The 288,358-nt window shown below is 48.7% G+C and overlaps 1 protein-coding gene across 1 annotated transcript; it reads left to right on the top strand.

The window, feature by feature from the left end:
* The first annotated feature begins 9,675 nt into the window (after window positions 1–9,675).
* Window positions 9,676–241,040, top strand: AP1S1 (adaptor related protein complex 1 subunit sigma 1). Its single transcript, XM_069646550.1, has 5 exons — window positions 9,676–10,396; window positions 34,508–34,686; window positions 86,543–86,651; window positions 148,600–148,737; window positions 239,060–241,040. The coding sequence occupies exons 1-5, from the start codon at window positions 10,394–10,396 to the stop codon at window positions 239,105–239,107; spliced, it is 477 nt and encodes a 158-aa protein (XP_069502651.1). The 5' UTR covers window positions 9,676–10,393; the 3' UTR covers window positions 239,108–241,040.
* Window positions 241,041–288,358: the final 47,318 nt, after the last annotated feature.

The following is a 288,358-nucleotide window of genomic DNA, read 5'->3' on the forward strand; positions in this document are numbered from 1 at the left end:
GCTGGTTTTATCAGCATGGCTGGTGCTTCGCAGAGAGAGGAAGGTGGGGGCAGCGCCATGGAGGGAGAAGAGATTGTGCAGGGAGAGCTTTGCATGCAGAAGAAGAGAGGGATTTGAATGGAGAAAGATGGTAAGATGGTGTGCCGCAGGCAGGCAGAAAGAAGATAGATATGGTATAGCTATGTAGAAAATGTCACATTTACCAGAACACGCAGTGATTGAAAAAGCATCACAGACATTTAGGCACAGCTCAAATATAGAAATGCGGACAGACTGAAAGAGAGGCATTTTAGCTTAGAGAGACGAGTGTAAGCATAGAGATTTATGTACTTCATTGAACAGTATAATGAGAGGTGCGGCTTTAGGGAGTTTCTAGTTGTTGGAGATGGAGTTTTGGATGGAGCTGTTCTCTGAGATTTGAGTGGCTGCTCTCTGCTGGTCTGCTCTCTGAGGAGAGAGGGAGCTGGTAGTTCGAGATTCTTGTTGGAGTTGGAGATGGCACACTGACACTCTGAGAGGAGAGATTTGATGTACTTTGGGAAGCGGTTTTGGGTGCAGCAAAGCTAATGAGATCTGGCAGGGATCTGGCAGAGAGAGGCCTGGCCCTGACTGACTGGCTGGTTGCAGAGTACAGAGAAACACAGAGAGAAAAGGGGAGTATTGCTGAATAAGACACGTTCATGGGGAATTAGAACAGACACTCACACAGAGCTATAGATGGGGTAATCAGACAGGGTTTGTCTTTGAGAGAGAGTGTGAAGTATGGTCTGGAATGGAGTTGCATTAGAAGCCTGTAAGGCTTATAGTTATTGCATTGCATGGTAGATTTGCACCAAAAGCATAAAAGGTGCACATTTGAGATTTGCATTATAGTAGTGTTTACATCATGCATTGCTATGTATGAATAAAAGTGTTTTTATTGTTGAATCGGTTCATGGATTTTCTTTGTGTCTTATGTTAATGTGTCCATAGGAGTAAGATAGGAGTAATCTAGGAGTAACACAGTGCACAAAGGGCCTGGGATACAAGAGAGGGGGGGCATAGTGATCCACACCCGCCTAGGAGATTGTCACAGACTGATACATGGTCGCCCACTAGGGGCTAGGCCAAAGGTAGGTTTGTCAGATTTGTCTCACTCTCTCTCACACAACCTCCCAGTGCTTTGAAGTCATACCAATGATATATATAGCGCTATATAAATGCCAAATAACATAACATAACATTAGAGAAATTGCATGGGACTGGAAGGGTTTTCCTGAGCCTTCTTTCTGGAGAAGGCGCTATTGTGATAACTGACAAAGGGGCCTATTACAAAGATTGCTCCCAAATGAGTTTGAGCACTTTGAGAAACCTGATGGCTTTCTCACACCTATTCCCCGGGGGTCCTCTGTTCAGGTGGCCATGAAAGGGCCATCGGTTTTGGATCCCGACCCTGGGGGCGAACAAGCGAGGGAGGATCGGATCGCTGGCAGTTGGGAGAGCGAATGCCAGAAGGTAGGAAATTGTATTCCCCTTTGCCAACTATCCATCACCCTACTCTTCCTCAGCCTTTACAGGCTATTATAAGTCCTATCCAGTTCCCCCCTTACCATTCCCACCACATACTGAGACGAGGAAGAGGCATCCGCAATGCGGATAACCTATGGGACAGGTGCCTATAGTACTGAGAGGCGGAAGATGACTAGAGAGGCACACTGCAACACACCACCAGCATTTCCCTCTAACGAGGTCAGGCAGAGTCAGGCACTTGACAACAACTATACACACCTGTACTCTATTGAACACCATTCTAGTACTGAACAGAAGAGGGGACCTAAGAGTCAGGTATGTCCTAATAATTGGCCTGATTGGAGTCAGGCAAGGGAGACCAAGGACTCACACTCGAAACCCATTGAAAGGGCTTAGGTGTATAAAAGGCGGAGCATACCACAGAACAGAGAGCAGCTGCTAGGAGAGCAACAGGGAGGCTGCACGGCTGAGTCCAGCAGGGGATCCCTTTTTGTGTGGAGCTTTGCTAAATAAAGCGAACGAGCCGTGGGAGTGGAATGCCAGGAAATTGCAGCAGAGAAGCCCAGAGGTATCCGGTGGAGAACGAGACGCTGACTCGTTGTTTGGTGAGGGTCAGAGCGTGGAGAGGGAGCAGTGGCTCAAAGGAGCCTGAACTGCAAACCCTGGATGGTATGCTGAATCCTGTTGGCAGTGTAAAGCAGAGTGCTTGTTTCCTTGGGTGGGATCCAGACCGAAGGGTGTCTGAGGGGCAGGCGGTGAGACCCTGACCTCAGAGCTGAAGCAGATGTTGTAAGCAGCATCGCGCTAACCAGGGAGTTACTAGTAGCATGGAAAACCTGGTGCACGTGTAAGTCTGAAGCAGGACAAATGAATTGTAACGCGTGAGCGGCACAGCGGAGAAAGATCGTTTTAAAGCGTGCGAGTGGCACCGAAGAGAAGGACAGTTGTAAAACGTGCGAGCACCATGGAATAGAAAGTCAGTTTTAAAGCGTTCGAGTGGCACGTGAAGGAAAGACAGTTTTTAAGTGTGCGAGCGGCAAGGAAATCAAAAAGCAATAAGAAATAAAGAAAATCAGTTGGAAATAAAGCGGAAGTGGCACGAGAGAGAAAGAAGTGGAATGTTAAGCATGCAAGAGGCATGGGACTGATGCAGTGAAAGAAAACGGTCAAAGTAAATGTGTGCAGGAAGCACAGGAGGAAAGCCAAGGAAACAGTGTGAAAGTAATGTGTGCAAGAAGCACATGAGGAACGCAAATCACAGTTTGCAGGAGGCACAGCCAAAGCAATATCAAGACAGTGAAAGCAAAGAAGGAAGAAAGTGAAACTAAGTATCTGAGTGGTCGCGCAAAGGGGAAAGTAAAGCTATGCATTCTCGAAAGTCTCTGATATACAGCAGTTTTGAAAGCCACTTATGAGAAGGTGGGAAAAGGGGAAGTAACACTGAAAAGTGAAGTGGGAGAAAAATAAAAAGTGTTTTGAAAGACTGTTTGAAACGTAGGGGGGAGGGGAGTTGTATCTTGGAAAAGTGAATCCTCAGAAGCGGCAATGTTTTGTTTTGTCCAAATTGTGAAACCAGAGAGGCCCAATTTTGGGGACGGGAACCCTGAGAGACATAAAAGGAACTGTGAGCTTTATGGAGCTTGGGAAATGGAGCCCCAAGAGAATCAGCAGACTTTTGGTAAAATTATAGAGCCAAAGGGGCTTAACCATGGGGAAGAGAACTCTGAGAGGCCCAAAAGGAAGTATAAGCTTTGAGAAGCTTGGATTAGGGAACACCAAAAAGAGAACCTATGAACCTTTGTGAATTGATTTGGTCTGAAACAAAGGACTGTGCCTTGTAGAGTCTATGACATGTTTTGAGTTGAATTACTTTGACCTGGGAACATTTGCGAAATGATTTATTTTAAAGCCATAGGAACTGTGCCTTAAAAAATCTTAGGGCACTGTTTGAGTTTACCTATTTTGAACTGGCAAAACTGAACCTGACGAGAAGACCACTTGACTCCAGCCTTGTTTTACACTTCTTTTTGGAACACTATTTTCTTTTAGAGGGCAAGCATAAGTTTGACACAGACCGATTTTGTTTTGGGACTTACTGACATCGACCATCCTTAGAAACATCGGTTAAGGGAGATAGGGCAACATATGCATTACACCAACCTTCAGTATTTTAAATAAACGTTTTCTAACTATATCATCTGTGTCTCTCTTGATAACATGCCCGTCTCACAGCGCATATACAATAAATTATTATAACGCACTAGAAAATAACCAACTTGCACACCCCACTACCCATAATGTGAAATATAGCTACCCTTAAGGGAACGAGTACGAGGCACGCATGAACTGCTTAGGAAGTGGATGGGTCACACCCGGAAGCACGATGGGAAGCATTTGACCTACTATTGAGTATCAGTCTACATCCAAAGTTATACACCCAATCCAAAGTGGAGAAACCAAAAGGAGTTTAATGTGAATTATTACATTACTTTTGATTTTTTTGGGAGAAATTGCAAACAAATACAAATTTTAAAGAAGGTACATGAAGGCACAACTACGAAAAAAGCCCACATCAATAAAGGTCTGCAACACTCATGAAGGTTCTATCCATGCTCTTTTTAAAACCCCATCCAAAACGTACCTAGCATAGTCCAATCCTGAGGCTCCTTTACAAAGCCCCACAGAAAAAAACCTCTGAAAGGGTCCAATCCTGGTGTCTTCCTCAAAGCCCCACCCAGAACACCTATATAAATGTCCAATCCTGCCCCATCCAAAAGCACTATGAGCGGGTTCAAAAGTGTTTCCCTCTCTACAAAGCACCATATGAAATTGGTCTTCAAAGATCCGAAGGTGATGCCTTCTTTATAAGCTCTATCCAAATCACCTCTAACAAAGTCCAATCCTGGTGTATTCTCTGCAAAGCACCACCAGAAACCAATGACAATATCAAATACTGCCCCCTTACATTGCACCCTCCATAACATCTCTAACAAAGTGTCATGTAGATCCCTCTACTACAAAGCTCTATGCAGCTCCCCTTCCACAACTCTGACCCCTTCACTCTGACATCACCTAAAACCACCTCTTCAAAGCCAAAGCCCCCTTCTTTGTTGGACGTAGTCAGTGCTGGCCAGATATTCGGAGAGACGTTCACCCTGTTGGAGGCGAGTGGCGTAGTACTTCACTATCAGCTCCACACCGGACTTGGTGGCTCTTAACACTCCATTCAGCCTGTTCATGATGTCCTTCGCTGTGGGGTCTGGATACGTGGCAAGGAGCGCCTGGAAGACACTAAATGCAGGACTGGGCAGACACTCAATGATGCAACACCTCTTCTGCCGGTCTGTAGTTCTCGTGTATCATCTAGTTGGTCTGGTCCACCCAATGTTGGTATTCCTCTTAACCCCTCTGGGTTGGTTTCTCCCCTAGAAGGGTCTCAGGCGGACATAGGGGCCATGCTCAGATGGTTACGCGATGGCCTTGTGTAACACGTCCTTGAAAGCATCCGCCATGGAGGATGCGATCAGTTCGCCGCCTCTATCCTCTGGTGTAGCACTGGCACGCGCTCTAGGCCCTGGTAAGATAGGGGTGCTTACGGGCACAGCCATGATAGAATCTACACTGGACGCTGCAGGATGATGGGGCACAGTGCTGGGCAAGGCAGGATTTGGGCTAAGCATAGGTGGTGTGATTGGTGCACTGGCCTGCAACCCTGACCATGTGTTCAATGCCCAGAGAGGTCAGGACACTATTGGGTCTCCCCCATGAATGGTATGGGGCAATTTCTCAGGCTCAACTTCCTAAGGCCCATAGCGGACCAGGATAATGGTTCCTGCTAAGACAGGGGCTTTACCCAGGCATTTAACCTGGCCAGTGAGGGACACTAGGGACTCCGTCAACCTGAGCAACTGGTGTAGAGGTGTGCTCCAAGGGGCGTCATCTATGATAAAGCAATGGGCTTAATCCCCTCACCCTCAGCCCAGCTGGCTACCTGACGCTGATCCATGAGGATGGTACCTTTCTGTCAGATAAGGTGGTAAATGCAGTAAAATCAAAACACAGTGATTATAATACTATATGCAAATCCATATCCAAAACTTGTACAAAAAAACTGATTGCTAAAAAATTGAAAGCAAACTATACTCTATCCCAGGGAGGGGGAAAGGTAGGTATAGGGTAAGTAGTAGGTTTCACGCACCGGGGATCCTTTCTTTTTTCCCCCGACTGGGGGTTACATCGCACTTACCCAGTGCTGTGCTGCACTCACTCAGAGCAATGCTGTCCTGATTGCACTTCCCCTTTCCTTCTCCCTGGCACTTACCATTCTCTCCTCCCCCTACACTTTGCTTTGTCGCACTTGCACAATCTGAATGACACGAGGTGTAGTAAGATTGTTTGTGTTGTCCTCCCTGTTTTCCAGCCTTCGTCTTGCCGCACCTAGAAACACTTGTGCACAGGCATAAATGCACTGTTTTAAGTGGGCCGTGGCGAGCCGGGGCCAGGCCGGCAGTCTCCAAAAAGTGGGGCTGAGCCAGGGGCCCTGTTGGGGCCCCCCGGTCCCACCACATCACGACGGGACACAAAAGCCTGCCACGGCTACAGCCGCAACGGGAGATGCGCCCTCCATTGAGTCAGGCAAGCTGATAGAAGTGCCAGCCAGCCACAGCAGTGCTGAGGCTGGCTGGCACTTCTGTCAGTCAGTGTAACTTCCTCTGGTACCCCTTGCGCAAGGGGTCATCAGAGGAAGTTACTTTCCTTTTGTTTTTCCTCCCCAGGTCATCGAGGCATCCTTAACCCTCGGAGAACCGGGGGACTGCATGACATATTTCGAGGTTTATAAAAGATGGCTTGAAAAGTACACAAACCATAGTAAGGCACGCAAACATATATATAAAAATGCAAAATAAAAAAAAGAAATGTAAGCATTTCTATATTTATGTGCGCACCTTACTATGGTTTGTGTACTATGCAAGCCATCTTTTATAAACATAGCAATATGTAACATATTTCTATATTTATAAAAGATGGCTTGCAAAGTGCACAAACCATAGTCAGGGCTTTAAGTGGTGTAAGAAATCGAGGGGGGCCCTATGTGGGGGCGTGGCTTGCGGGAGGGCCGTGGCCTAAAAAGTACGCAAATCGTAGCATATACACACAAATATATATAAATGTTATATATTTGTGTGCGTACCTTACTATGATCTGTGTACTATGCAAGCCATCTTTTATAAACGTAGAAATATGTAACATATTTCTATGTTTATAAAAGATGGCTTGCAAAGTACACAAACCATAGTAAGGTACGCACACAAATATATAACATTTATATATATTTGTGTGCATGCCCTACGGTTTGCCTAGTTTTCAGGCCATCTTTTTTAAACATTTCAGGTTTATAAAAGATGGCTTTGAAAGTACACAATTCAAGCCATCTTTTATAAAGCTTTGACTACGGACAAAATTGTCCATCGGCAAAGCTTTATAAAAGATGGCTTGAAATGTGTACTTTCAAAGCCATCTTTTATAAACCTCGAAATATGTTGAGGAATCCCCAGGTTCGCCGAGGGTTAAAGACGCCTCGGCGACCTGGGGAAACAAAGGGAGAGTAACTGCCTCTGGTGACTTCTCTCGCGAGGGGTCACCAGATGCAGTTACTATGACTGACGGAAGTGGCAGCCAGTCACAGCGTCGCTGTGTCTGGCTGCCACTTCTGTCAGCTTGCCTGACTTCATTGCAGGCGCATCATCCCGTCGCGGCTGCGACCGCGACGGGATAATGCTTCCCGCCAATGTTGTAGTAGGACGGGGTCCCGGCTCAGTCCCACTTTTTGAGGACTGCCGGGGCCCGGCCCCGGCAGGCCCCGGCCCACTTTAAGCACTGCCATAGTAAGGTATGCATACAAATATATAAATGCGAATATATTGTTTGACTACCTTACTATGGTTTGTGTACTTTTCAGACCCCGCCTGTCATGAAAGCCACGCCTCCAAATGAGCCTCCCGCCCCTCAACGTCTTACCCGAGATAAAGCCCAAAGTAAATGACACATCAGCTGATATCATACTGCACAAAAAACAACTGCTTGCTGTTGCACATACAAAAAATCGCCGAAATACAGCCCACCAGGCCTCCACGGGCAGGCAAATCGCCCCTCTGCAGTAAACGAACAACCAAGAATGTGATAGTTACAGACTTGCTGTAAACCAAATTCGCTCGGTAACGGAGGGATGTCATTGTTCATCGGCTCTCACGCATCAGCCCCCCTCCCCCGTGTGCCACGCACTGCATTCCCGCTTGTGCAAAGACGACGAGATGATGACATACGCAACGTGGGGCACGGGACTTAGTTCCCAGAGACGTCCGAACGTGTTACCCACGTGATCCAGAGAGGGGGACGCGGGGCCGGAGATTGGAGTGTTGTTAAGGTCCGTTTCTCAGTTAGGAACTAGACATTGCCATCTTGGAATGGAGGCATCTAGCGGGGCCGTGAAGCAAGAGGCGCGGGAGGAAGGCCAGGGGGCCACGAGGCCAAAGAGGACGCTGGCCGACTGGGAGAAAGTGGTTAGCAATAGGGAGAGGGTGGTCACGGCCAATGAAAGAGGTGTCATCTTTCGCGAGAAGGGGGTGAGCAAGACGGACACCAGGGTGAGCGAAAGGGAAGGATGGGTCAGTTATATGGAGCGATTGATCACAGAGAGGGAGAGGTGGGAAAAAGAAGGAGTGCCTTGGCCGCCCGGTGGGATATGGGGAGGGCCAGGAGGGGGTATGTTTGCCTCGGGCGGTAACTTTAGGGGATCTGAGGGGAGCTGGTATGGAGGCAGGGATAGAGATGGGAGGCTATCCGGGGGAGACAGGGCACGCAGCGAGAGGGATAGATGGCTCCCTGGTGGTCTGAAAGTGCTCACTGAAGTTGATAAGGGGCTCCCTGAGAAAGGCTGGGGGGTCACAGAGAGGGAGAGGTGGCTTAGTGACATAGGTGTGGGAGTCTCTGGGGCTGGTAGATGGGAAAGGAGAAATTGGGATAAGTGGGTGGGAGATGGCACAGGGCCAGAGGGAGCTCAAAGACAGGGAGCAGCGGCCTCTGGCACAGCAGGTGAAGTCATTGATCCCGAGAGTCTGTTTATGGAAAAAGAAAGGGTTATCAGTGACCGTGAGCGTGTGGTCGCTGATAGGGAGCGTGTGATCAAAGACAGAGAGAAGCTGACAAGGGACAGGGAGAAGATAGCAACTGACAGGGAAAAACTGGTTCCTGCAAGGGAGCGAGTGCTTCCAGAGAGGAGGCGGGTGCTCAGCACGCGCCCAAGGCCAGATGCTGAAAGAGAGCGGGGGCTTGCAGAGAGAAAGCAAGTTGCTGCCAAGAGGGAGAGTGTAATTATTAACCGAAAAACAGCAGTCAGTAAGAGGGAGCTGGTGGTCACTCATAGGAGTAGGGTGGTCACTCAGCGAGAGAGGGTGGTTGCTGAGAGAGAGCATCTTGTTGACAAGGGGAGGATGGTACGTGGGATGGAGGGGGTGGGTGTCGAGAGGGAGCATTGGCTTAGTGTGCGAGAGAGTGCAGTCAGGGAAAGAGAGTGGGCAGTTGATGAGAGGGAGAGGGCAGTTAGTGAAAGAGAGCACTGTGTTAATGAGAGAGAATGGTTTGTTTGTGGGGCGGAGTGCAGGGTTACTGACATGGAAACACGGATCGCTGCCAGTGATGGGGGTCACTGACAGAGGTTGCAAAAGTGTGTGTGTGGGGTGCAGCTATGAGCTGAATTGCCAGGCTGTAAGCTTGCAGCATTTTAGTGCAGCTCAGAGCCGCCCCAGCAGCCTGCCTGTTGTTGGCGCAGCTCAGGGCTGCCCCTGCATATTGACGCAGGTGAGCTGACCATTATAGCTTGAAAGCGCAGCTCTGGCAATTAGCTTATAGTAAGCGCAGCTAACCAGATTGTTGGGTTGCAGTTACAGCCTTGAGCAGTGCGTGCATTCCTGTAAGTGCAACCAGCTTTCTACTTATACATGTCGTTTTGAGATGATCTTTTACTTTTAGGTAGGTTCAGAATGTAACATTAAGTACAGTTTGGGGAAGTCATTAGCTGTTAGGTGCAGCAGGGCAACTTGGAGCTGAGGTTTCATTCTGGAGGTGCACGTGAGAGCTGAACCTTTAGTCTCAATGTATAGGTAAGAGCCAGCCCTTCAGCCTGAAGGTAATCTTGCTTCATCTTTTTTTCCATGGAGATGCAGTGGGGTTACTACTTAGCATTGCTGCTGCATGCACATCTATTCTGTGTACATGTATTTGCGCTCTGACTAAGCCCCATATTTCTTGCTAATATTTAGCACTTTCTTGGGCATCTACCTGTCCCATGTTGCTCTTCCTCATATACACAATTGCTGCCGCTTATTTTTTTTAGTTGTTTTGCACACGATGGCCCACCATTATAATCCCTACTTCTCTCCTTATAGCTTTTTAAACTGTGCTCCTTTACCGTGCCCATGCTCATCTCAGGTGCTCCATGCTGTCTTTCATATATATTCCCACCACCCTGTTCATTCTCCCTATGCACACTCCCTGCAACTTTACTTCGTCTCGTTACTACTCTCCCCTCACAGACTCGGTCCCTTTTTGTTGTCCTCTTTGAACCATGGCTCATTGTCTCCCACCTACTGTACAATGCGCCTCTTACATGGGACCCCTCATTGCTCCTGGCACCCTTTATGCTCCTCTCCAAGATGGCCGCCAGTCTCATTAAGAATTCAGTCTCAGCTGCCGATTCCTTGCGTCGTCACTTGTGCGCCAGCAGAGGGCTTTGACGCCTGGCTCAAATCGCAAAGCCCTCCCTACACCTGCGCAGTGTGGCCGGACCGCGGCTCCTGGACCCGGAAGCACGAGCAGCGGCGGAATTATGGTAAGGGGACCCGTCTGTTTAGCTCTCCAGTGCGCACTGACGTCAAACTGTGGAGTGTGGGCAATGCACAAGGGGTTCAATTGTTCTCAACCAGCTGGTGTAGTTCATTCTCCCACTGTAAATGTAATCCGTATGCTCCTCGGGTATGGATAGGGTAGACCAGTTTACCTGTGATTCATCCAAAGTCTGGAGGGGACTAGTCTCTCTCCCCCCCCTCCCACCATTCCATTTACAGTGACGTGCCTTTTACAACGCGGACCTCCACAGGTGTTTGGGAACCTACCCTCCCCCACGGCCGCAGGTTTCGTTTATTCTAAGTGTGGCTGCTAGTTATTTGTAAAGTGCGTATGTAAGTGACAATTTCGATTATTTCTTAGTCTCACGAGCGATTGAGTTGCCTGTCGCGTTGGTGTGAATGGCCAACAGCAACGGTGGTGAATGTTTCCTTTGTACGCAGCTTCTAGTGTGGGCCCTTGGCCTCTCTTCGGTTTATGTATCTGCGTCCAGCCCCATGGGTGTTTTTCTATGCGCTGCCCCTGATGTTTGTATGTGCACCTCCTGTACGCGGGTCTCTCTGGTGTGGTTCATACCTGCCTACATTTGAAAATCAAAATTCCTGAGATGTATTCCGCACTCAGTCACACGAGACTCCACCCATTTACACATGGCTCCGCCCACACGCCCTTCCCACCCGTCAAATTTCAGCCATCAATTCTGTCAAATACTTTAGCTGGTGCATCTAGCATGGCTAATAATATACAGTAACCAAACATCTTGCTATCTCCCTGGTGTGTATTGCTAGTATTACACTTTTAGTCCACATTAGAGGCATTTTGCCTAGACGACTAATAATGGTAAACAATATGTGCAATGTTATACACCAGGCATGAAGAGAATATGAAGAGACAAGGGAGGATATTACGGTGGCGCCTTCATTTTGCTTACTATAGCACTGAAAATACTTCATTCAATGCTATAGTAAGCAAAATGAAGGCGGCGCCCCAACCGAAATAATACTGCTTTCAATCCAGTGACATGGATTGAAAGCAGTTTTGTTTTGGTGGTCGCATTGATGCAAAGGAAAGAAAGTCGGTGAATGCTGGCCGCCAGCAGCGGCCTCATATAATGCCGGTCAAGTGGCACAGCAAGTAGTGCTCGCTTTGACATCCGTGCAGAGCTTGCTAACGCAGGTTCTAATCCCGGCAGGGCCAAACTCAGCCTTTCATCCTTCCGAGGTTGATAAATGAGCACTACACACCGTGGGTAATAATAAGCACCGCTCAGATACCTGAGTGTTCGTAGTGCTGTATAAATGCAAAACTATTATTATTATAGTAGTGTAGGCAGAGGGCACAAACATTTCGTGCCGTTTCCTGGTCCCGCCCACTTCTCCACCCGATTGGCTACCAGTGGTAGCCAATCGGGTGGAGATTATGACGGGACCCGGAAAGAACGAGAACATTCCTGTGATTGCAGGGTCTTTTCCGGAGAAATGCCTAAAATTCCGGAGTCTCTAGAAAAATTCCAGAGGTTAGGCAGATATGGTGTGGTTACCACTCGTCCCCAGTTGCTGTTCAGCTGACAGCATATATCATCGTTTTGTCCCCATCCGCGAGTCAGGTTGCCTGTCTGCCCTGTGCCACCCTCCTCCTGATTGGGTCCAATTACCCCCCCCTCCCGGATCCTAGTTTTCTCTTTTTGTATGTGTCCACTCGTTGGGTTCCACCTACCTCGATTACAGAAATAAACAAGACGTATGTGTTGGTTCAGCCACGGAGCATAATCGTGGACTAATGAAATCTTTACTGATCATATTGTTTCCGGGCAGTGGCACGCTTTTCTGTCTTAGCAAGACCTATATATATATATATATATATATATCATTTTTTTTTTTTTGACCTTCCGCTTCAGTCTTTATATCCTTGGCTAATTTTTTGGCCTGAAGTCTTCTGTTTCACTGGACCATATATGCCTCCTATGCTAAGCAGTGTAGCCAGAAGTGTTTTCCCTACCACGTGGCTTGTCTGTCTTTCTAGTTGTTGTGTGCTTATAATCGACTATTGCATTAGAGCACGGAAAGGGATAAATGGCATTTCGTTTTGTGGCTTCACTCCAACAGTATGAGAAGTTAAATACATTGGGTGTTTGGGATGTGATCAGTGCAAGTTGATGTTTAGTTTATTTACTTGTATAGCGCACCCCACCCAAGGATATCTGGGCGCTTTATCTTAGCTACATGGATACATGGTTACAGATGTAATACAGAGCCCACACAGCAGGGAGGAGGTGTGTTACAGATCACCTTCCTTACAAATAAAAGGTACTGGAGGTGTTACAAATCGCTTTATAGATGGAGGCAGTGAGCAAAAGATCACAAAGGCGCACAAACGTCTGAGCGAACAAGTGAGTAAGCAGGCCATGGGTATCATTTTATACATACATTTACAAAGGAAGTGGTTCCAGATACAAGGCAGTAGCCCCACACAACCTAGGTGTGTGCGTTCTCCAGGATGGTGTCTGCTAAGGAGCCAGGCTTTGGTTTTGGCTCTGAAGGTCCAGAATGCGGGCTCTGCTCTAATGTCAGAGGGGAGGGAGTTCCAGCGTTGTGCTGGGAAGCTGGAACCTCCTGCTGTTTTTAGATTGAATTTGGGGTTTGTGAGTTGTTTGGGTAGTTAGATCTGGTGGGTCTATTGGTCTGGTGTCTCAAATTTAGCTGTCAAGTATGGGGGAAGCTTTTTTGGCTAGGCACTTATGGGTGATGACAACTGATCGGAGTGTGATTCAGTCACGAATGGGTAGCCAATGAGTCCCTATTTTGAGTTAAGAGACGTGACTAGAGCACGGGATATTTAGGGCGATCTTAATGCATCGTTTTGCAGAGCTTGGAGTTTGTTTAAATTCCGCACAGAGGTCCCGATGAAGTGTTACAATAGTCAAGCTTAGAAAGAATGAGTGCTCTTGCTAACGTAATGCAGCTACTGGTGGATAAGAAGGGCTTGCACACATTGATCAGTTTATTGGTGTATGCTGTGGAGGAAGCTAAGGAGTTGACTTGTTTATTTAGTGTCAGTGGAGTCAATTTAGATACCCAGTGTTTTGACTTCGCTTGAAACTTAAATGACATTCCCATCAATGTTGAAGGACTCGTAGCATGTGTCAAATTTGTTTAAACGAGATTGAGATCCAATGATAAGTAATTCAGTTTTATCATCGTTTAAACAAAGGCTATGAGAGGCCATCCAGGCTTGGATCTCTAGATGTCATTGGTCCGTTTAGTGTCTTGAGTGACAAGGAGCTGGGTGTCATCCGCATAGTTGGTATACGTGACACCCAGGTTGTCGCGGCGGTCGACTAGGATTTTTGTGAATAGATTGTATGACGTGGGCGATACGCATGATCCCTGAGGAACTCCACAGTTAATGGGCACTGGTGGTTCAGAGGCCGTAGGTGAGAAGACCCTTGTGGTTTTATTTCAGAGGAAGGATTTGATCCAACTTGCTGGGTTTGATGAGCAGGCGGCTGCTGAGGTTAGGTGTTGGGTCAGGATTTCATGGTCTCCCAAGTCGAAGGCAGCCGAAAGATCCAGAGCAAGAGAATGGCAAGGTTGGCTCTCTTTTTGAGCTCATCCATCTGGATCTTGAGTTATAACCATGCGTCTTGGTGCCATTCCTGGGTCTAAATCCAGAGCACCGAAGGCCTAAAGTTATGGTCTTCAAGGTGTCTTTGAATTTGTATATAGGCTGTAGTTTAGCTAGTCTTGCCTCTCTTCCTCCCTTCTCGGACCATGGTTTCTGTAGTGACTGGTTTTTCACATTTGCAATGTTATGTCCTATTTATTTATTGTGTGTGGTCATCTGCCTCCGAGGCATTGGCCATCGCAGAGGATGTGCTCTTAGATTGCAGGAGGAATGAAGCCAGTGCTTTTCTTTTTTTATTATTATTTATTTTTAAATGATTGCTTAAAGGAGAAAGCTTAAAAAAGCACACCTACGCGAGAAGCCATGGGGACTGCGAACCACCATATATAAAGAGATGCAGGTATTGGCATATTGTTTTGGCTTTTCTCCAGGGTCGTATCGGTTAGAGATGCAACCCACCCTGGGCCTGACCATATTAAATGCATCTTAATCAATAATCTAAGTTCTCTTGTGAGTCCTTGGCTTGCCTGTACTGTAGCATGTTAGAATTGATGCTGCAATCCTTCCGGAGGCCAGAACACGTTTCCCCTGCTTAAGAACCCGTAATAATTGCCATTAACTTAACTGTAGCAACTATTAAAACGTGTGCAGAAAAACAAAGTTTAAGGAAATGTTAGTAGTGTAAGGAATATAAACGGTTTTACGGTAAAGCAAATCTTCTGTTTTTATGTTAAATGGGCAAAATGGCTGCAGCAACTCCAAAAAGGCCTTTCTAAACTCTGAATCCTCTGTTGGAGTGTGCACCCGCTGGCACAGTGAATAACTTGCAGGGATCGGAATTCAGATTCAAGGCGCAGGAGCTAAAACCAGCTCCTGGTTGTTGGACATCACCCAGTAGACGGGAACTACTGCTGGGGAACTAGGAGCGAGTACACACGCCACAAATCTAAGATGCATCCTTAACTTTTTGCCCTTTTTATGATCCTTTACATTGATATGATGTGGCATTTATAACGGGCCTATACACAAGTCATTCAAGGTGGGGCAGGACAGACAATGATCCTTTTAGGCCATGTGTCATTCAGATCGTGCAGGGAAAGTGCCGATTGGGAGGAGGGTGTGGACAGTGCAGTACAAGGGATAAATAGAACAAATAAAAATTAAGAGCAGTTAGGCCAGTTGGTGGCAGGTGCAAAGATGACGTCATTGCTGGTTGGGGGCTGCAGGGATACCGTAAACAGTCCCCAAGTGCGGGTGTTGCCAGGGAGGCAGTGCAGGTGTGCAACTGGAGGGGGAGGGGACCTGGGCCCGAGATCAGAGGGTGGCCAGGTAACCAGTGCAGTTTCAGCCAGGCGTGCAGCAGCGAAAAGGGAAAGCGGAAGCAAAGAGAAGGTTTTGAGGTGATTCCGGAATCGGAGATGGTTTTCCTAAAGTTTCAGGGAGGCTGTTCCAGAGGGAGGCCACAGCTGAAGAAAGAGATCTACCACCAACTTGTTGCTTGGAGAAGCGACTGAACCTGAGGGAGTTGGAGGCTGATGAGCGAAGAGCCTGAGAAGGAAGATATTTAGGAAGAGTTCAAATGTGTCTTAATTCTTGTTTATTTTCATTCGCAAACACACAATTAATATCACATGAGAATGCTTGTGAGGCACCAGTTGTTGGTTGGAGAGTAAAAAGTAGCTCCTGGTAACTTGTTTTTAAGTTCACCAGACTCTTCTTGGGTAGAAGAGGTGCTAAACGGCTCCCAGCAATTTTGAACCGCGGTTTGGGAGGATTCTCTTGGTGCAGAGTGGGGACTTTTCTCCACCCTGTCATTCTAAATGCTCCAGGATCAGAATATTGCAAATGTTGGGTGCGCAATATTAATTAAGGTCCTTTTTATCCCTGTTTTCTTCACATACCAGGTCTGGCACCAAGGAGCACAAAACCAAGTCTAGAAACTTCTTTCAGCCTCTTGTCCAGAACTTTTGCAGTCCAAACTTTGGGGCAACATACTCCTTGTGGCTGTCCCCTGTTTTTGCAGCTACACAGATTGCATACAAACATCTCCAGTACATTAGAGAGTTTATTTGATCTGCTCCTGAGTTTTTCAGTTCCCTTCTCAAGTGCCTTAATGCAAAGGGAGATCCTGATTGGTACCCTTTTCTGCTCTGTTCATTTGCTGAGCACAACGCATGTGCTGGTTGAGCATCCTAGCAGCAATGTTTGCAACTTCTGCTCACTGCGAGCTACAGGAGCGAGAAAGCAGTGGGGGCACAGCCAGCTCTTAAACGTGACCTTAATCACTCGCTTGCAGCCCCTTTCTGCCTGGATGGCTGGCCACACGTTGTCAAGGGCAGGCAGCTGCTATGCAAGGCCAATTGACTAGCTTGTCAAGTGGGTACACTCATTGGCCGATAGATCTGTCCCATGTCAAAGGATTTGGTGGCAAAACGCTTGCAGTGGCGGAATCTTTGTGAAAAGAAGGTCCAATGAAAGCATGGTTTTGATGCATGCTGTTCTTAAGCCTAATATTTTCTTGGCTTTCTAATCTTCAGCCAGTCACAGCAATGCTCATCTGTCTTAGTTCTTAGTTGACGGGCGGGCTGGTTTTGCTTGAAGGAGGCTCAGAGTTGGGAACACGAATCTCCATGTCAACAGCTGCATGACCCAATAAGGTGTAGGAATGTTGGCAGACTGACTTTCCTGAACTTTGTTTCCAGCATAGCAGTAGCCTGGGAAACAATATACATCTTAATCTAGGATGTCTGCAATCGAGCCCATGTCCCTTGCAATGCCTTTGCTTTTTGGATAACTTCCATTATTACATTTGGATCACACCGTTTATTAATGTGAGTGGTTGAAGTGATGGTAGCGCAGGGTCTTAATAAGGAAAAGGCCATTTATGCAGTTTACTAAATCTGACCCATTGTTAACAGGTACTATTGGTTATAGACTCTGAAATAGAATGATTACTATACATCAAACTCCCGTTCTTCCGTGGAGTTCAGTTCTCGTTTTAATGTTTCGTTTTAATGTTTTCAAATTAATGACCAATAGTTGTTCAAGAATGTACGGGCTTCCTTCTCTGCATTATTGCTTCTGTGTGGACAAGATTCAGGATGATAAAGCTCTTGTACTTTGTTCCTCGCTTCCACAAAATGTTTTTTAATTTTTTTTTTGGCATGGGCATATGTTGGCATAAATCCCATGTTTTGCCTTCATGAGTGAAGGATTGCATTTCCCCCCGAAAATGAGTATGCCGCTCACGAAGAGCACGAGTAATGACTCCACCACTGGTTGATTGTAAGCATCCAAAATAATTGCACAAAATCACAGCCTGTCGGACTTTTGCTTACTGTTACTACTGTTTTTTGAAAGCCAACAAGTGTTTCTAAAATTTCACTCCTATTGTATTATAGTGACTAGAATAGCCTGGTTATCTTGACACTAACCGCTAACAATAACAATAGCCGTGTTAGGCACCATAAGCTAACTAGTGCCTTACAAATATAACTAGGTGTCTAGAAATGTCCAATAGTAAACACACATGTAAAGCATGTGTGATCATATGTACTGAACACAGTTAGTTGCACCCCATTTGGAAGTTAGATTAATTGCAATAGATATCTATGGGGCAACTATTACTGCAGGGACTTTGTCCCCCAATGTACCTGTTTTATTGAATTCAATCTAGCCCTATGAATTGAAGGCCGCCCTCTTTAAAACATGTTATATCCAATAGACCAAAATAATGGACACATCCTGCTGGGGAATAAGGCCAGGAGATAAGTTTCAAAGATGAACACATTTTATATAAAATTGGCAGGTAAAGAACTATGCTGCCCGAGAGTGCTCTGCCAAACAATATTAAAAAGGCACACAGCATCATTGATGTTTACACATACAGTGCACACTCTGGCATCTGGTTGATGAGGGACCTATGGGGTAGTTGATACTATAAGGGATGCATGATGCTAATTGGTTGTTGCTCCCAGTTTTTCTTGGCACACATGCGTCAGCTGGGCTCAACTCTGCAGTGTAAAGGCCAGGGCGAGAGTGGTGCAATCCTCTAAGCTGAGCAATAAAAACAAACAATTATAAGAATGGATATCATTCACCTTCTTTCATAGAAAGGGGTATCAAGAGAAGATGGGTTAATGTACTGGCATTCTGACCTCTCCGCCCGGGGTCCTCTTTGATACCTTTATTCCAGCATCCAGGTGTCCGCCCCAGATGGTTGCTCTGCCATCTCCTTTTCTTAGAACTCTCATGATCTAGATAGATGTATGTTTCTTGTGGGAGGATATACTGCTGGCACACAGAAGGACACATCCCGCTGAGGAATAAGGCCAGGAGATAAGTTGCAAAGAAGAACATTCTATTAATTAGCAAACCTAGAACTCTGCTGCCCGAGAACGCTCTGCCAAACAATACACAGGCAGCACATTAAAAAGGCACACACTGCATCATTGATGTTTACACATACAGGGCAGACTCTGGCATCAGGTTGGCGAGGGACCTATGGGGTAGTTGATATGTTAATGTTCAAGGACATTTGTACTGCACACTATCACCACCGGAGTGGTCCCCTGGCGGCTCTGAAAGAGGGAGGGATGGTGAGTTAGTGGGAGGAGGCTGGAGAAGTGCAAGAGTGCAGTGATGTGCTGTTGGGGGCCTCAGCCCGGTGGGTTGTCCGTTGGCTGGACCTGGAGTGTTTGCGGCCGGTAGTTTTTATTTTTTTTATTTTTTTTTTATTATTTTTTTTTTAGTGAAGTTTGTGCGGTTTGTTGTGCTGTAGGTATGTGGTTGTTTGGTTTTGAGTTTGTGAGGTGTATGTAGAGGACACTCTTAGTAGAGATGGTTAGGTTAGGTGGCATCTCTATCCTGAATTGAAGAGTTGGGCTTGCGTAATCTCTCCAGATGGGGTGCTTGGGCACCCTATGTCACTGGTTAGGTCTGGGCCCGTTCTGCATTCGAAGCCCTATTTCACATCTCGCTGCCACCTCCACCAGTCTCTCCAACAATCCCACATGTTCCTCACTCCCACTTATATGGCCACTGCACCTGCCAGTGTCCACACCTCAGTTAGCGTGGTGATTGGTAGTATCTTGACAGTTCCACATGCCAGTGGTACCTAGTAGCAACTAAGGGGCGGTTGAAGATGTTGGTTAGGATTGGCTGGGGTTGTTGACTCCGTCACCATGGGTGTCGCCTGTGTTCCACTTTGTCCGGTGTCATCCGACCAGGTGCCGTCTGTTTCTCAATCCTATAAGGGATGCATGATGGTGATTGGTCGTTGTTCCTGGCACACTTGGGTCAGCTGGGCTCATCTGCGGTGTGAAGGTCAGGGCGACTGTGATGCAGTCCTTGCTAAGCAATGAAAACAAACAATTATAAGAATGGATATCATTCACGTTCTTTCATAGAAGGGGGTATCAAGAGAATGCCAGTTAATATACTGGCATTTTGACGTCTGCCTCAGATGTTTACTCTGCCATCTCCTTTGCTTAGAACTCTTATGATATAGATAGGTATAGATAGATGTACGTTTCTTTTGGGAGGATAGACAGCTGGCCGGGATTCAAGCCTGTGGTGGGTCTTCAGTTATGGTCAACGTGAGGGGGGGGGTCCTGTTGGTTATCAGCATGAAGGAGGGTAAGGGGTCAAGGACTGGTGAGACTTGGCCTGTTGGGTGGGGGTTTATTTATTCATTCGATTTTTAGAGCGTGCAGCAGCCTGAAGGCATCGTGGCGCTAGTTACAGTTTTCTTATTTACAGAATTTTTCAGACAAAAGCAGTTTACAGTACAGGCAAGTGAAAGTGAATAGCAACAAGAAGGATTGGGCGAAGAGGGAGGTTTTGAGTTTTCTGCGGAAAGCAAGGAGCACGTTTTCTGCTCTGATGTCAGTGGGTAGTGCATTCCATAGTTTGGTTGCGATGTGGGGCAAACCTAGCCCGCCAGCTTTGGATCTGTTGATGTGCAGTTGGTTTGCGTAGTGCTTCCTTGTTGGTCGGGTGGATGTGTGTTTGGATATTGTCTCCGATAGGTAGGATGGTGCTGTGAGGTTGAGGCATTTATGGGTAAGGGTGAGTATTTTTAAAGTGATGCACTCTTTAACCAGGAGCCAGTGAGCAGTTTCTCTGACCTGGGAGATATGTTCCCTTGTAGGGATGCTTAAAGCTACTTGTATTGTTTTGTGTGACTTGGACGTTTCTATTCAGAAGTACCCGCTAGAAGGGCGTTACAATAGTCTATTTGTATTTTGTTTATTTATAGTGCGCACCCTGCCCAGGGGCATCTGAACGCATGTTTAGAAGGCAGTTACAGGTTACAGTAATAAATGGGTACATTACATTTATACATATCTACAGCGAGGATAAGACATTTGCAAAGGAGAGCAGAACAGACCAATGTATATAGTATAGAGCTAACAGTTGCCTAGATTACAGTGGGGTGGCCAGGGCATCCTGTTCATAAAGCCACAGTTTGGTTTTATTTTTGAAGGATTGGAAGGCAGGAACATTTCTGAGAGCTTTCGGTAGAGCGTTCCACAGCTTGGCCGCTAGGACTAGGAAGCTCGAGCCTTTGGCTGTCTGCATCTTGAAACTGGGAATAGTGAGTGTGAACCTGAGCCGAGCGCAAGGGTCTGGTTGCAGTGTGTTGTGTAAAGCGCGTGGACAAGTAGGCAGGTGCTGCGTTATTCTGGGCTTTGTGTGTTAGGGTGAGTGCTTTGAGGGAAATGCGGTGAGTAACGGGTAACCAATGCAGTTTGCGTCTGGTGGATGAGATGTGGGAGCGCCTGGGGACATTGAGAGCTGCCCTTATGGCATTGTTCTGAGTGACTTGAAGTTTATCGATGCTCGTCTCTAGATATAGGGCGTTGCAATAGTCGATTTTGGACATGAGGGTTCTAGCCAGGATTAAACAGTTGCCCGTTGTCAAGAAGGGATGGCACGCTGTGGTCAGTTTACAAGCATAGGCAGATGCTGAAGTAACTGAATTAGTTTGTCTGTTGAGAGAGAGGAGTCTAGGTAAATAACAAGTGTTTTGGTGACATTAGTGACTTTGATAATGCTGCCATCGATAATGATAGATTTGTATTTGGATTCTAGTTTAGAAAGTTGAGAGCCTAGGATGAGTAACTCAGTTTTTTCATCATTGGGGCATAGCCCGTGATGAGCCATCCAGGCCTGGATGACGGTATAGACTGCATTTAGTGCTTTGACATCGGTTACATAATCGCCAGTGATAGGGATGAGTATCTGGGTGTCATCCGCTTAATTGGTGTAGGAGACATCCAGATAGTCCAATATATCAAAGAGCGGTTTAGTAAACACGTTATAAAGCGTGGGAGATACACAAGAGCCTTGAGGGACTCCACATGGGACATGTGCCGGGTCAGCTGCAGCTAGGGTGGAGAAGACCCTCCTGGATCTGTTTGCAAGGAAAGAGCTGATCCAGGATATTGCTGCAGGGTATTGCTGCGTCAGAGAAGTGAGCAGCAATCTTGAGATGATGACAGAGTATTTGATGATCGACCAAATCAAAGGCAGCTGAAAGATCTAGGAGGAGCAAAATTGCTTGTTTGCCTTTGTCTTTCAGGGCCTCGATTTGGGTTTTCGGATCAATCAGGGCAGTCTATGTGCTGTATCTGGGATAGAAACCGGATTGGCTGAGCCCTAATAAATTGTTAGTATCATGATCGTCCTGGATTTTGAGATAAGCTGCTCGGTCCAGAATTTTAAGTAGGTAAGGCACCGTGGTGATAGGCTTATAGTTAGCGGGTTGCTAGAATCTAGGATAGGTTTTTTTGATAAGAGGGATGACCCATGCATCCTTAATTAAACGCCCCCACACACAAGACTTAGTTATATTGGACAAAGTTATTGAACAGCTTTAGGTTTTGTGCTCAGGAAAAGTCAAGACATCTGGATATTCTGAGGAAACCTAGGGGGGAAACATAGGGACTTGGTTAGACTGCCACTTCAGCTTTTTATGGAGACCTCCAGAAGCCATCTGTTTATTTTCCTCTCCAGATTTTAGTGGTGTTCCTGATCTAATCCACCTCCCAGGCAATCTCCTGCTAAAAATAAAACATTGTGCTAGGTAGTCTATAATGATGTATGGTGAGTTTGCGGTCAGACCTGGTGACTAATATGCAAATGTACAGTAAGGGATCCCTGGATGTTTCCCTGGTACCCCCCCTGACATGCTAGCCTAGTATAATAGTCTGTCGAAGCTACTCTGATGGAAATTACCAACACCCTTTTGGCCGTCCGTTACCCCAAAAGTCACAAAAAAGATTGTCCTGTTTGTCATTGTGGAACCAAAAGAAAGTCCCCAATGCGGGAACTCGCGCCCCTCTGCACACTATCAATTTGTTAAGCTGCCCCTGATAAAGAGTGAGTAACTCGAAATGCGTTGGGGAAACTTTTTCATAAAAAACATTTTTTTTTATGTATCCAAGCCTTATATGATTTTACATATCTATTGTAAACTCATAATATCCTTCACTAATTGATTTGACTTTAACAAACTTATTAGTGGCACTAGTAGTTCCCTTTTTTATAGGAACCACTAGCCGCTTATTCTTAATTCCTTGCCTACCTTAGGCCCAGGGATAGGGTGCAGGGGACGCGAGTTCCGCAATGCAAACTTTCTTTTGGTTCTCTATTTTTGACAACCTAGATGCCAGGGTTGTTTCTTTTCTTCCCTGGACCTGAACCATTTAATTACCAACTACTAAGTAACATATTTGATTCAAGGTCCATCCATTAACAAGTAGATATTCTACTATATAACAGATTGGTTAACAGATTGGTGTGTATTGTATCAATCGGGTGCTGTTGGTAAGCTATGTTTTTCACATCCAAGTGATACCATCTCTTCAGCATGAACTGGAAACACGGCTGGCTGGGTGAGGTATCGCTTGGGGTTGATGGCACTTTTAGAGAACCTTCGGGAGGTTACACCTTAAAACCAAAACCAGTGCTTGCCGATAAAGAGTCAACAAAGGCAGTTTGATCAATAAACCCCTGATTTTCCCCCAGTTTGAAGGCTGAAATAACCACTAAGAAAACAGTTTTAAGAGTAACACATTTTTAAATTGATGTAACATAGAAGTTCAAAATGATAGAGCGCAACACCATTGAAACTAAAGGCATGTCCAAGCTACAAGATCGGAACCTGAAATTTACTTGGAGAAATAAGCACACGAGGATCTCTATAATTCCTCACCCTATGAGAGTGACGCCTTTAGCAGAGCTTCTCTATTTGACTACATGTGACTCAGGGTTGGGACTCGAGATGCTTCAGAGCCTGTATTAATGGTGGGCTGGTAATGCTTCAACAGCTCTACAAAGATGGGAACCTACTAACATTTGTGGAATGCAAAGAAGCTTAATCTAAGTGCTTCCACTAAACTCAGCTGCACCACTGGTCAGTGCGTTCTGCTAATGGGATGGGGGCCAACTGTACCCTAAATATGCTGGAACGCTCCTTGTAGTGGGGAATACCTGCTGCTAGAACATCAAAAATGTACAAGTTGCTGGATGTGGGGATCGGTATTTGCCATACATGCAGAAATGGGAGGAGGATCTAAGGGGTGACATGGATGATGAGGCCCATCAGTCCTTCTGGGTTAGAATGTATACATCCTCTAAATGTGTTTCTGATAATAGGTTTATAAAATGTGCTATCGGTGGCACCTCAGCGGCTGCATCGTGTGGATCCAGCCTACTCGATGTCTGTCGGGGATGTTCAGATGTGGGCTCTTTTTCATTTGCTTTGGACTTGGGTAAGGCTAACCTCTTCTGGAGAGGTTCTGGGACACCAAGACATTATGGGCTTGTAGCTGCCTATGGATCCTTGTAGTGCTACTGGGAAACACTGGGGATGGAGTCTTTCCATTCTTGGGCCAAATGACTGCTTTGATGTGGCACCTTCCGATTGTGGCTAAGCGAACAATGACCAGTGCCTGGAAATGCTTTGAAAGCCCATAATTCAAATGTGGGCGATTTTAAAAATTGGACACCTGGGTCATGGCAAAAAATCTGTGCCCTATGTGAGGTAGCCCAGATATGTCAGTTGGGAGACTCTTCATTGAATGTTATGTTACTTTTGCATTTATATAGCGCCTTATGTATAATTGGTATGATCTCAAAGGGCTGGTACGTTGAACGCTCTTGGGAACCGTAGTTCAAATCAGTTCAGAGAGAGATGGTCATAAGGTGTGTGGGTGCACCGGATATGTGTGCAGCCGGTGTGGCAGTTGCATGGTAGTGGCTTAGAGGTATGTGTGGTGGTTGGGAGGTCGGGTATGTGTTCATTCTGGGGGGTTGACGCCCAGACTGTTTTCTGGCTACGTTAGACCTGAGGAGAACGCTTAAGCTGGCTGTGTGCTCAGCTTGGTGTGTTTAATTAGGTTGATGAGGAGTATGTGGCAGGTGATAGTATGAGAACAGCTATACCGAGTGTCGTAGTATCGCTGTGTTCTATTTGAGTGGTGGTGTATAGGAGAGTAAGCGTGGTATTGTGATATGGTCGTTATCAGGAAGGCGCTCGAGATCGAGCATTCCATCAGTACTATCTATTTCACCTGTTTTATTCACTCTTTTCATTCCACTTCTTCTGTTCATAAGTTTCGACTGGTTCGTGATTTAATTTGATAGTTTTTCCATCCATTCCATCACTCAATCCTTCATCTACATAAACTAGTCTATCCATTCTGTTCAATTTCATCATCGGTTCCATCCATCCAAATCATTCGATCCGCTCTGTGTGTTCCACTCGCCCGATTAGTTACATCTGCTCAAATCCGTTTCCTTCACTCTATCTGTTCCATCCACTCTATCCGTGTCGTCCATTGCATCTGTTCTATCGACTTCATCTGTGGTGTTTATCCCCTCCCCCAATGCCAGAGGAATGTTTACCAGATTTTCTATGGGCCTCTGATGGTTTCGACATATTTCGCCAAGTTTCGGAGGCGGGATTCGAAGGACGGCGTGTAATCTCAGAGTGCGGTCAGACGCGACGCGTCTAGCCTCTTCAGAGTACAAAGCGGTTTATATGCAAAACGTTACCCTGCCATGGTGGTGAGGCCCCCGACACTAAGGCACTTCTTGTGTCTGTAAGTTCAGGCTATGGAAGGCTAGATCCTTTGGGGAGACGATTCCTGATGGGAGGCACCCAAGTCTGCCTCTAGGTTAAAGACTGCAACGCACATTTGATATATGCTGACTGGAGTCTTTGTAAATCGCACTGTCATATGGAATTAATGAACAAATGTATCCTTGTCCTCAGCGGATGGTTAAAAAAACCAAAGGGCAGGTCCCAGGACCAGAAATCTAGAAAATCATGAATTTCTATCAGAACCTAAACCGCCCCCCGCCACTGGATGTTTTTCTTCTAAGGAGTACAAAAGACTACCCACCAAGCTCTCGGACAGCATCTGACCCCACAAAGTCCATCCTGAAGGAGTTGTAACACCACTAGGATCCTCCGACTGTAGATGTAAATCATTCCTACTCTGCCACGTTACAAAGGTCTTAAGCCTTCCCTGTTGAAGGATGTTTATAATTCTGCACAGATGGAGCTAACGGGTCTGAAATTCTCATCCAGCAAGCTCAGCCTTTCTTGCCCCCCACCTGCCTCCCTCCCTCATGGCCATTTCCATGTCCTACCCTAAATGCTACCCCCAAACCCCCCCGGTCTGGCAATTTTCATTCGAACCTGGAACCAGACAAAATGAGGCTTCCATAACTACCTCTGCCCTGACATCCCTGGTCTATATTTTTTTTATTATTTTTAAATGTTTACTTTTCAGTGCCATGGGAATCAATGGCTAGTTCTACAACAATGTTGGACCTGTCGGAGGACATCGGATTTCACTATCCTTGTTGCCTTTGTGGAGCAAGTAGGCTGTAGTCTCAACTTATTCCTAATGGGCATGCTGAAGCAAAGAGCCTTAAGTAAAAAACAAAAAATATATGGCAAGTATCGACCTCCAGCAGGCCTTCGATAGCAGATTTCTATGGAAATAATTAGAGGCTAAAGGATGTCCAACAGACCTGTTAAAAGCCACGAAAGAATTGTATTCCTGTACTTCAATGCAGGTAAAATTAGTCCACCATGCAAGAACAAAATTGCAACCAAAAAGGGTCTAAAGCGGGGATACCCACTAGCTGCCAGCTTATTTTGTTTCTTCATCAAAGACTTGCAAAGTGTACCGGATAACAAACATTCCTTTCCTTCAAAATAAATGGCAATGAGGTTGGTAGACTGATCTATGCAGATGACCTAATCTTACTTGACCAGACAAAGATCGGGTTGCAGAGATTGCTAAACAAAATATGTTTGCAAGAAACTGTTGAAAATAAATGCTGCAAATTCCGACATTATGATACTAGAGAATAGCAGCCGGAAGAAAAATATAAAACATTTCTTTGTACCTGAATGGAAAAAAAATACAACCAGTCAATACCTAGGTGTGCAACTAAGTATACTGAGTGAAAAAGCCTGGACGGATGCTTGAAGAACTAAAGCAAAAAGTCCAACCTCGCAAGGAAAAGCCATCAATTGGAGGTACGGAAAATTCTCTCTTCAGTCGATTTGTGCGTTTTATAAACAAAATGTCGTTGCTGCATTGACATTTGTAGGAGTGTTGCCTAGGAATTAAACCAGACTTTTGGAACAGATTAGAAGGAGACTTTGGAAAATCATTATTACATCTACAAGGCATATGAGTTTTTAAAAAATGATTAGCAGAGTTTGCAAATTAAAGTATTTTTGATTAGCAAACAGGGTTGTTTGGTTATCAATTTTGTACTAATATTGTTAATGTCACCAGAAGTTATTTGTACCCAAGACATGAAATGAGCAACAATACAGAACTTATGCGTACTGCTGAAATACGATATTAGTGAGAGGAGCAGGCCTTGCAAATTCTTCGAACTTAAACTAGACCTGCGGGTTGGGTAACTTAGTTTACCTATTCAACCTAAGAGAAATGCAATGGAGGACAACACATTTAAAATGTGATTTCTTTAAAATGGTACATGTCCCTACAAACCCACTTTGTTTGGCACGCTGCTGCCACCCAGAGGCCAGCAATGCACAGTGAAACTTTGATTTGACACTTTTCTGCAAAGTAAATGTTAAATAAAAGTTTCAAACATCTCTTGCAAATGCTAATTGCCCTTTTATAAAATCTGCTTGACTATGCAGTGGGTGAAAAGACTTTGAGAGCCATAGATATTGTCTGTAAAATCTAAAGGTTTCGCTGCATGAATGGATGCAAATAGATATGATTAAAAAAAAAGGCTTTGAAAATAGTTTGGCCAGCTGTCTCCTGCAGCTGGTAATATATATTACAATCATAAAGCAAAGCGTACTCTGGAGGCCAACTGCAGTAGATATGAAGATGTACAGGCTGGATGGAACTATTGATCACTACTTTGTGTAAAGCATCTATTTCACTTTATTATTTATGTAAGGGGTAAGAAAGAGACTAAGCAGAATAGATTGCGTAGCAGGCCGAGAACTCGGCAAAATAGGTGGAATGCTGTATTTTGTGGTAATCTCACTTTCAGGCTACCTGGAATGAAGCAACGGAGTGATAATACAGAATTTAAAGGAATATGGCCTTGCGCACCGGTTACAAGATGTATGCAACTTGCAGGTTACAGAACCAGGTTTGCCATCAAAAGAATTTGATCATATACATTTTCAAACGTGTTCGCTTGTCAGTATGATGCAAAGGACTAAGAAGATGGTCATAATAGGAGGAAACTAATGACTGAACACACAGGCTGACCAAGACGGAAGCACTAGGACATCTCATCAACAGAACTCTGACCCTGAACCATTCCAAGCTCTGTTTTATAGTATAAGGGGGTATTTTGGTCCCCTTTTTTGGTAAGGGGGGCCTAAGTCATGATGCAGTCTAATAGAATAGTAACAGGGACTTAGGCTACCCCACCTATATGGCTCTGGCCGGGTATGGCTTCAACACACTTTGTACAGACCCCTACGGGTGATCTGTAATCAGAGAACACCCTGGTTGCTTATCATACAATAACCATTTTATTCATGTGATTAATAAAACAAATGATAAAAATAGCTTTATAGAGCTATCATCCAAAACCTTTTGTTTGTCCGTAATCACTGAGTACTAATACACTGTTCAAGGCATATCATTTTAGCCTAACACAAATGCATTTGCCTTGAACAGTGTATTGTATGATAAGCAACCAGGGTGTTCTCTGATTACAGATCACCTGTAGGGGTCTGTACAAAGTGTGTTGAATCCATACCCATTCCAAGCTCCAACAGACCACTGTCCCAATAGATAACGAGAGAATAGGTAGTACCAACCTCAACTCCACACCTGAAGGAAAGGTTCAGACATCCCTTTTATGAGGGTATGATAACCTTCTTGCTAAATGACGGTATATCATGGTTATCGTAGTATAGCAGGTGGAGTTAACTAATCTTAACAAACCTCTTCTTAAAGGTCATAAATTGTCAGCATTTTGAAACTTGTTTCTGCACATTTTAGCTGATCCTCCAAGAATCTAAGGAGGCTGCAGATTTGGTCTTTCATGGCGCTCACTCGTTGATCGCCTTGAATGAAGGAGTGACTAGTGGAAGTGTTAATGAAAATTTTGAGCAATGAGCTTGCTGCTCAGTCACAGGCCATCGCTTTGAAAATCACCCTCAACCTGTGTTATTTTGGAACCACATGGCATGGGCATCATGAACCCTCGCTGCGATCAGTCATAAACGTTTGTTTTGATAATGCTTTATCCCATTAAAGGGAGAAAAGTCACTCCTGTGAGGTCTGAATTCCCATGTCATTGTGTTTCTTTTGTCAAAATGTCATAGCCAACACTCACTCACAGAAAGGTTGCATGTTGATCAAATCACTGAAGCTTGTTTACCATCTGCCTGGTGTATTTTATAAAGGTCTGATGTTGGAGTCACCACTGACCATGTAATCCTAACAGGACAGCATTCCGTGGGCACTGTTGATTTCTTTCTTGTTTCTTGCAATACATGTTCGTTTACCTTCTTAAAAACAGTGGCACAAAAACTTTTTGAAAATGACAGTTAAAATACATATCGGCACAAATATGCCTAGACCACTACATCACAACAGCCCCATCATTGCCATTTTCCCCAGGTCTGAGCCCATTAGGGCCCTTGTCTTGTGAGATGAGACAGAGGAATGCTTTCATGGGTGGTGTCACAAATCGAGGATGGACCTGAGAAATATCTCACCCCCATTGCTCTGGATACTTTAATGTAGAATCTGTCCTGCCTGCTTGAGTCCAGTGCCATATGCAGAAGGCAGGTGAAGGATTCAGCGAAGCAACAACTCTAGTGCCAATGTGTAAATCTACACAGGGCACAGTGGAGGGGGGTATCTCTGCATACACAACCCATATAAACCTCACACAACCGTTTCTCTCCCAGCAATCTGCACACACTTTACCACACTGCATCAACAACACATGAACCGCACACAAGGTCTCACCTGATCAGATACCTGCACCAAAGCCCAGCACCCGGTGTATACTGAGCTGAAGCCGTCAACATCACACCCTCTCCCCTACTCCCCCTCCACCCGACTAACCCCGCCCGCCTTCTGTTTACAGATCCACTAGAGCGCATGGGGACCAATTCTGTTGGTGATGGGTGCACTATATAAGTACCTTTAACATAACATCTTTCCCAACAAAATGAAATACAGTGGGCACTATGAAATTTAGATACACTAACCTAAATATTACTGTAACGTATGGAGATGAGGCAGTGTTGCAGTATCAATACTGTAATTATGCATTATGTAACAACTTACATTTTAGTAATGGAATTGCTTAACTCTTTTTATAAATATATAAAGTTGAGACATACTGGTCTTGGCCAGACAGGGTATAAAAAGCTTAATAAAAGTATTATCCTGGTTTGCAATTATTTGAAAAAGAAATTCTTGCCTAGCATTCCCACACATGCTTTTGGCACTGATTACTGCTGCACTTTCTCTCCATTAGCATTTGAAGTGAACAGAGTACCATGGGCAAGAGGGCAATGTAGGGCAAGCTGTGCGTTCATTGAAGAGCGCAACTTAAATAGCTAACTTTGCTACACAGGTCTCCATTTGATTAGCAAACCTACAGTATTGCATAGCAAATTGCTATGCGACACTGCTTATTTTATGCCTTGCACGATCTACCAAAATCAATTCCAATGGCCGTACTGCGGCAAGAACTGGGCTGATTTCCTTAAATGGACATGTTATATGGAACAGGCTAATGTTATTTCGAAGAGCAACTCAACGACTGTCCTCCACAATTCGAAGTAATGGGCCTGCATTAACCAGGAAATCGTGAGAGGGTTCTAGAGGAATGTACAAATGACTGTAATCTTACTAAAGCTTGGCACCAGCACAGAAACCTGAAAGACTCTTTGGGCGGAGTATTGGAGGTAAATCTGAAGAAGTACGAACAAATTCAAAGACTCATACCCTTGGGGAGTGATGAATATTATGCCCGGCTATTTGGCTAAATTCCCACATCGTAAGCAACGTGATTTGCTATTGAGATTTAGATTAAATGTTTTGCACAATAAAACTGCGTTACAAAGAAATGGAAAATACGAAGAGGGACCATATTGCAATCTTTGTAATAGTAACACTGAAACAATAAAACACTTGGATCTTATTTCGCCCAAACTTAGCGAATGTTCGAGCTACTTACCTAAAGACTTGATTGTAGATTCTTGTGGACTTGATTCTAAGGAATTGTGGGAACTATTTTATGAATGCTGGAATCAAAGAATAAACTTTTCAACTGCAATATTTCTGGAAGAAGCTGTAAAAGCAATAAGAACAAAGGATGAATAGGCTGGTTAAATGACAAATGAACTGTATTATAAGAAATGATGATCGAAATGTAGTGTAATGTGTAGAGAAATTAAATTTTCAATTGGAGAGTTAAAACAGTGGAAAGTTTGTAATAAACGAAAAACATTTAAAAAATAAAAAAATTGGGAACCTGATGCAGAACAGTATTTTCCAAAGAGGAAAAATATGTCCAGAGGGGGTATTCCAAGTCCCAGCGCTGAATTGTCATTTCCCCTCCGGCTGAAAATAACCTGCTGAGCTTATCTGTTGAGGAATGGTTCACCCCCTTGAAGTGCACTGCTCTTGGGTGAAATTCGGTAGCACACTCCCCAATAATGGAGTATGGAGGCAGACTGTCTGTTAATGTAGGAACAGTGGTTTTCTGTCTTAACCAGTGAACATTCTGAATCTGCTCTGGAACCCTTAACGGAGCCTGAAATACAGATGCTTTCAGTTTGACTTCATGGTGGACCTCCCGTTTAAGGGTAGGCCTCAGCCCCGGATGCAGATGTCTGTAGTAAGCGTGGTATCTGGTGGACAATCTATTACTTCCCTTCTCCTGAGCTAGTTGGTATTTTAGATCGTCCTCGGGTCTGTAGACACTGGAATTATCGTCACGAAATGTATGATGTTGGGATCAAATGATATGGGCTACCAGTGGCCACAGGTGTAACCTTGCTCATGTGATCACATGGCACCATGTGTTCCTGAATCTGCAGCAGATGTCCGGTGGAAGTCTGCCTCCTTCTGCCTGCAGACAGTCCCCTTTTTCTGTCCCAAGAAGGTAGCACTGAACCAAGTCAATCCTATGGTGAGCCCATATGTGCTGAATGTCTTTAGAGAGCAAAGACTAAGCCTTGTTCTGGTTAGTAGACTCTGTGTTCGCATGTTCCCTTAATCTGATCCTTCAAAAGACTTGTCAGTGGCTTTTTGATTGGCCTGGTTTCAAGGTAAACAAAATACTTGGTTACCCTCCAGTTGCAGAGTCACTATCACTGGTGCCAAGACCATTGTAAGTGCCCAGCGCTGGATCTCTGGTGAAGGGCAATGCCCAAAACATGTGGCTGTTTGCTATTGCTGTTCAGTTCTAGTTTATTTCAGAATGTCAATTTTTCCATAAAAACACACAGCAGCATGCTGCATAAAGAGGATAAACAATCGTATGCTATAGCACACCTGAGATTTCTGATCTCTCAAATGGGCAAAAGGAAATGTCTCATGGTACTAGAATGTGCCCACTGCCATCATCTGAATAATTCTGTGACTTATCCATCCTGAAACTAAACTTCTTCACAAATTGATTCAATGTTGAAGTTCAGTGTCTGACTGTATGTTCCTTTATCATGTATATTCCTTCCCCTTTCAATTACCTCTGGCACTTAGGAACTCGGTTTCTTCAGTTTCCATACTTCTGTACATTGTAATGGTTCTCTCCTCTTGACTTTGTTCTAAAGTGGGGGGCGTAGGTAGTACCTGATGATGAAATCGGAAGGACTTGTACACTCTCTCCTTAGTAGCCCAGTCTTGATGGCTGCATACCTACTGATTCAAAGTGCCCTGTACACGGGCTTGTGCAAAAATGACAGGCCAGCTCCAACTGGTTATTGACCATCGGGAGTACTTTTGTTGTTGTTGGTCAATTGAACATAGCCAGACGCTGAGCTCTCCTTGTCTATTTTGGAATTAGAATTCCTTTGATCCCCGTTGTCTCATACTTTTTATAATAACTGCCTGGTCTAGATTTAAATCCTTAGCTGGACCTACACTGCTCCAATTGCCCTTGTTGAAAACCTAGGTTGTAAACGAGATCTGAAGGAAATACCACCTGTTTCCTTGTGTCTGACTAAACTGGGGCAGAGTCTGTTCCGTCGTCTATGGCCTTATTCAACTTCTGGAACTTATTCAGTACTGCCTGTAGCATGTAAGACACATAGGTGCCTCCCTCCAGTGTCCCCTCCTGATGTGGCTTCTTCATGGTCGAGCAATCCGCAGCTACCTGATCCCTAATGGTGACGACATCCATGGCCATTTTATGAGCACCCATTAGGTAAGGCAGGAACTCGGTTATTGCAATATTTTCTGACTTTGTCTTTGTTCCCTGTGGAAGGTAGAGTTTCAACATAAGTGTGACTTATTTTGTGTTTCCAATCGCATAATCCTCATTTTATGTCCGAAATCGCCAGCAATCCTGTTGTCGAAGTGTACTTGGCCGGCTGTATTTTCAGCTCTTCGGGAGCTGTATAACCTACTTCATGCGATTGCTGACACATTCGCACCTTCGGCCGCCTGCGTTTCATTGCACCACCCATTGGTCTGTGTAGAACTCCTGTTCATTACCTCTTTCAAGCACAGAGCATCTCAATTTTGTGAGTGGAGAATATCTTTGCTCGCTCATAGATCCGTGTCTCACTTCAGCTCGACCGTCGTCTTAAACACCCCCTCTGAAGGCAACATGCTGTAACTAGTATTTTATTTGAACCTTTTAGCCCGTGTATGCCTGTAATGTGAAGCTGCGTTCTTGCACAACAATTCAAGGTTTACAACCATTTAAGCAACTTATTCAAGGTCCACAACCATTTAAGCAACTTAAAAGACAAGGAATCATTTTTCAACTTTTCTGTTCTGTTACTTTGCACAGTACATGTTTGACATCTTAATCACCCAAACAAGGGGCCTGCATTTTAAGTGTTTTCATCTGTATTTATATGTAAAAAGGGAGCTTTATTTATGACCACAGGATAAAGGACGGGGCATAAAAAGTGAAGACCCCTGTTTTGCATGTAAGGTATCTCCAAAGTAGGTAATGAAACGAGGAATCTCCCCACCCCCCTCCCATTTTTCATGGGAGGCAACCCATAGCCCCATTACTGTTCTGTTAGGATCATTCCGGGGATCAAACTGTAGTTGGTGTTGGTGTTTAATCATGCTCAAAATACTAAATGGCACTCCCCCGCTGGATAGTCTCCTGAATGCCAGACAAATGGCCTTTGTCGTCTCCGTGTTCGAGCGTGCTTGAAACCACGTGCGTACCCCGCAGGGCAGCCCCTCCGACACTTGTTTTTTTTTATTTTTTTTCTTATTTTTTTTAAAGTTTTACATCACAGCGACACTACGATTTTCCGATGCCTGAGCACACTCGCATTGCACGTTTTCGTCTCCTTCTTCCGTGCATTTCAAGTTGATCCGTCTGGTTGTAGGGGTAAGGAAAGTTGCTTTCCATCCAATCATTCACCGTCCCGTTGCCACATTTGAATCGCAATTAAAAAATGACTTCATTGGGGCTCTGTGTCTTATTTACACTGCATCCTTTAGTGTAGCTACCCATACAGCTTTGGGGTGTTTGCGAGCCAGTACGGACCATGAGTGGCGCTGTTTTCACGACGTAGATGTGCGATGTGCAGAAAGATGTTTTCCCCTCCTCTCGCACAGCTCGCTCTCTGTCTCCTCTTTCCCCCCTCCCCCCACCCTCCCATATTTCAGATTATCTGCCCCATTTCCCTTTTCCTTATGCCCATGGCCCCGTTGTATCTATATCTTTGCATCGAGCCTGTTACTTTCAGTCTTTTTTTTATTTGTGTGCCTTCTAGATGCGCTTCATGCTGCTGTTTAGCCGCCAAGGCAAGCTGCGGCTGCAGAAGTGGTACGTGGCCATCTCTGACCGGGAGAAAAAAAAGCTGGTGCGAGAACTGATGCAGGTGGTGCTGGCCCGTAAGCCCAAGATGTGTAGTTTCCTGGAGTGGCGGGACCTGAAGATCGTGTACAAGAGGTGGCTGTGAATTATATACAAAGTGATGCATGTACTCTGCACTGTATATTGACTCAGTACTGTGCTGTTATTTATACATTCTATGCTGTTTCGCTGCATGGGCATGTTTGTGTGCTATTACTGCTTAAAGTGCGAGCCTAGCTCCAAAGCAGTGGCGTGCTTCACATCGGGAGGGAGTTGGTATTGTGCCTGGCATTTTATACAGTAGCGCAGTACTGTTGGTGGAGAGGGGTATTATTTATTCATAGTTTAGCCAGTGCTATTGAGGGTAGCAGGGTGGTTGGTGCTGAGATTTTAACAGTGCATTCATTTTACGACTTGAGGGAAAGCATGGTACTTAATTACCTACTTTTCGAAGGAACATGGGCCATATCTTATTATGACCACTGTGCCTTCATATCTTCCATTATAATGCCATATATTTGCAGAATCGATTTTTGTCTGTGTTGCTCCTAAAGTCCACTTTAGGTAAGACTATAAAACTATCCCTTGGCATACAGGTCCCCAACTCTTGGTATACGTCTGTATTACCCAAAGGATTTGGTAGCATTGCAGAGCAGCAAGGCATACCTGTTGGGTAAGTGTTTCTAAAGTGTGACTGGTGTGGGACTTCATAAGCTGTATCTCTTTGCATTAGGGACCCAACTCTTAATATAGGCCTGTACTACACGGTAGAGTGGCTGAGCAGCCAGGCTTATTTTAGGCGAGAGTTATGTGAGTTATAGACCAGTACATGCATCTGTGATCAAAGTGAGCGTGAACAGTCAGGACTGGTGTTCCAATTCACCATTCTATATAGAGGATTTGTCTCTTCACAAATTGTAATGGGAGCCTTAGTAACTAGTCACTTTTGTATTGCAATGCCTCGGCTGCATAACCTTGCCACATGTTGCACTATGTTTCTGCTTTACCCTCATCCCTGCTGAAATCACAGTTCCATTAACTTTTTTCGGTACACTTTTACCACTGACCTACATAGACCCAAGAAAACACTTTCACTTAAAAGTTATGCTTTTGCAGTTGTTGGTATTGCCTCATATAGTAGGCCTTGGTATGGCTTTGGGCAACTGTTTGTTTGATGTATGTATAGCCACCCATTTAGAACTGGTTTCAGTATGGCATACCTACAGAAAAAGGACCGTAAAGTTTCAGGCTCCTCCCTCACACAGTCTTCCCAGACACACTGGAGCCTGGGTGGGCTTCAGGGCTAAAGCCTGCCAATGGCAAATCTCACAAAGGACTTCAACCTACTTTAAATGGTAGAAGAAAAGCCCAGAAGGAACTGACAAATGAAAAATAGCGAAAAAAGACTGGTTGTGTGGGTTTGAGAAAATGATCACCAATGTGCTGTACTGCAGTTGAGAAAGTGGCATGCTAGTAACCTGCACAAAAGGTTGTAAAAAGAAACCACTGCCTGCAGCCATTTAAGTTAGTCAGTGTAACGAAGTTACATGAGGAGTGGGAGGAGTTAAAATGTAACTCCCTGGCACCCCACATACGGTGGTGTGTGCTGGACCCACAAAAGGAGAGGAAAGGTAAGTAAGATCAATTTTATCTTACTATTAGTTCTCGCAAGTCAATGCATTTAAACATAAAGAGAAGTTGCAAAGGACTCCTCAGTGACACTGCACAGAGGGTGCTGGGAGTGATCAAGCAAAAAGCCGATGCCTGTATAAAATATATGGAGTTTACCAGACTCCATAAAACGGTAGCAATGAATTGCCCAGTCAGAGAAAAAGCATGAGTGAGTGGTTAAAAAGTTCCACTTGCTCCTCAGGAGATTAAAATTAAAAGTCCAGCAAAGTGCTGGGGGTCTCTCGGGTTAAAGGGGAATTGGCACAGAAACTGAAAATTCTCTCCAATCTTGGCTTATGAGGAGGATGTGAGATGTAGGTAAGTACACTGAGCCAGTACATTCAATAGTCCAAAAAAGTTTATATTAAAATATAGATGTGTTATGGCAGGTGATTAAATACTCTTAAACTAACCAATACACACAGGAATTTTCCTCTGGATATTTTAGTCACTAAAATAAAATGCCTAGCAAGATAACACAAATTACAGTGACCCCGCAAAGGACTCCCTAATGGGACACAAGCTGTCATGCATGGGCAAGAGGTATGGGTGTACACCCAAACACATTGCAATGCACTCCAGTCACCCTTAAGGTAAGTTCTACCTTTAGCCCCACAGTACCTTAGGTTAGAAGAAGTAATGCAGCTGGATTCTCTCCTGTGCAGCAGTGACAGATCCAGTGTCCTGATTACATGGTCTGGTGACTAAAGGAAGGACTCTGAATGGGATGTCACAGCAGCAGTCGTGCAAAAGGACCCTCAGCTTGGATTTCTTCGGTCTCTTAGGCTAGTCGGCGGTTTTCACGCCTTTTATCAGCTCCAACAAAAGGTGGTTATCGCCTGGTCGTCGTTCTTTTGGTTTTTCAGTCCTTAAGAGGATTTGGGTGAGTGGGATTGTGCCCCTGAAGTTTCAACTGGAGCTCACCAAGTTCTGGCCAGATTTGTCCACACCAAGATGCTGCACTGCAAATGGGTCAGTCTCCTGTCATTTACAGTTTGCAGCACAGCATCTCGGGAGATGGCTCGTTTGTAGTTCGTTTTGGGGCTGGTTGGTCCCACCAGCGAAAGGGAAGGAACAGCCCTCTTCGGAGCTCCTCTGTTAAGAAAACTGGGTCATGACAGCAGTCGCTGCTTCAGTTACTGGGCGTGTCTTCAGGCGTCTCTGGTTGTCTTTAGCTTCGGGTCTTCTGTTCCCATGGTCGACTTGCCTTCTACCTCGGGAACTTCGCCTTATATTTTGATTTCCCACTCACTACTCTGTAAACTGTCCCATCAGTTTACAGAAAGGGGCCGGGGGCTGTTCACTTGGGACAACCATCCCATTTCCCCCCCACCCCTCCCCTGCCACCTCCTTCCCCAGTAGGTACAAGTTCTGTTCAGGCACTCTGGCAGACAAAGGACAGTGATTCCCCTGATTCCCTCCTTCACAGAAACACTGGAGCCTAGGCGGGGACATGCAAGGCTTCCTGCCAAAAGCAAAACGCACACAGATCCCTCCCTCCCAGAATGGTAGACTGGCTACCAGAAGACAACCACACGGGAGTAATGGTTAAAAGAGAAAGGAGCCACCATGTTGGAACATCGATGACCTTATTGAACATAACCGAGATTGTGAATATAGTCTGTGGTAAATAAAATTACACAATTAGAGCACGTCCACTTCCACCAGCCCTAACTGTAGGATAGGATTGTCTAGCCACAGGAACAGAGAGAAGGGGTGGGGGTGGGGGTGGGGGGGGGGAATACTGGGTATTTGTAGTTTGTAGGGAAAAGTAAAGAATCTCAAAAGAGAACCCAAAGAGTTCCCAGCAACACTGCACATAGGGTGCTGCGTGCTACTAAAGTTAAATAGAGATTCCTTAAAGAGATCTGGAGGAAAGCAGACTCCATAGAATAACATTGGGAACTCATTATTTCTGTTTAAAGTCCAAGCACAAGAAGAATGAATCGGTGGGGGGGGAGGCTGGCTCCCCTCATTCAGATGGGAAAGAAAATGTCCAGAAGTCCAGCAAAAAGTGCTTTGGGTCGGGGGGGGAGAGGGGGTCGGGTCTCACCAGGAGGGGTATTACATATACAACTGATACAGTCGTCATACCATCCTTCAATGCTTGCTACCCAGAATTATGCATGGCACTCTCCAAGCCACCTCACCTTGCGTGCGCGCACACGCGCATCTACCAATCGAGGTAGCATCATTAACTTCAGTTGTTTGCAAGCAACCACCCATGAATCATAATTGGCATAGCCTGGTGGCAGATGGGACACCATTCAACTCATGGCATGCACTATATGAATGGATATTAGTATATTACGGTTGCCAACTCTATTGAACCAAGAACAAGTGAGCATTTTTGTGTCGTGCACACTTAAAAGAATCCCTCCTATGTGACCGCCAAGGAGAATATTGCTCACTGATGTAACGTGATTTGCATATCAGCACAAAGTTAAGCCAAGTGAGAGCTGGGTTTTTTGCCCCGTCCTGGTTAAGTTGTTCTCCTCTTTTACCATCTCGTGTTTTACGCCATTAGTACAATGGGTGATGAGTTGTCTTGCAACTGCTAAGCTAGCAGCCTTTGTTCTATAAAGCTTTGTTTCAAAACATCAAAGTGCATAATGAACCAATCTGATTATGCCTAAAGTAGGAGAGTCAAGTTTCCCGGTGGAACACACTGCCACCACAGCTGAGTAATGATCCATCCCTTTCGTCATTCCAAGAATGTCTGAAAACTAGACTCTTCAACCTAGACCCGGAGTAAAGAAATATCAGGTCCTGGCGACAGCCCACCCCTAATCGGCCAACTTTTATAATGAAACTATGGATCGATGCCCGTAACTACCAGCACATAACCCCCACCACTTTCACCATGTTCAATAACTACTTTGTCATAACTGCCTTGTTTCTCCAGCATGGGGTCTGGCATGGATTCACATGCTCATGAATATTCCCTGTCGTCTGGCTGGGAATCCTCCGTAAAGAAAAAATCTGTTTCATTTCTGAACTGTCTTTTCTCCTAACGACCAATCACTGTTATGTGGGTCATACTGCCCCCAGTCAATGACTGCCATCTACCTAAGACCCTCCTCTGGCAGCCATCTTCAGATTTTTACCACACGTTTCAAGTGTTGGGAGTCCTCGTGCTATAACTCTCGAGCTTTTACTGCATTTGACGATATTTCTAAGAGTTTTGCTCTATTTCGGTCAATCGAGCCTCAAGATCCATTGATCCACATTCCGATTAACGAGGACCCATTTTCGTATTCTTCAGGCCCCCCCCCCCCCCCCGGTTAACACTAACCCCATTTCCCCCCCCCCCCCACCCCCCCCTGAGCAAATTTCGGCAGGTTGCTGCTTGGAGGATTCCAGAAGCTTCTTCAAAGCCTACGCCGCGTGGACATGGCGGATGAGAAGAACTCGGCTTCTCTCTTCTTGTTTTGCCCCGGCTTAAACCTACGGAATGTGTTTTCGGACAACGGACATTCCCTGTGCCTTTACTGCCTGCACTCTGGGCCCGACGCATGTGGAGGAGGACTGTGCGTCTTGTCAGGAAACTGTACATTGCATGCTGAACGACCGACGCAGGTGTCTCTACGAGTGGCTGCAGGCCAAGTCCCCTGCTCTGCGTGAGCCCTGGCAGCATGCCTCCCCTGCCCTGAAGAAGAAAGTTGAGCGGTCTCTAAGACCTTTGAGGACGCTCCTACCGCGGGGGCCCAACATAAGGCCAAGCATCGTGAGTCCACTGCCACCGGGAGCGCCATTGCAATGGGCTCCGTGGCGGCCTAGGCGAGTACAGCGCATTCGACCCCGAGCCAATGCTCCAGTTCTTCTAAGAAGAGGAAGTCGGACCATCCGGACAAGCTCTTGGAGAAGACCCAGACAGGTCCTATGGAGAAGGCCAGGGGGTAGTGGGGCTCAGACCCCCCTCCCCCTAAGGTGAAGGGCTCGACCAAGGTCGTGAAGGCCCAGCTACATCTGGCAAAGGCCCCTTCCATCGAGTGGCTGAGGCGGATCTGCAGGGCACCGCCCTGAAGGCAAAAGTATCCTTGCCTGCCAGGAGGGAGTCCTCTTTTCAACCCATTGAAACGACACCTGAGAAGATGCCTATCATTTCCCCGAAACCCTCTCCCTTGGTCTGGACATTCTCACTGCTCTGAATACCCTATGGTCGGAGATCCGGACAAGGATGCCTCTTGCGCCGGGACCAGGAGAGTTCACCCTCTGCCTCCTTTACAACACCCCTCCGCCCCCCGAGGGACGAGACTGATCCAGACCTCCCATCTCCGCCGCCCATATCTTCACTGCCCGACAAGATGGGCTCGTTCCACGCCATGAGCTTGGGGGCCTTGTCCCCGAGGAGAAGAGGAAAGAGGGTTTCCTTTACCAGCACCGCAAGGTGAAGAGTAAGACCGTACTTTCGATCCCGCTCTTGGATGACATTTGGGATGAGGGGTTGTCCCTCATGAAGAACGCTTCCTCTGCCCTGGCGAAGAGGGACCGTTCTGAGAGGTAATACATGGTGGACTCTGCGCCGAAGTGCTTACGGTCCCAGCCATCTCCGTACTCTGGTTTCCGCGACTGCCAAGAAAGTCTTCGGGCGCCTCTTCTTCGGCAGCCTCCTCCCCCCTCCCCACCCCCACTAGACAGGGAGGGGAAGAAGTTTGATGCCATGGAGCGAAGTTATCACGTCGGCAGCGATGACAATAAAGGCCGCAAATGTCTCGCCATCGTGGCGCGTTACAACGGGGAGCTTTGGTTCAAGATTGCTCCCCTCCTGGACTTAGTTCCTGACGACAAGAGGGCGGAAGCTTTGGAGATCCTACAGGAAGGCGAGGTGGTCCATTACGGTGGGCACGGACATCGCCGACACGGGTTTCTGCCAAATGGGCAACAGTGTTTGCCTTTGTCTGCGTGGCTGGCTTGGGGCAACTAATTTCCACCAGGATGTTCAGTCAAAGGTGTTGAACGGGGACAATTTGTTTGGGATGACTGTGTGGAAGAGTCTCTTTGTGCCATCAAGGCGGAAACTGAGATGACGCTTGCCTTGGGCACGCTTCAGCAACGATGGCTGTCCTTTCGGACTTCCGGAGGAAAATCCCAGGGTTCTTACAAAGGCTTCGGGGGAGGTGCTTCGTCCTACCATCAACCCTCCCACTCGTCGGCCCAGGAGACCTACAGGGGCCGTTGCAAATCTGGAGGATAACATCGCAAATCTGGAGGATGATGTCGCTGAGGCCCCCAAGATGGCGTTTCAAAGTTCAAACAGGATTGAACCAGCTGTGTCGTCGGGCTGCCACCCGAGCACTCCGGTGGGAGGCTGACTGGCGAACTGTGTGGAAGACAATCTCCACCGCCCGTTGAGTGCTGGACGCTCTCGCCCACGGACACACCCTAGTGTTGCAATGGAAGTGTCCCCATATACCACCAGTGGCCTGGTAGGAAAACCACGTTCCTTAGCTGCTGCTGGAGGTGCGGGCCATGTTGAGGAAGGGCACGATAGAGCTCGTCCCAAAGTGGCTCTGTAGAGTACTCTCATTACTTCCTCGTCAAAAATACCACCAGCTGTTGGAGGCCCTTCCTGGACCTCTGCCGTCTGAGCAGGTACATCAAGTCTCAAAAGGTTTGGATGGTGACTCTTCAGCACATGCTAGGACAGCTGGAAGAGTTGGGTTTTCTATTGTCTCTGGACTTGGAAGATGCCTATTTTCACATCCCCATACACAAGGGCCACCGCAAGTTCCTACGCTTCGTGGTTCAAGGGCAACATTACCAGTTCAAGGCCCTTCCCTTCGGATTGAAGTTGGCACAAAGGGTTTTCACCAAGTGCCTGGCGCCGGTGCAGCTGTGTCTACGAGGGAGCTACATCTACCCTTACCTAGACGACTGGCACATCCTAGCAAGCTCAAAGGACATCGCCGTCAAACATATGACGAGGACCGTCCAACTCCTGACGGATCTGGGGTCCTCGGTGAACTATGCAAAGTCCTGCTTGATTCCATCGCTGGACTTGCGGTTTCTGAGTGCCTGACTCGACAGTGTCGTGCCTGGCGTCTCCGTCGGAGGAGATGGTAGCGGCTATTTTAGCAGCTGTCAGCCCTGAAGATCGAATGGGTGAGGTCCATCAAGTTTCAGCTCTGCATGATGTCGTCATGCATATACCTCATTCGGCTGTGCAGGTTCCGGATGCGTCCACTGCAGTAGTTCCTTGACGCCCGTTGGATACAAGTGTCGGGAAGCTTCGAGGACAAGGTCGCACTCGACGAGAGTTTCCGTCGAGCGATAAGGTGGTGGGGAGTGCGCACACATCTGTCCGCAGGGGTGGATTTCATTTCCAGACCCCACCTTATCAGGAGACTGTCACGACGGATGCCTCCTTGGAATTGGGGGGGGGAGGGGGTGCACAAACCGGAAGTCTTCATGAAAGAGGCCTGTGGCTAGCGGAGGAGAAGACGTTGTACATCAACGTGTCGGAGCTGCGGGCAGTGTTTTGGGACCTCAAGTAGTTCCTTCCGTCCCTCAAGGGCAAGGTGGTGCGGGTCTTCACGGACACCACCACCATGATGTTCTACATCAGGAAGCAGGGGGGGGGGGACCAGATCCCCGGCGCTCTCCAAAGAGGCGCAGGACCTTTTGGCACTGGGCCGTAGCCCAGGGGATGTTCCTCCTCCTGCTTCATCTGGCAGAAGTGAAGAATACCGTTGCTGACTCTTAGCAGGGAGCTGCGCTCTTGCCACGAGTGGGAGCTTCAGCAGGACCAAGGGATTACCTGTTCCACAGATGGGGCAATCCCCAGATCGATCTGTTTGCGAAGAACATGATGTGCCGGAGGTTCGCTAGCAGGTTTCCCCAGCCGGGGAGCATGGGGGAGACGCAGTCTCTTTCCCCTGGGACTGTCATGACTCTTGCACCTGGCCCTCACTGGCAAGTCAGCCTAGGGCCAGGTCAATGGCCTTAAAACCTCACCCAAGACTCTCTTGGAGTCAGTCCTGGCGCTTTTGGCGCCAGGCTCATAACCATCATGAAGACCAACATTAGAATGGGACTATTTACTTGAGGGGGGGAGGGGGGAGTATCCTGTCTTGAATCCATCGCCGACTTCAGTTCCACTCACCTGAAGGTATGAACTCCATCATCCGGCACTGTGTGCATCTGGGAATACCATAACCTGGAAAGAGAAAGAAAGACGGCATTAGTAAGCGTTTACTCACGTTTCCTCCCGAATGAAAGCCACACAATTCTTACCTGGGTAGTCATCTTGGTCAGTATCACAGTATCATTGCTGGAACATTACGGCGCTTGGCGAGGAACATCGCAACCTGCAGGGGGAGAAAAGACACAGGTTAGCAATATAAAAGGCGAAACCAGCGCTGCACATCGCGCATTACTCACCGGACCGCATCATGCACACCGTGCTTTCACCTACCGGCCCATGCTCATCTTCAAACTGCATGACAACACCAACATACCTTTCCATACCTAAAAGGAAAGAAGCAAGACATTATTATTCGAACCAAGAGGAACATAAGAACTGCATATAAAGACTGTAAAGCAGCAAACCTATGGAGTCGCAGCAGGCCTGGATTCCCACGGGGGTCGGGGGGCTTGCACCAGTGAAGTAACTTGGTTGCTGCTCGCCCCCCCCCCCATTCTACGCGCCCCTGCCACGAGGAGCAGGACGGAGAATCCACCTTTTACAATATTAAGGTGAGGAGAGGGCCCAAGGGGGAGGAAGGAGTTGAGGCCAAGGGAGGTGGGAAAACATAGACAATCTGGTATTAAATCTAGCTCTCCTATATTTTCAGACCCATCTTTAACCAGAGTGCTTACCAAGTGACCGGGAGCGGGTTCGAGATGGCAAATCATCCAACCAGGGCTGGGTAGCGCCCCGTGGATACCAGGTGAGCGTAACAGGGACGGTCTGTTTCTGTATGTATTCCCGCCGTTGCTTCTTCGATTAGTCCAACTCAGACGGTCCTGGTGCAGGATGATCCTTGTCACACCGGCGTGGCCGAGGCAGATATGGTACCTGGACCTTCTCGAAATGACAGCTGTCCCGGCCTGGCTCCTGCAGCGCTAGAGTTTGGGGGCTACGATCTCCCAGCGGACTGCAAGGAAGTGCTTGCCAAGGCCAGAGCATTGTCTGCTCTAAAAAGTTATGGACAAAAATGGAAGAGGTTTGCCGTTTGGTGCCGTGAACAGAAGATCGATCCTCTGCGATGCTGTCATTGGCCAAGGCTTAACTGGCCCGTGCTTCCGTTAAGGTTCATCTGGTGGCTATCTCCCGCTACACCAGATCTCTGGGACTGTGATCGCTGTGGTCACACCTTCTGGTTAAAGAGTTTGTCAAAGGACTGTTCCGTTCGTTCCCGCCGGTGAAGGCTCCAGCCCCGGGGTAGACGCTCAATCTGTTGTCGACTAGGCTCATTGGTCCCCCGTTCGATCCTATGCATTCAGGGCCATTGAAGTTTGTTGTGGAAAACAGCATTTTTTTGTGCCATCACCTACACATAACGAGGGGGCGAGATCCAGGCCCTCTCCTGTAAACCGCCTTACTTGACATTCCACCAGACAAGGGTAGTGCTGCAGACGCACCCCTCTTTCATGTCCAAGGTGCCGTCAGACTTTCATATAAACAAGCCCTTGGTGTTGCCTGTATTTATTCCGACGCCTTCGTCGCTGGCTGAGAGGACTTTGCACTCGCTAGATGTGGCTAGAGCGCTGCAGTTCTATGTGGAACGCACAAAGAGTTTCCGGAAGACGTTACAGCTTTTCGTGAACTTTGGTCCTGTGAACCAGGGGGAGGCCCTCTCAAAGGCTTCGATTTTCAGGTGGCTCTCCGGCTGCATCATCCATTGTCACTGGTTGGCAAACCGACTGTTGCCTGGCCGTCCGAGAGCTCATTCGACCAGAGTGCTTGCTGCAACTATGGCGTTTGTCTGGTGTGCCCCTGCTGGACAACTACAGGGCAGCTACGTGGAGGTAGACGAACACCTTCACGAGATTCTACTGCGTCAACAGGGATTCCAGGGAGAGGAGTCCAGAGTCGGCCAAGCAGTGCTGCTCAACCTGTTCGCTTGAATGTGAGCCTGGTGAGGTAAGAGATGCTTGATGTTGAGCCTTGCCACCACCCATGGTTGTGCATGTGTGTTCTGCTATGTATTCTTGCCAGATCCCATGCTAGAGAAGGAACGAGTTAGTTACCAGTAACAGTTGTTCTCCAGCATGGGTCTGGGATGAATTCACATGCAACCCCTCCCGCCTTTTCTTGGTCCTACTGCCACTTTACATGCTAACAAATCTGAAGATGGCTGCCAGAGGAGGGGCTTAGGTAAAGGGCAGACATTGGCTGGGGGCAGTATGACCCAGAGCTCAGTGATTGGTTGTTAGGAGAAAGACGGTTCAGAAATGAAACTTTTACTGAGGATTCCCAGCCTGACTGGGAATATTCATGATCATGTGAATCGGTAAGTAACTAGTTCCTTCCAAAAACCATGGTCTCATGAGGGGGCCAAATCGAAGCTTAAGAAACCCACGGTCTGCAAAAGACCAGAATCCAGAAGTCTAGTAGAGATTTAAAGTGAACCAAGGCTGAGGCAATGCCCCCAGAAAAGGGAAGGCCAAAGCCTGGAAGAAAGCAAGAAATGTGATGAACGGACCCAGCTCTGGGTAAGTCCCGTAGAGCCATTCTATGAGCATTTGAAGCATGGGTCGACACCAAGAGTAGGTTTGAACTCTTCAACTGGCCATATCTTTGAACATGCATAGAGGTGCAAGTATTGAGCCCAGACCTAGCTTTGGGAAGCAACGGAGCACTTTGCAATCGTGGGGCAGAGGTTGCAAGGTTAGGGAGCAGAGAAACAAGGGAGTGAGATCAAGAGCAGGGGAATGATGGCGGTTGTCCACAATGTATCTTCAAGTAACTAGCTGAAGAAACTGTGGGGATCAGATTACCCAGTCTCTGGTACGGTGGGGGTGTGGAATTGGGTGTTAGGGTTGAGCCATTACTTGAGAGGGAGGGTCTTCTGATCCTTCCTGAACTGTAGGAGAAAGTGTGCGTTTGTGTGTTGGGGGGAGGGGAGAGTGGGGGCTGGGAGAAGCAGGTAAATGGGGGGGGCGGGTGCTAGACAGTTTTGTTTGGTGGGTGGGGATCGGGTTCCAGGGTCATGGGGTGTAGACAGAGAAGGTAGGTCTTCGGTTTGTTTCCTTCCTGCACCAGTTTGTTGGTTTTCTACAAATACTGCCGCATAGCAAGAATTCATACTCCCCATGGTTCAGGGCTGAATTAATGCACGGTTAGTGATTTGGAGCAGTATAAAAATCATTAACAGCCAAGGCAAATATACAGATGCCGTCAACTGTGTGTCCGTAGTAGATAGTGACTCATTGAACACTTGCCAATATCCAAGCCATGCCAACAGTTCATCCCCATAAAATACTCCTATTATTCTGCACTCTAAGGCAATTGGTGATAAATACATCACAAATAACTCTATGCTCAAACAAAAAGCCAAGTCAAAACCTGTACAAGGGAAAGTCAGGAGGACAGCTTGATTCTAAAGATGGAAACAAAGTCCAGGAGCCTTGGGTGGAGATGAGAAAACTGCCCAAGCTGCTGTTCAACAATCTGGGAGACCCTGGCTGAACTCGGGCCAGTGTCCATCTCCTCCAGTTTAGTGAATGTCGACCTTCTGCCACTGGTCCAGTTCCTTTCACCTTCCCTATGTTGCCGGCGGAAAGTCTCTGGCAATAGCTTTCCTGTTCCTCCTACCAAAGCCAATCCTGGAGGATACTGTTATACTACCCTGGTCAGCTTTTCTCTCTGGGCTTTCTTTTCATGCTGTTCAGCTTTGCACTGACTTCTAGGCAGCTTTCTCTTTAGCAGTCCTTTATGGCTAGCTGTCGGCCAATGGGAGAAATGATTGTCCCCATATTCTGATTGGTTAGTTGTACAGGCAGAGAAGACTGGGCAAAGTTCATGGCTCACGACGTTGGCTTCCCAGTTGTCGCTTAAGATGGATGCTGGTAAGTTCTGGAGTTTAATTCTAGGGTTTTGCTGAGGTTCCAGGGGTGGTAGACGGGGTTAGTTAGGACCTCTAGTCTGAACATGCCTCCGCCTCCTGAAAGATTTTTAAAGTAGATTGTTGAAAAATGTGGGTTTTGTTGAAAAATATGGGGTTTCATAGAGCAGAGTAGTTTGAATGTCAAAAAGAATTCCTTTGTGTCGGGTGACAGTTGGGTAAGATTTTCGTAGCAATGATAAATCTTCTGACCCGTGTCAACCCAAGAACCTTTTGCTTTTACTCTTTTTATGGGTGTCATGTCTTTTAAAAAAATTATCCTTTGACAACTTTTTTGCAATAAGTGCCTATTGTTGCTGGGTTGCCTTATGGGCTCCCCAACCTTCTCTGGCCAACTTTGTGAGAACTACAGTTCCCAAGGGCTGAATGGATCTTTGGATCCCTTTACATTTTGCTCCCCCCACCTTATGTGGAGTGCTGCGGAGATGCTGAGTATTCCCTTTCTCATTTTAAATTTAACGTCGACAAACTTACCTTTTTAATGGCTGGGGGCAGTGAACCTTTTTATTAATTTGGTGCACCTTTATCGCAGGCTGTTTTTACAGCCCCCGGTAAAGGCACCCAGAGTTGCTTATTTTACCAAACTGTCTCCGGTCTTATTTTTTTCTTCTCGCCGTTTTAGTGTCTCTTGTCCGTTCTTGTTCCTTCCCCTGACATCCAGAGTGGGAAATTCCTTTGTGTAATTTTTATCTTTGGCGGGAGTCCTGTGGACGCCCCGCACAGGCTCCAGTCTGTGTTGGCAGGAAGCGAGGGGAGAGTCCAAAACTCTGCAGCCCTTTGTCTTCCAGCCAGATTGCGAGATTCCAGTTCGAACTGGGAGGCTGGCTGTCCTGAAAGGATTGCCGACCACCCTCCCCTACCCCCCCTTCTCCCCACCCCCCCAAATTTGAATGTTGCAAAGCTGTTTGTTTGGCTGGGTTCCTGCATAAACGTTTGATTCTGGAAGCTGAAGCGGTAGTCTACCACTGGACCCAAAACCGAAGAGGGAGATTAAGATTTTGTGGCTGAAAATGGTTTCCAGCAACCGGAGAGCCTGCTGTAGCCCTTCCTTCCAATCGACCAGGGGACTTTGAAAATGAGCCATTGTGCAGTGCACTATCTTCCTTAGTCTGACTCGCTGAAACTTCATGGGTATCCTGCTGGAACCCCAGAGGCACGAGTCTAGTCCAAAAAGTCCCCTCACCAGAGTGCTGGTCCTTGCAAACGACGAGAATCAGACCGGGGATATTCTATTTTTGCTCCTGAAAAAGGCACCAAATCTACAGCGGCATCCAACCATGAGGAAAACCTTGCCTAGAGCCTGTATCCTGTCTTCTTGATGAAGGAATTCAATGACCAGGATCAGCAGCCAAAAACCTGAAGTAGTCCTGCTGCAAAATCTTTTTCTGTACTGAGGAACTGTGCTGGCTTGGGCATTTGTTTGTGATTCCTGTGTAGTTTTGGGGTGATTTCTGTGATTGGGAGTCTGTGTCTGCTTGCTGCCGGCAGTCTTTAGGGTCTGGCTTGGCGTACTCTATAAAGTTTCTGGGTTTCAGCATTCTTGACTGCATTGAGCAGTGCCAAGATGTAAGATGAAGAGCTAATGAGCAAGAGAAGGAACCTGGGTGCTTGAGAGAAAGCCAGGGTTAACCATATAGCGTGTGTGTGTAAGTAAGTGAACCAGGGTACGTGTGAAAGATCGCATGCAAGAGAGCAAAGGTGTGGGATGGCGGGTGGAAACAAGGGAGCACAAGTATGAGTGGATGCAAGGTGTGACTTGCTAGGTGCAAGAGATGGCGAAGGTGGATGTAAGAGGGGGGGTAGAGGCATGAGGGAATCACCTGGTTGCCGGTCCCCACAAATCCCCCTCCACCCTCATCGCTCCGAGGCATGGTGAGTTATTCCTGAGTTGAGGATGGCAGAAAAGATGGGCCGTAAAGGGTTTCCTGGCAGAATCACTCCCCTCGATTGCAATCACCAGACTGGCTGGTGATGCAGTGCAGAGTTCCCACAGAAAACGAAGACGCGGCACTGTCCAGAGCAATGCCGGTCGCAAGAGGCGAGGCAGAAAATGCTGACGTACAGATGTCCTAATACAGGTTCAAGTTCTAAAAAAGAAAACCAATGCACTGTCCTGCCACAGGTGGCTGGAGCTACTGCAGGGAAGATGGGGAGGAAGCAAAACGTTTGAGCTTCAGAGATGCTGTCTTTGACAGTTGTTATGGTGATTTGGGGGGGGGGCTCCTGGCAGTGCAGACAAGAACCCCCAACCTGGCTCAGGAACCAGATTCAAGATGGTCGGTGTACTATAGGATTGACAGTTTGAGGTAAATCATGGAAGTGATCGACATGCCATCCTATAGAGCATTTCTCACAATAGAAATAGCAGGGCTATATTGTGTGTTATTGTCACTATTAAACCATTAACGGTTTTGTATTTGGGGTCTCCTAATATGGTGAAATATTGATTGCTACCCGTTTTATTTGGGATATTCAGATAATGCACTTGTGTATATATTTGAGACTGCTGTAGGTAGGAGACAGGAGCACCATTTGTCGTGCATCATGTATAACACACTTATTGCTACCCTTCATATAGGGGGTACAAAGGAAAGGCATGCATTCTTAGTGGTGTCAGTTTGTGAAGAGGCAGCAGCACCTGTCATGATGTGGGACATGTTGGAACATAAACCTTTAGCTGTGATGGAAACCATGGGCGGCAGGATTGAGAACTCGGTGTGACAAGAATGATGGGGAGTGTGGCAGCTCCTCTACTGTGAACAAACATGGGTCAAATACACTGTTTTTGTATTTCTTCCATTCGGGAGGGTATACACCCACGTTTTAGCTCACTGCACCCTTCAGAGGAGAGATTTTCATTTGCTCGTCGGTCTGTGTCCCGTCCAAAAGGGCAATCCAGCACTAAAATACCAGGAAATTCTCTTCTGAACAAGAGTACCATCGGCATCCCCAGACATGTGCTTGGCCTTGTTGGGCCTCTTCAGTGAGGTGAAGCTGAGCCTCTCTAAGGCACAGTGAAAATAATCCCTATCAAAAAAATAAAAACCAACACATAGAAGCTTCTGTTTGGACCAGTAATGTATGTGGTGCCATAGAAGAAAGTACTATTACTGCATGATCTTAAAAGGTATATTTTTAATATGCATGAATAAGCGAGTTGAAAAGTGTTTATTACATTAACATTTGTTTTACATTTAAACCTTTCTTTTATTTGCTTATAAAATGACCCCATTTTGAATGTAAATTACTTTTTTACTCCCAGCTTTAAAAAAAACTGGTTGTAAAATTCTCCCACTTTTAAAATGAGCACTACCAACAACTGCTTTCGGATATTGCAGAGTTCAGCTTTGAAGGAAGTCCAACCAGTTTTCAGTTGGTGGAACAGGGATCCTTAGCAGATCTGGTACTCAAAGATGCTGTGAGATCCCATTCAGGGGCTTGAGGACTAGGCAAGTCCTTTCAGGGGCTGATCAGGTTCAGAATGGCAGGTCCTGGCCCACAGGAAGTCACCCCCCAGTGTGCCCTGGTGTGGGTATGGGGCAGAGCTCGCCTCCGTCTTGGACTGCTCCTTCTTTGCATCAGTGGTTGAGGGCTTCCAGTGGTGTTTCAGCGTGAATCAAAGTAGTGGTGGGAGAACTACCCCCCTCCTTTTAAAGGCAAAATACCACTGGTGATTGGACTAACGATAGCCTGCCTTAGTGCTCCAATCCCTGTTCTTGAAAGAAGTGCACTTTGCCCCTCTAACATTGCACCAAAGTACTTTGCTCCAGAGGAATGGCAGGGGAAAGGAAGAAGAGAGCGGGTCGGAGAGGAACATGATGGAGTTCTTCCACCACTGTTCAGAGCCCTCCTGACTTCTCTAACCCGCCCCCTCACTTCTCACTAGGAACCAAGGCCTTTAGAAATGAAACCCCTTGGTGTGAGGCTACTGCCATTGAATGGTGTGCTCCTTTGATGCCTGTGCCCATGGCAGCTGCCTGGTGGGTGGCTGTCTCTGGCAGATGATGTATTCTAGCCTCGCAAAGAGATCAAAGAAGAGGCATGGGCAAGCCGTTTCCTGTCAGTGTTGTGCAGATAAGAGACAGCCAATGATGTACTAATCTTTGTATTCTATATATATAGGTGCATATGTACCCCTAACCTATCCCTCCCTTCAATAGGTTTTACGGTTTTCTACATAGGAATCAAGTTTGTATGTGTTGTGCGAGCATCATTCTGATGTCTGCCAGTTTGCCCTGCTTTATTTTGACTGAGAATAAAGTAGCATTTTGCCATATTCTTGGTTTGTCCGGTTATTTGGTCTGAGATCTTTATTGGTAATCCCATCTAGCACAAGACGCTTCAAGGTGCTGGAGCACAACATTCTCTCCAGTGGTAACTGGAGACAAAATATTTCCAGTGATTCTACAAAATGGTGCCTGTCTCACTGTAAGCATACTTCATGTTTTGCACAATGCTGCCACTGAAGGGCCAGCCATGCACACAAACATTTAGCTGCCATTTACTGCAAATAGTTTGTTTGCAGTAAATGGCAAATACTTGCCAGCAAGGTCTAGTGCCATACAAATTGTACTAGTCCTTCATAAAATCTTCTTGCCATGCGAGTCCACTAGTAGATTTTGCAAGTCCTGTTAGTTTTCTTGCACCCATACTTTTATGCTTCTGACATTTAATGGAAATTCAAAACTTTTAGTAACGGAATGCTACCAAAAAAAGAAACTCTGGACTGGGTGAACTGCTTGTGCGTGAAGTCTTGACAAACTTGTGTTCTCTGAAATAAGCACAGGTCGTAGTACAAGGCACAAATAAAATTATGGTGTGTCTTAATTTGATAACCCAAGAGATCAAACTATGATCCACAGAGTCAGACGGGAACACAAACGAGCCCTGGCAACCAGAAAAGTCTGTATTTGCGAAACACAATTCATTCACAATGAATTTTGTGTTGTATCTCTGGGTTCTTTTTAGGGGTGATAGATTATTTTGATTTTTACAATACACTGGCTCAGGAACATCCCTCGAGCACACCAGATGCACAGTGCAGTCTCTCATTAAGAGAGCCCCGAGTTGGCCAAGACAACTGCCACACGTTGCCCTAATTGTCTGGCCCTTCAGGCATTGCTCTATGGACCAGTCTGATCCTGTGCCTCATGTTGATGTGTGGTGCACCTGACACTGTTTCTCTGTATTATGGTACTTTTTTATTATGCTTTTCCATTAAAGTGCGGTAATGCAAGTGGCCATGCAAGGAAAGTGGCATATCTGGACGCTCTATTCCCATTGATGGGGGCAACTTGAGATGTACTGTGGGTTGTATTATCGGAAAGGTTCTGCTGAATTTTGGTATGAAAGCAACATGCACCTTATTTTGAATGAACTTGTGGTTCTGAAAAGGTGTTTGGTGTATTTTTAGTTCACAAAGGAACCAGTCCTTTGGGGTGAACATTTGCCTTTTAAAAATGCATGTGATCCATATATTGACAACTAAATATTAGTGCTTTTGATGTGATTTGCAATTTTCCACATTAAATGGGCTCCTGGGTAGGAACTTGCCTTTTTGATGCATTACATTATTTATTTTCACTTCACCTTCACCTCTTTCCCCTTCCATCTCTCTGCCCTCTCCGTCCATGGTGCTCTCCATTTCCCTATTTCTCCAGCATGGGGTCTGGCATGGATTCACATGCTCATGAATATTCATCGTCGTCGGGCCGGGAATCCTCGGTAAAGAAAAAATCAGTTTGTTTCATTTCTGAATTCTCTTTCTCCTAACAACCAATCACTGGGTCATACGGCCCCCAGCCAATGACTGGCCTCTACCTAAACCCCGCCTCTGGCAGCCATCTTCAGACGTTTACCGCACGTTCAAGTGTTGGGAGTCCTCGTGCTTCGCTCTGGAGCTTTTACTGCGTTTTGCGCTTTTTGAAACAATTCCATCGATCTACCTTCTGATTAACGGGGACCTGTGTGTGTTTTTCTCCTATTCGTCAGCGTCCCTCAAGGGTGAATTTCGTAGAGTTTCTTCGTGGAGGATTCCAGAAGTTTCTTCAAGGCCTACTCCACGTGGACATGTCAGTGAAGGAGGATTCGGCTCCCCTTTTCTAGATTTGTTCCGACTGCGGAATGTCTTCTCGGACGACAATCGCTCCAGGTCTCTCTACTGCCTGTACCCGGACCCAACGCACGTGGAAGAGGACTGTGCGATTTATCAGTAGATGGTGACCCGCATGCTGAAGGATCGGCATCAGCGCCTAAAGGAGTAGCTACAGGCGAAGGCCCCAGCTCTGGCTGGGTCCCAGCAGCATGTCTCCCCTACCAAGAAAACTGAGCGGTCTTATAAAACCTTTGAGAGCATCCCTCCCACGGGGGCCCAACAAAAGGCCAAGCACAGCGAGTCAACTGTCATCAGGAGCGCCGTTGCAACGGGCTCCTATGTGGCCAGGGCGAGTACCGCGGCTTCTGTCACCAGCCGAAACTCGAGATTTTCATCATAGAGGAAGCCGGACCATCCAGGCAAGCTCAAGGAGAAGCCCAATATCGGCCCGCCGGAGAAGGCCAAGGAGGAGCGGGCCGATGTCACGCCCCTCCCAAGGAGAAGGCTGTGGGTCCGACGAAGGGCCAGGTGCATATGACAAAGGCCCAACCGCCCATCGAGGGGGGGGGGGGTGTCCCTCGCGCAGGCTGCTGTGGTGGAACCCACAGGACACACTCCATAAGGCTAAAGTCTCCCTGCCTGCCAGGAGGGAGTCTGCTTTTCAGCCCATACAGAAGACGCTGGAGAAAATGCCAGTCATTTCACCAAAACCGTCTCCCCCCCCCCCCCCCCTCCTGATCGCAGAGAGGGGGGGGGGGTTGGTAGTCAAATAGGGCACCGACATCTCAGAGGAGGATGAGTTTACAGGCCTCCAGACCATCCAGGAGGAGCGGTGCGTCGATGGCAGGCCCTATGGCAAAGATTCCAATGAGGGTGACGACGAGGAGACCGACAAGGAACAGCAGGGCGTTGGGGGCCTGGGCGACCAGCCTACGCCACTCTCACTGGCTCCACATTCGCCTCTGTCACCACAGCCGCCTCAGCGACCATCTGGAGATACCTCAGCAGACATTCTCTGTTTTGCATACTCTGGTCTCGGAGATCCAGACAAGGATGCCTGTTGCACCGGCGGCCCCTCCCGCGGCGCTGAGACAGACAGAGGAACCACCTACCAAGAAGAGGAAAGTTCACCTCCACCTCATTGCCACCCTTCGCGCCCCCCCCCCCCCACCTGAGGGATGAGGCTGATCCTGACACTGCAACGACTGGCATGGATGGCGACTGGTTGGGGGACCTCCCGTCTCCACCTCCGAAGAGGGACATGGTGCCGGGCTCTTGGCCCAACTGCTTGCAGACCCAACTGTCGCCGGGCTCTGGTTTCGGCAGCAGCCAAGATAGTCTACAGACTCCTCCCCTTCGGCGGCATCCGCTCCACCCCCCCCACCCCACTTCCGTTAGGGAGAACTCTCAAAATGTGCGAATTCCTCTCTACCTTGGAGCCCCCCAGCTCTTTTGCTGGACTTTGGGACTTTGTGAACTTTTTAAATGTGTTTGTTTTCTGTATTTATTTCTTTTGGTTATGGAGTTTTAGATAACTCAATAAGCATAATCTATATATATATATATATTATATATTTTTTTTTTTGTCACGCAGCCCCATCAGTGCAGTGACACAGGGGAGCATTTTAGGCTGTCCCAAGGGCTAAATACCTTCTCTGGGATAAACTGTTTCCCAGAGAATGTAAAGTGAAATTGACTTTACTAGTCTTTCCAAATTCCTAGACCCAGCACACACCATCTTACAATGGAGTGCTTATTATCCCCTGTGTCTAAATACTCATGTAGCAGTCAAATGCTACCCTTTCCTATTGAAAAGGTTGGTGGCAGTGGTTTTACAACGAACGACCATGATTTTTCCCGACCGCGAACACTGGTAGCTAAAAATCACGGGAGCCATGTTTTTTAAGATGGCGCCTTAAGCCCCTTTGTTTAAACTGGTCCTGGTCTTTTTTTCATCGTTTATTTTTGGGAAGTTCCTTCTAGTGTTTGCCTCTGCATGCCAAACCAAGTTTGGTCCCTATGTTCGTATGCCATTGGCAGGCTTCAGAACTGAAGCCCTCCTCTGGTTCCTGAGTGTCTGGGGTGGGCAGGAAGTGAGGGCGGTTTCTGAAAGTCCCTGTGCTTACTCTCCTAGGAAACCGAAATGCGCTCTGGTGTGATTGGCTGGCTGACTGTCCGGCAAGGACAGCCACCCTGCTGGGTGAGTGACCGCTAGGCTGGATTGAAAGGGAGAGAACTGTTTAATAGGAGAGTCTCTGGGACTGGAATGCGAGTCGACCACTGGAACGAAAGAACCGAAGAAGAGCTGGAAGGACGGCTGCTTCAACTTCTGGACCGTTGGTTTGCCCGGTGAAGCCCTGCTGCAGGTCTGAATTGCCAAGTTCATCTCGACAGAGAAACCCCTTCAAGGATGATTTCTCCCTTTGAGTTGGTGGGACCAATCCACTCATAAGCCACTTGATACCTTCTCAAGGCTGGTTAGGATTGGCCAGGGAGAGGGATACCAGCTTGTGCGCTTGAATCAACAGCTACTGGAACTGAAGTGACTCAGTCTTGTTTGCTTTTTCAACGATCCCGTGCAGTGCAGGAGTCCCCCCGACGTCCTCCCTTTTGTCGCCATGAATGAGGCTTAGGAACAGTGATATTTGCAGGACCTACCAGGAACCAACGTCTTCAGCTGCATTTTGTTCTTCATATTAAGGTACTGTGTCAACCCGATTGAGAGAACGGCACTCTCGCGGTGAAAGTTCATGAAACTTTCCCAATTTGCAGGCCTAATCAACTTGTGACCCGACATCTGATTCTCTTTTGCCTAAACTACTTCTGAGAAATTTTGCAAAGACTTTATCGTTTGATACCAGAACTGCTCTTTCCTATCCAGAACACTAGCCCATTGACTTTGGCCTGGCCTATTGACTTGAACTGAACTCTTTTGGTGAACTGAAACTATTTGCACTGTAACAAGTATATGTGATCTATTCTACTTGCCTTGTTCCTTTTGCTCACTTTATTATTTTTTTGAAACTTTGGTTTTATTAGCATTTTCTTTAATATAACAAACGGGCTCCATGCATGTTCAAAAAAAGTACATATGACAGGCCCAATGAACCCGCTCCCTTCCTCCTTCACCCCAAAACATGGCCCCCCCTAACTCCTTAATCAAACATGAACCGTAATTTTGGGAGTCTTAAACTGTTCATTTGTGTCCGTAGCTTGGTAAAGAGTGTGAACGTCGACAATCATCTATGGCTGTGATTCAACCGCCTACCCCAGGTCCGTGGGCGCCCGTTCCGTGTCTGGTTCCTCCCAGTCCCGTCTCACCGGGCATCAGTGGACGTCCCATCCCCAGGTCTGCTGTACCCCATACCAGTTCTCTTGGAATGCACCAGAGTCATTGTTCATCATTGCCGTTAGCTTGTCCATTAAGAACATATTTTTCAATTTTTTTTAGCCAGTCCTCCTTTGAGGGGGTCTCCGGGCTCTTCCATTTCTGAGCCAGGGCCACCCTTCCCGCCCTCAGCATTGTTTCCCACATTCTGGGGTACCTGTAAATGTCCGTGGCCTCCGGGGGGAGACCCAACAACACCGTCGGAGGGTTCTGGGAGAGCAATTCCTCAGTGACTTCAGCAGTCCAGCCCCTGACCCTATCCCAATACGCCTGTACTTTTGGGCAGTTCCGCCACATGTAGCCCCTCGATCCTGTCTGGCTGCACCCCCTTGGACACATGGGGGACACTCCCGTGAACATTTTTGATAACTTTACGGGGTCTCTGTGCCACCCCTGCAAGATCTTGAAGTTGTGTTCCATGTCGGCTGTGAATACATTCCCATGGAATGCTATTTTAAATATCCGTGACCAGGCGTCCTCCGAGATCACCTCTCCTGCCAGGTCATTCCAAAATGCGCGGAGACCCCGTCTCTCCACTAAATTAGCAGTGTTCAGGATCCTGTACATCCCTGACACCGTTCCCTTCCTGGAGGTTGCTGTGTCAAGTAGTTTCTCAAAGGGGGTTAGCTGTCTCTTCAGGTTCTGACCCCATGATGGGTCACAAAGAATGCCCTTCAGGCGGTGATATTCGAATATGGAGAGGGACCCCTGCCCAATAGTGTCCCTCAGATCCTCGTATGGTAGGAATTCCCCCTCCCGGAAAAACTGCCCCGCCCATTCCAGTCCCGAGTCGGACTAGGCCTGTGCCTGGCGGAACCCCCTACTACCCATATTGAGGGGGTGTCCCCAGAGTGAGGACATCGGAGATGGCCAAGACGTTAGGTGTGCTGTCTGGGGACCCTCCCTCCAGATTGCCCAGAGAACTCCAGGGTAGGATGGGTTTTAAGTCTGTTCGGGATGAACGTGCGCGGGGCCTAGAGGAGATCTCGAACTTTAAGAGGGTGGGCATCCATATCCTCCAAGTAGGACCAGTAGGTGCCCATTCCTTCCCTCATGTGCTCCTGGAGGACGCGCATTTGGGCAGCGCGGAAATAAAGTTGGAAGTCTGATAAGCCAAACCCTCCCTCTTCTCTCGGCAGGGTCCGGACCGCCTTCGCGGTCCTCGGGGTCCTGCCCTGCCAAATAAACTTGCGGACCGCATTCTGCAGAGTCCTAAAGATTTGGTCAGGGACGCTGGTTGGGAGGGAGGTGAAGAGATACAGCAGACACGGCAGTACATTCATCTTCACTGCCGTCATGCGGCCGTACCAGGACAGAATCATTGAGCCCCACCTCCTGAGGTCCGCGGTAATACCTGCTAAAACGGGGTCATAGTTGGGCGAGTTTTGATTAATCCCTGGTGAGGACGCCCAGGTATCGGATAGAGACCTTTCCCACTGCTATCCCGTTAAGTACGCCCACTGAGTTAAGCCCGGGTCCCGTGTTCTCATGGGGAGCAGAACTGATTTAGACGCATTAATCTTTAGCCCCGAGAAGCGCCCAAATGCGCCCACGGGAGGGGGGAGGAGCTGGGGTCCACCAGGTAAGCCAAGATGTCGTCCGCTAACAGGGAAAACTTAAATTCCACTTTGCCCCTCTTAACCCCTTTGATATCCGGGTGTGATCTGCTATGGCCAGGGGCTCCATTGTAAGGACATATATCGGGGGGGACAGCGGATATCCCTGTCTTGTGCCCCGTGAGAGGGGGAAGGGATCCGATAACCTGCCATCCACTTGTACCCTTGCCACCAGAGCTCTATATAGTGCAGCCACCCATCCCCTGAAATGTGTGCCAAATCCCATTTTCTGGAGGAGGAGTTCCATGTATCTCCACTCGACCCTATCGAATGCCTTTTCCGAGTCCAGGGTGAGGACGCTTGCGTCGAGGTCCGACTCCTGGGTGTGGTGGAACAAGTCTATGGTTTTACGGATGTTGTCTGAGCCCTGTCTTCCCCTTATAAATCCTACCTGGTCCCCATGGATCAGTTTCGTTAGTATCTCCTCCATCCGCTTCCCGATTACCTTGGCTAGGATCTTAACATCGATGTTCAACAGGGATATCGGGCGGTAGGAGGAGCACTCCGAGGGGTCCTTCCCTTCCTTGGGCAATACCACAATTATGGCCTCCATCATGGAGCCTGGGAGGGTCCCCCCCTCTAGTACTGCGTTGAAGACCTTCACTAAGTGCGGGCTTAGGGTCGAGCAAAACCTTTTATAGAAGTAGACTGTGAAGCCATCCTCGCCCGGGGAAGTGCCCACCTTCATCCCGCTGATTGCGTGTTCCACCTCGTCCTCGGTCACCAGGCCCTCCAACCCCTCTGCTGTTTCCCTCGTTAGGGCCGGCATTTGTATTGAGTTCAGGAACCCTTCTATCTCCGCGTCACCCCCGTTCTATTCTGATGAGTATAGTTTTTCGTAGTATCGACGGAATGCCTCTCCTATGTGGGGAGTGTCGTGGCCTATTAACCCCTCTTCGTTCTTTACTGCTTTCACCATTCTGCTTCTCTGGACCTCCCTCAGTTTCCAGGCCAGGATCCTATTCCCCCCCCCTGTCCCTCTTTTCATAGTACTTTTGCTTAACCAGTTGGAGACTCCGTTCCGTGCAGGAGGAGATCTTTCAACTGGAGCCTGTAGTCGGCCAGAGTGGTGAGCTGATCTCGATCCAATGGATCTGCAGGGGGACCCCCCGGTTGGAGTTGAGCTATTTTCTCTGTGATGTTTCCTGGGCCTCCCTTTCTCTTTTATTTTGGGCACCCATTTTGATAAGGAGTCCCCTTAGGGTTGCCTTGAAGGCGTCCCATAGGGTGTGCGGACCTACCTCCCCACTGTCGTTAAACTCGAAGAATTCTGTTATTGCGTCTAGCACCTCCTGCGCGCGGACCTCATCCTTCAACAAAGTCGTTGCATTTCCATCGTCCCCTATGGTCGCTTAGCCAGCCCCTTGCAATGGTGGTTTGGACCATGTCGTGGTCCGACCAGGGGACATGGTCGACTTTGTGGCCAGTGACGAATGGGTGCAGGGTCACGTCCACTAAGATGTAATCTATTCTGGAAAAAGATGAGTGAATAGTATGTGAAGGAGGGGGCTCCCATTCTGGGAGTCGGGACCGTGTCCACCAGACCCAGCCCTGAGTTAACCCTTTGGAAGGTCCGAGCCATGGACTCATCCGTGCCCTGGACGACTGAAGACCAACGCGTTTCCTGTCCTGGGTTGGATCCAGGGCCATGTTGAAATCTCTTCCCCCCCCCCCCCCCACCACCAACACACCCCAGACAAAAAGCTTAAGTTTCTCCCCCACCTCCTCCCAGAATTGGGCTTGACCTTCATTTGGGCCGTATACCACCGCTAGGGTAGGTGGGGCGCCCTCCAGGGACCCTCGTCCCCACAAGTAATGGCCCTCAGGGTCTTTCAGTATGTCCTCTTTTTCAATACCAACATTCCTCGCCAGGAGGATGGCTACCCCTCTTTTTTACCCTTGTGGGATGCGCAAAAAACCTCACCTATTCCCCCCCCCGCATCTTGGGTTCCTTCCCCCGTGCCCAGTGAGTTTCATGTAAGAAGAGAAGGTCAAGGTTAGCCCTCCTAAATTCCCTACAGACCAGGGACCTCTTTGTGGGGGCGTTTAGGCCCCGCACGTTAAGGGAACCCACTCCCAGGGCCGGCGGACTTTCAGCCATTATCTAAGATCGCTCCTCTTCCTGTCGGCATATTCTCCCCACCCTTTCCTGCGTGCTCCCTTGGATTCCAATTGTGCTCCCCCATTCCTCCATCCCCGCCCCCCTGGGTGGGCCTGAAACTTTTCCCCAACTGCCCCCTCAATCCCCGTCCCGAACTGAACAACCCCAACTGTTGTGTATCCCCCTTCCCCGGCGTCCAGCCAATTAGTTCTGCCATCGCTGGCTTTGGCCGAACCACCAGCCTGCCCACCTCGGCCAGGCCATCTGTGAAAAGCTCATCGTTTTGAGCCCCCCTAATTGCAGCGACCCTTCTCTGGCCCCCTTATACTTGCTTTTGTGGGGACGCTGTGAGTAATTGAACTGCCGAGACACCACTACACCATTTTGGAGCCTGATGGGATGCCCCCGTCCTCAGTCTTAAGTCGTTCCGCTCTCCGTCCTTCGCTGGCGATGGTGTATTCCTTTTTCTGAATTTTCTTGCGCCTGTTTTCCTTCTCCTGTCTCCCGATGGGCCAGAGCCGCTTGGTCTGCCCGTCTCCGGGCCCGATGGGCCCCTCCGGGGGTTCGAGTCCACTAACGTAGTCCTAGATGGCTCCCCTTATGTTGTCTTCTGTGATCAGAGTTGACCTTTGACCCATATATTCGAAGGTCGGGGAGAAGGGGTAGCCCCATCTGTATCGTACCCCTTTCTCCTTAAGCAGTTGCGTTTGTGGGCGGCACATTCTGCCTTTGGCCAATGTGTAGGCCGAAAGATCCTGGTATATTGAGATCTGAGCGTTATAAGTGATCTCCCGGGCTTTTCTGGCCTCCTCCAACACTTTTGTCTTTTCTGAGTAGTAATGGAACCGGACCAGGATTGACCTAGGGCCCCCCGCTCTGCCCCCCGCCCTGTGCACTCTATCAAATGTGAGTTCCGTCGTCATCTCCTCCGCGAACAGGAGGGTGATATGTCTCACAGTGCGGGTGATGTCTCTCTCCGTTTCTCCTTCCGATTCCGGGACCCCAAAGATCCTGAGGTTGTTCCTCCGTTCCCTATTTTCAAAGTCGTCCATCTGCCTGGCCCGCTCTTCGTCTCTCTTCTCCAGGGCTGCTAGCCTCATGTCTATTTGTATTTCTTGGGACGCAGATGAGGATTGGTTGGTCTCCACCTGTAGTAGTCTGTCCTCGACCTTATCCACCTTCTGGTCAATTTTTTCAAATTTCTGGGCGATGTCCGAGCGCATGTCCCTGATCTCCTACAGGATCGAGGCGAAACCCTTTTCCATTTCCACTGTGGAGGGTGCCGGGGCCTCCGGCTGGGCCATTTCGCTCCTGAGGGTCGTACCTTGGATGCTACTCACAGCCTCCTGAAAGCGAAATTCCTGCAATGTTTTCCGCCAGTTCATCTGGTCACCCCCAGTCTCCCACCGTCAAGAGGCAGCTGGTGATTTTCCTCCTGGGGAGCCCCGGGGTTGCCAGTGAGAGAGGGGGCGGGTCTCTCCCCACCCGCCCCTAGTGTGGTTCTGTTGCTGCGGGGGGTACTGGTGTTGGGCGGGCACACGCCCTCCGTCGCCTGGCGGGGGCCTCACACCCTCTCGTTTCACCGTGGCAGTCAGGGGTTCTTGGCAGCGCAGGCAACTGGGTCCGTTCGGCCAGGCCCAGAGGGGGTCTACGGGCAGGCACATGCCCCACCGATGCCGGGTGCGGGCCTCGCACCCAGGCTGCCTCGATGTCTCCCGCGGGCGAGGGAATGGTCAATGGGCCTGGCTACTCCACCTCGCCGTCCTCACTTAGTGCCTGCGGATCCCTCCACGACAGAAGTCGGCGTGTACGCGCTCGCTCTTCTGGTGGGAGCGGCACCTCCCGGCCCGCCTTTACTTTTTCAGGCTGTCCAGAGCTCAGCGACGACCCGTCCTGATGAGTGGGGGCTCCACCGCTCCTGTCCCCCAATCCCCCACCTCCCGACGGCCTCAGGGGAGGGGAGGGCGAGGGCTCACCTCACGCTCCGGGTCCGTGCTCTCAGTCCGCGCCTCCTTGCGGCCTTGGTGAAATGCCTCCGGTCCTCTGGAGCCGTGGCTGCCCAGGCCCAGTTTCCCTTCACCCCTTGTGTACGTCGGGGCTCATTCTCAGGCTCCACGGGGTTCTCGGGGGTCCCTCTTTTGAGCCTAGGGTGCCCGTGGGGGGGGAGGGGTCACAACGCCGAGTCGCCACGTTGAGTTCACCTAGGAGGTTCGGGGGGGGGGCTCAATCCTCCGAAATGGCCGGGCCTCAGTGGGAGCTTTACGCTCAGGCAGCCATTGCCTGTGCGCCCCCCCTGGTGGCCTCCCCTTTTGCTCACTTTTAATTAACTGAACTGGCATTTGGCTCGTATTTCAGGGGCGCTCAAACTGTCTCAATCTTTGTATTGAAGTGTATTGGTATATAATAAAAGTTCTAGTGAAATATTTTCTAAATGATTGTGTAATAAATTAAGTGTTTTACCAAAAAACCTTGATTTTAAGTGTCTACTTGAACCACTGTGATTGAAAGTCCTCTGTGTAATTGCTTGTACTGCTCACATTCACTCGTGAGATAAGCCTGGTGGCTCAGCTCGCTACCAAACACTGTGTGGTAAAGACTTATACCAAAGGTTGGTTTGGCTAACACCTGTAGTCCTAATTGTGTGTAGTGTTCCCAGGGGGTACTGCATGCAATTCTGCCTAACACTCCCGAACAGTGAGGGGAAGAAGTTGGATGCCATGGGACGGCGAGTTAGCTCATCGGCAGCCACTACTGTTGAGGCCGCCAACGCTCTCACCATTGTAGCCTGCTACGACCGGGAGCTGTGGTTCAAGATCACTCCCCTCCTGGATTTCCTTCCCGATGACAAGAAGTTTGAAGCTTTGGAGATCCTACACGAAGGCGAGGTGGCGTCGGACCACGCCGTCACGGTGGCCACTGACCTCGCCGACACAGGGTTTCGCCAAATGGGCAACAACGCTTGCCTTCGCCGATGGGGCTGGCCGAAAGCCTCCAATTTTCGTTGGGACGTTAAGTCGAGGGTGTTGGCATGTCCTTCGACAGGTGCATTTTGTCCGGGAAGGCTGTGGATAAGTCTCCATCTCTTCAGGCCATCAAGACTGACACGCAGACAGCTCGTGCCTTGGACACGCTGCAATAGCGATGGCTGTCTTTTCGGACCTCGGGCGGCAAATCCCATGGCTCCTCCAAAGGTTTCAGTGGAGGTGCCTCGTTTTACCGTCAACCCTCCCGCTTGTTGGCCCAGGAGAACAGGTGCCGGTCCAAGGCCTTTGGAAGAGGACGTCGTCACCAGGGTCCCGAAGGCGCCCCTTCGATGTCAAAGCAGGATTGAACCGGCAGTGTCCCCGAATACCACCGGTGGACCTGGCAGGAAAACCACGTCCCTCAGCTGCTGCTGGAGGTGCGAGTCATGCTAAGTAAATGCACGATAGAGCTCGTCCCAAAGTTGCTTCGGGGCTCCAGAGTGTAGTCTTGTTAAGACTGGAGGCCCATCCTAGACCTCTGTTGTGTGAAAAAATACATAAAGTTCCGGATGGTGACTCTTCAGCACGTGCTTGGACAGCTGGAAGAAGGGGACTTTCTGTCGTCGCTTGACTTGGGGGATGGGCGGTGATGCCTACTTCCACATCCCCCATCTGCAAGGGTCATCGCAAGTTTCTGCGCTTTGTGGTTCAAGAGCAGCATTACCAATTCAAGGCCCTTCGGATTGAAGTCGGCGCAAAGGGTTTTCACCAAATGCCTGGTTCCGGTGGCGGCGCAGCTGCGTCTCCAAGGGATCCATGTTTACCCTTACTTGGACGGCTGGCTCGTTCGGGCCAGCTGAAAGGACATTGCCGTAGACCACACAGCGAGGACCGTCCGCCTTCTGTCGGAGCTGGGGTTCTCGGTGAACAATGCAAAGTCCTGCTGGACTCCGTCGCAGGACGCGCTGTATCAGGGATCCCGACTCAACAGTGTCGTGCCTGTCGTCTCGTCGGAGGAGCGGATAGCGGCCATCCTTGGCAAGGTACAATAGCTTTTGGCCCTGAAGATCGCATGGGTGAGGTCCATAAAGTCTCTGCTCGGCATGATTTCATCATGCATATACATCATTCGGCTGTGCAGGCTACGGATTTGTCCAAGCGATACAGTGGTGGGGAGTGCGCGCACATCTGTCTGCTGGCGTGGATTTTCAGACCCCACCAGAAGACGGTCACGACGGACGCCTCCCTGGAAGGATGGGGAGCGGACACCAGAAGTCTTCATGCAAGAGCCCTGTGGCTACCAGAGGAGAAGACGTTGCACATCAACATGTTGGAGCTGCGGGCAGTGTTTTGGGCCCTCAAGTCCTTCCTTCCGCTCCTCAAGGGCAAGGTGGTACGGGTCTTCAGACAACACATCACAATGTTATACATCCGGAAGCAGGAGGGCACCAGATACCCTGAGCTCTCCAAAGAGGCGCAGGACCTATGGCACTGGGCCGTAGCCCAGGGGATGTTCCTCATCCCGTTTCATCTGGCAGGAGTGAAAGAACACTGTCGCCGACTCTCAGCAGGGAGTTGCGCTCTTGCCACGAGTGGGAACTTCGGCAGAACCAAGTGGATCACCTGTTCAGCAGATGGGGCAATCCCCAGATCGATTGGTTTGTGACGGTGACGAACACCAAGTGCCGGAGGTTCGGTAGCAGGTTTCCCCAGCTGGGGAGCATGGGGGACGGATTCTTCGTCCCCTGGTGCGACCTGTCTCTGTATGCGTTCCCTCCGCTGCCGTTACTTCTTCGACTTATCAATCAACTCAAAACTGTACCAGTGCAGGATGATCCTTGTTGCACCGACGTGGCCAAGGCATATATGGTACCCGATCCTTCTCAGCATGTCGGCGTCCCCTCCAGTCAAGCTTCCAGTGGTCGCAGATCTTCTTGCCAGGGAAGGAGGCGCAATTCTGCACCATTACCCAGGATCGCTGAACCTGAAGGCCTGGCTAATGCAGCGTTGAAGTTCAGGTTCTACGATCTCCCAGCGGACTGCAAGGAGGTGCTTGCCAAGGCCAGAGCATTGTCTACTCTTAAATGCTATGGACATAAATGGAAGAGGTTCTCCGTTTGGTGCCGTACACAGAAGATCGATCCTCTACGGGTCCTATCTGATGTTGGCCAAGGCTGGACTGATGCATGCCTCCATCAAAGTTCATCTGGCGGCTATTTCCCGCTACACCAGATCTCCGGGACGATTGTTGTTCTGGTCACACTGTCTGGTTAAGGAGTTTGTCAAAGGACTGTTCAGTTTGTTCGTGCCGGTAAAGGCTCCAGCCCCGGCGTGGGGACTCAAAAGTGGTGTTGACTAGGCTCATGGGTCCTCCGTTCGAGCCTATGCGTTCAGCGCCGCTGAAATTTTAGTCGTGGAAAACAGCTTTTCTTGTGGCCATCCCCTCTGCACGATGAGTGGGAGAGATCCAGGTCCTCTCATGTAAACTAGCTTACTTGACATTCCACGAGACAAGGGTAGTGCTACGGACGCACCCCTCTTTCATGCCCAAGCTGCCATCGGACTTTCATCTAAACGAGCCCTTGGAGTTACCTGTATTCTTCCCAACGCCTTCGTTGCTGGCTGAGGGGACTTTGCATTCACTAGATGTGGCTAGAGCGCTGAAGTTCTATGTGGACCGCACAAAGTTTCCGGAAGACCTCCCAACTTTCCGTGAACTTTGGCCCTGTGAACCATGGGAAGGTCTTCTGCAAGGCTTCAATTTCCAGGTGGCTTCTGGCTGCATCACCCATTGTCACCGGTTGGCTAACCGATGGTTTTCCTGGCTGTCCGAGAGCCCATTCGACCAGAGCGATTGCTACAACTATGGCGTTCCTGTCTGGTGTGCCCCTGCTGGACATCTGTAGGGCTGCTATGTGGAGGTCGACGCACACCTTCACGAGATTTATTTCTCCAGCATGGGGTCTGGCATGGATTCACATGCTCATGAATATTCCCCCGTCGTCAGGCTGGGAATTCTCAGTAAAGAAAAAATCAGCATCAGTTTTGTTTCTGAACTGTCTTTCTTAGTAGTAACCAATCACTGATCTCTGGGTCATACTGCCCCCAGCCAATGACTGCCCTCTCCCTAAGCCCCGCCTCTGGCAGCCGTCCTCAGATTTTTACTGCACGCTCAAGTGTTGAGAGTCTTCGTGCTTTAGCTCTCGAAATTTTGCTGCGTTTTCGCTTTTTCAGGAGATTTTCTCTTTTCAGTTTAATCGAGCCTCGAGCTCCACCGTTTCTACTTCCGACAACGGGGACCCGTTTCGGAATCCTTGTACGCCCTTCAAGAGTGAAGTTTTCGTCGAGTTCACACTTCTTGGAGGATTCCGGAAGATCTGCGGCCTACCTCAACGGACATGGCTCAGGACAAAGTAAGCTCGACGCCCGGATCCAAGCTGTTCAGGTGCTGCCCTGGATGCGGATTGCAAAACGCTTTCAAGGAGGACGAGTATTCGCAATGTCTCTGCTGCCTTCATGAGGACAAGATGCACGTGGAGAAGGACTGTGCGTTCTGCAAGAACATTTCGGAACGGACCAAACCAGATCGTCGTTCCCGCCTCGCCGCCTGGCTGGAGAAGGGCACAGCAGGTGAGAAGGCGAAGAAAAAGTCTGAGCGGGCTTCTAAGTCCTGTGAGGGCGCCCCGGCGACGGGGGCCCAACAGAAGGCCAAGCACCGCGAGTCTGCGGGCACCAGCGCTCTGGTTCGGGGAAGAGTCCGAGAACCCGGGTAAGCTGCTGGAGCGGACCCGGTTGATCTCGAAGGAGGAGCAAGGCGCTGACCCCCCTCCCCCCCAAGGCGAAGGCCCAGGACGCACCTAAGGTGGTGAGGGCTTTGATCCAGCCGGCAAAGGCCTCTATTGAAGTGGTCGCTGCGAACCTGGCGAAGCCGGCTGAGACTACGCCAGTGGAAACGGCCTCTGGGCCCAGAGTATCCCTGCCACCGCGGAGGGAATCCTCTTTCCAGCCCATCGTTAAGACTCCTGTGAAGTCCCCGACGGAAAGGGGGGGGGGGCGGTGGCCATTACGGACTCGGAATCGGCCTCTGAGGAAGAGCTGGTGGAAACTGAGAAGGGCCTCAACGAGAGGTTCGTAGGCCTCAACGAGAGGTTCGATCCCAGGGGGCGATCCCTGCTGATGTGATAAAAGATAGCGACTATGACGACGAGGGCCCAGTGGAGCGGCCATCCCGTCCGTCGCAGCCATTACCCGAGCCCCAGGATAGCTCGGCGGCCATTTTGTTGGCAATCCAATCCTTATGTACAGAGATGGACGAGATTACCACGGACCCCGACGGAGGATCCAGAACCAGGCCTGTCGGGAAGCCCTCCGAACAAGCGGAGGAGAGTCCACCCCGCTCCGCCCTTTGGGCCTGCGAGACCTGTGGACCCCGCATCCCCCTCGCCGGACCCTAGAGAGGATACGGCGACAGATGCAGCGACGGGCGATGACAGCGGCGATGACACAGCGGACATCCCGTCATCACTCCCCCCTCCAAGCCGCCCCCGCGGGCTTCTTCAGCCGACGAAATTGGCTCTTTCCACGCCGGACAGTGAGGGCAAGAAGTTGGACTCCATGGGACACCGAGTCATCTCGTCGGCGGCAACAGCGATTAAGGCGGCCAATGCCTTAGCGATCGTGGCCCGCTACGACAGGGAGCTCTGTTTCAAGATAGCTCCCCTGCTAGACTTCCTACCTGACAAGAGGGCGGAGGCCCTAGAAATCCTGCAGAAAGGGGAGGTGGTGTCGGATCATGCCATAACGGACATTGCCGATACCGGATTTCACCAACTGGGCAACAGAGTTTGCCTCCGACGACGAGGATGGCTCAAGGCGACAGACTTTCGCCAGGACGTCCAGAACAGTGTGTTGGACATGCGTTCGACAGCAACAACCTTTTTGGTAAGGCGGTGGACGAGTCTCTACAGGCCATCAAGACCGACTCTGAGACGGCCTGGGTCCTAGGGGTGCTTCAACAGCGACGGCCGTTTTTGAGCTGCGGAGGCAGACCGGGTGCCTCCAAAGGATCCAGCGGTGGCTCCTCCACTTACTGCCAGGCGGCCCGCTCCTCTTTTCCGTCGTCGCCAGGGAGGCCAAGGCCGCCTCCAAACAAGACTGACCCGGCCGTGTTGTCGGGCCCCCACCAAAGCACCCCGGTGGGAGGCTGGCTGACTAAGTTCGTCAGCATGTGGGAGTCCATCTCCACCGACCGTTGGCTGTTGGACACTCGCTGGAATTCCAAAAGCAGTGCCATCGCATTCCTCCAGTGGCCAGGAAGGAGAATCGCGTCCCTCAACTGCTGTTGGAGGTAAGGGCGATGCTCAAGAAAGGTGCCATCGAGCTCGTCCCCAGGAGGCTCCGGAGTGTACTCGAGGTACTTCCTCGTCAGAAAGAAGACAGGCGGTTGGTGCCCCATCCTGGACCTGCATCGGTTAAACAACTACATCAAGGCGCAGAAATTCAGGATGGTCACCCCCAGCACGTATTGGGACAGCTGGAGGAAGGCGACTTCCTATCGTCGTTGGACCTGGAGGATGCTTGCTTCAACATCCCCATTCTAAAACGGCACAGGAAGTTCCTCAGGTTCGTGGTTCAGAGACGCCACTATCAATTCAGATCCCTACCATTCGGATTAAAGTCGGCACCCAGGGTTTTCACCAAGTGCCTGGCACCAGTGGCTACGCCTGCAGGGGATCCACATTTACCCCTACCTGGACGACTGGCTAATCTGGGCAAGGACAAGGGAACTCGCCGTGGAACACACGGCGAGGACCGTCCGATTGCTCACGGAGCTGGTGTTCGCCATCAACTACCCCAAATCCCACCTGGTTCCATCGTATGTAGCACTGTTCCTGGGAGCGAAGCTCAATACAGTGGGGCAATTGGCCTCCCCTTCAGAGGAGGGGACCAAGACCATCCTGGGCAAGGTGCGGCGCCTGTTAGCCACAGACATGGCCAGGGTGAGGTCCATCAAGTCCCTTCTCGGGATGATGTCCTCGTGCATCTATCTTATACCCCTTTGCAGACTTCGGATGCGTCCGCTACAGGAGTTCCTCGACGCCCGCTGGTTTCAGGCGGCAGGCTGCTTCGAGGACAGGATCCCTCACGACAAGGAGTTCCGTCGGGCTATCCTATGGTGGGGCACCCGTGCTCACCTCACTACAGGCACAGACTTTCAAACCCCAGCGTTTCAGGAGACGGTGACGGACGCCTCTCTGGAGGGTTGGGGGGCCCACACCGGAGATCTCCACGCAAAAGGCCTTTGGCTCCCGGAGGAGAGGTCTCTTCACATCAACATTCTGGAGCTCCGAGCAGTGTTCTGGGCTCAAGGACAAGGTGGTGAGGATCTTCACCGACAACACCACCACGATGTTCTACATACGGAACCAAAGGGGCACCAGATCCCCAGCCCTACCCAGGGAGGCCCAGGATCTGTGGCACTGGGCCGTCGCCCAGGGGATGTTTCTGGTTCCCCTCCACTTGGCAGGAATAAAACACCATCGCCGACTCACTCAGCAGGGAGCTGCGCTCGTGCCACGAGTGGGAACTGCGCCAGGATCAAGTGGATCGGCTCTTCCAACGATGGGGCAAACCCCAGATCGACCTGTTTGTGACGGCGACAAACTCCAAGTGCCAGAGGTTCGCCAGCAGGTTCCCACAGCCGAGGAGCATGGGCGATGCTTTATCGTTCCCTTTGGACGGCCTGTTTCTATACGCGTTACCTCTGTTGCCGTTGCTGCTCCGCCTCATCAACCAGCTCAAGTAGTCCAGGTGCAGGATGATCCTCGTCGCACCGGTGTGGCCGAGGCAGATCTGGTTCCCGGACCTTCTGGACTTGTCAACGTCCCCACCAATCAAGCTGCCGGCAGACGCAAATCTTCTCTCCAGAGAAGGAGGCACCATCCTCCATCACGAGCCACAGTCGCTGAACTTGCAGGCCTGGCTCCTGCAGCACTAGAGTTTGGAGGGTACGATATACTGGCTGATTGCAGAGAGGTTCTTGCAAAGGCCAGGGCGTCCTCAACTCTCAATTGTTACGGTCATAAATGGAAGAGGTTCTCCGTCTGGTGCCGTGCACAGAAGATTAACCCTCTGCGGATTACGGCCCCTCGGTGTACTGCCGTACCTACTGTCGCTGGCCAAAGCTGGACTGGCTCACGCCTCCATCAAAATACATCTGGCTGCCATCTCCCGATATACCAGGACTATGGGACGGGCGTCCTTGTGGTCTCATTTCCTGGTGAAGGAATTTATGAAGGGATTATTCCGATTGTTCCCGCCGGGGAAGGCTCCTGCCCCGACGTGGGAGTTTAATGTGGTGCTGACCAGGCTCATGGGGGGGAGGGGGCGCCCCCATTCGAGTCTATGCATTTGGCGCCTTTGAAGTTCCTGTCATGGAAGACAGCGTTCCTTGTGGCCATCACCTCCGTACGAAGAGTGGGAGAGATCCAGACCCTATCTTGCAAGCCTCCATACTTGACTTTTCATGACACGAGGGTGGTGCTGAGGACGCACCCCTCCTTCATGTCCAAGGTGCCGTCGGACTTCCACCTCAACGAGCCCTTGGTGTTACCAGTTTTCTTCCCGTCGCCTTCAACGCTGGCTGAGAGGACTTTGCACTCGCTGGATGTAGCTAGAGCGCTGAAGTTCTACATGGACCGCACGAAGAGTCTTCGGAAGACGTCACAACTGTTGGTGAACTTTGGGTCTTTGAATCAAGGGAAGGCTCTCTCGAAGACTTCCATTTCCAGATGGCTCTCCGGCTGCATCATGCACTGTCACCGGTTGGCAAACCGACCGCTGCCCGGCCGTCCGAGAGCCCATTTGACCAGAGCGATCGCTGCTACCACGGCGTTCCTGTCTGGTGTGCCCCTGCTGGACATCTGCAGGGCTGCTATGTGGAGGTCGACACACACCTTCACAAGATTCTACTGCGTCGATCGGGACTCCAGGGAGGAGTCCAGGGTCGGCCAAGCAGTACTGCGCAACCTGTTTGCCTAAGGTGAGCATGGTGAGGAGGTAAGAATTGCTTAATGTGAGTTTGTATGTAATGCTTAATATTGAGCCGTTGTTGTGCATGTGTATACTGCTATTTATTCTTTTATTCATGAGCATGTGAATCCATGCGAGACCCCATGCTGGAGAAGGAACAAGTTACTTACCTGTAACTGTTGTTCTCCAGCATGGGTCTCGCATGGATTCACATGCAAACCCTCCCACCTACCCCTCTGCAGCTCTTCACTTGGTCATAATGCCACTTGGCGTGCTACCAAATCTGAGGATGGCTGCCAGAGGTGGGGCTTAGGGAGAGGGCAGTCATTGGCTGGGGGCAGTATGACCCAGAGATCAGTGATTTGGTACTACTAAGAAAGACAGATCAGAAACGAAACTGATACTGATTTTTTTTTTTTTTCTTTACCGAGGATTCCCAGCCTGACAACGGGTAATATTCATGAGCATGTGAATCCATGCTAGACCAATGCTGGAGAACAACAGTTACAGGTAAGTAACTTGTTCCTTTTCTTTACAGAGGATTCCCAGCCCGACGACAGGGAATATTCATGAGCATGTGAATCCAGGCCAGACCCATGCTGGAGAACAGCAGTTGCAGGTAAGTAACTTATTCCTTACTCTAACTGCTACTCTTGTCACCTATCCTACCTCTCTTTTGAAGTCTGGAAAGAAAATGTTCAAGAAAGATCTCCTGGTCTCCAACTCAGGCCTGCCCATCGCGGCCATCTACACCAACGCTTCTTCCAGACACTGTTGCAGACCTCCTCTTTGTCGCTCCCTATCCAGACCTATGCGCTCGGTCCTCGCCCCTTTCTCTTCGTCTCCCATTAATGGTGGCACCAAGATGGGGAAATGCTCTTGTCATGCGTCTCATCCTCTAGGTGCATCATTAGTATCTATAAGAATGGCGCTGTCATAGCCAGGGGTCTCAGCCCTACCTCCTCCTCCTTCTTGATAGGAGTCTTCAGTCTCTCAACTTCTCCTTTCTCCTGCCACTCATTCGTCAGCTACCCCTCTTGCCCGTTCTTCACCACCGATGGGCATACCACATCCCGTAGTCGTCCTCTGAAGACCTTCAAAGGTGGCAACCAGTGTCACCTGCCACCCTTGACTCTCGCTATGCTGCTAAACACTACTCGGATATTTCTCCTTCTTGAAGACTTTGACCTTGGTGTTCTCGCTCTCACTGAGACGTGGTTCACTGCCAGCTCTGTCACTGTTTTTGACACAACTCCTCCTCGAGGGCTACAAGAGCCTCTCTAATCCCAGACCTAACCAGTTTGGAGACGCAGTGGCCTTGAACTTCCCCGAATTGGTCCCTGCTACTATCATTCCCTCTCAGACATAATCTTCATAGCACTTACTGTAACTAGTGCCTAAAGGCAGAGGGCGTTGTACGTTGCTATAAATGTAAAAATAAATCCATGCCTCGTCTGTAGGCTTGGTGTCTCTCCAACCTTCTTGTTGACTCTTGGAACCATCTACAGGACCCCTGGTCCGATCTCGGTCTTCCCCCGCTGAGTGTTCTGACCGCACCTCTTCCTGCCTCCAAGCTTCTCCTCCTCGTAGACTTCAATATTCACTGTCTCCTGATCCAGCCACTGGACTCTTCCATAGCCTCTGACTTTCTTTCCCTCACATTCATCCCTCCACAGATGCACTCAGCTGGACATCTCCAATCCTCACTACAACTCTCCTGGTCTGACCATGCCCTCCTGTCCTCCTACCTTGATCGCTTGGGTCCCCAGCTAAGCCTTTGCCTGCACTGCCAGTCTCCTTCTCCGTCATTTGAGAGATGAAGCAAGTGTCTGTTGCTTCTTTACCGCTGCTTTCATTCTCCCTGCCACAGACTCCACACTGACTCTGCACTTGCTAATCTTCACCAATAGCCTGGACATCCTTGCCCCTGTCATGAGGATCCGCTTGGAGTTTGTCTCCAAGCGCAACACCTGGACTCCGACCTAACCTCTGTGATGAAACGCAAGTGCAGAGTAGCTGTGTGGAAATGGCGGGCATGTTAGTCTTGTCCTCCTGGTATTCGGTAACCCACCTTTGGTATAGGTCTGAACTACACACGTTGAGAGTGGCTGAGCAGCCAGACCTATCTCACGAGGGGTAAATGTGAGCTGTAGCATCAAAATCCACACATACAAGTATCCAAATTACACTTCAACTCTAGGTTTTCTAGTACAATAATTTGTCATTGCCCTTTTTAAAGAATGCTTATTTAACAATGTGCAACAATACAAATACACTTCAAAATACTTTTCTCAGGATCAAGGCAAAGCAAGTAGACCCTCTTTAGAGATGCTTCATACACACTTCCTACACCTTCCAGCGACTTCACTCATTAGGACAGTATTGGCATTTATGAATCACTGTTTTACTTGTAAGATTCTTAGGTTGGCAAAGGGGGAAGGTTAATGGAAAGAAAAAGTTTAACCGGTTTTCGGAGCACGTGAGCACTTTTAAATCCCCCAATGAAGTCTAGATAAAACCTTTACCAACAATATTATTTAAAAACCAATGTATCACCTAAGGGGGACAGTTCGAATCAAAGTCGATGGGTTAGAAGAGTCTGCATGGAGCCAGGATTTCCAAAGTCCATTTGGAACAAAGTGTATGGAGCGGAGCTGAGCTTAGATGGCAAAAAGTCTTGCACAAAGTTAGAGAGTTTGTTGTAGGAAATCACTGTTGGGATACAAACTGTTACACTTGTGAAAGTTAGAGCTGAGATCAACACTAGAAAAAGCAGCCACTGCAAATCTCAACTGAGAAAAGCAAGCTACAGCCAAACCCTTAGTCAGAACAGTACTTTGGGTTGGAAGAAGAGCATCCAGCTGGCCTCAGTCGTCCTACGCCTCAGTCGTGGGGACAAGAGAAGACCTCTGGAGCACTCCTGCACACCAGTTCGGAGGTTGGTGGCAGCTACGGGCTCTTTTCAATTCAGCACGGGGTAAACCGCACCACTGGATCTTGGGACACCGGTCAGGCTTCTTTCACTCCTCCAGCACTCTGGTGAGGTGACGTGACTCTAGCTTGGGTCGTCCTGCTGAGTCCTGGAGCTTTTGGCCGGCTTACAGACCCATGGGTGCTATACTGCTATTCGACTACAGATTTCTCCACCCCTGGCACTCGGTTCCAGCAGCAGCAAGGAAGTACAGCCTATTGGGGAAGGTCTTCCAGTAAAGTTAATCTCTGGGTTAGTTGGTCCCACTAACCCAAGGGAAGAAGTTGTCCTCTCCGGAGCTTCTCTTGTCGATTTTAAGAAAAGGAGTTTCAGTACAGCAGCTTTACCGGGCAGTTCAACAGTCCAGGAGGATGCAGCAAGCTTCTCTTCACGATTTTCTTCGTCAGATGTTCCGTCCAGTGGTCGACTCTGCCTTCAGTCCAAGAAGCCTCACCTTTTATGCAGGTTTATCCCATTCATGCTTAGCCTAGCTGTCACTTGCACAGCAACCTCCAAGGAAAGCCAGCCAGGCCATCTGTACTGGGTGCATTCAGGTAACCAAGGAAAATAAGGACAGGCGAGTTTCGGGCACCTCCCTCGCTTCCTGCCACACACTGGAGCTAGAGGCGTGTTTCAGTACTGAAGCCCGCCAAAGGCAAAGCAAACAAAAGGGTTAAACCTGGTTTGGCGCGCAGAGTAAAACCCAAGAAATACCTCAAAAACAAGAAATGGCGAAAAAAAGACCAAGGCCATTTTGTCACTGGTCACCCATGGGTGCTATACTACAGTTGCGGATTCAGCCTGCAGTAGAAAAGCACAATGGTTGGAAAATTAAACCACTGTCACCAGCCATTTAAACTAGGGAGGGTAATATAAACATGTTTTTGCATGATAGAAAAGGGGCTACTAAGTAAGCCCCAGCACTCCACATAAGATTGTGTGTGCTGGACCTGCTTAGGAAATAGGTAAGTAAAGTCAATTTCACTTTACTCTAATTGCGAACTGTCGTTCACCCAAGAAAAGGTATTTAAACCTCAAGAGAAATGTAAAGGATTTCTCTTGCACTGCACTGAAGGTGCTGTGTGTCGCCATACAAAAAGTAGATGCCTGTGCAGTTTGTTAGACTCCAGAAACAAAGGAAAAGCATAATCCAAATCAGATCAAAATACATGAGATTGAGAAAAGGGTCTCGCTCACTCCAGGAAAAAAATTAAAGTCCAGCAAAAGAGTTGGGGATTAGCACAGAATTGGCACATAAATGAGAATTTGAGGGGATTGGGTCCTCTGACGTATTCCATATCTGACAGTAATCACCACAGCTGTGCTGCTTTGGAAAATCTTTCTGCTTCCTGCGTTGATGACGTTGATACGCCGTCCTCGAGGACCTCCTCCGACAGCAGACGTCACCAGATGTTATAAGTAGGACGCACGACGCCCGTAGCCTCAGTTCTGTTTTTTTCCACGAACGTGTTCGCTTTGGAGATCGCGGCGCGCCTCAACTCTTTGGAGTTGCTGTTCTTTCGGTTCTTCGAACCTGTTCGTTTTGTGTAAAGTATTATCGGGATGTCTTCCTCTTCTTCCACCCCGCGTCCGGGCTTCAAGAAGTGTGGGGACTGCGGGTCCAAGATGTCGGTGACGGACTCGCACGGCTGATTGTGTCGACAGCCAATTGCTTGCGTCCAAGGCCTTGTGGGAACGTAACAAGCTGTCGGTCGGTAAGGTGTCCAAGCCCCGGAAGGCGAGATCCACTGCGCTTTCGACGGACGATTCGAGGGGCGACTCTCCGCATAGTAGTTTTAAGTCTAGGGGGGGGGGTCTCGGTCCCGGAGTGGGTGCCACCACTCCTCTGCCTCTTCGAGGCACTCCAGAAGCGCCGTCATTGGTCGCTTTCCCCGTCCTCATCAGAGGACTCCGCCCGTCGGCGGGTTTCTTATCCCACCACGTGTTCCTCTCCGGAGGAGTGGGCTTCCTTCTGTAAGAAAATGTTGGCGATTCTTGAATCGCAGGATTCCGGTCCGTCCGCACCTCCGAGAGGGGTCGGTCGTGACCGTACTGGAGACACCGCTCATACGCCTTCGGGCTCTGGTGGTCGGCGCGATTTGCGGTAGACATCCCGCTCAGACAAGGGTAATCGTTCCAGTCATGCCCGTTCCAGGCCCCGGTCCTCGACGCGCTCGAGCCCGTGTGCACCTGTGCAGTCTTCGAAGAAGACCTCGACGTCGGTGGCGCAGAGGTCGTCGACGGACTCTCTCGAGGTTCGCCTCCGAGGAAGTAGTCGACGCCATCAGCGCCCAGGATGTCGGACACGTTAGGGGCTCCGCCCTTGAGGTCTGTGTCAAAGCCGTCGATGTTGTCGGCTCCGCGCTCGACGTTGACGCCGTTTCGCTCGACGTCTTGTGGTGTCGGAGGTACCCCGTGGCACGGGGGAACCCCCTAGAAAGGCTCTGGCCAAGGCAAAACATGTCTTTATCCCCTATTCAATGCCCACTTTCCAACCTATGGATTATATTTCCGAGGTGGAAGAGGGTTCTGAAGATGGGTTGGTTCCGGACATGGTACCAGATGAGATTCTTTCTGGTCATAGCCAGATTGAGGACTTGCGTCAGTCACTGCGTGACGTCAGTGGTCTGGACTCCTCTCCGGAGGTGGAGTTCTGTAGGCCTGAGTCTGGCACCCATGCTGAGTCATCGTACCGGCGCCTTATGTCGAGGGTCACCGACTACTTGGGGTGGTCGGCGCCCCCAGTTGATTTTGTGCAGGATGACCTTACGGATATCCTCGATCAAGGTCCACCCACTGGCCCGGTACTGCCATCCCATATGGCTCTGCAAAGAAGGGTGGCAGCGGCTTGGACTGCTCCGGAGAATCTCCCGGCAGTAGGCAAGTCTTTGCCGCGAAAATACCGCCCAGCCAGTAGTGACCCCTGCTACTTAACCACGCACCCCACTCCGGAGAGTTTGGTGGTGCAGGCGGCTACGGCCCCAGCTAAGCAGGCGTATCGTACCATCCCTCCTGATAGGGACAACAAGCGGTTTGATGGCTGGGCGAAGAAAGTGTTTTCTTCAGGGTGTATGGCGCTTCAGGCAGCCAACTCCGTATGTGCCTTGTTGTTTCACGCACGCTCTGTGGGACTGTATTGCCTTAGTAGCTGAACATATTCCCGAACGGGACGGTTTTCTTGCTATTATTCAGGATGGCAAGGATGCCATGTGTGAGTCCGTTCAGTCAGGTTTGGACATGGCAGACTGTTAGCCGGTCCATGGCGGCGACCACCGTGATACGCAGATTTGCGTGGTTGAGGAAGTCGGGGTTTGATCTTGATGTGCAAGCCAGGCTCCTTAACATGCCCTCTGATGGTGAACCTCTTTTTGGCAGCAAGGCTGACGAGAGCCGTGAGAGGTTGCAGACCTCCAAAGCTGCAGCAAGGTCGTTGGGCGCTGCAGTCCGCCAACCTCCGCCTTTTTGTCCTAGGGGACAGCAATGGAGGGGGGGTTCCTTTCGTTATTACTCATCCTTTAGTAAAGCGAGCGGAGCTGCAAGTCAAAGGGGCCACCGTAAGAGTGCCAGAGGTGGTAAACAAGGTAGTTGAGGTGCCAAGGCCGCTCGGGCTGCTGCCTCTTTCCCTCAGGCAACGCCGCAGCCGCTTCAGCTCAGTCATGAGGCCATGTCCCATGGTTCGCCGGTTGGGGGGGAAGGCTGGCGCAGCATCTTGCAGAGTGGCGCGCCATTACTTCAGTTGTATGGGTTCTGGAGATCATAACCCATGGCACTGTCTTCCTTTCCGGCAGAGGCCTCAAGACAATCCACCGGGGAATCTCTCTTTGAAGAGTCCGGATCCACTCCTTGCGCAGGAAATTCAATCCCTGCTGGAAAAAGGCGCCATAGAACTGGTGCTTGTAGAGGAGAGGAACAAGGGATGGTATTCCCCTTATTTTTTGATTTCCAAGAAATACTGAGGGTTTGAGACCCATCATGGACTTGCGCGGTTTGAACTAACTCCTCAGGAAGGACCAGTTCAAGATGGTTATTCACTCCAGGCCCTTCAACCTCAGGACTGGTTGGTGTCTCTCGACCTCAAGGACGCTTATTTTCATGTGCCGATACATCCTAAGCACAAGAAGCACCTGAGGTTTGCGGTTGGCGACTCGCACTTTCATTTTCGGGTCCTGCCGTTTGGATTGATCTCCGCCCCGAGGGTCTTCACCAAGCTCATGGTAGTGGTGGCAGCGCACCTCAGGAAAGGGGGATTCACGTCTACCCCTACCTGGACGATTGGTTGATCAGGGCGCACTCTCCCGAGCAAGTCCTGGATCATCGGTCAGTCACCTGCCACTCCCTCCACAAGATGGGCTTCTCCCTCAACTTAGCAGTCCCATTTGACACCAACTCAGAGGCTCCAGTACATCGGAGCAGTGCTCGACATGTCCCTGGGGCAGTGTTTTCCTCCCCAGGTGAGGGCTCATCACATTCGGCAGATGGTGCACAAGTTTCAGCTTGCCCAGTGTCTCCCAGCGTTCGTAGTCTTGAGATTGCTCGGCCTCATGGCATCCTGCATTCTTCTGGTGCCGGAGGCCAGATTGCGGATGAGATCTTTGCAATGGGCACTCAAGCTCCAGTGGTCTCAGTCCTCCGGTAGGATGTCGGACCCTGTTCAGGTGCCGTCCTCGGTCGCCCATGACCTTCTGTGGTGGGCCGTCGAGGAAAATCTGATGAAGGGGGCTCCGTTTTGGCTACCCTGGCCGGAGGTGACGATCGTGACGGATGCATCCCTCGCGGGATGGGGAGCTCATGCCAACGAGTTGATAGCCAGCGGTCGTTGGTCTCCGTCGGAGTCCAGACTCCATATCAAGCTGTTGGAGCTGAGGGCCGTCGGGCTATCCCTGAAGGCTTTTCTGCCGACTGTGCGAGGGAAGAATGTCCTGATCCTGACGAACAACACGGTGGCCATGCACTACCTCAACAAAAAGGGGCGGGCAGGGTCACTTCCTCTGTGCAGGGAGGAGATGCAGCTCTGGTTCTGGGCAATCCAGCAGGACGTTTCGATCTCAGCAGTTCATCTGGCCGGAGACGAAAACGAGACGGCGGACGCTCTGAGCAGGCAGAGCGCAATCTCTCACGAGTGGGAGTTGGCTCAGGAGATTCTTCTGGACATCTTCGCCCTTTGGGGGACCCTTCAAGTGGATCTCTTCGCCTCCAGTGTCAACCGGAAGTGCAAGAGGTTCTGCTCACGGGAATTTCCTCCGAAAGGAGCCTTAGGAGACGCGTTCAGGGGCTTGCAAGTGGGTACCGTTAAAGGTTACCTGGCGGCGCTGTCCTTATTTAAGCGCTCGTCGAAGTGTTCCTATTTTAAAATTCCTTTTATAATTTCTCAGTTTCTGAAAGGGCTCACTAATGTGTTCCCTCTGTCACCTTTCCAGGTGCCCGGTTGGGATTTGAACCTTGTTCTCAAGTTTCTGATGGGTGCTCCGTTTGAGCCTTTGCATTCATGCCCTTTGAGACTGTTAACTCTTAAAACTGTATTTTTGGTTGCTGTCACTTCCGCTAGCAGAGTGAGTGAATGAGTTACAGGCACTTTCAGTTAAGTCAGCCTTCACTGTGTTTCATAAGTCAGGGCTGTCCTTAGAGTTCGTCCTTCCTTTCTTCCGAAGGTGGTGTCGGAATTTCATTTAGGACAGAAGGTTATTCTTCCAGAGTTTTCTCATCTTCCACATCCTGGTAAGGAAGAGGAGAGGCTCCATAGGCTTGATCCTAGGAGAGCGTTAAGCTTTCATATTTCACGCATGTCCCGGGTCAGAGTGGACGATCAACTCTTCATTGGTTACGCTGGAAAGCGTTTGGGACAAGCTGTGACGAAACAGACTTTGTCTCGCTGGATTATTTTGGCTATCTATATTATTTTGGAGAGTTACCGCTTGGCGGGTAAGGACCCACCGGACGGCTTGCGGGCCCATTCTACCAGGGTTATGGCTGCCTCTACTGCCCTACAGAGGGGTGTTCCTATTCGTAACATCTGTGATGCAGCCACCTGGGCTTCGGTACATACTTCTGTACATCACTACTCCCTCGATTCCATCTGTGGGCAGGATCTGTCCTTTGGCAAGGCGGTCCTTTGCTCCGCAATTTGTTTGGGCATTCTAAGTTTCTTTTGCTAAATTCTTTTCCCACCTCCTTACGTTGGTACTGCTTTGGGAGTCTGTCAGAGATATGGAATACGACGGATGACCCAATCCCCTCGAAGAACAAGTTACTCTTACCTGGTAACATTCTTTCGATGGGATGGTCCGACAATGTATTCCATATCGCTCCCTCCCTGCCTTCCCTGCTACAGAATTTCTTGTGTGATTGCAGCCTACGTTTCCGCAAGGCTTTCTGTGGTCATACTGGCAGACGATTGGTGCCACACGCTCTGGGGGAAAAAACTACAACTGAGGCTACAGGCGTCCTACTTATAACATCTGGTGACGTCGGCCGTCGGAGGAGGTCCTCAAGGATGGCGTATTGACGTCATCGACGCAGATGCCGAAAGATTTTCCGAAGCAGCACAGCTGTCGTGATTACTGTCATAGATATGGAATTGTCGTCGGATCATCCCATCGAAAGAACGTTACCAGGTAAGAGTAACTTGTTCTTCTCCCTAACGGGGCATCCAGCACATCCTCTGATTGACTTGCCTGCCGCCTGCTCCAAAGGCAATACAGACTCTCCATCCGCTCGAGGAAGGGGCCTATATCCAAGCCTGCATCTCTGGGGCCACTAACAACATGGTCGAATATCCAATCGTACTGCAGTCTCCACTTTTCCCCTGCCATCCCTGATCCTCTGTATGTCACTGGCCTCCCACTTCTTAACCAAAACTCAGGACATACTGTCCTCACTCTCCCCTTCTCCTTCTGGTGCTATGGCCGAGAAAAAGGAGAGTAGGAGAGTCTCCTCCGAACAGGTGTTCCCTTTCGCCAGCTTTGACCTATTTCTGTAATCACTCCTTTGCCACTGGCTCCTACCTGCTACCCCTCAAGCACTCTCTTGTGCATCCTCTCCTCAAAAAGCTCTCTGCTAACCCCCCTCCCCTCCCCCCTGCTGCTGGCTAACTACCGCCCTATTTCCATTTCCCCCGCTGGTCATCTCCCAACTGACCCAACATACTGAATCTGTTGATTGTCTCTGACCACCAGTCTGGCTTCAGAACAGCCAGAGGCACAAACTGCTCCTCTGAACCACCTAATAAGACTTGCTGTCAAATCTCGATTCCAACTCTCCATCCGTTCTTTCTTATGCTTCTGGATCTTTCCTCTGCCTTCGACGTGGTCAATCTTGCCACCCTGACAAATCGGCTCTGTGACACCCTTGGCATCACGGGCCTTGCTCTTGACTAGTTGGCCTAATTCCTCTCCCAACTGACCTTCCCAGTTTCAACTGAGGCCTTTTTTCTCACCATCGCACTCGCCACCAGCAGCGTCCCTCAAGATCGTATGCACACCCCCCCCCCTCCGCTCCAGCCCCAGAACCTCCTTTTGAAATGGTCTCACTGCCCCTCTCAGGGTATGAACAGGATCTCCTTAAATTACGGACACTCCTCAAGACACTAATTTTCTCCTTCATTTCCTCTCCCTGACTAACATCCCCACCTGCAGTAACTTGCTACCTAATTCCCTCTGATTTCTACAGGGCACCACCCCCTCCGCCCCCACTTAGAATGTGGACCCTGCACCCCATGTAATCTGTGGCACTTGCCCTCCTGGCATCCCTCCTTTTACCACTTGCCTAGCCTCTGTGACCCCCCCCCCCCTTTACTTGCACTCTCCTCTTTACCCTGCACTTCCCTTTCCACCCTAGCACTACGCATTTCGCGCCGACCGGCACTCCCTGCCTCTCCCACCTCCCACCAACCCCTCTCTTCCCTCACACTTCTTGTTACTGCACTTGCATGATCCGAATGCTGCAAGGTCTAGTAGGACAAGTATTGTTATCTTTCTATCTTGTCTCCATCACCCCCCCCACCCCCGCCAACCCGTTTTGTCTTGTGGCACCTTGAAACACCATTTGGTCTGATGGCCTCAGTTGGTGGGCCACTTTTTTAGGAAAACTTTTTATTGCAATCTCCAAGGTGGTCCCCCGTTCTTGGAAAAAGGCTATAATTGTCCCCATTTTAAGTAGCGCACACCGAACGACCCCACAATTTCCGCCCAATCTCACACTTGGATATCCCCAGTAAGATCTTTAATAAATGCCTAAAGAGGACAGTTGAAGATTGGGCGGAGCGTAATACAGTGTAACCTTCCTCTCCAGCAGGGTTTTTTTAGTGGGTTCTCATATACGGATCACTGCATGGTACTACATATTCTATTTGGGAAGTGTAGTCTAATAAGAGGGAATAGGTTATATGTGGTCTTTTTGGACCTTGAGAAGGTGTTTGTTACAATTAACATGGTGTCTTTATGGCAGAAACCTAAGAACCTGAATGTACCCCTGAAGCTACTGCAGTTTATTCTATGCAGTTATTCCGATACCACTGCTGCTGTATGGGCAACCAATCGAGTCGGATAACGGGGGAATTTTGTACAAATCGGGGAGTTAAACAGGTTCTCCGTCTCCCTGTTACTGTTCCTCCTCTTTTTAGCCAACTTTAATCCTGAAGAAGCAGTTTCATGGATCGATGCGCCCTGTTGGGGTGGGGGTGTGTGGGGGGGGAGGGGCAGGTCATTTGGGGCACTGTTATATGCTGGTGATAAAGCTTTGATTGACTTGACCCCTTTGGGGCTGCACGCTAGTCTTGACTATGCAGCAGACTCTTCTAAAGCTATTCAGTTAACCCTGAATAGGGGTTACAATCCACGATTAACCCTGATGGGGTTTATCGTGGATTGTAGGGTAGGTCTTGGCAGGATACGTGGTTATAGGACCAGAGATATCTCTCACCAGCATAGTCACACTGAGGCAGTAATGCTAAAGGGAAGGCTGGACAGAGGCATTGTGCAGTCTGGAGGCTTTAGCACCTAAGTGGGATCGTATCTTGAATATTGTAGTCGGGCAAGGTAGGGAGCGAATGGGTATGATGATCTTAATGGCAGGAGAGACTGTTAGGCCTTTGTAGTGGAATCGGACAGTGAGTAGTTGCATATCTTAGAGCCTGCGGGACGCTAAGGTTCCCATGTGTGGCATGCAGTTCCTAATTCCCTCTTGGAGGCTTATTGATCACTTTCTGTGGTCTCTTGCTCAGTGTCTCTCTGAACATTTGTTGGCCGGGTGTAATTACTTTCCAATATAATGTTGTTGAAGTCATGGTTCCTGATGTTGGTGGGTTTCAGCGATCCTAGATGTTCCTAATCGTGACTTATGGAAAGAGCCAGGTTTCTAGAGCTTTTCGGGAGGCCATGTAGTCTTGAATGTGCGGAGAGACAGTGGGTTCCACAGAGTTTGAGCCAAAGTTGAGCAGGCGACCCCTCCAATCCTGGTTGAATTGGCAGCTGGAATCACTAGTAAGATGGCAGTGATTGACCTTGGGCTGCGTGGTAGGGTGTAATCTTCTCTTGTAAGTATGCTGGGCTGGTCTTGTGCATTGCTCGCTGGGTAATGCATAGGATTTTGAAAGTGGCCTTTCGTCCAATAGGGAGCCAGTGAAGGGTGCGGAGAGCGGGGAGATGTGATCCCTGTGTCCAAGAGCATGAAGAAGGCTGGTTGCAGCGTTTTGTGCTCTTTGGAGATTTCGGTATGCCAGTGCACCCAGGTATAAGGAGTTGGCATAGTCCAGTCTAGGCCTAACAATGGACATACTAGTGGCGAGTCTGTTTGAGTAGGTGAGGCAAGGGAAAATGTGTTTTAGGAGTTTGAGGTGGTAGTGATAGGATTTAGCTACATTATTCATTCGATGACAGAGGGTTAAGTCCGAGTCCATAGTGCAGCCGAGGTTTGTGACTATTTTGGATGGGGGGGGGCACTCTAAAGGGGTGGGGGAACATGGGAGTGGTTGCAGGAGTTGGGCAGTTTTGTCGCACACCATGATCCCCATTTTATTTGGGTTCAGAAGGAGGTGGTTTCTTGTCCTCGTTCGGTCAATATCTCTAAGGCAAGCTTCAAGGTCGGGACGAGGGTTGGAGCTTGTTTTGGGAATCCTCAGGATAATTTGGGTATCGTCGGCGTAGTTGTAGCAGGTGAGGTTGTGTGCGCGAATGATCCCAGGTTGAGTGGTCAGGTAGAAGTTGAAAAGGAGAGCAGAGAGGCTGGCGCCTTTTGGGTACTCCAATGATCGCTGTGTGAGCGCTTGAGACCAAAGGGGAGAGGAAAGTGATTTGTTTCTGGTTGTTGAGGAAGGAGGCAGTCCATTTGAGTACTGAGCCTCAGACCTGGGACTGAGAATGACCTTTGTAACGGAGAGTGGGGCAAGCATTTGGGTAAAACCGGGACGTCTGGTCACCCTAAAAGAGCCCGCACAAATCGGGGGCTGGGAGAGCCGTTGAAAAACTGTATGGGTGAGCTAATCGTAATAGGGATCTTAACCATTTTCTGCTAATATGTAGGTGGTACATGGATTTGTGACTAGATCTGCTAAGACCCTTATTTTTGGAAAACAATAGAAGGTACTGTAAAGCAGCATTGTATTTTATTTGGAACTTTCCGGATCTTGATTTTATTTTTCATTTTGGTACTTGGTGAGGAAGGCTCAGACACGACCATTGAAGAAAGTTTTAGCTTGAAATTGTAATGGGATGAATTCTTATATTTTTTCACATTGTATTTTTTTATTGATTTTAAATCTTGTAGTGTTTTCCTGTTCTGATATGTTAGTGGAGCAATCCGATCAATCAAATGTATGTATTAATGTATAATTTTTAATATGACTTCACCCCCAGTTATAGTAAACCTATATTATTGTTTACACAATGTACCAATATCCCTGTAGCCCTCGTTTTGGCGGGTTAGGGGGCAGGGGAGTACATAGTGCCTAGGATAATGATCCTTTCCCCAACTTTAGGGGGCGGGTCATTATTGCACATTAGTACCCGGTGGGGGAGGGGGGGTGTGGTGTGGTGGCCCCAGCCGATGAGGAAACTTAAAACGGGGTCCTTACCACACAGGGAAAGACCCCGTTCCAAGGCTCCTCTGAACCTGATGCTGTCATCTTCCCTCGCTGGGAATCGGGTAAGTGTGCTGTCCGTGCTACTTTCCCACTGTTTCACATGTTTAAGGCCCCCCTGCCCACTTACCTTCTGCTTTGTCCCTCGCTGGCGCCGGGGGCAGGACATTTCCCGGCACATCTGACACGCGATTAGCTGCCATGGAAAGGGAGACGGGACTTGTGTGTATTTTTTTGTCTTTTTTTTTTTTCTCTCAACTGTTTCACCACAGTTTCTCCGCTTGGTGGGGGTGGGGTGGGATGCCTTTTTATTGCCCTGGTACGCCATGCTGGGTTACTAATAGCAGTAGAAACCGAAGAGGGGGGGGCATTGCTAGTCTGCTAATGCCCCCGGCGCTACGTTCAAACCCTTGCTTCACTCTTGTAACTATCGCCCCGGGAGCATTACCCGATGGGTAATGCCCTCCGCACCCCTGTTGGTTCTATTGCTTCAAGAAGAACCCCTCCCTCATTTTATAAGACTAATATTAATTGCTACTTGATAGGCACCCCTTAACTGACAACAGGGCTGTAAATGAAATCTAGGAGAGAACTGACAAAACTGTAATCTAGAACACTGGATGAAGCTTTAATGAACACCTGTTATAATGTTTCTATTCCTAACGAATGATGGTAGTGTAGGGGTGTAATACACTGTACAACCCCCCATTAGTGATGTACCCATCCACCTGTTCACTATTCAAACTTGATTTTAAAAAAAATGTATGCCTCATCTTCTTGCTTTTTATTTACCAATGTTTTCGCAGACTTTCACTGCACAGTCTCAATGTCTTGTCCTTTCGTCAATCTTTGTTTCGAAGGGACTCACTGCCTGTTAATCCTTGACTCTGAATTTTGCACTAGCTGTTCCGTCATCTCACGTTATTTTTGTTAATTCTCCCTTTCAAGTCTGAAAGTCTGATATGTTTTCTCAGGTATGCCAGTCTATATTTCTGCTGTGCAGTTGAGGGCCAGGATAATGAGCTAATCACTCTGGAATTGATCCATCGATATGTGGAGCTGCTGGACAAATATTTTGGAAGTGTGAGTATGCGAGTTGGCCATAGCAGGTCCTTGTATCTCCTTTGTGGATATTTTTAAATACAGCTCTGTCTCCTCCTTGATCAAAGTCTCCCTAATTGTCCCCTTTCTGTCAAAATCTCCACTGGTGACTTGATCAGCCCTTTTTGCAGGGAATTGGCAATACAGTAGAAGTTAGCATTTGCCAGTGTTGCTGCACATCCCTGTCCCTTGGGCTAAGGATCCAAAAATGTGATTTGGGAGCTGAAAACATTTCCCATTACAGGCATGCACATGTGCTATGATATAGCTGTAAATCAACAGAGGACTGATAAACTAGGTAATGGGGTTCAATAATCTGGGAACAATTAAGGATGCACTGTTAAGTATATCCTTGGAAGGATATGGTGCTAGAGTGGATGGAGGTGTATGCAAGTGCTACAGGATGGGGAGGGAAATGCTTACTCTGCCTGAATTCATTTTTTGTGGACTGTTGAAAATGTGTTTCCTTCAATGGGACCTTTCGAAGTTCTGAATCTCGGGGTAGGCCTAATTGATTCCTTCCCTTGCTGCTGCTGCCTCCTTTTATGAGAGAGGAAACAGTGCCCCCCCCTTTTTTCCTTCTATTTTTATTTTCTTCTCAAAACCCCTCTGAGGACCACAGCTTCTCGCCCCGATTCCCCCCATGTCTCATGGCATTGTACAATGATATAGGGGAATTGCAGGCCTCTCTCTGACCCACCCTTGTCCATGGTGAGCTGAGCGGTGAATGGCAACGCAAGCAGTGACCAGTGAGCGAGATGGCACCAGAGATGTAGCCTTAACACTTCTGGGAGTTAGGATCTTCCTTTCCTACTAGAGTTAGTGCCCACTTTGAGACTGAATGCATCACTGCAGTCCCTGAGGTGAAGGCGGCAACCTACACTTGTCAACTCCCAGCAAAATGTATTGTGCAGAATCTGCCAAACCCACTGACACCTGAGAGAGTGAAGACCACAGCGACTTAATTTTCCAGTTATTTCCACTGTGCTTCTAATGGAAAGGGGAATTGCATAAAACATCAAAGATCAGGCTCTCATTGGAATCCCATGGAATACCTAAAAGAGAGAATAGTTTTCAGTACCAACCTTTACTTTCTCTGCTTTCATACCGTGCCCATCCCTTAGCTGTTCCTGAGAACACCCACCTATAGGCTCTTTGCTTAGGCAAAGAGATTCTTCTCTAGCCTAACATTGGGCCTCATTACGATTCCGGCGGTAACTGAGGTGGTAAAACCGGCTGGTTACCGCCGGACTTGTATTACCATTCCGCCTCCGTGACTCCCGGAAATACCAGGGCATTACGACCCTGGTGTCCTGGGAATTCCGGAGGCGGAATTCGGTAAATCCCCATTCCCATTGAGTCTGATAGGACTCAATGGGGAAGTGGAAACACCGGCACCATCTCATGATGGTGCCGGTGTTTCCACGTCCGCCTGCAGGCGGGCGGTGTTAAACCCGCCAGGTCAGACCTGGCGGGAAACTCGCTTCCACCTGCAGGACTCTGGATCGGGCGGTCCGGAATTAACAGTGGCGGCAGGTTTACCGCCACTGTTAATTTCGGACCGCCCGACCTGTAATGAGGCCCAATGTCCTTCCTTCTCACAAGCTCTTGTTTTCTTGCATTTACTTTGGATGCTGAATCCTGTGTACTTTTCTTTTGTCTTGTAAATACATGTTTACTCTAATGCTAAAACTATCCTTTTGCTAACTAGCAACTTCTCTAACGTTCTTTAGTGTATACTGAGATGAAAAATCTTGCAATTTACGGATGAGAGCACTTGAGTCTAGACTTGTTTTACCTTGAGTGGGAAGAAGTAAGAAGCTGAGCCGGAAATGTGCTTCTCCATATTAAACCTCTCCTGTTCTGAAACTACCTGTGTCTGGTATGGGCTGAGACGGCATTCCAAGAATAGTCGTTCAGAGTAGGGGAGTGTTTTGTGCACAAGAAATACTGAGGAATAGTGTTTGGGTGTAACTGAGCAAGGATTTGGGAGCAGATCCATATTTTCCCTTTTCTAGATTACTTTAGGAACAAAGGCCGTTCCCTTTCCAAATATGTTTGGAACTCATCTCAAGACTGATTGGCAGAAGGGCATCTGTGAGGTAGAATGGAACCTTGAAGAACATTCTAAACTGCCCTTTCATCATGGACACTGACTGAGAAGGTCAGTTTTATGAGCCAAGTCAAGACTAGAGAAACCTGACATTATTTGATAAATCCACTACAGAAAATCTACATGCAACAACCCGAGATAAGTGAAGTGTTCAACCAATGCCTGAAGTAAAGTTATTATAAGTCTATATAGACTTGTTGTAGGAGGTAACTTTAACATGGTTGATTTAAATGCTTGAAGCGTGGATTACCATATTTCCTATCCACAATGATTGCTTTAACTATCAGTAAATTAAGCTTTAGGGAGGGAGAGGGAGCGAAAGACAAATGGTACAGGCCCCTGTGATGTTTCAGAGCATGGTGCAAAGTGTCCCATTGAGGAGCATAATCCAGTGAGCCAATCTTTGGTCGTTGGCATGTGGCGAATTGTTGCGTTTTAAAAAAAAAAAAAAAAAAAATTATTTATATATAGGTGCGTGTTTATTGGGCCCTGTGTTGGTCTGAGGAAGGCAGCCATCGGCGAGTGCGTGCATGTGTACATAGGCTGAAGTAATCCAGTTGGGAAAAGTGTCAGTGTGTGTGGCTGGGCAACCAAAGTGATTGTGCGGGGGGTGCAGTGCTAATGAAGACTACATTGATTTAAAAGTGCTGACTTTGTGGTAAAGAGAAGGAAGCCGACTTGTAAAGAAAATATATTGTGGGCCTTTTGGATCGGAGCCACAGCAATTCTTTCAAGAATAAGCAGTGTCACAGGAGACGTTATCATAGCAGCAAAGTTATAAATCAGCTTTCTGATGAGACGACCAGGAATGATGGAGTGCAGAATATTGTTAATAATAATATATTTAAAATGATAATTTAAGAACCACTCTGATCATAGTCCTCGTTTTAATTATAGATGGCTTGTGACTGCTGGAAGACCGAATCTGCAAACTTTTGATCTGGTGGTTTTTGTCCACAACCCTCGTCCTCCCCTCAAACCCCCCCGCCCCATAAGCAATACATCTGCTGCTAATAAGAGGCCTCAGATACAATACAATCAATAGGGGTTAGTGGGGTTCCTCAACCTGACAAGCACACTAAAAATGGCGAAAAAAGAAAGCAGGCACTATTACAGCAGAATGGTGACCTTTCTATGCCTTACCGCAGCTGTAATGATGGCAAGCAAGTAAAAATCGCAGAAATGTCAGTAAAATATGCCCACTGCCACCAGCCTTAATGGTAAGCTTGTCACTGTAACATAAATATTACAGGAGCAGTGAGAGGGAATTTGTATCTCCCCGGCACTCCACATAAGGTGGGATGTGCTGGTCTCGCAGTATAAAATGTAGAGTGGATGGAAATATCTTGCAACCCTTGAACATGTGTTCTGCAAGGTAAGTCAAAATAAAAAAGGGATTCCCAAGGGGCAGCCCAATAACACTGCACAGAAAATGCTGTGTGCTGCAATAATAAAATGTAGCTACCAATAAGTTAAGTATATATTCAAAAATAAAGTATGGAGAGGCCGAAAAATGACACCCATAAAGAGTAAAAAATGGTCAGTGGGTGGGAGGAGGTTCCCACTCACCCAGGAACATGGAACCCACGAACATAGAAAAAGAATCCACAAGTGAAGGTGATGTGGCCTATAAATGAAAATCTAAACTAGCATGCCTTTATCCGGTGGGGACCACTGGATTACTGCTCCTTGAAGCCTCTTCATGTTCCTTACTGTGCCTGCTGTTCGGCAAGAATTAATGCAGTAACCTGTGGGAGACTACACTAGTCTTTTCCTCTTGGTATTCGGTAACCCACCTATAAGTCTGTACTACACAAGTTCGTAGTGTCTGAGCAACCAGACGTATTTCAAGAGGGGTAAATGTGAGCTGTAGAGCTGAAGGTTTTCTAGTAAAATAATTATTTAACGGTCATTGTTCAATAAGCATTCTTTAAAAAGGGTAATGTGCAACAATACACATACACTTCAGAATACTTTCTCAGGATCAAGGCAAAGCAAGTAGACGCTCTTTAGAGATGCTTCATACACACTTCCTAAACCCTCCGGCGACTTCACTAATTGGGACAGTATTGGCATTTATGAATCACTGTTGTACTTTGCCAACCTCAGAATCTTACAAAGGGGAAAGGTTAATGGAAATGGAAAGAAAAAGGTTAACAGGTTCTCTGAGCATGTGAGCACTTTTAAATCCCCCAATGAAGTCTAGAGAAAACCTTTACTAACAATATTATTTAAAAACCAATCTATCACCTAAGTGGGACAGTTCGAATCAAAGTCAATGGGTTAGAAGAGTCTGTATGGAGCCAGGACATCCAAAGGCCGTTTGGAACAAAGTATATGGTGCTAAGCTTTCTTTGATGGCAAAAAGTCTTGCACAAAGTTAGATAATTTGTTGTAGGAAATCACTTTTGGGCTACAAACTGTTACACTTGTGAAAGTTAAAGCTGCGATCAACTATAGAAAAAGCAGCCACTGCAAATCTCAACTGAGAAAAGCAAGCTACAGCCAAAGAGGCAAGAACCCCTTAGTCAGAACAGTACCTTAGGTTGGAGGAAGAGGCTCCAGCTGGCTTCTGTCTTGGTTGTAGATCCTGTGTTCCTGGGCCTCAGTCGGGACAAGAGGGAGGACGTCTCAGTGGCACTTAGGCACCACCGCGAATCTTGGACACCGGTTGGGCTTCTGTCACTCCTTGAGTGCAGCACTCTGGTAAGATGGCTCGAGCTCCAGTTGTCCTGCTTCGGGAGGTTCCTTGGGAGACTCCTGGAGCTTTTGGCTGGCTGACAGATGTTGCACTTGACTACACTTGGTTCCAGCAGCAGCAGGGAAGTACAGCCAGTTGGGGAAGGTTCTCCAGCAAAGTTCGTCTCGGGGTTAGTTGGTTCCACTAACCCAAGGGAAGAGGTCCTTTCCGGAGCTTCTCTTGTCGATTTGGAAGAGTTTCAGCACAGTAGCAGGGCTTCACCAGGAAGTTCAATGGTCTAGGAGGATGCAGCAAGCTTCTCTTCACGATTTCTTCATCTGATGTTTGTCCAGTTGTCGATTCCGTCTTCAGTCCAAGAAGCCTTGCTTTTTATGCCGGTTTCTCCCATTCATGCACAGCCTAGCAGTCACTCGCACAGCAGGGGCAAGGACAGCCAGCCAGCCAATCAGGACTGGGTGCATTCAGGTTGCCCTAGCGACTAAGGACAGGGAAGTGGCACCTCCCTACCTCACTTCCTGCCTTGCCAGCCACATTGGTGCCAGAGGCGGGTTTCACTACTGAAGCCCGCTAAAGACCAAATAAACCAAGGGCTCAAACCTAGTTTGGCACGCAGAGTAAAACCCAAGAAAGACCTCTCAAACAGGAAATGGCGAAAAAAAGAAGACTGGGGCCATTTTGACACAATGGTCACCCATGGGTGCTGTACTGTAGCTGAGGGTTCATCCTGATGTAGAAAAGAACAATGGTAGGAAAATAAAACTACCATTTAAAGTAGTGAGGGTAATATAAAAAATGTTATATGAGTAAGTACGAAAAGGGGCTCGAAGTAAACCCCAGCACTCCACAAAAGATGAGGTGTGCTGGACCTACATAGGAAAAAGGTAAGTAAAGTCAATTTCTCTTTACTATTCTTGGGAACAGTAGTTCTCACAAGACAAGGTATTTAAACATCATGAGAAATCTAAAGGATTTCTCTGTGGCACTATAGGTGCTGTGTGTCACCATACAGTAGATGCTTGTGGAGTTTGTCAGACTCCAAAAACAAAGGAAAACGCATAATCCAAATAAGATCAAAATACATGAGAAAGTGAGAAAATGGGCTAACTCACTCCAGGGTAAAAATTAAAAGTCCTAAAGTCCAGCAAAAGAGCTGGGGGGCCGCCTCCAAGGTTGAAAGGGAATTAGCACAGAAATGAGAGTTCTCCCTAACACTGTGCCTCTGTGGAGGCTTACGGCGCTACTTTCTCTCCTCCTGCGGTTGACTCACACTCTGACACAGCCCTCTCCGACCTGCATTTCTATCTCGAACGCTCTTGATGCCTTTACCCCTGTCAGGATCCATTTGAAGCCCACATCCAAGTTCAGATCTTGGTATGATCCCGACCTCGCCACCCTTAAACACAAGTATAGGGTGACCGAGAGGAAGTGGAGGGCATCAGGCTCATCCTCTGACAAACTGGCCTGCCGCCTGCTCCAAAGGCAATACAGATTCTCTGTCCTGTCCAAGAAGAGAGCTTGCATCCAAGTCCACATCTCTGCGGCCTCTAACACGGCCAAAGTCTTCAAAATCTGCAAGGAACTGGCCAATCCTGCTGCGGTCTCCCTCTCCTGTCCCCTCCCAGGCCCTTTGTATGGCACTGGCTGCTCACATCACCACTACCTCAGGACATCATGTCCTCTCTCTCTCCTCCTTATTCCTCTTTCCCTGTGTTCTCTCCTGCTCATCTGCTCCTCTAGAACCATCAAGGACCATATTGTCGCCCTCGCTCCAGCCATGGCCGATATCTGCAATCACTCTATTGCCACTGAAACCCCCCCCCCCCCCCCCGCCTCTCGCTTGCTCTCCACGCTGAATCTGTTGGTTGTGTAAGGAAAGCATGGTATCGACATAAAACAGGCACAAGTGACCACAGTTCAGTGGTCCCGACAAACGGTACCTCACATGTATGGGTGCACCTACCGAAGGAAAAGGGTAACCCACTGGTAACCCCACGCCTTTCGGCACAGCACATTTTGTTCATGTGGGCAACCTACAGATTTGGGTCAGGGGTGTTGAAGCCAGCAAGGAAAACGGGGATCCCCATGCATTTCCCAAAAGAGGACACCCGTTCGAGTCCACAGAGGTCTGACTTGCGCAAATTGCCCCAGAATGTATTAACCAGAACCCCTGGCAAAGACCCACATGGGAGAAGGGTGCCCAGGGCCAGGGCTATTACCGCAGACTTTGCTGGAGCTCTGGCTGCCCAGCGTTGCAGCTTCTCTCCACCAGGGAGTCCTGGCAGTGTGCCAATACCTCCCCGAAGGAAAAAGCTGTAATGCAGCCCAGCCGCAACTCCAGGACGGTTGGAGGTGATGTCCCTGCCCTTGGACATCCATGTACCATGTGGGTTTACCGTCCCCTAAGCACAGCGGCAGCTCCAGGGAACCCCGGCAGGATCCCCATTCCCCCCCGGAGGTGACAACTGTAACGTAGCACAGCCAAAGGTGGAGCCTGGACTTGCAGAAGGATAACCCACATGGGAGGCAATCGCTCCCAGGGAAACGCCAATGTTCTGTTGGCATGGGGGACATGTTTGTGGCCTGCCCCTGCAATTGTCCCAGCCCACCAAAATATCTGCCCAGACTGCCCATTCCCACCCACACCAGCAACAATCCAGCCCCAGTCTAACCCACCCCACTGACAGTGGGCCATAACCATAGAATAATAAAAACAGTACTCAAATAAGGTTGCAGCTGCTCGCGTAGACAAGCTGTAAACAAAACAAAAAATGTTACCTACGGTCACCCCAGCAAAAACGAATCTACACATACTTTCCAAGCATGCCCCCCCCCCCTGCAAGCCATCCCTGGTGGTCTACTGAACCTCACTCCCCCCAACCCCCTCCCATGGAAAAACACATTTGCCCCTTCCTACGGGCAGATATCTGCCCCCCACGGAGGGCTGCATGAGGTGCCCCCCCACTCCATTTGGGGTGGGGGAGAAGCCCACCCCAAAACGTCAGACAGGCCCCCCAGTGGATGGGGCAGTAGGGATTGGGCACCCTGGGGCCAGATTGGCACACCAATGTGCCGCTCTGCGCCAAGGCAAGTTTGGTAAACAAAGAAAAACATTGAAAATGGCAGGCTGCACTTTAGGGGGGCTGAGGGGCACCCTACACCGCTGGGGAATTTTGTAATGTGAAGGGGCGTGCACCTCTCCACCCCGACCCCAATTGGAGGGGCGGCGCATCTCATGTAGCCCTCCCTGGGGGCAGATAAGGGGGGAGGGGCTGTCCTACACTCCCCCCTGGTGTCAGGTGTCCCTTCCTAGCAGCAGATATCTGCTGCCAGGGAGGGCTGCATAACATAGCCCCCACTCCATTGTGGGTGTGGGGGTAGGGGAGTGACCACCCCTTCCCATTAGAAAATTCCCAGTCGGTTTGGGGTGCCCCACAGCCTCCCCTAAAATGCGGTGTACCGTTTTCACTTTTTTCCTTTGGTAACCCAACTCCCCTTGGTGCAGATGGGCCCAATAGTGTACCAATGTGGCCCCAGGGTGCCCAAACCGTACTGCCCCACCCACTAGGGGGCCTGTCACACAATTTTTGGTGGCCTTCACCCCAAATGGGTGGCGGGAGCACCTCATGCAGGCTTCCTTTAAAAAATAAAAAATAAAATAATAATAATAATAAATAGAGCTGCTTGAGGTACACCACCACCTCCCCCCCCCTCTCCATTTGGGGTGGACAAGCCCCCCAGTGGGTGAGGCAGGAAGGTTTGGACAACTTGGGGCCAGATTGGCACACCAATGTGCCCCTCAGCGCCAAGGCAAGTTTGGTAAACAAAGAAAGAAAATGAAAATGGCAGGCTGCACTTTCGGAGGGGGTTGAGGGGCACCCTAAACCGCCAGGTAATTACTAATGTAATGGGGGGTGTTGCCCTCCCCACCCTATGCCCCCACACCAAATGCAGGGGGGGGGGGTTCTCATGCAGCCCTCCCTGGGGTTACATGCCCCTTCCTAAGAGCAGATATCTTCCCCCAGGGAGGGCTACAAGGGGTGCCCCCATTTCCCCTTGGGGAAATGTTTCCGTAAATAAATCCCTGGTGACTAGTGCCCCCCCCCAAACACCACCCAAATCTCCCTTTTGTTATTTTTTTTTTTTTTCATTTCGCCCCCTTCCCTGGGGCAGATGATCAGCCATCTGCCCCTGGGGTTCTGCACATATGTGCCCCCATGCTTTGAGGGCTGGGGGGGGGGAGAGGGCTGCTTGCTGTAAGCAGCCCCCACTTGCCCCCGCTTCTCACAAATCCCTGGTGTCTAGTAGGCATTGCTGTGCACGGATCGAGCGCTCTGCACCCGATCCGCGCCCAGCAATGCTTTCACAGAAGGTGTAATTGAAAAGGGGAGAATAGCCCCTTTCCAACGACACCTCCCTCGATCTCCGGCTTGAAATGCAGCCGGAGATTGAGGGGGAGAAAGGTGAAGACTCACCTTTTTCATTTTCACTGCGGCAGCCCGAAATGGCTGCCGCAGTAAAAATTACTTTCAAAATTACTTTCACGTCGACGTGCGTAAAGCATAGTGCCGTGAAACTGAAGGTAATCCAGCCCCCAGGCAATGAGGGGGGGGGGGAAATCTCCCCCTCACATAGCCCGGGAGTTGGATTACTGTTTTGAGCGATCCCTTCTTTGCAGGGATCGCTTAAAACAAGGTGCCAAAAAGGACGAGATAGCTCGCCCTTGGCACTTAAGGGGTTAGTTTTTCGCCGTTTCTTTTTGGAAAGGTCCTTCTAGTTTGTCTCTACGCGCCAAACCGGGTTTGGTCCCTTTGTTCGTATGCCTTTGGCGGGCTTCAGGACTGAAGACCGCCTCTGGAGTCTGAGTGTCTGGGGTGGACAGGAAGTGAGGGAGGTTCCTGTCCTGTGCTTAGTCTCTTAGGAGACCTAAATGCACTCTGGCGTGATTGGCTGACTGTCGGGCAAGGACAGCCACCCTGCTGGGTGAGTGACAGCTAGGCTGGAATGAAAGGGAGAGAACTGTTTAAATGCAAGTCTCTGGAACTGGTAAGCGGAGTCGACAACTGGAACGAAAGAACCTAAGAAGAGCTGGAAGAGGACTACTTCTGCAACTCCTGGAAGAGGACTGCTCCTAGACCATTGGTTTGCCCATTGAAGCCCTGCTGCAGGTCCAAATTGCCAAGTTCATCTCGACAGAGAAGCCCCTTCAAGGATGACTTCTTCCTTTGAGTTGATGGGACCAATCAACTCATAAGCCACCTGAATACTATTCTCAAGGCTGGGTAGAATTAACCAGGGAGAGGGATGCCAGTTTGTGCCCTTGAATCTGAAGCTACTGGAACTGAAGTGACTCCATCTTGTTTGCTTTTTCGATGATCCTGTGTAGTGCAGGAGTCCGCCGACGTCCTCCCTCTTGGTCTCACGACTGAGGCTCAGGAACCGTGAGATATGCAGGACCTGCCAGGAACCAACATCTTCAGCTGCATTTTGTTCTTCATACGAAGGTACTGTCAACCCGATTGAGAGAACGCCACTCTCGCAGTGAAAGTTTGTGAAACTTTTCCAACTTGCACCCCTAATCAGTTTGTGACCTAACATATGATTCTTTTTCGCCTAAATTACTTCTGAGAACTTTTACAAAGACTTTACTGTTTCATACCAGAACTGCTCTTTCCTGTCCAGAACACTAGCCCATTGACTTTGGCCCGGCCTGTTGACTTGAATTGAACTCTTCTGGTGAACTGAAACTATTTGCACTGTAACGAGTACTATTCTACTTACCTTGTCCCTTTTGCTCACTTCTAAGTAACTGAACTGCCATTTGGCTCCTATTTCAGGGGAGCTCAAACTGTCTCAATCTTTGCATTGAAGTGTATTGGTATATAATAAAAGTTGCCTCCTTCTAGTGAAATATTTTCTAAATGATTGTGTAATAGATTAATAAGTGTTTTACCAAGAAACCTTGAGTACAAGTGTCTACTTGAACCACTGTGATGAAAGTCCTAGTGTTTCATTACTTGTACTGCTCACATTCAATCTTGAAATAAGCCTGGCTGCTCAGCTTGCTCCAAAAACTGTGTTGTAAAGACTTATACCAAAGGTTGTTTGGCTAACACCTGTAGTCCTAATTGTGTGTAGTGGTCCCAGAGGGTACTGCATGCAATTCTGCCTAACGCGCATCTGGTATTTAGGGTGAACCTGGGAAGGAGAATGAGGAACCAGTTTGGTCACTGAAGGACAAATGGGGTAGGTGTTGTGGTCGGAGTCCCTTCAGTTGGATTTGTTGAAGGCGTTTATAAGAGTGAAGTTGGTCGCTTGCCTGTGGACTAGTTGTAGTTCTATTTGTTGATGCGGTTGTACTCAATGTGTGTTAGCCCTCCCATATCCTGAGCAGAAGAAGCATCCCAAAAATATCTGCTGGGTATGGTTGCTTGTGTGTGTTTTTAAATTGGATGGAGTCTACATTTGAGGATGACCAGTGGCTTGGTGAAATACTGGATGGGGCTATGTTTGCTGTCGGTGGTTGTAGACTAGATGTAGGTAGTCCCTATCTGTTGGTGTCGGGGACCATTTACTCAATGAAACTGAGGATTGGTGGTTGGATCTAGCAAGTCGTTGGTTGAAAAACAATGTGCAGTCTCTCACTGTACAAGAAACCTCAGTAGTGGCGCTCTTGCTAGTGGAACTGAAAAGCTTGGACTGTAAGACAGGGTAGGGAATAAGGGTTAGAATACATTTTCAGGCAGGTTTTGTTGTAGGGCAGACATTATCTGTGATGGGGGAGGGGGGGGAACAATGTGTATGCAATCCTCTATACTATGTATCTACCGGTGTTAAAACCAATGTTGGCCTCGGGCATCCTCCAGTGTTGGTTTATGGTATCTCCAGATTGAATGATTATTTTCACAAGTGGCTTTATGGATGTTGCATAAGGACACTGTCCCATGAGAACACTAGAATCCTTGTGTTGGTCCAGTAACGTTCTCAGACATTGGGAATTGCAGGCTGGTTCATGGGAAATACGATACAAGCAATGTGTGATGCTACTGGCGGTCGTTTCAATCCACGAAACGTTTCCTTGTCATGTATGGCAAGACTTGTGCTACGCATTAGTATTTTTATTTTTACATTTGCAACTCCCAAACTTGAGACTGAAATGTAAAAAGGCTACATACAATGTGCTTGATGATTTTCCCACATGGACATTTTTAGTCTGTACTTCGGCCATACTATGGTATAAGACTGTATAAGACTGTCTTCGTCTGAGTCTTCAGTTCTGTCGGAACATCCCACAAAAGAGTAACTTCCACCTATGTTGCAGATTAGACCTTTTGGTTTGTTAGGCAATACTGTATGCAGTGCCTATTGTAATATATGGTTTAGAATCCCTATTATGGATTGACCTGAGGTGGTGGTAAATATTTGAAGGAAAGTTCTGGAGAAAACTATTACGCCTACCTACGTGTGTTCTGATGGCCGTCATTAGGTTGGAGATGGGCCTTCTATCATTAGTCATTGGTCTTGAAAAAGAGAGCGGAACTATATGTACAAATGTTCCATGCCCCGCAAATCTGCTCCTGGTTAGCATGGGTGAGGATGTGCTAAAAGAAAAGGATAATTCCTTGTTTTAGAAAAGTATTGACACATTGTTTGAGGATATTGGCTGGACCCCTAAGTGTGGAGATGATTTTGCTTCTATGAAGTTCGTTTTGGGGCAACGCGTGGACCATTGGGACTGGCATGAAATCTTTGTTTATTTAGGCACACTGGAAAGATGTAAATTTGTCTTGTATGTACTGTACACTTTCAAGAGATCACACAAATATCTATCTAAATCTGTGTCCAGCTCCAAATCTCAGGAGATTTATATTGTCATTACTAAGAATTGATCATCTGCCAGTCGTTTCTATTGTGGGGGTTGAGAATCGAGTCCCTAAAAATGAATGTTGCTGTTGTATATGTTTGAACAAAACGTTGAGCGAGTCTGACAAACATGTACTAACAGAATGCCCTAACATGAGAAATGTCTATATGAAACATTACGGTATATTTGTTCACCAATTTGAGTCAATTGGAGAATGCACCTTTTGGCTGCAATGCGTCAATACGAGCAATTTAAGTATGCTTATGTCCCTATTTAGATTATGGTCAACTGCTGAAAAGCAATGGAACGCAAACATTTAATTGTTCTGCTGTCCTAACTTTGACCGAAATATTTTTCTACTCTAACCGGCCATATAACCTATTTGCAACACCTGAATCGCAAATAGTCAATTGAACGATTGGTTACTTTATTAGATAAATGTAATGAACTCTGCAGAAGGCGGATTGTCTGAATGTCTATTGATTGAGTTTAAGATTATATGATAGTCTTGGTGGTTTATTTGATGGTTTGTATGGACAATTGATTTTTATTTGATTTGATTTTACCATTTATATGAAAGTATCTTTTTATAATGGGTTTTATTATATTTTATCTGATGTACATATAATTTTGATCATATATGGAAATTTATTTTTATGAAAAATCTTTTTATGATTTATTATGTGTAAAGGATTCTTTGTAAAACTGTAGCACATTAAATAAAGTATGCAGTAACCCTGCGGGAGACTACACCAGTCTTGTCCTCTTGGTATCAGGTAACCCACCTATTGGTATAGGTCTGAACTACACAAGTTGGTAGAGTGACTGAGCAGCCAGACTTATCTCAAGAGGGGTCAATGTGAGCTGCAGGATTGAAAATCCACAAATATAAATATCTAAATATATAATATAAGTATCCAAAGAACACTTAACACTCAAGGTTTTCTAGTAAAATAATAATTTAACGGTCAGTTTTAAATAAGCATTCTTTTAAAAGGGCAATGTGCAACAATAGAAAATACTTTTCATAACACGTTCTCAGAATCCAGATAAGTAAGTAGATACACTTATTTTTTTTTTTTTTTTTTTTAGTTGCTTCATACATACTTCCTACACCCGGACGTGACTTCAATTACTAGGACATTATTGGCATTTATGTATCACTATTTCACTTGGGAAAATTCTGAGGTTGTGAAAAGTTGGGGAAGGAAAACGGTTAACAGATTCTCAGAGCTTGTGAGCACTTTTCAATCTCACAATGAAGTCTAGATAAAACCTTTCCCAGCAATACTTAGTTAAACCAATGTACCACCTATGAGGGACAGTTAGAATCGAAGTCAATGGGTCAGAATAGTCTGCAGGGAGCCAGGACAACCAAAGTCAGTTTTACAATGGCTGGGGAGATGAAGCACTTCTTAAATAGCACAAAGTCTTACACAAAGTTAGAGAGTTTGTAGAAAACCACTGTTGGGCCACAAGCTATAAGGCTTGTGAGGGTTAGAGCTGAGATCAGATCTACAAAAAGCAGTTACTGCAAGTCTCAAGTGAGATAATGCAAGCTACAGACAAGAGGCAAGTACCCCTTAGTCAACACAGTACCTTAGGTTAGAAAAGGAACCAGCTGGCTTCTGTTCTGGTTGCAAATCCTGGGTTCCTGGGCCTCCGTCGTGTGGACAAGAGGATGGATTTCTGAAAGACTCCTGCGCTGCAGTTCGAAGGTCGTCGGCGGCTACGGGCTCTTTTAGTTCAGCGGCACTTTGCGTTTTCAGCTACCGGCAAATGGCACCACTGTGAATCTTGGACACTTGATGCGCTTACTTCACGCCTTGCGTCTAGCACTTTGGTGAGGTGACTCGAGCTTGGGTCCTCAGGATCTTCCTGGAGCTTCGGTCCAGACTAAAGACGTTGCACTTTGGCATTTCTCGACCTCTGGCACTCAGTTCCAGCAGCCAAGAAGTAGTACAGCCAGTTGGGGAAGGTCCTCCAGCAAAGTTCTTCTCGGGGTTAGTTGGTCCCACCAACCCAAGGGAAGAAGTCATCCGTTCCGGGCCTCTCTAGTTGATTCGGAATTGGAGCTTCAGCACAGCTTGCACAGCTGGAACCCTTAATTATATCTTTGTGTCTCACTGAACCAGGAAGCAGGCTGTTTTGCAAAGTTAAAAGATTTATTTTATGAATTTGAACTAATATATAGTTCAAATTCATAAAATTTCTGAGGCTTGTGGAATCTGCTTAGATCACATGCTGTGCACAGGCCGACATTTAGTGGAAGCTGCGGAGTATTAGTTTGTTTTTCGAAACTCGGCGTCGACACAGGGCGTGCCAGTAATACTATCCCTAGTGTGACGTCCACTGTACCCAAGATCCCTCATGCGTCTAGGATCGTCAGATTGTTTTTTTCCGCCATACTGGTCGGAAGCATTTTGCGGAGTCCCCTGGCCTTAGCCATACTTTTGATAAAATATTTAAAATATTAATCCATTGACATCCTTCCCCACCCCAACGTCGAACTTCGACACTCGACGCCGGCTGGAGAAGAAATCGACCGTCGGCTGCTGCACAACGGATTTGGGCCTCGGAAGGCCTCTGGCCTCGGCCCTGCAAGTAGGGAGAGTGGGGGGTTGTACATACTCTACACTCTTGGTATATAGGTACACCTTATACATTTCCTACACTTAACAGCCCGCTGCCTCCAGGTGCGTATGGAGGGTACCCCTTTTCAATTCTGCCCCAAGTGCAATCGCAAATACCCTTGGGTCGACAGGCACGCCACGTGCAATCTCTGCTTGCCGAGGGTCCACCCCGAAGCGAACTGCAGAGTGTGTATTAGGTTTAAACCTAAGACACTTAAGGACCGTTCGACGAAGCGTTGGGCCCACCACGCTAGGCAGGCGGCCATGGCAGCGGAGGGTGCCTTCAGCGACGGTAGCAACGCTGTACTTTCGGACGGCGAGGGCATTACGGCGTCGAAAGACAGCCGAGCGCAGGTCCCCGACCTCGGAAGGTCGTCCGGCAGGGCGGCTATGGGGAAGACCCCCGGCGACACAAGCGCTTCACACACTACACACACTAAACACACGAAGTCCAACCGAGACTCGACGACGTCGAGTTCTCGGAAAGAGGCACAAACAGAACGGTCCGATTCGGTGTCCTCTGGGCGCTCACGATCAAGATCGCCGCATGACTCCAGGCAATCATCCACTCTTGCCAAGAGTGCCTCGCTCCCTAGGCTAACAGAAGTTCGATCGTCAGAAGACGAAGACGACTTCCACCCCCAGGCCGCGCTCCAGGAGTCGGAGCCCGCAGTCAAAATCAGCGAGGCCCCACGCTCAAAGGACAGGGACCCCACCCCCGATCTTCGACGCCAGGCGTCGAAAACCTCCGGAGCCACTAAAGGACAGGCAAAACATTTTTCCACTCACAGGGAGGGGGGAAAACAGCAGAAGAAGCAGCCTTTGCACTCTTCCACACCTGTGAAACACACCACTCCCCCTAAACAGACGGACAAAACCAGGTCTGCTGATATGTCTAAAACCAGCAAATCTACTCAAGATAAATCCCATAGACTTGCTGAGAGAGTCATTCCCAGTTCCAGAAAATGGTCGAGTGAACACATAGATAGGGTCATGTCAAGGATGTCGTCTTTGGCTGATTTTTATGATAAAAATCCAGAACATTTCCTCTCCTATGATCCACAAGGGGCGACTCCCTCAGGCTCTAATGACCCTAGCCCCCTGAGTAAAAAGCCTCGGTTTGAAACACCGATGAGGTCAGTCCCCTTCGAGGTACAACCATACTCAAGACCATACTCACGGTATCAAGGACAGGCTTCCTTTGGTGAGGACCAAGAATTTGGCATGGTAGAAGAACAAACCGGGACGGGCTACTATGGGGATGATGAGGACCAGGAAGAGGATGACCCGGAAACATACAGAGTAGATTCCCCGGTAGAGAACGAAGCCCCGGTTACCGACTCCCCGGTCGATAACCAACCCCTCCTAAACGAGGTTCTCGCACGCGCAGTAGAACATTTCCATATTAACACCCACGGTGTCCAGGAGGAGAGGGACTTCGCAGAAGAGTTAGTGGGAGAAAGGAGGCCTGTTGCCCAGACCATCCCTATCCTTAAGTCCATTCAGCGAAGAATAGACCCGTCCCTGGTGAACCCGAACCTCACCAGAGCAGTCAATCCCAGGGTTGAAAAACTTTTCAGGGTGGCCCAGTCTGACCCTCTCTATATAAGAGGACATCTGAAGCCAGACTCCCTAGTTGTCACCAACACTCGTAAGAGGGCAGGAACACCCTTGTCATCGTCCAAAGCTCCTCCCGACAAGGAGAGCAAAAAACTATACGGTTTCGGCAGGAAAGTAGCCTCAACGTCCGCCTATCAAGCAAGGATTGCAAACTCCACAACCCTGTTGGCCAGCTACAACTGCCATCAGTGGGAAGAAGTCGCGGCACTCATAGCCTCTGCTCCTGAACCTTTAAAGGGCCAGTTAACTCGGATTTCCGCAGAAGGTAGAGCCGTGTCTGGTTGCATTTTGAAAGCAACCTTCGACGCCGCGGACAACGCAGGCAGATTGATAGCAGAAGGCACTGTTATCAAAAGACATGCGTGGTTACGGCAGTCTGGTTTTAAGGCAGAAACCCAGGCATCATTGTTGGACAAACAGGTGGAAACCGATCTGTTGTTTGGTAAGGCGGTCGAAGACGCACTGAAGAATGCCAAGAAAGAATACGAAACACTCAAGTCCCTTGGCCAGTTAACCAATAAACCCCCTAACCAGAGAGGGAATAGTAATTTTTGTCGCCCACACGGCCAAAATTCCCAGAGAGGATCTAACTATTCCCAGGGGCAGGGTACACAGTGGAACAACAACCAACAGCCTACCCAGGGTTACGGCAGGGGTAATAGGAGAGGTCGTGGTAAAGGCAGAGGCAGCCCCAGCAAGGGAGGCGGCACGCCTCCACCAAAGCAGTGACGCTCAGTTCAGGGTCCCTTCTCACGCAACCCCAGTAGGGGACGCATTTCCAACTTCACCCAGGCTTGGGAAGGGATCACATCAGACAGATGGGTGCTGTCAACAGTATCCACAGGATATTGTATGGAGCTACTGCAGCGTCCCCGGAACCATCCTCCACGACAAAGAGTACACTCTTTAGAACATCAGAAGATTCTCCTCGAGGAGATCGCCATTCTGCTAGAAACGGACGCGATAGAACTCGTCCCGGGACACCAGGTAAACGAGGGTATTTATTCAACTTACTTCCTTGTGCCAAAGATAGATTTGACAATGCGCCCAGTATTGGATTTACGGCCTGCCAACAAGTATGTCAAGCCCCAAAAGTTTTGTGTGACCACGCTACAAGAGGTAATCCCCCCCTCCTAAAAAAGGGGATTACATGGCAACCTTGGATATGAAAGATGCTTATTTTCATATTTCCATGTTCCCAACGCACAGAAAGTATTTGCGCTTCAAGGTGGACAGTCGACACTACCAATTCAAGGTACTGACCTTCGGGATAGCTTCGGCGCCAAGGGTGTTCACCAAGGTACTGGCGGTGGCGGCTGCACACCTACGCAGGGAGGCAATCCCAGTGTACCCTTATCTGGACGACTGGCTCATAACGGGGGAAACCCCAGGAATTTGCAGGACAAACATTCAAAGGACTATCAACCTCCTCCACGAGTTAGGCTTCTCAATCAACGAGAAAAAGTCAAGCCTGGTGCCAAGCACCTCCAAACAATTCCTAGGAGCAATCATAGATACTCAAGAGGGGTTGACCTTTCCTTCAGAAGAAAGAATTCGGAATATACTACTGCAAATTCTGCATTATCAGTCCGGTCAACAAATAACAGTACGCAAAGCAATGCGTTTACTGGGCATGATGGCGTCATGTATTTACCTGGTCCCCCACGCGCGCATGCGTCCCATGCAGGAATGGTTGGCGAAACAGTGTTCTCAGGCAAGTGGTCAGTGGGACGATCTAGTGGTCGTTTCGCCAACAGTGGTACAAAGCCTTCACTGGTGGACAAGAGAATCTCGCACAGGGGAAACCCTTTTACGATCCCGATATACAGGCAGTAGTCACTACAGATGCATGTCTGACGGGGTGGGGAGCTCACCATCTCCACCACACAGCTCAGGGTCTCTGGTCTCACTCAGTGGCCAAGAACCACATCAACCTGCTAGAGCTTCTGGCAGTATTCAGAGTGCTTCAGGCGTTCGAGCCCCACCTAATAAACCTGTCAGTGCAAATCCGGACGGACAGCACAACAGCCATGTTCTACCTGAACAAGCAAGGAGGGACTCGATCGCCAAATCTGTCCAAGCTTGCCCAGAAAATCTGGATATGGGCACTCAGACGGAACATCTTCCTGTCATCACAACATGTTCCAGGGGAGCTCAATTCCCTAGCGGATGCTCTGAGCAGAGACTCCCTCCCAGAGGAACACGAATGGGTTCTACACAGAGAGGTCGTAGAAGAGATCTTCTCTCAGTGGGGTTTCCCCACTATAGACTTATTCGCCACAAGCGAAAACAGACAATGCCCAGGATTTGCATCCAGGTTCCCCCAACCAGACTCCCAGGGGAACGCCCTGTGGATGAACTGGTCAGGGGCGTTTGCGTACGCTTTTCCACCAACTCCTCATCAGGAAAGTGGTGAACAAGATGAACAGAGAGTCGATGACGCTCGTCCTAGTTGCTCCCATGTGGGCAAGACAACTGTGGTTCCCACACCTACGCAGGATGGCGGTGTGCGAGCCCATCAAACTTCCAGCCTGGTACAACCTACTGTCCCAGCACCAAGGTCAAACAGTGCACCAGCAACCCAACTCAATGAACCTGGCAGCATGGCTCCTGAGGTCATAGAGTTTGGACATCTCAATTTGCCACAGAGGTGAATGGACATCCTAAAGGAATCTAGGAAACCAAACACAAGGCACTGTTACTTTGACAAGTGGAAGAGGTTCGTTATCTGGTGCCAGAATAGACGAATCAACCCGGTTGATTGCACTCCTTCCACTATTGTTACATACATGCTCCACCTGCTAGATGCAGGATTGGTTTTTAACTCACTGAAAGTACACCTGGCAGCGTTGTCGGCTTACACCACTTCCCATAGCAAGGTTTCGTGGTGGAAAGTACCAGTAGTTAAAGCCTTCATGGAAGGAGTAAAGAGACTTCACCCCCCCCCCCCCCTATTTCAAACCCACCACCAGGGTGGGACCTTAATGTGGTGCTAGCCAAGCTCATGGCTCATCCCCTTCGAACCCATGCATAAAAGCAGTCTCAAACACCTGACTTATAAAACGGCCTTCTTAGTAGCTATTACTTCTATAAGAAGGGTCAGGGAAATTCAGGCTCTGTCAGTGCAGGATCCCTTCTTTACTGTCCATAAAGACAAACTGGTTTTACGCACACACCCTAGGTTCTCACCTAAATTTATATCAAAATTCCATGTAAATCAGTCCATCGAGCTTCCGGCTTTCTTCCAGGACCCGCAAAGCTCGGCTGAGGTGAAACTACACACCCTAGATGTGCGTAGAGCGGCCCTCTACTATGTAAATAAAACCAGACCGCTAAGAAAAACAGATCAACGGTTTCCGTAGCTACAGGCAGAGAGGGGGATCGCGTCTCTAAAGGTGCCATCTCGAAGTGGATTATTAACTGTATCCAGCTATGTTTACTCACTCTCTGAAAGAACTCTGCCTTTCACGCCAAGAGCCCACTCTACTAGAGGCATTGGGGCCACTCTGGCTTTCATTGCAAATGTACCCCTTGACACTATTTGCAAAGCAGCTACTTGGAGCTCTATTCACACTTTTACTCAGCATTACTGCATTGACACCCATTCCAACGCAGATACAGAAGTGGGACAAGCGATTCTAAGACACTTATCTGCTCATGACCCTTCTCACATCCCACCTCCTTCTTCAGGTACTGCTCGCTAATCTATGCACAGCATGTGATCTAAGCAGATTCCACAAGCCTCAGAAGGGATACATTACTCACCGTAATCATATTTCTGATGCTTGTATATGCTTAGATTCACATGCGACCCACCCTTCCTCCCCTCTGAGAGAAGGCGCATGATTGCTTGTAGTCTTACCTTTCTGTATCTGCATGGATTATCTGTACTCGCGCTACTCCTCATGCTACCTCGTGTCAGAAAAAATACAATCTGAGGATCCTAGACGCGTGAGGGATCTTGGGTACAGTCGACGTCACACTAGGGATAGTATTACTGGCACGCCCTGTGTCGACGCCCATTTTTGAGTTTCGAAAAACAAACTGTAATACTCCACAGCTTCCACTAGATGTCGGCCTATGCACAGCATGTGAATCTAAGCAGATACAAGCATCAGAAATACGATTACGGTGAGTAATGGATCATATATTTCTGATGTTTGTTAATCTGCTTAGAATCACATGCTGCGCATAGGTCCGACATCCAGTGGTCACTGCGGAGTATTGCATTTTGTTTTTCGTAGTCGAAAAGGGGACGTCGACAAGGCGTGTCTGTAACACTATCCCTATAGTGACGTGCGTTGTACCCATAATCCCTCACGCGTCGAGGTCCCTCAGATTGTTTTTTTCCGCCCAGCTTCTGGTCGCCTTACGCGGAGCTCCTAGAGAGACATTGCAAATACTTACTATCGGACCTCGGTCCTTAATTATACTTATTATATTGTTAAAGATCCCTCCCCTCGACGTTAGCTGTGAAGCTGTTTCTCCGCCGAGCAAGTTTTCGACGGAGGGGAAGAGACGGAGGAGATCCTTCGGCGCTGCCGAACACGTGGCCTGGCCTCGCCGGCCAACATACAGTAGGGAGAGTGGGGGTTCGAACTTTTATCTTCTCTTTGAGAATGTCTTTCTTTCTCCCCTATCTTTCCCTTGGGGTTGTTATCACCAGTTATTATTGCCTCAGCTATGGAGAGGACACCTTTAAGTTTTGCCCACGCTGTAGGGGCAAATACACTTGGAAGGACAAACACACTTGGAAGGACAAACACAAGCTCTGTTATCGTTGCTTGCCCCTCGATCATAAGGAGGACAGCTGTGCCGCCTGTAAACTCTTGAAACCAAGAACTCTTAAAGAACGCAAAGTTAAGAGGTGGGCGGACTACGCTATGTCGAAGTCAGTTTCCTCACCCGCCGCCGCTGTTACAGAAATTGACGAGGAGGGTGATAACTCGACGTCCGTTACGGAAGTCATTAACCCCCAGAAGGAGCGCTCCTCGACGTCCATCCCCGGCCCCGACGGGCTCGGCTCACGCCCTGCTCATGGGGATGAACACCCTGGCGACAGGGACGCACACAGACCCCATAGGCCTAAGCACACAACCCACGGCTCTTCTTCGTCGAAGACGAAGGATCCATCAGCGCGGAAGGGGACGCAGGGCACTCCGGCGTCTACCTCAGACCGTAAGGGTCTCAAGCCCCACCCGCAAACGCAGTCGCGACCAGCGATTGGGCTTTCACCAAACACGGGCGCTACCCCAAAATCATCCGACGTAAACGCTCCATAGAGCGGCCGTCGAGGAACAACGCGTAACGCAGGCAACGTCGACACCAGAGTCCTCTACTGACAAACTCGTTGTCGAGAGCCTGGCGAGAATTGTTTCCGAAGACACACGTAAGCGGACGACGAAACAAACGTCGAATACCGCACAAAAAGCTATAGAAACGCCGAAAAAGCATAAGTGTAGCCAGGAACTGCCCCTTTCATCTAAGGGCACTTCGGAACTACCGGAGGGCTTTTCAGATGGCGACGGAAACCTTTCTTTGACGTTGTGGGAGCGTTCTAAGCGTTTTGAAGGTGAAAACACTGATTTCCCCCCCTCTAGACTATTCAGGGGTCCCCCATGAGACCCTTGAAAGACTCCATTCTTGTATGGAGAAAATGGAAAGGTTTTTGGGAAACCAAAACCCACCCACACCCAAAAGACTAAGAGAATGGCCCCAGGATGACCCTAGGGTCAAAATTCCTAGGCTGTATATGACCTCACGGAAGAGGAGCAATACCTCCAGGAAGATTATGAGTGTTTGGGTGGAGAGGAAGAACATGAGGAAGAGGGGTTTGAAGAAGATCCTTACACTAGTGCAGGAGCTTTCGAAGAAGATACAGCTACCTCGCAGCCTTGGCAATCCCCATCAGTGCACTCGGACCCTGATGTCTTTCACCCTTCTCCTCCCAAGGATTCACCTATTGGAAACACCTCTCCCATAGATGACCAACCTTCACTTAATGCACTATTGCGCAAGGCAGCAGCGCATTTTGAAATAGACACCGGGGAGACTCTTCCTGACATAGACTTTGTAGAGAAAGTTATTAAAGAAAAAGCCCCTGTTAGTCAGTCTATTCCGCTCCTGGCTTCTATAAAGAGAAGAATAACTCCTTCCCTTTCCAATCCTGCCTTAGTCAGAGGGGTCAACCCTCGGATAGAAAAGCTCTTCAGCCCTTCACCCTCTGACCCGTTGTACATCAGAGGCCATTCTATTCCGGACTCCCTCGTAGTTACTAATACAAGGAAAAGAGGAGGGGTACCACTATCCACTAGTGAGGCACCACCTGACAAAGAGGGCAAAAAGCTCTACGCACTTTGGAAGAGAATCACGACGTCCGCCTCATTTTCAACTAGGATTGCAAATAACAATTCCCTACTAGCTAGCTACGCAGATGCACAGTGGAGCAAGCTGCGCAGCGAAGCAGAGGACGCACCAGAACCCCTGCGTTCACGCCTGTTAGCTACAATCTCAGAGGGAACTCTTGTAAACCAGGGCATCGTAAAGAACTCCTTAGATGCCGCAGAGACGGCTGGCCGTTCCCTGGTTCAGGGGACACTTCTCAAACGCCATGTCTGGCTGCGCAATTCGGGATTTAAGCCGGAAACCCAGGCTTCCCTGATAAATAAGCCCATAGAAGAAACATATCTGTTTGGGAAAGCAGTTGATGAGGCCCTAGAACATGCGAAGAAAGAGTTTGATACCATCAAAACTCTTGACCAAATTTCTAGGCCCCCTAACAGACGCGGCTATGGCAATAGACGCTCCTTTCGTGGCCAACGCCAGCAGCAAAACCAACAGCAATTTTACTCTGCTACCAACTGGCCCTCTAACCAGGGTAACACCCAGTTCAGTCAAAGAGGCCAACGCCGTGGCAGGGGAAGAGGTCGCGGCTCCAGCCCCAAAGGTTCCACGCCCAATACCAACAAATGACCCGAAGATTCGGGTCCCCTCCCGTGCATCACCGGTCGGGGGCCGGCTAACATCGTTCCTTTCAGCATGGGAGGGAATATCGTCAGACCGCTGGGTATTATCCACCATAGCCCACGGATACTGCATCGAATTCAACGGTTCCCCGAAGTAAAGACCCCCACGGAACAGATGCATGACACCGGAACACCTCACCATTCTTCTACAAGAAGTAGAAGAGTTACTGAAAAAAGAAGCTATAGAGGCTGTCCCCCTATCTCAGGTAACAGAAGGTATTTATTCAGTGTACTTCCTTGTACCCAAAAAGGACTTAACCATGCGCCCTGTATTAGATCTGCGCCCAGCGAACAAGTTTGTCAAACCCCAAAAGTTTCGTATGGTGACCTTGCAGGAAGTAATCCGACTGTTATCACAGGGGGATTACATGACAACACTGGACATGAAAGATGCATACTTTCATATTTTAATGTTACCAGCGCACAGAAAATACCTCAGGTTCAAGATAGAGAACAAACACTACCAGTTCAGAGTACTACCCTTCGGGATAGCATCTGCACCAAGGGTATTCACGAAAGTACTGGCAGTGGCAGCGGCCCACCTGCGCAGGTTATCCATCCCGGTATACCCTTACCTCGACGACCTGCTCATAACAGGGGATTCTTACGAAACATGCTTCTCCAATACCCAAAAGACTGTAGACCTTTTGTTCCAACTGGGCTTCTCCATCAACGAAAAGAAGTCCAGCTTAGACCCCAGCCAAATCAAACAATTCCTAGGGGCTCTAATTCGAACAAAGGACGGCCTCGTCTTCCCCTCCGAGAGGGTCCAAAACATGCTGTTTCAGATCCCCCATTATGTGGCAGGTCGAGAGGTGACTGTACGCAAAGCAATGCGCTTGCTAGGAATGATGGCGTCATGTATTTATTTGGTACCTCACGCGCGCCTGCGCATGCGCCCAATGCAAGAGTGGCTCAACATCCAGTGGTGTCAGGCCAGCGGACAATGGGACGATCTAGTGGTGGTCTCGCAGGCACCTGTTATTAGGGAAAACCTTTGCCACACCAGCAGTGGAAGCCACTCTAACCACAGACGCATCCCTTACAGGATGGGGGGCTCACCTATCCCATCACACTGCTCACGGAGCGTGGACTCCGAGCTTAGCATCCAAGCATATAAACCTTCTGGAACTACTAGCGGTGTTCAAAGCACTGAAAGCCTTTCAGGAACACCTACAAGGAAAGACAGTGATGGTCCTCACAGACAGCACCACAGCCATGTACTACCTCAACAAGCAAGGGGGCACTCACTCTCCAGGACTGTCCAAGCTGTCCCAGAACATCTGGAAGTGGGCTCTCAAACACAACCTGTTCCTACTATCACAACATGTACCAGGGGAACTCAATCTGCTAGCAGACTAACTCAGCAGAGACTTCCCCCTGCCCGTAGAGTACGAATGGCGGTTACAAGAAGACATCGTCTTCGACGTCTTCACACAGTGGGGTTTCCCAGAAATGGACCTGTTCGCAACTCTGGAAAACTCTAATTGCCAAGATTACGCCTCCAGGTACCCCCAGAACCAGTCCAAGGGGAACGGTCTATCGATTCCATGGTCAGGGAAATTTGTTTACGCTTTTCCCCCGACTCCCCTTCTCAACAAGATAGTGCACAAGATGCACCAGGAACAAGTTACCATGATACTGGTGGCCCCTATGTGGGCCCGACAGCCATGGTTCGCTCACTTGTTGGCGATGTCTCTATCGCCTCCAGTGAAACTGCTCTGCCCGTACAACATGCTGTCACAAGACAGGGGCAGGACACTGCACCCATGCCCTCAGACCATGAACTTAGCAGCCTGGCTCCTGAGGTCATAGAATTTGGACATTTACAACTTCCGCAGAGGTGCATGGACATCCTCAGAGAGGCCAGAAAGCCTAACACTCGCCACTGCTATTCTAGCAAATGGAAAAGATTTGTCATCTGGTGTAGAGGGAAGAGTATCAACCCCGTTGACTGCTCTCCCACACAAATTATTCTGTACCTGACCCATTTACTGGACTCGGGTCTAGTATTCAATTCTATTAAAGTACACCTGGCAGCGCTTTCTGCTTACACCACTTCACAACTCAAAGCATCGTGGTGGAAGATCCCAGTAATCAAAGCCTTCATGGAAGGGGTAAAGAGAATACACCCTCCAATAGCAAACCCAGCTCCCGGCTGGGATCTAAATGTGGTACTCACCAGGCTCATGGGGTCACCCTTTGAACCCATGCACAAGGCAACTCTTAAAGATCTCACTCTTAAGACTGCTTTCCTAATAGCTATTACCTCCATTAGGAGAGTAAGTGAACTACAGGCCCTTTCGGTTTTAGACCCCTTTGTAACAGTTCACAAGGATAAAGTGGTTCTACGCACACACCCAAGGTTCGCACCGAAATTCATCTCCAAATTCCATGTCAACCAGTCTATAGAACTATCAACGTTCTTTCAAAATCCTTCAAATCTAGGAGATAAAAGCCTGCATACACTTGATGTGCGCAGAGCTGTCATGTTTTACATGGAAAGAACTAGTCCACTGAGAAAGACTAATCAGTTCTTTGTCTCGGTGGCAGCAGGACGAGAAGGAGATGCAGTTTCAAAATCCACTATATCTAGATGGATTGTACAATGCATCACTCTGTTTCTCTCTTGCTAAGAGAACTACCCTTCAAGCCAAGAGCACACTCTACTCGAGGCACTGGGGCATCCATAGCATTCATTGCAAATGTTCCCCTTGAGTCCATCTGCAAAGCGGCAACCTGGAGTTCTGTACACCCCTTTACAAAACACTACTGTCTAGATGCCCACTCTAGATCTGATTCCCAGGTGGGACAAGCAGTATTAAAACATCTTTTCTCTACTGTTCCTTCTCACAACCCACCTCCAACTCCGGGTACTGCTCGCTAGTCTATGCACAACATGTGATTCTAAGCAGATTAACAAACATCAGAAGACAATGCATTACTTACCGTAAAAGCATTTCTGATGGTTGTAGCTGCTTAGATTCACATGCGCCCACCCTTCCTCCCCGCTCGGATGGAAGGAACATAGACATCCTTTTCTATATCTCTCTTTTCTGTACTCACTCACGTCTAGAAGGCTCCCTCAGGGCAGAAAAATAGAAACCGAGGGACCTCGACGCGTGAGGGATTATGGGTACAACGCACGTCACTATAGGGATAGTGTTACAGACACGCCTTGTCGACGTCCCCTTTTCGACTACGAAAAACAAAATGCAATACTCCGCAGTGACCACTGGATGTGGGACCTATGCACAGCATGTGAATCTAAGCAGATCCATCAGAAATGCTTTTACGGTAAGTAATGCATTGTCATATATATATATATATATATATATAATCACACTATTTAATATTTATACAAGGATCACCATTGGATAATAATACTTGGTGTGGGTTCAGTCAAATGCAATGTCACTCTTTTCCCCCTGCACACTACTCAATCCCCCAATATGCAAGATAAAGAGATGGAAGGAGAGCAAACAGGTTTCGGGAATACAAACTCAACCATTACAGTTTCAATCCCAATTTCCCTGAGAAAGCATAGAGCGAAACAGGAATGATTGCAAACAGGTCAAATGCTTTTGAATGTGACTTTGAAGGAATGGTTAAAAACACAGAAAAATGGGTTTAATTCACTCAGTTGGATTCAAAACTAGTGGGAGCCGCTTTGTATAGCTTCAGATAAACACGAGCAATGATTATTGAATAACTAGCAGGTTGAAAACTGAATTCTGAGGTCGGATGCAAAGAATAGCTGTTTTACACGTGATGAAATTGAGCCAAATGAAAGATTTGCAGCAAACTTTTCCCGCACGCGAGAAACGCGATTGCGGAAAAACCAAGAGGAATGTGGTTTTGGGTTTGTGGGAAAGCTGAGGATGTTAGCTTCAATTTGACACTTAAATTTCGTTTCTAGCACATACGGTACGGAAGTTATGAAGGTTTTAGTAGAGATTGTTTTTTCTCAGAAAGTCAGAATTTTCAAATGAAAGATGCGCTTTTGAATTACAAACAGGATTTTCTTTACACTAAGGACTATGAAGCCACAAGCTACACGACAGCACAGCCACCAATCCAGCAACGTCTCTGGATGGTTTCTACCTGCCGAGACGCTTGTCTTTCTTCAGCAACTATATCAGCACAAATATATTTTCACAATTATCAAAGGACTATAGAGATGAGCAAAAGATTCAGGAGAACGAGAGAATTTCTACAATGCAGTTCTGGATATGATAGAATGGGTTGTATAGGGTTACTTAAGGATAAGATACTGGCTAGGGACAATTCTATGGTATAGATGCTCACAACTACTGTTTGGAATTGGCCCGTCAAGGATCTGGTCAAAGGATTCTGGACTGGAATTCTGCTAGCCCACCGGACAGGATTCAGGGCGCTCGGTTCTGCACTCAGCACGGCACTCAGGACACTGCACGGCCTCTGCACTGGATCTGACGCGTTGGTTCTGGATTGCAGCCATCTGGTTACAGCTCTGCTCTACTGGTTTAGATCTCTGGATTCTAGTAAGAATTCTTGGCAAGAAAGCAGAAACAGCACAGCCAGGCTCCTCTTTTTGTTGTGCCCCTTGGAAGTCTAGGGGTAAAATTAGGTTTCAAGATTTTAAAGGCCAAGCTGAGAAGGGTTCAGCTTTGGAAATGGGCCTCTCTGCTTTCAAAGTTTTGGAGTCTTGGATATGGATTTCTTCTTGCAAAGTGCTTCGCCAGTAATCAGTTGATGGGTGAATCTGTGTGTGTCTAGGTCCTAAGCTGTCTCTATTTATGTATTTCCCTAAGGGGTAGGGAGGCTGAATTATACTAGGCACACCCTCTAGGAATCCTATTGGTTAGGGTCTGTCCTCTCTCCTGATTTGAGAAGAAATTTGGTGCCATGATGCTGTATTTTACAATCCAGGGAGTACCTCCCCTTTGATTCTGTACAGTAAATCTATTTTCCTCAAAGCATATTTACAATATAACCAACTTGCTAACAATACAGATTTACATCACAGATTTAGTAGAGCAAGTATTCGTCCGAGTCCCATCTCAGTGAGAGCTTTAGTTCAGATTTGACAGTTTTTCGCACTTTTGGTTGGATACCCAATGTCAGATTTGTCCACATTTTTCTACATATCTGCCCAGGACATCTGGGCATAATCCTGTGAAGTTTCATACTTCTAGCATCATCACAATTGCTACCAAATCACAACTTCTGTAGTCCTGTCTGTGAACATCGCACAGAGTTCAGAATAGTTTCAAACTGTGAGAAGAATTTTAATGTTAACCCTATATTTTACAGATTTTTACAAATTTTGCACAGTTCTCTGAGTCTTTTTAAAAGATACTTTTTTGTGGTTTACAGATACACATCTGTCTGGTCCCGCCCCCAAGGTTTTGCTAGGCCAAGAGCAATCCAGGCATCTTTTCCTACTGTCAGTAGTTTCTGTTGACACTTGAATTTGCATTCCCTTTCAGTCCAGGAAGTCTATTGTATCTCCCCAGAGAAGCAGCACAAAATCTCCTTTCATTAGCATCTAACTGAGAGTTCCTGGGACAGAGAGGAAAAGGAAGGCTCCTTGGTTTGGGGCACACTATGGAATTTGCCTTTGAAGTTCTGTGGCTTTCACTTTAAAACCCTTTTTTTTAATTGTTTTTGCTAAAATACTTTACATTTTCAACAAGTAGACACACAGATCTCCATTTCCAGTCTTTTTAAAACATAGAAATTGAATAGTAGCAACCTATATTGCTTTTGATGGCAAGTCTCCTCTTTTCCCCAATTTTATTTTAATGTACAAGTTTAAACTCCCAGTGCAAGTAAATGATAGCTTTGACACAGGCGGCCAGTGGTACTGTGCCCATATCTGACAGGTTTTCCCAGGCAAGCACCTTTTTGAATGTGGATATTCTTGTGATGAAATCTGTTTCTCCTGACATTGTGCTTATGGGGATTCCTTAGATAAGGTGATGGTTAACTCCCAACAAGGATGTTGGATCTTTTCTGATGTTTGGGACCCATTATTTTTCAATTTCAACAGCCAAGGAAAAACAGATTTTAGAGCACTTCTGGATTTTCCTGGCAATGAAGAACTGCCTTTTCAGGTAGTTCCATTTCACTCTGTGGGCAGACCAATGACGGGTTTTGGCAGTGGGGTCTCCTGTTCTACCACTGACAAAGGCCAAGTAGATTGGCAGCCTATTTTTCCGGTTTCCCTGCGCGCTTCTCAGAGGTTTTTAGCGCGCATAGGGCTTTTTGGCAGCCATTCTGTTTCTGGTGAAAGCGGCACCCAGTGATGTCGCAGGGCAGGGCCTAGTGGGTCAATGCATCCCACATAACATAAAACATGTTGCATGAATAAGTGGGGAAAAAGGGCTTCTAAGTAACCCCCAGCACTTCCTCATAAGATAGGGTATTCTGGACCTACATAGGAAAAAGGGTAAGCAAAGTCCATTTCACTTTACTATTCTTGGCAACATTAGTTCACCCTAGAAAAGGTTTTAAACCTTACAGAAATCCAAAGGACTTCTCTGTGACACTGCACTGAAGGTGCTGTGTGTCACAATCCAAAGGGTACATGCCTGTGGAGTTTGTCAGACTCAAAAAACAAACTCATGAGCCCAAATCAGATCAAAAAAATACATGTGAGAAAAAGGTGTTACTCACTCCAGGTTAGAAATTAAAAAGTACTAAAGTCCAGAAAAAGAGCTGGGGGTCTTTAAGGTTGAATGGAATTGGCACTGAAATAAGAATTCTCCAGTTTAAGAACCTTCTTCTAAGTTTCATCAGATTTTTCTCGGGTTCCCTGGCAATGCTGATAGGAGCTTTCTACCAGATGGATGCTGTAATAAGAGCAGTGTACATTGAGTAGACGTTAGAAGGCAGGCAAGTTCCTGTTCTCTCGGCTGTTCCAGTATGCGCAGGAAAAAGTACTCTACCTCCCTATTTGCTGGCACCAACAAGTAGCTTACAAAAGTGAAGATTACCAGTCAGCAAAGTCGTTGTTAGTCCTCACAAAACAATCTGCTGAAGTTGGGCTGTAAACCTGTTAAGGTAAATTTGAACATCTAGGTCTCTTTCCGTTCATCAAGGATTCTAGGCGAGAAAGAGAAGAACTGTTCATATGAACAGTGAAGGAAGCAACCTAAATCTAAACGTTCTTTAACTGTCACAAATCTTATTTTGGCTCCTGTGACGCATGGTGTGCGGGTTGAAACTATTTCCTTAACCAGCCTGGAATTCCAATATAAAGGAATAGCGGACACGCTCTAGAGGTGAGAGCCAATCCTCTTTTGAAGGCATTATCCAACAAGTTGGAGATTAAGGTTCTGAATGTGGGACATTGAGTTTCCAAAGAAGAAACTGCTGAGGTGATTTCTTCTCGTTTGTGTTTTTTTTATTTTTTATTTCATTTATTTCCTTTAAGTGGAGAAAAATAATCTGGTCTTGTGAGGAAACCTGGATTTTCCCATTCCAACCTCTGCTTTATGGGAGGTTCATTATGGTGAATCCAGTGCAGCACCATTCTTGAATACAATTGGTGGACTGACTTTCCAGTGTTATGACGGTCGGCATGCCGGCACATATCTGCTTGACTGGCTGAGCCTTGAATTCAGCCCTAAAATAAATCCTTCACTCCCTATTATTTCAGCGTGGCTATCTGCCAGCCTGAGCAAGAACACTCTGATCCCTTGCCAGCACATCTACTTCAAAAGCTGGGACACCAGGGAGGTTGGGACGTTCATACCTTTTGGAGAGAATCCAATGCTAAGAGGTTATTGTCAGAAGGGCCTGTTAGCCGTAGCAGTGTTCTATCTCTACGGTCTGAGTGGATTATTGGGTTAGTGAATGCTGGCTTTCCCTTGTCACAATCCTATCTCGGGAGGTCCTGGATGATCATGCTGAATGGCCCAAGAAAACCAAACTGTGGTGAGGAGAGGGCTTTTCTCCTCTCAGGATCCGGCAATCTTAGTCACACCATTGCCTTGTAGTATGGGTCCTGGGGTTGCTTTTAACCTCCATGAGCTGGACATCAAATGTAATTGTGTTATTTTGTTGAGCCGTCTGTTTGAATGGTTAGTGGTTGCTTATATACATCAACGCCACCACAGTTGTGTTTTTGGTGAACCTACAAGGGGATTTCAGATTGCCTCCCCTTTGCCGATGGACTATTTCAGTTGTGGAATTGTTTCTTGGTTTGTTTCACAGTGGCCGCTCCTATTGTCTGAATTCTCAAGTCATGGTGAGATTGTGAGTGCAGTCCTTTCTGGGAGCTCTTTTCTTTAAGAGTAACTGTTTGCTTTGAGGCCGGGTTACCTTGGCACGGTTTTTTTTTTTTTTTTTTTGCCATGGGTCAGATTACACAGTTCCATTCACAGGAATGGGAGTAGGGTGGGACAAACTAGTGGGTGGCAGTTGGGCATTAACCTGAGGGGGTGAAGGGAATGAGGTAACATGGGGAATTGGGTAGCGTGAAAAAGAGGTGAGAGCAACAACTCCTCTAATCAAGGCCAGGGAAGCCCGTGGCAACCAGCTGCCATGGTGTTGGCGAATGAGCAGAGAAGCTGATGGGAGAAAATGAAAACTGGTGGTGGAAAAAAAACTTGAGGCTAATGGAAGGCTGCAGAGAAAGTTACCAAGTGGGAGCAGGGTGACTGCAATGACCGGAACAGGAGGTACCTAAGGGGGGCAGTAAACTGGTCAGGAAAGTAGTGACTCGTCAAATGGTGACCTTTTTTATCCTTCTATGGTGCCTCTTCTCCCAGAATACCTCATTCGTCCCTAATTTGCCATGATGATTTTAGAAAATCTGAAGAACCTCAGTTGCTTGCTCATCCTGTTGGCCCTACATTGCCCAATATTTTGTTGTAACAGCCCACCACATGCTCTTCAGCACACGGAAGGCTTTCTCCAATAGAAGGGTTGAGCACTGTTTTATTCAGCTCGATAGAAGAGCTTCGCGCTTTAATGTTCAGACATCTAGGACTCTCCCATGCTCAGAGGGGCAGTTACCAATCAACTCTTTCACAAGTAGCTAACTAAAACACTTGTCATATTTTTCAAGGCAGAATCAATTTCTTATCCTGTCCTTCACTAGTCTATTGCATGAGTTCTGAGGCCGAACAAAGGCCCTAGTGGCCTAGGAGCCAGCTGTAGGCAGGGGAGATGGGGTTCAGCTGCAGGGAAAGTCGGGAGCTCCTGAGGAAGTCTCTTCAAACAAGTAAGTATATCACTTGGAGCTAGTTAGGGTCCAGGGACTTCAGAGAAGCTAACTTAGAAGGATTCCAGCAGTGGACTTGGGTGAACAGGATGAGGGGACACCCAATCGCAAGAAATGCCCCAAAGCTATACAGAAATCACACAGGCTTAATGTAAGTAAATACCCCAGCCAACACAGCGCCTTCGCACAGAAGAAGAGTCTGCAGCAGGGGAGACTTCAGCACCTGCAGGCAAATACCTGACGATGAATTCCTTAGCCTGAAGACCGGACACTGGAAGGGATTTTGCAGCAGGGATCAACAGGGAAGGCTCCAAGCGTTTCTTTGCGGCTCTGTAGTTTTGGGCCCCTTTTCAGGAGCCAGTCGAAGACTGAATATTGCTGGACAGGTTCTTGTGTCTAATCTGGTCCAGCACACTGGTAAGGGGACTTCAAGGACTTAAATCGTGTCTCTGGAGAGCGAGGAGGAGGCCACCAAAGTTTCAGATAAAATCGGAAGACTATGCACCGCTTGAGGTTCCAGGGTATTGGGTTATTGCAGCCCTGCAAGGTCGCAGCACGATGTGGAATGACTCAAAATGCAGATGATCTTGAGTCTAATGGATCTCACCAGTCTCTGGGTTGGGGTCGTCCTTTTTGAGATCCCCAGGTCAATTGGAAGGAAGGATTAGAGCAGGCTCAGGTTACACAGCAGGTTCACCGGTTGCTGGAAATCGTGACTGCTGTTTCTTCATCTTCCTCTTCGGTTTCAGCTCCAGTGGTTAACTTCCTCTTCAGTGTTGGGGAGAATTCTCAGAAATGTGCCCATTCCCTTCTACCTTAGAGACCCCCAGCTTTTTTTGCTGGATTTTAGAACTTTTAATTTCTAACCTGGAGAGAGTGAGTCCTTTTCTCTTCACTCTCGTATTTTTCTGTGCCTTGGACTCTGTTTCTTTTGGCTTTGGAGTCTGACAAACTCCATAGGCATCATCTTAGCTTTACATTGTGGATTAAAGCACCTTCAGTGCAGTGACAAAGGGAAGTCTTAGATTTTCCAAAGGATTAAATACCTTCTCTTGGTGAAACTACTTTTTCCAAGAGCAGTGAAGGAAAATTGACTTTACTTACATTTTGTAATTTTCTAGGCCCAGCACACACTATCCTACAATGGGGTGCTGGAGGGGTTACTTGGTATTCCCCTTTGTCTAGTTTCTCATGTAACATTTGTATGATACCCGTTCTACAATTAATGGCTGGTGGCAGTGGTTTACTTTGTCCTACCATTGTGTTTTTACCACGGGCTGCAATTGCAGCTGCAGTAAAAGCACCCGTGGGTGCCCATTTTATCAAAATAGTCCGGTCTTCCTTTTTTCGCCATTTCTTGTTGGAAAGGTCATTCTTGAGATTTACTCAGCGCGCCAAACCAGGTTTGGTCCCTTTGTTTTTCTCTTCAGCGAGATTCACGAGTGAAGACCGCCTCTGGCTCCAGTATGTCTGGCAGGGACAGGAAGTGAGGGAGGTGCCTGAAACTCCCTGTGCTTAGTCTTCGTGCTTACAGGAATGCACCTAAGGGTGATTGGCTGGAGGGCTGTCCTTGGAGAGCCACCCTGCTGTGTGATTGACAGCTAGGATACGAATGAATGGGAGAAACCTGCATAAAAGGCAAGGCTTTTTGCTTGCAAGGCAGTCAACCACTGAACAAAGAAATCCGAAGAAGAACTTGGAAGAGACGCTTGCTGGAACTCCTGGACTGTTTGTTTTCCTGGTGAAGCCCTGCTGCAGTGCTGAAGCTCTGAATTTGCCTTGACTAGAGAATCTGCAAAGAATGTCTCCCTGTTAGGGAGAATTCTCAGAAATGTGCTAATTCCCTTCACCTTAGAGACCCCCAGCAACTTTGCTGGATTTTGAGGACTTGATTTTCTTTACCTGAAAAGAGTGTGAGCCTTTTTTTCCCATTCATGTACTTTGATGTGTGTTTTTACATTTGTGTTCTCTGATTATGGAGTTTTAGATAACTCCATAGGCATCATCTTTTCATGTGTTACACCACACCCTCAGTGCAGTGACAACAGGGATTTCTTTTAGACTTCCCAAAGGTTTAGAAACCTTCTCTGGGATGAACTACTGTTTCCCACAGAATGTAAAGTGAAATTGACTTGACTAGTCTTTTCCAAATTCATAGACCCAGCACACACCATCATACAATGGAGTGCTGGAGTGGTTACCTAGTATCCCGTGTCTAAACACTCATGTAGCAGTCAAATGTTACCCGTTCCTATTGAAAAGGCTGGTGGCAGTGGTTTTACAACGATCTACCATGATTTTTCCTGACCGCGAAAACCGGTAGCGAAAAATCACAGGACCCATGTTTTTCAAGATGGCGCCCTAAGCTTCTTTGTTTAAACGGGTCCTGGTCTTCTTTTTTCGCCATTTCTTTTTGGAAAGGTCCTTCTAGTGTTTGTCTATGCACGCCAAACCAGGTTTGGTGCCTTTGTTCGTGTGCCTTTGGCAGGCTTCGGGACTGAAGTCCGCCCTTGGCACCGGAGTGTCTGGGGTAGGCAGGGAGTCGGGGAGGTGGCCGAAACTCCATGTGCTTAGTCTCCTAGGAGACCCAAATGCACTCTGGCATGATTGGCTGGCTGACTGTCTGGCAAGGACAGACACCCTGCTGGGTGAGTGACAGCTAGGCTGGAATGAAAGGGAGAGAACTGTATAAAAGACAATGGCTTGGAAGGCAGAGTAGACCACTGGACGAAGGAACCAAAGAAGAAGTTTAAGAGGACGCCTGCTGCAACTCCTGGACCACTGGTTTGTAGTTCTGCTGCAGTACCGAAACGCAAAGTTTGCATCGACAGAGAAGCCCCTGCAAGGACGACTTCTCCCCTTGAGTTGGTGGGACCAATCCACTCCAAAGTAAGCTACCTGGACATCCATCTCGGATCTGGTTGAATTTCCACAGAGTTGCTGCTGGAAACCGTAGAGCCAGGGAGAGGAACGCCAGTTTGTGTGCGTTGCTTTTAAGTTGGCCAAGAGCTCCAGGAACATCCTCAAGACTCCCAGGAAGCAGGACTGACGTGAGCCTGAGCCCCTTCAACAGAGTGTGGTACCCCAGAAGCAAGGAAAGTCCATCTCAACAGCCAGGAACCGCAGTGTTGCTATTTGCAGTAGACGCAAGGAGCTGAAACACTGAACAGCAACTGAAAGTGAAGTTGGCCGGTTGCAAGTTTTGACCGTCCCAGTGCAGTGCAGGAGTCCCCTGACGTCCTCCCTCTTGTCCCCACGACTGAGGCCCAGGAACAGTGAGATCTGCAGAGCTGCGCAGGAAGATGTACAAAGTCTAAGAGAATTTACCTCTTGCTATAGAGTTGCTTGCATCTTCTACTACTCACAAGTCTTACAGCTTGTGGCTGTTCATTGATTGCACAATGTTTCAGAAGTCTTTGAAGAAAGAGATCAAAGACTTTTCTACTTACCTTCAAAAAAGAGCTTCAGACCATGTAGACTCTTGCCTTTTGACTTTGGCTTATCCTGTTTTAACAGAATGACTCTGTGGGAAATGAAAGCATTTGCCTGCTTAAGACATATTTGTGGTATCTTGTTTGCTCTTTTCTTTTCCCTTTTTGCTTGCTCTTAACTAAATCTGAATGCCAACAGTAATTCATTAATGTCAACAGCACCCTAGCAGTTGAAGTCCCCTGTAGGTGTAGGTCTCTGCTGTATGCCATCCCAAAATGGGCATTTACTGATTCTGAGTTTAAGACAGCGTATCATTTTGAAGTATATTTGTGTGGTGTTTTACAGTGCTCCCTTCTAAAGAAGGTTTAGAGTAACTGACTGGTAAATAAATTAATGGTTTTATCAAGAAAACCCTGTGTAACTGCCTGCTTGAATACTTGTCACTGTGAACCTCTGTGTAACACCCCTACAGCTCACATTGACCCCTCTTGAGATAAGCCTGGCTACTCGTCCACACTACCAACCTGTGTAGTATAGACTTCTACCAAAGGTTGGGTTACTACTGCCAGGAGGTCAGGGTTGTTGTAGTGCATCCTAAGGCTACTGCATACAATCTTGCCTAACAATTTTGAAGTATATTTTTGTGTTACATATATTGCTCCCTTCTAAAGGAGGCTTATTCAACCGACGAATTAATAATTATTTAATCAAGAATCCTTGAGAGTGGTGCTCTGAGCCGCCTATGGTGGTTATTAAGCATGGTATACATACCATAGCATGTAACAGTATTTACAAATGGACACATTTGTTCATTTATTAATGTTTATATGATAACCCTACAGTTCACATTGACCCCTCTTGAGATGAGCCTGCCTGCTCAGTCACTCTACCAACTTGTATAGTGCATGCTTATACCAATTGCCAAGAGGACAAGTCTGTTGCAGTCTCCCTCAGAGTACTGCATACAATCTTGCCTCACCTTCAGCTTCCAGGATCAGACTTTTATGCGGGTACCCAGCCATTGAAGCAGGCTTGCAACATTCCACCTTGGAGGGGGGAGGAAGAAGGGGGGGGTGAGGATATGATATGCTGTTAATAAAGCGCCTATACGTAAGTATTTCGAGGCGTGATGATGCAAGGTAGGGGGCACAAAGAGAAGACGAACAACCATCTTACTAGGCCAGGTGATATTGAGATTGTGCAGGTGAGGGGAAAAGTGCGAGAGTGGGGGCGGGGGGAAAGAGGAGGGTGCAGTACATGGTATCACACAGTAAAACCAATATAAATAAAGAGGCCAACTGGTGGCAAGTGCAAGGGTAAGTGCAAACATCAAGTGTCAAGTGCTGGTAGGGGACTGTATGGATACAGTAACAGACCCCCGAGTGCAGGGGTTGCCAGGGGGGCAACCAGTGCAGGAGTGCAACTGGCGGTGAGGGGACCTGGGCCCGAGATCGGAGTGTACCCAGGTGACCAGTGCAGTTTCATTTTCAACCAAGAGATCAGCAGGGGAGAGGAGAGAAAGCAGAAGCAAATGGCTTGAGGTGCTTCCAGAACCGGAGATGGTTCTCCAAGTTTCAGAGAGGCTGTTCCAGAGGGAGGCCCCAGATGAGGTAAGAGATCTACCACCAACTCGTCCAGCCAATGAAGCGGTTTCAGGGCTGGAGAGATACGATCCCAGGGCTTGAGACCAAGGACAAGTCTTGCTGTCCTGTTCTGGATTAGTTGCAGCGGGTGGAGAGTAGAGGCATGTAGATTTAAAGAGGCTGTTACAATAGTCCAACCTAGAGCGAGAACCAGAGCTTGGAAGGCAGTGAGCTTCTGGGGTAAGGAGGGGAAAGGCAAAGTACCTCTAAGGAGGTGCAGTAGGAAGTTGACTTTTTATAGGCATCCGAGATGTGAGCAGAGAAGGAAAGTGTGTAGTCAAAGATGACCCTGAGGGTCTTAACCTCGCAGGTGGGGCTAGGAGGAGGGCCAAGGGAGGCCAGCCAGAGAGTGAGGGGAAAGGATGGTGAAGGTGTGCCGATGAGGAGGATCTCTTTCTTGCTGGCATTCAGACAAAGATCGTAGGCGGCACACCAATCTTGAATGGCAGTTAGGCAATCGGAGATGAGAGAAGGAGAGGAGGTGGCCGAGGGCAACCTGAAAATGAGTTGGTTTCGTCAGCATAGCACTGGAAATTAGAGCAGAAAGTGGCAATGCAGTGTGGGAGAGTTGCCAGGTATTGGTTGAAAAGCCAGGGCGAGAGGTTGGACCCCTGGGGAACACCAGAGGTAGCGAGGGAGATAGATGATAGGATGGACCCAAGTTGGACCTGGGAGGGTTGATCAGAGAGGAAGGAGTCAGCCAAGCCAGGGCCTGATCGGTGATACCCAGGTTATCACAGAGAGAGTTGAGCAGGATGGCATGGTTGACCGTGTCAAATGCAAAACGCAAATCAAGTAAGATGAGGACACAGTGGGTATTTGAATCAAGACTGGAGAGCAGGTCTTTATGGATGTTCAGTAGAGCAGTGTCTGTGCTTCTGGTGGCTCTGAAGCCAGACTGATGGTCATGGAGGCAACCAACAGATTCTGTGTGAAGATTAAGCTGGGAGATGGCCAGCTTTTCTAAGAGTTTGCCCAGGAAAGGAGTGATGGAGATCAAGTGATAGTTAGCCGGGCAGGAGGGGTTAGCTGAGGGTTTCTTAAGTGGGAGCACAAGAGTGCTTCAGGGAGGGAAGGGAAGAATCCAGTGGCAAAGGAGTGGTTGTAGAAGTCCGCCACAGCAGGAGCCATGGTGTCAATGTGGTCCTTGATGCTTTTGGAGGAACAGCGAGAACCTGTTTTGACGAGACGTTCATAGATCAGACTTCTCTACAAACCATCTGAGGAGAACAGGGGAAAGGCAGAGAAGGAGGAGGGAGGGGTGGCCAAAGAGGAGCCACAGGAAGAGCAGAGGGAGGAGGGGGAGAGGAAGAGAGACAACAGGATGTCCTGAGTTTTAGATATGAAATGAGAAGCCAGGGCTGTGCAGAGGGCCTGGGAGGGGACGGGAGAGGTAGACTGCAGCAGGATTGGCCAGCTCATAGCAGATTTTAAAAAGTTTGGCCGAGTTGTTGAATGCGGCAGAGACGCAGGCTTGGATGTGGACTCTCTTCTTGGTGCGGACACAGCGCCGTTAGTGCCTTTGGAGAAGGCGGCAGGCCATTTTGTCAGTGGATGTACGCCATTTCCTCTCAGCCACCCTGTACTTCAAGCGGATCCTCATGACTGGGGACAGCCACCCTCTCAGTTGGAACTGGATTCTTGCAGTCTGGCTGCAAGACAAAGGGGTGCTGACTTTTGGACTCTTCCCTCGCTTCCTGCGTTCAGACACTCTGGATCCTGGGCAGGCTTGATCTAGGTCTCCCGGCAACAATTAAACAACCATAAAGGAATTATTTGACTTGGAGGGCAGGGGGAAGAGCCGAAAAGGTACAAGAAGCACAATAAGGGCAAAAGATTACCGGGCCATGATAAAATGGGCACCCAGAGGAGCCTTTACCGCAGCTGTGAAAACAGCCAGCTGTGAAATTAGGAGGCTCCAGATCTTTTACTGTATTAAATGGAAAATCTGTCATCGTTAAAAATGCCTAGCAGAATTGGAAGTGTCTGCTTCTATCAGGAAGTTTGGAATTTTGTAGAGCCCTCGTGTAGAAGTTATAAAAGTGAAATCTACCTACTAAGCATCTCCTGCATAGTCTAGTTATCCTCCTCATCGTCCTTCAAATATAGGTAATAACCCAGTTCAGAGATATGGGTGCAGTGGCGGATGTCATGTCTTTCTCCTGATAGGTTGTCAATTTGTCTAATTTTCGATTAAAAAAAAATCTTCTGATGCCAAAGGACTGGGAACAGCAGGTCTTTTTTATTATTTTTTAATTTACCCTGCACTGTTCATAGTCTAGCTAAGACTTTTAGAAGGTATTCCCTTACAGCATTGGCCTGCCTCTTTAGGCAATGCCTGCATACTAAAGTTGCATAAAGAAAGAGAGGGGGTTTGGTTTTTGGAGCTCAGCATATGCCAATCCGATCTAGAATTGCAATGTGCTGCAACAACTCACTAATACATGGGATTTGTTAAGAGGCAATCCATGCTCCTGAAAAATTGTAATGTTCTTTCCAGAACCAAACAATTAAAATCCGGTACTATAACCAATTGGGATTGTTAGTTTAATGATTATGTTGGTGACAAACTCCCAGGTAGGTTTGAGGGCTACTAGGAGGTTACGGACTCGTGGAAGGGCCACCAGATATCCACGCCGCCCCACCCCCACCCCACCCCACCCCACCCACCCCCAAAAGGAACGTAGCCCCAACCAGACAGCAATTTCAAACTGTGGTTTATTATAACCAAATCCATCGGGGGATCAGTACAAGGATAGAAGAAATCAAAGGACCACTCGACGGCTCCATGCTCGCAGGCCAGTTTATCGTAGTGACATCACAACCTGGGCTCCTCTCCAGAAAACCTATCGGACTACTGGATTGGTCGTCGGCAGCCTAATAACCTAGATAATCCCATATGAGTTACTCTACTGCCTCACATGTCAGGTGGCTGGCCTGGTCCATCCCAAAATTACTATCTCAGTGTTGCAGTGCGAGGGTTTTACCATTGGTTCTTGCCCATTGCTACCCACCCCCAGGAGTCTGAACTGTGATTGGCTAGAGCTGACCTCCCAGGCCTGGGATCTGCAAAGGTTCTCCGCTCTCAGTGTACCTTCTCTAGCTAATAATAATGACTGTGTCTGCCTTTAACTTGTGTTCACAACCTTAGACTACGAGAGTGCTTGTTCACCTTGTGCAACACTTGTCTCGCATTGTAACATCTTGTTACAAGCTTCTGTCTGGCAGTGTGAGATCAGCTCCCTTTCCCAGTACTGTTTTCTGTCCATTGTTTGAGTTGGCTAGGTCACCTGTACGGAGACCCTCATATGGAGCTTCTGTAGCTCTGAATTATGAAGAATTATTCGCTATTTATTGCAGCTGTTGTTACTGTTCAGGGAATAGAATGTTGTTTGGATCTGGTGTCCTTGGCACCGGGTCCTGTCTCTCATATTTGCTCTTTTCCAGCCTGAATTTCTCTCAGCTCTTGCTGAGAGGCGTGTGGTCTACTGTAATTTTCCTAAACCATTATGCGATGACTACAGTATCTGTGCTATTCTATATTCTCCATGTTGGTCACACTTGGGTCTGTCAGGTCCCATAGGTGCTCCTGCAATTTTGAGGTTATTTGTATATAAGCATCTGCAAGCTTTATTCAGGATCTCTTGCTTCCTGCAATTTCTGCATTGAGCTAATGACAAAATAATAAAAGCAATGGAAACATGTATATGTATCTGTCTAACTATAGAACTGCACGCTTGGGTTCGTGTATTCAGTGTGTCTTTGTGTCCCGAAGTGCGGATGCACGTGTGCTTCCTGTTTAACGCTAAGTCGTGGTGTCTAACGGCATCAGTGGCTTTGGCTTCTCAGCGCTTTAGTCGATACTGTCAATTGATCTCTCTTGAATTGCAGCCTGGGGCTCTTCGTCCACTCTAGTGAAGACTTGTACCGCATCCGGTCTGTAAGGCTGGCTGAATGGGAACCTTTCGACATACTTCTCAATTATTGGAGCACTAGGAATCGGTCCGAAATAGAATGGGCGTTCACGATATCTCCTGGCCTTCTTCCGTACCCTTTTTATAGGCGGGGGCGAATTTGCCCATCCCTCTTCAATAATTTGATTATCCAAAGAAAATTCAGTTGATCATATTTCTGTTAGTCATGTTTTTGTTTTTTGCTGGTTGACAATTCTTTGGTGTATGCCAATGTTGTGTTTTCTCTTCCAAGAATAAATTGCAACAAAAGGTTCAAATATTGAAGTTTTGAAACCTAACATAAGTCACCGTTAATGGTCAACCAGTAACCTACATGACTAACTGTATTAGGACCAACTGATTTTATTTTGGCTAATGCATTGTTATACTAGCACTCCTACCTTTTTTAATCTGCTTTACTAAAGTGACATGATCAGATAACTGTCCCAGGAGCCTGTACTGCCAGACATCTTCACCTGTCCATTTTCCTTCAGAGAGGGTGCTGTTTGAAATCACCCATGACTGTCGGAAAACCTCAATTCTTTGTTGAGGAACAACACTTTGACAGATCTGACATGCAGTGGGGGATTATTCGGGAATCTGGGAAGGATCCCATTTTATCGATGAATGCTCCCTATGTTTCTGTCCGAGTTGTTGCTATAATAAGAAGAGTCCTTTTTAATAGGGGTTCATTCAAATTAGAAGGAATCCTCATCTGCTATGGGGTTGTTTAAATAGGGTAGTGTATTCACTTCCTAGGATATGTATAACTGCTGAAAGAATACTAAACACATTTCATTTCTTTTTATTTAGGACAGACGGGACAAAGTTTTTTTTGTGTGTGTATATATATGTGTGTTTGTGTGTGTGTATATATATATAATATATATATATATATTTCTGAGGCTTATGTGCTTACAATTCGAATCTAATGCTATTTTAAATGTGGTTTAGTCACTCCATTTACATGCCATCTAGTGTGCTTACAATTCGAATCTAGCTGCTACCTTACCTAGCCTGTCTGCCCCAGGGCATACATGCACCAGCGCAACCTAAAAACCCCTCCCTCCCACTAGTATCCCCTCCTGAAATCTTATCTGAATTATGCCAGCCTGGCTCGTATTAATCATGTTCCCTTTCTGCATTATGCCCAAAGGCACTCCATGCAGCAGAAATAGCTACATCCCATTCAACAATGGACTCGCTAAGCATGGTTGTCGTAGACATCACCCTGTTCCCTGCCCCACACCCTTCCTGCCCTCCTTGCCTCCTTTCCCCCCACAGTGCCGCTACAAACTACAACACTAAAATCAGTGTTACTTTAGGTAACCCCCCACTCAACCTCGCTAAAGATGCCTACTCTGATAATATCCAGAATTCACGCAATATGCTATATAGCCCTACAGCCCCCCCGCCCCCAACCTCCTCACCCGCTACAGACTACGTTGTAGATTCTCACCTCACTTAGTAAAAGAACTAACACTCCCACAACTAAAGTCAATAATAAAAATACCACTGCTAACATTGTGCAACTCAAAGGAGCCTTGCTCAATGTTGGGTCCCTTGTGGCCCATCCCACTGAAATTGCCGACATCACCGGCTCAGCAGACTTGGACTTCCTCGCCACCACAGAAACTTGACTCCATGCTGCAGCAGGTCCTTCTCTAACCCTTGCGGTTCCCGACAACTACTCCATCCTCGGGGCCGACAGACCCAATGCCCGTGGAGGAGGCGTAGCACTTGTATTCAAATCCGTGTTGGATATTCGATCCGTCACCTCCCATCCTCTAAACTCCTGTGAACACCTTTCCATTAAAATTCAAACTACCCCTAAGAACACCATCACCTTGGAACTTATATACAGACCTCCTGGCCCCATAGGTTCATTCGAGGAAGATATAACCGCCCTCATAGCTGAAAAATCGAAACCTCTTTCACAGAATATTATTCTAGGCGACTTTAATTTAGGATATAATGATCCTCATGACATTCCGGCATCCTCCCTTGCCAATGCACTTTGCGAACACAATTTCATTCAACTAAATACCCTACCTACACATCAGAAAGGTAGAACCCTAGACTGGTTTGCTGCCCACAATTGTAATGTTATCTGCAAGGACCCCCAACCACTCATGGACCGACCACTTCCTACTCTCATTCGACATTAGCACTAATAACCCACTCCATTTACAATGCCCACCTGTACCAGCATGTCTAACGAGAAACAAGCGGAACATTACCGCTGAAGCCCTCATCCCATTGGTTCTACCCATTCTAAACATGATCCCCGATGCATCGGACCTTAGCCTACTAGTAGACACCTACAACGTCCTGACCAAAGCTATTGACCTTGTTGCTCCTCTAAAATTTCGCAAAAGCAAACCCAAAGCTCATCTTAACTCCTGGTACACACCACAACTCAAAATACTAAGAATTAAGAAGTCCAAGATGGAAACACTTTTGAAAATGAACCCATCAGAGGAAAACAAAACTAACCTAATAAATGCATCCCCCTTCTATAAAAAAGAAATAATTTGCACTAAAATGGAAGCCTATAATGTAAAAATAAGCAATGCTAGCTCCAGTGCAAAAGAATTATTCACCATCTTGAAGGAGCTAGAAAACCCCAACCCACCCACGGACCTGTCTGTGAAGGACCAACCTTGGTGCACTAATATCTAGGATGCCCTTGCGAATAAAATCACTGGCCTACAAACAAAAATTGAAAATAAGACTACAACTCTCCAACAGTAGCCCCCCTAACCCCATCCTATCCTCCACCTCTAACACCAACCATGGCTTTACCGTCAAAAAAGTAACTGCACTAGAAGTGCAGAAAATTATAACTTCTCTCAAACCGTCTAACTGTAAAGGGGATAGCTGCCCGGCACAGATTATAAAAGATGCAGAAAGAGACCTTGCCCCTTTTTATTTCTAAGCTCATAAACGTGTCATTCTCCACTAACTCGGTACCTAACAACCTTAAACAGTCATGGGTCCTCCCGCTTCTAAAAAAACAGACACTGGACCCAGCCATTCCCACTAATTATAGGCCTATCACCACCGTTCCTTTCCTGTTAAGAATCCTTGACAGAGTTGCTTACCTACAAATTCAGCATTACCTAGAGTCCAACCAATTACTCGGATTGCGTCAGTCTGGCTTTCGGCCGCAACATGGAACTGAAACCGCCCTTGTTGATCTTAAAAGCCAGATTGATGACATCAAAGACCAGGGCAAGGCTGCTATCCTACTCCTTTTAGATCTCTCTGCAGCCTTCGACCTGGTTGACCATAAAATCCTCTGTAAACACCTTTCCTCTGCCGCCCACTTCTCCCCATCTGCTGTCACATGGATACAGTCCTTCTTGACCAATAGAACCATGAGTCTTCTGCCCGGTGGCAGCAGCAGACCCTATCCCTATCACTTGCGGTGTCCCACAAGGCTCATGTGTTTCACCAACCCTATACAATATCTTTACAAAGCCCCTCTTTGATAAATTAGACCGTCTGGGTGTCACCTACGCAAACTATGCGGATGACGCCCAGATACTCCTCACCATCTCGGGCATTTACAATACTGATGTTTCCAGGATCAATTAAATCTTCTGTCATTCGGGCATGGATGGCCACACACGGCCTCTGCCTGAATGACGAGAAGACTGAACTGCTCATTGTCGGTTCACCGAACAACTTACAAAAGCTAAGCCCCAACTACTCCAAGATCATAATCAATGGCAATACTATCACTGCCGCCAAACAGGTGAAAACACTTGGCTTTTACACCGATGCCAATATTAACCTCACTAAACCAGTCAACTCGACCGCCTCAGCTACTGCCTATACAGGTAAATTAATTAGGGCCTGTAGACCATTTCTTTCTACTAACAAGCTGCCTTACGCTTGCTAGAGCCCTCATTCAATCTAGGTTAGACTACTGTAATAGCCTCTACCTAGATGCCAACCAAGTGATAACTAACAAGCTCCAAGTCCTTCAAAATAATGCGTTGCGTGCAGCGCTAAACATTCCCAGACGTGAGCATATCTCTGCCACCAGAACGGCTTGCAAATGGCTCACTATCCAACAGAAAAATTGATCTAAAAACCCTCTGCCTTACCTACAAAGCTCTCAACCATCTAACCCCCCCCTACCTTACCAACAAATTCACCATGAAACCATCCATCAGAACTACGAGATCCTCCATTTTCTCACAGTACCTAGATTTATCTCCAAAAGAGCTGGAGGCTCAAGTTTCACTGTCCTCGCTTCCCAACTTTGGAAGGAGTTGGATGACTTAATATTCAGTGGCAGGGTGTTCCAGTCGTTCAGGAAACTTGCCATTGAGTGGCTTCTGTCAAAAAGCCAACCTTAAGCTAGATTCAGTTATAAATTGTATATATTACAGATGCCTCTTTTATGTCATTACTGCCTGCTATTACCGCAAATTTCTGTTTATGCTATATATTAGTTTTGTTAACTTATCACTGCCTATTACCATGTATTGTGCCTTGTAACCTGTACTAAGCGCCCTTTTGCTCCCGGGTCCGGAGCGCTATAGAAATAAAATAAACAAACAAAAGCTTATGGAATCTGCTTAGATCACATGCTATGCATAGGCTGACATCTAGTGGAAGCTGCAGAGTATTACAGCTGTTTTCGAAACTCAAAAAGGGACGTTGACAGGGCGGGCCAGTAATACTATCCCTAGTGTGCTGTCCACTGTACCCATGCTGTTTCATCCGTCGAGGTCCCTCAGATTGTTTTTTTCTCTGCCCTCATTGTGGGTCGCTTGTAGCAGGGTTCCTTCTGGCTATCACCTTTACTTACAAAAAATGTAAAATAGGAGGATTTCGCGAGGTGTGCAATCTGTCTCCCAAGGGATCATTACGAGGGACAGTATAAATCTTGTAAGCTGTTCATGCCAAGACACTTAAGGACTGCAAGACAAAGCATTGGGCCCACCACGCAATGTAGGCTGAGGCCGCCATGAGCTATGAGGGAGTCTCCAGTGATGGCAGCATTGATGTAAACAGTGGCGTCGAGTGAACAAGATCTTTCGGATGCCAGCGTGCAAGTCCCTGAACCCATCAGGCAGGCCGACACTAGCATGACCAAAGCACACCACTCTAAACACCACCCACGGCCAAAAGCCGAACTCAACACCAACAGGTAGGCCACACTTTGTGCCAAAGGGAAGGTCCGACAGCTCCCTGTCCTCTGGGCCATCGCTATTGCGGTTGCCTCATGACAGGCACCCGAAACTGACTAACCAGTCTGGTTCTGACAGTGTCCAAAAGTACAATGTCCCTGCACGCTGATGAGTGTCAAAAACGAGTGTCAACGGCTCCCTCTCATGCTGAAAATTGACCATCGAAAGACTCGTCAGAAGGCCTATGCAGAGCTCCAAAATTCCACTCATTAAACACTTCCTAGACACGCTATTTAATAGTCAGATGAACCACAAGTCTTCAAAGACACAGGTAGAGGGCTCTAATTTAGGGACTATAACCCAAGGAGAGGGCACCATTTATGGGGCTATGAGACGGAAGAAATCCCCCTGCACCAGAACCAGAACCAACACCCACCCCTCTTACCCAGTCCTCCCATTTATCCCATATTATGACATATGGCATTTATAATGCGCCTATAGACAAGTGTTTCATGATGTTCATCTCAATGGTCTTTCCAAAAGCAGTGAAGTGAAATTGACTTTACTTACATTTGTAACTTTCTAGACCCAGCACACACGATCTTACAATAGGGTGATGGAGGGGTTACTTGGTATCCTTTTGTCTAGTTTTTCATGTAACATGTTTTATGTTGCCCTCCCTCAATGAATGGCTAGTGGCAGTGGTTTACTTTTAATTACTGTGGCGTGCATTTACCGCAGGCTGTGTTCGCAGCTGCAGTAAAGCACCCAAGGGTGCCATTTTTGTAAAAATGGCCCTGGTCTTCTTTTTTCACCATTTCTTTGTGGAAAGGTGCTTGAGATTTACTCTGCGTGCCAAACCAGGTTTTGTCCCTTTGTTCGTTTTGTCTTTGGCGGGTTTTATGAGTGAAGCCCGCCTCTGGCTCCATGGTGTCTGGCGGGGACAGGAAGCGAGGGAGGTGCCCGAAACTCCCTGTGCTTAGTCTCCTAGGAGACAGTAATGCACTCTTAGGTGATTGGCCAGCTTGCTGTCTGGCAAGGACAGCCACCCTGCTGGGTGACTGACAGCTAGGCTGTAATGAATGGGAGAAACCTGCATAAAAGGCGAGGCTTTTTGGTTTTGAAGGCAGAGTCGACCACTGGACGAAGGAATCGAAAGAAGTACTTGAAGTGGACACTGCTGCAACTCCTGGACCATTGGGTTTGCCCGGTGAAGCCCTGGTGCTGTGCTGAACTCCAATTTCATTTCGACTAGAGAAGCCCTGCAAGAATGACTTCTCCCCTTGAGTTGGTGGGACCAATCAACTCTAAAGTAAGCCACCTGGACATCCTCTCGGAGCTGGTTGAAATTCCATTGCAGTTGCTGCTGCAACTGAATAGCCAGGGAGAGGAATACCATGTTGTGCGTTGCTTTTAAGCTAGCCAAGAGCTCCAGGAATATCCTCCGGACTCCCAGGAAGCAGGACTCCCAGGAAGCAGGACTGACCGAGCCTGAGGCACCTCAAGAGTGCTGGACCCCAGATGGAAGCAAAGCCCATCTCAACAGCCAGGAACCGCAGTGTTGCTATTTGTGGTAGATGCGAGGAGCTGAAACACCAAAGTGCCACTTGTTTGAAGATTGCTGGCTGCGGTAGGTGACTGTCCCATTGTAGTGCAGGAGTCCCCAGAAGTCCTCCCTCTTGTCCCCACGACTAATGCCCAGGAACACCAGGATCTGCACAGGAACAGAAGCCATCTGCTGCACTTTTCTTCAACCTAAAGGTACTGTACAGTCTGAGAACTTACCTCTTGTTGTGTGACCTCACATGTCCTCGTTGGAGACTGGTCCGGGTTGCATCTGTAGAGTTGCTAACAGCTTCTTTACCTCACAAGTCTAATCTGCTTGTGGCCCTACTTTGATTTCTTCTTATTCTACAAATACTTCTAAAACATTGTACAAGACTTCTACTTACCTGCAAGAAATGCTTCAGTTCACCTTGACTTTTGCTAACTTAACATTGGCTGGCCTAGCTCCCTGAATGACTCTTCTCTCCACTGCTTATGTTTTGTCTTCCTTCCAGGAAGGGGTTAGCAGAGTTTGCATTGGGGGTGGGGGTGGGTATTTTGAAAGTCCTGGCCTGCTTAAGAATAATTGTGTGAATACTTGTTTTATTGTGAAACCGCTTTTCTTTTGACACTTCTCTCAATAATATTCTAAATACAACAGTGATATATTAATGTCCCCAGCACCATAACAATTGAAGTCACCTGAGGGTGTAGGTAGTGTCTGTGGGCCATCCCAAAAGGGTATTTGCTGATTTAGAAAACTAAGTGTGTTTTTTTAAGTATATTTGTGTTTCTTTATATTGCTCCTTCTAAAGAAGGCTTACTCTGACTGTAATTGTTTAATCAAGAAACCTTGCTCTGTGTAACTCCCTTACAGCTCCCATTGACCCCTCTTGAGATAGGTCTAGCTGCTCAATACACTACCAACAGGTGTAGTACAGTCTTATACCAAAGGTTGTGTTCCTATTGCCTGGAGGTCGGGGTTGTTGTGGTGCACCCAAAGGGTACTGCATACAATCTTGCCGAACAATGACCCCTTGCAAGACGTTCAGGACACTGAAGCTTACACTAACCCGGAAGACCAAGAGGACATGGGTGATGTAGATCAATTTTACGATGACGTCTGTCATGCAGTCGCCGATTACTCGGACACACTGGTAGCAGACTCTTCAGTCGACAATCAAATGCAGTATAATGATCTGCTCCTAAAGGCAGCAGAACATTTTAAAATAATACACAGAAGACGCAGGTGGACTAGGACTTTTTGGAGAATATACTGGGTGATTAAAAAGTCAGCTGCCCAATTAATTTTCCTACTTCAATCCGTGCAGAGGCAAATCCAACTCACTAGTCACTCCAAATTGAACACTGGCAGTTTACCCGCTCATTGAGTCTTTCAGCCAGCTCCCTCAGACCCCCCCCCTTTACATCAGGGGACAGTTAAAACCGGACCCCCTAGTTGTTAATACCACCAGAAAGGGAGCAGGAACACTTCTAGCCTCATCTGAAGCACCTCCGGATAAAAAAAGTAAGAAGATTTATACTTTTGGTGTGAAAGTAGCATCTTTGGCAGCTTACCAGGCTAGAATAGCTTATAACACCACCTTGTTGGCTAGCTGTAACTGTCACAAATTGGATGAGATGGCCGAGCAAATGGCTTCAGTCCCAGAGCCCCCGAAGACTCAATTGTCCCTCTCCATTGCAGAAGGTGAAGATGTTGCAAACTGCATCCTTAAGAACAACCTAGATGCAGCAGACAATGCAGGGAGAATAATAGCAGAGGGCACCTTGATCAAACTCCATGCTTGGCTACGCCAGTCTGGGTTTAAGCTCGAGACGCAGGCTACCCTTCTGAATATGCCCATAGAGCTAGACGTGCTGTTCGGCAAAGCGATGGTAGACGCTCTTAGGCGTGCAAAGCAAGAATACGATATCCTAAAGTCATTGGAGCAATTTACTAAACCCTCCGGACAAAGAGGGGGCAACAACTCTCAACGCTCAGGTTGTAACCAGGGTCCAAGCTCGTTCTGGGGATCCTCGCAACAAGGATTTCAAATCGGCAGAGAACATCCCGCAGCAGGGGAAGATCCTCCAGAGGTGGCTCAAAGCCCCCCAAATAATGGGCACTACCTACAGATTCTCTCCCTTGCAACTCCAGGAGGACGCATTTCATAGCTTACCCATGTATGGGAGAGAATCGCCTCAGAAAAGTGAGTACTTTCAACCGTGGTGGGCGGTTATTGTAGAGCTGTTAGAGCAACCCACCAACCATCCACCAAGACAAAGGATCACCTCCAAGGAAGCACAGCCCATTCATTTGGAAGAGGGGAAAGCACTGCTCTTAAAGGATGCCGTAGAAATAGTTCACCTGGTTTGCCGGGATAAGGGTATTTATTCAATGTACTTCCTTGTTCCAAAAGATCTTGCGATGCCCCCGATCTTAGATCTGTGGCCAGCAAAACATCCATGTCAAGCCACAAAAATGTTGCATGACAACGCTACAAGAAGTAATCGCGCTGCTAAAGCGGGGGAACTACATGGCAACCTTGGATATGAAAGATGCATACTTTCATATTTCAATGTTCCCAGCGCACAGAAGATTTTTGCATTTCAAAATGGCAAACCAGCACGACCAATTCACAGTGCTGCCCTTCGGCATAGCATCAGCTGCAAGGGTATTCACCAAGGTAGTGGCCGGGCATCTACGCAGGGAGTCAATCCCGGTGTACTCTTACCTGGACGACTGACTGATCACGGGGGAAAACACGCAAATTTGAAAGCAAAATACCCAAAGAACGATCAACCTACTTTTTCAATTCGGTTTCTCGATCAACGAGAAAGTCTATCCTTGTACCAAACAAAACCAAACAGTTCCTAGTAGTTGTCATACAAATGGAGGAAGGTCAAGTCTTTCTGTCAAAAGAAAGAATACAAAACCTACTGCTGCAAATACCTTGGTGTTAAGCAAAGTTTGTATGCAGTACCCTCTGGGAACACTACAAACAACTGACTACAGGTGTAACAAACCCAACCTTTGGTATAAGCTTGTACTACAGTTTTGGTAGCGTGTTGAGCAGCCAGGCTTATCTCAAGAGGGGTCAATGTGAGCTGTAGGGAAGATGCACAGAGATTCACAGTTAAAAGTATTCAAATGAACTCTTACACACGGTTTCTTGAGTAAACTATTATTAATTTCTCAGTCAGTTAGAATAAGCCTTCTTCAGAAGGGAGCAATATAATAACAAATACACTTCAGTACTGTACACTCTTAGTTTCTAAATCAGTAAATACCCTTTTGGGATGGCCCACAGACAACCTACAGCCTCAGGTGACTTCAATAGCTAGGGTGCTCGGGACATTTTAATATCTTACTGTTTGCATTTAGAGTACTAAAAATTTAAAATGGAAAAGATTATTAGAACAAGAGACCACAAATATTCTTAAGCAGGCAAATACATTTAGATCCCCACAGCAGAGTCATTCAGTATAACAGGCTAGGCCAAAGTCAATGGGCAAAAGTATTATATAGGATGAAACACTTCTGGTAGGTAAGTAGAAAAGTCTTTGCACAATGCTTTTGAAGTCTTTGACGAAAAGAAGAATCAAATGTAGGACCACAATTCATTTGACTTGTGATTAGTAGAAGATGCAAGAAACTCTACAGCAAGCGTTAAGTTCTCAGAATTTGTACAGTACCTTTTGAATTGAAGAAAAAGTGCAGCAGATGACTTCTGTTCCTGTGCAGCTCTGCAGATCTCATTGTTCCTGGACCTCAGTCGTGGGGACAAGAGGGGGGACTTCTGGGGATTCCTGTAACTGCAATTGGACAGTCACTGCTCGCAACTGGCAATCTTCAAATCAGTGGCTGTTCAGTGTTTCAGCTCCTTGCGTCTACCGCAAATATCAACACTGCAGTTTCTGGCTGTTGAGATGGGTATTGTACGATTTGACCGACTTTAAAAGTCCAACCCCATAAAAAGACCTAAAACGAACACCACAAAAAGTTTGGACTACCAAAAGTCTGAACTTTACGTGGTGTGTAAGTGTTTCGGTGGGGTCGGACCTGGGGCTGGGGGGTTGTACCCTGCAATACCCCGCTCACTATGCTGTACAGTATAGAGAGCGGGGTGTTGCGGGGGACACCCCAGCAGCCCATCCGAAGGGGGGAAAAAAAAACAGGAGCTGCGTGGGTGTCCCCTGCAACACCCCGCTCACTATACTTTACAAACAGTGAGCGTGGGTTGCGGGGGAAACTCCTGCAGCTTCTGAAAAAAAGAAAAGGACCCTACGGCGCCAGTTCCTGATCACGGAAGTGAAAGGGAACTAGCGCCGCAGGCAAATAGCGTGAAGGAAAAGTAAGTAGGGTTTGGTTATGTTGGGGGTTGGGGATGTGTTGAAGGTGTGGGTGGGGGATGTGCCATGGGTGGGGGTGTGGGTTTGTAGGGATTTTAAATACGTGTTCGCATGGGAAATGTACGAACCTTTTGTGGATCGCACATTTATCATGCAAACTTTTCCGTTGCTGACTTTTCTGCGACAGAGAAATCGCGCAGATCCACTGAGATGGGCTTTCCTTGCTTTTGGGGTCCTGCACTCTGTTGAGGGGGGGGGGGGGGCTCAGGCTCGGTCCGTCCTGCTTCCTGGGAGTCCGGAGGATCTTCCTGGAGCTCTAGGCCAGAATAAAAGCCATGCACACAATCTGCTGGTCCTCTCCCTGGCTGTACAGTTTCCCGTAGTAACTCTGTGGAAATTCAACCAGCTCCGAGAAGGATGTCCTGGTGCCTCACTTTAGAGTTGATTGGTCCCACCAACTTATGGGGAGAAGTCATCCATGCAGTGGTTTTTCTGTCGATATGAAAGCACCAGGGCTTCACCTGGCAAACCAACGGTCCAAGAGTTGCAGAAGGCGCACTCTTAAAGTTCTTCTTCAGTTCCTTCTTCCAGTGGTCAACTCTGCCTTCCAAGCCTACAGCCTCGCCTTTTACTCAGGTTATTCAGTTCTACAGCATGGGGTTTGGCATGGATTCACATGCTCATGAATATTCCGTCATCAGGCTGGGAATCCTTGTTAAAGAAAAAATCAGTTTTGTTTCTCTTTTTCCTAATAACCAATCTCTGGGTCATACTGCCCCCAGCCAATGACTGCCCTCTACTAAGCCCCTCTGGCAGCCATCTTCAGATCTTTACCACACGTTCAAGTGTTGGGAGTCCTCGTACTATAGCTCTCGAGCTTTTACTGCGTTGTGATTTTTCAGTGAGTTTTGCTCTATTTTTCAGTCAGTTGAGCCTCAAGGGTGATCTTTTTTTTTTATGTATAGAGTTCACTTCTTGGAGGATTCCAAAAGATTCTTGGAGGCCTATTTCGCGTAGACATGGCCGGAGATAAAGGAGCCTTGACGCCTCTGTTCAGGATATATGCGGGCTGCGGAACATCTTCCTGGACGATGGGCACTCCCTATGCCTTTATTGCGTACATTTGGACAGCTCGTACATGGAGGAGGCCTGTGTGCTCTGCAAGGACATGGTGCCAGGCACCATGAAGGATCGTTGCAAGCGGCTTGCCGAGTGGCTGCAGACGAAGATCCCGGCGGCGGGTGAGCCCCAGCAGCATACTTCTCCCAAGAGAAAATCTGAGCACTCTTCCAAGACCTTTGAGGGCGCTCCGGCGACGGGTGCTCAACATAAGGCAAAGCACCGGGAGCACCGTTGGTACGGGCTCCACTGCAGCCGGGCGCTGCATCGCCGATGCTGGCAACCACGAGCCAACGCTCCGGCTTGGCGAAGAAAAGGAAGTCGGACCACCCGGGTAAGCTTTGGGAGAAGGCCCGGTCGACTCTGACGGAGAAAGCCAAGGGGGAGTGAGGCGTTGACTACCCGTCTCCGGCACCAGGGCTTCGCCATCCGAGATCAGCTCTTTACACGGCATGATCTCTAGGGCCTAGGAGCTATTCTTCTGTTCCTTGGGATTCAGCAAGGAGGGATTCCTTTATCAGCACCGAGAGTGAGGAAGACTGTGCTCTCGATCCCGCTGTTGTATGACATCTGGGACGAAGGACTGTCCCTCCTGAAGAACCCGTCCTCGGCCCCAGCAAAGAGACCGGTACGAGAAGAAATTTAGGGTGACAGACTCTGCACCGAAGTGTCTCAGATTGAGGCCCTCCCTGGACTCTGTGGTCTCGGCGGCAGCCAGGATGAAATCTGCAGGGTTGACGACTTCAACTTTCACTTCCCCACCGGACGGCGAGGGAAAGAAGCTGGACGCTATTGGACGACAGGTTATCTCGTCGGTGGTGACGACCATTAAGGCCGCCAACGCTCTCGCCATTGTGGCCCACTACGACAGGAAGCTTTGATTTAAAACCGCCCCTCTCCTGTACTTCCTTCCGGACGACAAGAGGGCGGAGGCCCTTGAAATCCTACAAGAAGGCGAGGTGGCATTGTTCCATGCCATCACGGTGACCACGGACCTCGCCAATACCAGTTTCCGCCAGATGGGCAACAGTGTTTGCCTTGGGCGGCGTGGTTGGCTGAAGGCCACCAATTTCCGTCAAGACGTCCAGACAAGGGTGCTGGACATGCCCTTCGACGGGGATAACTTGTTCGGCAAGACGGTGGATGAATCTCTGCCAGCCATCAAAGCAGACACACTCAAACCGCAACGGCTGTCCTTTCTGACCTCCGGAGGCAAGTCCAATGGTGCCTCCAAAGGATTCGGTGGCAAATTCCCTTCATACCATCAGCCATCCTGTTCTTCGGCCCAGGAAGCCTACAGGGGCCACAGCAAAGCCGGAGGAAATCGTCGTCGTCCCCAAGGCCCCCAAAGTGGGTCGTCGGGACTGAACCGGCCATGACGTCAGGCCCCCACACGAGCACCCTGGTGGGAGGCCAGCTGGTGAACTTCATCTGCATGTGGAAGTCCATCTCCACCGACCATTGGGTGCTGGACACCCTGGCCCATGGACGCACCCTGGAGTTCCAAAGGAAGTGTCCCTACGTTCCACCAGTGGCCCAGCAAGAAAACTACGTCCCACAACTGCTCCTAGATGTACAAGCAATTCTGAGAAAGGGCGCAATAGAACTCGTCCCGAAGAGGCTCCGGGGCTCCGGAGTGTACTCGCGGTACTTCCTCGTCAGAAAAAAAGACCAGTGGTTGGCGGCTCATCCTGGATCTCCGCCGCCTCAACAAATACATCAAGTCCCAGAAGTTCAGGATGGTCATCCTCCAGCACGTGCTGGGGCAACTGGAGGAAGGGGACTTCCTGTTGTCGACTTCCTGGACCTGGAGGATGCTTATTTTCACATCCCCATCCACAACGGGCATCGAAGGTTTCTACACTTCGTGGTCCTGGGCAACACTATCAATTCAATGCCCTTCCCTTCGGGTTGAGGTCGGCGCCATGGGTCTTCAAGTGCCTGGCGCCGGTCGCGGTGCGGCTGTGCCTGCAGGGGATCCACGTCTACCCCTATCTGGACAGTTGGCTCATCTAAGCGAAGTGAAGGGAACTAGCTGTCGAGCACACAGCGAGGTCCAACGGTCTACTCACGGAACTGCTCGATAAACTATGCGAAGTCCTGCTTGGTGCCATCGCAGGATGCTCGGTTTCTGGGATCCAGTGTCGCGCCTGGCTTCACTGTCGGAAGACAGGATAAAGGCCATCCTGTGCAAGGTTCAATGGCTGTTGACCATGGAAGTGGCCAGGGTGAGGTCCATTAAGTCCCTACTCGCAGGCTGCGGATGCGGCCACCGCAAGAGTTCTTTGCTGTCCGTTGGACCCAGGTATTGGAAAGCTTTGAGGACAAGATTGCCCTCAACGAGACATTACGCTGAGCAATTCGGTGGTGGGGCGTCCACGTGCACCTGGCGGCAGGCCCGGACACGGACTTTCAGACCCCGACACATCAGGAGACTGTGACAACAGATGCCTCCCTGGAGGGATGGGGCGCGCACACCGGAAATCTCCACGCTAGAGGCCTTTGGCTCCCGGAGGAGAAGTCGTTGCACATGAACGTCCTGGAGCCCGGGCCATGTTTTGGGCCCTCAAATCATTCCTTCCGTCCCTCAAGGGCAAGATGGTGTGGGTCTTCACCGACAACACCACCACGATGTTCTACATTCGGAAGCAGGGGTGCACTAGATCCCCGGCTCTCTCCAAGGAAGCGCAGGATCTATGACACTGGCCCATTGCCCAGAGGATGTTCCTGGTACCCTTTCATCTGGCAGGAGTTAAAAACAGTCGCCGACTCACTTGGCAGGCAGCTGCGCTCTTGCCACGAGTGGGAGCTTTGGCAGGATCAGGTGGACCTACTGATTCGACGATGGGCCAATCCCCATAACCCAAATGGGATCTATACCATCACCATCTAAGGTAGTAAAAAATCTGGGAGTCCTGATGGACAACACCATAACCTTAGAACCGCAAATAAACGCAACAGTCAAGAAATGCTTCTTCCTCCTCCACACGGCAAGAAACATACTACCTTTCCTCTCCTTCACACACAAAACACTCACCATCGTCGGCCTCATCATGTCAAGTATCGACTATGCAAACAGCCTCTACCTCGGTATACCGGAATACCTACTGAAGAAGCTACAACGGATCCAAAACACTGCAGCCAGACTACTCCTCAAACTATCCAGAAGAGACCACATCACCCCGGCCCCAAAAACACTACACTGGCTCCCAGTAAAACAGCGTATCGTCTTCAAAACAATGTGCATAACGCACAGGGCAATCGGCGGACAAGGAGCCGAATTCCTACAAAAAAAAATAACAATCTACAAGCCAACGAGACCACTCAGGTCAACCAACGAAATCCGACTGGAACAAAAACCTTACATCAAGAAGAAACTCGGAGGCACCGCTTTCTACCACTTAGCCGCGAAAACCTGGAACAACATCCCAAAATTGATAAGGAACACCAAAGACCACCTTAAATTCAGAAAATTACTAAAAACCTACCTCTTCAACACCGGAGACTAAAACCGAAACAACAATAAGACAAACGAATCATCAAAAAAGGACAGTGACAAACCGCTAGAACCGACAGAAGTACCCTGGGCACCAGCAGGGCTGACGCTGGACACAGGGGTCCACCCGCGAGACCCAGAGAAACGGATACAACTACTCCAGCCAACCCTTACCATCCCCCACCGCCCTCACAGCCACAACTAGGTCCCACGAGGCTTTGGAACAGACAAGATACCACCAATCACCACACAACCGGGTGTATGGACAATAGCAGCGGCGCTAGTCATCTGGAGGGGGGGAGGAGCACGCAAGGTTATTAAGGGAGCGGGCGGAGGTTACAGCCAGATCCTCAAACGGCCTCGAATGGAAAATCGGGCACGTTACCTCCTGAGGCTCAGGGTGTACAAGCATCCCGTCGGGTAAGATTACACGAGCCCAACCGGTTTCAGTCCAGGATAGAGATGACTAACCATTAACAATTTCCTTCTCTGCATACACCTCTCAAACTCAAACTCCAAACCAAACACAACCACAAACCTCTAGCGCAGCAAACCGCACGAACTTCACTACACCAACAACAAAACAAAAAAACACAGACTCGCACATCAGCACACGACTACCGGCCGCATACACCCCAGGCCCAGCCGACGGAACCACCGGGCTGAGGATGCCAACAGCACATCACTGCAATCATGCACTTTTCCAGCCTCCACCCACTAACCCACCATCCCCCCTCTCTTTCAGAGCCGCCAGAGCGCCAGGGGACCACTCCGGTGGTGATAGTGCGCGGTACAAATGACCTTTAACATTAACATATCGATCTTTTTTCGACGGCGACGAACACCAAGTGCCGGAGGTTCGCCCGCATGTTTCCACAGCCGGGGAGCATGGGGGGGTGGGGGGTTATGCATTCTCCTTCCCCTGGGATGGACTGTTCCTATATGCATTTCCACCGTTGCCATTGCTTCTGCGACACATCAGTCAACTCAGCCGGTCCTGCTGCAGGATGATCCTCGTCGCACCGGCATGGCCGAGACAGATATGGTACCCGGACCGTCTGGACATGTCAGCGTCTCCTCCAGTCAGGCTTCCGGTGGACGCAGATCTTCTCACCAGGGAAGGAGGCGCGATTCTGCACCATGACCCAGGGTCGCTGAACCTGCAGGCCTGGCTCCTGCAGCACTAGAGTTTGGAGGGTACGAGATCCCAGCGGACTGCAAGGAGGTACTTGCCAAGGCCAGGGCTTCTTCGATTAAGTGCTACGGACATAAATGGAAGATGTTCACCGTATGGTGCCCTGCACAGAAGATAAACCCTCTACAGATTACGGCCCTTCGAGTGCTGCCATACTTGCTGTTCCTGGCCAAGGCGGAGCTAGCGCACGCTTCTATCAAAATTCATCTGGTCGCTATCTCCCGCTATACCAAAACTCTGGGGCGGTCGTTGCTGTGGTTGCGTCGCTTTGTTAAGAAGTTCATGAAAGGACTTTTCCGCTTGTTCCCCCCGGTGAAGGCTCTGGCCCCGGCGTGGGAGCTCTGTGGTGCTGACTAGGCTCATGGGTCCTCCGTTTCGAGCATCTGCATTCGGCGCCTCTGAAATTCCTATTGTGGAAGACAGCGTTTCTTGTGGCCATCACCTCCGAACGACGAGTGGGAGAGATCCTGGTCCTCTCCTGTAAGCCTCCGTACTTGACATTCCACGAAACAATGGTCGTGCTGAGGACGCACCCCTCCTTCATGCCCAGGGTGCCGTCGGACTTCCATCTCAACAAGCCCTTGGTGTTACCTGTTTTCTTCTTCCCGTCGTCTTTGTCGCTTGCCGACAGGACTTTGCACTCGCTAGAAATGGACCGCACAAAGTTTTCGGAAGACATCACAGCTGTTTGTGAACTTTGACCCTGTGAGCCAAGGGAAGGCCCTCTTCAAGGCTTCCATTTCCTGGTGGCTCTCCGGCTGCAGCACCCATTGTCATCGGTTGGCAAACCGAGAGGTGCCTGGCCGTCCGAGAGCCCATTCGACCAGAGCGATCACTGGAACGAAGGTGTTCCTGTCTGGTGTGCCCCTGCTGGACATCTGCAGGGCTGCTACATGGAGGTGGAAGCACACCGTCACGAGATTCTACTGCGTCGACTGGGATTTCCGGGAGGTGTCCAGAGTCGGCCAAGCAGTGCTGCGCTAACTGTTCGCTTGAAGGTGAGCCTGGTGAGGAGGTAAGAGATGCTTAATGTTGAGATGTTGAAATGCTTAATGTTGAGCCTTTACACCTCCTGTGGTTGTGCATGTGTGTACTGCCATGTATTCTTCATGAGCATGTGAATCCATGCCAGACCCCAAGCTAGAGAAGGAACAAGTTACTTACCTGGCTGTAACTGTTGTTCTCCAGCATGGGTCTTTCATGGATTCACATGCGAACCCTCCTGTTTACCCCTCTGCTGCTCTTCTCTTGGTGCTACTGCCACTTTACGTGTTACCAAATCCAAGATGGCTACCAGACGAGCGGCTTAGGTAGAGGGCTGTCATTGGCTGGGGGCAGTATGACCCAGAGACCAGTGATTGGTTATTAGGAGAAAGACAGTTCAGAAACTAAACTGAAACTGATTTTTTCCTTTGCCGAGGATTCCCAGCCTGACGGAATATTCATGAGCATGTGTATCCATGCCAGACCCACGGTGGAGAACAGTTACAGGTAAATAACTTGTTCCTTCTCTCCCATTCATTCCAGCCTAACTGTCAGTCAGCCAGCCATTCACGCTTATTTGGGTCTCCTAGGAGACTGAGCACAGGGAGTTTCGAGCACCTACCTCACTTCCTGCCCACCCCAGACACTCAGGTGCCAGAGGCGGTCTTCAGTCCTGAAGCCCGCCAAAGGCATAGAAACAAAGGGACCAAATCTAGTTTGACGCGCAGAGACAAACTCTAAAAGGACCTTTCCAAAATGAAATGGCGAAAAAAGACCAGGACCCATTTAAACAAAGGGGGCTGAGATGCCATCTTTGGAAAACATGGCTCCCGCGACTTTAACGCCACCCGTTTTTGCGGTCGGGGGAAAAATCATCATGGTAGTTCGTTGTAAAACCACTACAACCAGCCATTTTGATAGGAAAGGGTAGCATTTGACTGCTACATAGACACCGGATACTAGGTAACCCCTCCAGCACTCTATTGTAAGATAGTGTGTGCTGGGTCTAGGAATTTAAAAATACTAGTAAAGTCAATTTAACTTTACATTCTCTGGCAAACAGTAGTTTATTCCAGAGAACGTATTTAAACCTTGGAATAGCATAGAAAGGCTTCCCTGTACTGCACTGAGGGTGCTGTGTAACACACATGAAAAGATGATGCCTATGGAGTTGTCAAAAATACATGAGTGGGGGTCGGCTCTCACTCTCTCCAGGTAAAGAAAATCAGTCCTCAAACTCCAGCAAGTTGCTGGGGGTCTCTAAGGTGAAGGGAATTGGCACATTTCTGAGAATTCTCCCTAACACATAGCGTGTGAATATAAGCATATACAAGCATCAGAAATACCATTATCGTAAGTAGTGTATGCCATATATTCCTCTTATTATCATAGAGTATTTATTGAGCCCAGATCTAGCTTCTGGAAGCAAAGGAGCCCTTTACAATTCTAAGGGAAGAACATGTTTGGAAGTAGAGAACCATGGTAGTTGGGAGCTAACGGGAGGCGGTAGGGTGGGCAACTTGATTCTGGCCACTCACGTGGTTACATGGCTTCTTAGTAGTCCTCTTGCACCTTTCTGCACACTCGAAGAATGATACCACAATGGATATGTTTGGATGGCACCAGTTGACCTGGAATGACAAAAGTAGCACTTGAGTAGTTCTTGGTACTGTTGCCTGGCTGACCATTTGCTCTAGACTGCAAGCAGGAGCCAAATCCCTGACCTGATAAGTTGCCTCCATGCATTTGTGGTCTAGGGGGTGTTAACCTGGATGCCAGTAAATGGTTTATTCTTGTTGTGGATGATTTGGTTGTTCCTAAGCTGTACTCTCAGTGGGAATTATTTTTCCTTCCAATTTCTTCTGTGCATTAAGCCATTTGTTCTCACTCTTCCAGGTATGTGAACTCGATATCATCTTCAACTTTGAGAAAGCCTATTTCATCCTGGATGAGTTCTTAATGGGAGGAGAGATCCAAGACACATCCAAGAAAAGTGTGCTGAAGGCCATTGAACAGGCTGATATGTTGCAGGAGGTACGAAACCAATCCACGTCTTGGGACCCCATTGTATACCTGCCCTTAAAGCATTCGTCTGCTAGCTATCCTTTACGTTTTTTTGCCAGATGTGGCCCTTTCACACTCGCAAACAGATACCATCATGTGCGATATGGAGCCCTTTGAAGGCATTCTACACAACCCCCTCCAGGCCCCCCTCCAAGCATGTGTATGACATTGCACATTGTATTGATGCATTGTACACTTTTCTGGTTCACTTTGGGGCATCAGACAGGCGGGAAACTAGTATGGTGAGGGAGTTATGACTGGACTTGTGAGTGCCTGTGTATTCTGCATAACGGGCAGTAGATGTGCAGTTTTTTCTTTTTGTTGTTACACTGATCAAGTGGTGCATTTGAAGCCAATTTTGGAGAACACCTGCTAAAACCTAGGTGATCTTCCCAGAACTATTGGAGTGCTTGCTAAATTGAGCCACAAAATCTCCATTAGAGGCTTACTGTGGATCAGGGCAGGAGGAGGCAGGGAAACTCCTCCATGCCGACCCGTAGAGTGACCCCACCAGCAGTAGTACCCTTGATGGAAGAAATTCTAGAGTAGTGAAGATTGAAAATGCAGTCTCCCAAGCAGAGGAGGAAACTGACGAGGAGCAGATATAAAGGAAAGGACGGTCGGATGTAAGTCCCATCAGACTTCGACAGACCGCAAATAGGTGGGAGTGAGATGCTGGCATGTTCTAAGAGCCTCAATCTTAATATTAAGAATTATTAGGGAGATCTGAACTCGCATACTGGAAAAGCTTGGGGTGGGCTCCCATTTCGGAAATGTATCTGATCTGGAGAGCTGCTTCTGGGGATAGGAATCTACCCAATGATGTTTTAAAGGATGTTTGATGCGAATCCATCCTTGCCGTATACCACTAGTTGGGGTGTGTTGTCTTCACCTTCAAAGCCTCTGTCGCTGATTTATTTTAAGACATTTTGATCAGAGTGGTTCGTATTACATTGCCATACAGTTTAATTTATACAATTGAGCCACTTGTTTATGGTATATATTTTCAGGAAAACAGGGTTCATGATCTATACGGACAGTGAATTGCTCATCTAAAGAGAGGCAATATTTGCACTGTTCCAACTATAGTGACCTTTACGAACATATGCCATTGCGTGTGAACTGGGCCTTTCGCCCGACATTGTATTTGCGTAAGTCAACTTGGATCCTGTCTGAAGCAGGACTGTTTTAAGCATGACACTTTTGTACCTTAACTGTGTGTCTCATACTTGGTGAGATGGGTATCCAGGTCTAGAGAATTTCACATGTAATCGGCTGTAGCACCTAAAGCACTCTGGAATAAATGTGAAATGGTTTCTTTCCATAACGTTGAAATGGCCCTGCGCCCAAATATGAGCTGGTATATTTGTCTGCAGCTATTATGATTCTGCTTTTTAGGGAGACGTAAAAACTACAATATTGCATAATTTTGAGTTGAAATTATACAATTGAAGCAGCCTGTCTGCAGGAGCTGCTGAACCCCCACCGACCCACTAGAGCGTTCCCCTGGGGGAAAGCGGAAGTTGATAACGAAAAGACAGATTTTCGCCTCGTGAAGATTGCATGGGTGAAAAGGAACAAGATACATAGATTCAGTTATAGTAGCAAACACTTCCCAAATTGAATTTCACTTTCTAGCATTCAAAATACCTGTAATCCTCCGGGGATTGTGCTCTGGAGCAACTGAATGAGAAATCCTCATCACTGTGAATCGTTTAGGAATGTTATTCTAAATCTTCGTTGACTTTTCAATTGCTTCAGGAATCCAGTAAGCTGCGCAGCACAGAAATGGAACTTAAATTACTTCTTTACACTTCCAGTTCAATGTCAGTTGGTTGCAGGATTGTAAGAACTTGGACTCTGACGGGGTACTTAAACAGCGCCAGACTTGACTCTGTGATTTCCCAGTTGTTGCTGTAAACTGAGTCCTAAATCTATGCACACTCGAGCACATAGTTAATTCCCCTGAGATAAATCCTTAGGAAGAAAGGTTAAACTGAGATACTGCTCTCCAGTAGTGCGCCATGGTATTACATATGAAATGACCCGTCTAAGGCCGCGTCAGTTCCGAACCTAAACATTTCATGCTCACATGAATAGTGTCTCTCTTGTGTACAGCAGGAATAGGCTGAAATACTGGCACTAGAAAACCGCTATTGGTAGTTCCGCAGTCTCCAGACAAAATAGATTGTTAGCCACGCATGCATTTTAATGATTAAAGGGGAATTCCATGGTCTTCATGAAAATTACTCTATGGATTCTTCATCAAAGGTACACAGATCTAAAACTAATGCGAGCAACTAAAGAAATGTATTTCTGATGCTTGTGAATCTGCTTAGAATCGCATGCTGTGCATATAGTCGGACATCTACTTGTAACTGCAGAGTATTGCATCTAGTCTTTCGAGGATCGAAAGGGGATGTCGACATGGGTGTGCCTGTAACACTCTCCCTAACGTGATGTGTAGTGTACCCAAAATACCTCACGCGTCAAGATCCCTCAGATTGCTTTATTCCGCCCAGCTAGCTGGTCGCCTAATGCAGAGCTCTTACAAATTGCAAATAATTTTTTCCCACAACAGCCTTCTGGCTGGCCTATACAGTAGGGAAAGTGGGGTCAGAGGTTTTTTCATCGCTTTCAAGAATGTATTTCCTTCTCCCCTCTGGTTTTGCTTTTGCTGGAAACCTGAGCTATGGACAGCACACCCTTTAAATGTTGCCCTTTTTGCAAAGGGTAGTACCCCACACACCAGAGGTGCAGTAAGTGTCTCCCTCGATCACCAAGAGGCGGTGTTAGGCACGATTGTATGCAGTACCCTTTGGGTTTACTACAACAACCCTGACCTCCTGGCAATAGGAACCCAACCTTTGATATAAGTCTGTACTACACAGGTTGGTAGCGTGTTGAGCAGCCAGGCTTATAAAGAGGGATCAGTGTGAGCTGTAGGGGAGTTGCACAGAGATTCACAGTGAAAAGTATTCACAAAAACACTTGATTTCTTGAATAATACAATTATTAATTTATCAGTCAGTTAAGACTAAGCCTTCTTCAGAAGGGAGCAATATAAACGGAACACAACAAATGCACTTAAACTACACACTCTAAGTTTCTAAATCAGTGAAGACCCTTTTGGGATGGCCCACAGTCGCAACCTACACCCTCAGGTGACCTCAATAGCTAGGGGGCTGGTGTTATGCAAAGTTTGTATGCAGTACCCTTTGGGAACAGTACACGCAACCATGACTGCAGGTGTAAGCAAACCAACCTTTGTTATAAGTCTGTACTACACAGTTTTGGTAGCGTGTTGAGCAGCCATACTTATCTCAAGAGGGGAAATGTGAGCTGTAGTGTAGTTACACAAAGATTCAGTTACAGGTATTCAAATAGACTTACACTTTCTTATATAAAAAATTTATAATTTATCAGTCAGTTATAAAACACTCATTAGGAGTAGGCAATCCTATAGTAACACACAAATATACCTCAATACTGCACTCTTTAAAAAAAATAAGTAAAAGGCAAAGGTTATCAGAACATGAAACTACAGTTATTCTTAGACAGTGCAAATACTTTTGAGTTCACCAGAAGGTTTAATTCAACTCAATAGGCTAGCCCAAAGTCAATGGGCTAAAGACTTGGATACGATAAAGCAGTTCTGATAGTTAAACGTAAAGGTCTCTGCACAAGTTCATAGAAGTAGTTTGGAAAAAGAATCATCAAATGTTGGTTCACAAGCTGATTAGGACTGTGAGTTGCACAAGTTTCAAGCACTTTCACAGTGAGAGGTAAGTTCTCTGTCTTGTTTTACAGTACCTTACAATGAAGAAAAAGATGCAACTGATGACTTCTGTTCCTGCAGATCTCACTGTTCCTGGGCCTCAGTCGTGGGGACAAGAGGGAGGATGTCCGGCACTGCACTGGGACTGGTCAAAGCTTAGAACTGGCAAACTTCAAATTCAGTGGCTGTTTTTCGTTTCAGCTACCGCACTGGTAACGACGCTGGTCCTAGCTGTCAAGGTGGACTGTCCTTGCTTCTGGGGTCCTGCACTCAGCTGAGGGTCAGGCTCGGTCGGTCCGACGTCATGGGAGTCCGGAGGATTTGCCAAACTCTTTTGGCCAGCTTACAAGTAATGCACACTATCTGGTGTTCATCTCACTGGCTATTCGGTTTCCAGCAGCAACTCTGTGGAAATTCAACCAGCTCTGAGAAGATGTCTAGGTGGCTTACTTTGGGGTTGATTGGTCCCACCAACTCAAGGGGAGAAGTCGTCCTTGCAGGGGCTTCTCTGTCGATATGAATTTGGAGTTTCAGCACAGCAACAGGGCTTCATCAGACAAACCAACAGTCCAGGATTTGCAGCAGGTGTCCTCTTCAAGTACTTCTTCGGTTCCTTTGTCCAGTGGTTGACTGCCTTCCAAGCCAACAGCCTTGCCTTTTACTCATGTTTCTCCCATTAATTCCAGCCTCGATGTCAGTCACCCAGCAGGAAGGCTGTCCTTGCCGGACAGTCAGGCGGCCAATCACCACAGAGTGCATTTGGGTCTCCTATGATACTAAGCACAGGGAGTTTCGGGCACCTCCTCCACATCCTGGCGCCGGCTGATACCCTGGAGCCAGAGGCGGGATTCACTCGTGAATCCTGCCAAAGGCAAAGCGAACAAAGGGACCAAACCTGGTTTGGCGCGCAGAGTAAATCTCAAGAAGGACCTTTCCACAAATGGCAACCAGGACATTTTGACAAAAATGGCACCCTTGGGTGCTTTACTGCAGCTGCAACATAGCCCGCCGTAAATGCGCACCACGGTAGTTAAAAGTAAACCACTGCCACCTGCCATTCAGTGAGGAAAGGGTAACATAAAAAAATGTTACATGAGAAGCTAGACAAAGGGGATAATAAGTAACCCCTCCAGCACCCTATTGTAAGATAGTGTGGGCTGGGTCAAGAAACTTACAAATGTAAGTAAAGTCAATTTCACTTTACTGCTCTGGGAAACAGTAGTTTATAAAGTATTTAAACCTTTGGGAAATCTGGAAGACTTCCCTGTGCCACTGCACTGAAGGTGCTGTGTGACACAATGTTAAAGATGCCTGTGGAGTTTGGCAGGCTTCATAACCAAAAGAAACACAAAGTTCAAAAATCACATTAATATACATGAGAGCCTCGCCCTCTCCAGGTTTAGAAAAATCAAGTCCTCAAAATCCAGCAAAGTTGCCGGGGGTCTCTAAGGTGGAGGGAATTAGCACATTTCTGAGAATTCTCCCTAATAGGCATCCTGTCGGTCTTGTCAGCTCTTGCGTCCTAAGACAATCAAAGAGCATTGAGTTAAACAGTGGGCAGCCTATGCCATGATGCAGGCTGAGGGTAGCTCCCCCGCCGCCACAGGAGCCGAGTGTGAGGAGTTAAGCGACGGCTGTGGCTCTGATATGGATGCCATCGACCTTACATCAGAGTAATTGCGCTCCGAACTGTGCAGCACCAGCAGGCAGGATGATAGTTCTGCTATGGGGAATGTACATCCCGGCGACAGATGCAGCCGCTACTCCATAAAGGATTTATAAACTTAAGCTGAATTTGACTTAATTTGAAATCCAAGTCCAGGTTTGTCAGCATTGACCACTACAACTCCCAGCAGCACCTGGGCTGCTGAAAAAGAAACGTCAGGCGCTTCAGCGCCGGCGCTTCTGGGGCAGAGCCGGTCTACGCCGATCCGGCGGTTTACCATTTTCATCCCTAGTCATTCTCTGACACAGGTTAGTTGGGGAACGTAGGCATTAGTCACGCCATTATTTTGACGCACGTTGTGTGTTGAGTGTGTGCATTTCTATTAGGCTTTGCCGCATTTACAGGAACGTTGCCTAAGTACGCTTTATGACTGCTCGCATTTGCAATTTGTAATATTGCAGCTGTGTGTGCTGGACTTCACTGCATATTGCCTGAAACTGCCTGCAATCAACGAAACAAGCGCGAGCTGGAGGATTTATAAACTTCAGCTGCCCACTCTGATTTATAACTGTTTGCCTTAATTTGACAATTTGAAATCCAAGTCAAGGTTTGTCAGCATTGACCACTACAACTCCCAGCAGCACCTGAGCTGCTGGAAAAGAAATGTCCGGCGCTTCTGGGACGCAGCCGCTCCACGGCAGACATCGGCCGTCAGCCCTCCACTCTGCTCTTTTTCTCACCATATTGGAAGATAAAACCGGTTAAGAAATGGGATACACCAACCTATTCCAGCTACTCTCTAAAGCTAACCGATTACAAAACGAGCAACTAGTCAAACAATTTCTATCCACCAAAGACACGTCATCTAGTCTGTCCACTTTAGACCAAGCGCAAGATGCAACGACCTCACAGTCCAAACAAAAGTTGTCAAAAACACTGAAAAATATACTCCTTTTAAATTTAGTGGAACAGAACCAGTTACAAACCCAAAGGTTCTCCCTTGCCCAACAACAGAACATTAAAATTGCACTTTTAAACACAAGGTCACTGAACAAACACGCCCAAGATATACACGATTATATCCTCGAGGCCAAATTAGATATCTTCTTCCTTACCGAGACCTGGCTACACGAACCAACATGCCCAACCATTGACATTGTAGTCCCTCCAAATTATAGCATCTACTCTGAAAACAGAGAAACAGGAAAGGAAGGTGGGGTAGCCATAATAGCAAAACAGGACCTTAAACTCTTTACTTCCACAATCCAATGTCCTGGTTGCGAGGTTCTCCACCTAAAACTAACCCCCTCCCATAACCACTGTATCAACTTTATCGTCATCTATAGACCTCCTTCATTAATCTCTGACTTCAATGACGATCTCTGCCGCATGCTAAACAGCCTAAAAGGAAACAATACGGGAACAGTACTCTTGGGCGATCTAAAAAGATGGCGAGGCAATTCCATCGATAAAGCAGCCATAAGCCTTGAAATAAACCTTCAAAACATCAGTTACTCAATTGCAAACAACGGTCCTACTATCAAAACGAATAACCAACTAGACTGGATTATTACAAACAACGTAGAATTCACAGTAACAAACACTTTGCCTTGTATCTGGACTGACCACTGCAAAATTGAAGCTACACTTTCTCTAACTTTAAAGACAAACTACTTTGACAATTCACCCAAAATTATCCAAAGTAGGAAAAAGAAAAAAATCACACCAGATATCCTACTAGAAGGGATCACACATATTATGGATAAAACCTCAGATGACAACCCCTGTGATTTAATCACTTCTATCTATAGCATCCATTTTCAGGAGCTACTGGATAAGAAGGCACCACTTAAAAATAAACAAGCTTGTCCTAATCCAAACCACCAAAATTGGTACACGGTAGAATTAGGCACACTTAAGACAGCCAAAAGGAAACTCAAAGATAGTGGCACAAACCCCTTCGGAACGTTACAAAGAAAATTGGAAAAAAATGTGACCTTTTGTACAGAGCCAAACTAACAGAAATAAAAAAAAACACTACTATAATGAGCAAATTACCGGCGCCTCAAATTCAACCGGTAAATTGTTCTAAATACTAAAATCCATTGAAAAACCACCTACCCTCTCCCCGCCTTTCCAGCCTACAATGGCTGACTGTGAAAAAGTCCAAACAGCCTTCTCAAACAAGATTTTAAAAGCCAGAGACACCATAATAAACTGTAAAGTAACGCACACCATCCCTGCACCACTGCAACGAAGAAAACCCAGAACCTAAGGTACCCAAGTTCAATTTTTCACCGGTCTCTTTAGGGTCTCTTTAGAAGACATGTTGGATACTCTTTCACCCATTAACTGCACCTCGTGCGCTGAAAACATCTTGCCCCCCAAATTCATACTAGACAATGCAGAGATCTTTGCACCGTATGCATGCCATATGACAAATTCTTCATTCAGAGATCGGAAAGTCCCTGTTGGAATAAAAACAGTCAGTCACTCCGTTAGTGAAAAAGCCTGGTCTAGATTAACAGTACCCGGCAAATCTCATACCAATCACAAATTGTAATTTTCTATTAAAAATTCTTGATAAAATAGCCACCCACCAAAAGAATACGTTGATGAGGATAACCTTCTGCATTCACAACAGTCGGGCTTCAGAGATCTACAAGCTAAAATGCTAGGTATTCTGGACAAAGGAAAAGCTAATCCTTTTGGACCTCTCGGCAGCTTTTGGTTTATCAGATCTCGGTGAGCTCGGAGAGGCCCTAGATACCCTAGATACAGCTGGAAACTACTCAGAGGAAGCCATTGAATGGGTATCATCCTTTCTAGAGGATAGAAACTCCAAAATCACCTGGGGTGGACACTCCACCACTTCTAAACCTGTAGACTGTGGTTCCGCAGGGAGCTAGTTTTTCCCCTCTGCTCTTTAATCTATACATTCGTTGTCTCTGCTCCCTACTCTAACAGCTTGGGATCTACTTTACCAACTTCGCAAATGAGACGCAGCTAATCTTAGAACTATGTGGGGACCATACTTTCGACAATAACGGACTATCAGCCATATACAACACCATCGAAAATTGGATGAAATCTCATTGGATGTGTCTCAATAGCTCTAAAACTGAACTCATAACATTTAGCACAACAAAAGTTCTGCAAAACTTAGGACCAGCTTACTCTTCCGTTCTCATAAAGGACTCCACCATCACAGTGGCTAATCAAGTTAAAACACTTGGCATCTATTTGCAATCTTCACTGGGAGCTGAGGCGCAGGTCTCGTACCTGAAACGGAATTGCCAGTATCAGAGGCTCCTATGCCATATCGGGCCAATACTAAGCACTAGAAACAGCACCACAATTGCCAGAGCCACTATCCTGTCATGACTAGACTATGGAAATGCACTACTGTTAGGTGCCAACAGCAATTGCATTAAGCAGTGTCAAATAATCCAAAATAACAGTCAGATCCATCGCAGGGCAATCCAAACGCGACCATATAACACTATCTCCACTGAATTGCTATAAAGGAGCGTATCAGTTTTAAATCCTTGACTCTGGTCCACCGCTACCTAAATGGCACAGCTCCGGCATACCTGAAGAAGGAATTTAACTGGTATGAACCAAGCAGAAGCCTAAGATCTGCTAAGCAAGGATTACTTGAATCCAGCCAAGCCAGAGTAAAAGCCACAGGCCTAGGAAGAGCCTTTCCCACCAAAGCCATCTCCCTTTTGCAACGATCTACCCCGCAACCTCAGGCTTGAAAGTAACATCCAATCATTCAGAAAGCAGCTGAAAACCACGCTCTTCAAATAATCGACACTACCACCCCTGCGCTCATGTTGAGCCTGTCTTACGTTCTACTCTTACTGTCCTGTGAACTCTCAGTCCTCGTGTCTTTGTCGCGCCCTGATGCTTGCGAGCTTTTGGCGTGTTATAAATAAATAAAGGCAAGCACCCAACCCCCAGTGCCGCCTCAACGGATTTGTTGGGAAGGTCCAAGATGCCAACAGGTACGCAGAGCTCCTCGATGGCACCCGCCAGTAAACTCGGTCGGCAGCCCTCCCCGCGGAAGCGTCCGGGCACTCCACAGACAAGGGCGTCGGCACCAAAAGTTGGAAGGCCGTCGAGATGCCTCTTGAGAGCGTGCCGAAGCTTAAGGTTCCGGCCTCGTTGAAATCTACTGCGAAACCGCTTGAACAGCCGAAACACCTCCCAGAGACCACGAACATCTGCGAGAGTCTTGCAAGGCTTGTTTCGGCGGCCAATAAGACCAAGGACAGGTTCAAAGACATGTGCACACGTCCAATAAGGCATGAGCCCCCAAGCTTTATCTAAGACTCTCGGACAAATCTCGACGTTCAAAGCAGAAAGATCCATAGGAGGAGCCCTTTCCCCCTCTGGTTCCTCCTTATCGACTAGGGATAGGTTTCAGTGATCTATGAATAGGCTTGCAAAGTTTGTAGACTTCTCAGAAAGATTTACCACGCCCAAGAGGCCTTGTAAGGAGGACCTGTACCCGACAGTTTCTAAGTTCCAGAAAACCTCCTGTCATCTTCAGGCGGACGTCTTTGACCTGACGGATCAAGAAGAAGTTCCTCGGGACCCCTTTTTACAAGATGATCCCTTTGAGGATCCCACTGACCAGGGCCCAGATTAGTGAGATGAGCCACCAGTGATAACCCACCATGGTTGTCACCGACCCATGCCCCGGATCCTGACACAATATGCATGGATCCTCCCGCCTCCCCACCTCTGTGACAGGCATCTCCCATAGACGACCAGATGGCATTTAATGCCATTCTGAAAAAAGCAGCGAACATTTCCAAATAGCCACGCAAGAAGCGGTGCAGAACTCTGACTTCGTGGAGGATATTCTAAAGGAGAAGCCACCTGCCCGTCAGGCTATCCCTTTGCATAGAGGCGCATCGCCCCTTCTTTACGGACACCTTCACAGACCAGGGCTGTGAACCCACGGGTGGAGACACTTTTTCGACCCTCCCCTACTCTATATTCGGGGACATGCCACACCAGATTTTCTTGTGGTCACTACAACAAGAAAGAGGGCAGGGGTACCCTTGTCCACTGGTAAGGCCCCGCTGGACAAGGACTGCAAAAAACAGTATGTCCTAGGAAAGCCTGTCGCTTCTGCGGTAGAATATTCCACCAGGATTGCCAACAATACCACGCTGTTGGCCAGCTATTGCGATGGTCATTTGAACCTGCTACAGGAGGGCCTGCAGGAGGTCCCCGAACCAGCATGTTTACGCCTGTTCACGATTGTGTCGGAGGGTAGACAAGTAAATCATGATATCCTTAAAAACACCCTAGATGCTGCGAGACAGCAGGAAGAACTTTGGCACAAGGTACCCTTTTAAAGAGGCACGACTGGATAAAGAACTCAGGGTTCAAACCGGAGATGCAAGCGTCTCTCAACAAACCGGTGGAGGAGTCTAACCTGTTCGGCAAAGCTGTAGATGAGGCCCTGGAAACTGTGAAAAAAAGAACATGAGACTTTGAAATCTTAAGCCAGATCACTCAAAGGCCCTTTCAGCAACGGGGTGGGAGTTCTCGCAGCTCCTTTCGCGGACAGTCCTAGTCACGTACACCACATAACCAGTATGGAACGGGTAACACATGGTCCTTAGGACAAGTGTCCGCTGCCTCAAATCGTTATCCACCTAGAGGTCCACGCCGTTGGAAAGGAAGGGACCGCAATGCCACCCCTAGAGGTTCCCCGCCTCCAGTCAGAAATGACTCTCAGATGGCTGCCTCCCCGGTCAGGTGTGGGGGGTGTATAACAGCATTCTTGCATGCATGGAAGGGATTACCACAGACCAGTGGGTGATAGACAGTCACCCACGGTTATTGCATAGAGTTCAGACGGTCACCTCGATACAGACCACCAAAGTCCAGACATCTAACATCAGAATACCTCGATCCTGCTGCAAGAGGTTGAGATCCTGCAGGAAAAGGGCACAATCGACGTCCCATTTCTACAGGTAAACAAGGGTATTTATTCAGTCTACTTCCTTGTACCCAAAAAGGATCTTACCATGCGCTCTGTACTAGACTTGCGCCCAGCGAACAAATTTGTCAAACCACAAAAGGTTTGACTGATAACGATGCAAGAAGTAATCACTCTGCTAACGCAAGGGGCATGAAAGATGCATCATTTCATGTATCAATGTTGCTGGCACACAGGAAATACTGAAGAAAACAAACGCCATCAATTCAAGGTTCTTCCCTTCGGCATTGTCTCAGCCCCAAGAGTATTTATAAAGGTAAAGGTGCTGGCTGTTGCAGCAGCTCACCTGCACAGGCAATCCATTCCAGTATACCCTTACCTTGTCAACTGGCTCATAATGGGGGATTCCTACGGAACATGGCTGTCAAATAACCCAAGAACTATAGACCTACTTGTCAGTCTGGGATACTCCATAAATGAGAAGAAGTCCAACCAAGACCCCAGCCAAGTCGAGCAGTTTCTAGAGGCCCTAATTCGGACAAAAGACGGCCTTGTCCCCTCCAATAAGAGCGTTCAAAACCTGCTGTTTTCAGATTCCTCAGTATGGAGCCAGTCGAGAGGTGACGGTACGCAAGGCCATGCGACTGTTACGGATGATTGCATCCTGCATTTATTTGGTCCTTCACGCACGTTTGCGCATGCTCCCCATGCAAGAGTAGCTCAACGGCCAGTGGTGTCAGGTCAGCGGACAATAGGGCGATCTAGTGGTTTTTTCTGCAGCCCGCGTTCTCTCTTCAGTGGTTTTGGAGGGAAAACCTCTTGAAGGGGAAAACCTTCACCACCCCCGCAGTACACACCACTCTCCCGACAGACGCATCTCTCACGGGGTCGGGGTGCTCCCCTCCATCAGCAGACGGCACACAGTGTTTGGTCCCCAGCAGTAGCATCCAACCACATGAACCTGATGGAGCTGTGAACAGTGCTCAAAGCTCTGAAGGCTTTTCAAACACAGCTGCAGGGAAAGACAGTACTGGTCCTTGCGGCCAGCACCAAAACCATGTACTACCTGAACAAGCAAGGGGGCCACTCCCTCTCTAGGGCTATCCAAACTGTTACAGAACATTTGGAAGTGGGCTCTCAAACACAAGATGTTCCTACTATCTCAAAATGCTCCAGGGTGTTATGCAAGATTGTATGCAGTACCCTTTCGGTGCACTACAACAACACTGACGACCTGGCAATAGGAACCCATCCTTTGGTATGAGTATGTACTACACAGGTTGGTAGCATGTTGAGCAGCCAGGCTTATCTCAAGAGGGGTCAATGTGGGCTGTAGGGGAGCTACACAGAGATTCACAGTGACAAATATTCAAAAACTCTTACACACAAGGTTTCTTGAGTAACCAATTATTAATTTATTTACCAATCAGTTATAGTAAGCCTTCTTCAGAAGGGAGCAATATAAAACACACAAATACACTCCAATAATACATGCTTAGTTTTCTAAATCAGTAATTACCCATTTGGGATGACACACAGGCACTACACCCTCAGGTGTCTTCAATAGCTAGGGTGCTGTCGACATTAATATATCACTGTTGCATTTGGAATATTCTGGGGAGTAGTGCTAAAGAGAAGGGAGTTAAGAATAACTGTGTGAATACTAGTTTTATTCTGAAGTACGTAAGTACTTTCAAAACCACCCCCCAATGCAAAGTCAGTTAACCCTTTCCTGGAAGGAAGGCAAAACACATATGCAGAAGAGGGAAGTCCTTCAGGGACCCAGGCTAGCCAATGTTAAGTTGGCAAAAGTCAAGGTGAGCTGAAGCACTTCTTGTAGGTAAGTAGAAAGTATTTTCCAATGTTTAAAAAGTCTTGGTAGAATAGAAGAAATCGATGTAGGGCCACAAACTGATTAGGCTTGTGAAGTAAAGAAGCTGAAAGCAACTACACATGCAACCAAGCAAGTCTTCAACGAGGACAAGTGGCTACACATCAAGTTAAGTTCTCTTAAACTTTACAGTACCTTTAGGTTGAAGTGCACCAGATGACTTCTGTTCCTGTGCAGATCTCGCTGTTCCTGGGCCTCAGTCGTGGGGACAAGAGTGAGGACTTCTGGGGACTCCTGCACTGCAATGGGTCGGTCAACGCTGGCAACCGGCAAACTTCAAGCAAGTGTCTGTTCGGTGTTTCAGCTCCTCGTTTCTACCGCAAATGGCAACACTGCGGTTCCTGCTGTCGAGTTGGGCTTTCCGTGCGACTGAGGTCCCGCACTCTGAGGGGGCTCAGGCTCAGTCAGTCCTGCTTCCTGGGAGTCCAGAGCCTCTTCCTGGAGCTCTTGGCCAGCTTAAAAGCAGAGCACACAAACTGGTGTTCCTCCCCCTGGTTATCTGGTTCCAGCCGCAACAGCAATGGATTCTCGACCAGCTTTGAGAGTATGTCCAGGTGGCTTACTTTTGGAGTTGATTGGAGTTGCCGAACAGCCAGCCGGCCAATCACCTAAGAGTGCATTCCTGTCCCGTAGGAAACTAAGCACAGGGAGTTTCGGACACCTCCCTTGCTTCCTGCCTCCGCCAAACACCCTGGAGCCAGAGGCGGGCTTCACTCGTGAATCCCGCCAAAGGGAAAATTAACAAAAGGACCAAACCTGGCTTGGCACGCAGAGTAAATATCAAGAAGGCCCTTTCCACAAAGAAATGGCGATAATAGAAGACTTGGGTGCTTTACCGTGCGTGCGAACGCATCCCGCAGTAAAATCCCATAATGGTAGTAAAAAGGAAACCACTGCCACCAGCCATTCAGTGAGGAAAGGGGTAACCTAAAAATGTTACATGAGATGCTAGACAAAGCGGATACTAAGTAACCCCTCCAACACGCTATTGTAAGATGTGTGCTGGGTCTAGAAAGTTACAAATGCAAGTAAAGTCAATTTCACTCTACTTACTCTTGGAAACAGTAGTTTATCCCAGAGAAGGTATTTAAACCTTGGGGAAATCTGTAAGACTTCCCTGTGTCACTGCACTGAAGGTGCTGTGTGACAAAATGTAAAAGATGATGCCTATGGAGTTAGACTCCACAACCAAAAGAAACTCCGAGTACAAACTCACATAAAAATTCATGAGGGAGTGGGGGAAAAGGGGTCTCGCTCACTGCTGGATTTTGCGGGCTTGATTTTTTTTATTATTATTTATTTATTTATTTATTATTTATTATTTTTTTTTAACGCGGAAAGTTGCTGTGGGTCTCTAAGGTAGAGGGAATTGGCACATTTCTGAGAATTCTCCCTAACACAGGGGAACTCAATCTTCTGGCAGATGTGCTCAGCAGAGACTTCCCACTACCCTTGGAGTACGAACGGCGACTACACAAAGACATAGTCTCCAAAATTTTCGCAGAATGGGGTTTCCCAGAGATCGACTTGTTCGCAACTCTGAACAACTCACAATGCCCAGATTACACCTCCAGGTACCCTCTGAACCGATCCAAGGGGAACGGTCTCTGAATCACATGGGGAAATGTGTTTACGCTTCCAACCGCGACTCCCCTACTCAACCAGATTGTGTACAAGATGCACCAGGAACCAGTCACCATGATATTGGTGGCTCCTATGTGGGCCCGCCAACCCTGGTTCTCTCATCTGCTGGAGATGTCACTCGCTCCTCCAATGAAACTACCTTGCCCATACAACATGCTTTCTCAGGACAGGGGGGGTGGGGGGGACTTCACCCATGCCCGCAGACTCTCAACTTAGCGGCCTGGCTCCTGAGGTCATAGTTTGGGCATCTCCAACTTCCTCAGAGATGTATGGATATACTTAGAGAAGCGAGAAATCCTAACACAAGACATTGCTACTCCAATAAATGGAAACGCTTTGTCATCTTGTGCAATTCCAAGAGCATTAATTGCTCTCTTACTCATATTGTACTTTACCTGACTCATCTACTAGACTCGAGCCTAGTTTTTAATTCCTTGAAAGTCCACTTGGCTGTGCTTTCGCTCTATACCACGTTCCCCGTGGAAGGTGTTGTGGTGGAAGAACCCACTAATTAAAGCTTTAATGGAAGGTGTTAAAAGAATTCATCCCCCTATTTTTAATCCGGCTCCCGGATGGGACCTAAACATGGTATTCACCAGACTTATGGGGTCTCCCTTTGAACCGATGCACAAGGCAAGCCTCAAAGTACTCACTTACAAGACTGCTTTCCTAGTGGCAGTGACAGTCGGTGAGCTACAGGCCCTAACAATTCTAGACCCTTTCGTCACAATTCAGAGATAAGATGTTTCTGCGCACTCGCCCACAGTTTGCGGCCAAATTTATTTCTACCTGTGAACCAGTCAATAGAACTACCCACATTCTTCCAGAACCCCACTAACGTAACGGAGAAGCCTACACACTGGATGTGCACACAGCAGTCATGTACTATCTGGAAAGAACTAAACCACTAAGGAAAACAAGCCAGTTTTTTGTTTCAGTGGTGACTAGTAGAGAAGGGGACCCGGTCTCTAAATTTGCCATCGCAAGATGGATTGATAATTGCATCACACTCTGCTATGCACTTGCCAAGAGAGATCTTCCCTTCATGCCTAAACCACACTTTACTCTGGGCACTGGGGCTTCCATAGCATTCAATGCAAATTTCCTCTGGAATCCATTTGCAAAGTGGCAACCTGGAGTTATGTACACACCTGTACAAAACACTATTACCTAGACCCTCACTCTAGGTCTAGTTCTCAGATGGGCCAAGCGGTACTAAGACCTCTTTTCACTACTGTTCCTTCTCACATGCCACCACCAACTCTGGGTACTGCTCGCTAGTCTTTGCACACCATGTGATTATAAGCAGATTCACAAGCATTAACCCTAATAGCATTTCAGATAATTGTATCTGTTTAGATTGACATGTACCTACCCTTCCTTCCCGCTCGGATTGAAGGAACATGGACATCTTACTACTTCTCTCTTTCTGGACTCGACTCTCGATGGTCATAAGGCTCCCTCACGGCAGAAAGAATAGTCGGAGGGGCCACAATGCGACCCCCCCCCCCATACACCACCATTCCATCCATGTCACGCCCCCATCCCCAGGGACAGACGGTGACAACGGACACCGACGACAGTGGAATCTCTCTGCCACCAAGGGCTTCTCTACTGGATTAAGTGGGTTCCTTCCACTCCATGATCGCCCGTGCGTCGGAACTCTTCCAACTCACCCCGGAAGAAAAGGAGGGCTTACTATACTGAAGCTGGGATGAGAGGTTGGCACTGTTGAAGATCCCTCTGACCCCCCGCACCCTGCTGGCGAAGAGGGACCGGCTAGAAAAATACCGGGTGCTGGAACCTGCACCCAAATGTCTGCAGTCACAACCATTGCCAGACTCTGGTCTTGGTTGCGACTAGGACGAAGTCGTAGGGCGGTAGGTAATTTACTCTGCGGTGATGACTGTCAAGGCGGCCAGCGCCTTAGCGATCCTGGCCAGGTATGACCGGGAGCTATGGTACAATATGGCTCAGTCTGGATTTAGGACAAGTGGGTCTTCAGGAAGGCGAGGTGGCGTCGGACCGCGCCATCACCGTGACCCTCGACCTTGTGGACATGGGTTCCGCAGTCATGGCTGGCTGAAGGCCTCCAACTACAGACAAGAGGACTAGACGAGGGTCCTGGACATGCGGTTCGACAGACAACCTTTTCGGCAAGGCCATCAAGACTGACACAGAGAGGCCCGTACCGTGGGCACACTGCAACAGCACCATCCGTCCTTTGGTCTCTCAGGAGGGAGGTCGGTTGGTTTAGAGTTTCAGCGGATGATCGTCCTCTTACCACAACCCAGGAAGCCTACAGGGGTTGTTCCAAGCCCTTCGAAGGTGGCCGCTGTCGTCAACAAGGCTTCCAGGGTGGTGCATCGGCCTCTAAGCAAGACTGAACCAGCCAGGACGTCGGGCCCCCACTGCTGCACCCCGGTGGGAAGCCGGCTGGCGAACTCATTAACGCCTCATTCGCTACAGGGTCCATACCAAGCAACCTAAAAGAATCTTGGGTACTCCCTTTGCTCAAAAAACAGACACTAGACCCTGCCATACCCACAAACTACCGCCCAATCACCACTGTGCCATTCCTCCTAAAAATCATAGACAAAGTGGCGTACTCACAAATGCAGAAACTCCTTGAAAACAATTTACTAGGAGTACGGCAGTCTGGCTTCCGTCCCCAGCATGGAACCGAAACTGCCCTCTTAGACCTAAAGGCGCAAATTGACGAGCTAAAGGATCAAGGCAAACCAGCCTTACTCCTCCTGGATTTATCTGCCGCATTTGACCTTGTTGCCCACAAGGTCCTCTGCAGGCACCTGGATACAGCCGCGCACTTCTCAGAAGAAGCCACAAAATGGATCCAATCCTTCCTCAATAACAGGACAATGAGAGTCTTCTCCACCACTGCGGCAGCAGACTCCATCCCCATTACATGCGGTGTGCCCCAAGGATCCTGCGTTTCGCCTACACTCTAACATCTTCACTAAGCCCCTTTTCGATAATCTGGATCTTCTTGGTATCACCTACACTAATTATGCAGATGATACCCAGATTCTCCTACCACTTACCGGTGATTACGACAAGGATTTGGCCTTGGTGAACAGAGTGTATCTCATCATCCAGGCATGGATGGCCACACACGGTCTATGCCTGAATGATGACAAAACTGAAATCCTCATCCTGGGCACACCACCCACCCTCAAAAAACTGGGCCCCAACTACTCCTCCTTCAATATCGACAACAACCAAATCACAACCGCCCACGCGGTTAAAACTCTGGGTTTCTACCTGGACTCCACCCTTTCTTTCAACAAGCAGGTCAATGCGATGGCTTCAGCAACCGCCTATACCTGCAAATTGATAAGAGCAGGCAAACCCTTCCTATCAAACGATAGCTGCATCACACTCGCTAGAGCGCTCGTGTTATCAAAACTGGACTACTGCAACTCGCTCTATATTGGGGCTAACAAGGAAGTCATCAAAAGAATTCAAATTCTGCAAAACAACGCGCTTAGAGCAGCACTTTGCATTCCCAGGAGAGCCCACATCTCCGCACTCAGACGAGCTAACAACTGGCTCTCTACTCAGGAGAAAATCCAACTAAAAGTTGCCTCTTTGGTCCACAAATGCCTTAACAACGCTGCACTGCAGTACCTCTCTGCCAGATTCACCAAACTAAAACCAACACGACTTACTAGATCTGCTAACTCCAATAACCTATCCATACCTAGAGTCAAACTGACTAAAGTCGGCGGCTGCAGCTTTCAGGTGAAAGCAGCTCAACTCTGGAACGCCCTACCATCCACCTTGAAGACTGACCAACCCTACCCCACCTTCCGACACAACCTTATAACGTGGATCAAAAATGCAGATTCACTTTAGATCATCTACTGCCTGAACATATTCAAGCCTAGGAATCTCTGCCTAGGACCGTAAACACATGCTTTTACACTGCACATGCTGTATATTCCTGTATATTTTGTGTATACTCCTGTATATTTTGTTGTATATTATTTTTGTTGATCTATTTTTGCCATGTGATCTTGTAACAAAGTTTTGAGCTGTCGTATAAAATGCGCCCGGTTACCCTTGGGTCTGGTGCGCAATATAAGTAATAAAACAAACAAACAAACATCTCCACCGATTGATGGGTGCTGGACGCTCTTTGGAGTTTGAACGAAAGTGTCTGCGGATACCATTGGTAGCCTGGCAGGAACAACACATCCCTCAGCTGCTGCTCGAGGTTTGTGCAATGTTATGAAAAGGGGCTTTAGAGCTGGTTCCAAAGCGACTCCGGGGCTCCAAAGTTTACTCAAGATACTTTCTAGTAAGAAAGAAGACAGGGCTGGAGGCCCATTCTTGATCTACGGCTCAACACGTACATCAAGTCCCAGAAATTCAGGATGGTCATGTTGCAGCACATGCTCTGCCACCTGGAGGAGGGAGACTTTGTCGTAGTTGGATCTAGAGGGCGCGTACTTCCACGTCCCCATTCACGAAAAACATCGCAAGTTCCTGCGCTTCGTTGTACAAGGGAAGCACTACCAGTTCAATGCTCTCCCCTTCGGACTGAAGTCGGCGCCAAGAGTCTTTACGAAATGCCTGGCTCCGGCGGCAGCCCATCTACGACTACAGGGAATTCATGTTTACCCGTACCTCGACGAATGACTCATCCAGGCCAGGTCAAGTGACATCGCCATCGATCACACAGAGGGGACTGTCCGGCTGCTGACGGATCTGGGGTTCTCGGTGAACTATGCAAAATCCTGCTTCCATCGCAGAACGTGCTGTTCCTGGGATCCAGGCTAAACGTGGAATCCTGCCTGGCGGCTCTGTTTGAGGAGAGGACTGCAGCCATTTTGGGCAAGGTGCAATGGCTGTTAGCACTGAAGATTGTCATGGTGAGGACCGTCAAGTCGCTGCTCGGCATGTCGTTGTGCATCTACCTGATACGGTTCTGCAGGTTGCGGATGCGACTGCTCCAGGAATTCTTGGACTCATGTTGGATCCAGGTTTCAGGAAGCTTCAAGGACAGGATACTGCTCGACTGAGTTCCGTCGATTGATAAGGTGGTGGGGAGTGTGCTCCGTCGCTGAAGGCACAGACTTCCAGAGTCACCCATACTAGGAGACTGTCACGACGGATGCCTCCCTGGAGGGATCCAGATAACACTACACCAGATCCCCAGGATGGTCTTCTTTGTGGTCGCACCATCTGGTGAAGGAGTTAATCAAAGGACTCTTCCGCTCGTTCCTGCCCGTGAAGGCTTCGGCCCCGGCTTAGGAACTCAATGTGGTGCTGACCAGGCTCATGGGGGCTCCATTCGACTCTGCTTAAGTTTCTGTTGTGGAAGACCGCTTTTCTTATGGCCATCACCTCTGCACGACGAGTGGGTGAGATCCAGGCCCTATCCTGTAAGCCACCGAACTTGACTTTACACGAGACGAGGGTGGCGCTGCGGACGCACTCCTCCTTCATGCCCAAGGTGCTATCTGACTCATCTAAATGAGCCCTTGGTGTTACCTGTGTTTTTTCCGACACCTTCATCACTGGCTGAAGGGGCTTTGCACTCGCTGGATGTGGCTAGAGCGCTGAAGTTTTATGTAGCCCGCACAAAGTTTACGGAAAACTTCTGAGCTTTTTGTGAACTTTGGTCCTCTGAACCATGGGAAGGCCGTGTCCAAGGCTTCCTTTTCCAGGTGGCTGACCGGATTTACGGCTGTATCACCCAATGTCACTGGTTGGCCAGCCAACCTCTGTCTGGCCCTCCAAGAGCCCATTCCACCAGGGCGATCGCTGCTACAGTGGCGTTCCCGTCTGGTGTGCCCCTGCTGGACATCTGCAGGGCTGCTACGTGGAGGTCGATGCACACCTTCACGAAATTCTACTGCGTCGACGGGGATTCCAGAGAGGAGGCCTGAGTCGGCCAAGCAGTGCTGCGCAACCTGTTCGCTTGAAGGTTAGCCTGGTGAGGAGGTAAGAGATGCTTTTGTTGAGCCTTACCACCTCCCATGGTTGTGCATGTGTGTACTGCTATGTATTCTTTATTCATGAGCATGTGAATCCATGCCAGACCCATCCTGGAGAACAGTTACAGGTAAGTAACTTGTTCAATATCCACGTAAACACTTGCACATTTAAATTTATAATATACATATTTATTTAATTTTACACAAAGCTATTTAAAGCATTCTTTAAAAAGCAGTAACTCGCTGTAACATTAATCCCAAATTAGGATTCAATTCAAAAAGTGAACAATAAACCAGGTGAGTAACTTTGTTACACATTTCCCAGCACCAAGGGTGACTTCATTTGAGGTCAGTATGATACTTATTTTGTATCTCCTTTGCAGTATTGAGTTCTAAAGGAGGGAAAGGTGAGGGTTAGATTAGAACAGAATGGCATTCTATAAAAAATAGTTGGATTCTCCCAAAGGGATGCAGGCAGTCTTTTCTTTTTTTTTTTTTTTTTTTTTCCCCATCATTTAAAAGTGTTGAACAATTAAAACCGTAAGAGAACAAACCCTGCCAAACCCAATAGGTTCAGAAGGAGGCAAAAATAAATCACAGCAACTTAAGAGAGTCCCCTTTATAAACCACAAGCTGGAATGCTAGTGCAGGTGAGTTGAAGCCAACTCGGAGCAGGTTTAAATAGCCCTCCCAAAGGTAGGAAGCACCCCAAATGGCAAATGGATAATGTACCCAAGGCCCAAAGTACCTTTGGATTGAAGAGGTTGTTCCAGCTGGATGCCTTCTGGTTGTAGTGCAGCAGAACCTTGTTCCTGGTCCTTGGTCGTGATGACGAAAAGGATGGCTACTGTGGGGGGGGGGCTGTGGGGCAGAAAGAGAGAGAGAGAGAGAGAGAGAGAGAGAGACAGACAGACAGACAGACAGACACCCGGACCCACACAGGTCTTTCCCGTCGATTCCAAAACAGGGTCTGCACAATTGCATGGCTTCACTGGGCACTTAACGGTTCAGGAGGGTGCGGCTGGTGTCTTCTCATGCCTTCTTCGGATGTTGTCCTCCAGTGGCCGACTCTACCTCTAGTCCCAAAACCTTACTAAACCCAAATCCCCTGTCATCTTAGGTGATTTTAATTATTGGGCTGATTATAAGAACAGACCGGCAAAGTCACTTCTCACTGCCTCAGATACTATCAAATACACTCAATGGATCAATACCCCCACACATAGGGATGGACATACCACTTCTTGGGTTCTCACCCACCGGCTTAAGGTGACTTACCCAGCCTGCTTACCCTGTCCATGGTCAGATCATATAGTAAACTTTATTGTCTACCTTCTGGATGCTCCTATGCACCTCGATAAACAGCCAAGAATTCTGAAAAACCTGACGCAACTTTAGGAATGTTACCCTCACCAAGTTGGTCACACTCCTTCACCTGAAACTGCCTTCACCAGAATAATTTGACAATGACTTCCCTGGTTTCCCATTTGTCATCCGCCATTTCCTCTACTATTGAGGCACTAACCACAGAAGAAATCAAGGTTGTCAAATCTGAGACTATGAAAAACTCCTGGTTTAATGACAAGGTACTTAGTTCAAGACTCTTGAAACGCACATTAGAGAGAGAGAGTGGAAGAAATAACCCTCACCAGAAACTCTTGGAAAGTATAAAGATGGAGTAAATCACTATAAGCTTGTAATTATGGAAGAATAATCCAAACATTTAACACAAAAAACTAATGCCAAATCAAGAGCAGGTGAGCTTTTTAAGATACTCAAAAAAAGTGGAGGGTAAAAACAGTGACACCACTAGCATCAGGCCTGATGCTGTCTGGTGTCAGAGGATCGAAGAACAGTTTTCTAACAAAATTCTTGCGCATCAACAAGCCATTTATACCAAACAATCTGGTTCACACGCCATCTCCCAAGAAAACCTGATACCTGCTGTCTCCACCAGCAATCCATTGATGGCTGAATTGAAGTTAAAGCCATGCTCTGAGACTGAGATACTGGAGATAGTGAATCATTTGATGTCAACCTCCTAGAAGGAGACAGCACTGAGACAGCCCTCCTGGATCTTAAAATCCAAATACTCTATTAGAGATTCAGGCAAACTAGCCACACTACTGCTACTGGACCTATCGGCAGCATTCGACTTGGTAGATCATGACAAACTATGCAACACTTTAAAAAAAGATTTTAATCTTTCCAACAATGCCACACACTGGATCAAATCCTTTCTCACTGACCGTACATCCAGAGTTGCTATTGGAAACTTTGCAGCGGACCCCATAATAGTACCCATTGGATTCCCCCAGGGATCCTGCCTCTCCCCCACCCTCTATAATGCATATACTAAACTTTTATTCTCAGCCTTAGATGATATGGGTGTCATTTACACCAATTTCGCAGATGACACACAGATCCTCATCCCTATTACAGGCGACTACACCCAAGACACCCTCACCAATTAAAAGTTTACTCCATAATCCAAAACCGGATGGCCCTGAACAGTCTCTGCCTAAATGATGAGAAAACGGAGGTCCTCATTGTGGGCTCCCAAAAAAGAATAAGCACCCTCCACCCGGACTACTCTCACATTAATATCGACGGTACCCGGATCCCAGTACTTAAACAAGTCAAAACGTTAGGTGTCTACATTGATGCCAACCTGTCCATGCATAAACAAATAGCAGCCCTTTCCTCGTCCACAGCCTACACAGCAAAACTTATTGCACTCAGTCGCCAATTTCTCACCCCTGTAAATTGAATCACCCTGGCTAGAGCCCTAATCCTAACAACGCTAGATTACTGGAACGTCCTCTTCCTAGGAACTTCCAAAACCAATTTAAACAAAATCCAATTACTACAGAATAAAGCCCTCAGAGCAGCTTTAGGGATAAAGAAATATGAACATATATCCAGCACTAGAAGAGAAAACCACTGGCTGCCAATTGAAGCAAGGATCATATTCAAAACCCTTAGTATCGTCTACAAATGTACCACCAACAAAGCGCCCAGCTACCTCAACAACTCCATTAAAAAAAAAAAAGTCATGTAGGTCGCTGAGATCTAATAATATGGCCCTCTTAGAGGTTCCTCGATACAAATACAGCAGAGCAGGAGGAAGTAGTTTCAAAGTTCTAAGCCCTTCGCATTGGAACGCACTACCTCTGAGTATCAAAAACGAGGATTCCTTACGAAAAATTCAAAAAAGCATTGAAAACCTGGTTATTCAATAAATATTAACCGCTCAAGCCCTACCCTCCCATGACCAACTACACTGCTTAGGGCAGCCGCTGTACTGCAAATAAGGCTGAAACAAAATGGGAAGGGCTAACTGACCAATTGGAATCTGGTATATGACTACATGATATCTTGTAACCTATGTATAAAGAAAAATGTATTATTTGTAATGTAACTGCAACATTGTATAATAATGAGTTTAACTCTCCTGTATCTTTCGCCGTGATACCCTAGGGTCTGGGCGAGTAACAAATGTAATAAATAAAATAGAAGGGTGATGTTTGCCCTGCAAATCGTGTTCTTGAGCCCTTGGATCACCAGAATGATTAACTTCTCAGTTAGTGAAGGTGTGGTTCCCCCCCAACCCCTCTCTCTCAAGGAGGTATGGATAACTTCCCTTTTGAATTAAATCTCACTGGATCCTATTGTTGCCAAGAACTATCGCCCCATTACCCACATCCCATTTCTGCTCAATATCCTGGACAGAGTCCCGGGAGTATAGCTTAACGACAAAATGCGCGCCTTGGAAGCAAGATGACACGAAGCAACACGGGTTCGAACCCCGGGTCCGCGCTTAGAAACCTCTGGGTGTTTAAGCGCATTATAAATACACAACAAAGACAAATTATGCAACTAAAAAAAAAAACATTCCTGTGACAGCGCCTTGATGACCGCAGGCTGTGTGAGCGCTTTAAAAAAAAAAAATAAAAAAAAATAAATGCAAATACAAAGGGGCTTACCTGCACTTTCAGTCTTTCCTGGGGAAAAAAAACATTCTAGGTACCCATCGATCCGGCTTTAGAGCACGTCAAGGGACAGACTGCTCTCCTAGACTTTAGACTACCCTGTCCGGTATAGTGGACAAAGGTCAGTCTGCATTGTTGATGCTGTTGAATCTCTCGGCAGCGTTCGACCTGGTTGACTATTCCATTCTGGCCGACAGGCTGAAGTGTCTGGTGGGCTGCTCTGATGGGGCATCAAATAGGATAGCACTGTTATGGATGGGTTTGCCACTCTATTCTATGCTCTCAGTGTACTATGTAATGTAACCTATGAGAAACTGTAACCTATCAAACTGTCTTTAAGAATCTATTCATGGGCCGCTTACTGTAACCCTCAAGTAAGCCTTTGTAAATCTTCTTATAGCGCCTTGATGCCTGAGGGCTGTAGTGCGCTCTACAAATCCAAAAATAAATAAATCCTTTCTTGGACGTAGGGTATCGAGAGTAGTAGTGGAGGTTGTCCAATCCTCCCCTAGTCCGATAGATGCAGGAGTCCCACAGGGCTTCTGCATTTTACCATCTCTTTAACATCTATATAAGACCTTTGCTAGACTTACTGGACCACCCTGTGGCATGACGCTTGCCCCTGGCCCTCACTGGCAAGTCAGCCTTTCTCTTGGAGTCAGTCCTGTCGCCTTTGGTGCCAGGCTCATAACCATCATGAAGACCAACATCAGAATGGGACTATTTACTTGGGAATATTTAACTTGGGAGGGGGGGGTGTGGGGCCGCTGGGGGGGTTCAGCCAACATGTAGGCACACACATAGCTCAGTTACAAGGAATTGAGCTATGCGGTCTAGTCTTTTGGGCGTGGCAGGCCTTGGACTATTTTACCTGGACTACTTTACCTGAGACTATTTAAACCGCACCCAAAAAGCAGAACATGCTTTGTGTTGTTCTGCTGTGGGCAGTGTAATGCTCACCGTGTCCAGTTCTTTGATGCCAGCTTACCTGAAACCAAGCACCTGCAGAGGGAGAAGCAACACTACAAAACTTATCTGGAACAGTATCCCGTCTTCAATCCATTGCCGACTTCAGTTCCACTCACATGAAGGTACGAACTCCATCATCCGGCACAGCATGCATCCTGGAATACCATAACCTGGAAAGAGGAGAAAGAAAGACTGCATTAGAAAGCGTTTACTCGCGTTTCCTCCCGAATGAAGAAAGCCACACAATTCTTACCTGGGTAGTCGTCTCCTGGTCCGTATCATTGCTGGAACATTACGGCGCTTGGCGAGGAACATCACAACCTGCAAGGAGAGAAAAGAGACAGGTTAGCTATATAAAAGGCGAAACAACGCCGCGCATTACTCACCGGACAGCATCGCGCACACTGCGCTTTCGCTTATCGGCCCATGCTCATCTTCAAACTGCATGACCGCACCAAAATACCTTTCCATACCTAAAACGAAAGAAGCAAGACCTTTATTATTTGAACTAAGAGGAGGAACATAAGAACTGCATATAAAGACTGTAAAGCAGCAAACCTACGGAGTCGCAGCATGCCTGGATTCCCACAGGGGGGCTTGCACCAGTGAAGTAACTTGGTCGCTGCTCGCCCCCCACATCTACGCGCCCCTGCCACGAGGAGCAGGACGGAGAATCCACCTTTTACAATATTAAGGTGAGGAGAAGGCCCAAGGGGGAAGGAGGAGTTGAGGCCAAGGGAGGTTGGAAAACCAAGACAATCTGGTATTGAATCCAACTCTCCTATATTGCAGACCCATTTTTAACCAGAGGCCTTACCATGGGACCGGGAGAGGGTTTGAGAGTGCAAATTATCCAGCCAGGGCTGGGTGGCGTCCCCGTGGATACCAGGTGAGCGTAACACCCGGGCATCCGATATACCAACTATGTGGATGATACCCACGTGGTTCTTTAGTTATCTGGCAACTATCCCCAGGATTATGAGCAGCTCAACCATGTGTATGCTGCCATACAGTCATGAATGCTGTCAAACTTGTTGGTTCTGAATGACGATAAAACAGAACTCTTGGTCGTCGGTGCGGAGTAGGCCCGATAGCCTTTCTGGAAACTTCAAAGGAAACTCGACGACCCTTGCCCTTGAGGGGCATTGAAATTCTCCAGCATGGGGTCTGGCAAACCTTCTCCTATAAACCAATCACTGAGCTCTGGGTCCTACTGCCCCCAGCCAATGGCTGCCATCTACCTAAGCCACTCCACAGGCAGCTTTTTTTCGGTCAATCGAGCCGTGTGCTCCATCGATCATCTATCAGACTAACTGGGACCCGTTTTTTCAGCGCCTCTTAAGGGCTGTTTTCGTCTAGTATTCGTCTTGGAGGCTTCCAGAAGATTCTTCAGGCCTACACCGCGTGGATCATGTCGCACGAGAAGGACGGCGCTTCCCTCTCCAAGCTTTGCTCCGACTGCGGTTTGCAGAATGTGTACATGGACGACAAGCCTTCCCAGGGTCTGTACTGCCTGCACCCGACGCATAAGAAGGAAGATTTTGTGATTTGCCATGGCTTCCCGAAGTGCATGATGAAGGATCGACAACGACTGGAGTCGTGGCTGCAGGCCAAGCCATCTGCACCGGGTGGTACCCAGGGGCATGCCTTTCCCGGATTCGGCAAACCTGAGTGGGCTTCTAAGTCCTTTGAGGGTGCGCCACTCGTGGTGGCCCAAAACGAGGCCAAGCACTGCAAGTCTGCATTCATCTGGGTAACTGCTGCTGCAGGTCCTGCAATGGTGCAGGCACGATCGTCATCCGCAGCTGCATCGATTTCCAGCCACCACTCTGGATTGTCGTCCAAGAGGAAGTCTGCTACCCCGGCGAAGCTGAGGGAGAATCCAGAGAAGGCCATACAGGGTGCACTGTCTGACCCATCTGCGCCAGAGAAGGCCAAGGTGGACAAGGACTCTGACAAGGCCCTGAAGGCGAAGGCCAAGACTGGCCAAGCAGGTCAAGGTGTCTGACATGGCCAGAAAGCAAAAGGCCAAACTGGAAAAGCGATCCAGCCATTCTGTGAAGGCCCTGGTGCACCAGGCGAAACAGTCGCCCTCCCTCGAGGTGGTGGTGACGTTGCTTTTGAAGGCTGTAGGGGCAGACCCACAGGGTACCCTGGCGATGCCCAGGATGTGTCTTCCTCCCAGGAGGGAGGCTTAGAGTAAGCCAGTTGAGAAAACCAGGGAGAAGAGGATGCCGGACCTCAGTCTGAGGCCGACCTCCTCTGGACCAGAAGGAAGTGGTGGAGGGGGGCTTGGATGACCTCCAGGATACAGACGTTTCTTCGGCTAATGAGGGCGAACTAATTTCCATCCACACCATCGAGGAGGGCGATGATGAGGTAAACGCCAGGGACTCACCCCAGGGCGGGGGCGATGACGGGGTTTACCATATATGGAGGCAACGAGGGGCTCCAGGACGACGAGGGACCAGAAACTAGCACCCCTACACCCAAGATGCCACCTAGAGACCTGTCACTGGACATCCTCTCGACCCTCCACAGGCTGGTGTCTGAGATACAGAGGAGGATACAGACCCCTCCACCCGCTCCTCCCACAGTGCCAGTGCCGCCCACCCCGTTGACACGGGAAGCCTCTGTCCAAGGAGGCACCCTGCATCTCCATGCCACCCATCGCCCTCCCTCTCCACCACCCCCCCCCCTCCTACCTCACCAAGGGAGACTGAGAGTCGGACACAGCGACAACGGGCACTGATGACGGCAGGATGGAGGACCTCCCGTCACCTCCGTCCAGAGCCTCTCCGCTGGACGAGGTGGGATCTTTCCATGCAATGATCGCCCGAGCATCAGAGCTTTCCCAGCTCACGCCGGAAGGAAAAGGAGGAAGGCTTCTTATATCAGCACCGGGAGGCGAAGAGGAAGGCCATCCTTTCAGTCCTTTCCTGGATGAGGTTTGGAACGAAGGGCTGTCTATGCTGAAGAACCCCTCTATAGCCCCAGCGAAGAGAGACTGGCTGGAGAAGTAGTACGGAGTGCCAGACTCTGCACCATGCTTTCGGTCTCAACCGTAGCCGCCAGGAAGAAATCGTCAGGCTTGGCTGCTTCCTCTTCCTCCACCCTTCCGGAAAAACGAGGGGAAGAAGTTGGATTTGATGGGTAGAAAGGTTATTTACTCGGCGGCCACTGACCGTCAAGGCTGCCAACGCCCTTGCGATTGTGGCCAGATATGACCGGGAGCTGTAGTTTAAGCTGGCTATGCTGCTGGACTTTCTCACTGATGACCAGCGGGTTGAGGCTTTGGAGATCTTTCAAGAAGGCGAGATGTTGTCGGCCCATGTTATCTGTTAGGCAAGATTGTGTGTAGTATCCTTTGGAAGACTACAGCAACCTTGACCTCCTGGCAATAGGAACCCAACCTATGGTATATGTCTACTACACAGGTTGGTAGTGTGGCTAAGCAGCCAGGCTTATCTTAAGAGGGGTCAATGTGCAGTGGGGTTGTAACAGAGTATCAAAGTGACTGTTATTCAAATAAACACTTACACTCAAGGTTTCTTGATTAAACACTTAATTTAGTCTGTTGGAGCAAAACATGTAACAATTATAATGCACTTCAAAACAAACTTTGTTTCTCTAAATCAGATGATACCCATTGGGGATGGTACACACACTTCCTACACCCTCAGGTGATAGCTATGACACTGTGGACATTGATTTATCACTGGTACGTTTAGAGCAGTACTGAGTTTGGGGCAAAGGTTAGATTGAGGAATAAAACAAAGATTAACAAATACAGAGTCAGAGGTAAGAAGTCTCTCAGGGAGCCAGGCCAGCCAATGTAGAGCTTCTTTGCAGGGAAGTAAATGTCTTGCACAATGTTTTTAGAAATGTTTGTAGAAATAAGATCCACTTGAAGGGCCACAAGCTGGGAGGCTTGTGAGGGGCAAAGCTGTTATCAACTCTGCAAGGGCAACCAAGACAAGTACTGAGAGCAGAGCAAGTAAGGCTACACGAGAGGTAAGTCCTCTTAACTTTACATTACCTTTGGTTAGAAGAAATGGTTCCAGCTGTCTTCTGTTCCTGTACAGCTCTGCAGATCCTGGTGTTCCTGGGCCTCAGTCATGGGGACATGAGGGAGGACGTCTGGGGACTCCTGCACTGCAATTGGAAGATCAGCGGCAGCAATGGGCAAAATTCAATTTAGCGGCATTTCGCGGTTTTAGCTCCTTGTGTCTGACAGCAAATAGCAACACTGCGTTTCTCGGATACCACTTCAGACTTTCCTCGAATCTGGTGTCCAGCACTCTGTTGTGGCTCAGGCTTGGTCAGTCCTGTTTCAGGGAAGTATGGAGGATCTTCCTGGCGCTCGAGTCCAACTTAAAAGCGATCCACTGGATTAGGTGTTCCTCTCCCTGGCACTTTGGTTCCAGTAGCAGCAGAAGTACAGCCTGCTCCGAGAGGATGTCCAAACAAGTTCACTTAGGGTTTGATTGGTCCCACCAACCTAAGGGGAGAAGTCGTCCTTGTAGGGCTTCCCTAGTCGAGGCGAATTCAGAGCTTCAGCACAGCAGCAGGGTGTTACCGGGCAAACCAATGGTCCAGGAAATGCAGCATGCGTCTCGTCAAAGTTCTTCTTCAGATTCCTTCGTCCAGTGGTCGACTCTGCCTTCCAAGCCAAAAAGCCTTGCCTTTTATGCAGGTTTCTCCCATTCATTCCAGCCCAGCTGTCTGTCACCCAGCAGGGTGGCTGTCCTGGCCGGACAGCCGGCCGGCCAATCGCCTTGACGATGGGACGGATCTCCCATCACCCCCTGCCCAGTCCTCCCCTCCTGACGAAATTGGCTCCTTTCACGCCATGATCGCCAGGGCATCAGAGCTTTTCAAGCTTTGTCCCGAAGAGCAGAATGAGGGTTTCCTCTACCAACGAAGTGAGGCCAAGATGAAGACAGTCCTCTCAGTCCCGTTACTAGACAACATCTGGGACGAGGGACTATCGCTGCTAAAGAACCCGTCCACAGCTCCTGCGAAGAAGGACCAGTATGAGAAGTAGTACCAGGTCCCAGATTCCGCCCGATGTGCCTCAGAGCTCAGCCGTCCCCGGATTCAGTGGTCTCGGCGGCAGCCAAAAAGAAATCGGCTGGGGCGACGGCATCAACTTCCACTTCCCCACCGGACGGTGAGGCGGAAGAAGCTAGATGCCATGAGACGAGTCATCTCGTTGGCGGTGACGACCATCAAGGCGGCCAACGCCCTCACGATCGTGGCACGCTACGACAGGGAGCTGTGGTTCAAGATCGCTCCCCTCCTGGATGTCCTGCCAGACAAGAGGGTGGAGGCCCTTGATATCCTACAGCAAGGCGAGGTGGCGTCGGACCACGCCATCACGGGGGCCACGGACATCGCCGACACCGGTTTTCGCCAGATTGGGAAACTGCGTTTGCCTCTGCCGACGCGGGTGGCTCAAGGCCATCGACTTCCTTTAGGACGTTCAGACCAAGGTACTGGACATGCCCTTCGATGGGAACAACCTGTTCGGCAAGGCAGTAGACGAGTTACTGCAGGCCATCAATGCGGACACCGGGAGGGCCCAGGCCTTGGGTTCTCCATCAACGGCAGCCATCCTCTGGACCCCCGGAGGCAGGTCTCAAGGTGCCTCCTAAGTATTTGGTGGCGGTTCCACACAGTACCGCCAAGTGGCCCACGTGCCGTTGCAGGAGGCCTACAGGCCTTTCATTCTGAATCTCTTCGTCCCCCCTTTCATTCTGGATCTCTTTGTTCCCCCCTTTCATTCTGGATCTTTGTTCCCCCCCCCCCTTTCATTCTGGATCTTTGTTCCCCCCCTTTCATTCTGGATCTTTGTTCCCCCCCTTTCATTCTGGATCTCTTTGTTCCCCCCTTTCATTCTGGATCTCTTTGTTCCCCCCTTTCATTCTGGATCTCTTTGTTCCCCCCCTTTCATTCTGGATCTCTTTGTTCCCCCCTTTCATTCTGGATCTCTTTGTTCCCCCCTTTCATTCTGGATCTCTTTGTTCCCCCCTTTCATTCTGGATCTCTTTGTTCCCCCCCTTTCATTCTGGATCTTTGTTCCCCCCCTTTCATTCTGGATCTTTGTTCCCCCCCCTTTCATTCTGGATCTTTGTTCCCCCCCCTTTCATTCTGGATCTTTGTTCCCCCCCCTTTCATTCTGGATCTTTGTTCCCCCCCCTTTCATTCTGGATCTTTGTTCCCCCCCTTTCATTCTGGATCTTTGTTCCCCCCCCTTTCATTCTGGATCTTTGTTCCCCCCTTTCATTCTGGATCTTTGTTCCCCCCCTTTCATTCTGGATCTTTGTTCCCCCCCCTTTCATTCTGGATCTTTGTTCCCCCCCTTTCATTCTGGATCTCTTTGTTCCCCCCTTTCATTCTGGATCTCTTTGTTCCCCCCTTTCATTCTGGATCTCTTTGTTCCCCCCTTTCATTCTGGATCTCTTTGTTCCCCCCCTTTCATTCTGGATCTCTTTGTTCCTCCCCTTTCATTCTGGATCTCTTTGTTCCCCCCCTTTCATTCTGGATCTCTTTGTTCCCCCCCTTTCATTCTGGATCTCTTTGTTCCCCCCCCTTCCATTCTGGATCTCTACGTTCCCCCCCCCTTTCGTTCTGGATCTCTACGTTCACCCCCCCCCTTCGTTCTGGATCTCTACGTTCATCCCCCCCATTCGTTCTGGATCTCTACGTTCATCCCCCCCCTTTCGTTCTGGATCTCTTCGTCCCCCCTTTCATTCTGGATCTTTGTCCCACCCCCACTTTTCATTTTGGATCTCTGTCCCCCCCCCCCCAATCTGTCTCTATAATTCGATTGATCGCTAACTTGCTGTCTCTGGAGGATAACTTGGGGGAGGGGGGGGTCCACGTGCTCGCCTTCGAAGCCAGATGACCCTGAGCAACACTGGTTCGATCCCGGGTCCGCGCTTAGAAACCTCCTGGCTATGCGCATTATAAATAACCAATCCTATGTACCCAGCCACCAATTCACCTTCCTTGGTGAGACTTGAGAGAGCCTGTAAACCAAACTACTAATATTTTGAAGTGCTATGGTTCGTGTCTAGCTGGCATTTTTACATGACCGAGCAGTGAACCATGTTTTTCAGGTGATCCGGGCAGGTGACAGAATCCCTGGTAGTTTTCCTGATTAGTCTACCCCTGGTTCTTCCTACACGTCTGAAGCTCCTCTCACAGCCAAAGGCAAAAAATGATTGATGTAGCTCCTGTGCATTCGGTTTATGAATGTTGAAACCATGAAGGGGGTTCTTAGTGATGAAATGAGGAACCAGGAAAAATAAACGGTAGAGTGTGGATTGCCTGCACTACGCCACAAGGCTGGGTGCACTGCCCCGTTGTGTATTGTGGGATGGCTGTCTCGGGGCAGCTCAGTTTGAAGGTGACGAACGGGTGAACGAAGAGAATGGAGGAGGCACCTCGATGGCAGGGGCCGTCGTCCTTCCGCTCTCTCGTCCCTCCCCCCACAGGGGCAGGGGAGAGGGCGGCAAGGTGAACAGAGGAAAGGGCGCCAAAAAGCCCGCGAAGGGTAAGAAAGGAAGGAGGAGCTTGGGCTACATAAGCGGCGGGCGCCCGGCACAGGAGCACTTGCAGCTCTTCCAGCAGCCGGGCGCCCGCCAAAAATCGGAGGATTTCGTTTTCAAGAAGGATGTTCGTTTTGCCTTTCCTGTTCGTGTTGCGGTGACCATGTGAGGAGGTTCGTGTGGTCGCAGTGAAGGAAGGGGTCCGGTACTGGAAGTGTCAGAGGTTCCAGAGAAGGTGTTGGCCAGTTCAGGAGAGAGGAGATCGTAGATTACGCAGCGTTAACAAGGAAAGAGGTAAATAGCCGGGCATGTAGGGGTTGCGTTTCGTGCAGATTAATTGCACGGGGGCGGGCGTAGGAAATTAAGGATGCGTGCAGAGAGGGCCGCATCTGCAGTCACCTACTGCTGTGCACTCCAGGGAACTGGGGTGGGGGTGAGGTCGGAAGCTATGAATGGCGTTCTTTGGAATGCACCAACATCGAGTTGGGAGGTACACCCGGCATATGTCGAGGTGCACTTTGTGAGACATTTTATTATAAAAGCCGGTAAAAGGATGCCTGAATGCGTGGCTTGCTTTCATCATATGTGGTCCAATCGAGAGCTAGGAAACGGTCACGGAAACGCGTTTCCATGCGACCCATTGTGCAAAGTTGAATTAAGGGGAAAATGTTGGCTGCTAAGCAAGGGAGGCGTTCGCAAATGTGGGTGTACGCCGTCGTGGGTTTGTTATTTTCGAATGGAATGCATTAAAAATGTTTTAGTAAGTTCAAGGAAACTACTAAATTATAACGGAGCAGTCATCAGGCGGGGTGAAATGGTATCTATGCGTTACAAGTGTCACCTTGGTATTGTATTTAGGCAGAGTGGTGACCATAGCAGGCTTTGTGGTAGTGAACGGCAGTGGCCTAGAGGTTAAGTGCTTGCATTACAGCGCTGGGGACCAGGGTCTGAGTCCTGCATGCGGCACATAAATGGAATAGTTGGATAATCTCCTTTGTGCATGGCTGCTCCGTGGGTAGGCAGCCACAATGGAGCAGCGCGTCACAAAGGGTGATGTGGGGTCACAAATAAAAATAAAAAAATAAATAAATAAAATAAAATGGGCGAGAGGAAGATAGTCTGCCAAGTACAGTGCGTTATACATAAGTATAACAGCGCGATGCGGGCACAAAAAAAAAAAAAATGCATTTGCTTGGGGATGTTTTCTATGCACGAGGGTGATGTCGATCACAAGCGAGTATACATCATGGCACGAGGCAGGCTCAAATAAGGCATTTGATTGGCACATTAGGATGACGGCCGGAAGGACGTTTAGTTGTAGCGGGTACCTTTAATGGGCCAAGATAATTGCCAGAAGGTGGGTGGATGTTGTTCAAGAGTATGAACTACAGCAGAGCTTGCGTTGCATTCTGGTTGTTGAAGTGTAGGGCGCAAAGTATGCCTTTGGTGTCGGGTTACGTCCGGCAGCTGGTGGTAGGATTAAATTATCAAATATTGTCTTTGGTTGTCAGACTAGAGGGTAGTCAAGTGCCCAGCGCAAGCTGCATTTCGGTAACATGGGACGATTCGTTGGGGAACATGCTATTAAGAAACACTTGCCAGAAAAGGGGTATGATGGCAGATAATAGTATGTGGTAGCAGAGCATGCAGGGCATGCTGGGTTTTTGAAGTACAAAATTCACAGGGCGCCAAGTTTGCAGGGTTGGGTCTGCGAAGGCGCAGGGGCGTCCGGCTCGGGCTGCATTACGGTAACATTTAGCGATTGCCGAGGAGCATGCTTAGTAAGAAAGAATTGCCGGAATATGGGCGGATGTTAGACAATAGTAAGAGCTGCGGCATACTTGCGGGGCTTGCTGGTTTTTGGAAGGTACTTTTAATATAGCGCCTGTTTGGCGCGGTGCATTTCGGTAACATTTACCGATTGTTTGAGGAACATGCTTATTAAGAAATAACTGCCAGAAATATGGTCAGATGTCGAACAATATTAAAATCTGCGGTAGAACCTACGAGGGCAGGCTGGTTTGGGGAAGACTCTTTTCATATAGCGCCTTTGTGTTGCAGAGCAGTTCGTTAACAGTTAGCGATTGTTTAAGGAACATGCTTACTAAGGAATAGTGGGGCAGAAATGGGCTCAGATGTGACACAATATTATGATCTGCGGCAGAACTTGTGGGGCATGCTGGGTTTTGGAAGCTACTTTGCAGATAGCACCTTTTTGTTGCGGTGCATTTCCGTGAGATTTAGCGACTGTTTGAGGGACTTGCTTATTAAGAAATAAATGCCAGAAATGTGGTCAGATGTCAGACAATATTAGACCTGCGGCAGAACTCGCGGGGCATGCTGGTTGTTGGAAGGTACGTCTCATATAGCGCCCCTGTTGCTGCGGGGCAGGGTCTGCGAAGGCACGCGGGGTATGGCTCGAGCAAGGGTGCGGCCGGGATGGTAAGGATACTCCCACACAGTTTACGGATGGAATTGGTAGTGAGTTGGGTATTTTAAAAGTGAAAGGGCTGCCGGCTCGGGGAGGCGGTTAAACGTGCATTTGGCGATGGCACCTATGAGGCTTGTGGAGCCAGGGTGGGAACGGAGGCCCCTGTCTGGTATGTTGTAATTGGGGCATGGTTCACAATGTTGGCAGCCGTAGCTCCCTCCTCTGGGCGAACCGAACACCTTAAGAGGGGAAAGTCGCTGAACAAGGATGGGAAGCGCACTAGGGATTAATTTAATATACTTCATCAGTGACTGGTTCGCCCCCTCCCCCCTTTTTGGGCATTGCTCCATGGTTTACGGTGAACATAGCCAAGCATCCCCCTCGTCCAAGAGGGAGTTGCCGGAATAGCGGAACTGGGTCCTGTCGCGTTTCACATAAGTTGCGCGGATGGCGGTATGGTCTTATGCAGGGTTTCACAGGTTTAGCTGGGGGACGGCTATGGGGCATTGAGGTGCCGGCGGCATGCGTGATGCTAGGTCCGGAAAAAGAACCAGGGTTATGCTAATTGCGGTACTGTCGGGACGGTGGAGTCTTCTGGCTGTGGCTCCTGTACTTCTATCCGGGCCTACGGTCACAAGGCCAGGGGCTTCACCCCCCACTCCCCCCTAGCAACGCCTCTGGCTGCCAGTGGAAAGGAGCCCATGGTGGCAAAGGGCTATTCCCCGGGTTGAATAATAACGAAAGGGTAGTTGTTTGACACCAGGAGGAGGCAAAGCCGGTCCAGTGGCACAGCAAGTAGAGCACTCACTTTGACATCAGGTTCGAATCACGGCGGGGCCAAAACTCAGCCTTTCATCCTTCCAGGATCGATAAATGAGCACCGCACACCGTGGGTAATAATAAGCAGCGCTCTGATACCCGAAGGTTCGTAGCACTATAGGAAGGCTAAAGTATTATTCGAGTGTACATCTAAAAGATTCTTCTTTTTTGTGGCAATATTGTGCAGTGTCACTACTGGTTCACAGAAGGCAGGTTAATAATGTGCAGTAAGGCAGAAGCATTATGTTGGGTGGTACCCAGGACAGCTCGGTTTGTCCAGTAGGATGCGTAAACAGGTATTTGAGTTGGAGGTTTCCCACGGGGGAGCGGCCCGGGGTTAAGAATGTGGCCGCTGACTCTCCTTCTCGTTTACAGTGGGGAAAGTTCTGGGAAAATCATCCAGAGGCAAGCACAAGGATGACACCCCTCCAGACACAATGGTGGTATTGGTTGGGGAGATCTGAGCTCGCTGAGCGACACGGCACTCGCACCAGGCACAATGCTGAGATATAGAGGGTGCTGGGAGCAATTCATGGCCTTTCAAAGCAACATCTTGCCCGAGAGTGAGAAGGAAAGGCCAGTGCGGGCCTTTGCGGGATGGTGTTGGCACCAAGGAAGGTCCAGGTCTTGGGTGGCTTACCACCTAGCAGCAGTGGCGCATTTCTATAAATTGGGGGGCAGGCCCGAGCCCACCAAAGAGCATTACATTGTTATGGCAATGAGGGGCTGGGCCAAACAGACGACAGTTAAACCCGACGAGAGGCGGCCCATAGATGTGGGGAAGTTGCACGAATTGATCAGGAGTTTGGTGGTGGTGTGTAGGGATGATTATGAAAAGGCATTGTGCGCAGCAGCCTTCTCACTGGCAATTTTGGGGCCTTAAGGGTGAGCGAGCTGGTCCCTGCCAACAAGATGGGTAAAAGCGTAAGTTTCCTTAGGAGCTGTGATATAGGGGTACAAGGAGAGCGGTTATACATATTTATGAGGAGACCCAAGACCGATCAGTCGGGGAAAGGCAGAAGCATTGTGTTAGGGGGTACACGGGACAGTCCGGTTTGTCCAGTAGGAGGCGTAAGCAAGTATTTGAGTTGGAGGATTCACACGGGGGAGGAGGCCCCTTTTCTAGTACATAACGATGGGTCAGCGTTAAGTCTGTTTCAGTTTAAAAAGGTGTTGGACATGACGCTGGTGGAGGCAGGGTTCTCGAAAGGAGTTTAGGGGACGCATTCCTTCAGGATAGGGGCAGCCACATTGGCGGCAGGGATGGGCCTGGGAGCAGAGGCAATCAAGCAGATTGGGGCTGGAGGTCTGGTTGTTGTAAGCGGTAGGTCAGGCCTGGAGAAAGAAGAAAAAAAAAAATAGCATCGAAGAAGGGAAGGCAACGGTCCGCCTGGGTGGTGAGCCATTCCTTTTGTGTCAAGGGCCAGGGCAAGCTGGACAGCCAAGCAGGAGGTGTTGACCGCCGGGGAATTCAGGGTGCAGTGGCACGGAGTGCCGGGTATGAAAGGGGCACAGCTACAGGGGCACGTGCGCAGACTCCTGAGGGAACATCGGAGGCCCGATGTATTGGTGGTGCACCTCGGGGGCAATGACTTGGCTGGTCTGGGGAGGGGGATCTTGCTCAAGGAAATGATGTCTTCTTTACAGGAGCTATCGGTGGTAATGGGAGAAACTGAAATCGTGTGGTCAGAAATCATTTCGAGACACGAATGGAGGGGAGCTGAGAGTCAGGCAGCCGTGGAGAATTCAAGAAGGAAGTTGAATTGGGCCATGGCTAAGTTTTGCAAAGGGAGAGGCTTTCAGCATATCAGACATGGTTTGATCAACTTGAAAAACAGGGAATACTACTTGAAAGATGGAGTGCATTTGTCGGAGCAAGGAATGGATTTGTTTTTCTGGAATATCTGCACAAAATGACTGCAGTTATAAGCCCGGAAAGGGGGGAGCCACGGTGGGCGGTAACCCACCTTTGGCGTGGCGGGTTGTGGCAACCTAGGATAAGACAAAGACTCCAAATGAGCCATTGCTAAACCGGAAGGGGCTTCGCCCATTCTAGACAGCGCCTTCTGGGAGCCTAAACGGCGGGGGTGTCTGGCGGTAGCAATTGGGGCTCAACTTCCCCCCCAACAAACGGCGCTCCCCCAGTCCGCAAAGACCTGCAGGGGCAGGCAGTTTCTCAGGCTCGAAGGCCTTGGGGGAGTTGTGCCTGCAATTCAACATGGAGGTAAAGGGGGAAGCAGGACGAGGAGCAGTCGCCACACCTTTTGGATCTAATTTTAATACCTGTTTGCAGTGGTTATGTACATGTAAAAATAAATCTGCGGCCTTGTTATGCCAAAACAAAAGAAATGTCTCATGAAGCACCTTACTGGAGGGGAAAGGAAAGGGGCTTGCAAATGAGAAATGTTTGATACAAATGGCATAGCTAATGGACAAATGCCCAGGTTATGTGCGTGCATGCTCCTTGGGATAGATTTGATACTGGAGGTGTTTGTCTGGGGGTCGATAATACAGACTGGGCTGTGTACTGGTTCTGGCGAATTCTTTGTGGCGGAGGAGTTCGATGCACAGGTGATGTGGCCGTGCTGAATCATTACTGGATGGGGGTGTTGCTCCCTTTCTTCTGAGAGTATATTATGGGAGCTCGAACTATGTGGGCGAGTTGCACGGGGCCAGTTTTGTGGTAGCTCACCAATGAGGGTTTGAGGAGTGTAGTAGCAGTAGATCGGATAATTGAGGTAGTGTTTAAGAGGCGGATTTGGCGGTAGTTCATATAGTGGAAGTTCAGATTTGACGAAGGTAATGCGGAAGCTGTGATTATTGATGTTTAGGTTTGGTTTTTGGACACTGATAACTGGTGTTGTGCGAACTCTGGTCAGCACAGCTCTTTTACGGGTTATACCGAGGTGTTGGGAGCTCTGGTGTGGGGAATGTTGAGTTCTCTTCTATTGATGTCGAAAAAATGATGGCTCTCGTGCAGAGCATGTTCTTCGAATTGTTATATTTCAAGATGTATTGAACTGACAGATTTTCCTGATCGTCCCCTTTAAGTGGGTTTCTGCTGTGCATGGAGCTCTAGTGTAGGCAGTGTTGTGCTTATAGGAACATTCTTCCACTGAGCTCTGATGGAGGATGTTCTCCAGCTCTGATTAATGGCTTCATTGAGCTCTAATAGCGAAAGTGCCGATGCTCACTGATAGAGGATGTTCTATCGAGCTGCGATTGTGCTTTCGAGCTGGATAAAGGAGATCCTGCTGAGCTCGGAGACCAGTGGCTTTGTCCAGCATGGCGCCTTTGTCTTGTTTGCTCGGCTTTCTCCTTTTGGTGCAGGGATGAGTCACAACGCCCTGGCTGTCTTCTCATTAGGAGTGCGCATCTCCGACACTGGCGGGGTGGGTCTGTTAATCTACGGCAAGGATAAAAAGCCAGAGGAGCCCTCCTATTTTTCAGCAGCACGGAGAGGAGGGGGGCTGACCTCTGGGGTATCTTTATGCACCCACCCCAATCTGTCATCTTCCACCATCCAGTGTAGGAGTACAATAGAAGCGTGCTACAACGGGGAAAAGACAAAACGCTCGGTTCATCCATTTTTCCATAGCGCACTGCGAACACACAAAACGAACTAAAGCAGTGTATTCACATAAAGTACATACAGGGAACATATATTTACAAGTTGACACGCAAAGTAGATCGATACGGTGTTTTATTTTACACACACACCGTGTATAGAAACGCAACATACCTACAGACCAATGTCTGCGAGTTCAGAATGCGATCGTATACCGCAAACTATTTTTTTATGGACTGCTCTAGACCCATGCCAGGGTTAAAGAAAAATTTGGAATGTGAATTTAGACAGTCATTTATAGAAGGGCATGGGATGAAGTCAGTCGAGCAGTAATAAAGATGCGCAAACTGGATCCCCTATGGGTCTACGTCCTGTCTGAAGGCCCGGGTGTGCCCAAATGCCAAGGCATCCTGAATTGCTGTGCCAGCGATTCAAATCCAATCGCACAGTATAATTGCTAAGCTTCAGCTAGACTTGCTGAGGTCACGCTCTGTTCATTAGCCCAGACTCCCGCACACTTATTGACGTATGGTGCTCTTTGGCCCTTTACAGAACCATGTTACTTTGATAGCCCTTTTGATGAGTATTTAGCACGGCATTTACTGATCTCCTGTCATTTTCCTCGGTTCTATGTTCATCCCGGTTTTGGCATGGGGTAACGATTTATCGGGCACTGCCATCATGGAAATTTTGCCAATGCTACCTGCAGTGGTCGATGTGGAAAAAAAGTAGTGGAACTGTCTTCTCCCTACCCCGTCTACTGGCTCAACCCCCACGCCCCCACCTTTCCACGACCCCATTCTCCACCCCACACAATTCAATCATAATGCCTTTTTTTCCTTTTTTTTTTCTCCACTTTAAAATAACCATCATTAGTTGGTCACTGTCCTCCATAGCATGCCGCCTTAAGCTACTTCCCCATTCCAATTACCCACCATTCTCACCTCTTCAGTGACACTCCTAGGGCTATAACCATCCCGACCCCAGACTACATGCATTGTATGCAGCAATCCATGATTAATTGCAGTAGACACAGTTCAGTGTTTTGTGACTGCTCCACAATGAATGTTTTGTCTCAGGCAGTCTACACAAATGAACATGAGCAACCCAGCACCTGTAAAATGGCGCACCATGGTGTCACACTGGTGTTACCAGCGCAGCCCAGGTTCATATCCCAAGTAGGAGGGAAGTTAAATAAATGGAAATGGCCTGTCACCCTGGAATGTTGCTCATAGCTGAATAAAGTAAGGGAATGATGACCAATTTCCCCAAAAAGAGAAAGTCAACCCTTCTAGTTCCCGTTCACTTTGACCTATGGCTACCTGACCATAAGAAGGCAACACCTGGCAAAATGTGCGTACCTGGTCATAGTGGCTGCTGGCGAATTCCGAACACCTACACACAACCGCAAACTGTTGGGTTTGCCAGTGATTGCTTTTAACAGGACTTCAGTAAGGAACAGATGTGAGGAGCTCGCTTACAGCTGCGTTCAATTCATTAACTCTGAGCGCTTGGCAAGAACACTAATAGTTCCAATAGAGCACAACGTTTCATGTTACTGTGAAATAGAACTATTTAGTGCTGTGTAACGAATGAGAATTACCATACGGATTAGCATGGCTATGGGCAGTCTGTGGTGAGTAAACTGCTGAACTGAACCACAAGCTGTCAATCACATCCCATATCCCTTCAATCTTTACTCCCAAACTAATGGTTCCTGCTTGTGGGCAGTGCTAAGGTGCGTAAAACTGAGACTGGAAAGCTATCTACATGAGATTGGAATTAAGGTTTCAGTACTGGGAGGAAGAGAGCTGCGGAGGGAAATGGCGGATAGACCTGGCACTGGGTACCGGTAGGGACGGGTTAGATACAGTACAGTGACTGGCGATCCGCATGTTCCAAGCAAAATCATGCATGCTTTTACAATAGAAGACATGTACAGCGAAGGGCTCTGGCAGTTAGCCTTGAGTATAAGCTTGCACATTGAGCAACTTCCCTTGTACTTAATTGCTGATTGGCTGATATTGGAGGATGTCGACATCATTTACAAGCGAAGGTTACGTTTGGTCTTGTACTCTAACGTCAATGACAGTAAATGAGTGCTGAACGCTTGCACATAGACAAATAGATCACCAAAGGAAACAATGTGTGAAACGGGTGTTTGCTGCAAAGACATGCCTAAAATACCACCAATTCATGCTCTGGATTTTAAAGGAAAAATGTTAGGCACATAAACATCTGATTCATTCTTGAAAACAAATGGAGATGTAGAGAAGACGGATGTTTGTCTGCTCGTCTAGGCCAGGCCAGATGTAGAAGAAAAAATTCCAGAACAGATGTAAAAGAACCAATGATGTCAATCGAAGGGACAGTTTTTTTTGTCAAATGAAGGCGAAGGTAAAATCCCCTTTGTCATCTCGATATGAATTTCTTCCCAAGTTTGGCAATGCTACAAGAATGAATGACGCTTGGCTGTAAGGGAAGCAGGTCTGCATTGGGGCAGAACTACCTACACCTATATGACCTCTCCCTCCATGACCCCTTGACTTTGTCTTGAACTGTACTTCACTCTCCTCCTCTGACCTCTCTATTGACTCCTGGCCTTGGATCATTCATTTGTTCAATTTAAAATATCTCTCCACATCCTCAATTAAAGCTGAACCTTTTTGTCCCATACCTTAATAATGTTAGGACCCATCACTGGTCTCTCTCTCCCCTATTGATGTCTCTTCATTGATATTAGTTTTCTGACTTTCATTATGCACTTATGACTCCCTTGATCAACACTATCCTTCACCCACACCTTCACAGCTTCCCTCTAAGATCCAGACCTTCGAAACAAACATGGGTTGTGTCCTGAGACACTTGAGCAAATAACAAATTACCACCATATTCCTAGCCTACACTAATTACTTTTATGCCCTCATCTCTATAGTGAACACTGCCAAATCGTCCCACTTCACAAATCTACCCCTTTGCATTCACCCCATAAACCTTCACATACCCTCAAGCTTTGCTCAAACCTAACAAGCCAGTATCCATTGCCTTCTCCCTCTCTGCTAATGACTGTCATGAATTTTAGTGATTCTAGGAAAAAGGTAGTGAGCAATCGGTCATCCTCTCTCTCCCAGCCCCGTCCTACCCCCGAACTCGCACCTACCCATTCATGTCTCGATTACTTCCCCTACATCACCTACTGAATTAGCATATCCTATTGACCTGTTTGCTTCTACAATAGTTGGAGTTGGTCACAAACCCTTGCCCAGATCTCTGAGCTCTTTAACACACCACACCCAGCTCTCTACTGGGCTCTTCCCTGCTTCCTTATAATCTGTAGTTGTCCTATCCCTTTGAAGAAATCCTCTGCTGACCCAAACATCGCAGTGAATCCTCGTTTGGTTTAACTCCTTTCCCATTATTCAAAAGCATCGATTGGGTGGTCTACAACTGGATCACAAAGGAAAGCAAGTCATGCAATACTCTGCACCAAGGACTAGATGTTCACCTTTGTATGTGAATCTAAGCAGGTCCACAAGCATCAGACTATTACAGGTATGCAGTATTTGTACAGTACTCTTTAGTTTGAAGAACTTGCCCCCTTAGTTGAATGTTATTTTTGTAAGTCACCTTTTTAGTACATTTTGTTTTGTCCCTGGACTATGTCCTATTTTGCGCACACCCTCAATAACTGGCTCACAGCTTCCATTATTTTGCTTTTGTGCAGTCACCCATTCAGGGAATGCCCCCTCCATTTGTAAATGTTATAGCAAGTAATTTCTGACCGGAATTGACATCCATGGTCTTCAGACAAAAAAAATACAACAGTATTTAGGTGTAAACCAGCGTTTAACTAATGCAGTTTATAGAACAGATGGGCACACCTCCAGGTTACCGTTTGTAATCGGATTAATCGACCAACAGCCATATGTGAAATGCGCAACTTTCTATTTATTCAATATTCTGGATGGAGCTTACAATGACCTTTTGAGGAAATTCTGGTATATGTAGTGCAAGACAACAATTCATCAGATGTCCATAAGTTGCTAAGCGGCAACAGGGTTCCTTCATGTAACAAAAGGTTGTTTTGGGGGACTGAATTCAAAGTGTGCAGGGAGGTTGTCACCCTATTGGGGAAGATTATTCCAGTGTAGTGGCCTGCAAAGGTACACGAGGAGAGAGCTGCCGCAAGAGAGCAGGCAATCATTCTAAGCAAAAAAAAATCCAATGATGCCACTGTATAAAGCCATGGTGATGGGGCTTACTCCTATGGTCTGTCCTCTTTACTCCATACTTTTGGGGAAGTCCCATAAAAAGAGGATAGGGAAACGCAGCCTGTTGCATACCAGCATATTCTAGCCTTTTCCATTTGGTTCCTGCACGGTCACGTCAACCACGCCTCGGAGGAGCAGCATCTCCCACGCACGCCCTGCCCAACCATCAGTCCCTTTCTCTACATCGGACGGGACAGAGCCAACGGCTGCGCTGAGTTGTGCCTACATTCAGTGAATAGTCTTCGTCTCATACCCAACGTGTTTTGGCACTGATCGGGCTGTCTGAGGAGTTTTTCTTCTGATCTGCACACTTACTGCCTAGCCTGTTTATGGCAGACACAGGTATGGCTGAAGTAGCAGGGCCCATCAGTGTTGGATGTTGTTCACAACCAGGCCAGTTCCACAAAGGCTCTGGTTTATGGCCACCCATTTTAACCTCACCTCGTCTTAGTAGTGTTGTGTGCAGCTTTGTGCCAGAAGGGTGTTCATTTTGATTGCATGCTAGTCACCAGACCATTAGCTGGCCAAATACTATCAGATGGAAATCCATGAATGGAGCCTGACTTGTTTCTATGCAGATTGTTTGAGTGCACGTCACGGGTACTGGTTGAACGTGGTCCAAGAGCTCTGGGAATGCTCGCTGGAGAGTAAATGATTTTCATACTCTTTTACTCGCATACTCTGATCCTGTCCCACTTTTGCCTGAATCTGGCTGTGGTTCCAGGACAGGTACTTGGTTTGTTGTCTGGGTGAGTGCTAATCTGTTTTCGAGGAACCCAGTGTTAGGGAGATTTATAATTTTTATGCTTCATCCCCTCTCCTAGTGAGACCCCCAGCACTTTATTGCTGGACTTCTGGACCTTTTTCTTTCTATCCTGAATGAGGGGAGCCATTTTCCCTTCGTTAATTCTTATTGGCTCTGACATTTGGAACTCTGTTCTGTGTATTACCTTTACCATGAAGTAAGCTTTCCTCTATCTCTTAAGGCATCTGTGTTTAACTTTTGGAACACCCTGTGTGCAGTGTTGCTGGGGACCCCTTGGGTCCTCCTTTTGAGATTCTTTTATTATCCTTGAGAACTACATTTCTCCATGATAGAGGTATAACTTGTGTCCCTCCTAAACGTTATACTAGGAGAGATGAGCACACGGCACCTTATGTGGAGTGCAAAGGGGATACCTAGTATTCTCCAGTATGGGGTCTGGCATGGCTTCACATGTTCATGAATATTCCTCGGTAAAAGACAAAGCGGTTTCAGATTAGTTTCCAAAATATCTTTCTCCTATAAACCAATCACTGAGCTCTGGGTCATACTGCCCCTAGTCAATGACTGCCCTCTACCTATGCCCCTCCTCTGGCAGCCATCTTCCTTTTGACCTCCTGTTCAAGTGTTGGGAGTCCTCACGTGTTGCTCTTCGAACTTCTCTACGTTTTTTCACTTTTTGGTAGGACATTTCTATTTTTCGGTCAGTCGAGCCAATGTGCTCCATCACTCTTCAGATTAACAGGGACATGTTTTTCTCCATCTTTCATCACCCCCTCAAGGGCAGAATATGTCGAGTGTTCTTGGAAGCTTCCAGAAGTTCTTCATGCCTACACTGCGCTGGATCATGTCCGAGGAGAAGGGTGGAGCTTCCCTCTTCAAGCTGTACACCAGCTGCGGTTTGCGGAATGTTTATTCCGATGACAAGTATTCCCAGTGCTTGTATTGTCTACACCCGGCGCATAAAGAAGATTGTGAGATCTACTGTGGTTTCTCCAAATGCACCATGAAGGAGCGACACTTCCGGTTGGCGGCGTGGCTCCAGGCCAGGGCCTCTACCCCGTGTGCTTCTCGGGGGGGGGGGGGGGCATGCCTCTTCCAGATCCAGCCAACCTGAACGGTCTTCTAAGTCCTTTGAGGGCACTCCATCCGTGGAGGCCCAACACAAGGCCAAGTACTGCGAGTCAGCTTCCGTCGGGGTCGCCATGGTCAGGACTCGTTCATCTTCCCCATCTGCCTCTATCTCCAGCTGGTCGTCGAAGAGGAAGTCAGCTACCCCTGGGAAGCTGCGGGAAAAGGGTAAGGGTTCCTGAGCCGCCTGTGAAGGAGCAGGCCAAGCAGGACAAGGTGTCCGAGCTTCCCATGTAAGGGAAAACAAAATGGCCGACCTGCCTGTGAAGGCCCAAGTGGTCCAAGCCAAATTATCCTCCTCCTCCTCAATCAAGTGGCCTCCCTTTTCAAGGCAAAAGGGTGGTCCCCGACCTTGGTGCCCCGGCGACAGCCATTCTATCTCTACCAGCCAGGAGAGAGTCTTTGTTTAAGCCGATGGTGAAAACCCCAGAGAAAAGGATGCCAGACTACAGTCCGAGACCGACCCCTTGGGACCCAAACTGGGGGAGAGGGCAGAGGAACTCCAGGGCACGGACATTTCTTTGTCCGAGGAGAAGAGGCTTGCCGTCAATAATGGGTATGATGGTGGGAAGGTCCAGGAGACGGACGACTAACTCGTCAATACCGACAAGGGGGATGGGGGGGGTGACATCGGCCCTGGGCTCAGTGACCCGACTCCACCAGGTGTCACCTAGAGATTTGTCGCAGGATACCCTCTCGACGCTCCACACGTTTGTCGGAAAGAGGTTGCCGTCGACTCCTCAGCAAAACAAGAGTTGATGGCTGGAAGGTTTAGAATAAATCTTGACCTCTGGCATTGCTCTGGGCAACCCTCCAGACCATCGTTCTTCACCTGCCAAGCCATTTTTGGTGATCCTCTGATGTACCTGAACCCTATGGATCATCACGTCCGGCCTCCTGCACTACAGGATTCATTCATATATAAAGGTGGGAGTGCCCCCTGGATTCCCATCTTCAAAAATGGAGGGAAAAGGGATGGGTTGAAATGCTTGGGCTAACACTACTTAGCCACTGAAAATTCCTCCTGCTGCATTTTCCATAGCCTTTTAGTGGCGCTCATCTGTGCCCCTTCTGAAGTGCCAACATGTAAAATCTTGATGGCGCTCGCAGAGGGGGCAACCAAGCCTGGGAATTTGAGCTCCGGAACACAAGCAACCTCTGACCCATTTCAGCCTTAGTCAGTGGTCGAAGTGGGCGGACGTGTTTGTAGCGGTGCTCCTCTACTTAAATAAAAAGTTTTACTGTTCCTATACTTCTCCAGCATGGGGTCTGGCATGGATTCACATGCTCATGAATATTCCCCGTCGTCAGGCTGGGAATCCTCGGTAAAGAAAAAAAAAAAACAGTATCAGTTTCGTTTCTGATCTGTCTTTCGTAGTAATAACCAATCACTGGTCTCTGCGTCATACTGACCACAGCCAATGACTGCCCTCTACCTAAGCACCGCCTCTGGGAGCCATCTTCAGATTTTTACCGCACGTTCATGTGTTGGGATCCTCGTGCTATTGCTCTCGAGCGTTAGTGCTATTTTTTCACGTTTTTTCTCAAAAAACTTTGTTTTTTTCTGTCAAAAGAGCCTCAAGCTCCACCGACTCTCCATCCGATCAACGGGGACCCGTGTCGGATTCGTCTGCGCCCCTCAAGGGTGAAGATTTCGTCGAGCTACGCATTTGGAGGACTCCAGAAGTTTCTCAGGCCCGGACATGGCCCAGGAGAAGGGAAGCTCGACGCCCGGAAAGCTGTTCAGGATCTGCCCTGGATGCCAGCTGCAGAACGTCTTTAAGGAGGACGAACACTCCTTTTGTCTCTACTGCTTACATGAGGACAAGACGCACGTGGAGAAGGACTGTGCGTTTTGCGGCAACATGTCGGAGCGGACCATGAAGGACCGCCATCAACGTCTCGCCAACTGGCTGGAAGGGAAGAGCCCGTCGGGCGAGAAGAAGAGGAAGAAATCCGAGCGGTCTTCTAAGACCTTTGAGGACGCCCCGGCGACGGGAGTCCAACACAAGGCCAAGCACCGCGAGCCCGCTGGCACCGGGAGCGCCGAACGGTCGGGCTCTACGGGCGCCAGGCAGGGCGCACCCTCCCCGGCACCTTCAGCCACGAGCCAACGCTCTGGGTCGGGTAAGAGGAAGGGCGAGCACCCGGCGAAGCTCCTGGAGAGGCCCCGGTCGAGCTCGAAGGCCCCATCGGAGGGGGAGCGAGGCAGTGTCCCCCCCTCAAGGATAAGGCGGTGAGCGCACCTAAGGTGGTGAAGGCCTTAATCCATCCGGCCAAGCCCTCTATCGATACTGTCGCAGCGGCCCTGGCTCAGCCTGTGGAGGCTACACCAGTGGTGGCGACCTTGGGGCTCAGAGTCTCCCTGCCACCTCGGAGGGAGTCCTCTTTTGTGCCCATCGATAGGACCCCCGTGAAACCCCCGGCAGGGAAGAGAAAGGGGGGGCAGGGCGTCGTCGTAGATTCGGCCTCAACCTCAGAGGAAGAGCTGATCGAGGTCTTAAGCCCCGTGGCTTCTTCCACGCCAAGGCCGTCCTTGGCGTGGAAGAAGACCGGCCCGTCGGGATGGATCCCGACGCAGGTGACGACATCGTCGAGGGTGCCGACGGGGCCCCTGATCGCCCGTCGGATTCCCCTCTGCCAGTGCCGCAAGACAACTCGGCGGCCATTTTGTTGGCTATACAGTCCTTATGTTCAGAGATAAGGACGAGACTACCGTTGCCGACGGAGGAACCTTTCCCGTCGGGGGATCCTGAACCGGAACCTTCTGGTGCTCCCCCGCCCAAGAAAAGGAGGATTCACCCTCCACCTCCTTTTCAGCCGTCGCGCCCCGTCCAGCCCTCCTCCCCGTCCACCCGAGGGGATGATACGGGGACTGACACGGCAGCGACGGGTACGGACGACGAGGTATACGACGAGGATCTACCGTCGTCACCTCCCACCAGGGCTTCTCCGCCCGACGAGATTTGATCGTTCCACTCCATGATCGCCAGGGCATCCGAGCTTTTCCAACTCTGCCCTGAGGAGAAGAAAAAGGAAGGATTCCGTTATCAACGGCGCGAGGCCAAGAGGAAGACGGTCCTCGCGGTGCCTCTACTGGACGACATTTGGGATGAGGGCCTTGCCCTCCTCAAGAACCCTTCCACGACGCCAGCTAGAAGAGACCGGTACGAGAAGAAGTACCGGGTCCCGGACGCGGCCCCCCTGTGCCTCCGGGCGCAGCCTACCCCGGACTCCGTCGTCTCCGCGGCGGCCAGGAAGAAAGCGGGGGAGGTGCGGCCTCCACATCGACTTCCCCACCGGACGGCGAGGGAAAGAAATTGGACGCTATGGGACGCAGGGTCATCTCGTCTGCAGCGACGACGATTAAAGCGGCCAACGCCTTGGCTATCGTGGCCCGCTACGACAGGGAGCTATGGTACAAACTGGCTTCCCTGTTGGACTTCCTACCGGACGACAAGAGGGCGGATGCCCTGGAGATCCTACAGGAAGGTGAGGTGGCGTCGGACCACGCCATCACTATTGCGACGGACATCGCCGACACTGGGTTTCGCCAGTTGGGCAACGGCGTTTGCCTTAGGCGGCGTGGATGGCTCAAGGCTACGGACTTCCGTCAAGACGTACAGACCAGAGTCCTGGACATGCCGTTCGATGAGAACAACCTGTTGGGAAAACAGTGGACGATTCCCTTCAGGCCATTAAAGCGGACACTGAGACGGCCCGGGCCCTTGGGGTTCTGCAGCAACGACGGACGCCCTTTCGGAGCAGCGGAGGCAAGGGCGCCTCCAAAGGTTCCGGCGGCGGTTTCTCCACCTACCGTCAAGCGGCCCGCTCGTCGTCTCAGGAGGCCTACAGAGGACGAGGCAAGTCTGGCGGACCCCGCCTTGTCGCCAAAGAGGTCAAGGCGGCAAAGCCTCGTCGAAACAGGATTGAACCGGCCGTGGGGTCGGGCCCGCACCGAAGCACCCCGGTGGGAGGCCGGCTGGCGAGCTTCGTCAGCGTGTGGGAGTCCATCTCCACCGACCGTTGGGTGCTAGATGCCTTAGCCCGGGGCCACGCGCTCGAGTTTCAAAGAAGGTGCCCGCGCGCCCCCCCCGTGGCCAGGAAAGAGCTTCACGTCCCTCAGCTTCTCCTGGAGGTAAAGGCGATGCTCAGGAAGGGCGTCATCGAACTCGTCCCAAAGAGGCTTCGGGGCTCCGGAGTTTACTCGAGATACTTCCTCGTGAAGAAGACGACGGGAGGATGGCGCCCCATCCTAGACCTGCGACGTCTGAACAAGTTCATCAAGGCGCAGAAGTTTCGGATGGTCACCCTCCAGCACGTCCTGGGGCAGCTGGAGGAAGGAGACTTCCTGTCGTCGTTGGATTTGGAGGATGTCTACTTCCATATTCCCATCCTAAAGGGGCACCGAAAATTCCTCAGGTTTGTGGTCCAAGGGCGTCACTACCAGTTCAAAGCCCTCCCCTTCGGACTACGGTCGGCACCCAGGGTATTCACCAAGTGCCTTGCACCGGTGGCGGCGCAGCTGCGCCGCGAGGGGATCCACGTCTACCCCTACCTGGACGACTGGCTCATCCGAGCCAAGACGAGGGAGCTCGCCGTGGAGCACACGGCAAGGACCGTCCAACTTCTCACGGACCTGGGATTCTCCGTGAACTACGCCAAGTCCCACCTGGTACCCGCGCAAAACGCACTGTTTCTGGGAGCGAAGCTCGACACAGTGTCCCTTCTGGCCTCCCCGTCGGAGGAAAGGACCAGGTCCATTCTGGGCAAGGTACAGCGGATGTTGGTTTCCGACGCGGCCAAGGTGAGGTCCATCAAGTCCCTCCTCGGAATGATGTCTTCTTGCATCTACCTCATTCCCATGTGCAGGCTCCGGATGCGCCCGTTGCAGGAGTTCCTGGACGCGCGCTGGATCCAAACGACGGGCGGCTTCGAGGAGAGGATCACACTCGACGAGAGTTTCCGCCGAGCGGTCCGGTGGTGGGGCAACCGCGCGCATCTGACGGCGGGCATGGACTTCCAGACCCCAGACCACCAGGAGACAGTGACCACGGATGCCTCCCTGGAAGGGTGGGGAGCGCACACCGAAAATCTGCACGCGAGAGGCCTTTGGCTCCCGACGGAGAAGTCCCTCCATATCAACGCCCTGGAGCTCCGTGCAGTGTTCTGGGCCCTCAGGTCCTTCCTTCCGTCCCTCAAGGGCAAGGTGGTGAGGATCTTCACCGACAACACCACCACCATGTTTTACATCAGGAAACGGGGCGGAACCAGGTCTCCAGCGCTGTCCAAGGAGGCGCAGGACCTGTGGCATTGGGCCGTCGCCCAAAGGATGTTTCTGGTGCCGTTTCATCTGGCAGGGATAAAAAACACCATCGCCGACTCACTCAGCAGGGAGCTGCGCTCGTGCCACAAGTGGGAACTACGGCAGGATCTAGTGGATCGCCTCTTCCGACGGTGGGGCACACCCCAGATCGACCTGTTCGCGACGGCGACGAACTCCAAGTGCCGGAGGTTCGCCAGCAGGTTTCCCCAGGCGAGGAGCATGGGCGATGCCTTCTCGTTCCCCTGGGAGGGCCTGTTCCTCTACGCGTTCCCTCCTTTGCCACTGCTAATCCGGCTCGTCCACCAGCTCAAGAGGTCGCGGTGCAGGATGATCCTCGTCGCACCTGCGTGGCCGAGGCAGATATGGTTCCCGGACCTTCTGGACTTGTCAGCGTCCCCGCCAATCAAGCTGCCGGTGGACGCGGATCTACTCTCCAGGGAAGGAGGCGCCATCCTCCACCACGACCCGAAATCGCTGAACTTGCAGGCCTGGCTCCTGCGGCGCTAGAGTTTGGAGGATACGACATACCGGCCGACTGCAGAGAGGTTCTTGCAAAGGCCAGGGCGTCCTCGACTCTTAAATGCTACGGACACAAATGGAAGAGGTTCTCTGTCTGGTGCCACGCACAGAAGATTAACCCTCTACGGATTACGGCTCCCCAAGTACTGCCGTACCTGCTGACGCTGGCCAAAGCTGGACTGGCACACGCGTCCATCAAGATTCATCTTGCTGCGATCTCCCGATACGCCAGAACCACGGGCCGGACGTCCTTGTGGTCTCATCGTCTGGTGAAAGAGTTCATGAAGGGACTGTTCAGATCGTTCCCGCCGGTGAAGGCGCCGGCCCCGGCGTGGGAGCTCAACGTGGTGCTGACCAAGCTCATGGGACCTCCGTTCGAGCCTCTGCACTCGGCCCCGTTGAAGTTTCTGTCATGGAAAACAGCGTTTCTTGTGGCCATCACCTCCGCACGACGGGTGGGAGAGATCCAGGCCCTTTCCTGCAAGGCCCCGTACTTGACTTTTCACGACACGAGGGTAGTGCTCAGGACGCACCCCTCCTTCATGCCCAAGGTACCGTCGGACTTCCATCTCAACGAACCCTTGGTGTTGCCTGTGTTGTTCCCGTCGCCTTCGTCGCCGGCTGAGAGGACTTTGCACTCGCTGGATGTGGCTAGAGCGCTGAAGTTCTACGTGGACCGCACAAAGTGTTTTCGGAAGACGTCACAACTCTTTGTGGATTTTGGACCTGTCAATCAGGGGAAGGCTCTCTCGAAGGCTTCCATTTCCAGATGGCTCTCCGGCTGTATCATGTGCTGTCATCGGTTGGCAAACCGACCGCTGCCTGGCCGTCCGAGAGCCCAGTCCACCAGAGCGATCGCAGCTACCACGGCGTTCCTTTCTGGTGTGCCCCTGCTGGACATATGCAGGGCTGCTACGTGGAGGTCGACGCACACCTTCACGAAATTCTACAGCGTCGATCGGGATTCCAGGGAGGAGTCCAGGGTCGGCCAAGCAGTGCTGCGCAACCTGTTCGCCTGAGGTGAGCCTGGTGAGGAGGTAAGATGCTTAATGTTGAGTTTGATGTAATGCTTAATGTTGAGCCTTTGCCACCTCCCGTGGTTGTGCATGTGTGTACTGCTATGTATTCTTTATTCATGAGCATGTGAATCCATGCCAGACCCCATGCTGGAGAAGGAACAAGTTACTTACCTGTAACTGTTGTTCTCCAGCATGGGTCTGGCATGGATTCACATGCGAACCCTCCCGCCTACCCCTCTGCGGCTCTTCACTTGGTCATACTGCCACTTCACGTGCTTCCAAATCTGACGATGGCTGCCAGAGGCGGTGCTTAGGTAGAGGGCAGTCATTGGCTGTGGTCAGTATGACGCAGAGACCAGTGATTGGTTATTACTACGAAAGACAGATCAGAAACGAAACTGATACTGGTTTTTTTTTTCTTTACCGAGGATTCCCAGCCTGATGACGGGGAATATTCATGAGCATGTGAATCCATGCCAGACCCATGCTGGAGAACAACAGTTACAGGTAAGTAACTTGTTCCTTTTTATTTTGAAAAGAAACTGTTCTGGAATGGTTACGGTTTCAAATAAAAGCGTAGGAAGAAGTGGGATCTTGCACCTCAGTGCACTGCACTCAACATTCCCTTAAACAGCAGGTGTGATTGCTTGGAGGTTTGAATTGCAGGTGGCATGGGGCGTCAGGCCAGTGGGCAACATAGTTTCACCATTTCTTTTCGTACACTTCAACCACTGGTTTAGTGAGAGGTAGCTTGATCTATCGGCTCAGCAAATTGTGGTCACACGTCGAGGTGTTTCACTCCCAACTAGGGAGACCAGGAAAAAGTGATAGATAGAAGAGCTCCATCACCAGGTCTAGAGTGCAGAAAGCTGAGCATACCTAGTCAGCGGAATCCTCTATTCTGTCTTGATAATCTCTTGTGGGAGTTTCAATTACATTAACTAAGCCACCCACTTCTTACCCATCACTTTCTTTAAAACAATTATATGGGGTTGCCTTGGTCCCTTTAAAAAAGATCACAATGACGTTTCTTCATGTGCGAAACAGTTTAGTTTTGTCATCCTTTTGTTAAGTTGTGTTATTTTAATGGTTCTTGTACCGCGCACTGCCGCCACTTGCGTGGTCTCTTGGCGCATCTGAAATGGGAGGGCCTTGAGGTTTTGTTAGTGGGGTTGCGCAGGAGAAGAGAAAGAGAGCTTTGATGTGCTGTTGGCAGCTTCAGTCCGGAGAATCCGGTGACCGAGCATTGTATATGTTCTTAATGTTTTTAAAGCCATTGTTATGGTTATGACGATTGAAACCGAAGAGCGTACTGTAAATGTGGCTAACCAGTGTGCCCCCCATCCTGGCAACTGGAATGCAAACGTCTTTGGTGCTGTCCCTTTTCACTGATCTCACTTGGCCACACCTGAACGAGTTTTTACCTGCACCAGCATTCTAACCGAACAATGTTACGCTGCCCCCTCTGGTGAAGGTTGGCGAGATTTGTTTAAATATTGATGATGATCACGAGGAGCCTCCAAATGATCCAGAACCTATTTCTGAAGTGAACACAACAATAATAGTCTTATAAAAACACGGGTGTGGGCTATGCAGAGGCATTACTGCCATGGTACTAAACAAAGGTTATGGGCCTGAGACAAATCAAGGTTGAATTATGAAGGTTAGGGCTGATAACGCCTGTTAACTCCAGGGACTCAATGCCATTATATAATGGTAAATCAGATAAATAGGTTAAAAATAGGCTGTAAGCAAAAGAAAACATTGAAGGTGCTTGGAACCTCTAGGGCCAGAAGGATAATGAGCATTAGTACCCAGCGAGGGGGTGGGAGGAGGATGGCCTCTTAGCCAATGAGGAGGCTCAAAATGGGGGCATAATCACATGTTAGTCCCGCTGTCTGAGCTTCCGCATAGTGGGAGGCTGCCATCGTCCCCTGCCGGGTGCTCAGGTAAGCGCTAGCCCACATCACCGCCCCCACCACCACCTCCTTTTCTGCAAATTTTCCCCCTCATCCACGCCCCACTTACCTTACGCTTCCTGGTCCCTCAGACCCTGGGAACAGTAGTGTTCCCGGTGCATCCCTGCAGCCTCACAAATGAAAGCCATGGAAAGGGAGAAGGGACTACATAGTACATTCCCCGGATTCTTTCTCAACTTAACCCAATAAAATGAGTATATGGTACATTGTGCTGGATACTAATAGCAATATCACCCTCACAGCGGGGGGGAGGGGGGTAGAGAGGTAATGCCCCAAGCTAACAGTTAAGCCTCCCGCAGCCTGGCCCGGGGCATTACTGGGCCTGGTAATGCCCCCCCCTTTCTGGGGTAATATATCTTATTCATGCAGAATGTTGAAAGAGAAACATCAATCATTGTGACAATGGTTAAGGCCCTCTACTGGTCCAGTGTTTACAGAGGCCCCTCAACATAACAATGTTATAATGGCTGCTAATGGACTGCAAGCCTGAGTTAATTCCCTGAGCAAAGAGAGAGTGAATAAGGAGGATTGACCCACTCAATCAAGTTTGCTCCCAGTACAGTCTACAATCCTCCATAAAATACTCACTATCGCGCACAAATGCCTATCAGACACTGCCCCTACCTACCTCAATAATTGCATTGTACGCAAAACCACATCGAGATCCCTCAGATCCAACGCAAATATCCAACTGCACATTCCCCGCTTCACCACCACAAGAGCAGGTAATGCTAGCTTCACCATTGCATCCCTCCTCTCCCCCCGCCCTCTCCCCACACCATATCTGGAACTCTCTCCCATCCCATCTAGCCAACGAAACCTCACTATCTAAGTTCAAAAAACAACTCAAAACCTGGTTGGTCAACTTTAAACATTCTTTACCCTAGACGGTTAACACCAAGCAACACTATTGCTATGTCATATGATAAGACTATATTATATACACCTGTTATACTGCTGCAACCTAAAATGTATGTAACCCAGACTTGATAACTAAGATGTTCTCAGCTGTAATCTAAGATGTATGTAACCTTAATTTGCTAATGAAGATGTATGTAACTACGCTGTGATACCCAAGGGTTTGGGCGTACATCCAAATGCAATAAATAAATAAATAGTAAAGGCCACAGCTGCAGGAATAGGGCAGCTTTTAGCACCCAGGCAAGGTGCATACTGTTTTCTGTCCACGAAAAAATGCTGACCCTCGAAACGCTACGCAAGAGAAACACCAACACATCACCATGACAGAAAGCAACAGTCACACACACTTCTACCAGGGAAAGGAAAGGTACTCTCTCCACTTCCACGTGGGAGGAGTGTGAAGCAGAGGTGGCGTTGACCAGCAGGAGCCGCAGTGGGAGGTAGCGTAGCTAAGCATGCACTCCCCAGCGCAGTCCAAACCCAGGATTGCAGGGGAGCTTTGGGGAGGCAGGCCAAGAGCAATGACAGTGGAAGGGGGGGCAGCAACAGGCATGAAGTGATATGATGTGGCATTTATAACGCGCCTATACACAAGTGCATAGGGTTCTCGGCTCTACACAGCACTAGACTGTTATTGCCCATGTTCCAGGCACCTTGCGTATGCCAATAGATGCTAGCAGCCTACTCAATGACCGCTTCAGAAGGATGAAGGGGTGATTTGGTTTGTGCCCATAATGCCAACCCATGATCTGCAGACCTCTGGACTGCCCTCCCACTGCCTAGCGTTTAACTAGAAAAATAAAGGGCACCTCGGCGTGCTGTATGGTTTCTTACATTGCGCTTTATGCCGTACTCCAGCCTGTAAGCGTGGCAGAGGCTATCAAACCTGTACTGCTTGGCATACTCTTGTTTCCATGTCTAGTGTGTGGCCATTGGGCTATCCTCTTGGCTCTAAATTACCTGTACCCACTTGCTGGCTCTCCTTTCCTTCCTGACAACCTTCTCTAATTTATTTCTTTAGCCCTTCTACCTCTTCACGTTTGCGCAATGTTTTTTAGGTTGGTCTTTTTGGAGTGGAACTTATTATAAAAGGTGTTACCCAGTGGGCATGTTTCCTAATATCCTCTCTATGCAAAGTTGAATTTAGGAGTGTACCTATCAGCGCTTTGGTTGAATTTAGAAGTGCGCCTAATATCCTCTCTGCAAGGCTGAATTTTAGAAGGGTGCCTAATAACGTGCCATGGTTGAATCTTGTGCCTGATAGCGTGCCCTTGGTTTACCTTAGAAGTGTGCCCATTAGTGCGCCTTAGCTGAATATCCTCACTGTGCAAATTTAAATTTGGTTGCCTAATATCATCCCCATTGCAAAGTTGTTCTGGTTGCCTATTATCCACTTTCTGCAAAGCTGAATATTGAAGTTTGCCTATTATCCTCTTTGTGCAAAGTTGAAGTTAGCCTTAGCTGAATTTAGAAGTGTGCCTGATAGCGTGCCCTGGTGGTGCTAAGTGTGCCTTTTAGCGTACCTTGGCTGACTTTAGAAGTGTGACTAATAGCCTCTCGGTACAAAGTTGATTCTAGAAGTGTATATAACACCACTATGGCATAGCGGGATTTGACAGTGTCCCCAATAATGTCACTATGCCAAAGTCTAGAAAGTCTGCCCTGTATCGGGTGAGCGGGTGAAGCGAATACCCTATATCGGTGAAGTATGTGGATGGAACGGGTGAAGTATGTGGATGGAACGGATGAACTGATGTAGAATGGGTGAAGTGGGTGGAATGGGTGAAGTGGTAGAACGGATGAAGTAGGTGAATGAATGGGTGATGTGCTTGGAACCGGCGAAGTAGGCGGAACTAATGAAGTGCATGGAACAAGTGAAATGGGTGCAAATAGTTAAGTGAATGGAACGTGTGACAATGACGTGTGTGGATAGATGATGCTTGGAGTAAGGATAACATGGGTAGAACGAATGAAACGCGCAGTGTGAAGATGACGTATGTGTATGGATGATGCATGAAGAAAGGATAACGTGGGTAGAACGAATGAAAAGTAGTGCATAAAATGCTTGAAGGACCTCGAATGGATGGGAGTGCATGGAACGGATGGGAGTGCATGGAACGGATGGGAGTGCACTGAATGACATGACGTTGGAATGGAATGGTTTGGAGGGCATGGAACGTCTGAAAGAGCTTTGAAAAGAATGGTCCGAGTGCCTGAAACGGTCGTAATGCATGGAACAGTCGGAGCACATGGAACGGATGAAGTTCATGGAACTATTGGAGGGGGCGCGATCTCAAGCACCAACAGTAAACCGCCATATTCACATCTCCACGCTTACTCTCTTCTTTACACCACCACTCAAATAGAACACAGCGATACTATGACACCATTCGGTATAGCTGTTCTCATAACAACTAAACACTGCTGGTTACACCCCCCCTCCCCCCTCCCCCAGCCAGGCGTTCTCCTCAGGCCCAACGCAGCAACAATTCGGTCTGGATAAATCCTGCCAGAACAAACTCATACTATTGACCTCTCAACCACCACACCTACCCCTAAGAAGCAGCTATTTCACGAATGCCACACCAGCTGCACACATATCCGGTGCTCACACGCACCTTTGACTCTCTCTACTCTCTCCGCTGACTGAAACTTCGGTTCCCAAGGGCGTTCAACCTACCAGCGCCTTCAGACCATACCGATGGTACATAAGGCGCTATATAAATGCAAAGTAACATAACGTTACAAAAGGGGAAAGACCATATGCAAATCAGGCTTAGTCCCACCCCCAAAGGGTTAGACCAGCCCAAACTGCTAGGTCACATCCCTTTTACACGAGACCACAAGCATCCCCAGGCTGAAAAACGATGGTCTGGAGGGTTGCCCAGAGCTTTGCCCGTGGTTTTGATTAATTCAAAACCTTCCAGCCATCACCTTTCTGTTTTGCTATCGACTCCTCAGCAGCACTGTTGACACTGGGGCCACCACCGGCGAATAAGAGACACCTGACGCCTCCATCCTAACTATTGCTGCCATAGGGGGATGGGGACGGACACAGACGATGAAGCAGGACTGGGAGACCCTGGATCCCCGGCACTGAGATCGCCTCCTCCACCGGAGAGGTGGGATCTTTTCATTCCATGATTGCCCGGGCGCCGGAGCTCTTCCGGCTCAACCCGGAGGAAAAGGAGGGCCTCCTGTACCAACATCGGGAGACAAAGAGGAAGACTATGCTGTCGGTGCCTCTCCTGGATGACAGCTGGGATGAAGGGCTAGCGTTACTGAAGAATCCTGCTTCTGCTCCAGCTAAGAGACCGGCTTGAGAAAAAGTACTTGCTGCCAGGGTCTGCTCCCACTAAGGTCTCAACTGTCGCCGGACTCCGCAGCCGCCGTTAAAAAGTAATAAGAGTTCATCGTCCTCTTCATCCGTACCCCCGGCCAACAATGGGAAGAAATTGGATGCCATGGATAGGGAGGTAATCTACTCAGCATTGACGACGGTATTTATTCAGATTTGTAGAGCGCACGTCAGCCCGGGGGCATCGTGGCGCTTGTTACAGACAATATCTTAGTTACATAGGATACAGTAATTACATACAATACAGAATTTACAGTAGACATGTATACATTAGCAATGCAGTATATTTACATGGATTCCTGAGAGTTTCCCAATTATTTTGCAAGGAATGAGGTTTTCAGTTTCCTGCGAAAAATGGGGAGTGCGTTTTCCGCTCTAATGTCTGCAGGGAGAGCGTTCCAGGTCTTGGCTGCAATGTAGGGGAAACTTAGACCTCCGGCTTTGGCTTTTTTGATGCGTGGGATGCAGATTAGGTTGGAGTATTGTGTCCTGGTGGGACGGGAGGAGGAAGGTTTGAGGATGGTTTCTGATAGATAGGACGGGGCGGAGAGAGAGAGGCATTTGTGAGTGAGGGTGAGGATTTTGAGTGATCCGTTCTTTGACCGGGAGCCATTGGGCTGAGTGCCTGGCCTGGGTGATATGCTCTCTTCTTGGGATACTAAGAGCGGCCCGGAGAGCATTGTTCTGCGTGACTTTGTTTTTGGCTGATGTGCCTGCTAGGAGTGCATTGTAGTAGTCCAGTTTGGCTCCAATGGTTGCCCTCGCTATAGAGAGGCAGTTGGGTTTAGAGAGGTAGGGCTTGATGGCGTTTGAGTTTGGTGGTGTGTGCGGATGCGGAAGTGATTGCGCTGACTTGTCTAGTCATAGATAGTGAAGAGTCAAGGTATACTCCGTGTCTTTATGGCTGTGGATACAGGGATGATGGAGTTGTCAATGGAGAAGTTGGCGTACAGTTTGTCAAGTTTGTCTAGGGTGTTCTGTTGACCTAATATCATGATTTCAGTCTTGTCACCATTGAGGCAGAGGCCATTAACTGCCATCCATGCCTTGAAAGCGGTGAAAGCGGTCCACGCCTTGGTGATCGTGGTCAGGTACGACCGGGAGCTTTAGTTCAAGATGGCTCCACTCCTGGATTTTCCTCCCTGATGTCGGAGGGTGGAGGATTTGGAGATCCTCCAGGAAGGCATGGTGGCGTCGGACCACGCCATCACGGTGGCGCTGTACATTGCAAACACAGGTTCCGCCAGATGGGCAACAGGGTTTCTCCAGCATTGGGTCTTTAATGGATTCACATGCTGTGAATATTTCCCGTCGTCAGGCTGGGAAACCTCAGTAACTTTAACATAGCGTTTTCCAATGGAAAACTTTGTCGTTGTTATCAACGTCTTTTTGGGTGCTTTAGGCTACACCAATAGGACGTCTGGTAAAAATAGCCCCACCCCAGCGCTTCCCTTCAGATTTCAACGTCTCAACTGTTCGGATTACCTTGCGTTTGCTCTCGAGTGCATTACTCTTCGTATCTACACATGCTTTCGATTCTGGGCCGTCATGTCCTCTGTGGGCCAGAAGAAATTGTTGTTTAGGCCGTGAGACCTGTGGCCTGAAGAACATCTACGAGTGGGATGCCCATTCGGATTGCCTGTATTGCCTCTATCCCCATCATTCTGCCGACACCTGTTCCATCTGTCAAGGCTTTTTGCAGAAAACGTTGAACTGTAACCGCCGGTTGATTTCTTGGCTCAACGAAGGTACTGCCCTGGGTTCGGAGGTGGGTTCGGCCTGTGGGAGCAAGACCTCTGCTACGGCGGTGAAGGTGTCTTTTCACCCAGGTCCAAGTCGACGGAACTGCTCTCCAAGAAGAAACGCACAGGGGTGCCTGTGTCGGAGGTGAGAGGAGGCAGTGGGGCCTCAGTATCCAGGTCGCATCAGTCTAAGGGGGGGCGGGTGGCTCCTCTCTAGACCAGCCAACACGCCCGGAGAAGTCAAAGGAAGCAGGTGCTGGGCCTGAGAAGTCGGTGGTGCGGTGGAAAAAGACCTTGCGGGCGGAGAAGTCGAAGGCCCGCGAGTCGTCATCGGCTAAGAACTCATCGAAGGACCGCCATAGGTCATCCTCAGGGTGTGAGTCTTCCAAACATCATTGTGGCCTGTCGGCCAAGCGGTCTGCTTCGCCGGAGAAAGCCAGGCCGGTGGCTGCCTTTGTTCCGTCGACGGAAGTACCTCCGTCGGTGGTGGTGCCGCCTTCTGTTCCATCGACAGTGCTGACCTTGGCTCCGTCAGCGACTGGGCTGGTTGCCTCATCGACCTCTCTGGCCGATGAAGGTCTGTTGCCTACGGAGGTGCCATGGCAGTCGGGGGCAGGCTTTGGGCCTTTGGTCCTGCTGAAGAATGACCAACGGAAGCAGACACTGTATCCTGTGGATTCCAGTCTGGAAGATGTGCCATTGTTCGATTAGTCTGTGTTGGACCTGCAGCCGGCACGGCAGTCTACGTCGGAGGGGGTTGGGGCTATCCCGCCCCATTATCCATTGGTGACTCTGCACTCTGGAGCGTGCTTAGCACCTGCATGGACAGCACCGTCTCTGTTGGGACAATTGGAGGCAAGGCTTCCTGTGGCTCCGGGCGTGGTGCCCCGACCCATGGAGGGGGTGGATGCCCCCTGGCCAAGACTCCTGAGGAGGCGCCTCTGGTGTGGCCGCCGTTGCCGTCACTGGTTGGCTTCGGGTCTCCCAGCGGCCATCCGGGGGAGGGGGGACTAGTGGATCCGGGTAGTCTCCCTCGTGACACACTGTCGATGGTGTCCTCGTCACCCAGGAAGGCTGATACGTGGGATACAGACCCTGAAGTTTATCCTTCTAGTAGCCCATCTCAACCGTCGCCGCCGGATGATGTTGGGGGGGGCCTTTCACGTGATGGTGGCAAAGGCTTTTCAAGAATTTGTTCTTGCCCCTGAGGAAGAGAGAAAGGACTGTTTTCTCTTTGATCACATGGGGAAGTGACAGAAGGCGTTCTTCTCCGTCCCCATATTAGACCAGGTGTAGCAGGAGGGCCTGTGCACGATGTCATCCTTTTTCGGAAACCGGTCATGAAGGGATACCTGGAGAAGTTTAAAGCGCCGGAATCTTCACCCAAATGCCTCGCGTCAAAGTCAAAAGGCTAGGAGTCGCCACAAGTGTGCTGCGCCCCCGGCAGTGAAGGCCGGAAGCAAGCTGCGTTCGGCAAGAAGGTGCTTGCAGTGGCCGCTACGACAGTCGAGGCCACCAACTCCTTGGCCATTATCGCCAGCGGTGACCGGGAGATGTGGTACTGGTTGGCTCCACTCTTCAATCATTTCCCAGAGCAACAATGCAAGGAGGCTATGATGCTGGTTCGGGAAGGGGAGGAAGCCTCCAACCACAGCAGTAACATTGCAGTGGACCTGGCGGAATCCGGATTCAAGCAAATCAACAATGGTTGGTGCTCCGGAGGCAGGCATGGCTGCGCTGAACTGACTTTCAGCCACAAGTCCAACATAAAGTTGATCTGCCATGTGAAGGTGAGCAGTTGTTTGGCGAAAAAATTCACGAGGCATTGAAGGGGATGAAGGAGGACTCTGATACAGCAACGTCCTTGGGTACGCGTCAGAGTGGCAGTTCTTTTTGCCCTTTTCGGCCATTTTGAATTGCCAGGTTTGCTGCTTCCCGTGACAGGAGTTAGTCGCGCCAGTTATTCATCCCAGGGGTTCCAGCGTTCTTTCCAATCCACGCAGAACAGGGTCTATCGGACGCAGCGGAAGAGATGTCCTGCTGCTCGAGGCCGGCAGTCCAAGCCACAGCAATAACTGCCTTATGGGCACTCAGCTAGGGGGCAGGGTGGTGAAATGCAACAAGTGGCGTTTAATTACAACAGACCGTTGGGTGCTGGATGCAGTGCAACATGGCCACTCGTCAGCAACTCTCCATCCCTCCGGTGAAGGTGGTGCAGCCTCATCGCCAAGTCTTGCGGCAAGCGGTGCATCTCATGCTGGAAAAAGAGCGATAGAACTAGTCCCAGTTTCGGAACAAGGCCAGGGTGTGTACTCCTGGTTTTTTTTTTGTCATCAAAAAGCTAAATGGAAAGTGGTGCCCTATTCTCGACCTTCAGCTGTTGAACAAGAAGCTGCAACGCCTGAAGTTCAAGATGCTCATGTTACAGGACGTCATTCGCTCGGTGCAACCCGGGGCGTTCAGCGTTGTTGGACCTTGAGGCGTCTTACTTCCACATCCCGATACTGCAAAAACATTGCAAGTTCCTGTGCTTCGTGTTCGGCGATGAACATTTCCAGTTTCGGGAGCTCCCTTTTGGGCTCAAGTCGGCTCCAAGGACGTTCACCAAGTGCCCGGCTCCAGTGGCTGCGTTCCTCCGCAGGGAGGGGCATCATGTGTATCCGTACTTGGACTGGTTGGTCAGGGGTATGTCTCCAGAAAAGACGTCGAATCTTTCCAGGCGTCAATGCTCTTACAGTGGCTGGGCTTTGCCGTCAACTTCGCCAAATCCTGTCTGATTCCATCCAGGGATTTGGTTTTTCTCAGTGCTCAGTTTCATACACGGAGAAATCTGGTGCAGCCGTCCGTCGAAAGTGGGGAAGTTGCTCTCCAAGGCAGGCGAGTGGGGGGCCAGGAACTGCGGTTTCCGTCCGGAGTTGCATGTCTCTTGTAGGGTCCATGGCATCCTGCATTCTGCTCATTCCCAATTGTAGACTGTCCATGAGGCCCTGCAGGAGTTCCTAGCATCCAGGTGGCTGCATAGCTGGGGTCTGTGGTCAGACAAGGTGGTCTTCTCCCGGGTTCTAGTGGAGTCCCTGAGTGCGGGGCATGCCCCTGTGGAGCAGGACTTTCAGTTTACAACGGTGACGGACGCTTCCCAGGTGGGTTGGGAAGCTCACCTCGGGACAGTTTCAGGTTCAAGGCCTATGGTCCCTACAAGAAGCGTTGTTGCACATCGACGTGTTGGAGTTGAGTGCGGTGCATTAGGATGGGCAGTCCTCCGCCTGTTTGAGTAAGGTAGGTCCCGCAGCTTTCGGGGTTTTTTGTTCAGTATATTGCAGCTTTTTTGTTATCATGCATGTTGTTGGATGATTATCATTGTGTGGTTGATTGTGGCCTGGACATAGGGTTGGTTTGCCTGTCATGCACCTCTAGGTTGTCATAATGCTATGTAATCTATTCACAGCATATGAATCCATGAAAGATCCAATGCTGGAGAAAGTAGTAGTTTCTTACCTGTAACTCCATTTCTCCAGCGTTGGTATCTTTCATGGATTCACATGCACCCGTCGGCTGCCCCTGCAGGCAAACCTGGGTTTCCTCTACTTTGGAGATTAAAATCTGAAGGGAAGCCGTGGGGATGTCCTATTGGTGTAGCCTAAAGTACCCAAAAAGACGTTGATGGGACACCAAGTGTTGAAGTCTTCCATAGGAAAATGCTATGTTATTGTTACTGTTACTGAGGTTTCCCAGCCTGACAACGGGAAATATTCCCAGCATGTGAAAGATACCAACGCTGGAGAAATGGAGTTGCAGGTAAGAAACTACTCCCTTGCCTTCGCCGTCGTGGCTGGCTCAAGCCTCCAACTTCAGGCAGGAGGTCCAGACGAGGGTCCTGGACATGCCGTTCGACGGAGACAACCTGTTCAGGAAGGCGTTGATGAATCCCTCTAGGCCATCGAGGCTGACGCAGACGGCCCGTGCCTTCGGTACCCAGCAACCACACGGAACACAAGCCATCCTTTTCGTTCCTCATGGGGAAAGTCTGGCAGGTTTTCGAAGGGTTTCGGCGGGGGCTCATCTTCTTACCGCCAACCTCCTGCTCCTCGACCCAGGAAGCCAACGGGGATCGCTCCAAGGCCTTCGGAGGTGGCTGCCATCGTCGTCAAGACTCCCAGGGCGATGCTCCTACCGACAAGCAGGACTGTACCGGCCAAAACGTCTGCCCTTGCCGCTGCACCCCGGTGGGAGGCCGGCTGGCGAACTTCATCAGCGTGTGGGAGACCATCTCCACTGACCGATGGGTGCTGGAGGCTCTCGCCCACGGACACACCTTGGAGTTTCAGCGAAGTGTCCCCAAAAACCACTGGTGGCCCGACAGGAACTACACATCCTACAGCTGCTGCTTGAGGTTCAGCTATATTAAAGAATGGGGCGATGGAACTGGTTCCATAGCGACTCCAGTGCTCCAAATTTACTCAAGGTACTTTCTCGTACGAAAGAAGACCGGGGGATGGAGACCCATGCTCGACCTCTGACGACTGAACAAGTACATAGTCTCAGAGGTTCAGGATGGTCACGCTGCAGCTCCCGCTCGGGCAGCTAGAGGAGGGAGACTTTGTGTCGTCGTTGGATCTAGAGGACGCATACTTCCACGTCCCCATTCACAAAGGACACCGCACGTTTGTTTTTCGTTGTTCAAGGGAAGCATTACCAGTTCAAGGCTCTTCCTTCCATACTGAAGTCAGCGCCCAGAGTTTTCACTGAGTGCCTGGCTTCGGTGGCGGCCCATCTACGACTGGAAGGCATCCATTTGTACCCTTACCTGGACGACTGGCTCATCCGCCCAGATCAAGGGACATTGCCGTTGACCACACAGCGAGGACCGTCTGCATAATTCACAGAGAACCCCAGTTCCGTTAGCAGGCAAAGTCCTGCTTGACTCCATCGCAGGACGTGCTGTTCCTGGGATCCAGGCTTGAGTGTCCTGCCTGGCGTTCCCGTCTGAGGAGAGGAGATCGGCCATCCTAGGCAAAGTGCAACGGCTGTTAGCACTGAGGGTCGCCACGGTGAGGACCAAACAGTCTCTACTCGTCATGATGTAGTCAAGCATATACCTGATTTGGCTCTGCAGGTTGCGGATGCACCCTCTACATTTGGATAGAGGGCCTTACGTTTGGGTCCAGGTTTGGGTCCGGAGGCTCCCAGGACAGGGTGTCGCTTGACGAGGAATTCTGTTGTGTTATGGTGGTTGGCAGTGCGCTCCAATATCACCAGAGGCACGGACTTCCAGAGCCTCACACCACACACCTACAGTTTATTCCACAATTCTTCACATCGTCTACATTTTATTGTGGCAGTCTTCCCCATTCCTAATTTCTTTTCTTAGACTGAACTCGCACCACATGTATCACATAATCCATCAATCTGATGCCTTCCATAGACGCACACACAACAATTACTAAATCACGGTGTACTTCAACATAAGCACACACCAGCCTAAAAACTCTACTAACAGCACATCCACGCTCCTGTAAAAACATTTGCGCCACACATTATGCACCCTCCACGTTGCCTGGCACAACTCCCCATTTACTTGTCCTGTGGAGATGGAAGATTTACCCATTAACCCCTTTGGAACTGCACAGTCTGAGGATGTTGTACTGCAGACTATAGATGCATTGGTGGAATCGGACAACACAACTAACTACCAGATAAACATGCTCTGGCCACTAAATGTATATGTATATATATCTCACTACCTGGTTTGCGGGAATGTTGCGCTGTATTTGTTTGTTCACTGTTTCCTACTCTCTACATTACTTGGTAGACTCCCCTTGGCGCTTGAAGGCTGAGTTATTCGTTCCTTTCTATAACATTTAACTAGAACATAGTTTCTTTATTTTCTTTGTTGCCAAAAGTCTTGTAAAATGTTATTTAACCATAGTACTTTTCTTTTTTCCTGTAGGAGCAAAAGTGTCTTCTCCCACCCTGTAACTGTTTTTGGTTCGTTCTTGCTGGCACTCTTGAGTCTTCACTTTGAATTGTCATACTTCTAGTGCTGGACGAACACTGTGTAGATATCCCAGCGCTTCACAAACTCCTGTAGAACATCACCACGCAAATTATACTCCGGGTACCTCTACATGCTCTACACGCTTATTGACTTTCTTTTAAACATCACTGCACTCACCGCGTTTTAAGGATTTCTTGTAGCATAACAGCACTTCCGTTGGTAGGACGCAGGCTTCAAAAGAACGTTTCCTCGGATTTACATAGCATGCATAACAATGCAAGAGGGTTCTTTACGCTAACGCCCGGCTCACGTGCACTCCAATTTTTACCATTCAGTCTGTGATCGCGCTGACAAAAATGTAAAGCTCACATAAGCAAATTTAAATCAAAGCAATTTTACAAGTTCTTTGGAGAAAATTAGAAGTCTTTCCAATAACTTTATTACTAAAAATATTGTTGTTCAGATAATAAAGGAACTATTTACATATTACAAACGGTCTGTCTCCAAGGTACTTTTCTGTTTCCTGTTACGTGGTCACTGATCTCCCCTGTTCAGATTCTTCTACCTCTGGTTAACTTTGTTTTCCTTTTCCTGGAGCTCAAGTTGCTGTGGCCTCATTTCAGAATCTCAGCTGAAAGGCAGTTTAGAATTATTGTGAAGGTTCTAAATGATGTAGCAGCTGCCTTTTCACAAATCACTCTTTTGAGTTGTGCCTTCTCCATCTTGGAATGGTACTAACCCAATCCCCTACAAGTGTCAGTTAAGGAATACATCAAATGCCCTGATTGTCAACTCATTCATACCCCAACACACGCCTCTGCCCCTTCCTGTGTTCAATGCCCCCACTATTTGACCAGTAGTACTTCTGCTTCTTAACCCAGACCTGACTCTCTGCCCGGACCTGACACCCACCCAGTTACTCCAACCTTAGCTTTTTATCTGGATTCCACCCTCACCTTCGCTAAACAGGTTAACTCCATGGCTTCTGCCTCTGCATACACATGTAAGCTGATCGGAGCTGGCAAACCATTCCCATCTAAAAATAGCTGTACCGTTCTGGCCAGAGCTTTAATCTTGTCCAAATTGGACTATTGCAACTATCTGGGAGCCAATAGTTACATCGTCAGAAAAATGCCCTTAGAGCAGCATTAGGCATAGCAAGGAAAAAGCAAGTTTCTGAGGTAAGGAGTTTGAATAACTGGCTTTCCACGAGCGACAAAATCCTCGCTAACACACAAGTGCCTAAACAACGCTGCACCCCGCTATCTCATAGAGAGAATCAATAGAAAATCCTCGAACCGGCCCACTAGAACTACAAATACGAACTGCCTGATTTGACCCAGGTTCAAATTGACCAAAGCTAGGGGGAGTAGCTTCCCAGTCAAAGCTGCTCAGTTCTGGAACTCATTACCCTCCTCCCTGAGGGCGGACCAAATGGATCTGAACTTCAGATATATCATTAATTGGCTCAAAGATTAGGACCACTAATGCACCTTAGTCACTGTCCTACTATCTTTACTCTTCTGCACTGTAAATAGTCTGCACTATGTACTCCTGATGTTGATCCTCCTTCTTAAATTATGTAATGTTATCCTGTTTTGCTTACTGTGTGTACTTACCTTGCAACTGACCTATTGACTGTTTGATAATTGTGTAACCCTAAGCTGACAATATTCATGTATCCTTTGCGCCCTGATACCCTTGGGTCTGGGCGCATTACAAATAAACACCGTATACTGCACGCAACTAAAACACCTTCTCATTCTGAACCCAAAGATTTTTCCAAGCAAACCTCTTGCCCAAACCCATCCTGCCAGCACAAATATGCGTAAGGCACCCTCTCCTCCTGCCCCTATACCTCCCCCTTTGCTAACCTTCCACCTACCAACTCTTATCACCTCTTCCACAATCACTGTCAGCACCAAGATACCATCAATATGGCAAACGATTCACTTTAGCATAAGCACTCTCCTGGGGAGGAGCTCCTCCGATCAGAGATTCATTTGGAAAAGACGTAATGGGATTACGGTGAGAGTTTGAGCCCGACTGTGAGATGAATGTTTGGATGTCGGCAAGGTGAATTTGACCCGAGAGCTAGCAAGCGGTAGGCTTGTGAAATTGGGTCTTAAGAGCACTCGGTGAAGCTGGTAAAGCACTCATGCCCAAATAGTGTCGATGTATTTTATCCTTAATCTTCTCCTGGCCTCTCCTCTGTTGCATAGCGCGTTCGCTCAATTGGCATTGGTTATTGGTTTCTTATTTATTTATTACATTTATATAGCGCGCAGACAGCCCAGGGGCATTGTGGCACTGTTACTTGTAAGGAAATCTTAGTTACAATGGGTACAGGTTGTGCCTTGGGTTACAGTGAGGCAGTGACCTGTGATCAGATATAGGTGGTGTCATACCATGTAATGCATCATACATGAACATTCATGAGGGCTAGGCATGTTTGTTAGATGAACAGGGTCGTTTTCAAGGCTTTCCGAAAGGCGGCCAGTGAGGGTTCAGAGCGCAAGGAGCTAGGGAGGGTGTTCCAGTGTACGGCAGCGAGGTACGGGAAGCTGGAGCCCCCTGCTCTGGCTCTTTTTACTCTGGGTACTGAGAGCATGCTGGCATAGGGTGACCTGGTGGGTCTTGCGGAAGAGACCGGGTGGATCCTCTGGGAAAGGTACATTGGGGCGGCAAGATGGACACATTTGTGGGTGATGCTTAGAGCTTTGAATAAGACACTTATGTGTCTTGGTGTTAGGACAGTGTTTCTGAAGTCCAATTTAGGGCTTAGTAAAACCATTAAACTGAGATAGTACAAAACTCCATTCTTGGTATAAGTGGTACCACCTGATTATTTGAAAGCGTAGACGGAGAAGCCAGGCTTTTCTTGGGAGGGAAAGAGGGCTTTCAGAAAGTACAAAGAACCTGTTGCATACAAATGGTTCAAAAGAAACACGCCCAGAAGTATTATACAAAACAAAGGTGGTTCATAGATTAAAAAGTCGAAGGTAAATCTTGTTGAATAAGTACTTTGTCATAGAATCATAAACACAATATATAAACACAAAGCTTAAGGTACACTGACCAAAGCATAGACCTTGTTCAGAATAACTAACAACATTTCCAGGCAAGTCAGACCTAATAATACACATTTACAATATAACACACCTATTCAGGGGGAGTAAAACCACAAGTTACTTTTAGATTACTTTATAGTAAGTCGAGGGTAGTAGACCTTGTCCGTCATGCAGTGACACTTAGTTATGAAATCGCTTTGTAAACCAACACTGTTACCAGGGTACTTTTCTGAATAGTGGAACACCAATTCATGGAACCGTATAAACCTATGACTACATTCGCGATAACCTTCAGGTATACAAGATGAGTAAGACCTTATGTTCTAATAAACTATTATTGCTGCATTCAGATCAGTGGGACACAGATTGAGGAAAGCAATAATTAACTTATTTTAGGATGGCACTAGGCAGACCTAGGTTAGTAAAACCTACATTGCACTTTTTAAGAATTTCACACAGCTATTCAAGTTAAGTAAAACATAAGGCAGACTTATTCTAGACAGACTATAAAGCACGTCGGGGGAAGCAAGAGACAGTTGGTAAACGTATACACTTTTCTGATGTTTGTTAATCTGCTTAGAATCACATGTTGTGCATAGGTCCGACATCCAGTGGTCACTGCGGAGTATTGCATTTTGTTTTTCGTAGTCGAAAAGGGGACGTCGACAAGGCGTGTCTGTAACACTATCCCTATAGTGACGTGCGTTGTACCCACAATCCCTCACGCGTCGAGGTCCCTCAGATTGTTTTTTTCCGCCCAGTTTCTGGTCGTCTTTCGCGGAGCTCCTAGAGAGACATTGCTATACTTGCCACGGACCTCGGTCCTTTTGTCATAACTTAATATACTGATAACGATCCCTCCCCCTCGACGTTAGCTGTGAAGCTGTTTCTCCGCCGAACTGATTTTCGACGGAGAGGAAGAGCGGAGGAGATCCTTCGGCGCTGGCGAACACGTGGCCTGGCCTCGACGGCCAACTTACAGTAGGGAGAGTGGGGGTTAGAACTTTGTCTCTTCTCTTTGAGAATGTCTTTCTTTCTCCCCTTTCTTTCCCTTGGGGTTGTTATCGCCAGCTATTATTGCCTCAGCTATGGAGAGGACACCATTTAAGTTTTGCCCACGCTGCAGGGGCAAATATACTTGGAAAGATAAGCACAAGCTCTGTAATCGTTGCTTACCCCTCGATCACATAGAGAACAGCTGCGCAGCCTGCAAGCTCTTAAAACCCAGGACTCTTAAAGAACGTAGGGTTAAGAGGTGGGCGGACTACGCGATGTCGAAGTCAGTTTCCTCACCCGCTGCCGCTGTTACTGAAAGTGACGAGGAGTGCGATAACTCGACGTCCGTTACGGAAGTCATGAACCCCCAGAAGGAGCGCTCCCCCTCCTCGTCGTCCGTCCCCGGCCCCGACGGGCTCGGCTCACGCCCTGCTTATGGGGATGAACACCCCGGCGCCAAGGACGCACACAAACCCCATAAGGCTAAACACACTACCCACGGCTCTTCTTCGTCGAGAACGAAGGATCCATCAGCGCCGAAGGGGACGCAGGGCACTCCGGCGTCTACCGCAGACCGTAAAGGTCACAAGCCCCACCCGCAAACGCAGCCGCGACCAGCGATTGGGCTTCCATCTAACACGGGCGCTACCCCAAAAACAACCGACGCAACGCTCCATAGAGCGACCGTCGAGGTACAACGCGCAACGCACACAACGTCGACACCAGAGCCCTCGACGGACAAGATCGTGGTCGAGAGCCTAGCGAGAATTGTCGCAGAAGACAAACGTACGCGGACGACGAAACAAACGTCGAATACCGCGTCGAAAAAACATAAAAGTAGCCAGGAACTGCCCCTTTCTCCAAAGGACGCTTCCGAACTACCTGAAGGCTTTTCAGAAGGAGACGGGAACCTCTCGTCGACGTTGTGGGAGCGTTCGAAACGATTCGAAGGCGAAAACACTAATTTCCCCCCCTCTAGACTATTCAGGGGTACCCCATGAGACCCTTGAAAGACTCCATTCTTGCATGGAGAAAATGGAAAGGTTTCCAGGAAACCAAGACCCACCCACTCACAAAAGACAAAGAGAATGGCCACAGGATGACCCTAGAGTCAAGATTCCTAGGCTGGTTGACCTCACTGAGGAGGAGCAATACCTCCAAGAAGATGAGTGTTTGGGTGGAGAAGAAGAGGTAGAACTTGAGGAAGAGGGGTTCGAAGAAGATCCTTACACCACTGCTACAGGTTTTGAAGAGGATACAGCTACCTCGCAGCCCTGGCATTCACCGTCAGTGCAGCCTTGGCAATCCCCATCAGTACATTCAGACCCTGATGCCTCTCTCCCTTCTCCTCTCAAGGATTCACATGGGAACTCCTCTCCCATAGATGACCAACCTTCCCTCAATGCACTATTGTGCAAGGCAGCAGCGCATTTTGAAATTGATACAGGGGAAACTCTTCCAGACATTGACTTTGTAGAAAAAGTCATCAAAGGAAAAGCCCCTGTTAGCCAATCTATTCCACTCCTGGCTTCTATTAAAAGAAGAATTTCTCCTTCCCTTACTAACCCAGCTTTAGTAAGAGGGGTCAACCCTAGAATAGAAAAGCTCTTCAGCCCTTCATCCTCTGACCCTTTATACATCAGAGGACACTCTATTCCGGACTCCCTTGTGGTTACCAACACAAGAAAAAGAGCAGGGGTGCCACTATCCACTAGTGAAGCACCTCCAGACAAAGAAGGCAAAAAACTCTACGCACTGGGGAAGAGAATCACGACCTCCGCCGCCTTCTCTACTAGAATTGCTAATAACAACTCACTTTTAGCTAGCTACGCAGATGCACAGTGGGACAAGCTGCGCAACGAAGCAGAGGAAGCACCTGAACCTCTGCGTTCTCGCCTGCTAGCTATAATATCAGAGGGCACACTGGTAAACCAGGGCATCGTTAAGAACTCCCTAGATGCCGCTGAGACGGCTGGCCGCTCCCTAGTGCAGGGAATACTTCTCAAACGCCACGTTTGGCTACGCAATTCAGGTTTTAAGCCCGAAACCCAAGCCTCCCTCATAAATAAACCCATTGAACAGACGCATCTGTTTGGGAAAGCAGTAGATGAGGCCCTAGAACATGCTAAAAAAGAGTTTGATACCATCAAGACTCTTGATCAAATTTCTAGGCCCCCTAACAGGCGAGGCTATGGTAATAAACGCTCCTTTCGTGGCCAAAGACAGCAGCAGAACCAACAACAATAATATTACTCTGGCTCCAACTGGCCCACTAACCAGGGTAACACCCAGTTCAGTCAAAGAGGCCAACGCCGTGGCAGAGGAAGAGGTCGTGGCTCCAGCCCCAGAGGTTCCACGCCCAATACCAGCAAATGACCCCAAAATTCGGGTCCCCTCCCATGCATCACCGGTCGGGGGCCGGCTAACATCGTTCCTTTCAGCATGGGAGGGAATCACGTCAGACCGTTGGGTATTATCCACCATAGCCCACGGATACTGCATCGAGTTCAACGGTTCCCCGAAGTACAAACCCCCACGGAACCGACGCATGACACAGCAACACCTCTCCATTCTTCTTCAAGAGGTGGAAGAACTACTGAAGAAAGAAGCTATAGAGCCCGTCCCCCTATCACAGGTAACAGAAGGTATTTATTCAGTGTACTTCCTTGTACCCAAAAAGGACTTAACCATGCGCCTTGTATTAGATCTGCGCCCAGCGAACATATTTGTCAAACCCCAAAAGTTTCGTATGGTGACCTTACAGGAGGTAATCCCACTGTTATCACAAGGGGATTGCATGACAACACTGGACATGAAAGATGCATACTTTCATATTTTAATGTTGACATCGCACAGAAAATACCTCAGGTTCAAGATAGAGGACAAACACTACCAGTTCAGAGTACTACCCTTCGGGATAGCATCTGCACCAAGGGTATTCACGAAAGTACTGGCAGTGGCAGCGGCCCACCTGCGCAGATTATCCATCCCGGTATACCCTTACCTCAACGACTGGCTCATAACAGGGGATTCTTACGAAACATGCTTCTCCAATACCCAAAAGACCGTAGACCTTTTGTCCCAACTGGGCTTCTCCATCAACGAAAAGAAGTCCAGCTTAGACCCCAGCCAAATCAAACAATTCCTAGGGGCTCTAATTCGAACAAAGGACGGCCTCGTATTCCCCTCCAACGAGAGGGTCCAAAACATGCTGTTTCAGATTCCCCATTATGTAGCAGGCCGAGAGGTGACGGTACGCAAAGCAATGCGCTTGCTAGATCACTGTATTAAGCCCTGCATTTAAAGTTTTCATGTATGATTATTTTGTATTCACATGCACTGCGCCCGACTGGCAATTTCCAAGAAATGTTTTAACTAAGCTGTCTGTAACATCGCCGTGGTACCTAAGGGTTTGGGCGAGTAACAAATGCAATAAATAATAAATAAATAAATAAATAAATAATGATGGCGTCATGTATTTATTTGGTACCTCACGCGCGCCTGCGCATGCGCCCAATGCAAGAGTGGCTCTACAGCCAGTGGTGTCAGGCCAGCGGACAATGGGACGATCTAGTGGTGGTCTCGCAGGCCTTGGTTCTCTCGCTACGGTGGTGGACAAAAGAAAACCTGTTATTAGGGAAAACTTTTGCCACACCCGCAGTGGAAGCCACTCTAACCACAGACGCATCCCTTACAGGATGGGGGGCTCACCTATCCCATCAGACGGCCCACGGAGTTTGGACTCCGAGCTTAGCATCCAAGCATATAAACCTGCTGGAACTACTAGCGGTGTTCAAAGCACTGAAAGCCTTTCAGAAACAGCTACAAGGAAAGACAGTGATGGTCCTCACAGACAGCACCACAGCCATGTACTACCTCAACAAGCAAGGAGGCACTCACTCTCCAGGACTGTCCAAACTGTCCCAGAACATATGGAAGTGGGCTCTCGGACACAACATGTACCAGGGGAACTCAATCTTCTAGCAGACAAACTCAGCAGAGACCTCCCCCTGCCCGGAGAGTACGAATGGCAATTACACAAAGACATCGTCTTAGATGTCTTCACTCAATGGGGATTCCCGGAAATAGACCTGTTCGCAACTCTGGAAAACTCACAATGCCAAAGTTACGCCCCCAGGAACCCCCAGAACCAGTCCAAGGGGAACGGTCTGTCGATTCTATGGTCAGGGAAATTTGTTTACGCCTTTCCCCCGACTCCCCTTCTCAACAAAGTGGTGCACAAGATGCATCAGGAGCAGGTTACAATGATACTAGTGGCCCCAATGTGGGCCCGGCAGCCATGGTTCGCTCACTTGATGGAGATGTCCCTATCTCCCCCAGTGAAACTTCCCTGCCCGTACAACATGCTGTCACAAGACAAGGGCAGAGCACTGCATCCATGCCCTCAGACCATGAACTTAGCAGTCTGGCTCCTGAGATCATAGAATTTGGACATTTACAACTCCCACAGAGATGTATGGACATCCTCAGGGAAGCCAGAAAACCTAATACTCGACACTGCTATTCTAGCAAATGGAAAAGATTTGTTATCTGGTGTAGAGGTACTAGCATCAACCCAGTTGACTGCTCTCCTACTGACATTATTCTATACTTGACCCATTTACTGGATTCAAGTTTAGTGTTCAATTCCATTAAAGTCCACCTAGCGGCACTTTCTGCATACACCACTTCCCAACTTAAAGTGTCGTGGTGGAAGATACCAGTTATCAAAGCCTTCATGGAGGGGGTAAAGAGGATACACCCTCCGATAGCTAACCCAGCTCCCGGATGGGACTTAAATGTGGTACTTTCCAGACTCATGGGCCCTCCTTTCGAACCCCTGCACAAGGCAACTCTTAAAGATATCACCCTTAAGACTGCTTTCCTAATAGCTATCACCTCCATTAGGAGAGTAAGTGAACTACAGGCTCTTTCTGTACTAGACCCCTTCGTAACAGTTCACAAAGATAAGGTGGTTCTACGCACACACCCAAGGTTTGCACCTAAATTCATCTCGAAATTTCATGTAAACCAAACTATAGAACTACCAACGTTCTTTCAAAACCCTTCCAGCTCGGGAGAAAAAAGTCTGCATACACTAGATGTACGCAGAGCTGTCATGTTCTACATGGAAAGAACCAGACCACTGAGAAAGACTAATCAGTTCTTTGTCTCGGTGGCAGCAGGAAGAGGAGGAGATGCGGTCTCAAAATCCACTATATCTAGATGGATTGTTCAATGCATCACTCTCTGTTACACTCTTGCTAAGAGAGAACTACCCTTCAAGCCAAGAGCACATTCCACTCGAGGCACGGGGGCTTCCATAGCATTCATTGCAAATGTTCCCCTTGAGTCCATCTGCAAAGCGGCAACCTGGAGTTCTGTGCACACCTTTACAAAACACTACTGTCTAGATGCACACTCTAGATCTGATTCCCAGGTTGGGCAGGCAGTATTAAGACATCTTTTTTCTACTGTTCCTTCTCATAACCCACCGCCAACTCCGGGTACTGCTCGCTAGTCTATGCACAGCATGTGATTCTAAGCAGATTAACAAACATCAGAAGACAATGCATTACTTACCGTAAAAGCATTTCTGATGGTTGTATCTGCTTAGATTCACATGCGCCCACCCTTCCTCCCCGCTCGGATGGAAGGAGCATAGACATCCTTTTATATATATTTCTCTCTTTTCTGTACTCACTCACGGCTAAAAGGCTCCCTCAGGGCGGAAAAATACAAACAGAGGGACCTCGACGCGTGAGGGATTGTGGGTACAACGCACGTCACTATAGGGATAGTGTTACAGACACGCCTTGTCGACGTCCCCTTTTCGACTACGAAAAACAAAATGCAATACTCCGCAGTGACCACTGGATGTCGGACCTATGCACAGCATGTGAATCTAAGCAGATACAACCATCAGAAATGCTTTTACGGTAAGTAATGCATTGTCATATTCTCAAAGAAATAGGTGACGCCAACTGTGGGGGACCAAATTCGCAGGTGAGTAAAATAACCTTATGTACTTTTCAAAATGGCAAAACATATTCAAAGGATGGGAAGAATGTCTGTAACTGATCATACTTCAAAGGGACAGTTACCAAACCAGCACATTTACAAGTCAGTCACTTTAACACTTGTTATACTTTTCAAGACCTAATCTTTTTCTTATCCAGTCCTTCTCTAGTCTATTGCATTAGTTCTCTGAGGCAGAAGAGGGACTCTAGCGGTCAAGGTGCCAGGTTAGGCAGGTTGGGATAAAGTTCAGTTGCAGGGAAAGTCAGAATTCCTGAGGAAGCCTCTTCAAAACAAGTACTTCACTTTAAAGTTGGGGTCCAGGAACTCCAGAGAAGACACTCTAGAGGGATTCCAGCATTTGGCCTGGGCTAACTGGCTGAAGGACTCGCAATAAAATGAATCAGCCCAAAGCTTCACAGAAATCCCACAAGGCTTAAGGTAAGTAATACCACAGCCAACACAGTGCTTCAGAACAGAAGAAGAGATTGCAGCAGGATGTCTTCAGGATCTGCAGCCGAAAACCCGGTCCTTGTCGTGGTGACTGAAGAAAGGACACCGGAAGGGAATTTGTAGGAGGGATCAATGGGCAAAGCTCCAGGCAAGAGTTTCTTCGCGGCTGGATGCGGCTGTGTGGTTTTGGTGCCCTTTTCGAGAGCCAGGAGAAGACTGAATATTGCTGATCATATTCTCGTCGCTACTCGGGGCTAGCACTCTGGATGAGGAGACTTCAAGGACTCAAATTGGTGGCCGCCTCCTCGTTCCCCAGAGACGCAAAGCTTCAGTCGGATTCGGACTTCGGAAGACTATGGTTCTCCAGCATGGGGGCTGGCATGGATTCACATGCTCATGAATATTCCCCGTCAGGCTGGGAATCCTCGGTAAAGAAAAAAATCAGTATCAGTTTTGTTTCTGATCTGTCTTTCTTAGTAGTAACCAATCACTGATCTCTGGTTCATACTGCCCCCAGCCAATGACTGCCCTCTCCCTAAGCCCCTCCCCTGGCAGCCATCCTCAGATTTTTACCGCACGTTCAAGTGTTGGGAGTCCTTGTGATTTAGCTCTCGAGCTTTTACTGGTTTTTGCGCTTTTTCAGGAGATTTTCTCATTTTTTCAGTTTAATCGAGCCCCAAACTCCACCGTTTCCACTTCCGATAACGGGGACCATTTTCAGAATTCTTCTATGCCCCTCCAGGGTAAAGGTTTCGTCGAGTTACGCTTCTTGGAGGTTCCAGAAGATCTGAGGCCTACCTCAACGGATATGGCACAGGACAAGGGAAGCTCGACTCCCGGATCCAAGCTGTTCAGGAGCTGCCCGGGATGCAGATTGCAAAATGTTTTCAAGGAGGACGAGCATTCGAGATGTCTCTACTGCCTTCATGAGGACAAGACACACGTGGAAAAGGACTGTGTGTTCTGCAAGAACCTGTCGGAACGGACCAAGCAAGATCGTTGTTCCCGCCTCGCCGCCTGGCTGGAGAAGGGCACAGCAGGTGAGAAGGCGAAGAAAAGGTCTGAGCGGTCTTATAAGTCCTGTGAGGGCGCCCCGGCGATGGGGGCCCAACAGAAGGCCAAGCACCGCGAGTCCGTGGGCACCGGGAGCGCCGAAAGGTCGGGCTCTTCGGCTGCCAAGCAGGGCGCGACTTCCCTGGCATGAACAACCGCGAGCCAGCGCTCCGGTTCGGGGAAGAGGAAGTCCGAGAACCCGGGTAAGCTTCTGGAGAGGCCCCGGTCGATCTCGAAGGGAGCCGAGGGGGAGCGAGGCGATGACCCTCCCTGCCCCCCCTCCCCCACCCCCCCACAAGGCAAAGGCCCAGGATGCACCGAAGGTAGTGAGGGCCTTGATCCACCCGGCAAAGGCCTCTATCAAGGTTGTCGTAGCGGCCCTGGCGAAGCCGGAAACCGTGAAAGGCCTCAACGAGAGGTTCGATCCCAGGGGAAGGATCCTGCTGATGGGATCGAAGATGGCGACGACGAGGGCCCAGTGGAGCAGCCATCCCGCCCATCGCAGCCATTGCCCGAGCCCCAGGATAGCTCGGCGGCCATTTTGTTGGTGATCCAATCCTCATATACTGAGAAGGACGAGGTTACCATGGACCCCGACGGAGGATCCAGACCTGGACCGTCGGGAAGCCCTCCGAACAAGCGGAGGAGAGTCCACCCCGCACCGCCCTTCGTGCCCACAAGGCCTGTGGACCCCTCATCCCCCTCGTCGGACCCTCGGGATGATACGGCGACGGATACAGCGACGGGGACAGATGACGACGGTGGCGATGATACAACAGACATTCCTTCATCACCCCTGCCCCCCCCCCCGCCCACCCCCTCGGGCCTCTCCCCCCCCCCCCCCCCCCCCCCCACGAAAATGGCTCTTTCCACGCCATGATAGCCAGGGCATCCGAGCTCTTCCAGCTCTGCCCTGAGGAACAGAAAATGGAAGGCTTTCTTTACCAACGACGGGAGGCCAAGAGAAAGACGGTCCTCGCGGTACCGTTATTCGACGACATCTGGGACGAAGGGCTGGCTATCCTGAAAAACCCTTCCACGACACCCGCCAAAAGGGACCGTTACGAGAAGTAGTACCGGGGACCCGACGCCGCCCCCTTGTGCCTCAGGGCCCAGCCTACGCCGGATTCGGTTGTCTCGGCAGCGGCCAAGAAGAAAGCTGCGGGTGCGGTGGCTTCAACTTCCACTTCCCCACCAGACAGCGAGGGTAAGAAGTTGGACGCCATGGGAAGACGAGTCATCTCGGCGGCGACGATTAAGGCGCCCAATGCCTTGGCGATTGTGGCCCATTACGACAGGGAGCTCTGGTTCAAGATAGCTCCCCTGCTAGACTTCCTACCGGACGACAAGAGGGCGAAGGCCCTACAGATTCTGCAGGAAGGTGAGGTGGCGTCGGATCACGCCATAACGGTGGCAACGGACATTGCCGATACCGGATTTCGCCAGCTTGGCCACGGGGTTTGCCTTAGACGAGGATGGCTCAGGGCTACGGACTTTCGCCAGGACGTCCAGACAAGAGTGTTGGATATGCCGTTCGACGGCAACAACCTGTTTGGGAAGACGGTGGATGAGTCCCTCCAGGCCATCAAGACCGACAGACAGCCCGAGCCCTAGGAGTCCTTCAGCAACGCGGCCCTTTCGGAGCTCCGGAGGCAGACAGGGAGCCTCCAAGGGATCCAGCGGTGGCTCTTCTATGTACCGCCAGGCGGCACGTTCCTCGTCCCAGGAGGCCTACAGAGGTTGCGGCAAGCAAGGAGGGTCTCGCCGCCGTCAAGGAGGCCAAGGCGGCAAGGCCTCTTCCAAGCAGGACTGAACCGGCTGTAGCGTCGGGCCCCCACCGAAGCACCCGGTGGGAGGCCGGCTGACGAAGTTCGTCAGCGTGTGGGAGTCCATCTCCACCGACCGTTGGGTGCTGGACACCCTGGGCCGCGGACACTCTCTAGAATTTCAAAAGAAGTGTCCTTGCATTCCTCCCGTGGCCAGGAAGGAGAATCACGTCCCTCAACTGCTGTTGGAGGTAAGGAAGATGCTCAAGAGTGCCATCGAGCTTGTCCCCAAGAGGCTCCGGTGTATACTCAAGGTACTTCCTCGTCAGAAAGAAGACAGGCGGTTGGCGCCCCATCCTGGACCTGCGTCGATTAAACAAATATATCAAGGCACAGAAATTCAGGATGGTCACCCTCCCTCACGTGCTGGGACAGCTGGAGGAGGGCGACTTCCTATCGTCGTTGGACCTGGAGGATGCTTACTTCCACATCCCCATTCTAAAAGGACACAAAGTTCCTCAGATTCGTAGTCCATAGGTGTCACTACCAATTCAGAGCCCTGCCGTTCGGATTAAAGTCTGCACCAAGGGTGTTCACCAAGTGCCTCGCACCAGTGGCGGCGCGGCTGCACCTGCACGGGTTCCACGTCTACCCCTACCTGGACGACTGGCTAATCCGTGCAAGGTCAAGAGAACTTGCCGTCGAACACACAGCGAGGACCATCCGCCTGCTCACGGAACTGGGATTCGCCATCAACTACCCCAAATCCCACCTGGTTCCGCCGCAGGTAGCACTGTTTCTGGGAGCAAAGCGCGATACAGTGGAGCGATTGGCATCTCCGTTGGAAGAAAGGACGGCGGCCATTTTGGGCAAGGTGCAGCGCCTGTTAGCCACGGATGTGGCCAGGGTGAGGTCCATCAAGTCCCTCCTCGGGATGATGTCCTCATGCATATACCTTGTGCCCCTTTGCAGACTTAGGATGCGTCTGCTACAAGAGTTCCTCGACGCCCACTGGATTCAAGCGGCAGGCAGCTTCGAAGACAGGATCCTGCTCGACAAGGAGTTCCGTCGGCCGATTCTATGGTGGGGTACCCGTGCGCACCTCACAGCAGGCACGGACTTTCAGACCCCAGGAGACGGTGACGACGGACGCCTCCCTGGAGGAATGGGGGGCCCACTCCGGAGATCTCCACGCAAGAGGCCCCTGGCTCCCGGAGGAGAGGTCTCTACACATCAACATCCTGGAGCTACGAGCCGTGTTCTGGGCGCTCAATCGTTCCTTCCATCCCTCAAGGACAAAGTGGTGAGGATCTTCACCGACAACACCACCACGATGTTCTACATCCGGAAGCAGGGAGGCACCAGATCCCCAGCCCTATCCAAGGAGGCCCAGGATCTGTGGCACTGGGCCGTCGCCCAGGGAATGTTTCTGGTTCCCTTCCACTTGGCAGGAATAAAAAACACCATTGCCGACTCACTCAGCAGGGAGCTGCACTCGTTCCACGAGTGGGAACTACGCCAGGACCAGGTAGATCGGTTCTTTCAACAATGGGGCAAACCCCAGATCGACCTGTTCGCGACGGCGACGAAATCCAAGTGCCAGAGGTTCGCCAGCAGGTTCACAAAGCCGAGGAGCATGGGCGATGCTTTCTCGTTCCTGTACATGTTCTTGCCGTTGCTGCTCCGTCTCATCAACCAGCTCAAGAGGTCCAGGTGCAGGATGATCTTCGTCGCACCGGCGTGGCCGAGACCAATCTGGTTCCCGGACCTTCTGGACTTGTCAACTTCTCTCAAGGGAAGGAGGCGCCATTCTTATCACAACCCAGAGTCGCTGAACTTGCAGGCTTGGCTCCTGCAGCACTAGAGTTTGGAGGATACGATATCACGGCTGACTGCAGAGAGGTTCTTGCAAAAGCCGGGGCGTCCTCAACTCTCAAGTGCTATGGACATAAGTGGAAGAGGTTCTCTGTCTGGTGCCGTGCACAGAAGCTTAACCCTCTGCGGATTACGGCCCCTCAAGTATTGCCGTACCTACTGTCGCTGGCCAAAGCTGGACTGGCTCACGCCTCCATCAAGATGCATCTGGCTGCCATCTCCCGATACACCAGAACTACAGGACGGGCGTCCTTGTGGTTTCATCGCCTGGTGAAGCAATTGATGAAGGGACTTTTCCGACCGTTCCCGCCGGTGAAGGCCCCTGCCCCGGCGTAGGAGCTCAACGTGGTGCTGACCAGGCTCATGGGGGGGGGGGGGGGGGGGGGGGTGCCGCCATTCGAGCCTATGCATTCGGCGCCGTTGAAGTTCCTGTCGTAGACAGCATTTCTCGTGGCCCCCGCACGAGTGGGAGAGATCCAGGCCCTCTCTTGCAACCCTCCATACTTGACTTTTCACGACATGAGGGTGGTGCTGAGGACGCACCCCTCCTTTATGCCTAAGGTGCCGTCGGACTTCCACCTCAACGAGCCCTTGGTATTACCAGTTTTCTTCCCGTCGCCTTCGTCGCAGGCCGAGAGGACTCTGCACTCGCTGGACGTAGCTAGAGCGCTGAAGTTCTACGTGGACTGCACGAAGAGTTTTCGGAAGACCTCACAGCTGTTTGTGAACTTTGGACCTGTGAATCAAGGGAAGGCTCTCTCGAAGGCTTCCATTTCCAGATGGCTCTCCGGCTGCATCATGCGCTGTCACCGGTTGGCAAACCGACCGCTGCCCGGCTGTCCGAGAGCCCATTCGACCAGAGCAATCACTGCTACCACGGCGTTGCTGTCTGGTTTGCCCCTGCTGGACATCTGCAGGGCTGCTACGTGGAGGTCGACGCACACCTTCAAAAGATTCTACTCCGTTGATCGGGACTCGAGGGAGGAGTCCAGGGTCGGCCAAGCAGTGCTGCGCAACCTGTTCGCTTAAGGTGAACCTGGTGAGGAGGTAAGAGATGCTTAATGTTAAGTTGTTGTATTGCTTAATGTTGAGCCTGTTGCCACCTCCCGTGGTTGTGCATGTGAATCCATGCCAGACCCCATGCTGGAGAAGGAACAAGTTACTTACCTGTGACTGTTCTCCAGCATGGATTCACATGCAAACCCTCCCTCCTTCCCCTCTGTGGCTCTTCACTTGGTCATACTGCCACTTTACGTGCTACCAAATCTGAGGATGGCTGCCAGGGGAGGGGCTCAGGGAGAGGGCAGTCATTGGCTGGGGGCAGTATGACCCAGAGATCAGTGATTGGTTACTACTAAGAAAGACAGATCAGAAACGAAACTGATACTGATTTTTTTCTTTACCGAGGATTCCCAGCCTGACGACGGGGAATATTCATGAGCATGTGAATTCATGCCAGACCCATGCTGGAGAACAACAGTTACAGGTAAGTAACTTGTTCCTTCGTCAATGTCTACATGGCTGCCCTGGCACATGTGATTGCCACTTTCATCTCTAACTTCCAGTGTTATACGGATGACATGCAACTCTCCTTCAGGCTATCCTCATACACCGCCTCTACCTTCCTCATATCTGACTGTCCGCAATTCAGTCATGATGTGCTGCAAACGACCCCTGCCTCAACACCAGTAAGCCTGTGATTGTTTGCATTGGGACTCCTGCATCCGCTTTCCCACTTTCACTCTGGCTGGCCGGCCTGCCTTGGCCCCGAGCCCGCACCCACCTGCAAGGCAAAAAACCTTGGTCATCTTCAACTCCACCCTCTCCTTCTCCTCCCACGTTTCGGACATCTAAAAAGTCCAACTTCCAGATGCACCCCTTCAGCGGTACTCTTCCTTTTCTTATCCTTCCGTATTTGGTGCCTTTGGCTAAAGCAGGGCTGGCGGACTCCTACATCAAAGTGCATCTGGCGGTTATCTCATGCTAAACCCGGTCTCTGGGACGGTTTGGTCACACCGTCTAGTCAAGGAGTTCCTCAAAGAGCTGTTTCGATACTTCAGGCCAGTGAAGACGCCTGCTCCGGTGTGCGATCTTAACGTGGTGCTGACCAGGTTCATCGTTGGGTGGGGGGGGCGGTCTTTTTGAGCCTATGCATCAAGTACCTTTCGTGGAAGACCGCGTTTCTCGTGGCCATCACCTCTGTCAGGAGGGCGAGAGAGATCCAGACCCTGTCCTGCAAGCAGCCTTATTTGACTTTCCACGAGACGAAGGTGGTGCTGCAGACGCACCCCTCCTTCTTGCCTAAGGTTCAGTCGGATTTTCATCTCAACAAAACTCTAGTGTTGTCTGTTTTTTTTTCTGATGCCTTTGTCGCCGGCTGAAAGGACTTTGCACTCGCTGGATGTGGCTTTGGCGCTCAAGTTCTATGTGGCACACACACGGTTTCTGGAAGACATCACAACTTTTTGTGAACTTTGGTCCTATTAACCATGGGAATGCTTTGTCCAAGGCTTCCATTTCCAGGTGACTCTCCGGCTGTATCTCACTGTCACTGGTTGGCAAACCGACCGCTGCCTAGCCGTCCAAGAGCCCACTCCACCAGAGCGATCGCTGTGACGTCGGCGTTCCTGTCTGGTGTGCCCCTGCTGGACATTTGCTGGGCTGCCACATAGAGGTCTACACACGCCTTCACAAGATTCTACTGCGTCGACAGGGATTCCAGAGAGGAGTCAAGAGTCGGCCAAGCTGTGCTACGCAACCTGTTAGCTTGAAGGTGAGCCTGGTGAGGAGGTAAGAGTAATTGCTTCTGTTGAGCCTTGCCACCTCCCATGGTTGTATATGTACGTACTGCTATGTATTTATTCATGAGCCTGTGAATCCATGCCAGACACATGCTAGAGAACAGTTACAGGTAAGTAACTTGACTTGTTCCTTCACTGATAATTTTGCACCAGTCGTGCATGAGAAACAAATCAGTCTCGCTCCCCCTTTCTCTCAACCGTCCGCACCGTGAACACTGGAGTCCCACAAGGCACCTGCCTCTCCGCTCTCCTTTTCATCCTCTATCTGACCACTCTACAAGGGATCATCCGCGCGCACAACCTCACCTACTAAAACTACGCTAACGATACCCAAATTATCCCGAGAATTCCCAAAACAAGCTTCAACCCACAACCCGACCTTGAAGCTTGCCTCATTATTGAGCAATGGATGACGAGAAACACCTCATTCTGAACCCAGATAAAACTTAAGTCATGGTGAGCGGCAACACTGCCCTTCTCTTGCATCTGCTCCGTTGTCACTTCCCCTCCCCCATCCCTGTCCTACTTTCGAAATAGTTAAAAACCTTGGCTGCACTATGGAGCCCCGGCTTAACCCTCTCCCATAAGTTAAATAATGTATCAAAATCCCGTCACTACCACCTCAAGCACCTAATAGGCATTTTCCCCTTACCTCACCTACCCCAATAGGCTTGCCGCTATTATGTCCACTGTTATGTCGAGATTGGACTATGCCAGCTCCTCTGGGTACACCAGCATACCAACTTGACAAACTCCAAAGAGCCCAAAACGCTGCCGCCAGACTCCTACTTGCTCTGGGACACAGGTTTCACATCTCCCCCCGCTCTCTGGACCCTTCACTGGCTCCCTATTGGACAAAGGGCCACTTTCAAAATCCTATGCATTAGCCACCAAGCTATGCACAAGAACGACCCAGCATACCTACAAGAGAAGATTACACCCTACCACCCATCAAGCTCCCTAAGGTCAAGCACTTCCCTCTTACTAGTGATCTTCAAGGACCCTGGCAGGTGAGTGGTGTGGCCGAGCTACATTCATTTTGGCACAGTTTTCAATAAAATAAATGTTTCCCCAGCTCCCTCTGCACCCTCATCTCCCCGAATGCCCCATGCCTTTCCCTGCCTCCCATCCTGCCCACTGCCCATGATTGGCTCTCCACCATGGTCATAGCTGACCTCACCAAGGCAGCCCTCCTGCCCGTGCAGCCCCTTTGGCTAAGGGCCCCAAAGCAAAGGGTGGCTCCAACTGAGGCGGCTCAGTGTCAGCAGCTGTCCGCAGGAGACACCAAGGGAAACCAGTGGCCTGCCGTCAACCAGCACCAACCTGAGTAAGTCTGACATTAGTGTGGAGTAGAGCAATTACTCTACTTCAAAAACCCCGGTCACTCCACTTTACCCACCTTAACTGTGAATGTTCGCATGTGTCTCACCTAGATGTAATCATGAACACTAGCCTGTGTTGCATCTAGATAAGACTTGGATGGAATTGTAAATGGTAGCATGTGCCTCACTTGGATGGGGCTGTGGATGTGAGCATGTGCCTCACTTGGATGGGGCTGTGGATGTGAGCATGTGCCTCACTTGGATGGGGCTGTGGATGTGAGCATGTGCCTCACTTGGATGGGGCTGTGGATGTGAGCATGTGCCTCACTTGGATGGGGCTGTGGATGTGAGCATGTGCCTCACTTGGATGGGGCTGTGGATGTGAGCATGTGCCTCACTTGGATGGGGCTGTGGATGTGAGCATGTGCCTCACTTGGATGGGGCTGTGGATGTGAGCATGTGCCTCACTTGGATGGGGCTGTGGATGTGAGCATGTGCCTCACTTGGATGGGGCTGTGGATGTGAGCATGTGCCTCACTTGGACGGGGGCTGTGGATGTGAGCATGTGCCTCACTTGGACGGGGCTGTGGATGTGAGCATGTGCCTCACTTGGACGGGGCTGTGGATGTGAGCATGTGCCTCACTTGGACGGGGCTGTGGATGTGAGCATGTGCCTCACTTGGACGGGGCTGTGGATGTGAGCATGTGCCTCACTTGGACGGGGCTGTGGATGTGAGCATGTGCCTCACTTGGACGGGGCTGTGGATGTGAGCATGTGCCTCACTTGGACGGGGCTGTGGATGTGAGCATGTGCCTCACTTGGATGGGGCTGTGGATGTGAGCATGTGCCTCACTTAGATAGAATTGTGAATGGTAGCGCCACTTCTAGTTAGACTTGTAAACAGTATCCTGTGTCACTTCTAGATAGTATTGTGAATGTTAGCAATGCCACAAGTCAGAATTGTGAACATTAGCCTGCCCCAGACCCATACGAGATTGTGAATGTTATCAATACTGCACTTAGCATTGTGAATGTTGGCAATGCTGCATTTGGTTAGAATTATGAACATTGGCCTGCGCCAGACCCTGGCAGGATTGTGAACGTTGGCCTTAGTCGCTTCTAGATAGAAGTGCCAATGTTGGCATATCTCATACTTGGGTGGAGCTGTGAACATTAGCCTGAATTGCATCTGGATAGAAATTCAAATGTAAATGTTAACATGCCCCACACGTGTATCACTGTATACCCTGCTTTCCTGTTCCCCATGCTGTTGCTATATATCCGTATTCCCCCCCTCCTGTTGCTGTAACCCCAGCCCCCTGTCTGTGTCCGTTTATCGCTCTGTTCGCTGCCAACCTGTTCACGTGCCTGGTCTCGGGAGCTTTAAAGATAACTATAATATCACATCACTAAGCTTACTCTCTGCTATACACCATTATTCAACTAGAACACCGCTATACCCCTGATTAATTCAGCCTAGCTGTTCACATACGAATACGACTCCATGAACATCTCATCACCTTAATAAAACTCAGCTATCCGAGCACATTCCGGCTTAGTTGCTCACATATGCGTCCTTCAGGACTAATGCAGCCAGAACCCAGTCTGGGTGTCCACCCACTAGACTGCACACATCCAACTGATATCTTCAGTACCACACCTAATGCTAGGATGCAGCTACCATCCGGCAATTACATCAGCTGCACACATCTGGTGCACCCTACGACACTATCTTTCTCTACTGACCAGAACTACAGTTCCCAAGGGCGTTCAACCTACCAGCGCTTTGAGGTCATACCAATGATATATAGAGCGCTATATAAATGCCAAGTAACATAAAATAACATTCCACCCTCCATTCAACCAGGAAGGGCTGGTCCGCCTACTCATCCTTCGCTGCAACTCTCTCTCACCCTCAAATTCGACGCACCCAAGACTACATGGCCTTCCATCAAGCTCCAAAAAACCTGGCTTTTTCCGTAAACCATGATTAGGACTGTCTAAAGCCATTGAAACTTACCAAACTATAAATTTGTGAGTCTAGCGGCATTAAATTGGAATGTAATTGCAGCCGGCCAACAAGTGTTCCTATGGATACCGAGAGACGGGACCACAGAAAGCAACCAATAAGACATTAAGGTGGATTTAGGAACTGTGAGGCCACAGTTTGCAGCCTTATGTCCCGCAGGCTCTAAGATCTGTATCTGCCGACTCTGCTTCCCGATACTACTAGACAGGCCTAGCAGCATCTCGTGCCATCAAGTTGTGCATACCCATTCACTCCCTACCTTGCACGTCTACACACCTATGCTATGAACCCTCCCAAGGCACCAAAACAACCGGGATCTACAATGCCTCTGTCCAGCCTGTCCTTTAACACCGCTGCCTCGGTAGGGCTACGTTGCTGCGAGATATATCCTGACCTATATCCAGTATCCTGCGTAGACCTACCTTGGAACCCACCACAACCAGGGACCTGGAAAATGAGCTCCATGACAGTGCCGAGCCAAAGGACAATGATCCTCTGACCAGGCAAATCATAACTTACTCCGGTCCAACCTGTAAATCTATCTCAGAGTACCGCTACCACGAAACATGAAGGCAATCCCTGCAAACTCATGCAGACCCAGAAAGTAACCAGGAACAGTACATCATCCACTCCAGACACTCGCTTCTCCTACCTCTATGCTCACTCTCCACTTTACACCAACCAGAGCACAGCCATACGCCTCGATCAATTTCGGCCTAGCTGAACAAATACAATTTCTCCATGAACACCTCAACAACCTGTTAGAATGCAGCTATACCCCACGAAAAAATCGGCCTAGCTGCACACACAAACGTGCTACACGGGTCTAATGCCACCAGAATGCAGTCTTGAGCCACCTGATTGCACACATCCAACTGATCTCACCACCACCGCACCTAATGTTCAGATGCAGCCACCTTTACGCAAATCACACTAGCTGCACATGTATTGAGTGCACCCAAGCACTGTATTCTACCCTATCTCGACTGACCTGGACTACGGTCCCCAAGGGCGTTCAACACACAATCTCTTTGAGATCATTCCAACGATATATAGGCGCCATATAAATGCCAAATAACAAAACCTCTCTTTGTAATATTGCTCCCCTCTATGCTTTGACTGTCCGTTTTGGGTATTTTGCTTCTATTTGTTGCATGGAAGCTTGCCCTTTTGTCTTAGTATGTTGAACTCTTGATCCTTTACTCTTTGAGTATTGAGGGTTTAACACTTTATGGACCCATGAGTCATGTTTTCCCTTTTGTGTGTTCATTTATCATGTCCCGGTGTATAATGCTAAAGGTCGTTTCTTGCTTGTTTGTGGAGACTGCCATGACTTGAAAAAACACTGATCTGTGCTTCTAAAACTGAGACTGTCCTCTTTCTGCCATGCTAGACCTGTTGCAGAAAAACAGACACATGCCTTTATCCCCATGAGCCCAGTAACCTCATCAATTCTGCATACTTGGCCATGGCATTCTCCTTCATTAGCTTATGTGAGCTGGAAGCTTCTCATAGCTTTACAAGTTTAAAACGCAGTCAGGCAGGCATGTCTAATCTGCAAGTTGTTTGTGTGTAGGGATGGCTGCATATTCTGTGTTAATGTCCCTCAAATCCCCCCTTTGCCTTATCTTTCTGCTGCAGGAGGATGAGTCACCCCGCAGTGTGTTGGAGGAAATGGGACTTGCATAGCAACTGTTTCCACCCGTCCGCCTTCACCACCACGTCAGCAGTCTTGGATCTCTCTCTCTCCACTTCTACTCACCACCTCTCCCTCCACACAGGAGCAGCAACCACCCCTCCTCGCCATCCAGCCAGCATTACTCCTGGTCCACTGGTTCATATTCTCCAAGAAATCCAAATATGGACACCCAACAATGCAAGTGACCTGGGTATTCCTTGAACTTGGTGGGAATGTTCTACCCTGCCTGAGAAAGAACTTGCGCATTGAGGAGTTTGGTGGTTGGGGCTGGGAGGGGGGGGGGGGGGGGGGGGGGGTCAGTGAAAAGTGGTGCCTTCAGAGAGATGGGAGTGAAAAGAAAGGAGAAGCTCCATGGACCAATTTTTGCCGCAACACAGACTGGTTTTGGACAAGAGTGAGCAGAGCTGAGCTTGTGCATCTTATTCTGGGAACAAAAGGGAATTGTATAGAATATGTCACTATTCGGGGACTTTAAAAGGAGAGGATTTCATAAAAAGGGAACAAGCAGAGAATGTTTCTGTGGGAGGGAGGGTTTTTACATGACACGTGATATTTTCCACTTTCTTTACTAGGAGTCTGTGTACGTTTCATAATCTCACTTGGCTATTGTGTGTACCTTTTTTTTTTTTTTTTTTTTTTTTTTTTTTTTTTAAAGGGCTTCTGAGCAGCAAGTTTACTCTACACCCCACCCTAGTGGGAGCTCTTTTACATGGAGCCTGAGGAGCAAGTCATCCGATCTCTACCAAGCTGTCATTGCACACATCTTCACAATGTACCTTAAAACCGTGTAACATGTCAACCCTTTTCTGCACATCCCTTCACAGGTTGCTTAAGGAGCAGGGCACGTGGTCATCACCTTTGTTGTGTATCCCTTCGACTGATTCCAAAGGAGCAAAGCACATACTTTTTTAGCGTGCAGTTTGTTCAGCATTTGTGCATAAAGTCCTGTAAACACCCGACTACTGTGGGCACCACCTTCACAGGCATTTGACTAGGCTATGGGAGTCTCTAACAAATGCACCCACTAGTCACATTCTTGCAGATAAACTTGTTCACAATCTCATTTCACCCCTATCACACCAAATCGCCTCCTGTCCTTGACCACTTGAGTGTGCTTGCTGCTCACAGCAGAGCAGAAGATCTAGCAGAAAACATGATACATTGCTGTTGCAAGCACGCTTACTTAGTTGCCTAAGAAGGTAACGCGATCCACCGCCACTACAAACACCCTCACAGGATTCTTGAGAGCAGGTGATATGGTTTTTCTCCCAATGCTGCACATACCCTCGCAATAAAGGCGATTTCCTCACCAACCCCCATACTTCTGTGGTGCCCATCTTTATTGGATGTCAATGTGACATATGTTGAGGGGCCTGAGACCAGTTCACATGATCCTACCCACTATCACTGTACATACAAATATATATGAGTCTAAGACTCCTGTATTCTTACTATGTGGGTAGGAGCTTTTCTGGGAGCTGGGGCACCTTTGGATTTTCCTGTTTTTTAGGACTTCTCAGCAAGATTCTACAGGTTGGAGATCTTCTCGCTCTGTAGTTTGTTGCTCTATCCACTATGCTCAAAATAGCTATGGAAAGGTTCCCTTCCGCTGCAGTGCTGCCCCAAAATGATTAATCTCCTCCCCTCCCACGCCCTTTCTGTCGCAGTGAGGAGGGTGGTGAGATGAACAAAGATGCATGCAGGATTGAGAGGGAGGGGTTCCTGGGCTCAACTCTCTTTACTTGTTCATCCACCAAATTTTACGAAACGTGTTCCGTCTTTGACAGTTGAAAATGGTTTGTAAAGACATGTATTTTTTTTTTTTCTTTTTTTTTTATGTAGTAAATTCTGTATATTGATGACTTCTTTGCTGTGTTGAGAAACTGGGGATCTTATTTCTTCCTTAATAAAAATGGCTTTGGAGATTTTGTCACCTTCCCTTCTTGTGCAATGCTTCGTGGGTCAGGAGTTGATGGAGAGCCATCCGTGGGCATGTAGGTATGGTGTGTTAGTGATTGAGACCTCTCATGGGACTGGAAAGGATATTTTTGTTTGTTTATAGAGTATGTTGCACCACATATTGCTTCTTGACACTGCAAACTCACTTCCAGCTATACAGCTCTGAGGTAATTGCTCAGTCTTAGTAATCAGAAGAGGTTTACAGCCTAGCAGAATGTTCCTTCTCCTTGCTTTTTATTTGAGACTTCTTTAGGTCCTCCAGGTTTCTTCGATTTGCAGTCCTTCTGATCCAGGTGAGAACCTGCCTTCCTATTGCATACCAGTATATGTTCTATTATATGGCATTTGTATGGAGCTCCTACTGCCATTGGTATGGGTTCGAAGCGCTGTGGGGATGTCCACCCTTTGGTGGACCGTGTTGAGAGATGTGGATTTAGGATGCTAAAATGCTGGTTATCATTTTTAGCCAGCACAAAGGTTGATGGGGAGTGGCTCTGTCCCTAATATTAGTTGCGTGTGTGCATTTTCTTTAATCCAGACCGTGGCTAGGTCCATACTGACAACCAAAACAAATCAAACAGGAAGATGGGTGCTTTGACGGACTGTCTGGGTAGAAGGAGAGGCAAGGAAAATGTTTGTGCACAGCTGGACCGAAATCTTTTGTGGGACTCTGCTGCATTCTATTGGAAGTCGAGGTGTGTGATGGGTGGGTGAAGTCGATTAGTGTTTCTGATGCTTTTGAATATGCTTAGAATCATATGCTGTGCATATAGTCCGACATTTAGTGGTAATCGCAGAGTATTAAATATTTATTTGGAAGATTGAAAAGGGATGTCAACCTGGGCGTGTCTGACACTATCCCTACTGTGACGTGTAGTGTACTTGTGAACCCTCACATATAGAGGTCCCCTTGCCAGAATTTGTTCCCCTCCCCCCCCCCTTCTTCCCCACCATAACATACTGGTCAATAGCTTTAATGTAGAGCTTGTGTTAACGAGATTTATTGCTATTATCATCCTGTCTTCGACTCATTTGCAACGATTTCATCAATGCCTGTTATGGTTTCCTGTCTTAAGAATCTTCAGTTGAATTTTGACAGCTGGCGCAGCCTTTGTCATCAGGCTTCGGCCATTACAGTCGAGAGAGTGGGGACCCTTATGACATTACACTTTATAGAATGCTTTTCTTGCTTTCCACGGTCTTACTGCTCTGTTTCCACTTAATAATGGAGAGAACTCGGTTTACATTTCCTTTCCTGTAACGGGAAGTTTCCTTTAGAGGGGCACTCGTAGGGAGTGTAATAACTGCTTACCTACTGACCATGACAAGCGGTGCTGCAAAGCCTGTTGACTCTTTAAACTTTATACACTTAAAGGCGCACAAGGCAGTGGGTAGCCTATGCCATGCAGGGCGAATCCCATTACCCCCACCGACGCTGTCGCTTCGGACGAGGACCTCCTCAGCAGCCACAGCTCCATTAGGGAGGTCGAAGACACCATTATGGAGTCGGCCTAATACTGCGTGCCCGTCCCCAGCCCCACCAGGCATGCCAAACGTATTGCTATGGGGAGACCACCCACTGGCGACAAGGGCACTCATGCTCACACCACCAAGGCTAAGTACACAACCCCTTGGCACTTATTGGCAGTACCGTCGAAGCCAGCGTCGCCTGCAGGCCCATCAAAATATTCAATGGACTCATGTAGGACCTGCTGGTTCTTGACCCTCTGCGCCTCCATGTGACATGCATGGTATCAAATCTTCAACTACGCAGGGTGCTTCCCCTAAAGTGTCGGTGGCTGTTTCTGACACGCCGAAATGCGCATCTTTAAGTAATACACACCCTAAATTAAGGGAAAGGCTGACTTGGGCTCTTCCTCACCAAGATGCACGTGGTTCTAGTCCCCAATCACCCCATCTTTTACCTCGAGGCTATAACCATGCCTCTTTTCCACTGTCACAGTCCTTGCAGGGTTTGAATGGCCCTAATCGTAAAGATTTCCCTTTCCCACTCCCGGAAGTTCCAACTATAAGCTCCTGGACCAGGGCAAGGTTTGTGGAGTGTATGGACAGAGTCTCCTAGTTCATTCATTTTTCAGAAAGGTTTGACAAGGTTGTTCATAAAAGTACTCATTCCTTTGAGGATGAACCAAGGCCCTGTAAATCTCCTAGGCTTCAGTCCCATGTTGTCGACTCTACAGCTCCTGCACTGAAGTTAACTGACCCTGACCCCTCGGAAGATATTTTTCAGGATGATCTTTATGATCAAGATGAAGACATATTCTGTGTCCCAGACCAGGATGATGTATCCCAAGATCCTGCCTCCTTGGACCCAGATGCATGAATGGATACGGATGACCAGAGGGCTTGCCCACTACCCCTGCTCCATGAGGCAGAGCCTGACAATATTTCTTTGGACGACACACTTGTCTCAACGCCCAGGGAGGCTTCTCTGATTGATGACCAACTGCTCTTCAATAACATTCTTACGAAGGCAGCAGACTATTTCAAGATTACTCGGGGAGGCTGTGCCTGTATCCAACTTTATGGAGGACATCCTCAAAGGGCAGGTTCCTGTCAGCCAGGCAGTTTCCCTTCTCAACTCCATTAAGAAGCATATAGCCCCTTCTTTACTTACACCTTCCCTTACTCGAGCACTGAACCCACATGTTGAGAAGATGTTTCGACCCGTGCCAACTGATCACCTCTATATTCTAGGACACTACTTTCGGAACTCCCTGGTGGTCACCACAACCAGAAAGCGTGCAGGTCTTAACTTGTCTTCGGCTCATGCTCTTACCGACAAAGACTGTAAAAAAAAAAAAACTGTCTTTGGCTAAAGAATTACTTACTCCGTGGCTTATAGTACCCATGTTACCAATAACCCCACCAGCTACAGTGATGTCATTGTGGTTGGCCCAAGACAGACTTCAAAGGGTTCCTGTACCAGCAAAAGCACAGCTGCTTACTATTGTGTAGGAGGGACGTCGGGTCACGCAGAATATAAAAAATAAAATGCTGATACGGCTGTTAGAGTGTTGGCAAAAGTCTGTTAAAACACAATCCTTGGCTGAAAAAAACTGTTCAAACCAGAGACACAGGCCTCACTTATCAATCAGCCCATAGAAGAGTCGGCTCTTTGGAAAGGCAGTAAGCGACGGCAAAGAAAGAACATGACACAATCTCTCAGCCAGTTTTCCAGCGGGCTGTAGTGAAGCGTGGGGTTCTTAATATCCATCACTCCTTTCCACTGCAATCCTTCTCTAGAACTGCACCAGGTTCTTAAGTTACAGGAGCGTTCAATGCATTTCAGGCGCCCCAAAAGCAGGGTTTTCAACGTGGCAAAGGAAGGGGTAGGAATGCAGCCTCCAGAAGCTCCCCTGTGAGCATAGGACTCTCTGATCCAAGTCCCCTCCCATGCATCTCCAGTAGGGGGTTGAATAACATGCTTCACCCACGCATGGGAGGGGATCACTTCAGACAAGTGGGTGCTCAAAATAGTTAGGGTTATTGCATCGAGTTTCTTCACACCTTGGTACCTCCCATGAAGAAACAGAAGCATGTGTTTGTACCATCTGCTCATCCTTCAGTCAGAAGGCCGTGCTGCAAAAGGCAGTAATAGAACTTGTCCCAGACCATCAGGTAAACAAGGGTATCTATTCAATATACTTCCTTGGACCCGAAAAGGATCGAACCATGTGCTCTCTATTAGACATGTGCCATGATAATAAGTATATCAAGCCTTAAAGGTTCAGGGTGACAACTCTGCAGGAAGGAATTCCACTGGTGAAGCACAGGGATTACATGGCCACCTTGGATATGAAAGCTGCATACTTTACTATTTCAATGTTGCCAGCGCATAGAGAGTACCTGGATGGAGAACACTTCCTATAATTTTTAAGGGCTCCCCTTCGGCATTGCCCCAGCCATGAGGGGTTTTACCAAGGTTCTGGTAGTAGCAGCATCTCACTTGCACAGTGTGTTCTGGTGGACCTTTATCTAGACGACTGGCTCATAACCGTTAACACACATCAGGCGTGTCTAGAGAACACTCCAAATACTGTAGACCGGCTCTTTGAACTGGAGTTTTATATCAATGAAAATAGTCTTGTCCCCAGCCAAGTAAAACAATTTCTGGGTGCCCTAATTTGGACAGAAGACAAAACTTGTCTTGCCCTCCAACGAGAGGGTCCAGAACATGTTATTCCAGATCTCTCAATATGTAGCTGGTTGTCAGATAACTGTCCGGCGAGACATGCAGCTTTTAGGAATGTTGGCCTCCTGCATTTTTCTGGTTCCACATCCTTGTCTGCGCATGGTCCTATGCCGAGGGTTGTAGATGCACTCACCTAGTCTTATGCAATGTTGGTGTGTAAAAGTATTATATATTGTTTTAAGGTGCGGGGGAGGAAACGTGACCCTGGCACAGGATCACTATTACATATACGCAGAGAAAAGAAAGAGGATCCAAAGGTAGGAACCCTCCCGTCCCCTGCACACTATCAGTATTCCATCGACTGATGGATAAATAAACATTATTTTCTTTCTAATGTTTAAAGGTTAATATTCTTTTGGTAAAGTAAGTATAGGAACAAACAATGTTTTAGGCATTAAAGCATAATGGCTTTATCAGTACAAACAACTGTGTTGTATGCGGTCATATAATGCAGAAAACTTATACAAATACAATGTCAAGAAATTCAATGTTGTATAAATAAGCATCAATCATGTATGCAGACAGTTCAAAATGGAAAGGCTGGCGTGTTTTGGGATCAATATCCCTTCTTCTTGAGCCAAAGAAGTATGAACTGAAAAACAGTGAAAATAAATAAAGGATACGTCAAGCTACTGTTAAATAGGATGGACATAAGTTTTCTGTTTAAGGACAACAAATTCAAGACAAAGCATTAATAGCAAACCATGGTGAATTGACTTGATTTCAATGAATACAACTGGTCCTTCTGTAAAAACATTCGAAGAAAGGTTTCTGATCTTACAAGGAAACTTATTTTCTGCTAGAAGTATCAACAAGAAGCAGCCAATGTGACCATCATGCACACTTGGTTCCCTATGTTGAGATAATCCACTAATACGTGTCTGATTGTGTGTTGCCATATATAGACAATCTTTGCATAGTAGCAGGAAAAAAGGAGAAATGAGCGTACCTTTTAGTCGTAGGGTGAAGACGCTTATGTTGGGCAAAGTAATGTGTTTGTCATTGGATGCCGAATCCACAGAGGATTCTGGGGTATAGGGCTTTCCTATTTACAGGTATGGCACCTAAATGGAGGCAAATGGCATTGGTATTAACTAAGAATTCTAGTTGTAGCTATAACATAATTTAAAAACGGGTGTTACAGGTGAAAGTTATTAATAGACCCTATCATTTAGATTTCTACTCGAGACGGATCAGTTAATTATGAACATGATAGGGTCTATTAATAACTTTCGCCTGTAACACCCGTTTTTAAATTACGTTATAGCTACAACTAGAATTCTTACTTAATACCAATGCTATTTGCCTCCATTTAGGTTCCGTACCTGTAAATAGGAAAGCCCTACACCCCAGACTCCTCTGTGGATTCGGCATCCAATGACAAACACATTACTTTGCCCAACATAAGCGTCTTCACCCTACGACTAAAAGGTACTAATTTCTCCTTTTTTCCTGCTACTATGCAAAGATTGTCTATATATGGCAACACACAATCATCAGCCACTTAATAGTGGATTATCTCAACATAGGGAACCAAATTGCATGATGGTCACATTGGCTGCTTCTTGTTGATACTTCTAGCAAAAAATAAGTTTCCTTGTAAGATCAGAATCCTTTCTTCGAATGTTTTTACATAAGGACCAGTTGTATTCATTGAAATCAAGTCAATTCACCATGGTTTGCTATTAATGCTTTGTCTTGAATTCGTTGTCCTTAAACAGAAAACTTAAGTCCATCCTATTTAACATTAGCTTAACATATCCTTTATTTCTTTTCACTGTTTTCAGTTCATACCTCTTTGGCTCAAGAAGAAGGGATATTGATCCCGAAATGCGTCAGCCTTTCCATTTTGAACTGTCTGCATACATGATTGATGCTTATTTATACAACATTGAATTTCTTGACATTGTATTTGTATTCTGCATTATATGACCGCATACAACACAGTTGTTTGTACTGATTAAACTATTATGCTTTAATGCCTAAAACATTGTTTGTTCCTATACTTAATTTACCAAAAGAATATTAACCTTTAAACTCTAGAAAGAAAATAATTTTTATTTATCCATCAGTCGATGGAATACTGATAGTGTGCAGGGGACGGGAGGGCTCCTACCTTTGGATCCTCTTTCTTTTCTCTACGTATATGCGCATGGTCCTATGCAAGAGTTGCTCTCGAGCCAATCGTATCAAGCAAGTCTTCGGTGGGACGATCTAGTGGTTGTCTCGAAAACCCTTGTTCTATCACTGCAGTGGTGGACGAAGAACAGCCTTCTGAAAGGGACATCATTCCCCACCCCTGCAGTAGAGGCCACTCTCACCATGGACGCTTCCCTGTCAGGGTGGGGAGCTCACCTTCTCCCGGTAGCACATGGCACATAGTCGCAATCAGTAGAGAGCAAACGCATCAACCTGTTAGGACTAGAACGGTCTTCCCTTGTTGTAGTTTAAATACTTTCAGTGCTTTGAACACTGCTAGTAGCTCTAACAGACCACACCATGGCCAAGTTTTACATAAACGAGCAGTGAGCTACTCTCCAGGGCTGTCCAAACTGTTGCAACGCCTTTGGAAGTGGGCACTCTCCTGTCGCAACACGTTCCAGGGGAACATGATCTTCTTGCAGACCTGCTCAGCAGAGACGTTCAGCTACCCGTAGAACGCGTTTACATGAACACATTTTGCACAACTTCTTTGCAGAATTGGGACATCCAGGCATCGACCTCTTTGCAACACTGGAGAATGCACCATGCCAGACTACGCCTCCAGGTATCCACAGAATATGTTCAAGGGGAACGGTCTCTTGATGAAATGGTGAGGGAGATTTGCTTATGCATTTCCCCAACTCCTCTCTGCAACAAGGTAATTCACAAGATGTACCACCAACAAGTTACACTAATCCTGATAGCACCAATGTGAGCTCATCAATCAGGGTTTTCCCATCTCAAGAAAATGTCATTTTGCCCTCCGGTGAAGCTGCCTTGCACCTACAACATTCTGTCCTAAGATTGGAGGACAGCACTACACCTTTGCCCTTAAACTCTCAATTTAGCAGCATTGCTTCTGAAGTCCGAGTTTGGGCATCCCCAGATGCCTCAAAGGTGCATGAACATTCTTAGAGTGGCACATAAAGCAAAATGCCAGTAAATGGAGACCTGTTGTCATTTGGTGTAGTATTCCTAACAACCCAATTGACTGTTCACCCACACACAGTCAGTTATCTAACGCTCCTCTTAGACTCAGGACTAGGTTTTAACTCACTAAAGGTCACTTCCTGGCCTTTCTGCTTACACCACCTCTCAGGACAACATTTCCTGGTGGAAAGTCCCAGTAATCAAGGCTTTCATGGAAGGGGTGAAAAGATTTCATCCACCTGTTTCTAACCCAACTCCCAGATGGGACTTGAATGTTGTCCTTACTAAACCTATGGGCCCCCCCTTTTGACCCATTGCACAAAGCTAGTCTTAAGGCTCTTGCCTATAAGATTGCTTTGCTAGAGGCTATTACTTCCATTAGGAGAGTTTGTGAACTGCAGTCTCTCAGTTCAAGACCCATTTGTTACTATTCATAAGGACAAAGTGGTTTTGTGAGCACATCGACACTTTGCACCTAAATGCATTTCCAAATTCTATCTAAACCAGTCCATTGAGCTTCAAACTTTCTTAAAGAATCCTGCTAACTCGGCTGAAAGAAGCGTCAATACACTAGATGTTAGAAGAGCGGTGATGGATTACCTTAATCAGAAAAAAAACACTTTTAAAGACCGATCAATTTGTTGTCTCTGTTGCCGCTGGTAGAGAGGGGATTCTGTTTCTAAGACTTCAATCTCTAAATGAATTGTTAAATGTGTCCAAATGTTACTCTATCTAAAGAGAGCCTTACCCTTTAAGCCTAGAGCACATTCTACTCGAGGCACAGGAGCTACTATAGCTTTCATTGCAAATGTTCCTCTAGATTCTATTTGCAAAGCAGCTACCTGGAGTTCTGTTCACACCTTTACACAACATTACTGCTTGGATACACATTCTAAGGCTGATTCTCAGGTGACTGTACCTTCAAACCTCCCACCACCATCTCCTAGTACTGCTTGCTAGTCTATGCACAGAATGTGATTCTAGCAGATTCACAAGCATCAGAAGACATACATTACCGTAATCTTACTGCTGGTGCTTGTCTCTGCTTCGATTCACGTGCGCCCACTTTTCCTCCCCTCATGGAGTTGAGGGAACATAGGCATTTTACTCCTTCTGTACTCGCGCATTCTCTTCAGGCTCCCCTATGGCAGAACAAAAATAACCGGGCGGACCTCTGTGTGAGGGATCATGGGTACACTACACATCACAGTAGGGATAGTGTTGGACATGCCCAGATCGGGGTCCCTTTGAAAAAAAGATGCAATATGTAGGTTATTTATAACGTGCTTAATACCCAGAGGTTTCTAAGCGTGGACCCGGGAATCAAACCTGTGTTGCTCTGTGGCCTTGCTTCCAAGGCAAGCATGTTGCAGCTGAGCTATCCTCCCGAGACTCTGCAATTACCACTAAATGTTGGACCATATGCACACCATGTGATTCTAAGCAGATGCAAGCACCAGAAATAATAGTACGGTGAGTAGTGTTTGCCACTCAGCCCCATACATCTGCAATAAGACAGTTCCCCGGGAGGGGTAGAGCTATGTTCCTTTGTGATTTAGTACTAGATGTTGCAGAGAAGCAAGAAATGTAAACCGGCCCAATCTAGCAGTCCCTGTGGGAGAAAACGCGATGTGACAGTATACGCGTTGTCATCTATGTAAACCGTGACTTCTCCAGCATGGGGTCTGGCATGAATATTTTCCGTCGGGCTGGGAATCCTCGGTAAAGAAAAAATCTGTTTCTTTCATTTCTGAACTGTCATACTTCCGCCAGCCAATGACTGCCATCTACCTAAGGCCCTCCTCTGGCAGCCATCTTCAGATTTTGACCACACATTCAAGTGTTGGGAGTCCTCGTGTTTAGATGTTGAGTTTTTTTTTTTTTTTTTTCTTCTCGCTTTTTGTAACAGTTTACTCTATTTTTCGGTCAATCGAGCCTTGTTCTCCATCGATCAACCTTCTGACGAACGGGGACCCGTTTTTCTGATTATTCAGCGCACTCCGAGGGCAGATTTCATCGAGTTTCTTCATAGAGGCTTCCAGAAGCTTCTTCAGACCTGTGCCGCGTGGACCATGTCAGAGGAGAAGGATTGATTGATATTTTATTTCTGTCGCGCGCATAAACAGGTGTTTCAGAGCACGACAAGGGAAGGGAAACGGGAGAACAAAAACAACAACCTTACTAGGCCCAGTGACATTGAGAATGCGCAAGTGCATGGGAGAGGGGGAGGCGGAGAATTGCATGGAAGGGGGAGAAAATGAGAGTGCGGGGAGAAAAAACAAATAATATATTAATAAATAAGAAGGCAACAAACAATGGTATTGCAGCCAGCAAGTGGCAAGTGCTGGGTTTAAGGCAGCAGGCTGGGTAGGTCTGATAAGTGCAGGAAGAAAAGGGGGTCTATATGGGTACAGATACAAATCCCAGTGCAAGGGGCGGCCCGGAGGCTGTGTGTGAGGGTGGTAGGATGAGCAGGTACCTGTGCCAAGAGGACAGAGGGTGGCCTGGAACAAGGTGCAGAGGGAGAGCAGAATCAGCAGGGGAGAGGGGGCGAAGGCAGAAGCAAAGAGGAAGGTCTTGAAGTGTTTCCAGAACCGGAGATGGTTCTCCTCGAGTTTGAGTGGCAGGGAGGCTGTTCTAGAAGTAGGCCCCATCCGAAGACAAGAGATCTACCCCCAGCTCGTTTCTTTGAGAAACTACTGACCTTGAGGGAGTTATAGATGGAGGAGCGGAGTGTTTGAGATGGGCGGTATTTGCGCAGGGATAGCTGAATGGATGTTGGACCCAGGCCCCAGAAAGCCTTGTGGACAATGCAGAGGTTTTGAATTCAATCCTTGCATCCACTGGGAGCCAATAGTGAGATATCAGAGCTGGAGAGATACGATGTCTGGACTTGAGGCCCAGGACAAGTCTTGCAGTCCTGTTCTGGATACGTTGCAAAGGGCTGAGAGTAGAGGCAGGTAGATAAAGAAAGAGGCTGTTGCAATAGTCCAACCTAGAGAGAACCAGGGCTTGGGAGACAGTGAGCTTCTGGGGGAATGAGAGGAAAGGAAGAGTACCTCTGAGGAGGTGCAGTAGGAAGTTTGACTTTTTTGATATATCAGTGATGTGGGCGGAGAAGGAAAGTGTGGCATCAAAGGTGACACTAATATTCTTGGCCTCGCAGGTGGGGATAGCACGAGGGCCAAGGGAGGCTGGCCAGAGAGTGAAGGCAAAGGAAGGGGATGGTGTTCTGATCAGTAGGATCTCCGTCTTGCTGATTCAGCCCCCCTTCTCAAGCTTTGCTCTGACTGCGGCTTACGAAATGTCTTCTTGGGCGCCAAACATTCCCAGTGCCTTTACTGCCTGTACCCGACGCACAAGGAGGAAGATTTGCTTTTTGCCAGGAGATGACGGCTCGCACGCTGAGGGATCGGAACAGGCGGCTGAAAGAGTGGCTACAGACCAAGGCCCCTACTCTGGGTGGGTCCCAGGAGCATGCCTCTCCTGGTTCCAAGAAAGCTGAGTGGGCTTCTAAGACCTTTGAGGGTGCCCCTCCTGCGGGGGTCTAACAGAAGGCTAAGCACCGCAAGTCCACTGCCACCAGGAGTGCCATTGCGGCAGGCTCCTAGGCAGCCAGGGTGCGTCCTCTAGTGACTTCAGTCCACGCTCAGGATCTTCATCCAAGTGGAAGTCAGACCATCTGGGCAAACTCAAGGAAAAGCCCAAGGGGGGGCGGGGATCAGGGATCAGGGCGCTGACCCTCCCCGTAAGGAGAAGACCAAGCGGGACAAGGTGTCGGGGATGACCAATGCCAAGCAGTACAAGGTACCGGTCCTGACTGTGAAGGCCTAGTTACCCCCGACGAAGGCCCGCCTTCCATCACAGGGGTGGTGGAGTCCCTCACGAAGGCCACCAAGGCGGATATGCAGGGCGTTCCCCCGAAGGCAAGAGTGTCCATCATGGCCAGGAGGGAGTCTTCTTTCCAGCCCATAGAGAATGCCCCGGAGAACATGATGCCGGTCATCTCCCTGAGACCGCCCCCTCTGGATGCAAAGAGGTGGGGATGGAGGTCCTCCAGGGCATGGGGGTCTCCTCAGAGGAGGAGCTTGTCTACCTCCAAACCATCCAGGAAGAGGAGAATGTCGGGAACAGGCCCTACGATGAGGGTGCCGACAACGGTGACTGAGGGCATAGACGAAGAGGATTTCATTGAGGGAGGCAACAAAGTGCCGCAGGGTGACGAGGGCCTGGCCCCCTGCCTGCACCCCAGCTTCCTATTCCACCTCTGCCTCAGCTGCCACCTCCGCCTCGGCTGGTGGACATTTTCTCTGCACTGCCTACGCGGGTCTCTGAGATACAGACGAGGATGCCTATTGCGCAGGCGGTCCCTCCTGCGATGCCACCCCTTGCCTCCCCTCCCTCCCCCCCGTGAGATAGGCTTGTTTCACGCGATGATCTCCAGAGCTTTGGAGCTCTTCCAGCTTGCTCCAGAGGAGAAGGAGGAGGGCTACTTGTACTAGCGCTGTGAGGCGAGGAGAAAGGCCATCCACTTGGTCCCACTCCTGGATGGCATTTGGGATGAAGGCTTGTCCCTCATGAAGAACCCTTCTATGGCCCTGGCGAAGAGGGATCGCCTTGAGAAGTACAGGGTGCCGGACTCTGCGCCCAAGTGCTTGTGGGCCCAGCCACCGCCGCTCTCTGTGGAATCGGCAGCGGCCAAGAAGCAGCAGTCGGGTGCTTATTCCTCTGCAGCATCCACCCCTCTGGACAGCGAGGGGAAGAAGTAAGATGCCATGGGACGTGTTATCTACTCTGCGGCCACTACCATCAAAGCCGCCAACGCCCTCGCCATTGTAACGCGCTGCGACCGAGAGCTGTGGTTAAAGATCGCTCCCATCCTGGACTTCCTCCCCGACAAGAGGTCGGAGGCGTTGGAAATTCTGCAGGAAGGCAAGGTGGCGTTGGACCATGCCATCACTGTGTTTGCCTTTGTCGTCGTGGCTGGCTCAAGGCCAACAACTTTTGTCAGGGCGTTCAGACGAGGATTTCGGACATGCCCTTTGACGGAGACAATCTCTTTGGGAAGGCTGTAAATGAGTCTCTATAGGCAATCAAAACTGACATGGAGACGGCATGTGCCTTGGGCACTCTTCAACAGCGACGGCTGTCCTTTCGGCCCTTAGGAGGCAAGTCCCAAGGATCTTCCAAAGGTTTCGGCAGGAGCTCCTCTTCTTACCGCCAGCCCTCCTGCTCCTTGGCGCAGGAAACCAACAGGGGCTGTTCCAAGTCTATCGGAGGAGGACGTCATCGTCGCCAGGGACCCCAAGGCGCCCCTTTGACGTCCAAGCAGGATTGAACCGGCTGTGATGTTGGGCCCCCAGCCGTGCACCCCGGTGGGAGCCCGGCTGGCGAACTTAGTCAACGTGCAGAAGACCATCTCCACTGACTGCGGGATGCTGGACGCTCTTGCCAAGGGACACACCCTGGAATTTCAACGGAAGTGTCCCTGTATACCACCGGTGGCCTGGCAGGAAAGCAATTTCCCTCAGCTGCTGCTGGATGTGAGGGCCATGCTGAAGAAAGGAGCGAAAGAGTTTGTCCCAAAGCGGCTCGGGGCTCCGCGGTGTACTCAAGGTACTTCCTTATGAAAAAGACTACTGGGGGCTGGAGACCCATCCTCGACCTCTGACTACTAATTAAATACATCAAGTCCCAAAAGTTCTGAATGGTCACTCTTCAGCACGTGCTCAGAGAGCTCGAAGAGGGAAACTTTCTGTCGTAGGATGCGTACTTGCAAATCCCAATTCCAAGGGACACAGCAAGTTTGCGCGCTTCGTCGTTCAGCGGAAGCCTTACCAATTCAAGGCCCTTCCCTTCGGATTGAAGTCGGCGCCAAGGGTTTTCACCAAGTGCCTGGTGCTGGTGGCAGCACATCTGCGATTACCAGGGATCCACGTCTGCCCTTACTTGGGCGACTGGATCATCCGGGCCAGCTCAAAGAATATCGCTGTCGACCACGCAGCGAGGACGGTGCGTCTACTGACGGATCTGGGGTTCTCTGTGAACTATGAAAAGTCCTGCTTGACTTCATCGCAGGACGTGCTGTTTCTGGGATCCCGTCTCAACACAGTGTCATGCCTGGCGTTGCTGTCTGAGGAGAGAGTGGCGGCCATCCTGGGCAAGGTGCAATGGCTGCTCCTCAGAAGATCACCACGGTGTGGACCATCAAGTCTCTGCTCGGCATGATGTCGTCATGCATTTATCTCATCCCGCTCTGCAGGCTACGGATGCGGCCCCTGTAGGAGTTCCTTGGCGCTCGTTGGATTAAAGTGTCCAGAAGCTTCCAGGACAAGATCGAGCTTGACGAGGGGTTCTGTTGGGCGATTAGATGGTGAGGCGTGCGCTCTCGTCTTACTGGATTCACCTTTTTTTTAAATATATATATTTTTTATTATTTTTTTTTTTTCCCAGGCCCCACCACATCAGGAGATGGTAACAACAGACTCCTCCCTGGAGGGATGGGGAGCCCACACCGGAAGTCTTGAAGCCAGGGGCCTGTGGCTGCCCGAGGAGAAGACGTTAGCTATGGGCAGTGTTTTGGGCCCTCAAATCGTTCCTTCATCCCTCAAGGGCAAGGTGGTGCTGGTCTTCACAGACAGTACCACCACAATGTTTTGCAGCCGGAAACCGGGGCACCAGATCCCCGGTGCTCTCCAAAGAGACGCAGGATTTATGGTACTGGGCCGTCGCCCAGGGGATGTTTCTTATCCAGTTTCATCTGGCAGGAGTAAAGAACATGGTCGCCGAGTGGAAACTTCAGCAGGGCCTAGTGGAGAACATGTTCATCAACTGGGGTAATCCCCAGATTGACTTGTTTGCGATGAACACCAAGTGCGGAGGTTTGCCTGCAGGTTTCCACAGCAGGGGGGCATCAAGGTTCATCTGGCGGTTATCTCCTGCTACACCAGATACCCAGGACGACCATCTTTGTGGTCTCACTGATTGGTCAAGGAATTCTTCAAGGGACTATTCTGCTCGTTCCCGCTGGTGAAGGCTCTGGCCTGACATGGGAGCTCAATGTGGTGCTTACTAGCCTCATGTGACTTCAGTTCGAGCCTATGCATTCTGCACCGCTCAGTTTTTGTTGTGGAAAACTGCTTTTGCCATCACCCTGGCATGACGAGTGGGAGAGATCCAGGCCCTCTCCTCTAAACCACCTTGCTTGACTTTCCACAAGACGAGGGTGGTGCTGCGGACGCTTCCCTTCATGTCCAAGGTGCTGTCGGACTTTCATCTGAACTAGCCCTTGGTGTTACCTGCGTTTTTTCCAGCGCCTTTACTGCCGGCTGAAAGGACTTTGCATTTGCTGGATGTGGCTAGAGCGCTGTAGTTTTTTGTAGTCCGCCCGAAGAGTTTCCGGAAAACCTCAACATTTTGTGAACTTTGGTCCTGTGAACCATGGGAAGGCCCTCTCCAAGGCTTCCATTTCCAGGTGGCTGTCCGGCTGTATCACCCACTGTCACTGGTTTGCAAACTGACTGCTGCCAGTCCGTCTGAGAGCCCATTCCACCAGTGCGATCGCTGCTACAACAGCGTTCCTGTCTGGGGTGTCCCTGCTGGACATCTGCAGGGCTCTTACGTGGAGGTCAACACACACTTTCACATACTTTTACTGCGTCAACAGGGATTTGCAAGGAGGAGTCCGGAATCGGCCAAGCGGTGCGGCGCAACATGTTCGCTTGCAGGTGAGCCTGGTGAGGAGGTTAGAGATGCTTATGTTCAACCATGCCACCTCCCGTGGTTGTGCATGTGTGTACTGCTATGCATTCTTTATTGAGCATGTGAATCCATGCCAGACCCCATGCTGGAGAAGTTACTTCTGTAACTTTTGTTCTACAGCATGGGTCTGGCATGGATTCACATACGATCCTTCCTGCCTACCCTCGCAGCTCTTCTCTTGATCCTACTGCCACTTTGTGCTACCAAATCTGAAGATGGCTGCCAGAGGAGGGGCTTAGGTAGAGGGCAGTCATTGGCTGGGGGCCGTATGACCCCGAGCACAGTGATTGGTTGTTGGGAGAAGGACAGTTCAGAACTGAAACTGATTTTCTTCTTCACTGAGGATTCCCAGCCTGATGACTGGGAATATTCATGAGCATGTGAATACATGCCAGACCCATGCTGGAGAACAGGCACAGGTAAGTAACTTGTTCCTTTCAATTGGTGGCTCTGGAGTAGGTCCACCAGTTGTCTCTTGTAAATATTAACCGAAGAATTGGACTCGCGAATCCCTGCGCAACCATCTTTTGGACCTGCTTAGCTTGGAATGTAATTTTACCACAGCCCTGTGCACTGTACTCTCCATGTCAAAAAAGAATCAAATCATGTGATTGGGTGGGGGGATGGAATGTTCTACCTCCTCACCTGGAAGTGTACTCTCATGGTCTGTTATGATGAGATATAACGCGCCTGTACACAAGTGTTTCTAGGTGCCACAAGACGAAGGATGGGAGACTGAGGGAAGACTTGACTGACAAACCTACTAGCCCTTGTGACATTGGGATTGTGCAAGTACGACAATGAGAAGTTCATGGGGATGGGAGAGGGGGGAAGTGCAGGGGAAAGGTAGGGGGAAGTGCAATCAGTGCAGCATGGCTCTGGGTAAGTACAAGGAGCCAGGAGGGCTGTAGGGTTACAGGTAAAGCCCCTAAGTGCGAGGTCGGCCAGGAGGCAGGTCATGGAGGAACCTGGTACCCAGTGAGACTCCATGTACCAGGCAATCGGTCAGCGCAGCAGACAGATAAGTTAGCAAGCGAGAAGGCAGAAGAGAAAAGGAGGGTCTTGAGCCACTTCTGGAACTTGGGTGGTTTGGCTCAGGTTTGAGAGGGGCAGGGAGGCTGTTACAGAGGGGGACACCTGCAGAGGAGAGAGATTTACCCCCTTCTTCTCCCCCACAACCCCCCGCTTGGAGAAGCAACTGACCCTTGGAGAGTTAGAGGTAGCTGAGCTAACGGCTCTAGAAGGATGGTATTTAGGCTGAGAGTGTTGGTTATAGTGAGGGCCCTGGCCCCAGAAAGCATTGTAGATGATGCAGAGGGTCTTGAACTTGATTCTTGCTGCTACCTGGAGACTGTGGAGAGATTTCAGGGCAAGAGAGATGCAGTTCCTGGGCTTGAGGCCAACGATAAATCTTGCAGTCCTGTTTTGGATTAGTTGCAGGGGGCAAAGAGAAATGTTGGGAAGATTGAGGAAGAGACTGTTGCAGTAGTCCAGCCTGGAGAGAACCAGGGCTCTGGAGACTGAGCTTCTGGTGGAAGGTGAGAAAAGGTAGAACGCCTCTGAGGAGGTGCCGCTGGAAGTGATGCTTCATGGCAAGGTCAGTGATGTGAGGAGAGAGTTGAGTCGAAAGTGACCTCAAGGTTTTTTGCCTCACAAGGAGGAGAGGGCAGAGGGCCCAAGGAGGGCAGTCAGAGTGAGAGCGGGAACAGGGGTCCCAATGAGAAGGATCTTGGTCTTTTTAAGGCAGAGATTGTTGGAGACTCACCAATCCTGAATTGCCAATAGACAGGCAGGAATGAGCGAGGAGGTAGAGGGAGCTGAGGGGAAGCCTGAAAGAGAGTGGAGTGTCATCCGCATTACACAAAGTTAGGAGAGAAGGTGGAGATCAGATGGGCCAAAGGGGCCAGATAGACATTGACGAGCCAGGTTGAGAGAAAGAAGCCCTGGGGGACACCACATGTGAGAGTGAGGTGGTAAAGAGAAAGGATCCAAGTTGGACCTGGAGGGTCGGTCCAGGAGGAATGTGGTCAGCCTCGCCAGGGCCTGATCTGTGATGCCCACATTCTCCAGCATGGGGTCTGGCATGAATTCACATGCTCATGAATATTCCCCGTCGTCAGGCTGGGAATCCTCGGTAAAGAAAAAAAAAACCAGTATCAGTTTCGTTTCTGATCTGTCTTTCGTAGTAATAACCAATCACTGGTCTCTGCGTCATACTGACCACAGCCAATGACTGCCCTCTACCTAAGCACCGCCTCTGGCAGCCATCTTCAGATTTTTACCGCACGTTCATGTGTTGGGATCCTCGTGCTATTGCTCTCGAGCGTTAGTGCTATTTTTTCACGTTTTTTCTCAAAAAACTTTGTTTTTTCGGTCAAAAGAGCCTCAAGCTCCACCGACTCTCCATCCGATCAACGGGGACCCGTGTCGGATTCGTCTGCGCCCCTCAAGGGTGAAGATTTCGTCGAGCTACGCTTTTGGAGGACTCCAGAAGTTTCTCAGGCCCGGACATGGCCCAGGAGAAGGGAAGCTCGACGCCCGGAAAGCTGTTCAGGATCTGCCCTGGATGCCAGCTGCAGAACGTCTTTAAGGAGGACGAACACTCCTTTTGTCTCTACTGCTTACATGAGGACAAGACGCACGTGGAGAAGGACTGTGCGTTTTGCGGCAACATGTCGGAGCGGACCATGAAGGACCTCCATCAACGTCTCGCCAACTGGCTGGAAGGGAAGAGCCCGTCAGGCGAGAAGAAGAGGAAGAAATCCGAGCGGTCTTCTAAGACCTTTGAGGACGCCCCGGCGACGGGGGTCCAACACAAGGCCAAGCACCGCGAGTCCGCTGGCACCGGGAGCGCCGAACGGTCGGGCTCTACGGGCGCCAGGCAGGGCACACCCTCCTCGGCACCTTCAGCCACGAGCCAACGCTCTGGGTCGGGTAAGAGGAAGGGCGAGCACCCGGCGAAGCTCCTGGAGAGGCCCCGGTCGAGCTCGAAGGCCCCATCGGAGGGGGAGCGAGGCAGTGTCCCCCCCCCCCTCAAGGATAAGGCGGTGAGCGCACCTAAGGTGGTGAAGGCCTTAATCCATCCGGCCAAGCCCTCTATCGATACTGTCGCGGCGGCCCTGGCTCAGCCTGTGGAGGCTACACCAGTGGTGGCGACCTCGGGGCTCAGAGTCTCCCTGCCACCTCGGAGGGAGTCCTCTTTTGTGCCCATCGATAGGACCCCCGTGAAACCCCCGGCGGGGAAGAAAAAGGGGGGGGCAGGGCGTCGTCGTAGATTCGGCCTCAACCTCAGAGGAAGAGCTGATCGAGGTCTTAAGCCACGGCCTTGGCGTGGAAGAAGACCAGCCCGTCGGGATGGATCCCGACGCAGGTGACGACGACATCGTCGAGGGTGCCGACGGGGCCCCTGATCGCCCGTCGGATTCCCCTCTGCCAGTGCCGCAAGACAACTCGGCGGCCATTTTGTTGGCTATACAGTCCTTATGTTCAGAGATAAGGACGAGACTACCGTTGCCGACGGAGGAACCTTTCCCGTCGGGGGATCCTGAACCGGGACCTTCTGGTGCTCCCCCGCCCAAGAAAAGGATTCACCCTCCACCTCCTTTTCAGCCGTCGCGCCCCGTCCAGCCCTCCTCCCCGTCCACCCGAGGGGATGATACGGGGACTGACACGGCAGCGACGGGTACGGACGACGAGGTATACGACGAGGATCTACCGTCGTCACCTCCCACCAGGGCTTCTCCGCCCGACGAGATTGGATCGTTCCACTCCATGATCACCAGGGCATCCGAGCTTTCCAACTCTGCCCTGAGGAGAAGAAAAAGGAAGGATTCCGTTATCAACGGCGCGAGGCCAAGAGGAAGACGGTCCTCACGGTGCCTCTACTGGACGACATTTGGGATGAGGGCCTCGCCCTCCTCAAGAACCCTTCCACGACGCCAGCTAGAAGAGACCGGTACGAGAAGAAGTACCGGGTCCCGGACGCGGCCCCCCTGTGCCTCCAGGCGCAGCCTACCCCGGACTCCGTCGTCTCTGCGGCGGCCAGGAAGAAAGCGGGGGGGGTGCGGCCTCCACATCGACTTCCCCACCGGACGGCGAGGGAAAGAAATTGGACGCTATGTGACGCAGGGCCATCTCGTCTGCAGCGACGACGATTAAAGCGGCCAACGCCTTGGCTATCGTGGCCCGCTACGACAGGGAGCTATGGTACAAACTGGCTCCCCTGCTGGACTTCCTACCGGACGACAAGAGGGCGGATGCCCTGGAGATCCTACAGGAAGGCGAGGTGGCGTCGGACCACGCCATCACTATTGCGACGGACATCGCCGACACTGGGTTTCGCCAGTTGGGCAACGGCGTTTTCCTTAGGCGGCGTGGATGGCTCAAGGCTACGGACTTCGTCAAGACGTACAGACCAGAGTCCTGGACATGCCGTTCGATGGGAACAACCTGTTTGGGAAAACAGTGGACGATTCCCTTCAGGCCATTAAAGCGGACACTGAGACGGCCCGGGCCCTTGGGGTTCTGCAGCAACGACGGATGCCCTTTCGGAGCAGCGGAGGCAAGGGCGCCTCCAAAGGTTCCGGCGGCGGTTTCTCCACCTACCGTCAAGCGGCCCGCTCGTCGTCTCAGGAGGCCTACAGAGGACGAGGCAAGTCTGGCGGACCCCGCCGTCGTCGCCAAGGAGGTCAAGGCGGCAAAGCCTCGTCGAAACGGGATTGAACCGGCCGTGGGGTCGGGCTCCCACCGAAGCACCCCGGTGGGAGGCCGGCTGGCGAGCTTCGTCAGCGTGTGGGAGTCCATCTCCACCGACCGTTGGGTGCTGGACGCCTTAGCCCGGGGCCACGCGCTCGAGTTTCAAAGAAGGTGCCCGCGCATCCCCCCCGTGGCCAGGAAAGAGCTTCACGTTCCTCAGCTTCTCCTGGAGGTAAAGGCGATGCTCAGGAAGGGCGTCATCGAACTCGTCCCAAAGAGGCTTCGGGGCTCTGGAGTTTACTCGAGATACTTCCTCGTGAAGAAGAAGACGGGAGGATGGCGCCCCATCCTAGACCTGCGACATCTGAACAAGTTCATCAAGGCGCAGAAGTTCCGGATGGTCACCCTCCAGCACGTCCTGGGGCAGCTGGAGGAAGGAGACTTCCTGTCGTCGTTGGATTTGGAGGATGCCTACTTCCATATTCCCATCCTAAAGGGGCACCGAAAATTCCTCAGGTTTGTGGTCTAAGGGCGTCACTACCAGTTCAAAGCCCTCCCCTTCGGACTACGGTCGGCACCCAGGGTATTCACCAAGTGCGTTGCACCGGTGGCGGCGCGGCTGCGCCGCGAGGGGATCCACGTCTACCCCTACCTGGACGACTGGCTCATCCGAGCCAAGACGAGGGAGCTCGCCGTGGAGCACACGGCAAGGACCGTCCAACTTCTCACAGACCTGGGATTCTCCGTGAACTACGCCAAGTCCCACCTGGTACCCGCGCAAAACGCACTGTTTCTGGGAGCAAAGCTCGACAGTGTCCCTTCTGGCCTCCCCGTCGGAGGAAAGGACCAGGTCCATTCTGGGCAAGGTACAGCGGATGTTGGTTTCCGACGCGTCCAAGGTGAGGTCCATTAAGTCCCTCCTCGGAATGATGTCTTCTTGCATCTACCTCATTCCCATGTGCAGGCTCCGGATGCGCCCGTTGCAGGAGTTCCTGGACGCGCGCTGGATCCAAACGACGGGCGGCTTCGAGGAGAGGATCACACTCGACGAGAGTTTCCGCCGAGCGGTCCGGTGGTGGGGCAACCGCGCGCATCTGACGGTGGGCATGGACTTCCAGACCCCAAACCACCAGGAGACAGTGACCACAGATGCCTCCCTGGAAGGGTGGGGAGCGCACACCGAAAATCTGCACGCGAGAGGCCTTTGGCTCCCGATGGAGAAGTCCCTCCATATCAACGTCCTGGAGCTCCGTGCCGTGTTCTGGGCCCTCAGGTCCTTCCTTCCGTCCCTCAAGGGCAAGGTGGTGAGGATCTTCACCGACAACACCACCACCATGTTTTACATCAGGAAACAGGGCGGAACCAGGTCTCCAGCGCTGTCCAAGGAGGCGCAGGACCTGTGGCATTGGGCCGTCGCCCAAAGGATGTTTCTGGTGCCGTTTCATCTGGCAGGGATAAAAAACACCATTGCCGACTCACTCAGCAGGGAGCTGCGCTCGTGCCACAAGTGGGAACTACGGCAGGATCTAGTGGATCGCCTCTTCCGACGGTGGGGCACACCCCAGATCGACCTGTTCGCAACGGCGACGAACTCCAAGTGCCGGAGGTTCGCCAGCAGGTTTCCCCAGGCGAGGAGCATGGGTGATGCCTTCTCGTTCCCCTGGGAGGGCCTGTTCCTCTACGCGTTCCCTCCTTTGCCACTGCTAATCCGGCTCGTCAACCAGCTCAAGAGGTCGCGGTGCAGGATGATCCTCGTCGCACCTGCGTGGCCGAGGCAGATATGGTTCCCGGACCTTCTGGACTTGTCAGCGTCCCCGCCGATCAAGCTGCCGGTGGACGCGGATCTACTCTCCAGGGAAGGAGGCGCCATCCTCCACCATGACCCGAAATCGCTGAACTTGCAGGCCTGGCTCCTGCGGCGCTAGAGTTTGGAGGATACGACATACCGGCCGACTGCAGAGAGGTTCTTGCAAAGGCCAGGGCGTCCTCGACTCTTAAATGCTACGGACACAAATGGAAGAGGTTCTCTGTCTGGTGCCACGCACAGAAGATTAACCCTCTACGGATTACGGCTCCCCAAGTACTGCCGTACCTGCTGACGCTGGCCAAAGCTGGACTGGCACACGCGTCCATCAAGATTCATCTTGCTGCGATCTCCCGATACACCAGAACCACGGGCCGGACGTCCTTGTGGTCTCATCGTCTGGTGAAAGAGTTCATGAAGGGACTGTTCAGATCGTTCCCGCCGGTGAAGGCGCCGGCCCCGGCGTGGGAGCTCAACGTGGTGCTGACCAAGCTCATGGGACCTTCGTTCGAGCCTCTGCACTCGGCCCCGTTGAAGTTTCTGTCGTGGAAAACAGCGTTTCTTGTGGCCATCACTTCCGCACGACGGGTGGGAGAGATCCAGGCCCTTTCCTGCAAGGCCCCGTACTTGACTTTTCACGACACGAGGGTAGTGCTCAGGACGCACCCCTCCTTCATGCCCAAGGTACCGTCGGACTTCCATCTCAACGAACCCTTGGTGTTGCCTGTGTTCTTCCCGTCACCTTCGTCGCCGGCTGAGAGGACTTTGCACTCGCTGGATGTGGCTAGAGCGCTGAAGTTCTACGTGGACCGCACGAAGTGTTTTCGGAAGACGTCACAACTCTTTGTGGATTTTGGACCTGTCAATCAGGGGAAGGCTCTCTCGAAGGCTTCCATTTCCAGATGGCTCTCCGGCTGTATCATGTGCTGTCATCGGTTGGCAAACCGACCGCTGCCTGGCCGTCCGAGAGCCCATTCCACCAGAGCGATCGCAGCTACCACGGCGTTCCTTTCTGGTGTGCCCCTGCTGGACATATGCAGGGCTGCTACGTGGAGGTCGACGCACACCTTCACAAAATTCTACTGCGTCGATCGGGATTCCAGGGAGGAGTCCAGGGTCGGCAAAGCAGTGCTGCGCAACCTGTTCGCCTGAGGTGAGCCTGGTGAGGAGGTAAGATGCTTAATGTTGAGTTTGATGTAATGCTTAATGTTGAGCCTTTGCCACCTCCAGTGGTTGTGCATGTGTGTACTGCTATGTATTCTTTATTCATGAGCATGTGAATCCATGCCAGACCCCATGCTGGAGAAGGAACAAGTTACTTACCTGTAACTGTTGTTCTCCAGCATGGGTCTGGCATGGATTCACATGCAAACCCTCCCGCCTACCCCTCTGCGGCTCTTCACTTGGTCATACTGCCACTTCACGTGCTTCCAAATCTGAAGATGGCTGCCAGAGGCGGTGCTTAGGTAGAGGGCAGTCATTGGCTGTGGTCAGTATGACGCAGAGACCAGTGATTGGTTATTACTACGAAAGACAGATCAGAAACAAAACTGACACTGTTTTTTTTTTTTTTACCGAGGATTCCCAGCCTGACGACGGGGAATATTCATGAGCATGTGAATCCATGCCAGACCCATGCTGGAGAACAACAGTTACAGGTAAGTAACTTGTTCCTTCTCACATTGTCGTTTGAACAGGGTGGTGTGTTTGACCATATCAAAAGCAGAGGAAAGGTCAAGGAAGATGAGGACAGAGGAGAGCTGGATCAAGATTAAAGAGCAGATCTTCATAGGTGTTCAGTAGAGCAGTTTCCGTGCCTCTGGCTGCTCTGAAGCCGGACTTATGGTCATGGAGGCTCCCAACAGATTGTGTGTAGAGTAAGCTGAGAGATGGTCCGTTTTTCCAGGAGTTTGCCCAGGAAAGGAGTGATAGAAATTGCGTGATAGTTTGCAGGACAGGTAGGATTGGCAGAATGCTTTTTTTTAGGAGGCGGTATACAAGGGAGTGCCCGAGGAAAGGGGGAGGGAGGGGTCAGGAAAGAACCAGTGATGAGTGATTGCAGAAATCGGCCACTACTGGTGCAAGGGTGGAGATGTGGTCCTTATTGGTTCTGGAGGAGCAGGGGAGCACCTGTTTGGATGACATTCATAGATCGGATTTGTCTGGATACACCGTTGGGTGCTGTCAGAGAGGAGGAGCAACTAAGAGGAGGGGAGAGGTGACCAAAGTGGGCCTGAGAGAGGTTGAGGGACAGACTGAGTGAATGAGAGAGAGGGGGGTGGGGGAGGGAGGAGGAGAAAATCAAGGACGGGATGATCTGAGTTTTAGTGGTGAAATGAGACGCCAAGGCCTTGCAGAGGTCCTCGGAGGGAACAAGAGAGGTGGAGACTGCAGTAGGATTGGCCAGCTACTTGCAGATTTGAAAGATTTCAGCTGTTTTGTTAGAGGCCACAGAGATGCAGGCTTTAATATGGATCCTCTTCTTGAAGAAGACATTCTGTATTGCCTTTGGAGCAGACGGCAGGCAGGTTTATCAGAGGATGCGCCCAAAGCCCTCCACTTCCTCTCAGCCACTCTGCGCTTGTGTTTCAGGGCGGCGAGGTCGGATTCATACCAAGAGTCACACTTTTAGGTAACCTTCAAACAGATTCTCATGACGGGGACAAGGATGTCCAAGATGTTTGAGATGGAAAGATGCAGATTAGAGAGGGCTGTGCCAGGGTGGGATTCTGCTGCAAGGCGTAGGAGGAGCAGAGAAAGCCGAGGCAATGGCGGCCCATGACTTCATGGGCTAAATGACTGAGAAGGAGGGTGGCAGTGCTGAGGATGGGAGGGACACAAAGTTTAATGTGGGAGGAAAGCAGAAAGTGGCCAGTCCAAGCGAGAGGAGTAGTAAGGTTAGAGAGGGGGATGTTCAAGGAGATGAGAACATCCAAGGTGTGTGGCAGAGTTTGTTGGTCCAGAGGGTAGAATGAAGAGGGATAGAGTGTTGCAAAGATTGCGGGAGAGCCCAGAGGAGCAATTGGAAGCATTCAGGTGGATGTTGAGGTCTCGGAGGAGAGGTAGAGGCAAGTAGAGAAGAGGAGGTTAGCCCATTCTGAGAGGAAGAGGATGATGTGGCCTGTAGATGGTGGCCACAGTCGGAGAGCCTGCAGACCACCAGGCATTCAAAGGATGAATAGGCCTGCTTAAGAATGACAGATGCAGGGACCCATTCAAGAAGGATCAGGGCCACGCCACCTCTGGGCCGGTTGGTTCAGGGTTCAGAGAGGATCTTGTAGCTGTCCGGGAGGAGTGTCTACTTGTGAGGGAGCTTTCTGTGAACCAGGTCTCTGTGAGAGTAATGACATCCAGATTAAGGTCTTTGAGGAGGTGGCAGATGTCAGAGGAGTGTTTGACAGCAGAGCTGGAGGCGAGAGTAGCGACGTGGAGCAGAATGCCACCTTTGAAAGACTTCCAGGGTGGGGTACAGGAGTGAGGTAGACCAAACTGAAGCGGCAGAGGAACTCAAGAGCAGGCAGAGGCAGTAGATGGAGGTGGCAGAGGAGCCAGAGAGGTGGTAGCAATAGGGAGGAGGTTGAAAGTCATGATAGACACCCATCAAGAAGGAGGAAATTGGGCGGGGGAGCTCTGGACCATAATGGTACAATTTTGATGATGGTCTTGGAGGATTGGAAGTAGGCCAAGAGGGCATCCCACCGGGTGCCACCATTAATGGGAGAGGAGGAGAAATGAGAGAGAACCGAGACCTTATGACTGGTCCATAGGTCTGGATGGGGAACAACAAAGAGGATGTTGGTGATAGTCTGTCTGGAGGAAGCGCTGGTGTAGGTATCAGCGATGGCAAGGCCTGGGTTGAAGACCAGGATATCGCACTTGAATTTTTTTCTTCCAGACTTAGTGAGACGGATTAGATGGGAGAAACTCTTCACTGGCTCCTTCTGGTGGCAAGGATCAAGTTTAAGACCCTTTGCATCGCCCACAAGGCTTTCTGGGGCCTGGGACTGCACTACCTCCAACGCACTTCCTTAAACATCTCCCTTCCCGAGCCCTGAGCTCATCCAACTCTGAGGTTCAGTTGCTTTTCCAAGCAGAGAGTTGGGGGAGATTTTCGGCTGGGGCTTCCCTCTGGAACAGCCTTCCTGCCTCTCTCAAACTTGAGCAGAACCCTCTGGTTCGGTAAGCAGCTCCATACCTTCCTTTTCGCTTCTGCTTTTTCTCTTTCTCTCCTCTGCACGCGCCCTGACTGCTCTGCGCACTGGTCACCTGGCTACCCTCTGGACTTCGGCCCAGGCTCCTGCATGTCCAGTTGCCCTTCACACTGCCTCCTGGCTCCCCCAGCACTTGCAGCCTGTATCTGCAACCCTACAGTCCCCCTGAGCTGCACTTACAAGCCACCCGCTGGCTGCTCCAGAGTTACCTGCACTTCCCCTGGCACTTCTCCCTTTCCCTGCACTTGCGTAATATGAATGAGACCAGGCCTCGTAAGATTGTTGTTTCGTCCTCCCTCTTTCCCCTCCTTGTCTTGTCATGCCTAGAGAAACATGTGTACAGGCACATTATAAATGCCATATATCATAAAGCGTACCATAGAGGGTGCGAGGAGCCAAGAGGGTAGAGTGAAGGAGAAGAATCGCAGCCCAGAGCCCCACACACAGGAAGCACCGGAGGGGGGAGGGTTCACACAGAAGGGGGGTGCACAGGAGGCACAGCCGGGGGAATGCAGGACCCACAGAAATAGTGAGCAATTGATGGAGAAATGTTGGTTACATGCATATTGCTAGTACCACAATCCATTAATGTCAAGCAGATGGTGCATAACTATGGTTAATGACGATGAATTTGCATTCATGGATTACATCTGCTTTTAAATGCACTTTATTTGCAATCTAACCATCTCTTTTCTTAGAGATGACATTGGCTCAAATTGACTGTGTTCTAATGTGCTATTGAATTGCATTTAATATGCCTTCTTTGTAACTTTCGTAATGCGCACAGTACGCAATTTCATATTCCCATTAGCTTTTAGTAGTTTGTTTCTGATGAATGGTGATTTTTACCTCATGTTTTATGGACATTTAGCTGAATAAACTTTCCTTGGTGATTAGGCTTGCACTGATTCTTTATCTTTACTTCTCCATGGCAAGATGCTAGTGTTTGAACACTGGGGAGATCTTTTTCATTGTTGGCGGTCCTCTACAAAGTTATGTAGTTAGATGTGTACCTGGTTAGGGCTGCTGATGAAGAATGCAGTGAGAGATATTGCTAGAGTGCTTTAAGGGTGCCCCTGCATGTCAATGGTATTGATGGAAGTCTGTCCACATGGTATAGTGGGCTTTACTTCAAAATCTTTGAAGTTCTAGTAAAGTGAGACGTTGCATTAAACACAATCCCATTATCAATAGTGAATTACAATCTTGACATTTCTTTCCTTTCTCCAATGATGCAAAAGGTTATGCATTTCTTCACTGGTAAAAATCCTTAAAGATGGTGCTTTGACCCCACTACACAAAGAGACGAAGAAGTAATGGAATCATAGAGCGGAAAGTCTCTGCATGTATGTTAGGCTAAATTGTGCTGTATGCCCTATAGATAGGTGGTTTTCTATCAATTGGTTTGAAAGAATATCTGGGTTGTGTGGATAGCTTCTGCAATAGAATATTCATGAAGCCTTCAATTTTTAGATTTGTTATGACTCAAATTAGGAGTCTGTGCCAAGGCCTTGTTGAGGCACATTTTCAGGACTCGATGAATACAATTTAAACTTGTACTTCATTGTTCAAGTTTAGCATGAATGAACTAGCTACTCTGCTCTCAGTGTGATGGCTCCCTTGAGCTTGTCACTCTATCACACTATAGACTTCAGTCTTGTTTTCCCTTTTAACGCTATACGTTTTTGCCTAAAGAATCTGGCTACCATTAGTTTGGATCAGCATTTACATCATATTAACGCATTATCGACTGTTGATTTTAGCTCTCCTATACAGCACCTTCCTAGATCCTTTGGCAGGGCACATTCTGTTCCCCACTTAGGATCCCATGCCCTAACTACATGCCATTATTCAGCTAGGCATCTTGCAATTTCAGGAGTAGACCAGATTTTATTCCTGCCTATGTAGCTTTTCTCTTCCATTTAACGCTATCCAAATCAAACCGTAAAACCCAGAATGAGGACTTAACCTCCAGGCTTAGTGTATTGGTTTTGATACATAGACGCTTTTGCCTGAGATCAATGAGTAAGTACTGAAGTGCGCTCAAGACAATCTTTATTTTTTAACGTTTTTTTTAACCACAACGTGGCCTCCATTTCTTTATTTGGGCCTGTTCAACTCTATCACTTTAATCTTTTATGCTGCCGCCCGCTGTCTAGTTTGCCCAACCCTCTCCTTCCCTTCCAATCCACATACCGTACCCTCCTCCTGCCTCCCAGCCCGCCCCCCCTCTGATAAGCCAGGTCACCAGTCACAACTGACCTCCCCAGGGCAGCCCTCTGCCCGGCAGCCCATACGGCTAACGGCCCCAAGGCAAAGGGTGGCTCCAGATAGTATCTGCAGGTATCAGCTGGGTAAGCCAGCCATCAACCGACAGTGACGAAACAAGATGGGGGTGGCCAGGGTGGGGAGTAGAGCAATCGCTCTACTCTGGAAGCCCTGCCACATAACTAACCTACTGCCCCCCTATGCTGGGTGACATCCCTATTATTGGCATGCTCTACGCCGACGATTTAATCCTATTCGATCGGACCTTATCCGGCATTAAGAGCATGCTAAACGAGTTGGCAGAGTATGCCTCCCAGCTGGGGCTGATTATCAACTTGGATAAATCTAAAGTAATTGCTCTAGCCCGTAAAGGCCCTAATCGAACTGGCATTGATACTAAACTGGGGGCCATCGCAGTTGTTGACTCCTATCCCTATTTGGGGCTGGATTTTAGAGCTCCTACTAATTATGAAGATATAATCGCACATAAAAAGTGTAAAGCTAAGTTGATTACACTCCAGGTATGCAAATTTGGCAGCCGTACGGCAGGTTTTAGTATGGCAGGAGCACTAAAACTATACCAACAGTGTTTTGTGCCTGCCATTCTCTATGGGCTGGAGGACCTGGCCATTCAAGATCTGAAGTTCCTGAACATTTTGGAGGGCCACTTCTGGTGTATGGTACTGGGGCTGGGTCCTTCCTGCTCAATAAAGTACCTACGCCTAGAGTTGGGCCTCCTATCCCTGAGAGGTATGGCACTATGCACAAGAGGAGCTTTTTATCTCAAAGCGTGCTCTGAGCCTCCTTGTAGACTCCTGAGATTAGCTGGGGAAAACTATAAGGCTGTGAGACATCCCAGGGCCCTTAATTTTAAAGAACTAAATGAGGCCCTCTACAAGGAGATTGACTGGTCATACAAGAATAAGAGACACCTGCCTTATATCTATCAAAAAAGATTGTTTGAGGAAAAATTGAACAGGTGGGATTGGAGTATGAACTCTACCCATCTGGCAAAGTTAAGTGGGTATGAGGCAGTAGTTCATGTAACTCACAGATACCGAAAACCTCAGCCTTACTTGCTCCTGTGTCCGGCGCCAGATGTGAGATACTTCACATTGAGCCTTAGGACCAATCGGCTCCCGGTACTAGCCATAACTGGAGGCCACCTGAAGATCCCGATTGAAGCGAGAAATTGCCGGAAATGCCAGATTGCGGGAGTGCTGGAAACTACCAGACAAGTACTAACACTTTGCCCTAAACTTGGCCCGCTTTATATGTGTGTTTTCTAAATGGGTCCATAATTATGAGACCATAATGGAGGAAGATTTTTGGATCAGTTGTTTAAATGCCGAGGCCTTGGGACTCCAACTGACCCTTTTTAGGACATGGTATCAAGTAAAGACCCTTTTGCTAGTAGAATCTGGACTGTAACATGTTGGATTTCCTCTCGGATCTACTCGGTGGTTAAATATAGTATTGCTTATGCATATTTCTTCTTTAGAATTTATGTATTTTTAGAAAATTATTTACTTATGTAAATGTATCATTTCCTTTTTAAATCTTGGCTGTTATGGTTTATGGTGTGTTTGTGTTAAGTTGTGTAAAATCCTAATAATTTGGATTATATCACAATAAAGTATTTATTATTATAACAAACCTACTTATATTGTGATAGTACTGTGATTATTAGCTTGTTCCTTTAGGATAATTCTGTGATTGTTATACTGTGACCCACCCTTAGAGATTAGTACAAATTGACCCGATTCACATCTAGACAGCACCACAATAGAATAGTACTGTGATTATTAGCTCGCACCCTCTAGGATAGTCCTGTGATTATTAGCTTGCGCCTTCAAGGATAGTCCTGTGATTAGCTTGCGCCTTCTAGGATAGTACAGTGATTATTAGTTTGCGCCCTTTAGGATAGTACTGTGATTATTAGCGTGTGCCCTCTAGGATAGTACTGTGATTATTAGCGTGTGCCCTCTAGGATAATACAGTGATTATTATCTGTGCCTTTAGGATAGTACAGTGATTATTAGCTTGTTCCTTTAGGATAATTCTGTGATTGTTATACTGTGCCCCACCCTTAGAGATTAGTACAAATTGACCTGATTCACATCTGGACAGCACCACAATAGAATAGTACTGTGATTATTAGCTCACGCCCTCTAGGATAGTCCTGTGAGTATTGGCTTGTGCCCTCTAGGATAGTCCTGTGATTATTAGCTTGCCCCTTCAAGGATAGTCCTCTGATTAGCTTAAGCCTTCTAGGATAGTACTGTGATTATTAGTTTCCGCCCTCTAGGATAGTACTGTGATTATTAGCTTTTGCCTCCAGGATAGTGCTGTGATTATTGGACTGTGCCGCACACTTAGAGTTTACCATTTACTGACTTGAATCGCATCTAGAAATCAACGCAATAGAATAGTACTGCAATTATTGACTTGTGCCTTTCTAAGACAATACTGTGATTATTAGCTTGGGCCTTTATAAACTAGTACTGTGATTATTAGTGTGTTCCTTTTTAGGATAGTACTGTAATTATTAGCTTGTTCCTATAGGATAGTACTGTAATTATTAGCTTATGCCTTCTAGGATAGTACTGTGATTATTAGACTGCGCCACACCTGAGCTTACCACTTACTGACTTGAATCGCACCTAGAAACCCTGTGTCACACCACAGAAATTTGTTTGTTGCTGTAAGTATCTTCCAGGGAGAGCCACATTAGGGACAGCCACTGAAATACACTAGCGATATAACGCTAGTAGACCTCCCCATCCGGACAACCCAAACTCGAGACAGCGAACGAACTAACCTAGCGATCTCACCTGACTAGACCATCCCAACAGACAGATCCCAAGCTTGTATTGGACAATCGCCCCACCCAGTCCAACACCACAAGACAGCCGGACCAAAAGCACAAAGGCCAACTATGCAACAATGTACCGAACAAAAACCAACCAAAAAACGTTCAAAACTCAAAATACTGCGAAAACAAATTGGACCAAAGGAAAGACCAAGAGCAGAAAGAACAAACTCAACTGAACACCGCCGCAGACTCACAACTGCAGAACACACTCCCACAGACCAGAACACTAACAGAACCAGCAGAGAGAAGAGAGAAATCCCTATACCTAACACCATACCTTACACATAACCACTCACTGGAACAAACTGACACAACATACAAATAAAGAACGACCAACAACTAAACACAACCATGCAGAAAAACGGACAAAGCCAGAGATAACAAGAACATAATCGATGCCCTAACCCCTTAGAGCACCAAAACAAGAGGACCCTGCGCTTGGCAGCCACAAAATTTAGAAGAGGAGCCCGATGAAAACAAAAACCCAAGTCCGAACCTAGAAGAACTTTTTAACGACAGACACAACTGTACCAACACCTCAACTAGAGATCGACTTGGAAGGAAACCTTAACACCAATCCGAAGACAACACTGACTATAAAGCACAAACCAAACTATACCTTTAAAATCCACTGTAACTTAATAAATGTAAGATCCATGTCAAAACACTCAACAGGGATGTTCAACCTTCTCTGCCACAACGGCATCTACATCCTATTCCTCACAGAAACATGGCTGGATGACTACAAAATTACTCTAAAGCTGCCTCCCCACCAGCTTCAAATGCCTTCAGTTAAACAGAAAAAATAAAAAAGGAGGAGGCCTCTCAATAGCATTCAAAGAACACCTGCAAGTAAAAACAGACAAACCTCTTAACATCATGAACTGCGAATCCATGGTCCTACACCTATCGGAGAATCCAAAAACAGACATTAAATTCATATTGGTTTACAGACCACCGACCTACGATGCAACCTTCGTCGACAACTTCGTAGAAGCCATAACCAACATAGCCATCGAACACGAACATCTAATAATCCTGGGGGACCTCAACATTTGGTTTGAAGAAAAACACGTCAACTCTAAAAACTCACTAATTGGCCAGCTAACAACCATGAAACTATAACAGTTGGTCAAAGGGGCAACACACTCGGCAGGACACACCTTGACGCAATCTTCACCAAGAAAAATCTTAGCACCACGGTACCACAGATACAAATACTTTGGAGCGACCATCTCATTCCATTTGTGACCAAGTCAGCATCCAGCCCATCAAGATCCCAACCACCACAAAAAAAAACTGGAAAACCATCAAAGCAAGCAACCTAATAGAACTGGAGATGACCAAACCTTCAACAGTAGAACTGGAGAAGGCAGACCTAGACCGGAAAGTGGAGCTACTCCACAAATGGATTGCTGATCCAATTGAAAACATCTCAGTGACAATTGAAAACATCTCCCTGGAAAAACCATGTACCCCCTCAAGAACAAGAGCAATGGCAAAATGGTTCACCCCACTACTAAGCACCATGAAAAGGAACAAGAAGCTGTAATTGTAATGGAGGAAAGAATACAACAAAAATAAGAAAACCCAGTTCGAGCGACAAATCTGATCATATAAGAAGGAAATTCAAAAGGCAAAGAGAAGGCATTATAATGGCAGAATCACCAATGCCACCAACACACAAAATAAAATGTTCAACATCATAAACTGAATCAGAAACCCACCAGGTTGCGACAACACTCTAATACCCTCACAGAAACCATGCAACAACTTGGCAGACCATTTCAAGAACAATATCAACGGCATCTGACAAATCGTACAAAACAGACCAACCAACTAACACTCAACCAACCAAACCTGATGACGAGCCACAGTACAAACTCCAAAACTTCCCGGAAATATCACTAGAGACCTTCATCAAAAGCTGATAAAATGCAGCAAAAAAGCAGGATCACCCATGGATCCTTGCCCCCCTGACATCTACAAATCAATCCTCACACAAGGAACGCCATCAGAATATTACAGAAACATCTTAAATCTGTCACTCACAACAGGGACTGTACCACGATCCTTCAAATCAGCATAGATTAAGCCACTTTTAAAATACACAAGTGGCGACGTGGAAGACCTCCAACTTCAGACCGATTTCAAATATTCCCTACCCGGCAAAACTCCTAGAAATATATGTATACAAATGAACCCAAGAACATGCAGAAAAAACACCACTTGCTAGACCAAGCACTATTCGGCTTCAAACGCGCAAGAGGAACAGAATCGGCACTGCTATCCATCTGGGACGACCTAAAAACTAACGCAGACTCCAACACAACCTCGGCTTTACTTCTGCTCGACCTCTCTGCAGCCTTCGACACAGTAAGCCATGACACCCAAATCAAGAGTGGAAGATAGAGGTATAACAGACATGGCACTACTCTGGATTAAATCATTCCTAGTAGACAGAACAGAAATTGTATGGATAAAACTCTTCAAATCTACTCCATGAGTTAACGACTGTGGAGCCCCACAAGGATCCTCCCTATCACAACTATACTTCAACATCTACCAGATTCCATTAATCAGGATCTTCAAAAAATACAACATTACATGCTACAACTAAGCAGACGACACTCAAATCATCTACAAAATTGAGGATACTCAAGTTGATCACTCAACCCTAGTAGAATGTCTAAAAGAAATCTTTGACTGGATGAACGCCAACAACTTGAAAATCAACCCAGGAAAGACAGAAATCATGATTTATATCCAAAAACCAAGAGAACACCTAAATTCCCTGGCTGCGGAAATGGGAACCGTGCCCACCCCATCTAAGGTAGTAAAAACCCTGGGAGTCCTAATGGACAACGCTCTAACCTTAGAACTACAAGTAAATGCAATAATTAAGAAATGCTTCTTCCTCCTTCACACAACAAGAAGAATCCTACCTTTCCTCTCCTTCACCCACATAACACTGACCATCATTGCCCTCATCATGTCGAGAATAAATTACTCAAACCGCCTCTACCTTGGGATGCCAGAATACCTCATGAAGAAATTACAACACATCCAAAATGCAGCAGCCAGATTCCTCCTTAAACTATCCAGAGAAGACCACATCACTCCAGCACTAAAAATACTACATTGGCTCCCAATCAAACATTGTATCGCGTTCAAAACAATGTGCATAACACACAGGGCATTCCGCGCACAGGGAGCAGAATTCCTACAAAAGAAAATAATCTACAAGCCAACAAGACTCCTCGGATCAAGCAATGAAATCCGCCAGGTACCAAAACCATACGTCAAGAAAAAGCTAGGGGGCTCCTCTTTCTGCCACCTAGCCGCAAAAACCTGGAACAACCTCCCAAAAGAAATAAGAAACACCAAAGACCACCTAAAATTTAGAAAACTTCTAAAAACCTGGCTCTTCAACACCTCGTAACCAAATTGAAATAACTAAAACAATCCAACAGGAAACACCAAGAACAGATTGACCGAATATATGATGGCACAGACAACACCCAGGACTGACTAAGGGAAACGCCTATAAAAACAAGAGACGATGCTAGGTGGAATGGAACACAAGCGACTATCCCATGAGGACAGAAATTAGCATACATACCCAACACTACCAACAAACTTACCCAATCAGAAATGACATAGGGTACGGGTGGAGCTCATAAGTAAATCATTTTATTTTAAAAACGAGGTTACAGCAAAGACAAACTGGGATAAAAGGGCTAGCCAAATAAATGGATGGAAACACAAAAGCAGCTAATTTAGCATAATGACAGAGAGATGAGACAGCCTTATCATGCTGAAACTTAACCACCGAAAAGAAAGAACCTTTGCTAAATCATGAAGAAGACGCAATAGGAATATGCATTTCTCTTAACAAGGAAAATAACCAACCCCAAAAGACTACTAAAAACCTCACCACTCCTTACAGACCTCTCACACTCTAACCAACAAAACCACACCTCTTAATGCCGTAGCAGCCCCCACGCACTTCACGCACTTCACCACACCGCACAACCACACCACATAGACCCCCACACAACAGCACAGGAAAGACTCTGAACCGAATAACACACCAATATGCTCTGCGAACGGTGTTAACCGAACTGAAGCTGCAACAGTACTTCACAGCTCCCTTGCTCTGCTCCAAACTGTCCTACTAATATGCCTAACCTACCACCCTCCTTCTCCACACAGCCCCCTTTGTTTCAGATCCGCCAGAGCACTGGGGAACCACTCCGGTGGTGATGGTGTGCAGTACAAATATCCAGAGAGTTTACTCCTAAATCGGCAAGTGGAAAGTGTACTTTAGTGTACTGCTGCTTATAGTTAGCTACCAGTATCTATTGCCTCTGATAGGATATTGGCTGTCTGCCGTTAGCATTGTTATGGGAACTGTATTGCTGACTGGTCCGAACTGACCTGTGGTTTGCTAGCAACAGTGGTTCAGAGCTGCCACAACTAAATGAACCTGGGGAATGGAGCTAGAGGAGTGGAAGTCGCATCAATGGCACAACTTGCTGAATGTTCTTGAGGAAGGTGACAGGATGCGCAGAGCATTCGTGCCGAACCCCTTTGTAACTGGGTGTCTCTGGCTCATTTGTTGGTTTGGAGTAGTTTCAGTACTTTGTTGGCCCACATGTTTTTGTAGAGCTTTCTCTTCAAACCAGCTGACTGGCAGTCTTGTGGCCCTATAGTCAATACAGGACCTTTCAGCTATCATTGAGAAATGAGGACCACAACTAGCCTCACACTCAAAGTTGTCCTTGCGCAAGTCCCCACCAACATTGTGTTGCTTCCTCTAAATTCCTTTACACTGTCTACTGCAGTGCTTTGTCTTATCCTTGGCTCTTCTTCCCAGGAAATTCTTCTCAATGCTTCTTTGATATGATATGGTATTTGTAACACGCCTATACACACGTGTTTCAAGGCGTGACCTTTAAAGGTATAGGTACTAAGCTTCTAGAACCTATGGGGCATTGATACTGATATGGGTGTTCACATATCTGAAGGCTTGATTCTGACCATTTTATTTTCTTCTGGTTTTTGTGCTGCGATAATGGTAATTCTATATGCTTAGCTAGTGCCTAATCATTTGGTATGGTCTTTTTTAGTCTAGCCCAGGGTACAAATATGAGAATGACGCCTAACTTGACTGAGCAATGGGTGCTTAGTAAGAAGCTTGGAAGATATCTTGGGGGCAACGCTCTCGTCTTGAAAACTAACTTCATAGAGCAACACTGGTTCGATAGTCGGTCCTGTGCTTAGAGGCTGGAAACAGGCAAGAAGTGTGAAGTAAGAAAACTATTTTATATACTAGGGCTGTAAATCACTGTGGAAATATTAACTGGCAATCCAGAGATGGGCCCCAGCCGTTGTCATGTGTTCCCAGAGGTGGTGGCAGCTCTTCCATTGGTCAATACCTGTTCCTTTGTGTAAAATGGTGTATGTTTCAGCTGAATTCGCACCCAGGGAAGGGCCATTGACCAATCGGATGGCTGGAACAGCAGGTGAGAATATACATTCTCTTCACGATTTTCCAGCCACCTGAGGCACTTCCTGTGTCTGCTGAGCCTAGAGACCAATCTTCTCTTCAGTGATGAGGCCCAACAAGGTTGAAACCTGTTTGGGGATGTGTATGTTCTTGTGCAGAAGGGGTGTGACCAAGCGGTTTGGACTGGACGGCCCTTTTTGGGTGGGACAAGGCCTGATTTGCATATGGTCTTCCCCTTTTGTAATGCCCTAGTAGGCATATAATGATAGTCTGGAGGGTTGGCCAGCGCAATGCCAGAGGCTAAAATTAATCTCAAGATTAATCTCAACCTTGCAGCCATCACCTCTTTTGTTTTTTTTGTTTTTGTTTTTTGTTTTTTTTTGCCTTCCCTGGGTGGGGCATTTATTTCTGTTATTACACATGGGGAGGCATATTTGACTCTGAAAGAAGACCAACACCTGAGGATTTCTGGATAGAAGACCAACACCTGAGGAGTTCTGGATACATCAGTGTGTGCCTGATGCAGTACTCCTTTTTTCATTGCAAGCTTACATCACAGTGGTTAAAAAGTACATCATCTCTGGTAGAGCGGTATGAGGATAGGGAGAATGGATTCTGCACAAGTATGAGGGATTATCATCTGTCAAGGGTGTAGAAGTCATAGTTTTTATTTGTATTAATCATAAAATGATTTGGGTGATCTATCAGGCAGAGTAGTCTACTAACCAGACCCATTCCCTTTCATGAAACTCATACCAAATGCATAGTGTACACGTGCTCTGCTGCACCAGTCCTGGGATAGAGCAGCACCTGCTCTCCAGTGGCACAGAGCAGGATCAAAGTCACATATGCCCTTTTGATCACTGATTGAGCAGAAGGCTTCTGCAGGTAGAGGCAGTATTAACTTCAGCACCTCTAAAATCTCTCATGAATCTATTAGTCTGATAGCAGGACAAACTATAAGAAATATTATTAAAGCCAGATCAAATTGGAATCATACCAGTGCCAGCCATGTGAGCTCTGACCCTCTAGGCATATGTGGATTCTAGGCATTCTGACACTGTATTCTAGTGAATGAGATAAGGAAGGATCCCGGCCTCCGTTCACTCTCTGGGTGGATGGGGTAGCTCCTCCATGCCAGGACCAGTGGCTCTCGCCAGGAGATCTCCTGAAATCTTGGATTCAAAGGGGTGCTTCCATATTGTATTGTATTTGTCATTTATATAGCACCCTTTCCCCATTTGTATGCGCTTTGTGGTTGGAACGGCCTTGGGGACCGAAGTCCATGTGTTGGAAATTCGAAGAGGTCTATTTTTTTGATGTGTGTGCATTTTGCCAGTTTAGGATTAGGTGGGCTGCAGAGGCTCCAGTAAGCATCCCAGAGGTCAAGCATGTGGGCAGGTTTAGGAAAGAGTGCTAGTGCTGTAAACTTGATGTGTGCCCAGCTAGACGGAAATACTTTGTAGGTTTTTACTCTATTCTAATGGCAGAGGTACTTCAGGGGTTTGTGTGTACGGCTATGCGAGCTGCTTGACTGTAATTGCATATCCATCACGGCATTCTATAGTGTATGGATCGGTGGCTGTGCCTGTGGCTTGTGTCCACAGAAGTAGTGCAAGGTATACATACTATAAACTGGGATGGATGGATCTTTGATGTAATGTTCCTGGGTCCAATGCGATTGGCTGGCCTCGCCATTTGTGATCTCCCTAGATTGAGAGCATGAGCAGAGGGATAGGGGCCCGGAGACTGATGTACGATTGTCTGGGGTTAGGGCGGCGGGTGCCAAATTTATCAGTGTGCAGCTGTGAACGCTACCATGATCTGTGGTGGTTTGGGTGGATAGGTGTGTTTTCTGGTTTAGGGCCAGTGTTTCTGTGTGCATATCAACAGTATAGAGTCTGAGAAGGTTTCAAGGGGATTAAGGGAAGTGACTGGTTTTGAGGCCCTTTCTGAATGGCAAGTGATTATCAGTGTTGTGGATGAGCAGGGGAAGAGAGTTCCAGATGATAGGCGCTTGGCCTGAGGAGGATCTGCCCAGACTGGTGCCGTTGTAGTGTGGGACAACTAGGAGAGATGCAGTGCTGGATTGGAGTGTCCTTGAGTGGTGATTGCAGGTGAGTTTGTGTTGGAGGAATTCCGGGTTGGTGTTGTGGATGGCACAGTGAGTGATGCACCTGACTTTAAAAAGTAGTATGTCAGCCAATGGGGAGCTAATTAAGGACTTTGTGTAGGGCTGATGTGTTCTCTTGTAGGGAGGCTAATGAACAGGCGACCGCAGCATTTTGGATTCATTTTGCAGTTTCCTTAGCTGAAACACTGGTGCACCTAGATAGAGGCAGTTTGTGTAGTCTAAGCAGGAGAGGATGATGGAGTTGATGGCAGAGAAACGGAAGGTATGCCTGAGGGTGTGTACGTGGAAGTAGCAGGTGCTGGATGCAGAGTTGAAGTGTTGGGAGAGGGATAGGTCTGTGTCCAGTGTGCATCCTAGTTTTTCACTGAGGTGGAGGTTGCCGGGTTGGGGGGTAGGGAGTAAGACCATGGAATAGGTTGGTCCTCATCCAGTAGTCCATGTCCAAGAGGGATGATGATGGATCTGGGCGGTTGGTGCCTGGCACTTTGGGGATTTTAAGGATGATCTGGGTATTGTCTGTGTAGTTGTAGCAGGTGAGATTGTGGGAACTGATGAGTGCAGGGAGTTGGTTCAGATGTTGAAGAGGAGGGAAGCTAGGGTTGCTCCATGTGGGACCCCTTTTAGTACTGATCGGTATGTAGTGGTGAAAGGATGGAGGAGCATGATTTGCAAGCGATTGGAGATGAAAGAGGAGATCCAAATGAGGGCAGTGTCTTTGATTCCTAAGGAGTGTAGCCTGTCTAGTAGAATGGTGTGGGCAGTGGTATCGAAGGCGGCAGAGCGGTGAAGAAGAATGAGTACAGCACACCCTTCTGAGTCCACTGTTTTTTTAGGTCATCCCAAATGGACACGAGGGAGGACTCAGTTTCTCAGTGGTCTGAAGCCTGATTGGGCAAAGTCCAGGAGGTTGTTGGCTTCAGTGAAACGGCTGGGTTGCTTGTATGCTGTGCAGTCCATGAGTTTTGTTACAAATCAGGTGTTGGAACTGGGCTGGTAGTTCTCGGGGAGGAGTGGGTCGAGCGGAGGTGTTTTGAGGAGGGGTTTGATGTAGGAGGTTTTTAAGGATTCCGGCAAGGTTCCTGATATTGGGGAGTGGTTAAGGATTGAGCATGGAATGATGCCTGCACAGGTTGTGGGCTAGGGTGTTTTTGAGGAGGTTGCGCGGGGAAGGGTCTTCAGGGGAACCTGACAGGTGGGTTTGTGCTAGGATCAAGAGGCGCTTCTGGTGTGAGATTGGAGAGAAAGAGGTGAAGGTTTGCATCGGAAGGGAGTTTGGACAGGGGTATTATTTCTAATTTAGAGCTGATGGCAGATTGTCTGTTAATCGCAATGTTGTGGAAGTGTTCTGCTAAGGCATCCACATCCTGGACGGAGAGTCCTGTTGGTAGGTGGGGGATAGGAGGGTGCAGTGAAGAGTCCTGGAAGTGAATTGAGGAGGGAGTTGGCTAGATCCGGGGTGATAATGACTTTGTTCCAGAGTGGGGTAAGAGGTTGGGGGTCACCAGGCATGGCATTGGGCGAAGGCCGCGGTTGGCTGTGGTATGGAGAAGATTGCTGAGTGATCTTTCCATGTTGGAGGGCCAGGAGGCCATGCGGCTATGTCGTTTGTGGTTCTATTGCATCAAGGGTGTGGCCTCCAGTGTGGGTGGGCGTAGAAATGTGTTGTCAGGTTGAAGGCTTCTAGGTCATCTGTGAGAGATCAGGTCATGGGGTTTGAAGGTGAGTCAAACCAGATGTTGAAATCACCTAGGATGGTGATTGATGGATGTAAGTTGAAGGCAGTTGTCAGAGCATTGCTGAGTGTGACTGCCAAGTTTTTGTTGTAGCCAGGGGAGTCTGTAAATGAAAAGGAAGATGTGCGAGGTGGAGGGAGAGCGTTGGAGTTTTACAAGAAGGGATTCATAGTCTGTGGTGCTAGCTGAGGTGTACTTGATAAGCAGAGGAAATTGGTGTTTTGTGAGTGATTGCAAGTCCCCCATGTCTTCTTGATCTGTTGCGAACAATCAGGTTGTAGCCGGGTGGGAATGCCTCATGTGCAATGGGTTCGTAATCGTCAGCAAACCAAGGACATCTGGGTTTCTGTCCGAGATAAGGTCAAATATGTTAAATTTGTTTTCAAGAGACTGACCTGGCATTGATTAGGATGCAAGAGATTTGGTGTTTTATTTTGTGTTCAAGTGCTGGATGGGTCGAGGTGGGGATTGTTGAAGTAGAGGGAGTGGAAGAGGGATTGGGGACAGTTGGCTGAGTGAGAGGGTGGCCAGGGGAGTGCATGGGATGATGGGTGGTTGCAGTGGGTTGAGGGAAAGGGGTGGTCAGAGGAGGGTATGGGGTAAGGGGGAGGAGGTGAATAGTTCTAAGACTGGGTTGGCGTGGTGGCAGGGATTGGGCTCTGGGTTGGAGCATGGGTGATGATAAGTGGAGCTGGCGATGGTTGAGGTCTGGGCCTTTTCTTGTCTTTTGGGTGACCCATGGGGTGTGAGTGATGGGAGTGGGGCGGCTGTAGAAGTCGGGGCTTTGGATAAGGCTGCCCTTGCTGCACTAAGAGAAGGGAAGCAAGAGTTGGCCTCAGGGGGGCTATGATGTTCGTGAGAGGTTAGGCCGCAGGTGAGGAGGTAGTAAAAATTGGAGCCAGAGGACCGAAGGACTCTGGCAGGGAGGTATTTAGGGAGGGAAAGCTGGATGCGGAGCAGTCCCAGGCACCAGACAGTCCTGTGGATGATGCGCCAGGGTCTTGAATTTGATCCTTGAGCCAGTGGAGGGATTTTAGGGCTGGGGAGATGTGGTCCCTGGGCTTGAGGCCAAGGATAAGTCTTGCAGTCATATTCCGGATCAGCAAGAAGAAGGTGAAGGGAGGAGAGGGGCAGATTGAGGAAGATGCTGTTGCAGTAGTCCAGCCTAGAGAGAACCAGGGCTCTACAGACATTGAACTCCTGGGGAAAGGGGAGGATAGAATGCCTCTGTGGAGGTGGAGCTGGAAGTTGGACTTCTTGGCAAGGTCTGTGATGTGTGGAGAGGAAGAGAGAGGGTAGTCAAAAATGATCTGAAGGATTTTTGCCTCACAAGTGGGTGAGTGGAGGGGACCCAAAAAGGCTGGCTAGAGAGTAGGTGGGAAACGAAGAGCAGGAGTTCCAATGAGAAGGATCTCCATCTTACTGGCATTAAGGCAGAGATCATTGGCAGAGCACCATCCCTAAATATCAGTTGGGTATTAGGGAGTAGGTAGAGGATGGCTGCTTGAAGGAGAGCTGTGTGTCGTCTGCATAACACTGGAAGTGAGGGGAGAAGGTGGAGATAAAGTGGGCCAGAGGGGCCAGATACATGTTGAAAAGCCATAGCGATAGGATCGAGCCCTGGGGGAAGCCACAGGTAGAGAGAGGTGGAGTAGAGAAAAGGACCCATTTGCACTTGGGAGGGTCTGTTTGAAAAGGAAACATGTCAGCAACTCCAGTGCTCTGTCCGTGATGCCTAGGGTATCATGGAGACTGTTTGAGGATGGAGTGGTTGATTGTGTCAAAGGTAGAGGTATGATCGAGGAGAATCAGAACAGAGGGAGTGTTTGAGGCCAGATTAGAGAGCAGGTTTTCACGGGTGTTCATGAGAGCAGTTTCCGTGCCTCTGGATCCCCTAAAACCGGACTGATGGTCATGCAGGCAGCCAGCCGTTTCGGTGTGGAGAGTCACTTAAGGGATGACTAGCATCTCCGTGAGTTTGCCCAAAAAAGGTGCGATAGGGCGATAGTTAGCCAGGCAAGAAGGATCAGCAGACGGCTTCTTCAGGCGAGGGTGCACAAGAGAGTGGTTAAGGGGTTGTGGGAAGGGGCCACTGGCAAAGGAGTGGTTGCAGAAGTCAGCCAAGGCTGTGGCAAGAGAGGTGATGTTGTCCTTGATAGTTCTGGAGCAGCAGGGGAGCACCTGTTTAGAGGAGACTTTCATAGAGCAGACAACTCTAGAGATCTCACCTGGTTCAGTGGAATAGAAGGAGGGGAGTATGGGGGGCGGTAAAGGTGGGCCATGACGGGACAAGAGAAGAGCGGGGGTGGGAGCAGTTGACAGAGAGGACAGGATGTCCAGAGTTTTGGAGGAGAAGTGGACGGCCAGTGCAGTGGGCTTGGGAGGGAGGAGGTGAGGAGACTGCAGTTGGATTGACAAGTTCCATGCAGATTTTAAAGAGCTCAGCCGTGTTATTGGTGCCTCAGAGATGCAGGCTTGGGCATGAGCTCTCTTCTTGGAGCAGATGGTGAGACGATATTACCTTTGGAGTAGAAGACAGACAAGTTTGTCAGAGGATGAGCTGGATGCTTGCCACTTCCGCTCTGTACTTACGTTTCAAAGAGTCATACCAAGAGTTGCATTTTGAGGCAGACTTTGTGCAGGTCCTCATGACGGGGCAAGGATGTCCAGGGTGTTGGAGATAGAGGTTAGCTAGAACAGAGTCAGAAGGAGGAGAGTCCAATGAAGGGGGCGGAGAAGGAAGAGGCAAATGCAGCGACTGACACTTGCTTCATTGGTCGAATGACTGAGAAGGAGACTGGCAGTGCGGGCGGAGGCATAATCATGGGACCAGGGAGGTCAAAGTGGGAAGAGAGGAGAGAGTGTTCAGACCAGGAGAGAGGGGGTAGTAAGAGGGTTGTAGAGTGGAATGCCTGTTTAGATGAGAAAATCAAAGGTGTCTGGCAGAGTGGGATGAGTCGGAGGGAAGGATGGTGAGGGAATGTGTCAGAGGTTGCAAAAGTGTACAGTATATTAAGGATTTCAAAGGCACGGTATACTCCAGACAAGGACCCTTTCTACTGGCCAGGGATGCAGCACACAATCAAAATACTTTTATTTTATTTATTATGAATTCAAGTTGAGAAGGCACCCAACCCGTCTCACATACACCTTTACAAACACAATGGACCATGAACCAGGCTGGTGTGTCATAGTACAATATTTATTTATTTTTAAATTTCAATGAAATTCACACACATTTAATATGGGGAAGCAATCACCAGTGTGAAAATGATAGAACACACGTTGTTTGACCTTCTAACATCAGATATATAGTGCACAAGTGAATACAGGCAAGATTATTTTTGGGAGGTGTTTTCGGATAGCACCACAGTTAGTATTTTCCCCTGCAACGCTCCCTCAAACCCGTGTTAACCGAATTTTGTGTGGGTAGAAAGGAGTAGCAAGGAGTCGGGGATACGAGGCAACAAAGAGAATGCAAATCTGACCTTCCCCATCTGAATGCGAGGCAAAATCGGATTGAAAACCTTTGAAAAGTGAGCAAAATAGCACTCTGAATTGCTAAATACTTATTTTACATGTGCGGATGGAAAAATGAGGTAGAGGTGAGTATAGCAGTATCAGAGATGTAAGAACACTAGCAAACTACAAGGCAATGTACTAACAACGGCATACAGTTCCAAAAATTGTCTTTGGAAGGAAAAACACAGTGCAGCTAAATCACACGTGGAGAAATTGCATTTGCTTATGTTAACAGGTTTAAAATGACAAAACAGCTTGAAAAATGGGTAGAACAGACAAAATCGGAATGCGGTTTTGATGCTAAGGGACAAATGCACAGCACAGGTATAATATGAAAGTGAAAGGGTAACTGAATGGATAACAGTATGGGATTCTTAGAGGGGAAGGAAAAATCGGTTTTAAAAGGCAAGCAGTTGCACAGGGAAAATCGGTTTGAAAAGGAAATGACAAGTTTTACTGAGACTCGATTTTAGTGGCTAGAAAAGAGGAACACCGCCCATAAAAAGGTTAAACTGCAGTCTCAAACCCCTCACGCTGTGTGCCTCTTTATGGGGGAATTAATTTATTCAAAATAGTACTAAGGACTTATACAAGGACTGAAATGAGTTGGAAAGTATGGCGCTAACACTTGGAGATCACTACAGATTTTCCTAAAAACAAGGTACACAGAGGATTCTGACGGGTAAGGATTTTGGCTAACGCAGTTGCAGTATCTCTATGGGATTGGACCTAATACAAGGTAACAAAGCAAGGGATGCAGTTTGTGGTTGCTAGGGAAGAGAAATACTCACAACAAGCACTTGAATGGGGTTCCTTGGACAGTGGACCGGGTTTCTTGGCAGCGAGGCAAGGTCTGGTCACTGCACACAGCAGCGGGCTCTCCTAGAAAGGGACGGCTGGGCCTAGTCATGTCACTGGACAGCAAAGTGGATCAGCTGGGCAAGCAGGTAGCGGGGGGGAAAAAGTTGGTCTGGTCACAGTATACTCCCAAAAGGGTGCCACAGCTGTTCTCCCTTTGTCCCTGAATTATTGGGATTTTTGTGGGGGTTTTCTAGACCAGTGGTTCTGCCTGAATAGTGTCAGCTAGCTTTGGCCTGGCAGTGGAATCTGGAATCTTGCAGGGTAAATCTGTAATGTCTTTATCACATCTTACAAGACACATTCTGATCCAATTCCCAGGACGGTACGATGCTGTTTAGTCATTCTGGTAATCTTTCGCCATTTCCATGGAAAATAGTTCACATAAAATTCTACAATTGTATATATGTATACATATTATCACTGGTCAAGTTCTCATTAATTTTCAAAGTTGTACCATGTATGTTTTCCCCAGAATTCACATTTTCCTGGGGTTTGCGTCTCCAACATGCTAAAAAAACCTACGTCTCATTTTAATAGCACAAGCAGGACATTTAAATGGTAATAATTTCACATTAATATATCTTTTGGTTACTGAAATAAATGACATAAGCTGCATAGTCTCTGAAATCTGCTGGGCTGGCTTTGTGTTCCAAATATGGGCATTCCTTTCCAGGCCACAGCCAAATATCAGGCTCTGGTCAGTTTAGCCCAGTGTTGTCATGGATTCACCTTTGATGCCCTTCAGATTGAGTTGAGGTGAGGTGTCACCATGAATGTATACCTATGTGTCCTGGCAGTCCATTGTCTCCTGCTGGAGCAGTGCTTCTTCGTCTGACGAGGGTGCAAGATGCTCCCCCTTGGCCCATTCATAGTTTCCAGGTGGCTGGTCCACTTGAGGAGGATGTTTCTGTTCCCAGGAAAGGCAGGGCCGTTTGAGGCCAGGGCCTGTCAAACCTGGTCTGCTGGCTTCACAGTAATTTTATTTATTTTTCTTTCCCCAACCAGAAAGCAAGTCTTTTGGGAATACATATCAGGTATATGTTTAAAGCAAACCCCCATCACATTTCTATTCAAGCACAAAGCCTTAGTTTAACATTTCATTTTTGAAAAGGCATTTTCTTGTTTGGCAAAAGAACCATTTTACACATTGCTTAACATTCCTTGAATGTCTCTTTCCAAATGCAAATTTTCCTCGCATCTGTATTGTGAGCATTTCATTGGCCCCAGTCAATTTCTAATGCACAAAATTAGTCCAAGGCAAGGGTCAATTGAAACCGACATAAGTAAAGAGAGAGAAAGCTTCTTGTGAAGGGTTTGTCTTGGTTATTTTGTTGCAAAAAGTAAAGCGTTTCCCATACGGCTTGGGGTGAAGTTCTCTGCTCTTTCACAGATTTTGTCTGACACAACATGCCATTCAGTGAGGAATGCCCCCAATTGCTGGTGTACACCCTGAATATGGGTGTACATGAATGTCTTACTCGAACCAAGCTCGGTAATGTTGAAAAGATGAAAAGGGCATCACTGCAGTCCCTTTTTAATTGTAGAACATTTTCTTTTCCAGTGGGAATTTTTGTGCTGGTAGCATAGAAGCGCTGTCTTTGAATTCTTTTCTTTGGCGTACATAAGGAAAATACTGGCAGCCATTCTCTGGGTGTTCCATCTCGCCCCCTATGTGCTTGGCAAAGAAAGCGCTGCCATGATTTTGGTGACTGCAAAAGGCAGTTTTGGTGTTGTAGGGGAGTTCGTCTGGGCTGACAAATGTACCCTATGGATTCCCCCCCCCTGCTTCCCAGAGACAACTTGTTGAAGGAAAGTAGGGCAAAGTGGTGTTCATCGGGCGGAGTTCTTCCATCAAGGAGCGGTACGCCACGATGCTCCCTTCATCTTTTGTTGGAGAGTGGAGAGCATCACTCCCTTTCCGGGTCCAACGGGAGGTCCTCATGGGTCTACGAGGGAATGAAATTAGTAATCTAATAGGAAATATATTAAAAAACAGGTTTTAGAATCTTGCACTGACAGTTTTCCCGGAAGGTTGATATCAGTGGGACAAAAATACATTACATTTACAATTAGCAGCAGACAAATGACTTAACAATGCAAAGACAGGACATTTCTTTACACCACACTTTCATTACATATTTTGTTTTCAATAACACTGAAGAAAAGTACTCTCTGTTAGATATACCTATGAACTTACCTATTCCCTTCTGATTTTTCTCGCTTCTTATTCTCCAGGGGTCTCCTCTATTTGACTTTCCTTGGGCTCCTCAATCAGCTGCAAAGTGTGCATGGGGTGACAACTCTTTAACTGATTAATGTGGACCCATTTCTTTTCTGACAGCTCTCCTCTGGGGATGTAGATTCTGTAAGCGACAGGTGAAATTTTATCCACAATTTCAAAAGGACCGCACCACGAAGGGAGACATTTCCACTCCTTAGTCTGGTTCCTTTGAAAATTGTACAAGTAGACCCTGTCTCCTACTTGGTATTCTTTTTTGGTTGTTTTTAAATCATATTGTGTTTTCATCCCCTCTGCTGATTTTTCCAGATTCCGCTGA

Source organism: Ambystoma mexicanum, chromosome 1p (assembly GCF_040938575.1).
Source record: "Ambystoma mexicanum isolate Mex_15411 chromosome 1p, UKY_AmexF1_1, whole genome shotgun sequence".
Lineage (NCBI taxonomy): Eukaryota > Metazoa > Chordata > Amphibia > Caudata > Ambystomatidae > Ambystoma > Ambystoma mexicanum.

What these genes read in the sequence shown, in the direction of transcription:
- AP1S1 (XM_069646550.1), top strand. An exon ending in CTGAAGATCGTGTACAAGAG is followed by an intron (nt 34,687 to 86,542) that starts GTGGCTGTGAAT and finishes ATGTTTTCTCAG; the next exon opens with GTATGCCAGTCTATATTTCT. An exon ending in TGGACAAATATTTTGGAAGT is followed by an intron (nt 86,652 to 148,599) that starts GTGAGTATGCGA and finishes TCACTCTTCCAG; the next exon opens with GTATGTGAACTCGATATCAT.